This window comes from Carettochelys insculpta, chromosome 21 (genome assembly GCF_033958435.1).
Source record: "Carettochelys insculpta isolate YL-2023 chromosome 21, ASM3395843v1, whole genome shotgun sequence".
Lineage (NCBI taxonomy): Eukaryota > Metazoa > Chordata > Testudines > Carettochelyidae > Carettochelys > Carettochelys insculpta.
This window is the reverse complement of record NC_134157.1, coordinates 20088336-20358834: the sequence shown is the minus strand read 5'-3', so window position 1 is coordinate 20358834 and position 270499 is coordinate 20088336. Positions and strand designations below refer to the sequence as shown.

At 45.5% G+C, this 270499-nt stretch overlaps 2 protein-coding genes across 8 annotated transcripts; one reads left to right on the top strand and one right to left on the bottom strand.

Annotated features, from left to right (window-relative positions):
- The first annotated feature begins 38184 nt into the window (after nt 1-38184).
- Nucleotides 38185-239013, top strand: KCNT1 (potassium sodium-activated channel subfamily T member 1). Of its 5 annotated transcripts, none has more exons than XM_075015825.1 (33): nt 38185-38323; nt 39200-39282; nt 58764-58934; nt 151652-151731; nt 161081-161180; nt 168413-168472; nt 169802-169850; nt 171201-171260; nt 175403-175477; nt 176527-176610; nt 177796-177890; nt 183133-183313; nt 184229-184393; nt 185423-185559; nt 193223-193286; nt 196650-196758; nt 197619-197727; nt 199980-200129; nt 200433-200671; nt 209117-209333; nt 213218-213323; nt 214781-214953; nt 215235-215306; nt 216657-216791; nt 217863-217974; nt 222005-222106; nt 222453-222536; nt 223035-223163; nt 224511-224531; nt 225986-226283; nt 230117-230179; nt 237102-237186; nt 238529-239013. In XM_075015825.1, exons 2-33 carry the CDS (start codon nt 39254-39256, stop codon nt 238647-238649), a joined length of 3675 nt encoding a protein of 1224 aa, XP_074871926.1. In that variant the 5' UTR covers nt 38185-38323; nt 39200-39253; the 3' UTR covers nt 238650-239013. The 5 variants fall into 5 exon arrangements, with proteins under 5 accessions (XP_074871926.1, XP_074871925.1, XP_074871927.1 ...); XM_075015824.1 differs by having other exon boundaries at nt 225980-226283; XM_075015826.1 differs by lacking the exon at nt 230117-230179 and having other exon boundaries at nt 225980-226283.
- Nucleotides 239014-247143: 8130 nt separating this feature from the next.
- Nucleotides 247144-259893, bottom strand: LOC142024054 (uncharacterized). Of its 3 annotated transcripts, none has more exons than XM_075015676.1 (6): nt 257145-259893; nt 254883-255002; nt 253601-254437; nt 252591-253130; nt 250931-251842; nt 247144-249570 (listed from the first exon to the last, which is right to left on the bottom strand). In XM_075015676.1, the coding sequence occupies exons 1-6, from the start codon at nt 257149-257151 to the stop codon at nt 247796-247798; spliced, it is 4191 nt and encodes a 1396-aa protein (XP_074871777.1). In that variant the 5' UTR covers nt 257152-259893; the 3' UTR covers nt 247144-247795. The 3 variants fall into 3 exon arrangements, with proteins under 3 accessions (XP_074871777.1, XP_074871778.1, XP_074871781.1); XM_075015677.1 differs by having other exon boundaries at nt 252774-253130; XM_075015680.1 differs by lacking the exon at nt 252591-253130.
- Nucleotides 259894-270499: the final 10606 nt, after the last annotated feature.

Below are 270499 nucleotides of genomic sequence, written 5' to 3'. Positions count from 1 at the left end.
ATCCTGTCGATAGCCGGCATTGACAAGATAGGAGTGTGAAGTGCATTGTGCGCTGTATGTTAGAGGGTGCTTCCCTTGGAATGGAGAGTGAGGACTGTCAGATCAGCGGTGGTTTGGAAGGTATGTTCACGGCCTGTACTATGGTTCATCAGGCTGGCGGTGTGAGCTGGGAGTTTGTTGGGGCCGGGGAGGAGAGGGAGGAAAAAGAAGTGAAAGGAGAAGGCAGGAAATTCATTCCAGGGCTGGATGGTTTGATTCAGTCTCTGCACTCCCTTAGTTGTTTAATTCTCAGACCACTTTAATCACCATTAGTACCATTTATCCATCTGCTGCCAGGCAGTCTCTTTCCAGTTGGAGGCTGGATCACCAGTGACAATAGCAGGGGTGTGGAATGTTCTAATCCCCTGGACCACAGAGGAAATGCTGGCATCTATCTCTAGACATTGCTGTGGTGTCCAAATGGCTCCTCTGGATGACTTCTCCTACGCAGTCAGTAGCTATGATGCTACAATCTGCCTCAGTAGTGTGGAGAGGTTACCCTGCATCCTGCAGAAGTGTTGTGCTAGGAAACAGGTGACTGGAACAGAAGGACTAAGGAATGTTGGGGTCTGGAGGGCTAACATGTTTAAATCTGTGCAATGGAAAATCTGCCATGTTAGGTACAAAATAATAGCTCCAAAGACTGAATTCTGGCATGTCCCTACAGATTAAGCATTCAAATCATGCTGCACATTAGAAACAAAAGCGGCACTTGCTCTTAGAGAAAACAGGCACTCAATGATATTCCAGGTCAGCTGTTGGTTGGAAGTCAGACATTTTTTGTTCTATGGTAGAAAATAAACACGAGAGTCTTAACTCTTCCTTTTACTCTCTGATATTTATTTTACAGTTCTTCAGCAGTTCTAAAAATCTTTGTAGCAATTAACTTAGATGCTTTGCATGTCAGGCAGTAATTTTAAACAACTTTCATTCTTCCTTGCAAGTTTTTCCATTTTTTGTAAAGAGGCATCATCCCCATTGACTGAGAGGAAAGCAGATGTTAAGGTACAGTTCATGTCCAAGGTCTGAAATGACTTGCTGAAAGCTGAAAGATTATGCATGGGAGCATCATTCTACTGCTTGCATGTTGAACTTTTAGGGTGTGACGGTTCAGTTTATCTAAATCATCGGTCTGAGCTACTTCAAAATCTGAGGAAGTATTCTCAGTAAAATACAGATTAGTGTTGGCGTCTGAGGATTAGTTTGTTTTAAGATCTCCCCTGCAAATCCATGGTTCAGACTAATGAAATATGCAACTCGCATGCTTTTGATAACTATGTTCTCACTTTTCAGCTTGCAAAAGTGAAAAGCCTTGAGTGTTAATGGAAAGACTTTGATCCCATTTAGATAAATGGAAGTGAGCGTGAACTTTTATCCCTGAAACGGACAGTCTGGAGCCTAAACAATCTCTCTTCCCACAGGTTAACTAAGGCCCTGAGACACACAGCAGTGGAATCGGAGTCTCCTAAGCTACGTCTACACGTGAAGCCTACTTCGAAGTAGCTTATTTCGATGTAGCAACATCGAAATAGGCTATTTCAATGAATAACATCTACACGTCCTCCAGGGCTGGCAATGTCGACGTTCAACTTCGACGTTGCGCAGCACCACATCGAAATAGGCGCTGCGAGGGAACGTCTACACGCCAAAGTAGCACACATCGAAATAGGGATGCCAGGCACAGCTGCAGACAGGGTCACAGGGCGGACTAGCGCTTCCGGGGCAACAGCTAGCCGCTCCCTTAAAGGGCCCCTCCCAGACACACTCAGCCTGCACAGCACGCGGTCTGAGGAGCCATAGGCACACAGACCCCGGGCGCCGCAGTCATGGACCCCCAGCAGCAGCAGCAGCAGCAGCAGCAGCAGCAGCAGCAGCAGCAGCAGCAGCCAGATGTCCACCCAGCCCTCCCGGCAGGAGCAGGGCTTGCCCTGATCCATGCCATGCAGGAGGCAGCTGAGCACCTCCTTGCTACACCGGAGGAGGAACGGCCCCCAGCGGAGCAGGGCTCAACCCCCAACCCTGCAGCACCCCGCCCCCCCCGCCTCACATGCTGGTGGCTGTGGAGCTACCCCACCAGCACCGACTGGTGGGAGCAGCTGGTGCTTGAGGAGTGGGACGACGACCGCTGGCTCAGGAACTTCAGGATGAGCCAGCAGACATTTATGGAGCTGTGCCAGTGGCTCACCCCCGCACTCAGGCACCAGGACACCGCCATGCGGCGTGCCCTCACAGTGCAGAAATGGGTCGGCATCGCTGTCTGGAAGCTGGCCACTCCCAACAGCTACCGATCCGTGGGGCAGCAGTTTGGCGTCGGCAAGGCCACCGTCGGGGCTGTCCTTATGGAGGTAAGAGGACCCATGGGGTGGGGAGGGCAGGTGGGCCCTGGCAGGGCAGGGCAGGGGAGGGCAGGGCAGGACCACGCACACCCTGCTCACCCCTCATTGGTGTTCTCCCATGTGCTTTCCCTGCAGGTCGTGCGTGCCATCAATGCCATGCTCCTCCATAGGCTCGTGAGGCTGGGGGACCCAGATGCCACCATCGTGGGCTTTGCCACGCTGGCCTTCCCCAATTGCTTTGGGGCTCTGGATGGGACTCACATACCCATCCGCGCCCCGCAACACAGTGGAGAACGGTACATCAACCGCAAGGGCTACCACTCAGTGGTCCTCCAGGCCTTGGTGGACAGCTGGGGCCGTTTCCAGGACATTTATGTGGGCTGGCCTGGCAGCACCCACGACGCCCGGGTTTTCCGGAACTTGGGCCTGTGCCGCCGGCTGGAGGCAGGGACCTACATCCCCCAGCGGGAGATCCCTGTGGGGGACACCACCATACCCCTCTGCATCATCGCAGATGCGGCATACCCCCTCCGGCCCTGGCTCATGCACCTGTACACGGGCCATCTGTCTGCCGGCCAGCAGCGCTTCAACCAGCGCCTGAACCACGCGTGCCAGGTGGTGGAGTGCTCATTTGGCTGCCTCAAAGGGCGGTGGAGATGTCTCCTGACCCGCCTGGATGCGGGCCCCAACAACATCCCCCAGATTGTGGGTGCCTGCTGCGCCCTGCACAATTTGGTGGAGAGCAAGGGGGAGGCCTTTTTTCAGGGCTGGGCTGTGGAAGCCGGCAGGGGCGACGTGCAGCCACCCGCTGCCCCCAGTCGCCAGGTGGACCCCGAAGGGACCCAGGTCCGGGAGGCCCTACGGGCCCACTTTGAGGAGGCCGCGGGGTGAACTCTTCCAGGCCCCCCACTGCGCCCCCCCCCGCTTCCTCCACAACACTCCCTGCCCCTACGCCCACACCACGGAGCTCCCAAAAGCACACCCCCGCCCCCCCACTTCTCCTGGACAAATAAAAGCACGCACTCATTGGTAAAATGAAACTGGTTTTCTTTTTTTAACTGGTTTTTGAACTAATAACGACAAAACTATGTACAAGACCTACTAACTAAACCATAACATAAGAGTGAATAATAAAAAAGTTTCCATATATTTACATGTAACAAAAAAGAGAAAACCAGGGATTGCAAGGACGGGGAGAACTATTTACATGGGGGGGGACTGGGCAAACGGGGGGCACAAATACATAAGTCCAACTATATACAAGGGGCGGGGCATGTCCTGGGCCCCATGCCCCTATAGTCCAGCACTGGAGGTGGGCGGCCGGGAGCCCCGCCTCGGCCGCAGCCCTGTCTGGGGCTGGCTGGGGGCCGGGCGGACCGGAAGATACGTCCGGTGAGTCTCAGCTGGTCCCAGGTGTCCCTCAGCGCTCCGGCCCTCGGTGGCGGGTGGCGGGGCGACGGCGGCCGGCGCGGCGACGAGCGGAGCAGCAGGTGGTGCGGCGGGTGGATCGGGCAGGGCAGGCACTGCGGCGGCCGGCGCGGCACGGGGGGCCAGGTAGGCCATGAGATGGTTGAATGTCTCCATGTAGGCCCCCCATGCCTCTTGGCGCCAGGCCAGTGCCCGCTCCTGCAGGTGGAGGCTGGCGATGGATGGCCAGCAGCTGGGGGTCCGTCGCCGCCGTGTGGTGTTGCGGGGTCCGCCATCTTGCCCGCCGTGGGGCCAGTCGGTCCTCCGCCGAGGGGCTGGCCTGGAGCGATGGCCCCGGAGGGGATTCCGGGACCACTGAAGCCTCGCCGGCGCTCTCTTCCGGTCCTTCTGATGGTGCAGCTGTGGAACACAGGAGGTGGGGAAGAAGAATGGAGACAGGCGTTAGTGTGGGCCCCGAGCCGTGGCGCTTGTCCCCCCAGCCCTGTGCTGCAGGTTCCCCATCCCCGTCCCCGGGAGATGCTGCTGTGATAGGGTTCAGGGGTCCCTCTGCACTGCACCCTGTCCCCTGGCGGGAGTGACTCTCACTTCACTCAGCAGGGTCTGACAGGAGAGGTTTCTTAGGCTACAGATGCCCAGTTTCTCCCAGGAGTGACAGCACAGCAGTCAGAGACAGTCCTTCCAACCCGTCCTGGGGAGAAGACCCCAAGGGGTGCTCCTCTGGGGTGTAGCTTTCCCCCTTCTCAGGCTGGCTGCCTTCCAGCTCTCCCTTCCCCTAGCCTCTACCTGTGGCCCCCGCCCCGATTCAAAGCCAGCTCAGCTCCTCCCTCCTCTTTGTTCAGGGCAGAGGTGTCACCTGCCAGCTGTAGCCCCAGGATCATCGTTTGCCCCTGGGAGCTATTCAGCTTGTTGCTCATATCTAGCCTGGGTCTCCCTTTTGCACTCCCCCCACTCCATCACATGCTGCTGCTGCTGCTGCTGCTGCTGCTGCTGCGGGGTGTCCCACCCCTTCCTCCCGGGGGCCCCTCGAGGTTCCGCTCCCCCCTGTCCCGGGGATGGGCCATGGCACTGTCGTGCTGGGGGCGGGGGCAGGGGCTGATGCACTCCTGTGAGGGACATGGCCCTGCTGTCCTTGGGGCCGTGGGCATGTGGGGGGCCCTGGGCACATATCTATTACCCCCGCCCCTCAACCCTGGGGGTGTACACCAGAGCGGGGTACATACCTGTCAGTCCACTCCCACTGTCCGGAGATCCCTGGGGGGCGGACGCCCGGCTGCTGCTCCGGGAGGGCAGGAGGAGGATCTGCCGCCCGGACTCTGCAGAGGAGCAGCTCCCCCCTCCTCCTCCTGCCGCGATGGCCTGGGAGTGGGCTCCAGGGGGGGCCCCTGGGGTGCAGGGCTTACCTCCGGGGCAGACTCCGGCTGCAGGGCCTGCTGGGGCTCGTCGGCCGAGGTATCAATGGTGGCCGGAGGAGAGGAGGTGTGCTGGGGGCCCAGGATGTCCCTGAGCTCCCTGTAAAAGGGGCAAGTGACGGGGGCGGCCCCAGATCGGGTGGCCGCATCCTGGGCCCGGGAGTAACCCTGCCGCAGCTCCTTCACCTTACTCCTGACGTGATCAGGAGTGCGGGCAGGGTGACCCCGGGCAGCCAGGCCGTCGGCCAGCCGAGCGAACGCATCCGCGTTCCTCCTCTTGCTCCCCATTACCTGGAGCACCTCCTCCTCGCTCCAGAGCCCCAGCAGGTCCCACAGCTTGGCTTCCGTCCAGGAGGGGCCCCGCTGCCGCTTGCCAGCCTGGCTGCCCGCCTGGCTGCTCTGGCTCCCCTTGGGGGGGGGTCCCCTGGGGGCGCTGGGGGGCTGCCGGGCAGCCATGGCAGGTGCTGGCCCTGTTCTGGGTGGCTGAGGGACGTGCAGGCTGGCCGCATGCCTGGGCTGCCGCCTGCACGTTCCCTCAGCTTCCTGCACAGGAAGGGAGGGGGAGGGGACCTTTAAGGGGCCGCTGCACGTGGCCACCATTGAGCTGTGGGGCTGGAGAGAGTGTCTCTCAACCCCTCAGCTGATGGCCGCCATGGAGGACCCCGCAATTTCGATGTTGCGGGACGTGCAACGACTACACAGTCCCTACTTCAACGTTCAACGTCGAAGTAGGGTGCTATTCCCATCCCCTCATGGGGTTAGCGGCTTCGACGTCTCGCTGCCTAATGTCGATGTTAACTTCAAAATAGCGCCCGACACGTGTAGCCGTGATGGGCACTATTTCGAAGTTAGTGCCGCTACTTCGAAGTAGCGTGCACGTGTAGACACGGCTCTAGAAAGTTTTGATGTCATGTTTGAAAGCTGTTTTGGCTTGGGCAGGATGATGTTAATTGTTCTGTTTAATTGCTTTGGAACCTGAAAGCCTTTACTTTGTTTCACTTTATTTCTGTGACTCAGTAAGTATCAACTAACAGGTAAACTCATTAATATGTGGCAGTGTTGGAGCAATCTCTTTGTATCTCAGGTTTCTCTATGCTGCACCTTTATTTCCATTGGCATTACTGTAGCCCTTAAAGTGCTCAGATGTGATTGGGTGACCATGCTCACAAAGTACATGCAGAGTAATAGACAGTACAGAAGAACTGAGAATCAAAATCGACAAGACAGAGAAAATAAAGGGTTATTACCATTTCTAGATGGGAATCTGAGCCACCCAGAGACTGCGCAACTGCCCAGTCATACATGGACTATAGATAATTAAAAAGCAATAAATTTTTATACTCACACTCCAAACGTTGCAACATATTGCTAGTGGATAAGAACTAGTAGGTAGAATGGGGTAGAAATTGACACATCTGAAGCTATTTTCTACTTTTAAAACTGGGGTGGTAAGTCAACTAGATAGCAAAATATAGACAGTGAAAAAGATTTTACTTGCAGTCAGCAAACATGTAAATTCCACACCTAAAACTGACAAATGGCCCCTCTAAACAATTCTGAACATACAGTTCTCCAGCTGGATGGGGAGTTAGTGGAAGAAGTTGGCTTAAAAAACAGAATTTGTTGCTATCTTTAGAATTATTTCTAATGCAAAATGAAGTCCTTTTTAAAAAAGGTATCAAAGAAAACTGCTGCCATACGAAAGATAAATGTGTATATTTAAAATAGACAAAGGAAATATTTCTTCTGTTTAGTGAGTGGCCAGGGCTGAGCTGAAAACATGCTTTTCTAATCATATTTATAGCATTTAACTGCACTTTGCTTAGAGGTTTCTTGGGAAAAGAGACTCTCTCCTGCATCTTTAGGCGATGGTTGTTACTACTTGAGTTTAATGACAGTGTCGACAATCAGTTTCTGGTTGATAAAGACTACTTTAAGCACTCTTTTCATTCCATAGGTGTTACAATCCACAACTGAAGCACGTTGCTAAATACGAGTTGCAATGTAAGCCTGATAGCAAGTGCGATATATGTTAAGTTGTCTTTCCAAGGCTGCCAGCTCTTTAAGGTGAGTTATTTCCTGATGGACTGTCTCCTTTTTGAGAAATCAGTTTGCCAGAAAAGCAGCCCACGTAGCAAGTTTTTTACTTCTTATGAGAATTTCCACAATCTACCAAGCATCCCACTTTGCACCCTAATTTCTTGCTCGTTGCCTTAAATTAGATCCATACCATATGCTATTAAATCCATCTTCCATGCAGGTGTCTTATTTCAAATACAGGCTAGTTTCTTAAATGAAGCATTTTTTTCATGAATAAAACTGTTTTGTTGCTAAAATAATATAACTTTACTCTGATAAAAGGTTTTTTTAATCATAAGATCTCAGAGAACTTTACAAAGGAAACTGACATATAAAAAGGTTAAGTTAAGCCTAGTTTTCACAGTTCCATCCCCAGTTGTCCCTGTCAGCAGTGTGCTTGGGCGGCTGCCGAGGAGAGATTCAGGTGGTGCCCAGCTGATTAGCGGCCACAGTCACTCACAGTGGGCAGCATCTGTTTCTGTTGGTGGTGCACATCTGCACTTGCCTTAGTGTGCATAAAATTTATTCTGCCCTGGATGAAAGAAAAATGAGCAGACACGCTGCTCTCTTCCCCCTGCACCCGCCTTTTTGTTTTGGTTCACAGTGTGAAAATATTTTAGAGAGCTTAAGCCCCAAGAGGCCAGATTAATTTTAAGGGGAGAGACTGTCTAGGAATGACTATAGCAGAAAGGGATCTAGAGGTTATAGTGGACCACAAGCTAAATATGAGTCAACAGTGTGACGCTGTTGCAAAAAAAGCAAACATGATTCTGGGATGCATTAACAGGTGTGTTGTGAACAGGGCATGAGAAGTCATTCTTCCGCTCTACTCTGTGCTGGTTAGGCCTCAGCTGGAGTATTGTGTCCAGTTCTGGGCACCGCAGTTCAAAAAAGATGTGGAGAAACTAGAGAGGGTCCAGAAAAGAGCGACAAGAATGATTAAAGGTCTAGAGAATGGGACCTATGAAGAAAGGCTGAAAGAATTGGGCTTGTTTAGTTTGGAAAAGAGAAGATTGAGGGGAGACATGATAGTGGTCTTCAGGTATCTGAAAGGGAGTCATAAGGAGGAAGGAGAGAACTTGTTCTTCTTGGCCTCTGAGGATAGAACAAGAGGCAATGGGCTTAAACTACAGCAAGGGTGGTTTAAGTTGGACATTAGGAAAAAGTTCCTAACTGTCAGGGTGGTTAAGTACTGGAATAAGTTGCCAAGGGAGGTTGTGGAATCTCCATCGCTGGAGATATTTAAGAACAGGTTAGATAGATGTCTGTCAGGGATGGTTTAGACAGTACTTGGTCCTGCCATTGGGGCAGGGGGCTGGATTCGATGGCCTCTCAAGGTCCCTTCCAGTCCTAGTGTTCTATGAGTCTATGAAGTCCTTCCTGGCTTGTTCTTTCATCTTCATTTCTGAAACCTGAGAATTTGTGTTTAGCTGAAAGCTGCTACAGCTAATACCCATTAGCCATCAGCAGGGTTAATGGTATCGTACTTACAACTTCCATCAAAGCGTTTGACCTGGATCTCAACAAGTTTAGGTAAATCGATGCCACATTGATTATTTAAATCAGCCTCTTGCTGCTCAATTAACTGCTCTTGCACACAATCAATTACATTTACAACTTGGCTTTGTTAATCTGAATCATTCTGGAAACCCCTTGGGTTAATGACCCTCCATCCCACAGATTAATAAACTAACTACAGCCTGGGGATGGCCTAACATTAAACAACGGAACTATCTATTTGGAGCTGACTGGATCCACATTTTCTTTTAAAATAGAAACAGAACTGAAAGGGACCTGGAGAGGTCATCAAGTCCTGCCCTCGCAGCAGGACAAAGCACCATCTAGACCATGGGTGGCCAACCTTTTGGCTTGCCTGGGCTGCACTGAGTGAAGAGGAATTGTCTTGGGCCTCACATAATGTATATAATATAGTTAATGTATATAAATCACATAATAATGTTACAAGTTTACGATCTTGTGGGGCCGCATTACTAGCTGTCCAGGGCCGTGTGCAGCCCGCGGGTTGGACACGCCTGATCTGGACCATCCCCAACGGGTATTTGCAGAACCTGCTCTTAAAAATCTTCAGTGGTGGAAATTCCACAACTTTCTTTGGAAATTTATTCCAGTGTTTAACCACCCTGACAGTTAGGAATTTTTTTCCTATGTCCAACCTAAACCCTCCTTGCTGTAACTGAAGCCCATTGCTTCTTGTCCTGTCCTCAGAGATTAAGGAGAATGTTTGTTTTCTTTCCTTTCCTCCCTCCTCTTTGTAACAGTCTTTTAGATACTTGAAAATTATCATCGTTGTCTCCACTGAATCTTCTCTTTTCTAGACTAAACAAATCCAATTCTTTTAATCTTCCCTCAATTATTGTTGCTCATCTTTGGACTTCTTTCAATTTGTCCACATCTTTCCTGAATGCGGTGCCCAGAACTGGACACAATACTTCAGCTGAGGTGTTCCATGGGTGCAAATGATGGATTCTTCCTAAGTGGAGTACTTTGCATTTGTCCTTATTGAATTTCGTCCTACTTACCTCAGACCATTTCTCCAGTTTGCCCATATCATTTTGAATTCTCAGCCTGTCCTCCAAACCACTTGCAACCTTTCCCAGCTTGGTATCATCCTCAGACTTAATAAGCGTACTTTCTATGCCATCATCTACATATTTGATGAAGGTATTGAGCAGAACTGGCCCCAAAACTGATCCCTGTGGAACCCCACTTGTTATGCCCTTCTAGCATGACTGTGAACCATTAATAACTACTGTCAGGGAATGGTTATCCACATAGTTATACACTCATCTTATAATAGCTCCATCTAGTTTGTATTTCCCTAGTTTACATATCAGGAGGCCATGAGACACTGCATCAAAAGCCTTGCTAAAGTTTTGATGTACCGCATATACTGCTTTTCCCTGTCCATAAGGCTTGTTACCCTGTCAAAGACAAGCTGTCCAGCTGGTTTGACCTCATTCGCTTTTGACACATCTGTGCTGTTACTCATTGTCTTATTTTCTAGATATTTGCAAAGGGATAGAGATGGTAGAGCATCTTGCTGTCTGAAGGTGAGCCTGCATTTAAAGAGTTCATGCTTTGATCATTATGCCAGAATGAGCTTTTATGAGTTTCCATTGCAACATATCCCCTCATACTGAGGCCAGGTGTACACTAGATCTTAAGGTCGATCATAGAGATGCAGTCCCATCTATGACAACTGCATACCTGGAATCGATTTATCTACAATCGACTTACCTAGCCATCCGCACAAAAGGAGAAACTCTCCTGTCGACCACCCTTACTTCTTGTGGTATTGAGGCATACAGGGGTCAACTGTTGACTCCAGATAGTTCAATTTCACCCACTAAGCATATGAAATCAACCCCAGAAGAATGACCCTGACCAGATCTATCCGCTGGGTAGTGAAGACATCAGGGTATGAGTGTAGCTGTTCAGTGAGAAGAAAAGCCACATGGTTAAAGCTCTGGATTTAGTCCTTAAGCCGTGGGCTGGGTTCTCAGCTCTGCTCCAAACTTCTTGCATGATCCTGGTCAAGTCACTTAATTTCTCTTCAGCATCTGGTATGTTGGAACCCCTGATCTTGGCATGGCCTCTTGGTGCTCCTGTGATAGAACAAATAAATAATACCTACTGGAGCTCTCCACGAACCTTTGCCCCCATTCTCTTCTTCTGTTTAACTTTAACAAAGAAAAATGCCCTCTTGTTCGTTCGTTTTTTTTGTTTTGCAAACAGCTGTTTAACACGCTTGCCTTTATTTTAGAGTAATGCTATTCTGATTCTCTGGAGGGCCAGACTTTATTTATTTATTTGTTTTATTTATTTTAAACAGAGATGTTTCAGTAACAAAAAAAAAAAAAAAGAAAAACAAACACACAAAGCAAAACCCACCAAACAACCCATGTATCACTGTGTGCTAATATCTATTCATTTCTATATGTGTGCCGCTGCCAGTTGGGGTCCGGTGGGTAAGGTGTACTGAGGTCAGCTAACCTTGCAGTATTGGCACAGAGTGGAACTGGTGCTGCAACAGTGGAAGAGATGCTGCTTCCTACAAGAAAATCTATACCTGCTTCACAGTGACGTTCACAGACCTGGTTAACCTGAGGGAGTGGCCCAGGCTGCTGGCCAGGCTTGGTGTATGACTTTGAGGAAACATGTCTTCCTCTCTCTCAAGAGAAATATGAGTTTTCCATTACCTCCAGCCCCCTATTCTCCATAGGACCCTGCAGGTAAATGGTGGTTTGGCAATTCATGTTGTAAAGCCTCTGCCTAGGGAGACGGAAGAGAACTCTTTGGGTTGCTGCTGCGATTGTTAGCTACTAGAGATCTGTGCCCAGCTGAGGAACTGTTCCACTGGCTTTTCCTTCTAGCAAAGCTTCAGCATTCCAGGCTCAGAGTCCATGCAGAGCTTTGTACTTCTACAAAAGCCGAGTGCTCATGTGCCTTCCCCTTCTTTGCAAGATGATGGTACTTCCCTCTCCTGTCAAACATGATGGCCAAGCATCAGCTTTCCTTCTTCAGGTGGCTCCTTCCTTGTGGGAAGATGGTCTGATGGCTGGGTAAGCTTTACTGTAAGCCCACATAGGAATTAATTACACTGTAATTAGTGAGGTTAACGAAACCATCCCTGTGTGAATAGTTGCTCAGTTCCAAAGAACTGAGGCAGGCTGAGAATCTGCATTTGCCAACAGTACTAATTAACTCCCCAGAAAATTACTTCCCCTCCTTTCTTGATGCCTCTGAGTCATCATCATCATTGCCTCCCACAAGTTTATTTTTCTCTTCCCATACACAGAAATAATAATAATAAAAAACCTGTCCCCACAATGCTGTCTGAGGCATAACCTAATGGGCCAGCCAGGGTGCGAGGGAACCGATCCAGCCTGAAGGAGGCAATTTCTTTATTGTCACAACAGTGTTCCTCACCTTTAAAGTTTTTCACAAAACCAGCTAACTTTTGACCTTTCTCAGCAAGTTGACTGTGCAATGATTTTAACTGGTTAACACACTACCTGGGCAGTTTGCTGTCTCTCGATAGTCATTTCCACAACAAATGATGTGCGTCAACTCGATTAGACTTGTTAACATTGGTCCTATGCTTGACAAGTACTTCTTTTGTTGTTATATGTATATCCCTGCCTCTGTAATTTCCATCCCAGTTCATCTAATGCCCAGTAAAGCTTATGTTCTAATAAATCGGTTATTCTCAAAGGTGCCACAGGACTCTTTGTTTGTGCAGAGTGAGATTAACGTGGCTACTCCTCTGTGGCTTTTGAGAGTTCAGCTAACAGTAGCCTCAGGATTTCTGTGCTCTGCACTGGGCCAGTGGAGATCTGTGTTTTTTTTCATCCCACTCTGGTTCATTATTGGTGCAAAGAATGTTGCACCACCATTCTTCAGTGCATGGCTCAACATGGGTGCAGGGAAAAGAAAGGGAGTCCAGCATTTTGAGCTTAGACTAGGATCTGAAATGCAAAGACATTTTACACTGCTGTAATGAATTGTAAGTGAAATCTAAGGGCCAGATCCACAATCCCTTTCCAGAAGGGGGGGAGCGGGGCCATGTTGGATGATTCTGTGGACTGGGGTCTACTCATGGCTTTTAATCCTATCATGGTGTGACAGGGTGAGGCCAGGGGAGCCACTTCCAAGGGGAAAATCAGCTCAAAACAGGCAGAGTGGGAACAGCTGGGGAAGAGGCTGCTGTAAATCAATTAGGGACAGCCACTCCCACTTGAGGCTGCCTTTTAAAATCTCACCCCCCCCCCCCCGAGTAGGGTGCGGGGAAAGAGTTGGAGGAGGAGGCTGGTGAGCAGTGTGGAGATTCAAACAAGCAAGGAGGGAGTTAGAGAGAGGTGCAAACAACTAATAGTAACGCCAGAGCCAGTGAGCAGCTCCTGCAGGTAACCTCAGGGCTCAGCCAAAGGCTGAGGAGACTGGGGGCTCAGTCTGACCAAACCGGGGGGTTTAAACCCACGGCCCTACGAGTCCAGGGACCAAAGCCTGAACCCTGGCAAGGGCAATCAAGCCCCACACTGTTGGACCATGGACTGAGCAGAGGAATGGGGTCCAGGGGGTACATGGGCCCAGTCACTATGGGTACTAAGTTCATTGGGAAGGGGAGGGAAGAAGGCAGGGCTTGTGTAGTAGGAGAGTTTTAGGGCAGCTTCTCTCCTCCTGATAGTGCATCAGTTCAATGACTCGTACAGCTATGGTGATGTTGGAATAAATTCTTCAAACAAGAGTGCACAAGTCCCATCCTCGTACCTTGGCCCAAAACATGGGTGTGATTCTGGAACCAGTTAGACTTCTTCAGCTCCCACTCACCTCACTGGCTGCTGAGGGGTGTTTGCACCTCAATGCTGCTGCTTAGCATCTCTCAGGATGTGGCCCACTGTTTGCTGAGCTAGGCTTGGGAAATACTTTACATGAGAAATGTCATTCCCTTCACTCAATTGCTGATTCACTCTGCTGTTTCCGGAGAGATGGTGTCAAATCCCAGTGCAGGTCACAAATCAGTATGATTGAGCAAAGTGGTTGGGTGCTAATCCATGGCACAAATCCACTGTTCAGTTTGGCAGAATTGTCTGTCTTTATGCAGTAGAAACCTAGGACTAAAAATGATAGGCACTCTTCAGAGCAGCGCAGGTAATATTCTATCTATCTTTGGCTCTAGCTACTCTTTGCTTACTAACTTTCTACAATAATTATGCTTTCTGAATAATTTTAGCAAAAGGTTCCAAATACACTTTAATTATGAGAGTAACAAGCTCAAAAGGCAGTGACTTTTAAAATATTTAACATTACAAACAAGTGAGTTTATTGCAAGCTTGTCAATGTAGGTAAAGTTAAATTGCCAGCCCTTTGTTTAAATAAACCCAGTGCAAAATGAAAACGTTGTTAATGTCACTGTCCACCGCAAAATAGCCTATCACTTCCTGTTAAACAAGCACCAGTTCTACCGAAAGACATCTTGTAGGGGGAACAAAATGTGGTGGTTAGAGCAGGGAATATGCTATTTTGCTATCGGCTTGCTGAGTTTGGATGAGTTACTTGTCTTGAATTTCTTAATCCATATCACAGTTCTCTGAGATTGATCAAAAGGCCTTATACATATGGAGAGTATTGCTCAAACTGCATTAAGCTATAATGTCGGGGAAGGAAGCAGAACATTAGTTTAAGTAGTTCTCTGTAGGAAGAGAGCAGGAAAACTGAGCTAGTATACTGAGGAAGAAAAGTACCTTGACAAGTAAACTGACCTAGGTGTAGAAACAGCTGGTATCAAGAACCTGTATCCAAAGCTTGCTCTTGATAACAGCCATACATCTAGCTGGTTCATTCTTTTTTAGCAGTAACATGATCCTTACCTGAAGCTAAAAATAAAACTCTAGAGCCAGTTACCTATTCCATTAATAATGAGGAGCTGAAGGAGAGAGAAATGAGGTTATCTCAGCAAATACATTTGAAATCATTTTAAGAAACACTGATACCAAAAACCTCATATGCAGCTTGTTTTGCTGGAGCAAAACACAGCTTAGACATCTGTCTCAAATTCATTTAGCTAAAAGCTCCTAAGAAGAAAAACTACATGTCTCATTTGATGTGTTTCATGATGATTTAGTTGGGATTGCTCCTGCTTGCTTTGAGCAGGGGAGTTGGTCTTGCTGACCTCCTGAGGCCTTTTCCAACCCTATGATCCTGTATTTATGCATCAGTTGTACTGCTCCGGGCTAACCAGCTACAGCAACCAAAAATAAATAGGGATGGGGTTGTTAACCTCAATAATTACAGCTCTGCAGCCTAGAGTTGAACAGCACTCTGCAGGGAAGAGCTTGTGAACTAGCTGCAGGTAGGAAGGATGTGGATACACTGGAGAGGGTCCAGCTGAGGGCGACCAAAATAATTAGGGGGCTGGAGCATATGACTTATGAAGAAAGGTTGAGGGAATTGGGTCTGTTTAGTCTGCAGAAGAAGACTGAGGGGGGACTTGATAACAGCCTTCAACTTACTGAAGGGAGGCTGCAAAGAGGCTGGAGAGAGGCTGTTCACGGCGGTCATGGATGGCAGAACACGGAACAATGGTCTCAAGTTGCAGTTGGAAAGGTCCAGGTTGAACATTAGGAAAAACTTTTTCACTAGGAGGGTGGTGAAGCACTGGAATGGTCTACCCAGGGCAGTGGGGGAGTCTCCATCCCTGGAGGTATTTAAGTCTCGCCTCGACAAAGCTCTGGCGGGGCTGATCTCATGGGTTTGGTCCTGCTTAGAGCAGGGGGCTGGACTTGATGGCTTTTTTAGGTCTCTTCCAGCTCTATTGTTCTATGATTCCCTGATCATCTCCCATGTGGAGCCACGTCACCCTTTCACCCCTCAAACGTGGGAAGATGTTTACAGTGGTGTGTGCATCAGATGGCTGTTCAGTTCCTTATGCAGACTAAGCACAGGATGCACCTATAATAATCTTCCCTGCCATGGTCCATGTTTCTCTTGCCAGGGGATTCAGGCCAGAAAAGTGCTCCTTGGGGATTTACAGCCTGTTTCTCAGTTGTTCAGCCATAACATGTTTTTCCATAATATACAACATGTCATAACCTTAGCTGTGTTGCTTCTAATTGCCATTTAAGTCCAGCTAGGCAGGCTGTTTTTATAGCCTAATGTAACAACCCGCCCTTCCTTACGGTGTTTTTCAAAGTCAGCGAAGTAACAGGACAACCACCATGAGCAGGACAATGGCTCCCTGCTCTATGGGCCTCCAGCAGGGCCATTGCGCTGTTAATCACTTCGGGGCTTTTTTTAATTGAGAGCTTTCATAGATTTGTTAGAAGTTTGTTGTTTTTAAGGGAAACATTTAGCTGGAGAGAATCTTTCTTGGTTGTTGCTGTTCTAGTACTGGACAAGCAGAGAGACTGGCTTTTGAGTAAGCCCCTCAGAGATTCCCTCTCTCCTGGGCTCCCACAGTTTGCAGGCATGAGTGGCAGGGTGTAGGAAAATCTCCCCTCCTGTGTCTGTCCTTGGCTTCATTCTGCTTGTGGCTGTGGAGTTGGCCAACACCCAGGGATGCTTCCTTCTGAAACTGGATTAGCACACGATCTCCCCTTGGGACAGCCTCACTTTCAGGCCGCAAGCTGGACGATCAACAGAAAGGAGCAGAGAAAACAAGAGACCAGGAGCCGAGCAGCATATGTGGACATAAAGGGGCAACATGCAAGGAAGAAGATGATGTGTAGATTTTTGACATCTGAAATCCAGTGCTGGCTTTAGGGTGGGGATGGTTGCCATTGTTTTTTGCTGCTGGTTCTCCATGCAACCTCCTGGCTGCCAGTCTCCAGGGATACAAAATTTGAAACACCCATTCATCCCAGTACAGTGACTGGTACCATACCTTTGATTGCAGCCAGGAGGGTAGGCAAATTAGAGAACACTTCTCAATTACATTCTGACATTATACCACCAATACCCCATACAAACTACTGCAATAACCAAATCACTACCCCGTTACATGGGGTTTGGGCTATTACCACTGATGAAGCAGGCAGTGATGTCTATAGTTACTGACCTAACCCTTTCTTTCTCCTGCACTTTTTAATTGCTCATAATTTTGCCAAACTGTAGCTGCTTGCACAGCAGTTTTCTATAGGAAGGGGATGCCTTGGAGTGACTTTCTTGGTTTCAGCAAACATAGTCCAGCCATTTAAAAAAACATGACTGGGGAAAATATAAGGTTTTGCTGGTGTTAAAAAAATGCTTATGATTCATTTGTTGAGAAGCTCTAGCTCCACACATGGGAGCAAGGCCATGAAATTTGGCAGTGTGCGTGGGGAGTGTCATGCTGGGACCAGGGATGTGCCTTTTACTGGCCCTATGAAAATTCATCCACGTTAGGCAAGCTAGAATCTTTTGAAAAATATCAGTTCAGACATGCTCTGGAGAGCAAGATTCTGTCTTTACAGGGTGTGCTCCAGCCAGGCAGGCTTTTTTTTTCCTGCCATTTGATCCTCCTGGCTACCAAGGTGACCCTGGGCATCGTAACTGAGAGAGGAGAGAGCAGCTCTTATCTGTGCTCTCCCTGGCCCTCTGCTGGTTTCAAAGACAAGAAGGCAGACTGGAATGCAAAAAGGTGACGTCGGGCATGGATAGGCTGGAGAGCATGGGCGGGGACAAGCTACAATGGGTCTGGGAGAAGGGGCTAAGGCAAGTTGGGTGGGGAAGAATGAAGAGAGCGCAGAGTAAGACTGGAAAGGTCGGGGTGGGGGAAGAGACAGGCTGAAAGGGTGGATTATAAGAGTAGGGGAAGAAAAGGGATCCAGGGTAGGAGGTCTACACAGCCAAGTTATTTTGAAAGAACAACTGCCGTTTAGAAATAACTGTGCGAGCGTCTAAACCGCACTACTGCTATTTCGAAGTAATTTTGAAATTGTGGTTGGCGTATTTCAAAACTGGTAAACCTCATTCTGTGAGGAATAGTGCCTGTTTCTAGAGGGGGCTGTGAAGACAGGGAATAGTGCCTATTTCCAAGTGGCTGTGTCTACACTTGCATTCCTTTTTTGAAAGAGGCTTGCAAATGAGGGGAATTGAAAATGCAGATGGGGTCCAGATTTACATATCTGGTGTTACATTTGCATATTCTTTCGAAAGAGTTTCTGTTAAAGAAAGGGAAAAAGGGTTCTTTAAAAAATGAGGTTTACTTTTGAAAAAGCCATATCTGCACTGCTTTTCTTCTTTCAAAAGAATATGCAAATGAGGCACCAGATATGTAATTCTGCAACTCATTTGCATTTTTCGTTTCCCTTATTTGCATCCCTCTTTTGAAATATATCATAGTGGCTGTGGCCACATTACCGTTCCCTTTCGGAAGGGGCATATTATTGAGGCAGTTCAGAAGATGCTAATGAGGTGCTGACATGAACATGCAGTGACTTGTTAGCGTAATGGTGGCCACGTGTGATTCAAAGTGCTGATTTCGGAAAGCAAGCCACCTGTGTTGCTGGGGGCCTTTCGAAAGGACCCCCTGATTTTGAAAACCCCTTTTTCCTATTTGGTTTTAGGAAGAAGGGGCTTTTGAAATCAGGGTTATTTCGAAATAAGCAATTCTAGAAGAGATTTTTGAAATAAGTTATTTCAAAATAAGCATTATTCCTCCTCCGATGAGGTTTACCTATTTCAAAATAAGCTGTCCGCTATTTTTAAATTAGACATGTAGACGCTCACAAAGTTATTTTGAAATAACTTTGCTGTGCAGACGTGACTATGGATTGCAGACGTTTGTGTCGTGAACGATGTGGGGAACTGTTGCAAAAAAACTGAATTCTAGTTCCTCCTCAGCCTGCTGGGCAAGTCATTTAACCCAGAGCTTTTCCAGGTGCTTGTGTTCCTCATTTTTGGAGACCCAGTTAGAGGTGCCTGGAGCCAGATTTTCACAAGTGCTGAGCAGTTGCAGCACTGCAAAAGAACTTACTGGGAGCTGTGCTTTGACCATATAGAACCAGGGTGAGCAAACTTTCTGTGGGGAAGTACTGACGTTTGACCTTTATGTATGGTCTGAGTGCCGGTGACACTTTTTAAAGTCACTAATAGTCCTATTTACAACAGCTTCGCTCATAATGAAGATGCAGAGCTTCACCATTTGAGTGGCAGTTGGTAGCATTAGCTGATCTTTTGTTAATCCACAGGTGACATGGCTTTGAGCAAGCTCCTGACTGCAAGGGGGAGGTGGGGCATGACTGAGCTCCCGTCTCGCCTGCTGGTGAAAATTGGCCTGCATGCCAGTCTTGCTGGGGGTTTGCTGATTTGTTGGGGGTTGCTGATCCCTGGTGTAGAGTGCTAGATGTATAGAGTAGAATGCAAAGCATTGTGAAAACTCAAGCCCCAGGTCTTCATTACTTGTGCCTCAGTTCACATCTATAAAATGGGGATAATTTCCCCACCCTAGAGTCCAGAGAGGACATGAAACAAGTTTTGTAATGTGTGTGAAGAAAAGGGAAAGGAAGAGGTGGGGAAGGGGCCAATGTGGGGAACAAAGGGTAGGAGGAGTAAACAACCAGGGGAAAAGAGGGTCGAGTAAATAATTAAGCAGCGCAGGATAGAGGAAGTCACAGAACACTGTGCAGTTTTGACTGGCGTGTCCAAAGATCCCAGGTTTGGTTGTTTCTCTTCCTAGCAGCTGGAGCTGTTTAATTCTAAACCAGATTTTGCATGTCTAGTACATACCATGGAACAGTCTGTCTACTGCTGCGCTGTGCTGTCTTGAAACACATCCAGGCAAGGGAGAAGTGTCCTGGGAGTGAGTTTGTGTTTTTATGACATGCTGGTTTGCTCCAGCGTAGAGCTGTTGTTTTCCTTTCCCTCTGCGTATTTGCTAAAATGCTTTTGATCTTTTCAAAATCCCAGATTGGTTGTGAGTTGGGACAAATGATTAATTACTACCCCAAAGCTGAGGAGGCAGAAGGGGATCGAGAGTCTGTAGATTGCCTTTCCTTCAACTGCATCTTTGAAGGTGTGAGGGAGCCAATCTTTTCTGATGGAAAAGAAACACACAGCTGTGGATATGGCAGCAAATTGAAAAGAAGAGGCTCAGCATGGAGTGGGCAAAGTAAATATTACAAGTGGCCTTTTTTATTCTATTAATGAGATGCCTATTGTTCAGAAACAAGACACTGTACCATCATTAATGTTTCAAAGACCTTTTCTAATGAGGCAGTTGAGTGCATCCAGCATTATGCCTCAGCTTGAATTGTTTCTGTAAAGACTTTGAACTGTGATTTTGCCACATGCATTTTGCTTGTTCTCTGAGGCTCTCTGAGTTTCTTAATTTTAATAAAAAGACTTTGAGAGTAATGCTTGGAATCTATAGGTGTAGGAATCATTACAGCCCAAAGTGAAATACGCCCAGAAGCCCAGAGAACTTTAAATAATTTAAATGGGGGAATGATAGTGTGTACATATAATAGTGCCTTCCATCTAGAAATTTCGGGGTGCTTTGCAAACATTAATTAACCTATGTACTTGTAAGTAGGTAAATATTTATGTAATGGGTAATGTGAAGATGAAATGCTTCCCAGTCCGTTAGTAATTTAGGAAGGTGTTAAACAACATCTAGTAGAGATGAATACATTTTTTAAAAACTGGCAGGCCTTGATAACTAGAATCCAAGCGTCCTCAAAGAGCTGACTTGGGAGATCTCTACTGATGTTAATTTTGAACAGATCTTGAAAACCGGGTACATTCCTGGAGGCTGAAGAGTGATAGCATTGACTATATTTAGAAAGAGCAGTGGGATGCACCTGGGGGTGCTGGGGCCCTGTACTAAATGGGAGGTCAGACTAATAATCTGTTGGTTTCTGTGGCTTTAGACTATATGAAAGCTAAGTGGCCAATTCTGCAAACAGTTAATTAGAGGACACATCACAGCAGTAAACACTTCACCAGTAACAAGTGTTTGTAGGATTAAGGCCTAATTTCACTGGAATTTCACAGAGCAGCCTGCTTAGCCATTTAAGAACAGAATTTGATCCTGTTTTTCCAGCCTATCACAAAAATATTTGATTATTGTATGCATGGCAGTCTCATCCCCACTGTAGGTCATGTGGTTCTGACTGAAATTGAATACTAACCATCTAAAGTTCACTTACTTGGTGGCAAAACTTTCAAAATCATGTTAAAGTGTGCAGAGTGACTGCTTCTAATTGTTTGTTCTACCAGCTGACATTATTTATGCAGATTACCATTAACATGTTAATACAAAATTAGGATATAAGCCTTTTTAGATGGTTCTTTAGAAAACCATTTCCAAGACGAGGAGACTTTCCTTTGTAGGTTGTATATTTTTGCAGTCTGTTCTACAACGTGAATAATTTTCTGTTCTCTGCTTGGTCAATTGGTTTTGTTTATTATGTTGGTCAGGCCTCAAGGTGCCAGTCATAAGTAGAGTTGCCACTGCTCTAGGATTGTCCTGGAGTCTCCAGAAATTAAAGGCTCATCTGTAATGAAAGACAGTGTCATGAGATGAAACCTCTAGAAATCCATCCAGTCAAAACTTGCAAACCTTATAAGAAGCACAGCCTGATTACACTGTACAAAGTCTTACAGGCCATGCCCTGATCTAAGGAACTTTGTGATCTATGTCTTGTCTTCAAGCATTCTGCAAGTGACTGTAACAAATAGGAAGTAACCAGAAGAGTGGATGAGATCATGTGGTAGCCCAATAATGCAAAGACATACGGCATATGAATCTCTGTGTACTGTAAGAAGTCCCAGGTCCTCTTACCCTTTGTCTCCAATGGAGCTGTTCACAGAAAGGGTAAAATTTGAGCATGTGCATGATTTTTGGTAGATCAGGGCCATTGGCCAATGAAGCACACAATTTGGTTTTGAGTCATGTAAGTCTTCACTATCAAAGTATAAACAATGTAGCTCCATTCACATCTTCCTGTAAAGAAATGAAGCTGGAGCTGAAGTTATGGCAGAGTTAAAAGTTTTCACTGTATTTGGGCATTCAGAGGCTGAGCTCTGTCCCAGGTCACTGTCTATCTGTGCCTTTGAGATGGGAGTTAATTTACTACACTTTTCTCAACACCACACCAAGGAGCACCGAGGGGGCAATTTTTTTTAGATATTACATTTAACATCTCTTCGTATAGGACAACTGCTTTGTTCAGTGACAAAGGGGCCCGTCCTGCCAGGGGATAGTGCAGGGCTGCAGGGCAGTTTGAAAATAAATATTGGTTTTGTCTGTAAAACAACCAAACGACGAGCAGCAACCTGTAGCCCTCGCTCCAGGAGACTTTTCACATCTGACATTCTAATTCTGCTCTGGAAAGCCCTACAAGTTCCAACACCTTAATCCTGGCTCAGGCAGCTCCTCCCTTACTCGTTAGCTAGGGCAGCCCTACTGACCCTAAACCCGGCCTAGGAAACCAAATGGCCTTCAATCTTACTCTGTACCAGGGAGGGTTCCCTCCTCTGATCCTAACCTTAATCCCCTGGGATGCGGCCTTTCCCTTCCTGGTGTCATTATCTCCTATTCCTGTGGTATTTTGTCATTCATCATTTCCTTCCCCTTTGTTCCTTGGTTTGTTTGGGGTGGAGGGTTTGGATTGCTCAGTGAGTCCCCTGGAAGATTTTATTCATACAGGTTAAACCTTTCTAATCTGGAACTCTCCTGTCTGGCTGCCTCCCGTAATCTGGCACAATTTTAGTTAGCTGGATGGCCACTTATCACGGGTGTGGCCAAGTTTCCCATGATCCCATAAAGTGTATTTACAGCCACCAGCCCTGGCTGTCAGTGTTCTGTGCTGTTATTTAGCTGTAATTTACCCCAAATGTTTTCTGAGAGCCCAGTGAGCAGTGGAAATGTTAGTAGCATTCTGGACAATATTGACCTTCTGCTGGCCGGCAAATTTTCCCTGCACCATTCAGGTCCTGAGGGTGCTGGATTAGAGAGGTTCAGCCTACAGTAATAATTCAGTCCTGCCTCCCCCAACATTCTCCCACCCCACCCACCTGGACAGAGGATCAGCCTCTCTCCCTCTAAGAGAGGCCTAACTGAGCAAGTCTCAGGTTCCCTTCCTATTTGGAACAGGTGATCTCCCTCATTGTTAGGTTCTTTACTCCTTCACTGCACTGGCAGAAATAAAGCAGTTCCTGGACTGGAGCTGTGCCTCTGACAGAGCAAAGATGGTGACCATTTTCATTGCAATTTCCCAGCAGAACACTTTAAATGCCACCCCACACCCACTGCCTCTGTTCCTTGAACCACCTTGGGAGCCAGGCTGACTCCATCTCCTGCTCCATCCGTTGTACCACATCCATGCACTGCCCTTCACACAGATTGGACTGTACACCAGGGCACCTGTACTCTTCAACAACATGGTGCATGGGCCAATGAATTCTATGGCTGCTCAGTACAATGTGTGAGTGACAGTCGCGGGTAGGGGCATGCTCACGTACTGACCATGCTCTGCTGCCCAGAGTCAGAGCATTGCTAGTGTGGACTGCATACACTACAATCTTATTAGCACGTCCCGTTGTGTAATCATCTCTTATAGGTCACTGGGTGATTTCCCTTTGGAATCCTAACTAAATTATGTCTTTTGAGGTCTGGGCAGCAGGCCAACGCTTGCTGAGAGGTTAAAGATATTAATGGAATGGGCTGTGCCTAGCAACAGTGCATTACATGGGGATTCTGAAAGCTGGGATCACAGTGAAGCCTAAGGGTGACCTGGCGGAAGGCAACAAGAACGTGCCAGAAAATGAAAAGCTGGAAGGACGTTTGCTCTTTCACTGCAGAACGACACAGCCTACTCTGCAGGAGCATCTTTCACACAAGCCCTGACACACTTCAGAGCGAAAGAATAACAATGGGGGAGAATAATGAAATGACAGCAAGAAAATCTCAGACGGAGAGAGAATAAAGCTAGATTTTTTTAATAGTGTTTCTTGTCCTTACGTCTCAAAACATTTAATTGATGACGGGAGCATATTCATTGCTGTATTCCAGATGGGGAAACTGGGGTACAGAGCAGGAATGGGTCTTGTCCAGCAATGTGCTGCCTTGTTTTTTTCCATCCATACGGAGAATACATTTTATGTGCATCGAGGCAGGTGTGGATGTACACCATCATGAGAAACACATGCTGCCAGCTGTAAGGGCTCTGCCAGTCAGCTGGGTGGCCTTTGAATGTCTCCGGGGCAGGCACACAAGCACTCGGGGAACATGGTTGCCCAGGGACTCTCAACAACCCTGTCGCAGATCTGGAAACAGAACCCAGATGTCCTAAGCCAGTGCTCTGCTCACTGGACCAAGAGGCCTCTTTGTACAAGATGAGATTTTTCACAGTCAAAAATTATTGTGGGGGTAATTTGTAGCAGGGAGGACCAGACCACATCAGCTGGGTCACCTAGTCTGACTTCTGCAGCATAGACCTCTGACCTCCTACACAAACGGCTTGATTAAACTCCCAGTGAAACCAACTAGAGCCTTTTCATTGACTTCAACAGGAGCTGCATCAAGTTTTAAATGTTATATTAAAACTTTACTGAAATCCAGTTAGAGCTGCTGGCTCCGGTATCCGTGTAAGGTTTCTCAGTAAGACCTAAGCCATCTGCCATGGGACGTCATTCCATTATGTAATTGACCTGATGACTTGAGAGTCCACATTTGAGTAACAAGCTTTTTTCATCTTTTGCTTCTTTTTTAGCTTGTTTCCAGCCATTCTTGTTCACCTAACTATCCCCTCTGTCACCAATTGAAATAATACCGCCTCTGCTTCTGTGTTATCACTGTGCATGGTAATAAGCTGTTGTGTTACTCACCTCCTCTTCTTCCAGAGCAGCACATTAACATTTGGCGCTTCATAATGGGAGGCAATTAGTGAATGAAGCATATTGTCGCTATTAGCAAAGCATCAGGCAAGATGTATAAAAGCACCACAGGGCAGGAGGTCTCACGTGGCTGGACTGGCCACAGAATTTTAATCTCTTTCTCTTCTCTCTCTCATTATTCCTAGTGTCAGAGAGCCCATAAAAAGGGGAAGGCTCAAAGGAAGACAATGTAAGATTCAACCCAAAAGCATTTGGGTGAATGTTTTCCCTGGATCCCGTGGCTGATACACGTTGGGAGTATGGGATGGCTGCCTTACCAGGAATAAGGATGAAGAATTCTCACTCATGATGGGTAGCTGCTGCTCTGAACCTGGACAAGATGGAGGTGAGTGAATGATCCCAGGTGACCTTTATGAAGGCAATGCAGGGAGGTTTAGGCAGGGCTGCTGTTGCTTCTCTGACACGCTGTTGCAGGGGTTGGCAACCTGTGGCTTGGGAGCCACATGTGACTCTTTAAGGATGTCTTTGTGGCTCCCAATATTATAACTGCAAAGTTAAAAAAGTAACCAAAACTTCCTGATTATTTTTTTTTAAAAAGGGTGAATGTCTGAAAGCCCAATAACGAACAATTCCTATGGAAATAGCAAATGATACAGGAACTCGAAACGCTGAGTAATTCCCCCTTTAATATGTGCAGTGCATTGTGGATATGATACAGGATCTCAAGTTTGTTCGTGTAGCTAATAAAGTCTTGGTTTTAAAAAAGAAGCTTATGGCATTCCAGCTGAGAGGGGCAACACACTTTTTAAGAAGGAAAACTGAAATTAAACATGATGTAAATTTAGCATAATTAAAGTAAGTTCAGGAGTGAAAGTCAGGTGGATAGTGGTACAAACACACACGTAAAGTGTAAGGAAATAGAATATGTAAAAGTCTGAATGTCCTGCAGTAAACATGTATTGCATTACAAATCATTGTGTGTGCGCTGTTCTTAAAACGGGTTACAAGAAGTATTGTTTGACTGTATTTATTAAGGACCATCTCCTATTCACATGCACTGTGGCTCTTGAATTATTGATGGTTTTTACTAAATTCAGAAAAAATGGCTGTTCTTGCTGTTTAGGTTGCCGATCCCTGCACTGTTGCAATAACATTAGTTGGCTGTCTCCTGACGTGAGACATCTTTGGCACCAGGCATTAACTGACAATGAAAAGCCCTCCACGCTTCAGGATCTTCCTTTACCCTTGGGACACTGCCACAGATATAATGGGCTGTGATGTGCCAGCTGGCAGAGCATCTGCTTATGTAGGAGATACAAGGTTTGCTGGGCATCTGCAGTGGCAGACTCACAACCTTTGAACTTGCTCCCTTGGCCCGACAGTCCTGACAGAGTGTGCTAGGGGGCCTAACTCCATCTCAGTCTTTTTCTTTGGGTGTAACCATATTGAGATGGTGGGAGCAAGACCTGTTATTGCAGCTGCTTGGGTCATTTGGTGGTTGTGGAGCCACAATAACACTGTGAGGGCTTCTGTCTTATTCTAAACAAGCTGTGGTTCAGACTGGACATTGCTCGTCCTCTCTTGTGCTCCCAAGGATCTCATAGCTCTGAACTCACCCACACTCCTGGGAGAGCAAGAGAACCAGCCTTAGTCCCCTTTTTTGTGGGTAGGGAAGATGACACCAGGAGGTGAAGGTGCTTATTTATTCCTGAGATTGAACCAGAACCTAATCATCCCATTTCCCTGTCCCCTGCTCTGGTGACCAGACAAAGGGACGGGCTTTCTCAGCCACTGTCCTGTTTGCTTTTCTCACCTCTTGTGATGTTGTGAACAGGATTCAAAAAGGAACTAGGTATGTTCATGGCGGTTCGGTCCATGGATGGCTATGAGCCAGCATGGGGAGGAATGGTGTCCCTAGCTTCTGTTGGCAGAGGCTGGAAATGTATGAGAGGAGAGGGGTCACTCAGTGACTATCTGTTCTGTTCACTCCCCCTGGGGCATCTGGCACTGGCCACTGTCGGAAGACAGGACACTGCCTGTTCTTATGTTCTCTTCAAACACCCCAGCGCTCCTTTTCCTTCCCCACCGGCTTGTGTCTCTCCAGCTCTCTCACTCGCTTGGCTTTGGAACTCCTGCTCCTCGACAGCAAGGATTCCCTGCTGCCATCTTCCTCCATGCACAGCCACGCTCTCCCCTGTTGTCGCCATGCATCGTGCCAGATGGCTCCCTGCGCTTCACGCCAGCACACCGGTAGCAAGCAGCCGGCAGCTTTTAGAACGTTCTTTGGCTTGCAGCTGTTCATGTCCAGTTGGGAGATTTTCCATGCTCCTCCCTGAAGGGATTAATCTCCAGTTGTAGGTCCTTTGGGGCAAGGCCCATCTTAGTGATTTGTGTTTCCCTGGCGCCTACCACAGCAGAGCTTTGTTCTGCGATTGGAGCCATTAGGTGCTACCTTAATACCAATAATATTTGTCCCACAGCATGCAGAGTAGCAGGGTCCCTTTTCACAAGGATAGAATCTGAGTGGTACCATGTAAGCAGCCACAATCCCCATGCTAATATCAATGTTCTTCATACTAGTGGACCAATTTCTGCCCTCACTTGCAACTATGCAATGCCACTGGCTTCAGCTACCTGCTGATTTCAGTAGATTCTCACAGGCATAATGACTGCATTGAAACCCACTTTGATTTTAAGAAAACAAAGCAAAGCGCCTTAAAGACTAATACTTTTATTTATTAGATAAGGCAAATTTAATTCGACTGAGCCACTTCTCGAAGGTGGCTTGGCCCCCTGAGTGTCAGTACATTGGATAGAGCTGTGCGATAAAGTTCATGTTCATCAGAATGTTGACTGGAGGGAAGGTGTCCTTAAATTAATCCTTTTCCTCAGAGAAAGTAGCTTAGTTACCAGGGTTTCTCTTGCCTTTTAAGCTGTGGAGCCTGAGAGTTCACAGAAGGCACATGATTCAAAAAGGAGCCCTCTCTCCATCCCACAGCAAGGCAGAGATGTTCCGCAGGAATTCAGCAGCTTTTTATGGGGGGAAAAGGGGGAGAGGTATGTTAACCAGAGTGTTAGGCTAGGATAGAAGTCATTACACCTTTCTCAGGACAGTACAGTTGCATGGAGACGTCATTACACTCTGCTGGCTGTAATTAGTTGGAAAAGCTCACCCAGCACCCCAGGGAGAACCATTCTCCAGATTTCAGCTGTCCCCGTGAATGCCATTCCACACTCTCCCGAAAGCAGGACAAAATGGTGCTGGTTTCCACACTCCTCTGTCCCATCACCAACCTCCATCCCAGAGGCAGGCCACTCTCCATCCCTGCAGAGACAGCAGCAAATAAAGCCTACCATGGTGAGGGGCAGATTTATCAGAACCAGCTGTTAATATATTAGAAAGGCCCCTGCTCCTGTGCTGAGAGAGACCACGGGTCCTCTCATGGCAGACATGGCAAAGGGATGCTGGCTTTGTTGCCTACCTGATTCTCACAGTGGTCTGCAGATGGCGCCAGTGCACAAGACAGAGCTGCCTCTGAAAAAGCTGTGAAAACAGGAGGGGAGAAAAATCAATTTTGTTTAAAAAAAAAACAAAAACCCACAAATGTTTCAGGGAAAAAGGAGCAAACTGGCATCTCCCGCCTCCTTTCCTGCCTTGACTGGTGCGAGCAGCTGCTTGCAATGGACTTTCTCCCATGCCAGAGCCTGCAGCTCCCCACAAGACCTCAGGGGAAAGGGGAGACAAGCTTTAGAGCAAAGACTGGGACCATCGTCTCTGGCATGTAAGGAAATGAAGTCAGTCTTCTCCCGGCACTGGGGTTTTCTGGTGTCCATTTTTAAAATGTAAATGAGACTCAACTTTGTGCTGCGTGTTTCTTTCTGAGGAGTTACCCAGGCAAGGAGGACACTGGGGCTGTAACAGCTGTGGCCAGGGGCACTGCTTACACCATGAAACCTACCAGCCAAGGGGGTACGGCGTGTCAGTGACCAGTGGCAATGGCTTTCCTGCAAGTGGACTCTTCTTGTAAACAGTAGCCCTGGGCAGCCTCCAGCCACACAGCGCTCCCATGCTTGGCTCCACTTCGCCTGGCTGGGCACCCTTGCCGCTCCGCAGATGCCTTTCTCGAATGAAGAGAGGAGCCTTCAGGGGGTCTACAAGCCAACCGCTCAGCAGCAGGATGGGAGAGCCCTGGCAGCTGGGGGGGTGCCTGTGTGCTCCAAGTGCTACACTAACCAGACCTTCGTCTTCGATGATGGCAGCTCCCACAGGTAGTACTGCGGACGGGGGGCAGGCGAGATGTCCCTTGCAGCCCCTTCCAGCCCTAGCGTTCTATATGCGGGTCCCCTCACACCCAATTTCCCTTCTGCTTTTGGACATTCAGGGGATGGGGGAGCAGTGACCCTGGGAAGCTGCATCAGAACTCCTGCTGTCCCTAGAACCATGCCTGGTTCTCTAGTTAAGTGGTTCTCAACCTCTTTGGTACCAAGGACTGGCTTGCTACCTTGCTAAGCTTTCTCAGGGAAATTTGAGGGTCTAGTGCCTGTCCAGGGACCAGCTGTGGAGAAACACTGCCCCTCACTCACCAGCAGCACAGGTGATCTCCTTGGAGCGAGTCGTAAGGCATGTGCAAGCCCCTGCTAGAGGCACATTGAGTTTGTTTGGCTTGTCTTTTAAGCCAAATGTTTTCTGAGCTAGAATCCAGCATGTGGCTTGCAAGAGGAGGCAGAAAAGCTCTGTCCTCCACACACCCTAACAGTAAGCACTTTTGCTGCAACAACCTGCCCGAAAACATGCATGTTCTGAGGGACATGCATGAGGCACCTAGGATTGCAATTAAGGCTCTAACAGCTTCTTGGCTGCTAACCGTTATCCTGGGCTGCAAAAGTTGCCTTCGTTGTAGAAAATGTTCCCATCCCTTTCTGCCTTTAGTGTTAATATTGTGGAGGCATTGCCTGCTGTCCTGTAGCTAGGGCTGAGCTGTTTTCTGTTTAAAGAAGAGAGTTGCCATCTTATGTTTGTATATTAGACACAGAAACTTTTTTTGATTTTTAAATATATATAGAGCTGCCATGTTCTGCAGCAGAGATGGCTGCAGTTCAATGGCTGGAGAAGTGATCCCTCATGTAGAACTGTCAAGAAAGCACTACAGGGTGAAAGGAGGTAGTGGAATGGAAAGTTGCTGTTTACTTAACACTGAGAATCTGGGTGAAAGATTGAGATGTCACCATTATTTTTTTCCTCTAAGCCTCAGATTTGCAACTGATTGTTAGCTATATTCTGGCAGGGCTTAAAATAAACTGAACACTGCCCCCCCTCCTAAACAAAACCTCTCCCCACTCCTGAAAATGTAAGATCTAAGGGAGTTTAGAAGCAGAGCATCAAATCCTGCACTCCATTATGTCTGTGAAGGCCTGCTGAAACTGGGGGCAGGGAAAGGCAGTTAAGAGCAGCCAGAGGCATTGTATGGGTTCAATTGAGGATAGGAATTGGTCCTGTTGTATGATGAGCACAGGTAATATTAGCATAGGAACTGCAGCTGATTACTTGCTAATCTCCCACAGGTTCTAAATCCTTATGAAAAGGACCCCACTAACTGTAGATGTTGTGGGACAAAAATTATTTGTATGAGGGTACAATGGAGCCTAGGAGCTCCAGTCACAGGTCAGCCATAGAGGCTCTGGTACAAATTCTACCCTTCGGTTTTCCAGATCTAAAGAACTTGGTCTGTCCCACGAAAGCTCATCACCTAACAAATTAGTTAATTAGTCTTTAAAATGCTACAGGACTGCTGGTTTATTTTGCAAAGATGCCGACGCACACAGTCCCCCCCACCCCCGGTGACTCTTTATTACACCTGTGTAAACTTCTTGCTGGCAGTTACATCACCTTCAGGAGGTCATGTAGGTGTAAGAGAGGGCAGATTGGGGGTCAGTGCTACCTGGTAGCAACAGAGGTTCCATCTTAGCTGTTAGCTCATTGGCTTTTGTTGGCTTAGGGCAGAATGAGGACAGTTTTTTTGCCTTTAAATTTAATTAAAAAAAAAGGAAGGAAGGAGTTGGACTTTTCTGGAACAAACAGCGGTCTGTTTCTGTAAACTCATTTACAGAAAGATGGGTTATTTTTAAGGGGAGATCAGCGCTCACTGAAGTTTGCAAGGTGATGCTTTTTAAAATCCAAGGATTTTAGCCATCCTGCTAGTGCCAGTGTAGACAATTTGTGTAACAAAGTGTATGAAATACTTTCAGCTCCTTCTTGTAAAATGTGCAGTGTGATTTATTTTAGTGGAGGTTCTTAGCTTAGGTTATAAACATCCTCAGACATCCACTTCAGTGTTGATACAAGCTATTCTGGAATACTGTTACATATAGATGGAGAGGGAGATCTCTTGAGATCCTTCATATTAACTCTGACCTTGGAGTCATTAGGAGACAGTTGCTATTACCCATGTGCCACAGTCAACAGAGAATGGTGAATTAAAAGCTTTGGTCCATGTTATGACATAATGACCTGTAGTGCTTTAAATAAAAGAGCTATTTGATCTACAATATCTGAACAACATAGAACCCACCCAAAAGCCCAAGTAACTATCTTTCTGGGGACATTCCCACAACTTTAGAGAAGAGCAGCTGTTAAAATCCATGAATAGGGGCAAGTGCAGCATTTTTTTTTTTTTTGGCCAAAGATTTCACATGCCGGGCTTTTGCTCGGAGCAATTTTTTTGCCAAGGTATAAGGTGTTGTAAAACAGAGGGGCTATGGTGTGTATGTTGGAAACTGCTCAGCTGTGAAACCCTCAGACGAGGCCACTCTGTATGGGTATGTGGTCTCCTATGTATTTGAGAGAATTTGTCTGTGTGTCTGTTGGAGAACCCCTGCAAAATGGTAAGCACTAGAACCACCAAACTGGGTATACCGTTTCCCCTCCTATCTTGACTGAAAGCAAAGTCAGGGCTTGGTTAAGCCAGAGAAATGAGATGTGCCTGGAATGGGATTGCTTCTCATACAACCATGCAGAAAAGAGACAGAATCACCAGGCAGGTGAAAGGTTGTGGGTGTGGGATACACACTCCACCTAGGACTGCCCTGGCTCCAAGATGCCCACCCCCAGGCACCCTTTAGGGGGACATGCACCTCTCTCCTGGCTGTGCCTGCTGGAGCTGCAGTGGCTATGGAGAGGCACTTCTCACCTGGCCCCAAGCTGCTGAGGTGAGAGACGGCTGGGGCAGTCCTCTCTTCCAGGGACAGCCCACCCCAGAGCAGTGATTTAAATGAAGCCTGTATGTTTTCATTTTATTGTCCCAAAAACAAAAATTAAGTTAAGGCCCTGAGCAACACTGGGTAAATCTTCTAGCAGCAAACATGTTCACTGGAATGGGAGCTTGTTCTTGGTGCATTCTACCTTTTCCTCCTCCATCCATTCTGATCTCCTTGGTACGAACGTTTACTAGCACTGCTATGCAAATTGCCATATGCTCATTGGATGACTGGATGATTAGGCAGAGTAAGTTTGCATATATGTTCATTCTAACTGGACAAGGCAGTCTGGATGTGTTGTACCTACAGTGGCAGACTGCTACCTGGAAGCTGCAGGAGCCTTCTGGAAGGAAGGTATATCAGGTGGTGGGCTAATGCCTTTTTGTTTCCCAATTAAGCCCAATTAGGGCAGGCGGCTGTGGCCTTGTTAGGAATCAGCCACAGCTGAGTCTAATCAGCACTCATGGTCAGCTGAGGCCCCGTGCTCCCTATAAAAGGCTCCCCTCCTGGTAGCAGGGGGGAAGGTTTTGGAAGGAGCAAGAACAGAAGTAGAGGCAGAGGGTACCACGGGGAAGCGGTGGGTGAAGTGGCCCAGGGTGAGGTTGCTACATTGAGGCAGGGTGAAGGCCCTGCCAGCTGCCTCTTGTCCTCTTAGGGACCCTGGGCCACAGTCCGGGGTAGAGGTCTGGTCTGGACTCCCCCCACCCTTCCCCAGTGGATTACTCCACTGGAGCAGGTGCGGACCTGCAAAGGGACTGGCTTTGTCCTCCCCATTCTGGGCTTGCCTACGATGAGGATGTCTCGCTAAGCAGAGACACCTGCCTCTGGAAAGGCGTGGACAGATAGGGAGTCTCCGTGAGTCTCTGAGGCAAAACAGAGATCTGCCATGAAGCACAGGGACCCACAGGGGAAATTGTCACACTACATGCATATCTCAAAGAGCTGGAAGGGACCCTGAGAGGTCATTGAGTCCAGTCGCCTGCCCTCTCAGCAGCATCAAGCACCACTCCTGACAGAATTTTTTTTTTTTTAAATCTAAGTTTCCCCAGACCCTTAAATGGTCATCTTAAAGGCTGAACTTACAACCTTTGGTTATTAAGGCCAGTGCTCAAACCACTGAGCTATTCCTTCCTCCTCTCTGGTTGCCATCCAGTTAGTTCTTCATATCCACATCTGCTCATAAACAGTAGGGCAGTTTACTTTCAAAATATTAAACTGAGGAAGAAAAAGTAATATTGAATTGGAAGTAATTAATTTTCAAGCCATTGCAACTGAGTGTGTAATCTGTAAATGGGCCTGAACTCTGGATGATGTGAACAACTCACTAATTCTTTCCTGCTATTATTTTTTCCTCTTGCACAACCACAAAGGTAATATCTGATGAGAGTAGGATGTCCACTATGTACAGGTTGTACCTCCCTCATCCAGCACACTCGGGACTTGAGTGGCCCAAACGAGGGGATTTGCTGCATGTGGGCTGTCCTGGGCAGGGGATGCAGAAGTCTGTTGGCTGGGCTCCCCTCCTGGCCAACACCAGCTCTCTGCTCCCAGGCTGCTGGGGGTGGCTTCCCTCCTGTCAGGCTCCCCATCACCGGGCTGCTGACCAGGGCTCCCCATGGAACTCCCAGCCATGGGGCTCTGTGTACCAGCAGGGCTTCCTGGAGGGCTCTGTGTCCCAGCCAGGCTCTCAGACCCAGCTCCCGCTGCGGGGCTCCATGCCCTGGCTCCCCACCACAGGGCTGTAGGGCTTCCCCACCTCAGCTGGGCTGCCAGCAGGATCCATGCCCCAACCATACTCCCTGGCAGGCCCAATAGGCTCCCCTGCCCCATGTGGACTCCCTATTGCTGTGGGGCTTCCTGCAGGGTCCATTCCCCAGCCAGGTTCCCCAGCCATCTCCCCACCACAGGGCTGCACGTCTCCCTCATCCCAGCCCTGTTCCCTGCTGCCATGTCGAGTTTCCTCTTTGCCTGGTGCTAAAATGAGCTTGCCTTCCTGTAATTGCCAGAGTAGCCTCTGCGGCCTTTCTTTTTGAAGAAAAGATATTTCATTAGCCATCCTCCAGTCCTCTGGTTCAGAAGTTGATTTAACTAAAAGTTTACATACCAAAGTTATTAGTTCTGCAGTTTCATATTTTTAGTTCCTCCAGAACTCTTGGGTGAATAGCGTTTGATCCCAGAGGCTTATTCTATTTAATTTAGTGCTCCTGTGCCCCTGGAAATACTCAGAGATCTTCCAAAAGGCACATCAACTCATCTAGATAACTGTCTAGTTTTTTAACAGGCTATAAATAAAGCACTAGTGAAGTCAGTACAGACTAAAATTTCAGACAATTATTTGTTTATACTGCTCTATATGCTATACACTGAAGTGTAAATGCAACATTTATAGTCCAGTTGATTTATTTTGGAATTATATGGCAAAAAGGACAGAGTCACAGGGTTTTTCTTCAGTAATATTGTGCTGTGACACTTTGATTTTGTACGTTTTGAAGTGAGGTGAAATGGGGGAGACACGAGACAAATCAGACTCTTTAACGGGTACAGTAGTCAGGGAAGGTTGAGAGCCGCTGGTTTAATTTATCACTTTGCTCCAAAACCTCCTCTACCAACACCTCAGTCTGGGACTGTTCCACAGATCTATCACCTGAAAAGAATGGTTGAAGTGTGAGGATTTCCCTCCAGTCCTGATGCAAATAATTCATTTTGATTCTCTGCAAAGGCCTTGCCTTCCTTGAGTGCTCCTTTAGCACCTCTGTTGTCCACTGGTTCCACTGACTGGCGGGTTTCCTGATTCTGATGTACTTACAACAACGAATAGCAGGATTTGGTTTCGTTTGTCTTTTGCTAGTTGCTCTTTAAATCTCCTTTTACTTCAGCCTTCACTTGCCAGAATTTATGCTCCTTTCTGCTTTCCTCACTGGGATTTGATTTGCAATTTTTAAAGAAGGCTGTTTTGCCTCTAATTGCGGCTTTTATTTTGCTGTTTAGTCGTGGTGGTGTAGGTTTTTTGGGATTTTTTGGGGGAGTTCTTGTTTTTTCCCCTTTGAGGTATGTATTGAGTTGGAGCCTGTATTATGGCATTTTAAGTAGTTTCCATGCAGCATCCAGCATCTGAGAGCTCCCGTCATGGTCCAGGACCACCTGGTGCAAGGTGCTGCACAAACACAACCAAAAGGCAGTCCTGCCTCACTTTGTCTTGCATTTTTTCACATTAGGAGCAAAGGGCCTTTGATTTCATTATCCCTGTCAGATGCTGGAGTGTATTTGTCTGCTGTGTTGGCTATAGAATATATAGGGTGTGGTGGACCCCTCCCAGCCCCTGGGACTTATGGAAAGTGGGTGATGAATATAAACATGCATGACTCAGAAATGCTTTGGACAAAATGTGCCTTGTGACCTATCATTTTTAATGTTGTAACCCAGTGGGTCTGTAGAGCCTCTTTTTGTGCAGGTATCACTTACGTAGTTGAAATTATAAGTATTGTCTACATATTTGTGTTCCAAATGTTTGGGAAGACCTCGACAGGGGGTGTGGCTAACTTATTGTGATGGAGTGGCTTGTGAGGGGCCTTTAATGGGGGTCATTCCACATCTGAAGAACTTTGCATGCGAGTGCCCATAGCAGTGGCGCTAATCTGGAGGTATAAATTGTCCCCAGACTGGAAACAATTGTGGGTGAGAACAAAGTTATAGAGGTCAGCCACCAGATTTGCTGTGGTAACATCAGGGATGGTATTTCTGATAGCTTTTAGTCCATCTCCGTGTTGAATATTGGTGTAGAGAGCCTCTACACCCAGGATGACAAGGATGGAATTGTCAGGAAGGTTTCCGATGTTTTGTAGTTTCTTTGGGAAGTCAGTGATATCTTGGAGATAGCTGGGAGTGTTGGTGGCATAGGGTTTGAGGAGGGAGTCGACAGAGCTGGACAGACCGGTACTAAGGGTGCCAGTACCTGAAATGATAGGGCGTCCTGGGTTTCCAGGTTTGTGGATTTTAGGCAGTAAATAGAATATTCCAGGTTGGGGCTCAGATGGTGTGTCTGAGAGTAGAGGTCTCAAGTAGAGGCAGGTGTGGTTTCTTTTGGAATTCCAAAGTGGGATCAGAGGAGAGAGGTCTGTAAAATGTAGTGTTGGTCAGTAGCCTAGCTGCCTTCTGTTCATAGTCTGACTTCTTCATGATGACGATAGCACCCCCTTTGTCAGCTGGCCTGATTATAATGTCTGAGTTATTTTTGAGACTCTGGACAGTATAGTGTTCAGCATAGCTGAGATTGTGTTTCATGTGGTGTTGTTTGCATAGAATTTCAGTATGTGCACGGTTGTGGAAACATTGTATATAGAAATCTAGATTGTCACTATGTCCATCGGGGGAGTCCACATGGGGGGATCTAGTGGGTCAGACTGATGCTCATTGGTATGTTGGAGGTATTCTTTTAGACAGAGATGACAAAAGAAGACCTCAAGATCACCACAAGATTGTATTAGTTTCGTGGAAGTGGTGGGACAAAAAGAAAGACTCCGGGATAAGAGAGACTCTTCAGCTGGGTTGAATTTGTAGCTTGAAAGGTTAACAATATTATCTGGTGTCTTATAGGTGTCATAATGGTAGTATCCTGAGGTACGAAGTAATTTAGATAGTTTATTGTCCTTTCTTTTTTGTAGGGAGTGGAAGTATTTTTATAGATTTCTTATCCAGTGTAGGAAAAGTCCCGCTCTGTGGGGTCTTGCATGGAAGCTTAATTATTGATGAGAATTTCAAGTTCAGAGGAGTCATTCTTGATCCCTTCCTGCTTGCTGTACAGGATACTGATCAAGTGGTTTCTCAGTTTCTTAGACAGTGTGTGGCATAGCTTCTCACTATAATCAGTGTAGTATGTTGATTGTAATGGCTTTTTCACTGTCAGTCCCTTGGGTACGATGTCCATCTTTTTGCATTTGGAGAGAAAGGTGATGCCTATCTGGATCTGAGCGAGTTTTTTTTGGATCTCCATTGCAAACAGCTAAATGTAGTGCTTTGCATGTTGAATAGTAACAGAAAGGTACCCATGTTAGTCTGTACTCCAACAAAACAAAACGGCAGAAATGTAGCACTTTCCGTTGATAAAGGGGGATTATCTAATGAGCCCTCCCTGTGCGAGAGACAGATTTATTTGAGATTTTGAGCCTTTCTGGAATTGGATTTCTTGGTTGCTATGCCCTAGAACTGCATCCACCCCGAGGTATGGTTTAATAGTATCTGCATTGCTCTGCAGGGGGGCAGTACCCCCAACCCTGGTCATTGGCTGGGGGGAGACCAGAGGATCTAGCTCAGCAGGACAGGGTGGTGGGGAGCCCCAGAGAGCAAAAAAGTGGGTCTCAGTGTCATGATCAACATATCAGGAACCATCCCAAAGGGTTTTCTGTGACCCTGCCCCATCACACAGGGGAATGAAAGACCCAAGATGTTTTAGGAGAAGAGGGCACCCTCCTGACCCGACATGCCTGTCCTTTGCCAGCCTGGGTTTTAGGTAAGTACTCCTGGGTAACTGTGTACGGAGATCAAACGTTGGCAGGGTCCTTCCTTGCTCCATCCTCTTATTTGTGGAACAGCAAGGAAATGATCCTGCAGCTCCCCTGCAAATCACTGTTCCCTTTGTTGACATGGCAGGGTTAGACCAGGAATGCTTTGTGTTCTTGAGCCCTTATCTAAACTATGTCCCCCAGCATCAACATACTCTGGCTGTGCCATCCCCATGAAGGTTAAGGGCAGGCACCTGCCCAGATTCTTTCCCACTGCCTTGAAACATCAGGAAAAAGAGGAGCAAGGCAGGATTACTCAGTCACTGTATTCTCTCCCAAGGTCTGTCTCAAATGCTGTCTTTCATGTGCCTCTGTGTGTCCCTATCCATTTTTGGCTCCTCTTTGTGCACCAGTAATGGGATTAAAAGCCCATTGCAGTGATATATCTCCAGGGTGTTTGCTCTGCGAGATTCTTTCAATGAGAAGCCAAGGAGTTAATAGTAAGTGTGCTTGTAAACTATGTAATGCCCACGAACATCCTGCTCAGCACTCCCTGGCACCCAGAAGCAAGAAGTAACCTACATTTTGCCTTCCTGTCTCATGGGAGATGTAAATGTTTGTACAGTGAGGCAGTCAGCGCACTCCACTGGCTGGCTGTCTCCTCTGGGCTGGAAACTCTCTTCCCTTTCTTGCCCATATAAGGGAACCTGGGTAAGTTGTGCAGAGGACTGAGCAGCCGCAAGGAAGGGCTCACTCAAAAATAACCCGCACAAGTATAAATCAGAGTGAGAGGATGACTCACGCAGTTGGAGAGCTGACTTTCCTATATGTTACCTCCCAGTGCATATGGCTTATTCCAGACGAGAAAGGTGGAACAAGACGACGCTTGTGGCAGGTGGTGAAGGCGAGACTTTTTTGGCTGCAGAAGCTGTTTAGGAAGGTTGTATCTTTGCATTAGATGTACTTAGCTTTTTTCATGTCTACTCACGTATTTTTAGTCTCTTACAGAAGGTATATGACAGTTTGTACCGAAGGATTTTGCTGATACATCTCTGGGAATATTGGATGCTACTATTTATATGCGGAGTAGACCTGCGCTCAGTTAGGAAGGATAGGATAGGGCTGGTATAGACACTAACGTTAGCTGGAGGAACAGGATGTGCTGTGGAGGAGTTCAGCTGTAGAGACAGAGTCAAACTGTTCCGAAGTCACAGTGTGAGAATGAGTTCCCAGAGCAGCAATGAGAGAGGCTTGTAAGAATGACTGGAACTGCACCTTTGAGAATGGTGCTATTGATTGCAATGGGATTTGTTTCCCCAGAGGGACAGATGAAGGTGAGATTCAAACATGTGCTAGGTTTTCACCTTCTTGGGTTTGGCTTGGTTTCATGAAGTGAGTTTAGGTGATCTAAAGCTGCCTTGAGTTGACCCTCTATCAATAGCAAAGTGCCCTTTCACTGTGCTTAACCCTCATTCAGAGGCCGGATTCTAGGAGGCAGAAGGCAGTTTTCTTTTATGATCTTCTCTTTTTCGGTCTCTGATGTATGTGTTTACGAATTCAGGCTGTGGTTGGCTTTTTCCTCTTGGCCGCCATGAGCTCTACGGCGACCCACTACATTAATTTCGCATCGACCATAAAACACACTCTTGGTCATTAGTGGGCAGGGTGGATTCAAAGCAGGGTCCTTCAGGTAAAATGCTCCATACCTCATTAGGCAGGTTTCCTGCTCAGCCAAGCAAGGCTAATTATGGACCTGAGGAAGAAGTTTGCCTGCTCTCTTAGTGGTTGTTTTCTGTGACCCCACCCCATCACACAGGGGAATGAAAGACCCAAGACGTTTTAGGAGAAGAGGGCGCCCTCCTGACCCGACATGCCTGTCTTTGCCAGCCTGGGTTTTAGGTAAGTACTCTTGGGTAACTGTGTACAGAGATCAAACATTGGCAGGGTCCTTCCTTGCTCCATCCTCTTATTTGTGGAACAGCAAGGAAATGATCCTGCAGCTCCCCTGCAAATCACTGTTCCCTTTGTTGACATGGCAGGGTTAGACCAGGAATGCTTTGTGTTCTTGAGCCCTTATCTAAACTATGTCCCCCAGTCTTTAAGTCTCAAGTCTTTAAGTCAAGAATGACCATCTTTCTGAAAGATCTGCTATAGTTCAAACAGAAACTATGGACTTGATGCAGAAATTACTGGGAGATGGTCTTTAAATAGATTCTGGTGCCCTGTTCTCTAGACCACTTAGCCTCCAGTACTTGGTACTTTAGTCAGATTATTTATCTAAATTGGAATTGGTTCTGTGTCAAGAGCCCGAGTGTTAGGCAGGACAAAGCAGCTTTTTTTGTAGGTTCATGCATGTAAGTGAAGGATAGTTTGGAAAGTATCCCTTTTCCCTCTGCTGTGGTGTCTGGGATTTTCAACGAGATACAGGTGTTTCCTGGGAAGCCAGCCTTCTTTCACTAAGGTGTATTATACATTCTGGGGCATAATGCAGCTGGTCTTGCATAGATTATGAAAAGCATATATAGTTCAGATGAAGGCACGCTCCCTGGTGTGTGTTTGGCATTTTCAGAGTGGGACAAAGTCAATTTGGCAGAACTTGCACTGAATTAAACACTGTTATTTCCAGTGCTTTTTTTTTTGTGCCAGTACTTGCTGGTACTGAGTACTGGCTACTCAGCAGCCCCAGCTGCAGGACTGGCCAGGGAGTGGTGGAGGTGGTGATGGTGGTAAGCCATCTGAATACTGGCTTCTCTCTCTCTCTTTTACAAAAAAGGACTGGTTATTTCTTAGTAACTAGCTGTTTATTCCAGGCTGAACTACCTACTTGCACCTTAAAAATACATGTCAGCTTCTCTTTCTTTTGGCCTGGGATTCTGCATTTCAGTTTTTGGAATGGAATCTTGGCTTCTTCTTGCTTCAGAAATAATTGCAACCTAGGGGATTATCTGTCAAGGATGCCACAAAATTATAAGGTCACTCATTGCAGAAGTGTGCTTGTAAATCCGAGATAAAGAGGATTTATGGTCCTTTCTGCTTGAGCTGGTTTTCTCAGTCATGCCTAAGACCCCTTGAACCATCTGATATTGATGTGGCAGCGAGCTTGCCAGTAGATGGGGATATTAAGGCTGGAAAGGGAGTACCTCCTAAGAAGCATGTATATCTCTGGGATAGAGTTTCTGAGGCTTCCCTCTGATTGATTTATGTGACTGGTATGTGCTCCACTGCGTTACACGTATTGGCTAGAAGACTGGGTTCCAGAATGGTCTTGCAGCAGCTTCAGTAAAGGAATGGCAAGGTAGGATGCTGCCGCTTCTCCAAGTGGTTATATTTAGGGCCCTACCAAATTCATTCGTGGCCCTGAAAAATGTGTCATGGACCATGAAATCTGGTCTTTTGTGGGCTTTCACCTGTACTACAGAGATTTCATGGGGGAGGCCAGTGTTTCTCAAACTGGGGATTCTGACCCAAAAGGCAGTTGTTTTTGTGTTGCTCTCGGAGGTGGGTGGCTGGAGAGTGGCAGCTATTGGTGGGATTGCTGGTCGTGGAGGGGGAAAGGGGCAATTGCAGTGGCTGTGGCTGGAGCTCCAGTTCCCTTTGAACTGCTGCGAAAGTGTTGCTTTGGCAGTGTGCAGCTGTCGGGGCGTGCAGGGAGGGCATGGAGCAAGCACCATGGTCTGAGTGGTGGTGAGAGCTGACTGCTCTTGGCCCTGCCCCTTCCAGGGCATGAAGCTGGACCCTCCTCCCACCTTGCCCCGTGGCCTGTGTCAGCTGTTGGCACCACTGGTTATTGGCCAGGCACTCAGCTCTGCAAGCAATGCTCAGCAGCAGCTGCTGTCTGAGAGCCCAGCTCTTCGGGCAGCAGCACAAAAGTAAAGGTGGCAATAGCATAATATGCCTTCCTTCTGCACTGCTGCTACATCTTCCTTTAGAGCTGGGCTCACAGCCAGCAGCCACCATTCACCCGTGGCTGGTGACATGACCCAGCTCTGAAGGAAGCACCACTGACCGCAGTAGCTCAGAAATAAGGGCAGCAGTACTGCAACCTCCCTACGATAACCTTGCTGCTGATCTACCAAGCCCCCAACTCCTTTTTGGGTCAGGTGCCCAACAACCCTCTGAAATTTCAGATTTAATTCACTGAAATAATGAAATTTACAATTTTAAAAATGCCATGACTGTGAAATTGACCAAAGTAGACTGTGAATTTGTCAGGGCTCTCATTATTGGCCATATTTATATTTTACACACTCTCCATTCTTCATGACAGTGACCTCTTCCACTCCTGGTCTTCAAGGGCTGCCTGGGATTCCTTTTGGAGTCCAATAGTGCTGCTTTAAAATCAGTCTGAGAGGTTGCTGGAGTGCTGACTGACCCATTCATTCTTCTCCTGCAGCTTCCAGGCTTTACATATAGGTTGGAGAGCCAGACTCCCACCTCTTCCTAGCTTTGTTCCTTGCTGTAAATCTGAACACACATGCCTGGGCAGGGAAAGCACTTCCCCATTCCATTTCCCTCTATTATTCACTGACGTTCAGTGCCCTTTGCTTATTAGAACAGGTCGCACATGAGATCTGCAACTTAGAGACATTGACATGATGCTCCTTGCCCCCATCTGTACATGCTGACAGAGAGAGACAAGCCTGTTGAGTGGGACAGAAACACTGCGCCAGGGCCAGAGACAGCAGGTTTGCAGAAATTTTGATGTTACCCAGGATGCTTGGAGCCCAAGCCCTTCCCCCATCCAAACTCTGCCCCCCACGTCCACTACCTGCTGAAAGCTCTGAGAGGGAGTTAGTTTAGCAGGCTTCCTGCTTCTGATCTACTCAGTTTTTTGCTATTGGTTTTTGAATTTTGGGCTAACTGTTCTTCATATTGATTTTTGGCCTCTTCCTATATTATTACAGTTCTTTGCCAGAGCTACTACCTGCATTCTCTTGTTACTCCTAGAGCTGATCCTGTCTTGATCATTCCTTTTTAACTAGGCAGTTTTGGTCTTAGCTTAAAGCATGTTAAGTGTATTTGGTTCTCTGCCACTCTAGATTCTGCCTCCAAGCTCCCTTGTTAAACTCCAGTTAGTGGTCCTTTTGTTTCTTATCTTCTGACTGGAGTGTACCGGATAATGCTGCACCTCCTCCTTTGTCTGCAGTCCAGAGGTGTCACCTGGTCACCAGGTTACCCTCAGCAGGAGCCCCACACCCTCTGTGAGCCCCTCCCCCCACACACGCATCCCCCACTACATCACACCTGGTCTTTATGTTTTGAAAAGAGCTAATACAAACCTATTGGCTTCAGTACAAACCAGATGCCGTGCTGAGAACAAAGGCCCTTTGCAGGAGGGCACCATGCACTGCACTGGTCTCTAGCTGCTCAAGAGGGCCTGGTCCCAGAGCCCCAGTGCTGTGCACTGGGCAGCCTGCATTTCAATGGGTGGGCTTTCAGTTCACCAAAAAGCAGATTTATTTTAACACAGAAGTGGTGCTTGTGGGTCAGGCCTTTCCTGGATGTGTTACTAGCCTGTAGCTTTGCTTTGAGTTGTGAATGCCTCCAGTTAGCAGCTAAGTGCCAGAAAACACCCAGTCTGTAGAGAACAACCAGAAGTCTTGTGGCACCTTATAGACTAACAGATATTTTGGAGCATGAACTTTCGTGGGCAAAGACCTGCTTCATCAGATGCATGACTGGGATGGGGGGTGGGGTTTCACAGGAGTATTTAAAGAGTGGGGTCCCAGTAAGAGGGAGGGCCAGAGCTGACAAGGTCTATTCAAAAAGGTGGAAGTGGCCCAGTATCAGCAGTACTTATCAAAAGAGCTTATCACCAGCCACTACAAATCACAAACCAGTGACTCTAGGCCTGGAACCAGCTCCTGCAGCGGTCCTCACTGCCAGCTCTGCTCACATATCTACACCAGTGACATCATCACAGGACCTAACACCCACTATATCATCAGGGGCTCCTTTACCTGCACATCTACTAATATAAAATATACCGTCATGTGCCAGCAATGCCCCACTGCAATCTACATTGGACAAACTGGACAGTCTCTCCATAAAAGAATAAATGGACATAAATCAGACATCAGGAACGGTAATGTACATAAGCCTGCAGGAGAACACTTCAATCTCTCTGAACACTCAGTGGCAGATATAAGGGTGACAGTCCTGAAACAAAAAAATTTCAAAAATCAAGTGGAGAGAGAAATCTGTGAGCTGCAACTTATTTGCAAATTTGCAGTTTACAAAGGCAGCTTCTCTGCCCTGGGTGTTAGGATCTCCCCATTAGACTCTGACAAAGGCTCATATCCACGTCTGATCTGACTTGTTTTTTCCTCTTTTGATAAGTATTGTTGATACTGGGCCATTTCCACCTTTTTGAATAGACCTTGTCAGCTCTGGCCCTCCCTCTTACTGGGACCCCACTCTTTAAATACCCTTCTGAGACCACCCCCCCACTCATGCATCTGACGAAGCAGGTCTTTGCCCATGAAAGCTTATGCTCCAAAATACCTGTTAGTCTATAAGGTGCCACAGGACTTCTTGTTGTTCTCGAAGCTACAGACTAACATGGCCACCTCTCTGATACCAGTCTATAGAGGTCATTGTTGATTAAGGCCCTGATCCTTCAATGAGGTCTGCATGTGCTGACTTAGCATTAACTTCAGAGGGGTTGCATATGGGCAGAGGGATCCTTGCAGGACTGGAGATCCAGTGGGGCCCTTTGGTGACTCAAACATGTATCACTTTTGATGCTGTTTGTATTTTGGTTATAGATGATCTACAGAATATCCACCGTGACAGTCTTATCCAGGGATATGACCAAGGAGAACTGATGTGCGGGGAGGTGTCGGAGCAATTTATACCAGAGTGACCCTCTCTATGCAGATCTGTAACACAATGAGCTGAGTGAATTGTGCCAGGAACATTTTAGTCCCAGGGCAGGTCACTAATTGGTTCAATTTTAATTGGCTCTAATTAGCTTGCTTGCAAGCTGTCTCTACTCCGGCTGAGTTCCACTCAGCTGCAAAAATGAAAACATCGGAGAAGTCCCTTCCAATCTGACCAAGGAGGGTGAAACACACAGGCATATGAAGAAAAGTGGCCATAGGAAAATATGGCTGCATGAACCGATCAGTTAAATTGCATTGAACTACATTTGCATATTTATACAATAGACTATAATGATTGTGAATGAACCATTATGTGCTATTGTACACCTGTCATTCTGATCAACTGTATTAGGCACTTGCTTCACGCTGTCATTAACTTTCCTGGGAGGTTGAGGTTTGGATGATTGGCTGGTAATTTAACAGTACACAGAGGAGATCGTGTCCTTCAATGGCTAGTGCATTGGGCCAGAAGTCAGGAGACCTGGGGTCTCTTCACAGCTGTTGCACTGTGTGCGTCCTTGGGCAACTGTTCATGCACTAGTTTCACTTTTAGGCTCCAGGGTCCCTGGGAGAGAGCCATGTTTTGTGCAGCACCCAGCATGATGAGAGCCCAGTCCTGGTAGATATCTTTGGGCAATATGGTCACAGGTTATCTATATAAAATATACAGAGTGGAAAAGTTCTGATTCAAATGCCTCCAAAGCTCAGTCATTTGGCTCCATCTCTCTAATGCAAGAAATTAACTGACTCCTTCTTCCCTTCCCAGACTGTCTTCAGATAACATGATGGGCCTGGACCACAAATGCCATGAGGCTGAGAATTAAAACAGCAACTCCAGAACTTCAGCAGGGCAGGAAATTGAATCCAGGAACCCCCATATCACTGGGGTTAACCTTTAGACCTTTCTCTCCTACTAAGAAATGCTTCTGAGCATAGGCTGAAACCGAGTTGTTTACTGTTCAGGAGGCTTTTCATAATTGCTCTTATCCTGTTTGCTAATTACCAAAGCCCCTTGGGTATGCATCTTGAAGTAGTCGCAGGACAACACCCGCAACTTCCATTAAGGACCAGGTGCTCCCTAGTTTATATTTCCACCCCTCCCGCAATATCTGCTCCAGTGCTGCCTAATGCTTCTTATCCATCCACAGAACAACTGTCTTTTCCCCCAAAGGGGCATTAATCTGCTCTCTGTAAGTGTTCCTTCGGTGTGGGATCGGAGCTGCACCGAGCCTTTGAAGGGAGATGGGGGTGGTGCAAGCATCCAGCCTGTAAATATACCTGAACTCTGCTGTGAGCAGCTACCACTATCTCTGCAGCAATTATACAGGTACTGCTGAGGCTGGAGACTCTTGCAGATCTCCCATGTTGGGATCTCCTTAAGGAGGTGGCTAATGCTATGAGCCCCTCTCCCTTGGCACGTCTAGTGAGGTTAGCTGTGATAATGAGGGGAATTCGCCCTAATGCTGCTGGGCACAAGCGGGGGCAGGAAGGCATCTTGCACGCGGTCACAGCGCTGCATAATGGTTTTGCACCTAAGCAGTTCCACCTGGGTGCCTGCGTGCAGGTGCCTCTTCCCAGGCACTTCTTAGGCTGCCCTGAGGGGTTAGTATTGGAGGGGTGGGAGCCAGTCAGCAGAAAGGACAGAGCAGCTAGAGTTCAGCCTGCTGACTTCAGTGGTGTCGGAGTTTGAGTCTTTTGGGGAACGGCAGAGCCACACCCTTTTTCTCTCCTCTTTTCTGCGTGCCTCACAGCTTCTGCCGCTGCTGCCCCCCAGCATCTGCCTGTGCGGTCTGGAGAGAACTCTCTTCCCTGATTTCTCCCAAGCGCCTGGGTCATTCACCTCTTTTAAACGACTTTGGGTTGGTCTACACTAGGCAGGTAAGTTGATTACAGATACACAAGTCTAGCTCAGGCAATTGCGTAGCTAGAAGCGACTTATCTGTAATCGACTTACCTGGCTGTCCTCACTGAGGAAGGTTGGAGGGAGCATTTCTCCCCTACTCCTCACAATAGCAAGACCTACAGGGGTCGACTGATAGGTCTATTTCATGTGTCAGAAGACAGGATACTGGGCTAGATGGACTTTGATCTCACCCAGTATGGCCATTCTTATATCCATAGTGGCAGCAGAAGGGACTTTTTAAGGCTAAATAGGCAAATAAAAAGTATCAGAAAGGCAGCCATGTTAGTCTGTATCTGCAAAATCAGCAAGGAGTCCTGTGGCACCTTCAAGCTAAGATTTATTTGGGCAGCCGCTTTCATGGGCACAAATCCATTTCAAGAGATGCGAAGAAGGTGCATCTGACAAAATGGGTCTTTGCCCACGAAAGCTTCTGCCCAAATACATGTGTTAGTCTTTAAGGTGCCACAGGCACATAAAATGTATGTCAAAGGCAGGAATGAAAAGAGGGCTTATCTATTACACAGCCTTGAATGAGCATTTGGAATGAATGGAGGTTGATCGAGGATAATAGAGTGGCCTAAGCCAAACAGACAGGAAAATTATACATGGTGTTTCCAACACAGAAAGGCCATATCTATGTTCCTCGGAAGATCGACCTGCTCAGGGTTGATCTTCTGGGGTTCAATTTCATGCATTTGGTCGGAATGAGCTGATGGGAATAAGGGGACTTCGAAGAAGGTGGGGTGCTTTCGAAAAGGAGCCCCTTCGGGACAAGCCGCGTGGCAGCGAGGCGCGTCAGTTTTGAAGTGCCGCGGCTGCCTGCATGCTAATGAAGCGCTGAATATGCATTTCAGCGCTTCATTAGTAAACTTCGAAATGGCCATTTGCATGGCCATTTCAAAGTTTGGGGCTAGTGTAGACACGGCCGATGTGTGGAAACCCCTCCCCTTTTTTTTGTTGTTGTTTTAAACTTGCTGCTTATTTTATTTGACCCCCCTACCTCTTATGTTATGAGAAATGACATATAATGCTTCCTTTTTCACCTTCTCCACCCCAAGCATGATTTTATAGACCTTTATCATATCCCACTTTGGTCATCTCTTTTCCAAAGTAAAACATCCCAGGGTTGGGGTTAAGGGACTGGTTGCAGTGGTGAGCCACAGCCAGGGCCAGCACAGGGTGGCCATAGACAGGGCATTCATCTTCCCTGGTCCAGCAAAACTCCTTATTTGGACCAGGGAGGGGCGACCTGTATTGACATCATAGGAGCTGACTCCATGGGTGCTCTGGGGCTGGAGCAGGGGAAAATTAGAGGGTGCTGAGCACACAGAGATGTCCAGGAAGCCCTCTCACATCTTGTCCCCCATGGCCCGGCTGAACTACCCCTCTCACACCATCCCAGTGCTTCCCGAGCATTGAACTGCTGATTTGTGGAAGTTTTGAAACTTTTGAGAAGGGGGAGGTGGGGGAGCAGGAGCAGGGATGGGGAGAGCTTGTGGGATGAGGCGAGGCAGGGGCTTGGAGAAGGGGGCGGAATGATGGAGGTGGGGCAGAACAGGGGTGAGAAGAGGCTGCACAGAGGTGGTAGTTTGCGGGGGGTAGGGGTGGAGTGAGGACAGGGCCTGGCATGGAGGTGGGGTGTCGAACACCAGAGGGGAAGTCAGTGCCTATGACTTCCTTTCACTCGGTTATTTAGTTGGGGTTGATCCTGCTTTGGGCAGGGGGCTGGACTCGATGACCTCCTGAGGTCCCTTCCAGCCCTAGGATTCTATGATTCTATGATTACTGGCTGTGTGAACAACAAGAAGTCTTGTGCCACCTTATAAACTAACAGATATTTTGGAGCATAAGCTTTCATGGGCAAAGACCTGCTTCGTCAGATGCATGAGTGGTGGGGTGGTCTCAGAAGGGTATTTAAAGAGTGGGGTCCCAGTAAGAGGGAGGGCCAGAGCTGACAAGGTCTATTCAAAAAGGTGGAAATGGACCAGTATCAACAGTACTTATCAAAAGAGGAAAAAGCAAAGTCAGATCAGACAGGGGGATGTGAGCCTTTGTCAGAGTCTAATGGGGAGCTAATAGCTATTGATACTGGGCCATTTCCTCCTTGCTGAATAGACCTTGTCAGCTCTGGCCCTCCCTCTTACTGGGACCCCACTCTTTAAATACCCCCCTGAAGTCCCCCCCCACTCATGCATCTATGTCTATGTCCACAAAAGCTTATGCTCCAAAATATCTGTTAGTCTATAAGGTGTCACAAGACTTCTTGTTGTTCTTGAAGCTACAGACTAACACGGCCACCTCTCTGATGCTTGGTTCTGTGAAGGATTTTGAGATGAGGGTGTTGTAATGCTGTGGTGCTGGATGTGTCAATCACTAAATGACAGGTTCTAGGGAGGTGCATTTTGTCATCAGGAGTGATTGCATGGTGAGCTGGGGAGGAAGGATGCCTGTGGGGGATAAAGCACTGGGCTGGGATCCAGGTGGTTCTCGTTTCACCAGAGGTTTCTCTGGACAATTCTGGTGCCTCATGTTTCTCCCTGCAAAATGGCCCTGCTGAGCTGGGGTGGCGACAGCTGTTCCGGAGAGAAGTGGGAGGTGACCAGCTCCACAGCCTGGATGGAGCAGGTCCTAAGGAGTTCAGCCCTCAGCATTATTGCCTAGACCGGGGCACTGGCTGACCCCCCTCACAGCAGTGTGGAGCAGCACTGCCATGGCAATTCAGAGGCCCAGACCTCCAGTCTTTGTTGCTGCTACTTGAGACCTGGGGCCCTTCGAAAGGCTGGGCCTGAGGGTTGCTTCCTCCCTACCCTGGGCAGGCCTGGTGGTGAGATGTTCTTCCCTCATAGGGCCTTTGGGAGAGAAAATCCCCAAGTGCTGTGGAGATGCTCGGGTACAATGACATCAGGGCTGATGAAGTTCCTCGGCAGATCCTAATTGCCGCAACAGTGCAGTAAATTACCTTATCACTTGGACAGTAGGTGTCCCTGAAGAATGAGTGCATTACTTCTCCTGAAGTGTGCAAGGGGCTAAGCTTAGTAGCTTTTAATATTCAGCCCTAATTATGGCTCTTTAAATATTTCAAGATTTCTGCTAATAGAGCGCAGGCGGCAGCAGTCGCATGGAGGCACGGGTGGACTTCTCTGCAGCTCCATGGTCATCAGCAAATCCCTCTTTCAATCTGCACCTTTCTATTGTTTCACCCTCCTTAACAGATGCAGAATGTACGAATTGGGCAGGAGGCAGGAGAGCCACCGTTGTTTTAATTGCCCGGTGGAGTTGCCTTAGAGGGTGCTGGATTTCCTCCGATACCCCCACCCCCTTCTTGTTTGTAATCTATCCGTGTGGCTTGAAAATCCTGGCACTTTTCAGGTCTAGCTAGTTTCTTAATACTATAAACTGGCTCCAGGTTCATGACAGCCCAGTGGAGAAGACATTTTTCCTTCCCTTTTAAGTATTATTTTGGAAGCCATGGGTATTGGCTGCTGATGCTCTTCCATGGCTTGCATATAAGTTCTGACAAGCTGGAGCTGGCCACACTGCCTTCATCAGAACAGCCCTTCCCAATATGCTCCGGCATACAGGCATCGGGGGCGGGGAGGCTGCTGACCACTGTGTGATGCTTGGATCTGGGCTGTGTGGATTCAGAGCTTTGTACCCTGCGAATGAATTCCATATGGCTGCTGGCAGCCCAGAGCGTTCCGCACGGCATTCTGCGTTCTGGCTCCTGCGCCTGCAAGTACCACCGCTGGGCTTGACTTCTGTGCACGCTCTGCACCAGAGAGCTGTCTGAGCCCCAGCTGCCTTGCCACTGACGCACCTGATGCCGACACCTCTGCTCAGACAGCCTTTGTGCTCCCATGTCGGCCATGCCGTGCAGTGTCCAGAACTTGCTGGGTGATGGGAGAAGAGGCAAATTCTGGATCTTGGCAGAGAAACTGGTAGGAGAGAAGTAAATTTCTCCTCTCCACAAACAGCTGCAACTGTCAACACACAGAGCCCTGCCTGGCACTGGAGGCTGCTAGGGCCATCAGGCAGTGAGGAGAAGACTGTGGAATGCATTCCTGTGCTTCAGTGCTCTGCCGTGCTGTGGGACAGCAATAGAAGCCCACAAAGCGGGATAGCTACAGCACAGCTCAGGGCTCCAGCTACCGGAGGAGCTCCAGGCACATGGAGACTGCAGTTTTCATTCTGCACAACGAAAAGGGAGGTGGAAGAACATGTCCCACCAAGACCGTGACAGAGAAGACCTCCGTGTGCCCAAAATGACTGAAAGGAATTTTTCCCTGTGCAGTGAGCCCTGTGGAAATATCAATCCCAGAAAGCTGCCGAGGTCAGTGTCTTTCTAAGTGACATGCTGGGGATAAGCTGTAGCTGCCTCAGGTTTTACATTGGACTTTTCCATTCATGAGTTTTCTCTGTGTGTGCACGCACTACTTTTCTTGAGCTTCTCTGTCATGTTTAGGCTGGTGCACCCCCACTGCCTTCTGGCATGCCTGCCCTGGCTCCATTCATTGTGCAGAAGCCAGCACTGATGGCTTTAGCTAACGAATGTCACTTACACAGGAGGAGGGTGATGTCTCGGTGCCAGCTGAACAATGGGGAAGGAACGTGTTTCCCCTACGCATTTGACCACTGAGAAACCCCCCCACAGAGCTCTTGCGCAAAAGGAAGGGGGAAAAGCAACTGTAACCAGGTAACCATGAGAGCTGTGGGAGACGAAGCCAGGAACGATGCTGATTTGTATGTATCGTTTTCAACATACAGAAAATTAAAGGGGTGGGAGGGAGAATTTCCTGAGTAACTCGTTGTGCGTCAGAGAGGTCAGGGCTGATTATGACTTCTGGAGAGAGCCAGTCTGGAGAACGTACTCTTACCCAGGAGTGTGAGATAGGAGTAGGTGGAAAATGAGTGAGGCCACTGCTGTGATGATGGAGAAGAGAAACGAAGAAAGCAGCTAGTCCAGGAAGTCCCAGATTCACCGGGCTTAGTGTACCAAAGTGCTGAACATCTGCAGCTCCTCCAGGCTCTTTGAGGTGGGCTGGTGTAGCTCAGCATCTTTGGAAATCAGGCTAGGCATGTGAAGGGAGGACAGGGTTGGCGTGTTGGTGTGAATCTCATTCTATGTGCAGTTGATGTGTATCTCACTGTGGGTGCTTGCAGGATGCTGGCCTCTTTGCTTTTATACTGGAGCACCCCACAAACACCTCTCACGGGATAGGGCAGTGCCATCCTCATTTCGTCGATGGTGGGAACTGAGATCCAGGGGGAAGAAATGGTTTCCACCAAGCTTGCACATACGGACTGGCAGAGCTGAAGATGGAATGTGAGTCACTTGAGCCCAGTCCTGTGCATTTACTACAAGACCCATACTTCTTGAATGGCAGAAGTTAGAAACAAAGATAGAGAGGGGAAAGGTGACGGCATATTCCTGCTGCTGTTCAGTATCGGAACAGCCTGAGCGATCTGTGGTCCCACTGGTGTGGCTGCTGTGAGGGGAAAAACCAGAAGGGCAGTTTGTCTAGGGAACGTGTTGGCTGAAATTGACATCAAGAGCAAAAGACGGGTCACCATTTGGCACCGTAGTGCAGGGAGATACCCCACAGTGAGTGGGTGCTCTGAGAAGCCGTCTTGAAAGGCCATGGCTGCGAGGGGTGATGCAGAAGAGACTTAGAGCCTTGGAAGGAGACCCTACCTGAGGGGTCAGTCTAGTATTTCCTTCTGAGAAGACAAAGGTGGAAGACAGCCGCCTGCCTTGCAGACAAACCGGTCCGTGGTCCTTTGATTAAAAGTGGTTTTTGTGTGCATGTGCGCATGCTGGCTGCTTCTCAGAGAGGTCAGTGCAGCCGCTGTGTTCTAAAGCCGGGTCTGGCCATTCTGAGGGATACCCCAGAGATTGTCCCACGGCTCACCCAGCTATTGTGAAAGATATGCTCTCTGCACAGGGAAAGGAGAAGGCCAAGCACTGATGAAGAGTTACATGAGCTGATCTGTGATGTCAGTGGGGCTGGGGACTGCAGAGGCCCCTTGTGGCTGATGATGGGCAGTCCCAGGAGAATATTCTCCTGCCTTTTGAGGGCATTTGGACATGTCCTGAAGAGTCAGCAGCTGCTGGGAGACAGGGCCTGGAATGCCACAAGGAGGGCAGTTTGTGAATGTGGAAGTGAGCTCCTTACATCCCACCCCACCAGGCACACATTGGAAGAATGCACCTACTATGCCTAGCAGGTAGCTCCTAGCACAGCCACCCTGCCAGCCAAGCCAGCAAATCCAACCTCAACAGAGCACGGTGCTGCAGACACAAAGCCTTGTTTGTCATTGGCGGGGTCAGAGCACAGGTGGTCTGGCTCCAAACTCGGACACTTCTGCTGCTCCATCATCAGTCATGGGTGGCTAGCCTGGTCTCTCTGTGGGCTGTAGGGTGACAACAGATACCCCGCCTCCTGCCACACACGCTGTATAGAATGTGCAGAGGAAAGAAGCTGAAGCCAAAGCCAGCAGTTCTGCTTTGGCCAAGGAGATCTGGGCTGGATCAGTATTGGGAGCTTGCTTTGTGCTGGAGGTTCCCAGACTTCTTGGACGGCAGCAGATGGAAAGGGGAGGGAGCGGGGCTAGAGGATAGTACATGCTGTCCCAGTAAGATAAGGCTGGTTAAGCCTTGGTGCATTTCCGAGGGCTGTTTAGGCAGCTGCCTTAGATACAAGCCCAGAGTGGTGTTTGAAAGAAGAAACATCCCATGTTCCTTCTGTTCTCTAGTTCTCCTGGAGGGGGCCAGTACTGTAAGGTGCTCAGGGCTTTCTGCTCCCACTTTAGACTGTGTCCTGTGGAGCCAGCAGTGCCTTTATTTAATAGCAGTAAGGAGAAGGCCCTTGACACTCTCTGGGATACAGGCCCTAAATCACCGTTGCGGACTTAGGAGTATGTCCTAGCAATGCCCATGATCCTGGCAGGTGCTGAGCAACCTGCAAAGTCAAACAAATCACCGGAGTCCTCCAGGAGATGGAGTCTTTCCTCCTTTGTGTGTATTTTCTGTCCCTATTGGTAGTGCTGCCAGCAGCATAGCTGTGCATTCCCCATACAGTAAGAGAAGAGCAGAGCAGAATTTCTGCCAGCCTACGCATGAGAAATTTTATTGAAGAAAACCAAGACTGATACAGCTGTCAGCTTTCTCGTAAGTCAGACTCCAAAATATCCTCCTTGTTTACAACAGGAGGAGAATGACTGACTGACTGACTGACTGTGTCTAGCTCCAGATCTCCAGTAAAACAGATTAATTTCTCACTGATCACATTAGCTCCAGGCCAGTCATCTCCTCATTCCCAACACTTCACTGCACTGAACTGTACCCCCAGTCCCTCTGTCAGCTCATCACTGCTGGGAAGTAAGCAGACTGCGTACATTCAGAGCAAAATGGCAGTATCTCACTAATAGATGTCATAACTCATTATATTGCATGCAGCAAAAATTCGAACTTGCGCATGGTTCTGGAAGCAAGGATTGAAATTAAATAATAATAACTCCTGTTATTTTCCACTGCTGTTTGTCTATTAGGCTATAAAATATTCTTGTCTGGGGCACGTTGATTTTACAGTTCTAATAACTTGGAGTTATTTGAGCATTGGCCTGCTAGACCCAGGATTGTGAGCTCAATCCTTGAGGAGGCCATTTAGGGATTGGGGCAAATAGATGTCAGGGATGGAGCCTGGTCCTGCTAAGAGGGCAGGGGACTGGACCAGATGACCTCCCGAGGTCCCTTCCAGTTCTAGGAGATGTGTATCTCCAATTATATGCTGCAGAAATTAACTTTAAAAGCTATTTGTCTTTTGTGAATCCCAACATCTTGAAATTCCTAACTTTGTGGAAAGACAGACATAAATTCCTTATACTGATGAATGTTATGCAATGGTCCTTGTCAGGGTTATCCTTTGGTTTAGAAAGCTCTTATATTGTGTTAGTTCTCTTGTCTCCAAGAGTGAAATGCACAGACCTTGAAAGTCACTGTTTAACAAGATCTTTTCAATGGGTGGTGTGTGTGTGCATGTGAAAGGGAGAGAGAGTGAGTGGTTTTCTGGTGACCCTTCATGTAAACCAGAACAAATAGGTATGCTGTGCTCATGGGAAATATTAATCTTCCTTGTGTTTTTACAAGTACAAATTGAAACATGGACATTCAAAATGTAGCTGCTTATGTAGATTTGAACAAACACTGATACACAAATGCAAAACATAATTCTGTGTTTCCAGAGGTAATGCTATACCTGCATTGTCATTATAATCTCTTAAAGATGTATGGAGGTCAACTGTAAATATTTGCTTTGTTTTACAATGTTGGCATAGGAAGTCTCAGGCAAAGAGTGATTATTTAGAGGGGACAAAGAAGTTTTACAAAAACTAACTGAATTTTTTAAAAATTAAATTTAAGCTTTTATATTTCAAGAGAAATTTCTGTGTCCACAGCTGAAGTTTTTGTACTTTTGTACTTTCAAAACAGTTTCGGCAAGCTTAGTGTACCATGAACCCCTGATTATCTTATCTCCAGCTAGCTGTGGTCAACTACCGATTTTGTTTGACAGAAGATAGGGTCCTGCAAAGCTCTTACTTTCCATTTGGGCCTTTGATCTCCAAAGATTTTAGGGTTATCTGGTGTTGGTGCACCAGATGCTTTTTAGTCTAGGCACCGGTTCAGAGTGGCAAACACCCATATAAGTAACTTTATACCCGTGAGTAACCCCTCCATTTCTCTATCCCAGTTGAACTCAAGGGGAGTACTCACATGCAGGACTTGGGGTTTTGTTAGCTCTTTGGAATTTAAGTAGTGGGATGCTCCATTTCTGCATAGCCCAGTGTGTGGGCTTGGAGCCTAAACAGTCTGTATGCTCTCTAGGGAACATATGGCATCTTCTTTTAAACAGGAACTTGTTCAATGGAATTCGCCCTTTACTCTGCAGTTGGTGTTGTAATCTTCCATGACTTAAAAGAGAGCTTTGACTCCTGTTTTTGTGTGCACCATCATAGGTAGAGATGAAAAATTCAGTACCCCTGGATATTTCCCTTAGCATCTGTTCTACTGGCAAAAGCCTGGCCCCATTGTCATCAATGAGGTTTTCTATTGGGTTCATGGAGAGGGGGAGGGTGGCGCAGGATTTCACCCTATAATTATTAAACAGAGAGAGGATGTGGCCCAAGAAATATTCCCCAAACAGGATAGTATCAGCTTGGGGCTTTGCCATTAAATTGTAATTAGATCACTCCTTACATTGTGAGATAAAAGATGTTGGAACAATGTCTACTCTGATGCCAGTGTAAATCCAGAGGGACTCCTTGATTTCAGTGGAATTTGGCTTGGCTTCTTACTTCAATCAATTTCAATACACTAGGCCAAATTCTGAATCAGTTTATACCCCCTACATAACCCTACTGAGGCCCAAGGTGCAGAGTGCAAGTTGGTATAGATTTTGGCTTTCATTGTGTGCAACAGGTAAAAAGAGTTCAACTGCCCTTGTTTACAGAGGCATATAATTAAAGGATAGCACTTGCTGTCATAAATGCAGTCAGTAAGACATTGAGCTATAGTGCTGAGAAATGAGTTCAATTAACTTTTTGGGCTGCATTCTGCAGAAATATAAGGGATTTGCTCCTCTACAACCTTAAGAACTGTGGCATATAGTAGTCCTATAATTGAGTAAACAGGCAAGTTGTCTTAGAGGATTCTGAGCTACTGCTGGCATAAAACAAGGTTGTGAGAGAGTGTGAAGGTGTAGTGCATTTCTGCACCTTGTCAGCCATCCCAGCCAAAAATCAGCTGTCTTGTTATATATGCTTATTTGGAGCCACGTGCTTGGGGTTCTGTTGTATTCCTATATGTTACATATCCTGTGACCCCAGAACCTGAACCAAAGACTACGGGAGTTTCTCTTTTAACTTCTGCGCACTTTGGATCAGTTGGTAAATGCAAAATAATGCATATTGGAAAACCCCATAATTCCTAGTATCAGAGAGGTAGCTGTGTTAGTCTGTATCTTTGAGAACAACAAGAAGTCCTGTGGCACCTTATAGACTAACAGATGTTTAAATATCTGTTAGTCTGTAAGGTGCCACAGGACTTCTGGTTGTTCCCATAATTCCAAATATATGTATAAAATGGTGGGGATGAAATTAACTATTACCACTTGAGAGATAGAGAGATCTCAGAGTCATTATGGATTGTTCTTTGAAAGCATCCACTCAATGCACAGCAGCAGTCAATAAAGCAGACAATGTTAGGAATCGTTACAAAAGGGCCAGAGAATAAAACAGATTATTTTGTTGCTGCTATATAAACCCATGGTACAACTCCCTCTTGAGTAGTGCATGCAGATGTGGTCGTCTCATCTCATAAAAGATAGCTAGCAAAAGTTCAGAAAAGAGACAAAAGTGATTGGGGGTTTGGAACAGCTGCCATCTGAGGAGAGATTAAAAAGTGTGGGACCTTTCAGCTGAGGAAACAGGAGTGAGTGGGGATATGATAGAGGTCTATCAAATCATGACTAGTGGTGAAGAGTAAATACTGTAAGAAGGAAAAAACTATTTACTTTTTCCCATAACACAAGAGCTAGGGGCCACCAATTGAAATTAATAGGTGGAGGGTTTCAAACCAACACAAAAAATTTTGCTCCACACACCACACCCTCAACCTGGAGAACTTCTGGCTGGAGGGTGTTGTGTAGACCAGGACTTTAAGAGGGCTCAAAAAGAACTAGAGAAATACCTGTAGGACACGTCCATCAATGTCTGTTGCCCCGGATGGGCAAGAATGGCATCACTCTCCTCTGTCAGAAGCTGGGAATGGGCAATGGGGCCGGATCATTTGATAAGTCCCTGCTCTGTTCACTCCCTCTGGGGCACCCAGCACTGGCCACCGTCCGAGGACAGGACAGAGGGCTGGGTGGACCTTTGGTCTGACCCACTCTGACATTCTTATACTTTGTAGGGTCAGCAACCCCACTGCTTTAGTGGCTGTGTCATGCAATGAGCAGTTCCCAGCTGGAGATCACCTTCATTCCCCCATTTTATCCCCAAGCCATGTTCCCAAAAGTCTATTTTTCCTTTCCTGTGGGGGGTGTGTGTGTGTAACTCTAGCTCTCCAACGCACGTGACTCCCTCTCTCTCTCTCTCTCTCTCTCTCTCTCTCACACACCCCCATCTCCTGGTGGTGCACGGACACACACACATACACTCCCCCCGCCACACACACACACACCTACCTCCTGGTGGCGTGCGGACAGACACCCCCCCTTTCTCTCTCACACACACACACCTCCTGGTGGCACGCGGACACACACACTCTCTCTCTCTCTCTCTCTCTCTCTCACACACACACACACCTCCTGGTGGTGCCCGGACACACACACCCCCCCTCTCTCTCTCTCACACACACACACCTCCTGGTGGCATGCGGACACACACACACTCTCTCTCTCTCTCTCTCTCTCTCACACACACACACCTCCTGGTGGTGCCCGGACACACACACACACCCTCTCTCTCTCTCTCTCACACACACACACCTCCTGGTGGTGCCCGGACGGACACACACACCCTCTCTCTCTCTCTCTCACACACACACCTCCTGGTGGCGGGCGGACACACACACTCTCTCTCTCTCTCTCTCTCTCTCTCTCTCTCTCTCACACACACACACCTCCTGGTGGTGCCCGGACACACACACCCCCCCCCTCTCTCTCTCTCACACACACACACCTCCTGGTGGCATGCGGACACACACACACTCTCTCTCTCTCTCTCTCTCACACACACACACACACCTCCTGGTGGTGCCCGGACACACACACACACCCTCTCTCTCTCTCTCTCACACACACACACCTCCTGGTGGCACGCGGACACACACACTCTCTCTCTCTCTCTCTCTCTCTCTCTCACACACACACCTCCTGGTGGTGCCTGGACACACACACACCCCCTCTCTCTCTCTCACACACACACACCTCCTGGTGGCATGCGGACACACACACACACTCTCTCTCTCTCTCTCTCTCTCACACACACACACACACACACACACACACACACACACACACACCTCCTGGTGGTGCCCGGACACCCCCCCCCCCCCTCTCTCTCTCTCTCTCACACACACACCTCCTGGTGGCGGGCGGACACACACACTCACTCACTCTCTCTCTCTCTCTCTCTCTCTCTCTCTCCTGGGGCAAGGCTCGGCTGCAGCACACCCCTCCCCAGTGCCCCAGAACCAGGGCTTCTGCTGAATGACCAATGGCCGGGCAGAGCCCTCCCGCTGCCCTGCAGTGCCGGCGCCCCTCTCCCCAGCCAGCGCGGCCGTGCTAACGCGGGCCAGAGCCAGGGCCAGGTGCACCGGAGTGTGCCCGGCCGGGGCTGGAGGGCGCCGCCCTGGCTTTGCTGCGCTCGTTGCTGGCCGGGCCCGGCTCTCCCGCGCAGTCCGGCCGGGGAAAGGCCGCGCCCCCCGGCCAGTCCGGCCCCGCCGGCCGGGCGGCGCGGTCGCTGCGGGGCCGGGAGCGGGTGCGGGCCGGGCAGGGGCTGCAGCCCGGCTCCATCAGTCCGCTTCTCTCCGGCAGGCTCGCGTCGCCGGGCGGCTGCGGGGGCTGCGGCGGCGGCCGGAGCGGGGTCATCCTGGACATCGCCTCGCTAAAGATGAACGAGCTGGAGTCCGAGGTGCTGCCCCTGCCGCCCCGTTACCGCTTCCGGGACCTGCTGCTGGGGGACCAGGCCTTCCAGAACGACGACAGGTAGGGGGGCCTGGGCTGGGGACGCGGGGGGCGGGGGCGTTAGCCCCAGGGATTGGGGGGCGGGAGGGGGGTTAGTCCCGGGGCTGGGGGGAGGGAGGGGGTTAGCCCCAGGGATTGGGGGGCGGGAGGGGGGTTAGTCCCGGGGCTGGGGGGAGGGAGGGGGTTAGCCCCAGGGATTGGAGGGCGGGAGGGGGGTTAGTCCCGGGGCTGGGGGGCGGGAGGGGGTTAGCCCCAGGGATTGGGGGGCGGGAGGGGGGTTAGTCCCGGGGCTGGGGGGAGGGAGGGGGGTTAGTCCCGGGGCTGGGGGGCGGGAGGGGGTTAATCCCGGGTCCGGTGTGCGCGGGGGGTGTAGCCCCACGGCCGGGAGCTCAGCGGGAGGTAGCCCCAGGGCCGGGTGATCGGCGGGGGGATTGGTCCCCGGGGCACGGAGCTGGCACAGAGGCCATGGGGCAGGACACGTGGTCCCGAGCACAGTGGAGCTGGGCGGGCTGGTTCCCTGGGGGGGTCGGGCTGGGGAGTTGCTGGCCCGTAGGCTGGGGAGGGCGGGCCCGGCTCTGGGGGGCTGCGGGAGAGGGCGCTGGCCCCAGGGCATGTCCCCGGCGCGGGGCGGGGGCGCTGGCTGCAGTTCGGTGCTGCGAACCGGCGGCGCCCCGGGAGCTCTCCAGGGTGCTGACGGCACGGTCCGGTCATAGGGAGTCGGAAGTGGCAGCGCCGCCGAGCGGCTGGCCCGGGGCGGGTTGGGGGTAGTTAGCTGAGCAGCGGAGCGCAGGGTGCGGGCGGACGGGTGGGGGGAGTTTGCCCTTTTCGGTGACCCCCTGAGAGCTGAGATCTGGAGGGATCTACCAGGAGCAGCGCTCGCTCTCTCGCTCCCCGGGTGCTCCTGTGGGGGTCTGGCTCTCGGAGGCTACGGGGTTAAGCAGGGGCTTGCCTAGGGCTGGAGTGGTCCTATTTATTGAAGATTACAGAGCTGGCTGTTCTCAGCTCCCAGGGCCTATCTGCCCACCCACCGCGAGGATGCTGATTTGAACTGAGCAGTGGCCAGCAACTCCCAGAGACGTTGCAAACTTGTTTGTTTCTTGGCTGGGTCGGGGATGGGGCCTTTTGGACTGCGTTTGAAAGCGGCCGTGACTTATGAACAGGGCTGCAAAGCTAAATCAAAATGAAGAAAAGACATAAGATGTAAGGGGTCTCCTTAGGGATATCGGGTAACACAAACCAATAGGGAATTGCCCTCCAGTGAAACTCATTCATGGAATAAGACTCTAGAAGCTGAAATGCTAGGAGGTAAACTGCAATATTGTACCTTGTTTCCCACAAGTTAGTTGAATATCGAAACAGCTAGCATTGTCATGTTGAAGCAAATTTTACATTGCAGGGTTTTTAATTCTTGAATAGTTATGTGTAACTGGGTGTCCCCCGGAATTAAAATCTCTTTCTAAGCATTCTTTCAAACCTGTGGAAATTATATGGATCAAGCTAGAGATATATAGAGAGAGCAAACTATATTTTGATGATTGAAAAGGTGTGTGGTTGTGTATAATAAACATAATTTCACAAATTATGTTTTAAATAACCAATTGAAACAATTTCCCTTGGATAATAGCTGCATAAGAAAACTTGGTAGTTCTTAAGAATTAATACTCCTTAATTTGCAGTGTTTTGAAACTCAAATCCCTTAAAAGACACTACTTAAAACTGATATAGACGTATCATGTCTGTTGACATGGCTGTATTCAGGGAAAATGGTGCTATGATTGGAATTAGTCTGTCACACAATAAAATAGATATATTTAAAAAAATGACTGATTTTGTTAGAAGGATGAGTACTATGGTTCTACTTTTTCAGCTTTAAATAACTGTAATGGATTTGAAATACTTTAATTTAAGAGTCACTGCAAATTTTGTGTTTATTTTCTCTTCTTGCTTGGCATTGGCCATTAGTTTCTGTTTTAGTCTGGATTCAAATGTCTCAGATTTAGACGTTTTCAAGAATGGTGCTTCTGTTTTTCAAGACATTTCTAGTCTCTTGCTTTTGGTGTTATCCTACCCAGTTGTTTGGCTTTCCACCTCAACCTGGAAATACAATGTGGAGTTTTCAGTATCTGGAAAAGTTTAACTTCTTTGATAGTGCCCAGTCTTGCCACTCTTGCTCAGATCAAGAATCCATGCTCTCCTACCAAGGGTCACGTCAATGCTCTTATTGTCTTCTGTGGCAGCAGAATTAGGCCACTGTGGAATGGTTATGAAAATTCTATTCTCTGCTACCAAGTTCAGTTCAAGGGAGTTATGATCATGGTATCTTGGAGATGAATCAAGCTCTCTAGAGTAGTTTTGGCTGGTAAATTAGCCTATTTCAAACAAGGTTAATGTTTAGCTGAGTTAGACTAGCAGATCCAAGTGGGGAAACATTTTTGGCATTTCTATAGTTAGTCATAAATACTGAGCAGTTCAAATATACGCCTTGAAGTGCTTTGATATAATTTTGACAGGAGTGTTGTGTTTTATATCTGATGAAAAGTCCCTATGAGACTAGCACTTGGCACTGTGAACAATTTAAATAATGTTGTATGCAGGCCATATCTTGGGTCTTAGATTTGGCATGTGAATAGCAAACACTCAGTGGAATGAAATACCTGTTTTATTTAAAAGAGCAAAGTTAAAGGATTAGTATCATAAGTATCTGCCTTTTTGCAATCTGTCTCAGAATATAAAATTTTTTTTAAAAAAAAGGATGGTGCCTGTGAAGCAGCATCAACAGGAAAGGGTTATGGATTCCCTGCTTTAGAAAGGAAGGCAGGACTTAGCTCTTTGTGTTGTTAGAAACATTTCTTTTGGTTGGAGAATTAGTAATCCAACTTCACCACAGCAGACACTGGGGAGACATCTTCACTGGATTTAGGTAAGAAAGAAGAGATAAAGGCACCAGAAGAGAAGAGGTTGGAGCAAATAATTAAGTAGCTCAATTAAAGAGCAGTAGGATCAGAAATTGCATCTAAAAGTCTGCAGAAATTTTGGGATGCAATGACTGAGTTGGTAACAAAAATATGCAAACTCTTATTGAAATCAGCTACCAGATAGGAAGGTAGCAAATGTTATACTGACTTTTAAAAAGAGATGTGGGGGTGAGGTTACAACAAGCCTCCAAACAAGCATACTGGTTGAAACAGTAATAGAACAGAATTTTAATATGCCTTGATTGAAGACAGTGGTAAATGAAGCAAGAGACAAGAAGAAGAGACGTGAAAGTATTGAAAATCATGAACAATACGGAGTTGGGTGCTCAAAGGTAACCTTTTCTTACCCTGCACAAGCCGAGGTGATACTTAATGAAAAGCAGCACATTTGAAATGGAAAAAAAAAATCTTGTTCACATGACTCATAGGTACTCTGCGGAACCCATTGTATCATATTATTTTGACAGGCATGCATAAAAATATGGATGGCAACAATTACCTAAAATTGGATTCAGTTTCATTTGGAAGGGACACAATTACCATGCTGCTGGGTATAAACCAACTGCTAACAGCCATAGAGAAGAAATTTCCTCTTTGTGTTAGTTGCTGTATGAAGGCCCTTCTGTTGACGTAGATTTTGAATCAGATCCTAACTGCACACTTGCACCTTATTCTGAAGGATTTGACATTGGCTACTCTCAGGGAGCGGTTGCTATAGTAAACAGGCCCCTACTCTGATCTGGTGTGGCAAGCACTCTGTTTTATGACTCTTTGATACTTTGTTACCATGCAGGCATTCAAAGCAATCAGAATATAGTAAAGCTGTGCAATAAAACAAATGTTAGTGAGTTTATTTTTATCTGAACCAGTGCCAAAGGACAAAACCTGAAAGACGTTGAAGTGAAATCAGGAGGGGGCTGCACACTCTTATGTTTAGCTACCTTTTAACTAATTTGGCAGCATGATTCTAATTTACCTTTTCTTGTAATCCTCTTCTACATGCTGTTTCAAGCAACTGTATGCAGAAGCATGGCCAGTTGAGATGTTGGAGGGGAGGAGCAGGGACTGAGTGTAACAATTTATTGTCGATGTAAGACAGGAATGTATCATTGATGTTTACTGGTTAAAAGCCACTGAGAAATCACATCTGTAGAAAGGACAAATGTGGGCATATACCACAAGAGCATCCCTCTATATCTACCTGCTTTTGCATTTATCCTTGTTTGGCCTGTGACACCCATATCTGTTGTTTGACATTGGGCAGAACTGATAGGTGTTGGAGGGGAAAAACAAAAACAAACCAAAAAAAAAATCAGAACTGTGTCTGAAAGCATGTCTATAAGAATCACATCATTTGCCCAAGCTTAATAGTCTGCAGATATTTTCAGAAAATCAATGCCAGGAGCCGCAAGGCCCATTTTATCGTAACAAGAAGTAATGAATGTCATGTTGATTAAGTGTTTTTTCCTGAATTTAATTAGTAGCCAAGAATCCTTTTGGTATGCAAAGGTTTTTATAACAGTTCATGTGTGGAAGGTCTGCAGTGTCATCTATATAAATACTTCAGCATCTTCTTTTCTGAATCTGAGATTCTTCTAACACTGCATAAGCAAGAAATAGAGATGCTCAGAGACATTTAACAATGGGCAAACTCTTCTCATTGTTCTTCCAGATTACTAGGTCTGTGATGCATTTTCTTCCTCTTTTCTTGGGATTATCTACATTTCAGATTTTAAATTAGTCATTAAGTGCTAAATCGTGGGTGAGATTATAGATTCATAGAACACTAAAAGTGGGAGGGACCTCAAGAGGACATTGAATCCAGTCCCCTGCCCTCATGTCAGGACCAAGCACCATCTAGACCATCCCTGAAAGGTGTCTGTCTAACCTGCTCTTAAATATCTCCAGGAATGGAGATTCCACAGCCTCCCTAGGCAATTCATTCCAGGGTTTAACCACCCTGACAGTTAGGAAGTTTTTCTTAATGTCCAATCTAAATTTCTCCTGCTGCAGGTTAAAGCCCATTGCTTCATGTCCTATCCTCAGAGGCCAAGGAGAACAATTTTTCTCCCTTTTCATTTTAACACTCTTGTAGGTACTTGTAAACTTCCAGCTTGCCTGCTCTCAGTCTTCCCTTTTCTAAACTAAACAAGCCCAGTTCTTTCCATCTTCCCTCATAGCTCATGTTCTCTAGAGCTTTAATCATTCTTGCTGCTCTTCTCTGGAAGAATCTGTGTTTATAGATTCCTTTATTTAACCACAGGGACACCCTGTCACTAAAATATCTGCCTCTTACACTCTAATTTTTCCGGTTAGTCCTGACAAACACAATGCTTTTCTCTTTGAATGTCTCATTCAGTGTGATGCCACGCTGTACAGTTCCTCACCCTTCCATCAGTTGCTCTGAATTCTTACTCATTTCCTCATTCTTATTCATTTTCTTTTGAGCTAAAGCTGCCCTGTATGTGTGAGATTGTTGCTAGGCAAGCTGGCAAATTTATTTATTTAGAAAATATGAACACTTCTTTCAAAAGACTGAAATCTACCTGATAGATAATGACATGGTACTGAACCGGGTTACAAATTTAAATTTAACATTACTTCAGACTCTGTAACCCCTTTCTCATTGGTTAATGTCCTTTTTGCTTTAAAAGAGGCAGGCTGCTCTGAGTGTGAAAGCCTTGGGCTGTGACTCAGGAGATTTAGGTATAATTCCCAACTCTGCCATCTCCTGCATGACAGTTTGAGCAATTCACTTCACCTTAGTCCCCACCCGTAAAGTAGGGCTCACACTCCTCTTTAAGGATAGCCTGTGTCTTATAAAATGTTGGTATGGTGCCTTGCAGTGTGGGCCCTCAATCTCATTAAAGACCATAAATCCTGGTGACATACCAATTCAAAATAATACACGTTACAGAATTATCTGTAAGATCATATTCTCTTGAACTTCCACTATCATTTGGGTCACACTGTGCTGCCTACCTCTTATGGAAAAATACTGTCATGGAGTGGAGGGGTTGCACAGTGTGAGATTAAAATTATATTGCTCCCAATAAACTGAAAATTACCTGCTATCTAGTAACTAGTAACTGGTCACATATGTTCAACAGCAGTCACATGAGGAAATATAAGTTCAGAACATTGTGTTTAGCTATCACTGCACTTAAGACTGAAGCTTGATTTCCAGCTGTTTCAGACTGTTGCAGTTTGTCAAAGATAACAGGCACTGGGTTTTAGAAGCTGGGCCTTTAGGAGGTCATCTGGCAGACGAGCCTCCCCGATGAGAAGAAATCAGAGAAAAGGAGGAAGAGCAACTGTGCCTTGAGACACCATTGCTTTTAATAATGTCAAGGTTTGTATTTCACAGGAAAATCCAGTAGCTTGGCTAACAGCTAATAGAAGCAATAAAAAGACCTGGAAAGGAAACTTTAGAACATTTTTCTTAATAATTGAGATTACATTTTCCTCAATCTCTACATTGTTGAGAAAGTTCTTAGGCTGACAGTAATCTAGCAAGGGACTATCACTGAAACAAATTAACCAAGTCTGATAAGTAGTAATAAACTGCCTGATATTTCCAGTTTCAGTGAAGTGGTGTATTGCTTATATTTCATAAGCTATGGTTACACTAGAGAGTTTTGCTGACAAAACTGGTGGAACATCCACACATAAAATGCATTTTGTTGACAGTTTGTTGACAAAACTCAGCGTTTTCACTGGCAGTGTTCTGCCTTTCAGCCAAGAGGCATAATGCTGCTGTCAACAGATTCTGTGTGGATGCTCTGGGGGACCCTCCTCTTGACAGACATGGCGTTCAGAACAATGGCAGCCCTGTCTGCTGTGCTTCCAGGTGCCTGTTTTGTCGAGTCCAGCCACTCTTTCGACAGAACAGAGAGCTCTAATGATTGGCTTGTTTGTGGCTGCACTGTGTTGACAGGTTTTGTCAGGAAATCTCTTCCAACAGTGACTTCTGTGAACAGATCATTGTAGTGTAACTGTAGCCTTAATGTTTAAAAAGTCTTGGGGAGAAGCTTCTGATACACCTGGTAGCAAAATGTAAGCCACAGAGCAGTTAGAGGTAGTCAAACTGTAACTTCAGTTTTAACATCCTTTCAAAGACGCAAAAGGAATTCCTGATAGTATGGTGTGAAGCCTTTTCTGGATGAGGTTTGGATTGTCTGAATTATGTTTTATTTGCGTGACTAGATCTAGCAGGGGTTCTCAAATGTTACCGTGCCACAACCCAGTTCTGACAACCAAAAAACACAACTCCAGGAGTGAGGACTGAGGCCTGAGCCAGCCCATGCCCTGCTATATTAGGTGAGGCCATCAAAGGCAAATCCTGATTCCCACCGACTCAGGACGGGGGGCCAAACCCTTGTGGCTTCGGTCCCTGGTAGAGGGACTGTAATGTGACCCTCATCACCCCTCTCTGAAGCCTTTGGGTTTAGCTTTGGTTCAGGCTTTGGTTTCAGGCTCCAACAAATCTAATGCCAACCGCAGAAAGCCCATTAAAATGGGATCATGACCCACTTTGGGGTCCTGACCACAGTTTGAGAACTGCTGGGACATAGACTTATTTGTTCCCACAACACGGGCAAAATTAAACTGTGCTCTGAGTGCATCTGTGTTGTAACTGGATTCCTCGGCATAGCCAGAACTGTAATGCAGCCAAACAGTCAGGGACCGTCCATAATTTATTCCTTACCTACCTTGCTGTAAGTAACCTCAAGAACGCACATTAGTTTGCTGCCCTCATCAAGGAAAACAAAGAACAGTGCTAACATTGGCACCAGGAGAAGGTGGTGCCAGCAGCTGTATCGATGGCCATGGGTGTCTCAGAGATAAAAGTTGGAGACACGTTTTTAGAAAAAATCAAGCTCTGAGGCTCACTGTGGCATCATCAGGGCAGGAAGGTGGATCAGATAGAACAAAGGCCGGAGATTTGGAAGTCTTGGACTCCCAGCTCTGACATTAACCTGCAGCGTGGGCAGCGTGGGCAGATTGGGCAGCGTGGGCAGGTTGCTTGCCCTGTCTGTGCCCTTGCCGATTTACATAGGAGCTGGGACTTCTGCTGCCTGTGTCTGGCACAGTGGAGTCTCCTCCCATTTAAGGCCTGCAGGTGTGAGTGAAATACTAATTAATAACTGAGAGCCTGGGATCAGGCCAGCAATATTGCCTCACAGTAGATGTGCCACCGTATTTCTATGCCTCACAGCGCTAGATTTTTAAGATAAACTTTGTACTATCGAGCCTTCATTTTTCCTCCTGTGTGTCCATATTAGAGATGCACATTAAATGTAATCAAGCATTAATTTTCATCAGCAAAAGGATCTGTGCTTCTCTGATGGGGTGGACTAAGCTCTGGTGCCCCCTGCAGGAGGGCAGAGGCCTTGACACACCCCGTCTCAGCAAGAGGAGCAGAAAAGGGGTCCTTCTGTCAGGATTGAGTGGCTGTCTCTGTGGCAGTCAATCAGGACCCAGTAAGCGGATATAAAAGAAGCTGCTGGGCTAGGGCCTAACAGTTGCTCACGGGAGCTTGACTCAGGCAGGTCTCTATGCTGACTGGAAGACCAGCAGCACTACGGACAGCCCCGAGTGCAATCTGAACTTCAACCTGGGTGAGGCCCAGGTCCAGTGGGCTGAAGATTGCCCACAAGCCTCATACAAGAACAGGTAGCACTGTGGATAGGGCTAGTCAATTCCGAGCCTCAGAACCTTAAAGATTACCAGACAAGGCACTGTCCATGGGAAGTGACCCAGGGAGCAAGTGAATTACCAGACAACCAGGCAAGGACTTTACGTGACACCCCTTTTCCACAGCAGGGTGCTCACAAGCAGGTGGCTGCAGTTATGATTCCCATTCAGATCTACTTTTCCTTGGTGGAGCTCAATCTCCCAGGATTACCCATCCTTTCTTTCACACCTTGCTCCCACTTAACAATGTCTTTTATTGTTCCTCATGCTGTGCCTTGCCACAGAGTTATTGCTTGATTTTGAGATCTGAACTTCCCATAGCAAGGCTGGTATTATTATCCGTGCTTTAATAGGAGGGCTCCTATCTTTTGCCAGCTCTTTTGCTAACTCTAGCAACATGGCTCTCAACTGCACTTCATTTAACATGCTGATCTTGCATGTCACCATTAATCTTCCCCTGAGAGAAGTGCTTGGTGTTGACAAGGGATAATTGTGCTGTTATCCTGAGTAAATACAAAGCTATTAGTACATTTAATATGGGCTCTGGGTTATTCTTTCTAATGGAGTCATGAGTCATTTCCAGATCTCATACTGGGCACAGAATATATGAGTGCTACTGCAGTCTGTGTGTTATGTACACCCACATCCTAAATGAAGCCAAAATTGCTCACTAAGTCATGTTCTCCAAAGCAGGTGTGTAACAATTTGGGATAAGCTTCAAAAAGTGTATTTTGTTTTGTTTGCAGATCTTTAATGAATAAATGGCATTCTTAATTGCTATTTACTTTATAAATTGTTGTGAAAGGTTCAGGTGGTAATTACTAACTTGGCATGTTAATTGAAAATGCCATTTTGAAAACATTTTAATTGATATTTTCTATGTACATACTGACTCTGCCAGTTTTCTCTTAGATTAGGAATCTAGTTGCTATTTGTAGGGATATTAGTAAAATTTATTAAGCTAATGGATGAAGAATAGAAGTGCAATTTACTCCTAATTTTATATAACATTTGGCAAACATGAGTCCACTATTCACTTCATGAATACTGTTAACACTTCTGTTACTAGCAAGGGCCAGTTACTGAGAATAAGTGCAACATAGATTCCAATGGAGTGAGTGGAAGTTGTCCTTGGAGTGATATTGCATATAAGCACATACCATGAGGAAAAAAATATTGATTTTCACTTGGTTAGCATGACATAATATGACTGGCTCAAATTTCCATCTTTCCATGGGGTATTTTCTCTGTACATCTGACATTATTTTAGTTTTAATAATTTACAATACATTTGTTTTACCGCCCCAATGAAACTCTGAGAGATGGTCGAGATGTGGAAGACTGAAAGAATGCTAGATAGACCCTGGATAAATTGGAACAGCACTGTTGAACTTATATCTGATGTTGTCCATAAGTCTGATAGGTTGAAGGGTCAAAGGAAAAGAACACAGTCATAGAAGGAAAGTGCTAAAGATCAGATCTGGACAAAGGGCACTTATGAAGCTAGAAATACTAAGGAATTCAGACTAAGATCAAATGGCAGCCTTGTGAAGTAACTTATTATTTGTAATTTGTATTATTTGTATTTGTATTTGTATTTGTGTTATTATTCGTATTTGTGTTATTTGTAATTGCTTAATTGTTGTATATCTGATTTCCTTAAAAACTGACCTATGTTGCATGAACAAAATTAGGATTTTTATTGTCCTTGGTTTTTACGTGATATAACATACAAAAATATTTTGATTGCAAAGTGTTCTCTTGCTACCACTGTGCATATAGAAACACTTGGAATGAAAGCTGATGGCAAGGAGATCTAGTAGACAGATGCTCCACTCCCCAAGGTCAAAAGTAGCCTCATAGTTAAATAATTCCAGACTTCCTCAATTGATTTAGGCATGTGATTGCTCTCCATTGAGAGTGTAATCCATGCTTCCAGCTGTGCACACTCTTGTTAACGAGGAGACTCTTCCAGGGGCTTATCAGAGCTGTGGCAGTCCCACTGATGACCGTTTAACTTGCTTACAAAGAAAAGGGAGCAGTGGCGCATTTCATTCTCCAGGCATGAAGTTCAGCCCATAAAATTAAGCTGGAATGGCTGCAGATATAACTGCCTCTGGAATCTCTACTACATTGCATCTGACGAAGCGGGTCTTTGCCCTCGAAAGCTTATGCTCCAAAATAGCTGTTAGTCTATGAGGTGTTTTTGTGGCTTCACATGAGGTCACTGCACAGTTCTGTGATGCCTGGGTGTGGAAAGCTTCTCTTGTGCCATAAAAAAGTCCCAGGCAAAAGAAAAAGGCCATATCCACAAAAAGCATCAAGGACACACCTTGTTTTTTGCCCTTTCAATAAAGTGTGAAATCCTAGCTCTATTGATGTCAATGGGAGTTTAGCACTGACTTCAGCAAGGGTAGAATTTCATCCCAGCGCTCCAGTGCTCTTACAGAGCTGTGTCTGGTGGTGGTACACAGGGTGATCTGGAGGCAAGTAGCTCTAACTTAGACTTTCCTCTTACTGGGACTATTCTAAGGTGTAACCTCATTTCCCACACCTGCTCCCCTGTCACATTTCAGTCTAATTCGTAATTCTATCCTGCTCCTTCCTAGTTCTCAGGAAAAATAATTTGTTGCAGCATGGAAAGGGTGGCAATTATTCCCCCCACTGAGCTGTTCAGATCTGCTGGCTGTTGTGTTGGGTGTGAAACCGAGGACTCTGTCCTTGCCTACACTTAGCTGCACCAGTGATATACTTCACCTCTGCAAATAGTATAGCTGAAGTCAACATACTGACTTCAGCATCATGCATGCAGCAGAGGTCAGTGGGGGCTGCTCTCCCATTGCCGTTGGATACTCGTCTTGGTGGAGTACAGGCATGGACGGGAGCGAGCTTGGATATTGATTTATTGCATCTACAATAGATGCAATAAATTGACAGCTGGTGGATTGTTCACTGCCGTGTTGATCCATTGTGTGGTGGAGACAAGGCCTCTGTTTCCTCCCTACATGCTGTTCAGTGCAGGTGAGTAGCCCCTATGCAGCACCTGAAGTTCCACCATTCTCCCACCAAGACTGAAGATTTGGGGAGCCCTGAAGCAGAGTGTGTGTGGATGGATCATATTCTTCCTTACTCCTCTGTGAGGCCAGGTTGGGATGACACACAATCTGGCCCTAACGGAAATAACCAAATCCCCTCTCTCTACAGAGAAGCATGCGGCCATAGTACCTGGTTCTGCCACAAGTAGAGGGGTAAGAGGACAAATAATTTGAATCAAAGGCGCAATGTTTCTAGGAAACCAAGCTAATAATAATAAGAGAATTCATATTCCACTGGCTTAGATCCACTCGTCAGGAGAAAAGAGAACTTGTGGCTTCTACAGATTTCCATTTCCATTCTGCATTTGCCTCTGGTGCTGGGAATATCAAGTTGGATCCATATCAAAGACACAGCTACTACTCTGCATGGCAAATATGGTGGTATAATAAGGTTCTCTTCTGCTGCACAATATATAAGAAGTTCCTATTAATTTAAATGTGATTAGTAGCAGGCTATAGTAAATTATCTGACAGCCTCAGAACGCTGGACTGGAATGTAACTTTCTGATTTGGTTGGCAGGGATCTAACACGATTACCAAACACTTTCACTGTCAATTAAGGCAGCATATTTTGCATTTAATAAAGTCCATAGACACATGAGAACATCCCATGTGGCTTGTGCTCTCTGGGACCGAAATGCACACTTTATGTAAGAGGATGTACGGCACAGAGAATGGCCATCTCACCTAATCAATCCCCTGCCACCATGTGGACTGAGGGCATTGTTGCCCCTCAGTCTCATCTGTTCTGTGGTGGTGGCACAAAACCCCGTCCCTGGAGACAGGGCCAGATTATGAAAGGGACTGTAGGACCTGCAGCCCAGGGTGCCACACGGGCATCAAAGCCCCTGTGTGCTGCATTCTGGGCCATCTCCCCAGATTCTGCACCCCCAGCCATCTCCCATGCTGGCTGTTGTCACTTGCAGTCACTTAACTCTGCTTTTTCTCATTAATAAATACATTTTTATTATTGAGTCCAGTGTAAATAACTGTTACCTGGGGGGAGAAACCAATCTGCATAGCTCTTTCATTGCCAAAGGGGGCTGAGCTTCTGAGCATTCTCTGTGTAAAGCTTCTCCCCAGGGTAAAACAGATTTATTTGGGGGCTTGGTCCCTTTTTGGGTTGGTTTCCTGGGTGCTGAGCCCTTGTGGAGCTGAACTGGTTCAGCATCCCTGTTGCTCTGCATGAGGACAGTAACCCCAACTCTGGGCCTCGGCTGGGGGAGACCAAAACTTCTGGCTCAGCAGGACAGGGTGATGAGGAGCCCCAGACGGCAGGAAAACAGGAAAGTAGTGGCTTGATGAGCATCCTGAGGATCAACCCCAAGGAGATTCCTATGACCCAACCTGTCGTGATTGGTCCATCTGTTTTTGTGGCACCTCTAAGTGTGCCAAGCCTGGGGGACCACAGTCCTGTTTGATGCTTATGGCCTGCGGGGAAGGGTGGGGAATAGGTGGGCCTAAGTTCTGATCCCTCAGTTGTTGATTAGTTCACCAGAAAAAGCAGATGGGACTAATTAGGCACGCCAGCCAGCTGGCTGGGATAAGGCCCCAATGTGCCCACGGCTGATAAAGAGGCAGGAAGGAAGTGCCAAGGGAAAAGAGAGCGGACCTGAGTTACCAGAGCCTGGTTATGTGTGGGCCTCAGGAGGGAGACCTCTGTGCCCTGCCAGCCCTGGGGATAGGACCCAGAAAGCTGTTGGTGCTGTCGATGGATTGCTGTGGGAATGGTGGAGGGAACAAATACAAGAATTCAGTGGAGCAGGACCACAAATGTGGGGAGCTAAGGGGGCAGTTGCTCTGGGTCCTGGTGATTTAAAAGGGTCGGGCGGTTCTGGGTCTCCACAGCTGCTACTGAAGTAACGGCAGTGACCCGCACCCCAGGGCCTTTACGTTGCTGCCAGATCCCCGCACAGCAGTATGGGCTGGCTGCCCCTAGCCCTGCCCCTTCTGCCTGAGTCCTTGACCCTTCTGGGGGTCCTGAAGCTGAGTCTGCCCCGCCTCTCCATTGCCCACAGCCCAGTGAAGTCTGTGTGTTCTTCCAGCTGCCCTACAAACACTGCAACTTCCCTAATGATTCTCGAGCTCCAAACCATTTTTGAAACCCAGCAGAGTCCATGCGGTCTTGTGGGCACCTGGGTTCTATTTCTGTCCTCCAGTCTGTGTGACTGTGGGCAAATCACAGCCTTTTCCTTTCACTCTGCTTTCTCTTATTTACTTGGTTTTGGGCCAGGCCAGGCACCTTGTGTGAGCGCGCGCGCGTGTGTGTGTGTGCGCGCGTGCGCAGTGGCTAGCATAATGCGCACTGATCTCAGCTGTGGCCTTTCTGTTCTACTATCATATCAGTGATAAACGTCTGCTATTCCAAACTTTGCTGCTGACTCTTTTACAGATTTTAAGAATAAGCCCTTCTGAAATCCTGGACTTCCCTGCGGTGTTACTCCAGGGTGACACCATTAATGAACTTCTACAAGGGCGAAACTGGAGACCCTTTGATGTCAGTGAAGCTGCACCAATATAAAACTGGGATCTAGTAGTGGTGCACCAGCTCCCCTCTCTTTCTATTGAGCTGTTACAGGCAACTCTTGGTGACCTTGTTGCCAGCATCAAATATGTTCATAATTTGTTGATGGGGCATGTGCACAGCATTCCACCCTGTCAGTTTGGGTTGACTGTGTTTTGCTAAATGTGCCTCAGTTTCCTTCTATTTAAATGCTGCTTCTGCCCCTTGCCACCTGCAACTAACTCCCATATATGCTCAGTTCTTACACTCGGAATAACTAAATAAAAAAGTGCCATTGTTTGCTGTGGCCGGAAGCAAATGCTTTCCTGTTCAGCGATGCCACTTCTATTAGCTGACTCAGAGTGTGAGCAACTTACAACCCCCTTCCGTGGTCACATCTGGTTTATGCATTCTTCCTCCCTGTATAAACACTTACTCCCTGGCACTCACACCTAGCACAGTTTGATTATTTTTTTAATCTTTCAATTTTATCCTCTGCTGTCACTGTTTTAGTAGCTAAGTTGTGGCTGGACATTTTACATCTCTCGATATTATGTCTGGCTTCACCTACAAGGCATCGCCGTCCTGATCTTACGCACCCTTCCCATATATAATTGCTTGGCCTTAATAAGGTCACTTTACTCAACTGTATTTTATGGTTGCTGCTGGAGTTGTAATCTGTGTTGCCAAGTGTTTCACTCTGTTCTTTCTTATGGTGGTAGAGCCCTCTTGAGGTTGATGCAAACATGACATGTCTGTACAATTAAACTCTGGGCGTTTGTAGTCAAACTGAGATTTTTAGCATCGTGTCCCTGACTCACTGCCATCTTGAAACATATTTCTGCTTTTGGCTGCAGTGTTACACAACTCGGATGGATGTGCATTTACATGTTAGGCATTGGATAACCCCTGTAATATTAGTGCCTCTTGGGTGTACATCAGCTTCTCTTCTGTTAGAGCAGACAGTTTCCTCCACCATACTCCCTCGGGAATAGCCATAGAATCATAAGGCTGGAAGGGACCTCAGGAGGTCATCTAGTCCAGCCCCCTGCTTCAAGCAGTAGCAACTCCCACAAAGTCATCCCAGCCAGGACCTTGTCAAGCTGGGACTTAAAAACCTCTAGGGATGGAGAATCCACCACCTTTCTAGGCAACGCTTTCCAGTGCTTCACCACTCTTCTAGTGAAGTGGTTTTTCCTAATATTCAACCTACTCCTCTCCTTCTGTAACTTCAGGCCATTACTCCTTGTTCTGCCATATGTCACCACTGAGAACAATTTCTCTCCATCCTCTTTAGAGCTCCCCTTCAGGAAGTTGAAGGCTGCTATTAAATCACCCCTCAGTCTTCTCTTCTGTAAACTAAATAAGCCCAAATCCCTCAGCCTCTACTCATAGGTCTTGTGCTCCAGCCTCTTGATCATTTTTGTTGCCCTCCACTGAACCTGCTCCAGCACATCCGCACTCTTTTTACACTGGGCAGCCTAGAATGGAACACAATATCCAGATGTGGCCTTACCAGTGCCGAACAGAGGGGAATAACTTCTTCACTAGATTTGCTCAAAATGCTCCTCCTAATGCAACCTAACATGCTGTTAGCCTTCTTGGCTACAAGGGCACACTGTTTACTCATACCCAACCTTTCATCCTCCCATAATCCCTAGGTCCCTTTCTGCTGTACTGCTGCTTAGCCAGTCTGTCCTTAGCCTATAACAATGCTTGGGATTTTCCGTCCCGAGTGCAGGGCTCTACACTTCTCCTTGCTGAACCACATTGGATTTCTTTTGGCCCAGTCGTCCAATTAATCCAGGTCACTCTGGACCCTGCCTCTGTCCTCCAATGTATCTGCCTCTTCCCCTAGCTTAGTTTTGTCTGCAGACTTGCTGAGGGTGCAATCCAGTCCCTCATCCAGGTCATTAATTGAGATGCTGAACAACCCTGGCCCCAGAATTGAGCCTTGGGGCACTCCGCTTGAAACCAGCTGCCATCCAGATATTAATAATACTTAACACTTGGTCTGTGCCCTGATTCTGATGCCCTATTCAACCTGACTAGTCCCTTACTCAGCAAGTAGTCCCATTTATTTCACTGTGAATAATCACAAGGCTTGGGCTACAGTAGGCAGGTAAGTCAATTACAGATAGGCAATTCTAGCTATGGCAATTGCATAGCTAAAATCAACTTATTTGCAATCGACTTACCGGGCCATCCTCACTGAGGAAGGTCGGTGGGAGAGTTTCTGGTAGGTCAATTTCATGTGTCTCCACCAGGCTTGCCAAATCAAGCCCTGGAAGAGGAATGCTTTTCATTCACATAGCTCAAATCTCCTCTGGGATTTACATTATTGGTTGCAGGTTGTTATCTTGGTTTTCTCTCATACTTTAATGGCAGAAGCAGCTTTTCAGATTGGCTGTGACTGAGGTTGGCTTTGTTTTGATAACCCTTTTGAGACAGTAGACTTGGTCCAGTACAGATTAGCTTCTTTTGCACATCGGCCACGTCTTGTCCTCTCCAGTGAGCAACATGAATATGTCAACAAGAGTCAAAGTGGTCCATAAGTTTTCCCCATCAAGTAAAATCAAGAGCAGGGGGAATTCCTGCACACTTTGGAAAAAAGAAAAAACTTGGAAGTACCACTGATGGATGGGTCTGCAGAAATAGAACCAGTCAGGGTCTCCATGTGGAAGCTGGCTGGTGCATGGTAACCTACCATGCTCTTAGGCTACTTACTGGGTTCTGAGATGTTTTCTCTGTGGTGTGTCTATTCTAAAATAAGTGTGCCATGCTCTGTGGAAGCTGTCTGGTCACTGGTGACCCTGTTTGTCCCTGAGAGAGAGAGAGAGAGAGAGAGAGCTGCAAGTGTTGAACTACACTGGCAAAAAAAAGTCCTTGTGCTGTTATAGCTTATTTTATTCAGTGAACTGGGGAAAGCCATTCTGGGCAAAGTGCTTGGACACTGATCTTAGGCATGTGATGCTAGTAGGGTTTGCTGACCTATGCCAGTGCAGCAATACTGATGGTCCATTTCAAGGGTAGACCAGGTCTGGGAGTGGCACCTAGCTCCTGGTCTCGTGCTGTCTCCACCTGCTGGTTTTGTTCACGTGCTGTGTGCTTTTATGAAGCTAGATGGTGCAGTCATGAGGCAGTCTCCCTCTCATGCTTGTTGGTACATCACAAGCACAGTGGGGTCCATATCCTTGGTAGGGCCCCTTAAGGTGATTGCAGTGCAGGTTATTCATAATACAGGCTGAACCTTTCTCATCTGGAAGTCTCTTGGCTGGCAGTATCCGTAATCTGGTGTGATTTTAGTTAGTTGGACAACTACTTATCAAGGGGGTGGCCAAGTTTCCTGTGGTCCCATAAAGATTGTTTCCAGCCACTTTTCCTGGCTCTCAGTGTTCTGTGCTGTTATTTAGCTGTAATTTACCCCTATATGTCTCCTAAGAGCCCAGTAAGCAGTGGAAGTGTTGGTGATGCTGCTAGACAAGTGAACTCCTGTGGTCCAGTAAACTCTCTCATTTGGCATCAGTCAAGTCCCAAGGATGCCAGATGAGAGAGTTTCAACCTTCTAGATAGGATGACTTTGAGTCTCGTGGGGCCAGGAGGTGACCTAAGCCTTTCAGCAGTTAATTTGCATTGTTCAGTAACCAGAATCGATTGAGGGTTATGCTGAGAAATGACATGTAACAGAGTCCTATGCAACAATATTGCATCCCATAATATGGGATGCAACGCCAGTCCCCAGCTCCATGTGGGGGATTTTAAATAGCAATTTAAAAGGGGGAGGGAGGTCCAGGCCCTCTTCCAAACATTTGCAGGAAGCTGGGTTTAGAGCTCTGCTGAGTTTTGATAAGAGATCCCATGTGGGTGATTAGCCCAGTCCATGTGTGAATCTGGAACACATCCAAACCACTGAGCTTTTCCAAGCTCTGGTGGTTACACCCCTGACTGGAAGAGAATGCAAAGTACATTTGATTCTTCCTTGTGCATATGGTAGCTGGGAACAGGTGGTGTGTGGTGGCAAGGGGGTGGGCGTTTTGGCAAGCACCTGTAACCTTTGCATCTCAACCATGCCCACAGAGATAGGTAAATGTAAATCCTTTGTTTTGGGGAAACTGACGCATAGAATGATTAATTGATTTACTCAAAGCTTCCTGAAAAGATGACAGAACAGGTAATAGAACACGGGTCTCGGGGCTCCTTGTGCAGTGGTCTTGGACTGTTCTACTCCATGCTGTCTCCCCGTCAAATGCTTCATAAAGAGACATGCTTGCTGCTAGAACTCTGGGCATCCTCCAAGATGGGGCTATAGGAGAATTAGAATACCTGCAGAATGACTTGCACTAGAGTCTCTTCTGTTGAGCAATGATCTAGGTAGTATAAGAACAAAAAGCAGTCAAGTAGCACTTTAAAGACTAGCAAAATAGTTTATTCGGTGAGCTTTCGTGGGACAGACCCACTTCTTCAGACCATAGCGAGACCACTGAGAGAAGTTTCTGAATACTTCATTATGTGCTACAAAGCTCCCATTTCACCCATCCCTCTACTAAAGGTCACCATTATGTACTTAAATTATTTTATCTCTGTTATGGCATATCCATTGTGGGAAAACAATTTCCAGTCTTTGCCCAAGCCAGGTTTAACTTCTTGTGTTGCCATCTCAAAGAGTCTGCATGCAAATATTAAAATAACTGAGAAGTTCTCTGTGATGAGAGAGATTATAACTACCCTCATTGTTGACAGTGTTGTATGATTACGATATGATGAAATGAGGAGCTTTTAGTCCTGATAACCCTCTTTCAGTGCTGATCTTGAACATTTCTGCCTTTGCATGTTCCCCAAAATGCATTTAAACTCAGTATCATTGTTTTGTTTGGGTTGTTTTCACTCAACATGTGCAGCTTAGAATTGCTGAGAGGTTAACTGTCTTGGCTTATTGATCCAAGACTGACAGACAAACAAGTTTTGGCCTCAAATAGAAGATATTTCTATTTTCTTGTAAATGTGTTTTGCTGCGGGGGACAATGCCTTCGGACTGAGAGCACTGGATTCACATGTCCAAAGGCTTCCATTTACATATGTATCCAGACCAAGGTCTACTGGTCCTGAAGCCCTTTGTGTGGTGTGTCCCCATAACACAAGTCAAACAAAATCAGGAAAGAGAACAAAACTCAATATAATTTTTAAAAAGCAAAAGCTTGGCCACGAACACAGAGGAAGCACTTGTGAAGGGGGTCCAGATGGCAGGGCTGTGATACAAGGAAGGCTACTCACCAACTGGTTTAAATTTGGCTTGTGGAATCAGAGTGAAAAACAGAGCTGTGAGCCAAATGGTGTTCCCAAAAGTTATGCATGAAGCAGAATCTCAGTAAGATGCATTCTGTACATCTGTACATTGATGTATGTTTTCAAATGGATGCAAGGAAAGAAGGCATCTGGGTGGAGAGGTCTCAGGCCAGTTGTCATTTACCCATCTATTTCTTGCCATTCTCTGGTGCAAAACAGGTTTGTGCTGGCAGTCAGAAATGCCTGTGACCTTTCCCCTGCTGGGGATGGCATCTCATGTCAATGACAGCAGGTGTGAAGGAGTGTGTGGAGGTAGCACATGGGAAGGACGTCCTGCAGAAGATGCAATTGTGATGCGTGTCCTACAAGCTGCCCCAAGTCAGAGCTGCTTTTTATGCCAATGGCAATTAGCTTTGGCGAAAGGCAAAGAGCTAGGTGAACAGATGGGCAAGGCTTCCCATGACCAAACGTGGGCAGCAGATTTTTTTTCTTTTTTATTGCTGACAGCAGCAATCTGCCCTGGGGACATTCCAATGGCCTCAGGTGGTTTAATTGAGAATGGAGAATTTGATGGACCTCCCAAGTCTGTGAATCAGGGGGAGAGCCCTGCTGAGAGTCAAGGCCTGGGAATCAGGGATTTGGTGTATATCTTTTATGACCATTTTTGTTCCAAAATTCTTCTCATTGTTTAATATCATCACAGGAAAGGGCGAGAGGCATTGAGAGATTAGCTTTGTTTACCGTTGATGTTTAACGTGAGCTGCAAATTTTTTCTTTTTGTTTTGTTTTGAAAGTTGAGCCCATTGTTTGCTTTGTGGGTCTGAAAACAGACTGTAAAGGTGAAAAAATCTTCGAAAGTTGATAAAAGATACATGTCTAACAGTTGCTGGATGGATTTAACAAGCTACTTTGAAACTCACATTTTATAGAGAGAGTACATAAAGTTTTAAAGAGGCCTAATGTTTATAAATGTCCTTTGTAATTACATACGTATTGTAAGTAAGCTCCATTATAGGTCTATATATGTTGATGATGATTTATGTAGCTACAGTAATAGTACAACCTCCCCCCATCCCCAAACACCTGACTGAAGGCTTGGCGTCAGAGGAATTAAAGAGCAAAAGCACTAGAATCGTTGCAGGATTGATGCCTAGCTTGAGGTACCTGGCAAGTTACGGACATTAAACAGCTTCTTGTTTTTACACCCAGAAGCGGAAAACTGAGCCATATTGTGCTATTGATTTTAATGCTGTGTTCCTTCATTGATGTTAAAATGTGAGTTCTGCTTAAAAATCAACCACAGCTCATCATGTGGGGCTGCATTTTAAACAATACCAAAAGGTCAGCCTCAAAACATGCTAATAAAACTATTGCAAATGGCCATGTTCATGAATCACTTCTGTGGCATGTTGGGGGTTTTTTGTTGTAAGGGTTTGCTGTATCCTCTATCTTACAGGCTGTAATTACTAAAGAAATGGTGAAAGGAGAGTGGTAGATAACTAGCATCCACAAGCACTCTAGACTATGTGATCCCAGGGGAAGGGAGGTGGAAGGAACCTGGAGATACTATGCCCAAGTGGACATGTCTAACTCTCATTGCTAGAGCTGATTTAAAATTTGTAATAAAAAAGTGGTTTTCTTCAAAGAATGGTCTTGTTTCAAAATTCAAAAAAGCTTCTTTTAAGAAAAGGTTTCAAGGTGAGATTTCTGTTTCTTGTGATTATTTTCCTTCTGAAAGTTTTACAAGCAGTTTAATCAAAATCATAATTGAAAACCTGGTTCTTAGCTTATTTTAAAAATTCTCAAATATCTATTTTTTATAAAGAGCAATTTTAGTAAGAATCACCATAGAAGATTTAATTAAACAATGGAAAATGTGTGCGCTGCAAACTCTGAAAAAAGGAACTCACTTTGATATTTTGAAATTTCTCATGAAAATTTTTTTCCCATCAGCTCTGCTCTTTAACTTTAATGGGCTATTTAGGAGATTCAGACTGCCTGTGTTAGTTGAATACTTGTTACACCTGATAACAAATTTTCACCCATAAAGGCCTGATTAATCTTCATTCATATCCTGCTAAGCAGTCACTTAGTTGGCATGCTGGAAAATGTAAAGTGTCAGAAGGGTTAACGAGAAAGGCTGTGTGAGAAGGCTTAATGCTGCAGTCCATTATGATAGATATTTGCCGCTCTTGCTGTTAATTACATGAGCTGAGACAAGCTGGGATGCATCCCTGGGGGATGGGAGAGAACAGAGAGCCCCTCCTCAAGTCCATGCTAGCTCTGTAATGCATGAGTACCACCTGCTGGCTGCTCTAGGAGAGAGTAGCAAAAGTGGTTGAGAGACAAAGTAATAATATCTTTTATCGATCCAGCTTTTGTTGGTGGTGAAGATAAACATTTGAGCTTCACAGAGCTCTCCTTCCAGACCTCACTCACCTCATTTCTGTCCATAACCTGGGTCCAACAAGGCCGCAACAGCTCTGCAAAATGCTTAACTGATAGAGGAGCCAGCACATTACAGAAGGATGAGGTAGACCACTTTTGTAACCTACATCCCATGAGATCCATCTGATCAACTAAGAAGGTTAGTATGTCTATGAAGTCACCAGTCTCAAAGGGTTTCTGTCAGCCAAAGTGGTTATCATTGGTCATATGTGGGGTGATGGGCATAATACTCCTTTCTCCCCAGCCATCGCTCTGGGTACGTTTACATTACCCAGAAGATTGACCTGCTCGGGGTTGCTCTTCTAGAGTTTGATTTCAAATGTCTGGTAGAGACGTGCAAAATCGAACTATCTGGAGTTGACAGATGACCCCTGTACTCCTCATTATTGTGAAGAATAAGGGAAGTCGATGGGTGAGTTTCTCCCATCGACCTCCCTCCGTGAGGACAGCCAGGAAAGTCAATAGTAGGTGAGTTGATTCCAGCTACACAGTTGCCATAGTTAGAAATGCACATCTACAATCAACTTTCTGCCTTGTGTAGACCAAGGACAAGGGAAGCACAGATGGTATGTGAGGGGAATCTAAATCCTCACGCTCTCTGTTTCGTATCCATGGTGCTATATGTTATTTCTGCAGAACTGTAGGAGTCATACACTGAAACCTCCCGTAGGGTCATATGCGAGGCTGGAGGATTTTTCTCTTACATTACAGGAATTCCCGAGGCTCTGTAATAACAACAATGAGTTTTGTGGCACCTAAAAGACTAATATTTTCTTCCAGTTGGAAGCTGCAGAATTATTCCTCCTCTAATTCCTTTATGGGTATGTCTTCACTACCCAGAAGATCGACTCAGTCAGGGTCGATCTTCTGGGGTTTGACTTCAAGTGCCTAGGGGGACGTGAGAAATTGAACTATCTGGGGTTGACAGTTGACCCCTCTTCAATATTGTGAGGAGTAAGGAAATTAGATAGGAGAGTTTCTTCCATGGACCTCCCTCTGTGAGGGATTATATGTCGATTGTAGATAAGTCGATTCCAGTTGTGCCCCTAGCTGGAATTGCCTATCTGCAATCAACTGTAAGGTCTAGTCTAGACCTGGCCTATGTTTTTAAACCATTCCACAAGAGGGATATACTAAATGGATCATTCCAGTAAAATATAAACACGACATTTAAAACCTGGAAGTAGATCCTCAGCTTCTGTAAACTGAGCAAAGCTGCACTGGCTTCAATGGAGCTCCATCAATTTTATGCCACAGGTCTGGAACAGACATGTGCCATATTTCCCAGCCAATCCAATCGGGTTTTTGTGGGATGCTTCTGTAAACTCATCCAGGGCCAAGCTGTTCTTGGGTGTGTGGGCCAACCAGCTACAACCACTTTGCTCTACAGTAAAGTGCTTTTCTTGCACTGCATGGCAGGGTGGGATCTTTCTGGAGACAATGTTCTTGGTCCAAGATCTCGCTGCACAGCTCCTAGATGAGCAGTTTCAGAGGGATTGACTAGTTAGTCTATTTCTGCAAAAAAACAAAGAGTTCTGTATGGTACTTTACAGCCTAAAAATTTATTTGGGAGTAAGCTTTGTCAGATCTTGGCTTCCACCCCTCTCCCATCAGCTGGGGTGACTTTTTGCATATTCTGCTATGACAAGACCCTGGGCATAGTCCTTCATTTTGTTCCTGGCGCTGTCACAGATGGGAGAGCAAGTTGTTGAGGGATATTCATCTGGAGGCAATCATCATAGCTCCTTGGACTTCAACTCCACAGCTAAACATGGACTTTCCTGGAGGGATGGCAATTTGTGCTACTTGAGGATCTGCCCATCCACCTCTGTAACTCAGATTTCTCTTGCTCTTGATGACAGAGGATGCTGGCAGGAGTCAAAAGGGTGCAGCAGAAGACTGTTTGCTATTTCTTATTCATGTTTACAAAGTGCTTTGAAAATTTCAAATCAATCATTGGGATAAATCTGATGGCAATTGTCCTGCACCCTTAGGCACTGAGACCTGAAAAAAGTTTTTTTGTATTTATTTCGCTGGCTGAGGGCTGTCCACCTGGTGGCTTACATGTTCATGGCCAGGTCCTAAGCTGGTGTAAATTGGAGGAGCTCCATGGAGTTCAAGGGTCCTTCAGATCTTCCTGGGCTGTTTATATCTTTACAGTTCTTTCCTATGAAACACAGTTAGTCCTTATGAGTAATTCCTGCTTTATTTTTTTATCCTGCCCCTCACCCCTAAGAGCGACTTCCTCTCACCCCTTTGTTCACCACTGTCCTACTCTTCAGGGTCATAGCATCATTTAGACCAGAGTTAACAAAAAAGCATTTGCATAGCTGCATGCAAAGATTCACTTGTCTACCTTGATGGAATCTGCATCTCTACCTAATTAAATCTTTTTCATTTGTTAATGAGACTTCTACTTATGCTCTCCGTAATTGTGCTGAACTGGCAACGTTTGACAGCTTTGCATTATTTGTGTGATCATAGAATCCTAGGGTTGGAAGAGACCTCACAGGTCATTGAGTCTAGCCCCCTACCCAAAGCAGGGCCAGCTATAACTAACTGATGGCATAGAGAATATTATTTTGGTACTCCCCTTGCAGATGTGTATTTAGGCTTTACCCAGCGGCTCTTTGTTTTTCCCTTTGCAGTGAGATGTCTATTCTGACAGTTGCCTGGATATCATCCCTTTTATTTATTTATTTTTCCCTCCAGAAACTTTAATCTGTCAGCAGTTAAGAGAAAAGTTGGCAGATCTTTGCTGACTCATGGCAGAGCACTGAGATCCTAGTGGCTTTCCATGGAATTATTTCACACGCACTAAAAAGGTGGAAACTACTGCTTGAGTCACCATGGCTTTTAGTGGCTAATTGTCTAGTGCATAAGCTGGGTCTTCTCTGATTTTTTTCCCCCAAATGATTTTTTTAAACAAGTGCAAATCCTGTATGCTTATTTCACAGCTTGTATGTGCATGGCTGTTGCATGGCTTCAAAGGGCCCAGATGTGTTTGTAATGGATGTGATGACTGTTCTGTGTTCATAATTCATTCAATGCCCAGGGAACACATGTCTCTGTTGTATAATGACTTCTCTTTAACCTTCCTGCTAGATGGGATGCTGCTTGAGAATGTGGTACATGCTCTGAATTCAGTCGTTAGCTTCTGCAGCACCAGAGGTCCAATCCTGCTCGGAGTTACCTGTGGGAAGAGTGGCAAGACTTGATGTCACAGAGTGTGTGTTTGTGTGTGTGTGGGTGGGGGGGGTGTCACCAGGCCTGCACCCCATCCACAGTCAGCCCTGAAATTCATTCAGCAGGTAGAACAGAAGGTTTAGTTATGTTTTCCATAATTACAGTATAGTGAAAATAAATACAGCAAATACAGGATAAATTTACAGAGTACAATACTACTTCTTCTTGGTAAATAAAGTACTCTGCATACATTTTTGTTGGTTTCTTAATATCTAATCTTGTTTTTCTTTAATATTATGCATTAGCTGTACCTCCCTATTCTCCAGGATATTTGAATGTCTGGCAACCTCCCAGTCCCAGGGCTGCTTGATATGAAAGTGTTTACTGTAGTGTGTCCACACACAATAGAGCCTATTTGGGATTACAGCCCCCGCACTTCTTCTAGGGGCTCTAATTGGAAATAGTATGTCTACACAGCAGCAACATTTTGAAATAAGCCTTTAATTAATTCTCCCAGCATCCCTATGAAGTAGATAAGTGTGGTGCCTGGACTGAGGGGAAATAAGGTCTGGAAAGGCAAAGTGGCTTGGCAAAGGCCACCCATTGAGTCGGTAGGAGAGCTGCAAACAGAGCTTGGAGGTTTCTGAATTCTGACCTCGAGCCCAATTTGCTAGACTCTGCCTGGAGGGAGGTTCAGTAAGGCTAGCAAGGTCAGTCTTGTGCAGGCCTGATCCAGCCTTTTGTCTCTGTCTGTATAATTCCCCCAGCCACACCTCCACTGTTTTGTACTTTGATTCATTCCCCCTGATGCTCGGCACCTTCTGGGAAAGCTCTGGCCAGGTATGACTTTGGATGACTTACTGGGGGTGACACTCACAGCTTGGCTGACTGACCTCAGAAATGTAGGAGGAAGAACAGGCTGCTGCTGCTATGAGGTTTTTTTTTTTTTTTTCTGAGGGACTACTCATTAATTCTTTTGCCATTTCTTGTAATAACTTTTCAGTTATGGTCAGCCATTAGGGGTTGAGCTCATCTTCTCAAATAACTGTTCTGTGATATTCCTGAAGGTAATTTAAACCTTCCTCTGCTGTTGCGTCATTTAAAACTGTAAGAGAAAATCCACTGATGGGGGGTACATTAAGCCAAATGCAATGGACGACCATAGTGCTTGAGAGCAGGTTTCAGCATGAAGTGCCCCATTACAATCAGCAATAGCCAGGGACTTTCTGTTTCAAGTTGTTCTCTGTGGGTTTTGCAATTGTACTGTCAGAATAAGCTGTGGAAAAGTACACAGGGGAAGTGAACAAAGTTCCTGCTTGTATATGGCTCTGTCCTGAATGCCTTAACCCTTGCGTGGTGCTGTTCATCTCATAGTGCTGCAGAGTGGTGGGAGACCATTATTGTCATCCAGTTACAGATTCTGTTCTATTTGGCATCTCCCACCACTCATCACCACAGTAGCTGATTGCATTTCAGAAGCACATTAAGTGACATGACTAGCTTGTTCTTGTAGAAGGGGAATCACCATGGAAGGCTATAGAGCACAAATGGCTAGAGGTGATTGTTCTTCCAAGGGCACCTACATTTAGTCCATAGCATTTAAATGTGCAGTAAACAGAGCCATTGTAGGCTGCTAAATGGAAACCCAGGTCTCCAATGTGATTCATATTTTTAGCAACAGCCATTCAGGTTAATCCCTGCCACTCCTTTTTTTTGTTTTAATAGCAGCTGAATAATATGACTTCACATTCATACAAAAATTTCCACCCATAGATCTTAAAATGCTTCACAGAGGTGGATAAGAACAATTATCCCCCATGTCCACTGCTGAGGAAACAGTGGGATATTATTGGAGAGCATGATTATAATAGGTAAAAATCAATCAACACGTTGTGTGGGTGGGACTGATGTTTAGGTAGCGTATGGGAGGGAAAAGACCATGAACAATGGGCAAATCGTAATTGGCAGAGATCCCCCTGATTTGTTTACAGGGAGCTTTAGTGACCTATTGTGTGAAGGAAATTTCCTCAGCCTCTGCAGCTTGTTGAGCGAATGGAACTGCTGTAGGGATAAATACAAGAGAGGGCATAATGTTCACCCTCGGGAGCCTGGCATGCTGATCTGCAGAGTTTGGTGGGGTGTGGCAGGGAGAGGCACAGATGTGTTTTCAGCCATTAGAGAAAGAGCGTGTGTGTTCTTTAATTTAAAGCAAGATGATAGACGTGCAGCTCTTTGGGAATTCTTTGCTGGCTTGCAATGTGACTCAAATGCCTGAGCGCATTGTCTGTGCCTCCCTTTCTGCCTTTGCACACTGTACAATGTATTAAGAACCAGAACTCACCCCTGATGTAATTGATTTGCTCTATTTCCTTGATCCACAGGCTGACAACCACCTGCTGCCAATCACCCGGATACCTGTAGTTTACTGCCCCCACCTGGTATAATCACCTTAATCTCTTCTTGCTTTCGCTTTTGTGGTCTATTTGGGCTGTTTGCACTACTGGCCCAGTACTTCAGGAGTGCCTGGCTCTTTATCTTTGTACAAAACCCAGCATGGAAGGGCCTCAGTCCTCCCTGGAATTCTTGGTGCTAGTCTTGTACAGATTTTGCATTCAGGTAAGCTCCCAAGATAGTGGGTTCAGCTCAAGATTACCCGTCAGGGTACAGAAAGGCCACTGAAGTCAATGAGAGTTTTCCTGTAGGCTTCAGTCGTGTTTAGACTGGGCCCTCGTAGAACAAGGGCACCTATCACCGTGAAAGGCCATGGCAGTGCCCTAGTTGAATACAAGCTATAAAGCACAGCCAACATTTACATGCAGTTCACATGCTGTGCTTTGAACAGCAAACTTCAGCAATGGCCCAGCCCTGCCTGGAGCTGGCAGGTGACTGGATCAAAGCCGTAGCCAATGATGGTAGTTTATTTTTCATTTAGCATCAAGTAATAAGCTATGTCATATATGACCATTGTGTGCTAAATAGAGCTTAATGGTAGGATTGCAGAAGTGGAAGAATGATCATGTCTTTGGAGGGCTGACTATGTATTGGGATCTAAATAAGGATTTGTGAAATGCAAGGCCTATAGCAGGGATCAGCAACCCATGGCACAGGTGCCAAGATTGGCATATGTGCCAATTTTCATTGGCATGCAAAATGAGAGCTCAGCCCCGCCCTTCTTCCCATTTGCAGCTGGGAGCTCGCTCAAAGCCAGGCTGCCTATGGATTAACTAAAGACCAAGTAATGCTACCAACCACCACCCAAATGGTAAAGCTCTGCATCTTCATTCATTCATTAATGAAGCAGTTATAAGTAGGACTATTAGTGACTTTAAAAGTATCACCAGCATTTGGACCTAGAGGTCAAAAGGTCAAATTTCGGCCTTCCATCTCAGAAAGGCTGCTGATCCCAGCCTACAGGCTGAGGCCTGTAATGTTTGAATTTGACCATACTAGCCCATCGGCTTGAGACATGGTTGACCCAAGTAAGTGACCAAGGAGCATCCCAGTGCCGCAAGATTAGAGTTTCTGTAAAATAGGTGATGTATGAGTGGTCACTGTCCTTGGCCTTTATGTGTTCCTAAGGACTCTCAAATCTGAAGCAAGCAGAGGAGCCAGCTTTCATTCTCTGCTCAAATCATAGCTAGCAGAGCCGAAGCCATGCGGTGTCAGACTGCATTACTAGATTGCCTTTAAATAAAATACAAAGGTACAAAACTTTGCCATTTGCCTTCCTTTCCCTGGGGTTTTTTTTCTGACACTCTCCGTGAAATCCACAGCAATAGCAGGATTCTGTTAGCTATTCTTTCTGGGCATTTTAGGTCTTCCTCTCATGCCTTCTGCTCATTTGCAGAACTTGTTGTGGTATATCAGAATCCAACACCCAATGTTTGTTGGCTAGCAGTGTGGGGGGATTTGCATGATGCCCATAAGCTGGAAGGTGCATGTGAAAATTCCCTGTCCTGGGGGTGTCAGGCTGAGGGACTTGCTGTCATGGGCACATTTTTTAACCTGGGGATGTGGTGATTGGTGCCTGTGGGGGAAGAGGATGTGGGGAGGGCTACCCAAAGGGGCAGGGAGGGGTCGTGTGGAAGCACCCCATTTGGCAATTACAATTTGGTCAGGGCAGAGAGGCGGTGCGCCTCTAGAGTGCTACCGTGAGCCACCTATGACACGGAGCAGCTGCTGAGCTAGTCTGCTCTGGTAACACCTGCGAGTGACACGCCAGAACTGGGATGATGGCAGAGCTATGTGACTCTCTGGTTTTGCCTTCTCTACTTCTGCATGGCTTGTTCCCAGCTGGCTCAATGTGGTCATTGCTGCAAAACGTGGGGCATGACATCGCTCCAAGGTTCACGTGCTATGTTTTAGCGCTTGACGCAGTGGTGCTGAAGGGGAAACCAAGTATTTGGGTGGAGGTTGTTGCTGTTTCAAGCCAAGTGGTGCAGCAGCATCCTGAGTGGCAGCAGGATTCCAGGCTTTACAGCTTATATGAAGACGATTCCCCCTAGACTGCGCCTTGTTCTGCAAATCACCCTGCTGGAGCAAGAGGAGAGAAGCAATTGTTAAGCTATCCACGTGCACACCTGCTAAGGGATTCCTGCTGAGCAGCTGGCAGTTGGAGTCTCTCCACTGCAAGAGGGATGGAATCCTCACAGAGATGCTGATACCGAATGTGGTAAATATTTTTACTCCTGCATATTCATTTCCCTTAGAATTTGATTTGCATCTTGGATACTAATTAAATTATTAGCTGCAGCCGTTGGCTCTCATGACCAAATTTCTTCAGGCTTAAATACCAGCTACAGTTTTTCCCACAGCACGGCTCTGGAGAAATTGGCCCAGTTAGCTTAGACAAGGTGCTCCATCCCATTGGGGTTTCTGCTTGTTGGGTCTTGCAGAAATAAATGGTGATGGGGAGACTGTGATCTGGTTTGTGGAGTAATTGTTGTTGGGCAGGGCAATGAATTTATAGAGCTGTGATCCTGGTGTCAGGCACATGTCGTGTGTGAGTAATGAATGAGGAGAGGGGGAAGAAATACAGGATTTATAAGAAAAAGTAACTGAAGAGGGTATGTTTTGTTCTCTGGGGGAGCTTTTTCTTTAATAAAGGCTTCCAAACTTTTGTCCCAACAATAGCTCTGCATGCATCCAATGTATGCAGGGAGGTTTACAACCTGCAACTTTGAGATGTTGCTTTATTTTAAATTCCTTTTGCACTGATTTATAGCAATCATTTCTCACAGTGCCAGTTTGTTGCAGGCTAATATGTTCTGCAGAATCTTGTGAAGTTAAATTCCTCTGCCAAGAAATATTACAGAATCACAGAATCACAGGGCTGGAAGGGACCTCAGGAGGTCATCTAGTCCAGCCCCCTGCTTCAAGCAGGATCAACCCCCACTAAGTCATCCCAGCCAGGACCTTGTCCAGCTGGGACTTAAAAACTTAATTACCTGCTTCTAAGCTATAAAGTCTCTCTTAACTCATGTTCCCCAGCTGGTGTCAGCTGAGTAGTGACACAACATCCGGTAACATCAGAGGTAAGGGGAATTCTCTGTTTCTCTGTCTCACTGTGCACAGATCCTGAATTGTGGTGCAAATTATGTTCATTTGTAGTTCCCTGATGCTGATGCTGTGTAACATTGATCGTGCTGAGAATTATGATACAGTTTGAGTTGACTAGTTAAAAATGTTCCTGGCACTGTAACAGGAGGTAATATGCTGCAGTAATACAGAGTATTATTGTTGTTTGTTATTATTTTGTGGTACGTTGTTGTAGCCAGGTTGAACTAGCACTGGCTATTATGGGTCTACAGACAGATGTCAGAGAGAGAGGTGGAGATTTTAATCTGGCCAAAAGATGACAGTTCTGGAGAAGAGAGACAGCTCTGTGATTATTATGAACCTCACACTGTCTTTTGCAATTGGTGGAACACTGTATGGAGCTGCCTGTAGAAGGAGAACATATTTCTATTTTAAGTATCAGAGAATTTCCCACTGATCTTTCCTGCTAGTAGAAGAGAGAACACCCCAAGTTCTGTACTTTGAAACACAGAACTCCCCCAACTCCCACACGTCAGCACACCTGAATGAAGGATCTCAAAATGAGAACACTGACTCACTTCTGTCTGTGGCTGAGCTTCATGTTAATAGATACTGACAGTAACTTCAGTTCTGCTTTAGATTGTCTCTCCAAAGACAAATCACAATGTCCTTAAAGACCCAGCTTGCCATAATTTTGTGTCTTGTGTACTTTAAAGTGGATGTTCCCAGTAGCTCGGTCAAATCCACCCAAGTGGCCCACAGTTGGGGCCCAGAGTGAAGAAAGAGAACAATCTTCTAGTGCAGTGATGTCCAATAGGAATTGAAGGATCACCACTGTTGCCCCCCCTCACCAAAATTAATACCCTCCCTCTCCCCCAAAGCCAGGTACCCCCCGACACCCCTGCACAACCTGCTGGCGACTCTCCAGAGCCACCACCCCTGGAGCCACTGAGCTAGAGCCAGGGCCTGGGCCAGGGCCAGGGCCTGAGCTGGGGCCGTGGCTGCAGGAGCTGCGCTGGGGCAAGAGCCACAGGATGAGCCGCGACCGCTGCTGCCATGCCAAGGCCAGTCTGCCTTGCTCCCTCCACCCTCCCAGAGCTGCATGCGGAGCAGCAGCACAGAGCTCTGTGGCATTTCAAAGGGGCCCGAAGCTCCGGCTGCCACTGCTGCTACTTAGCAGTAGCAGTGGTGACTGGAGCTCCAGGCCCTTTTTAAATGCAGGGCCTGGGGGAAACTGTCCCCTTTGCCCCCTCCATCCCCGTTTCTGTGCCTTCCCCGAGACCAGTGTCCCCTGTTCTCTTCCCTCTATGCCAGGGGCTATGTGCAGACCCTCATCTCCCTCTTCTTCTTTCTCTGGGAGGTAAGTAATTAATTGACCCACCTGCTAACCTCATTTGGGAGGATAAAGAGGGATGTTGTTATCCTGGAAGGCGTTAGCGGTGCCATTTGTCGGTTGGGTTTGATATGCAAATGCAAAGGTGCGTGAAGCAGTGGCTGCGCTAGTCAGAAGGCAGTGGCTCCATGCACTTCCTGAAATTCTGCAAGTGGTCTTATTTCTGGGCAGACTCTGTGGGTCCTCATCCCATCTGAAGGTATCGCTTATTGAAACTACATTCTCCAGAGTGCGGAAAATATAAGGGCTCCAGTTTATATATTGCAGTAATAGAGTTCTGCAGTAGTTATGCATTTCCATAAATCACGCTTTATCAGGTCAACCTTTTACAATGTACTGCTGCTGAAATGCATATTTCTGAGTGCGTTATGCATCATTTTTTTCCTGTCAGTCACTTGGCACTTTATTTGTTGTAACGAGGAGGGAGAATGTCATTAAACTGAAGAATAATGCTTCTCTATCTATTTTATCATACAGATGATAACCAGCTAGAGTTCAGGGGCTTAAAGTGATGCTAGAGCACGTGTGGTACATTAAGTAATCACTTGCCTGAGTGCTGAAAGCCAGAGAATGATTGCATTGCTACTGTCATAAGCTTTGATTTATGCCAGTGGGATCTCGGAAAGAACAAGTACTTACTGAAGATTTCCATTGCCTGAATGTCATTTTTCCAAGTAGCTCGGCCTAAAATTTGGTTTCTTCATGTTCTGATGTTTCTTACGGCTAGAGAAACTTCTTCCCACTCTGTTAGAAACTTCCATTTTGGGGAGTGGTCTGACTGAATTCCAGAGGTGTGTAGACATAATGACAGCACTAGAGTTTTGTAAACTCATGAGCTTACCCCACCCCACCCTTCCTGTCCCACCTTCCACTCTGATTTTTGAGGACAGATCTTTGGCTGGTATACATCATGGCATAACTGCATTCCACAGAATGCTATTGGTTTCTGCTGGCTCTCAGTCCAGTCACTTGGTTTGGAATACATCCAAAACCTTCAGTTGAAACCTGGGGGAAGCAGCAGGTTTTATGTGGCTCATAGGTAAGCTCGTGTGAAAGCAAGTTTCACTTGGCTTGGATGCTACCCTGTGCGCCAGCTAAATATTTGCATGACCCGGGACCTGGCATGCACTTAAGATTTATTGGCATCCAAACCACAAGCCCAGATCCAGGTGCCCAAACTCTGGAGTATAGATCTGCCTCTACTTTTGCTAATCCTGATCTGAGTCCAGACTTTGCAAAGCTCACCTGAGTTTATTACATAGCTTCATCTTTCATGCTGAAAATGATGAGAATCCTACTGGGATTTTGAAAATGGGATTTAAGTGGCTAATATCACATTTCTCCCCTTCTCCAATGGCAGGGCTCCATGTGCTACTCATTCCCACCTTCCCCCTTGCCCAGAACAAGAGCCCTGATCTCCCCGCGACAGTTCTGTGTGCCCACTGTGCCCCTCTGCACAATCCCAGAGTTCCCCATTCTCCCCTGTGCTAAGGGTTCTGTGCACACCCCATTCCTACACCTCCCTGCAGACCAGCGTCCCTTGTTCTCTCCCCACCCCTGTGCCCAGGAGAACATAAGAGCACGTGTTCTTATGTTCTAAGGTGATTAGACGTGCCATTCAAATGTTGTTGTGATGCAAACACAGAAATGCTGTGTGAAGGTTTCTGCAAGTCTAGCCTGCAAGACTGCCCTTTCAGTAAGAGGGCCTGGAACCATGTATCACAGGTCAGGTGTGAGTAAGGTGACCCAGGACACTCCTTTATTTAAGCTGTCTCACAGGTGTCCTAACTTTTTTAGGAAAATGGGCTCATTGTCCCATATTTTGTGGGGCTCCTGTTCCCTCGTATCCAGTATCTTGTGGCAGCGCCCCGCTGTCAGGGAGCTCCTCTGCTGGGCAGCTGCCCTGTTCCCTGGCACCCCAACATGGCAGCCCCTGCTGCTGGCAAGCTCTGCCATGGGGCAGCTGCCTAGTTCCCTGGCATGGCAGCCCCTGCTGCCAGGGACCCCGACTCAGGGAGCTGCCACATTCCCTTCCCTCACCCCACCAGGAGTCTGAGGAGCCCCTGTTCTCTGCATACACACACACCCCATGCCAGGATGTTGCAGAGATACACATATATGTCTCATAGAGCTGGAAGGGACCTCAGGAGGTCATCAAGTCCCGTCCCCTGCCCTCTTGGCAGGAACAAGCACCAATCCCCATCCCCCCCCTTTTTTTTTTGTTCCAAATCCCTAAATGGTCCCCTCAAGGATTGAATGCACAACCCTGGATTTTGCAGGCCATTGTGCAAACCACTGAGCTATTCCTCCCCACTTTTTTTTTTTTTTGAGAAAAAGAAGTCTATTTGTCCCAGACACCTAAATTGCCTCCTCAAGTATTGAGCTCACAACCCTGGGTTTAACAGGGCAATGCTCAAACCACTGAGCTAGTCAAACCTGCATCCACAGCCTTCATCCTCCATTCCCCCTCATCAGAGGTTATAGAGCCCCCATCCCTGGTGCCTCACCCCATCACCAAGGACCCCTGACATGGGACAGCAGTCCACCAACCCTGAAGGCCAGTGTCCTTAAATTGCCATAGGGCAATGTGGTCACCTTGGATGTGAGGCCTGAGGCCTGGGCTAAAATAATGATCAAAACTCACTAGTACAAAGCAAAGTCAGGTAGTGAGCAAGAGGCAGGCCCTGCTCACAGAATGTAGCATGAAGCGGGCTGACATTGCACAAACACACATACTTAAGTATTAGGCACAACCCATGTGCACAGACACATTCCAGAAGAGTGCAGCCAGAATACCTTGTTGGGAAACATCTGGCTAGCAACCCCCCCTCTTCCCTCCCAAAGATAACAAGAAAGTACAGACCCACCCTAACGATAAGGTCAGGGTGACAGCATGATGGACGGAGATGTTTTGCTCGAACCCACATGTACAAGGTACATCAGAGTGTAGCACCATGATATGTCAGGAGCGATGTGTAACTTGTTGTATCTGTGTATAAAGATGGATCCCAGAGCAACTGTCTTGGTCTGGCGCTGGGGGCGTAGAATGTTCTGCCACTGACCTGGGCTGGTCCACTGTCAGGAGCACAGACGCATAATGGTCCGGAAGAGTTTGCTGGCAACTGTTGTTGTGCTTCGTTTGGCAATAAATCTGGCTGTTCACTGGGGTGCTCTTGAAGTTTGCCCTGCTGTCTGTCTGTGCAGAGTGGCAGCAACAAGCAGAGGGAGCACATGGCAGAGCTGAACAGTTATCGACATTTGACCAAGCAAGGTACCAATCAGGACAACATATCAGTGACATCAGAGGACACTTTCCCGGACAAGCCATTTGCTTTTCTATAAGTCCTCGTTTGCAAACAAAGAACCCAGCCAGAAAGTAGCTGGGGTGCAAATGATAAGAAGCTCTAGTTATTTTTGCAGGGCTGCATGCTGACTTTCACAAACAGCTTGAAAAACTCATTGCCAAACATATCCTAAAAGCTCAGGACACTATACTGGGGTAATAAATGGCTAGTACAACAGAATGCATGCTAGCTGCAGAATTCTTGAGCAAATGGGTAGCACAGAAGGATGAGGCCAGCTTTTGAAATCTGTTTAGTAGTTTTAAATCTGATTGTTTGCACGTCACCGTTAAATTGGATGCACTTTGCAAACATAGGTAAGTAGCATTTCCTGCACTGAAGAGCCTGCAGTTGGGGAAATTGGGAGCAATCTTGCAGCTGTGCAGCACAACAAGGCAAAGCCTTCTCTGACAATATGATGCCAATGCAAAGAGGATTGGCTGGGATGGTGTGCATGTAGCATCCTCAGAAGTGGCAGTGTGAAGATGAGTCAATGGTGCCGGATTATTTTCTAGAGCCTATGCTCTGAAATCAGATGGCTGTTCTGTGCTGACTCTTTGTAAATGAAGATTGCTCTGTGTAGGTGAAGACATCATAATACTGTTGTAATGTGGGAACAGGAAAGGAACGAGTCTATTCCAATGACAATGTTTGTCTGCCTCATTTCATATGAATGATCAGACACCGGGTTTAACCTGAAATCAATTGTAATCAATGGGATCTTTTCAGTGACTTGGTGGAAGGCCTGAGCTAGGCAGCAAGTTTCACTGATGGAACTGTTGTAGGTAAAATCCACAGTGGATTTTTCTGCACTGTGGCAGAGGATTCTTGCTGCAAACACCACTGCTTTCCAGGTCAGACTATACTGGGTTTCTGTGCTCCTCTTGAGTGGTACCAGTCCCTTCTCAGTGACAAAAGCTGGAGTCCTATGCCACAGATTTAACAGTTTAGTTTTTCTAACATGTTTTGTCAGAGGTGAGCCTGAATCTTAAGATGGGTACTAAAAATAATCATTCAAACTTAGTTATTTTAAACAGCATGTAAATGATTTAATTTTACTTTACGTCTCTGCTTCTAGGACTACGCTTCTGATCCGTACTGAGCTGTGATTCCGTCCTGGGCACGTTCACTAACCTGAGGCCAGAGCTGTCAACTTTCTAATCACTTGTAACTAAATACCCTTGTCCCACCCCTTTTGCCAGGCTGTGATTCACTTGCTCCATTCCCCTTCCATCTGCCGCAAGCTCTGCCCCAGCCCCTCACTCATTTTCACTGATCTGCTGCAGATGGTTAGGGTACAGGAGGGTGTGAGGCCCCAGCTGGGGGTATGGGCTCCAGAACAGAGTCAGGGATGAGCGGTATGGGGTGTGGGGGTGGAGTCAAGGTGTTCAGAGTCTGGGAGGTGGCTCTAGGCTGAGGCGGGGGTTAGAGTGTGGGAGCAGCCTGGGCTTTGGCTTGGGGGTGTGGGTTCTAAGATGGAGCCAGAAATGAGGGGTTCAGAATGTGGGAGGAGGCTCTGAGCGAGGGCAGGGCACATATGGTGCTGATTGGTGCGGGAGTTTGGTTCTGAGGTGTGGTCCAGGCTGGAGTAGGGTGTAGGAAGGGGTGCAGGGAGCATGGTGTCTGGGAAGTGCTTACTTCAGAAGTGGTGACACGTCCTTTGGTTCTTAAGCAGTGCCAGAGCCAGGTTACTCAGCATGTTGCATGCTGGTTCCATGGGCCAGCACTGCCCCACAGCTCTAACTGGCTGTGGTTTCCAGATAATGGGAGTGCAGCGTTGGGGCGGAAGGCAGTGGCTGCCTTCTACATCTAGGAGGTAAAAAAATTTTTTTTGCTGCTTCTGGGAGCTCTGTGGAGCCAGGTGGGGAACCTGCCAGCCCCACCAACCTGATTTTTAACAGCCCAGTCAGTAGTACCGATGGAAGCCACCAGGGCCTGTTTTTGACTAGCCACTTCAGTAAAACCCAGACACCTGGCAACCCTACCTCAAGCTGCAAAAGAATCTGGCTCTTCTGGTTCCATTTCCTAGCTGAGCCTCCAAACCAGAAGTGACACCCATCCTGGCCATTGGACAGCACACAGTTTGAGTCAGCCAGGCACGTGCCTCTGAGCAGAGCCAAAGGAAGATTTTAGTCTAACAGTGGCCATTGAGTAGGGGAAATAAATTCTCACATTGTTCAGAAGCATTTACACCCAGATTGGGGTTTGAGGTCAATTTTAAGTTCCTGATGAGTTATTTTAATGGGTCATAATTACAGTATCTCTCTAAGGCTGTGTCTAGATTGCTGAGAACTGTTGGCAAAAGATACGCAAACTTCGCTCCACATTTACTTAGCTCCTGCTGACAGGTCTGTCAGGAGAGGCTTTCATGACATTTGGCTTGTCCACACAGGGCCAAATATTGGGAAAACCACTTCTGCCGAGACTTTTCTTCTTCCTTGTGAAATGAGGAAGACAGGGATGTCGGCAGACTGCTCCTGACATGGCAGACTTCTACCGAGAAATCTCCAGTCTCCTGACAGAAGCCTGCAGTCTAGACTTAGCCTATGTGTTTGTAGTACAACTTGAACCTCTCTTGTCTGGCACTCTCTTATCTAGCATCATCCGTAATCTGGCATGATTTTAGTTAGGTGGACAACCACTTCTCATGGGTGTGGCCAAATTTCCTGTGGTCCCATAAAATTTGTTTCCAGCCACCAGTTATGTCTGTCAGTGTTCCATGCTGTTATTTAGCTGTAATTTACCCCAAATGTCTTCTAGGAGCCCGGTCAGCAGTGGAAGGGTTGGCAATGCTGCTAGACAATACTGACCTCCTGATGTCTGGCAAATTCTCTTGTCCAACACTGGTCAAATCCGCAAGGTGCTGGATTAGAGAGCTTCAGCCTGTATCTATTTATTTCAAAGAACCCAACCAGACTTCACAGAGAAGTACGCATAAAAGCAAAATAAATGTCCACAAGTCAAATACTAATGAATCAATTGCATAAAAGTTTTCCGGCAAAAGACACAACGAGAGTACAGTAGCACCTTGATATATGTAAGGGTTTTGTTCCCACGCACCCCCGTGTACCTCAAATGTTATGTAAGTTGAGGCTGGCTTTTTTCTCTGGCAGAATGCTGGTTCTGCAGCAGGGGAAGTAGCAGGAGCTCCTTGAGCTCCTTCTGAAAGGTAAGTCCTGGGGTTGGAGGGGCAGTTGGGGAGGGTTGAGCCTGGTGGTGGGTTGGGGCCGTGGGAGGGGGGCAGGGAGGTTAAGCCTGAGGTGGGTTAGGGCTGCAAGGCAGGGTAGGGGATGGTGAGCCAGAGCCAAGCACAGGGGGAGTGGTTGAACTGGGGGTCTGGGAGGGGGTTGAGCTACAGCCATGCGCGGGGGTGGTGAGCTGGGCAGTGGGGGGCGGGGCTAAACTGGGGCTGTGCACAGAGGGGTTGAACTGGGGCTGTGGGCATAGGGTGTTGGGCCAGAGCCACACATGACAGGTGGTGAGCTGGAGCTGGGCAGCAGGCTGAGGGGTGAGCGGGAGCAGGGCGCAGCTGGTGAGTGGGGCCAGAGGGGGGTTTGAACCTGGGCTGGAGGGGGATTGAGCCAGGGCTGCGCGGGAGTGAGATTTTGAGGGTTTACTGTATAAAGATCTTTGTTATTGGGGTTTACGGTTTTGTTAGAGGTATACAGCTTACTTTAGAGAGCCATATTTTTAAAGGATTTATTCTGAAGTTGATGTATTTACTGATATTTACAGAACTCCATTCTCTCAGCTTTTGCTAATAGCTCAACCTAAATATATTAATCAATGTAATTTTTAAAGCTGTCTTGTTTCACTAAATAGCTCTAACATGCAGGATCACATTTATTACTGAGATGTTGAATGGCTGCACAAAAGAAGTTTTGACAGCCAATATTGGAAACTACTTCAAGAAAATGTTAATATGAAATGATACATTTCCCATGGATTCCGTTGAATCTAATGAGAAATCTGTTCTTTTCCGTCAACTTTTCAGCAACTGTTCAAATTACCATGACGTTGACTGAACAATTCCATCTCCTTTCTTCTACTTGCTACTCAGCAGTGGTTTCAGCCTAATGGGAATGTTGAAATGAGAAATCAGCAGTTTCTAGCAAGCTTGGAAAGTATAATTAAGCATTAAATCCCCAGTTTGCAGTAAATGTTTTGGGTTTCATTTAACAGTTCAAGCATTTCTGGTGCGAAGCAATTTTTACTCAGGCAGTGGACTCAGTATGTGGTTTGACTTCACCGTTTGTCTTTCATTGGTGAATACTTCATGTGGGTGTGGCTCTTTAATATGGCATCTCCTCATTTCATGCCATTGATGGCAATGGAATCCACATTTAATAGTGGTTCAGGCCCACTATGTGGTATTTGTGATTTTAGTTATTCTTGAGAAACTCTTTTCAGATACTAAGACTGGGCTGAGTTTTACATTCTTTTCTCATGCTGGGGAGCAGCATTTCCTCATGGTCATGGTCCCCTCTTAAAGTCAAAAGGTATCAGTATTTTTGAACATATTAGTGGTGTAATGGGGTAATTTGCTTGTGAGCACTCCTCTGTGGCCAAGTGGGGCCCTGTAAGCTCTTGCCTTGTCACCTAGGATCTGACTGGCTCTGTCACCGTGCTGTCAACTCTTTGGTTAGGCTTGTGGCCAGTGTTCAGCCACTGGGCCAGGGCCTGGGCCAGGTCTAAGTTCAGCTTGCACACAGAGTTGTTCAAAATGCGGCTGGTCTCTCAGTGTATGGCGTTCTGCCTGGGACACGCTCCTGAAAGGAGCTGCCGGGGCTTAGCCCAGCAGCTTCTTTTATATTAGCCTGCTGGGCCCTGAGACAGCAGCAGAGACAGATACTCTGTTCTGCCTGGAGGACCTCTTGTCTGCTCCTCTTGCTGGGATTGGGTGCGGCAAGGACTCTGCCCTGCAGTAGGGGGCACCAGGCTTTACCCCACTCCATCGCAACTGGTTATATGCAGATTGATGTATATTGTCTCTTTTTGACTGAGTTCTGACTGTGGCTACAAAAAACCAGCCAACAAGCAAAACCCCACAACAACAACACACCATCACAGGCAGCTGGGACATATAAATCACCTGTACTTGGGGAAATGACAGGTGAACCCTTGACCTTTAGCTTCATAAAAACAGGCCTCGATAGCTTGGACTGTATGGGAGAGCTTCTGTTGTGATCTTTCCCTCTCCATGGATAACTTCATATTGTCACCAATGTGCCACAGTATTCTATTTTTTTGCCAGATAAGGCTTTGGTCTTTTCCTTATGTCTGACATTGTAGCTCGTCCTTTCTGTGGGTCCTTCTTGCTCAATTTCCCACTGCCTGGCAGACAGGCAGTGGGAAATTGTCAGTTTCCCTGTAACTGGTGTTCCTTGCGTTGTAGTCCTCCACCAGTTACAACTGCTACTGTAGCACAGATAAGGCAAGCACCTTGTAACTTTGGGCCAGACTTTTTTGCTGGGACAACGTGGATAGAGTGATTTCCACAGAGAGTTTGGCTTTCTGCCTCTTGTAGGCAGTCTAGAACTTGCCCATGTTGTTTTTGAGAGGTGTTTCCCCAACAAGAGCACAGCACAGCACTCAGACAAAACTGATGATTTGTCCTACTGCCAGTCTTCAGAATTATGAAAAAATGGGTTGCCACAAAACTTGTTAATTCTGTTCTTAGTCTTTAAAGTGCTCCATGGCTGCTTTTTTGTTTTGATAGAATATAGACTAACACGGCTACCTCTCTGTCTCTGTTATTAGTGTGTCTGACCTGCCCTATCTCTTCATGGAAGATGACTAGGGAATGAAAAGAAGAAACAATGATATGGCCATGCTCTTGGAAAGAATTTGATGGGAAAACAGAATTCTGTAATAGTTTCTGAAGTATGAAAAATGCTATTTACACTGACAGCCAATATGGGTAATATCTGTGTGCCAGAAACCTGAGTGTTCTAAAAGCACTCTTGTTCAGGTTGATTAAACAGAAACTGGACTGGGTACAATCCTATGCCGAGCACCTAATACCAAAGATTATCCCAGTTAGCATATAATATATCGTTCCTGTGAGTAAAAAAGGTAGGGAACAGAATTTGACTCAAACCTGGCTACAAGAATAACTGTTACTGTTTGTAATGGTATTTATTTAGATGATGGATCATACTGAGAAAGAAGGAGAAATCAAATACTGGATGAGAGCTGGCATGTCAGTAACTAGGATTAGTTTTGTGTTGATTTTATGTTGGGGGGAAGAATTTTTATAGACTATTCTTAATAAAGGTGGAATCTTTCTGGTCCTGCACTTTCTTGTCAAGCAACATCTGTAATCTGGCATGATTTTAGTTAGCCGGGTGACTATTTTTCATGGATGTGACCAAGTTTCCTGCAGTCCCATTGAGTTTGTTTACAGCCACCTGTCCTGGCTCTCAGTCCTCTGTGCTGTTATTTAGCTGTAATTTACTCTAAAATGTCTTCTAAGAGCCCAGTAAGTAGTGGAAGTGTTGGCAATGTGCTAGACAATATTGGCCTCCCATCATCTGACAAATTCTTTCATTTGGAACCAGTCAGGTGCTGAGGGTGCCAGACTAGAGAAGTTCAACTTGTAGTGAGGTCCCATTGGTTACAGCAGGGAACAGGGATTCGAGCTCTAGTACCAGCTATGCCACAAACATCCTTTTGTAGCTGACGTTAAGAGCCTCACTGCACTTCAAAGTAACAGAAATAACAATCATCAGGGCTTAAGTTTAATGTTTCACTGATCTAAGTGGAAGAGGGCTAGAGCATACATTTTTCTCATGGTTTTATTTGGATCTGTTGTAGGTTGGTGAAAATCCTGTCGGGTACTCTAGTCAATCTTTCAAAGGTAACGTATAGATCAACACTCATTATTCTCAGGTCAAATAACTGGAGCTAGTTGGAAAATTTTCCCCAAACACATTTTTGACCTTTTATTGAAAAACAGCAGAGAAAACATTCAGTCAAAACACCGAAGTTCAGTTATTTTGGGTTGTAGATTTTTGATTAAACACCAAGCTTTTCAACGGAAAGCAGACAGCTTTTGTGAAAACGCTTGGATTAGCTGAGAACCTAACAACTTTCTTTTGAAATGTTTTGACCAGCACTTCAAAGCACATGCAGCAACAAAAGAAATAGAATCCCTGCCCGAGCTACCCACTGCAGCTCCCCGGTCCCACAACTGAATGGCAAAAGATGGACCTCAGCCGTGTTGTCTCCTCTCAAGATTTCACACCATCTTTTCAGATATGGCTGGACCTCTTAACACTCCTGTGAAGGAAGGATAGTTTTGACTGCCAGTGCAACTAATCCAACTTTGGGGGAGGGGGGAAACAGCAGAGAGCACATTGGTTTGGGCACAGGGACTTCAGAATAACTTTGTATAAAATTGAGATGCAAAAGGAATTTTAGCTGACCACAGTGGAACCACCAGAATGGGAGTTTGGCCAGGACAGTGGATTAATGAAAAATGCAATGGAATCTGTGATGACCACAAGTTGGTTTTATTCCTTCCCCACAAAAGCTCCTACTGTAGCACAGCGTACCCTAGCATGATAATGTTGCAATGGCACAGTACTGACTCAGCAAGTAGATGATCATTTGCCCTCACAAGGATATTTCATGTAGCACCAATGTCTTTCTATGAGGTCTTCCATCCAAGTACTTAATTTGTACTAACCTTGCTTAGCTTGTGGGATCTTGTTAACATCTCAGCAACACACAGGATATATATGGTACATCCTCAGTCTTGTTCTCACTTATTAGCCTAAATACTTGTTCAAACTAAAGAGTAGGTTCAATACTCATGCTCAGCACTGTCCTTGGTTCTGAAACTCCCACTACACTGCATATATAAATTCTGCAGTAACAGGGCCAGAGCTCTTTAATAGAATCCTGGAGACAACTAAGCCCTTCTGCCTCAGTTGTTTGATGGATTGCAAACTGATGAGAAGTGAGGAATATCAGTGGTAAGGTCTTGGATGAAAAGTAAAACGTGAGCGACATTTTGAGGATGATTAAAATGTATTTAATTTTTGGTTCTCCTGGGAGAACTTGTCTAACAAAGTTGTATTTTAGCCAAGGAAACACAGGTTAAGTTGGTAATGAGATGATGAGCCATTTACTTGAAAAGTCAGTGATTTGAATACAGCCTAAATAGGTAGGGTTGGAAAACTGTTAGCAACTGATGGTGACTCAAGTGATTTGGAGCAGTGGGATTGAGGAGTGAAAAGCCCAGTTTTGGGGTTAGTGACTATTTCACCAAAACCACATCTGTAGTGCATGATAATGAATGGTAGCTATCGCTGTGGTACAGGAGAGGGATCACTTGGTGATTATCTGTTCTATTCTCCCCCTTTGAGACACTTGGCATTGGCCACTGCCAGAAAACAGGACGCTGGACTAGATAGACCTTTGCTCTGACCTTGCATGGCTGTTCTTATGTTCTATAGTGGGCCCAAGGCCTTAGTGACCCATGATGAGTGGACCTACACTTTGACACACAGAAGTGCTCCTTACGAGTCAGGATTGCAAACAGGGCAATGTGGGGAAGCCTGTACTGGTGCTCTCTGTGCTATGTGAGGACTCAACACCTGAGGTTGTCATTTGCCAGCATTAAATTCATATTCAGACATTTTACAGAAAGAAACAGGGGAAGGAGTCAGCATCTCTTGCATGCAGCAACAGTGAAGAATTTCTGTGGTCCCTTGCCCCACAAGTCATGGCTGTCTTGGGTGCAGTAATAAAACCAATCCAGTCGTTTTAATAACCAGCCTGCCAAGGCAAAAGATATATGATATGACACAAATCTGTTTTTCATTTATGGAATGAAATCATTAGATAGGCTTCTGCATTATGAATCTCCTGTCATCTCTGCTGTTTTACTGAACGACACTTGATTCATAACAACAGCACAACCATGGACTTTTCCTTAATTTCTCTCACTGCTAAGATAAATCGACAGGGCAGGATTGTTCCACTGAGCAGCTGTAAGTGGGGAGAGTGACTAGAGGAGGGAGGTGGTACATGCCAATAGCTCTGAACTGCAGGCAGCACGCGGATTGCTATGTACGAGAGAGTTCAGGGGGAAAAGAGGAGGAAGTAGGTGGCAGACAAAGCTCTTAGAATGGCAAGAGCCAAGCTGAAGAATTCCCCATCCGAGATCAATTCACACGTAAAAACTGTCCCACCAGCAACGACAGAGGATGTCCATGGGGTCAGCCCCTTGTTACCAGCTCGGAGGATGGGATCCTTGGGGAGTGATGTCGGACAAAGGTATTACAGGACTGCAGTGGTGCATGAGGTTTTGAGGGTTGGGGGAGGTGGCACATTTCTTTGTGCTTATAAGGAACAAATCAGTGCAATCAGCGGCTCTTAGGGGTGGCAGAATATGTTGCTTTTGGCGGGCATGTTAAAAGCCCACCCAAACCCTAATGTTCCATTGTAAATTAGGCAGCAGGATCAGATGAAAGGCAGATGCTTTTGAAAATTTTGTAAACACTCCAGTTGCTTTGAATAGCAAAAGCAAATCTGAAAGGCTGAACTAAGATCTCTAGTGCTCCTGCCCAATACTATTAACTTGCACTGCATGGTGCTTGTGGAGTGTGAAAAGGAAGCTGATTTTACAATGATAACACAATACTGTGCATTGTGCCTAAGCACCATGTTCTGTACCAGTGTCAGAGATGCATGATCCCGCATCTGAGGAATAATTTATGTATGATCACACATGAAAATAATCAAAACGCTTATAAAAATGCTGCAGCCTCTTTTTGTAAGCCCACAGCTACTGTGTGCATGGGGCTATGAGCCATTTCTTAGATGGGTCAGAATATTGTTCTGTTTGCACTGGCACTGATCAGTTTCTGGAAAAAAAGAAAAGCCAGGGTGTCTCCTAATTATTGTAAAGATGCAGATGTCGTCCCTCACTTCCTCTTCTGTTTGTTCTGTTTTGCATCCCTTTTATTTTCAGTTTTTCATCAACACCTTCTTGGCACAAATGCATTATATCATGTTTCATCATGTATTGTATTTCCCAGTGTGAACTGGGCACTCTTTCTAGTTCAGCCTTCCAAAGCAAATGAATCACTGTAGGATAATTTCTGCCCATGTCAGTTTTACTGGTGCGGTATTTGCTTGGGAGGAATTATCTATTGCAGAAGTTGCATCTCCCCACGTGTCATTGGGCAGGGGAAAAATAGCAGTAAGTGTGGAATAGCAGGTGTGGTCCCTGTTGGAAAAGAAAGGGAGAATGGGATATAGCTTACAAGCAAGGCACTGGGATTTGTGTGTGCATCTGACTGGGTCAGGAGTGGGTGGTGGACACCATAGAGAACTGTGCATTGGACATGCTGTGCTCCCAGGGTCTAGAAAGGAGCATTCAACATCTGGCTTTCTGGCTCAGGAGCAAGTCTTGGCTTACTATATACATTTGCTCTCAGAGGAACATGCACCTTTCCCCGGTGAGCTAGTGGGTCTTTGCCAGTCGACTTAGTGGGGCATGGTCTCATGTGTGTGGGAATTCGAAGACAAGAAGCGTGCAGGTAGATTAGAATGTGAACAGACACACCTCCATGGTGTCAGCTCGTGGTAGCACTCTGAGCCTCATTTCATCTAGCACTGTTCTTCCACGTCCTCCATGGTGCAATGGGGTAGTTTCTTTTCCCTCTGTGAGTGGGCTTCCATTGTGCCTCCTTCATAAAAGGTGCTTACAGGGTCTGAAGGTTACACAGTCCAGTGGGAAGCACACCTAAATGCCTTGAAGGGTAGGTCTGAGCTTCTGTTGGCCATGCAGCCAATGGAGCTGGCTTCAACCTCTGTTGCCATTCTTGCATTGCCAGATTATTCTTCTCAGACTCTTGGATTACACTTGTACTGTGGCCTTAAGTGGCCTCACAGTTATGGCTGGGGCTTCCTTAGGAGCCCACCTGCTGCTTAACCGCCAGAAAGGTACCAATTAAGAAGTACAGGTTGCAGCTCTCTAATCCAGAACTCTCTCGTCCGGCAAACTCCATAATCCATCATGAGCTTAGTGAGCTGGGTGACCATTTATCATGGGATTGACCAAGTTTCCTGTGGTCCCATAAAGTTTGTTTCCAGCCACCAGCCGTGGGTCTTGGTGTTCTGTGCTGCTATTTAGCTTTAATTTACTCCTAAATGTCTTCTAAGAGCCCAGGAAGCAGTGGAAGTGTTGGTAATGTGCTAGACAATATTGACCTCCTGTGCTCTGGCAAATTCTCTTATCTGACACCGGTCAGGTCCTGAGACTGCCAGATGAGAGAGGTTCAAACTGTACAAGGGGCTTCCTCCCTCTGCCAAGCTCTGTGACTCAGTGGTCTGCCTGCTCAGGACTCCTGGCCCTGGACCAGCTGTCCAACCTTTTGTTCCTTGTGTGATACTTATACCAGGCCCTCTGTGGGGCAAACCTATCACCAGGAAGGAATCTCAGCGGGTCGGGTGGGGGCAAGTCCAATGCCCCTCTTAGACCTTGTCAGGGGGCTTTTAGCTGGTGCGCTGCCACCTTGGGCGCTGCACCATGGTCATCCGCAGTGGGTAAAATCCCAGCATAACCAAAGGCTTTGCTGCAATTCCACTGAAGTGAATTAAGAGGCAAATTTGACTTTCTGTATGTTCGCTGTGGAGAGTAAAGTGTTAACTGGAAACATCTCATGGTCTGGGGGAAAGAATGGTATCAGGCTCTTGAATGCTGGTCTAGCCCACAGTGCCAGGACTGACAGAGGCTTCCTGAGTTCTGTCACTGGTCTGATTCCTTCCTGTGTGTGCCACTTCCCCATAAGTCCGTTGGCAGTTTGAACTGAGAGTTTTGCACATCATGGCTGCCGTGTCGATGTAACAAAAGAGGGAAGATGTCTTTGAAGTGGTGTATGATTTATTTAGGATGTTCCAGCTCCTCCAATGCCAGGCACTGCACAGTTCCTGGCAAACCCACGAAGTTGAGCTCTGGGAATTGTTCCTGGGAGTTTGGGTTGAAAGGCGTATCAGGAGTGGAAAAGAGATGCCTTGCAAACTGTGTCCTGGCATGCAGATGAGTTTGCTTTCAGACTGAAGCCAGTAGCTTAGACTTGCAGGCTTCATTTTTCCTCTTTAAATTTCACCTTTCAGTGGTTTCTGCCATAAAAACATGGTGACTTGAGGGTTCAATGCAGAAAAATGGAGGAGGGCTTGTTTTAAAAAACACGCATTCTACAGGTGTTTGACGGCTGAGCCTCCAAAAATGAAGAGACGGGAGGCCTGTATTTCTCTCAGTGCACAGAATTCAAAGCACTGTTCTTTGGGACATAAAAGCATCAGTAGGATTGGCTCAGTTCATGCCCTAGGTACAAAGGAGCAGCTCCCACTGGGACCATTGGTGTTATTTCTCTGCCTCGAAGGGCTGGTCTGGATTGACAGTAGTCCATCATTCCTGAGCCACAGTGCAGCATCTGGCTCTGTCTAGGACACGTTTGTTTAACTAGTCTTAGAAACAGGGCTTTTCTGTGGCTTTGGGAAGCTTGGTGGTAGAACCTGGTTCAATGCCCACTCCCCAGTATGAGGAATTCAGCTTTAGCTGTTCATTCTGGTATTGAGGGGAGTTACTGGGACAGGAAGGACTTCACAGAAGAGAGTTTATAGTGGGAAACAAAAAACCACAAAGAGCCACAGTTCAAATTCTACCTCGTTTATGATTTAAATATATTCCTGTGTTGGTGCAGGCTTAAGGCAGCTCTAAGGCAGTGTTTGGTGGATCGCTGCAGGCAGGCTTTAGGACATGCAACTAACCGCACTTGGATGTACTACCCTCCCATGGCTTGTGCTGCTGATTTCTCTGACATCCCAGATACCTGGAACTTTTAAATATGAAGATCACTTTTGCAACATGCTCAGACCCCGTGGATGCAGTGCTATGGAGAAAGAGGGAGATTCTAGGGCAGTTGCCCTTGCGGCAATTTAGGAGATCAAAATCTGCATGTAGAGTATCTAGTTTTTAAGTCCTGTTCTGAGACTCCCTCTTTTCCCCTCCCCCCATTACATACAGCTAAGTTTATTGTCTTGAACAAGACAAAGGGCTGAGCAGCAGCATCTGTATATTGAACCTAAGGAACCAGGAAATCTAATTATTCCAGACCCATTGTTTAGCTGCTTTTTTAAAAAAAGCTAAATTCTAACAAAAGAGAAAATGTGCTCATTTTTTTTTCTTTTCAAGCGAAAACAACAAGGAAATGGAGCTTTTGCTTTGCCATTTGCAGCAAAGAGCAAAACTGGTAGATCCCTGACTGGCAGTGATTCTCATCACTCCGGTGAGGGAAATAGCAACAGTTTGGTGGGCAGCATTAAATCTGAGTTCCCTGAAAGATCAGGCACTGCAGCGGGAAGGGGATCCACCCAAAGGGTTTGGCAAGTGTAATTTCTAAACAGCCAGGGATGTCTCCTCCCCCAGGGGGGCAGCCAGGCATTAACAAATGGCTTGTGCTTCTCCGCAGGCTCCCAAATGCAATTGGAACAGCAGAGGTGGCCGATGTAATTGGAGAGTCCATTAAAGCCCTTTTATCTTAACAACCAAGCTGCTGAGTGGAGTGCCTGTATGCGTCTGCTGGTTTCCCACCTGCTGTAAAACACATTTCTGAGTCACTGTGTTAAAATCCCCTCTTTGGGGGGTCATAACCCTCAGAGCTTGTTTGTATCATTTCTTGAGCGGAAGGCTTTCTCCAGCAAATGTACGACTGAACGTTCACTGCACTATGTTAGATGCCCCATTTGGCTTTTTTAATATCAGCCTGTGGCGTTTGGTGCAGAAAAGAGAAACCAAAATAGCAGCAGCAGCAGGTAGGTGGTAGGCTGCCTCCTCCTGTCTCCCTTACAGAATCCCACAAAGGGTAACAGGTGTGTCATGCAGCTGTGTCAGAAGCTGGGCTCCCTAGAAACAAGCATTGAGAGCAACAAGTATCTTGTTACACGTAGGCTTCATGTCCAATTCTCCCAAGACGCTTTGAGGACAACAACTCGGGGACAGAGATCCATACAATAGCTCTTCTTTGGACCATCAGAGCAAGACCATGGACTCTGTGGGAAGGCCTGGATCATCTATGCTTGAATAATATTTGGAGTGTCGAGTCAGGCGATATTGTGTACCCCTGCTCTGACACCGTGTTTGGTAAGACTTCGCCATATGCATCTGCTTTGGCCTTCCTGAGTCACATTCACTGAGTTGGGCCTGGCTGAGATCATAAATTTTCTATCTTTGGCATTTCATTTCCTTCCTTCTCCCCATTCCAGAGAATCCTTTCGTGCAGTTAGGCAGCAAGAGAAAGGTCCCACTGAGCTTGGGAAAGAGAGAAGTTAGCCAGGTCAGGGATTTTCAAGCAAGGTCCAGCACTGTGATGGATCAAGGTTGTGTCCAAGGGTGGCTTTTTAATGTTGCTTTTTTTAAAATATTCATGTTAGACTAGAACCCTGCAGCCCTTCCTCTGATTCAGGGATGGTCACACAGGTTTGCTCCTCACCATGATTAGATTTCTGCAATGCACCATTTCTTGGGCCAACACCTCAAGGCTGCTCAGAACTGTAAGCTCGTACAAAATGCTGTAGGTTGATATAGTGTCTAACCTACAAAGGGGATTTGGCCATGGTTATCTGAGAAATAGCCTTTCTCCCCTGGGCCAGCTGGCACTACTTGGAGACCAGCAGTGATGTTTAAGCAGCAGTCCTATTGATATACATGGGGAAGCTGCTGGTGAAGTTTTGCTGGGGAGACTTCTGTTTTGGAACTTGCTTCTCCCCTTGGTTCTCTGAGATGTGCTAATCTTCAGGCCCTCTACACAGCCCATCTCTTTCTCCGTGCTGCCGGAGAGGGCAGTGATTGAGGATCAGGACAGTTGAAATGTATGACTGATGAGTATTTCTGTGTACAGATTAGGTGAGCCATCCTTAGTTTTATTGCACAGTGTGATTGCTGTGCTGAACACAGCAGCCTTACATAACGGTTGGCCAGAACAAAGTATGGCATCTATGGCGCTTTTTGGACCTATAAGCAACAATGAGTTGATCGCAAAGCCCAGATCCAAACAGCTCTGAAGTTGGGGTGGGAGGAGAGCAAGAGGGTTGTCTGTGGGCTCATGTTTATTTTCCAACTCCTGATCCAGAACTGAATTTAGCGGCCCAAATCTATCTTATTAAACCAGAGGAGGCAAAATCGAACTCTGGAAGATCGAACATGCCACATCGATCTTCGCATAAGTATAGATAAACCCTATGCGGGGGTGTTTGTCTAGTAAACAGAATTGGCAAAGAAATGAAGTATTTTACTCATTGAAATAACACTGGTAAGAACTCCACATTTCTGCAAAATAATTCAAAACCATTTCAAAAGCATTGGATACCATGTTTCCAGCAGGATTGCCTACTTATCGTGCCCAATTCTGTTTGTAGCCTGAATGAACATGAAAGATTTTGAGCAGCAATTTATATTTCCAATTGCAAGGAAAAGGGCAAATTTCTGACCACTTCTTAAATATATAAATATCCCTGTGTTGTGGCAGTAAAACTGCTGTGTCTTGATGCTCCCAGAACTTGTTGTGTTTTAGCACTGGTGCAAAGACTATTGTTTGACATTTTTCAAACTGGTCAGACTAGTTTTATTTTGTTCACTTAATTGTCAGCATCCTTGACTGATGTATTGTAAATGTAGCTTGTTATGCTTCCTGATGGTGTACAGTTCTGACAGAGTGGAGGGGCATGTGACTTCCAAAATGATACCTGTGCATCTGAGGCTATACATTTCTGCTTAGAGAATGGTGCTCCAAAGTGAGGTCTCTTGCACAGGGATGAATGAGTGTAAATTAGAATGCTCTTTGGAGAATACAAGCCCCTGCTGCTTAAAATGCCTAGAAGGACTGGGAGTTATGATGACCTCCTGACTTGCATGATTCTGAAGCTAGTGCAGGTGTTGCCAGGTAGTTGCTTTTATCTTTGAAAGTACCAGAGGTAGCAGGGTGTAAATTGCTTCTCTGAAATGAAAACAGTAAAATGGATAATAGACTTTCTAGTAGGAAAGAGTTTTTTTAAGGCAATGAATTTACCAAAGCATCTCTTGGAGTTTCTCGAGGACAGCGGAGACCCTTCAGGGTAGGAAGCAAATGGCCTGAGGGAGGGAACAGCCCTCTTGAATGAGAGCAAACATCTGTTCAGGAAAAGACACTACAGGTGTTCCAATTTCCTCCTCCCTCCCCTCTTCTTAAATGTAAAGACAAACTCTCCAAAGTTAGATGTTTGGGAGATGTTTCTGTAACTTCTGTCTTTTCACAGACAGGGTTGTTAACCCTAAGCCAACCCCTTTTACCTCAGAGAGAGGTGACCCAAATTTGTCTGGTCTCAACCCTTTGACCTTGTCCAGGTTGGATGAAGCTTCCAGAAGCTGCTGGCTCCCACTGACATAGTGCTCTGGGTCACTGAGACACACAAGCCACCTCATCATAACAAGGAATGGACCAGACAGGTGATTCCAAAGTTAGCCCCCTAAGAAAGTACCCAGGGGACAAAAACCTTGGGGATCCAGACTCATCTTAGCCGAAGTGCTTCTCTGCAGCTTCTTTCCTGGGATGGCGTACTGGACTCTGAGGAGGGGGTCTTTCAGAGCACTGTCTTCTGAGCTTCTCCTCAGATACTGTTCATGAATATGTTTAAGCCAGGGAGCTGGAATGGTTTTTATAGTGAGGGAGCTGTGAGCCATTGACCCAAACTGTAAAGCACCCCCCACGCTCCTTTTTCCAACACTTATGGCAGGGGTGGGGAAACTCTTTTGGGTCAGGAGCCACTGATCCACAGAAAAATAATTGGAATGTGGGGCACATGCGAGTGAGAGAAAAAACAGTCACTGACCTGCCACAACTCAGGTGAGGAGAAAAAAAAACAAACCTTAAAACCTCATGGATGTGGCCCACAAATGAGAAGTAGAAAAAAGACATTCACCTCTCTCCCTTCCAGCTCTACCCCAGAGCCTCAAGGGACCAGGGCTAGTAAATTGTGCAGGCCCCCTAGGCTCTGGGGTTGGGTCAAAAAGGGGGATTCAATGCACAGGCAGAAGCAGTCAAGGAGTGGGCTGGAGTGGGGATGTGGGGTCTGGGCAGGAAGTAGGGTGCAGGAGTGCGCTGGGCTTAGTGTCTGGAAGAGGGGTGCAGAGCAGGTGGGGGTGAGAGGTTTGGAAACACCCCTGTGAGGCAACTCAAGTGCAGAGATTCATATGACTTGCCTGAGGTGAGGGATGTAAAATCTTGTTTCATTGGCTAACTGATGAACTGATGAAATGGGTTGTGGGGGCGGAGGGGAGGGCAGCTGGGGAGGCTGCCGACAGGGGTTGCTCTGGCCCTCCTGGCACATCCACAGTTCTGCTGCAGGTGGGGAGTGCTCCACCCCGGCCAGAGCAGCCCCGTCCATGGCCTCCCCAGCTGCCACCCCTGCCCCTCCAAGGCCACCATGGCCGGAGCTACTCGGGCATGCCTCGAGTGCCCAGGCCCACATGGGCCCTGTGGGGCTACAGCAACCCCCAGCCCACATCCCTACATGAGATCACATGCTCTGATCACATGCCCTGTTCAGAGCAGGTGTGGAAGTTAGGATGCCATGGCTAGCTCGCCTGTGCTCAAGCTCCAATCTTGACTGTCACTCCCATGGTGGTTGTGAGATCCTATAAACTAGAGAAGGAGAAGGCCTCTTGGACAATCTTGCTGAATGGCTTGACGAGGTTTCTTTTACCCTCTATTTGCTCACATATGGAAATAAGAAAAATTTACAATGGTACACTTCCCTTTGCAGAGCTGCCACAGGGCTCAATTGTACTTTGTTTCTGGGACAGCTGCAAAGGAGGAAAAAAGCCTTCTCATTAGCCCCAAACTAGAAAATGTCAGCTGCAAAATGGGGAAAAACTGAAGGAATCAGACACTTTTACATCCATATTTTTATTTAGCTGAAAACTTCATTTTCAAATTGCAGGGAGAGTTTTGATGGACTTTTTTCAATCACCTTAATATTTTCCAGTATTTTTTCTGGTGTGGTGTTACAAGTTGACCTATATTTTTAGGTGAAGGAGAGGATCATGCATCTGTATTCTCAGACCTTCTCGTGGTCTCAGAATTTGCTCTAAGAAGTGGCTAAAGCTATCCCAGAGTGAGAGGGTTTTTTCTTTCCCTAACATTCAAGTTCTTGTTCTGAGGTACCATTTTGTAAACAAGACGTTCCTTGGCTTCATGGTCCTGCTCCAGTTGGCATTCTGCGAGGCTTACAGAAATGGGCACCAGGCCAAGGCCTTCACATACACAAAGATGGAAGTAAAATTAACAAACTGTAATGGGTAATTTCTAACTCTGCCTCTTCCCTCTTCTCCTTCCTTCCCCCTCCCTTTACACACACCTCAATGGCACATGAGAAAACTTCACAATTAGGCATTCATTGTCTCAGGTTATTTAAGTGTCAATTCTTCCTTGTGGTGTGTGGAGTGATTTCATTCCTGCTCGACTTTTTCTCCTTGTTTAATTTTCATTCATTTCCAGTAGTCTGGAATTTGGACAGTGCTGGTCAGTGGCTTGAGTTAGGCTTTGGTAATGCTGAGAGTAGGCAAGTAGTTCAAACAAGATTAGTATTGGAAATAAACAGCATAGCAGCTACATGAATGGATGTATGTATCAAATCTAGTAGCGAAATCTGAAAGTAGGTTGGCTCTGCCTCAGGGTCAGGTATATGGGTTCTTAATTTTTTTTTTATGTTTGGTTTATTATGAGTATTTTTTCCTTCCTTGGGAAGCTGGGGCCGTTTTAATCATCTTCTTTTTGTAGTCTTCTTGCATACTAATCATCCAGGAATATATTTGGAGAAAACCAGATCATCTGCTGTTTTGTCCCCAAATGTGTCCCTGTAGCATTTAAAAAAAAATCAGTGGAAAAATAAACATAAACGAGGGAGGGAGCTGCAACAGATCTCACTGCTAATGTCTATAATCTAATTTACAATGAGGGTAGCTGAGCTTTGTTGGACCATTTCATACACATTTATTTGAATCTGCTTACAGCTGGGGAAATTCTATGTTGCTTCTCATTAACAAATTATGGGTCTCCTTTGAGTGTTCAAGTAGTTTATTGGAACCGTGCACTTAAGTTTATTATCTCTGTAGCTGAAAAGGCCAATTTTTGATACAGAGTAAAGTACTTTTTCTTAGAGCAGCACAACAACCAGGCTTGTGTTTCAGCTGTGTGGAACAGGATCATGGTCATATCAATGGGAATGTGTTTGCCAGAGAGTGTTTGCCAGACACTGAATTCACAGGCCAGAAGACTGATATATGAGACAAAACAGCCCAGGTTTTCTTTCTTCACTGATGTTCCTCAACCCTGTTGGATGGAAGCTAACTTCAGAAACAATGGGGGAATGCAGGTTGCTTCCCCATCCTTTTGATTTGAGCATGAGGAGATTAGATGCTCTATCTTTTTTTTTTCCACATTAAAATCCATCAGAGGAAAACTAGTAAAATCTCATTAATGGATCAGTCCTGCTCTCGGTGGTGAAAAACGTTTCACCTCTTCATAGCTCAGTTATCTACTGAGACTGATCATGTGGTGGGTCCACAGTCATTGTAAAGCATCCACAATGACAGACTTCACATCTGGAGCTCTCCATCAGTGCTCTCAATGGTGGAGACAGAGTTTAAGCATTTACACAATGGTAACAATGACCAGGTTTGACTGACCGCAGTTACATCTGCACATAACAAAGGCTATGTCTACACTGGTACAAAACTTTGAAATGGCCATGCAATGGCTAAATCAAAGATTGCTAATGAGGCGCTGAAATTCATATTCAGCACCTCATTAGCATGCTGCTGCCTGCAGCTCACTGAAGTTGCCGCTTTTCACTCCCGCGCGGCTCGTCCAGAAGGGGGTCCTTTTCGAAAGGACACTGCCCACTTAGAAATCCCCTTATTCTTATGAGCTGATAGGAATAAGGGAATTTCGAAGTTGGCGAGGTCCTTTTGAAAAGAACCCCCTTCTGGACAAGCCGCGCCGGAGTGAAACGAGCAATTTTGAAGAGCTGCAACCGGCGGCATGCTAATGAAGTGCTGAATATGCATTTCAGTGCCTCATTAGCAATCTTCTATTTGGCCATTTGCATGGCCATTTCAAAGTTTTGTGCCAGCGTAGACATGGCCAAAATGTATTCTGCCCCTGGATGGAAAAAATTAGAGGGAACGTTGCCTCGGACTCACATTCTTAATGTAACTTTCTATTTTGTTTTCTTATTTAACCTGAGCTCTGCTGGAAGGACTGGCTCTGAAAGCACAGCACAGTGACGTTAAACCTCCCCCAAATGGCATTGTCATGTCTTCTCTTGTTACAGTCCTTGATGGGCCTGTCATGTGTCTGGTGAGGTTTCTTCTGCAGGGGAAGCAGAAGAAAGAGAGTTTTCCAGTGTTGATTGTCACACTGAGAATGACGAAAGGGGAACCTGACCACGCTGAGCCATTGCTTTTGGACAGACAAAAAATGTCTAAAAATATCAACTCACCCTCCCGCCCCCTGCCTGGATCTTATGGATGTTTTTAATGCCTTTGGGAAAAGCTGCTCTATTTTAATCCCTCTCAAAACTGACAAAGAATGTAATTCTTCAAAGAGAATTATTTATTTCCCTGTAGTCACTGAGTTAAGGCACCCAGGCTGCGGTGTTGGGCTTGCAGGTGGTTAGAAAACCAAAAGAGGTATAAAGCCTCTCTGAGCAATGGAGGACCAAATGGGGGAGCCTTGTGCTGTCAGTGTCTCATGATGTGAACTCAGTGCAAAGTGTATGGGTTGGGATTCCCACTGATTTCAGCAGGCTTTGGATCAGTCTCACAGTAACTCTTCTGAAGGCACACACTGGATATTTTTTGAAAGCACCATGTTTGTGCATAAATGGACCTTTTGTTAGGGTCTGTGTGTTTCAGGGACACTTCAGTAGCAAGAGTTCTTGGACCCTTCCCTTCATCTAGCATGCTCCTGGGTGCTGCAATTACAACTTGCCTTGAAGGAGTGCCATTTAACAGTGCATTGTGAGGGTCAGAAAGTAGAATGGTGCAAATTGACAGGACATAAAATACAAGACAGTTTAATTTTTCTTCTCCTATCTGCTAAGGGAGGGGGAATGAAAAAATCAGTGAGAACATAACTGGCCATCTGCTGTTTTCCAGACAGCTAAAAGTATCCAGAACCAGGGATCTGCATAACAATCTCTTGAGTTCTTTATTCCTTTTCCCCTACTAACTGATGTAACCTCACAACATATGACACAGCTAGGAAACAGGAAACAGACTCAGAATTAGAGATGGGTAAACTTCATCTCTCTTTGGGGAGAGGGATGTTATTTTAATACTGTAGCTATAGAAAAGTTATAATGCTATTTTTAAAAAGATCTTCAGACAAATCTTGGTTTGCATAGAGATTTTATTGCCTCTAGATTGATAACATCCCAACGTAGTTTAATGTACTCTTAATAAGACAGTTACCATGTTAAATAGGCCATCTAAGAAGTCTGAAAGTGGCCATCAGGGTTGCTGGTACAGGCTGAACCTCTCAAGGCTGGCACTCTCTGATGCAGCAACATCTGTGATCTGGCATGATCCTCCTGGTCCCTTAAAATTTGTTTGCAGCTACCAGTCCTGGGTCTCAGTGTTCTGTGCAGTTATTTAGGTCTAACTTACCCCTCACTGTCTCCTAAGAGCCCACTAAGCAGTGGAAATGTTGGTAGTGCTGCTAGACAATATTGACCTCTTGTGGTCCAGGAAATTGTCCAGTGGGACTAGAGGGGTTCAACCTATTTTACTGAGCTGTACCCTGCATGTAAGCAGAAAGTATAGGTCTGGTTGTGAATTAATCATCTCTGGATTAAAGAGTGTATTCTAACTCTCTCTCATTGATGTGTGTTACCTTAGAAATATCCAGTGATTTGTGTGTTCTGTGTTGGAACGAAATATCAGTACACATAAATAAGATGACCTGACATGTCTCACTGATTCCTTTTCATGCTGTGCTTGTCTGGGATACAGGAATTATTTTGTATCCTCATTTAGGGTTACTAATGGGTGTTGACACCAGCTCTCTCTTGTAAGTGACTCTAACCCCTAATAACTGTGTGCAGCAGTTTAGCTCAGCTGTTAGCATTCTCAGTGTTGGGTTTGAAAATCTTTGGTTTGAGAGTTCTGCAAAGACTTGACATCACTGCCCCTGCAGCCTGTTGGGCTGCTGTGCTGTTGGTGTCAGCCTTTTCCTCTTTGATTACCATACTCAGGGTTTCTGCTGAGCCATTCTCCCTGAATCACAAAAGCTCTTCTAATAGGAATGGGGAGCCACAGAGTGGAGTTGCAGGTTTTGTTCCTAGTTCCAAGAGTCTGTGAGGCCCCTGAACAAATGGGCAAATTCTGCAGCTTGCTGGTCTGCATTCAAAGTGATCATCCTTGGGCCTTCCTGGTTGCTGCAGTTCCCAGTGTCTAATGTAGCTCCGTACAGAGCAGTGTGTGAGGTGGTGCATGAATACTAGGCTTTTTCTGACACTGTGGAAGGCTATTGCAAGTGATGCTAGAGCCATTCCATAGGCAGACACTCAGTGAGCAGTCACTAAGATTTCATAGATCCCGATTAAAAAAAAAAACAAACAACCCAAAGAACCCCACTGCCCTAGACGTTGTTTAGTCCTCACTTGTGAGCTCCTACGACTCTAGTGGGAGGCAGTCGCCTTGGGCTCAGTGGAACATTAGTGGTTTGTGCATATTAGATGGTGGTAAACAGTGACCATATGTTGCAGGAGGGAAGCGATATAGAAGGTTTCTGGAAGTGGAGCACAGCCCATGAATGTTTTATAGTCTTGTCAGATGGAATTGTAACTAATGTCCTGTATTCCTGGAAAGGGTGGCATTGGCAAAGATCAGTGAATGGAATATGCAAGTGTCTTTTACTAGGCACAATCCTTGCATGCTCTTTGCGTTTGTGACTTTCTCTTTTGCCTTGGCCTGCTCACTGAGCTCAATGGGCTGTCTAGTTGTTGGCTGGCAAATAATGTACGCAAGGCTATCTGTACAATAGTCCTTGTGAGAGACTTCGTTTGAATCTTTTTAACAGAGAAGTGGCGACTGGGACACCGGCAGGAGAAATGCTAGTCCCTACCAGCTAAGTTAAAAATAGGTCACCTAGATGGTGTTTTGTATGTACTCATGTTACAGAGAGGCTGGATGCCAATACGCAAACAGCTAATTCAGCCTTCCATGAGAGGCAGGGCAGGCGAGGTAATATCTTTTATTGGGCCAACTTCTGTTGGTGAGAGAGACCAGCTTTCCAATTACACAAAGCTCCACTCAAATCTGGGACAAGGTTGGAGGCTGTTTCTCCACCATTTTGTCTATGTGGTCATATCAGAGATGATGACCAGATAAAATTGTGAGTTGTGCTCTGCAGTTTTGCATGCTTAAGCCTAGGAAACAAAACCTGGAACCAGACATTGCCAGAAAAATGAGGAGGCGGTGGTTCCGGGAGGCAGTTTCCATCCAAACCGCTGTGGGCTAGCACTGTGTATCTGAATGATTGAACCAGTAAAAGGGTCATTTGCCCAGCAATGGTGTCTACTGCCCAACAGAGGACTTGCCTGTGCTTACAGCATTGGCTTAGTGAGGGTGCTACTAGCGCGGATGGGAGAGCTTCTTCTGCTGGCGTACTTAATCCGCCTCCCCACGGTGCTATAGCTATGTCAGTGAGAGAAAAGGCTCCTGTAAACGTAGTGCTGTCTCCATCAGGGGTTAGGTCAGGTTAACTACAGTGCTCCCAGGGATGGCTTTCCAACACTCCCGAGTGACATAATTAGACTGGCGTGTTGGTAGGGTAACTGAAGTCAGAGGCTCAGTGGCCTCTGGTAATATGCTAACACTGAGGGTACATCTACACTACCCAGTAGATTGACCCAGTTGGGGTTGATCTTCCAGGGTTTGATTTCATGCACCTAGTGGGGACGCTTGAGACTGAATTATCAGTCAACCCCTGTACTCCTCAATCTTGCAAGGAGTAAGGCAGGTCAATGGGAGAGTTTCTCTCATTTACCTCCCTCTGCGAGGACAGCCAGATAAGTCAATTGTAGATAACTCAATTCCAGCCACGCAATTGCTGTAGCTAGCATTACGTCTCTACAATCAACTCTAAGGTCTAGAGGGTCTGATTGCTTTATCCACAGAGTCCTCAGGTAGTTTGAGTATTGATCCACATTGTGTTTGCACATTTGGCATGAAGACCTGCAGGCCACTGAAGGGTTTGGGCGCATTTCAAACACAGGTTAGAGCTGTGTTGGTGCTCAAAGTCCTGTGTTTTATTTAACCAAATGCTACTGGATAGGCTACAAAACAGCACTGCAGTGCAGCGTCTGGTCCCTACTGGGAGCTGCTGGATGTTTCTGGGCCCTGGCATAGAACCATAGAATCCTATGATCCCAGACACCTCAGGAGGTCATCCAGTCCAGCCCCCTGCCCAAAGCAGGACCAAACCCAACTATATCATGAGACAGGAAGAGCAGGTTGAAATTGTTTTGAAATTTTATCTTGTGAAACTTGTCATGAAAATTTGTGGGGTCTTTTCATGAATATTTGCGGAGTCTTTACCAGCTTATAGGGTGGCTGATATATTTTGAAACTTCAGCAGAAATGTTGAGTTTTTCTGGGTACATTCTAGCCAGTTCCAGTGCCTGGACTGGTCATGCTGATCCACTCAGGGGTCTGTATCCCCTGACACTAATCCCAGGGGTTTCACCTTTGCTTTACTTACTCAAGGCTTTCTTCATTGTCTATCTGTGGAACATGGTTCCTGTGGCATCTGAGCACCTCACAATCTTTAATGGACTCATGTGGTCAATACATCAGTAAAGGATTGCTAGCCCCACGTTACAGATGGGGATCTGAAGCGCAGAGAGAGGAAGTACTTATCTCTACAAACAGCATGAGGCACGCTGGGGCAGGGGTTTAAATCTATCTCACACGAACTTGGCCAGCATTATCTGTCTGGGGGGACCTTGCTACCCCTTACACACAGGTCCCTAGTGCACTGTGAAATGGGGAAATTCCAAGTGCACTAGGGAGCTGAGGGTGCATGTGGCAGGCTGGTGTGAGGTAAGTTTACACCCCAGCTAGCCCCACGCTGTTCGTAGAGACAAGCTGAGAGTGACTTATCCAGGGTGACACAAAGTCTGAGCAGAGCAGAGAATAGAACCAGAGTCTCCCCACTTCCAAGCTAACACTGTGATCTGAGACCATCTTTTCTCCCTCACTCAGACCAAGCTACCAGCGACTTCAGTAAGAACTGCAGATCCAGGCTTTGGCTATGGCCATGTGAGATGCATTTCTCTTGGGGGAAATGAAGGCACCCTGATCCCAGAATCCTTACTGGAATTAAAGATCGTTAAGCCAAAGGGAACTCCATTTCCTCCCACACATGCACCTTATGGTATGTCTTCACTATGGTGAAGATCGACCCCAATGCAGTCAATCTTCTGCAGTTTGATTTAGTGCACCCAATAAGAATGTGATAAATTGAACTTACAGGGCTCCTGTGTTGGTGCCTCTGGGAGTAAATGCTCACTGGCATAAAATTGTTTGTCAGTTTTAATTTTCCTCAGTGTTTCCTGTGAGGCATTAATTAAACACAGCCAGTCCTGTGTTTAAGTCCAGGAATCAACTGATTGGTTACAGTATTTTACTTTAAAAATGCTTTTGGAGACTGGTTCAGTTTCAGCTGTCCTGCCCAGGTGAGGGAAGTAGAGGCACTGGGGAGGGGTGCGGCAGTACTCCCAGATTTTATACTCACTATCCCAGCTGCTGGTCCCATGTCCCCGTCACCAGGTGTCCTGGCTGCCAGCCCTGCACTCCTGCCGCTGACCCAGCTGCTGTCTAGATGCTTCACCACTTGGGCCCACGTCCGACTTGGTTGCTTCGCCGCTGACCTCAGGGTCCCACCCAGCCTTCAGCCTCCCTTGTGGGTTCTCACTTAACCACCAGCCCTGCCTATTGTGAGGCTTTAAGGGGCAGTGGGGGATGCAAGTAAAGGTAAGAAGGAGTGCAGCTCAGCACTCCCACTCCAAAATCCATCCCAGCCTCACTTCCTGCATATACCAGGCAGCACCTTAATTAAACTCAAATCCAAGGGAGGACAGCCCAGAAAATGTGGAGAAAGCACAATGGTCTAAATACCTTCCTGACTTGTATTCAGTGAGGCGTTGGTGGTTTTGCAGGCCCTGGGCTGATCTGGACATGAGGAGCCCAGTGCAGGCTGTACGGTTGTAGCTTTGATGATCAGAGAACTTGGTTGCTGGGTTCCCAAGCTGAAGAGTTGGTTGTGTGGGCCTGCTTCCAGCTTAAAGTTATTGGGGACTTGTATGAATGTAGCAGAGTCTGGTTTGTCACTTTCTATGCTCTGACATGCTGAGGGTCAGGAGTTTTGGATGGAGCCGGATTCTGAACTGGGTGATTAGAAAAAGGGAGCTGGATACCTGACATAGGTGATGTTTAGCTGGCATGGTACATGAACATTCAAATCTCATGAGGGCTGTTTGGAACTCTCTGTTTCTTTTGACTCCTACTCTCTGTTTCATGCTCGTTGTGTTCTTACCCTGTCACCTTTCTGTGATTAGTGCCGTTAATACCACCCTCATTGTTCTTCTTTGTTCTGTTACTTTTCTGTCTCCCTTTTGTCTAACGCAGTGAATGTAACATAAAAAGAGAAGCATTTTGGATCAATCCATGAGGGATGCCAAAAAGGACAAAGTTATTTCCAGCAGAAATAGTGCAACAATATAATTTGCACACCCCCCCCCCAAAAAAACCTAACAAACGAACAAACAAACAAAGAAACCACCTTTATTTTTTTCATCTGCTGAGATATATTATACCTGGACCTTTTGAAAAAATTAACCTCCTCTCTGCAACAAAAAATCTTGTTGCATAATATTGTGTGATGCCTAATATCCAATACAAACAAAATAGTTTGTTGATCAAGTATCAACAGACCAATGGCCAAGTTCTAACCCAAATAATTGCATGTAACCCCACTGATCTTGATAGCGTATCTTTTGAATTTGGCTCACTGTAATGATTGGTTTTCTTTGTTTTATGTTAGTTTTTTTTGACAAGCCTGTAACTCTCAGCTCTGTCCATTCCTGCTGGTAATTCTTATGATCTGGTTGATGTTTGTCTTATTTGTTATGATACTTTTACTCTGTGTCTGTAGGCCACATGCAGAAGATTTCAGTATGGATTCCTCACTTTCACAGTAAGTTTGCAGCTGCATGAACTGCCTGAATTTCTTGGCCAGGAAGGAGTTGTGTTTAAGAAACCCAGGGTCTTTGTCTTCTTTTCGTGTGTTCTCTTCACAATTTTACTGGGAATTTAATGTGAATGTTGACAGAGGACTAAGCCATCCAAAATAAAACATTTGCCAGTGCTTTGCATTCCCATACAATTGAATCTGTGCCATTTCAGATGATGAAAATACACAAATAGAAAAGAAATGGGTGATATGATTTTTCTGGTGACTCATGTCTGTACATTCAAGTGTTTGTGGTAATAGCTGCTGCAAGATGCAATGGTCAATTTTAATTGTAATGGCTTTTAATTAATTATTCTGCTTTTACTTCGGTTGAAAGACTTAATTTATTTATTCCTGATAATTAGTTGGCAACAGAGAAGTTGAAGGTAAGGTAGTTCCCACAATGGGTGATGGTGAGTCTTTATGGTCCAAGGATATGTTAAGTTTCTTCTTCAGGGCAAAAAAGTAATATCCTAGGAACAAATTGGCGATTATCTATAAGGGAATAGAGCTGCACTCAGACTTTAATTACCCAATCTGAATTCATCAGCGCTAGCAATTATAAGAGAAAGCTCCCAAGTGCCAATCTGTAATGTTTCAGAACAAATAATCAGAAAACCCACAACGTATTACCCAGACATTTTTCTTTCAGTTTTCTTACTGAGAATAAATTAGCTCCCAAGTGGTAAGAAAAATAAAATCAATATTGTGAACTGAGATGTTGGAATTAATAATAATTGTAGGACTGTAAGGGACTTTAAGATGTCATCTAAGCCTGTGCTCATGGGAGGACTTTTATGAATCTAGACCAATCCTGGCAGGTGTTTGTCTAACACCTTCTTAAAAATTTCCAGTGTTGGAGATCCCACAAATTCCCTTTCCAATATATTTCAGTGGCTAGCTATGCTGACAGGGTAAGTTAATGTTGTTGTTATGAAAAACGGTGCAAGATACCGCCATGATACCAGTTTAACAATAAATTCCTTTTTGTAAATAGAAAGGCTGAAGAGCATATATATTGTGGCTCCAACCCTGCTTTAAGCACCTAACGAATTATCATACCCATATAGTACCATGCAGTTATAGGTATTTTCAACAGAACGAGGCCCAAGGAGCTCATGCTCATATTGGAGTCCTCAACTGAATGGACAGTGACTAGCAATAAGAGGCTTTAAGTGTCTGCCTTTCCTACCTTATTTATTGGTGCCTACATGACTGTGGTCTCCATTTGAATCCATGTCTTTGTTAAAACCAAAAGTATCCTTGATCAATGTGGCCTTGCCCTCAAGGACTGTCCTTTTATTTTATGAGCCATCTTTCAAGGCCTTTCTACAACTGAGTATTTGCACTTTGTACAAGCTGCAAAGCCTAGCTACTTCGTAACCAAGCTAATTTAACCCTTTATGTGTATTCATCTAATCCTACTTGGGGATTTGATGGGTCTTTTGGCAAAAGCTGAAACTCGTACTTCAAGACTGATCCTGTGAAGTAACCACACCTGTCCTGCTCTTGGGTTTTATTGCTATTCTGTAGTATCAAAACCATTATTTTTCTCCATCTATAGGCTGGATGATTGTGCGGGACCACAAAGTAGGTACTCTCAGCCAGTGGTTCCCAACCTTTTCAGTCACAATGCCACACTCCAATGAGACAATTCCATGGCACACCCACTTTCTTCAACTGAATTGATTGCTCATAAATATCACATTTACTTACATTTACCATGGTTCTGGCCTTAGAGAGGTTTGCAACATGAAAATGCATGCAACAAGCTAAACAAGGATCATGTGGGATGTGGAGTAACTGAATAGCCAGTGAAATGTTTGATTACTTGTGGGTGGAGAGGCAGGTCCGGAGAGCAGCTTCCCCTTAAACTGCATCCCAGCTTCAACAGGCTTGCACCATCCCTTCTTCCCCTCTTGCCACAGTAGGGAGCAGGAGTGGGTTCCCTGCTGCCTATTTGGGCTGGGAAGCAGCATTCCAGTTACCTCCCAGCATGAATGGGCTTCTGCAGGGAAACAGCAGAGAGCCACTGTGATGGGAGATTGACCAACCCTGCTCCGGCTGAGTCTCAGGCAGTCTGCAAAGAGCCATGGTGAGGGGAAATTGATGAAATTTCATGGCACACTTGGAAAGCTCTCACGGCACAGCAGTGTGCCATGGCACACTGGTTGAAAAACACCCCTCTAAGAGATTATCTGTGAGTAGCAGACATGATACCTCTGGCTGTGATGTCAGTTCACACACCCTGAACAGCAGATGAATATTTTCAAGGTAGATCAGCAAGAGAGGAAATTTCCAGGTCATCACAGAGTTATAGCAATGACTCACTAGGGTAGTACTCCTCCTGTTCCGGAACTACTGGCCAAGCATGGAGTTAGGATGCAAGGTGGTCCTGGGAGCGTCCTTTGAAGGGTTATCTTTAAGTTCTCGTGGTATTTTAAAAGGGAGGGGGGAGCTCCTGGTGTTCTAATCAAACTCCTGTTGCATTTTGCTCCCCTATGTGCCCCCTGCTGGAGCAACTACTTACTTTGCTTCCTGTATGGAACTGTTCTCCTGTCTTGTGAAGGAGCTGGTGCATCCCTGCCTGGTGCAAGGAAGTGCCTCAGGACAGATCGCACGATATTGGTGACTAATATTATCATATCACAAATATTTTGGTGCAAAAGGGGCTTTATAATAAATAGAGAGACTTTTTAAAATGGAAGTTGCCTGTGAAATGCTGCCAATGATGCAGAAATTTGATTGCTTTCTGTACAGCTGACTTTCAAAAAGGAATATAGCTGACAGTGAAACGTGGCTGGGTGGCAGTTGATATGGCTGTTTACATGTATTAAATATTTAAATAAGTGTCAATATTTTTTAAGACCAGTGTGGTCTGCTTGGGAACAGAGGGCCTCACAGTAATGGAATGTAATTTACCTTCCTTAAAAGATATTTACTTTGTGAGCTGCTGTGTTCTCTCAAGTGAATCTGTTCAGTATTTCAAAGGGGAAAACACTAAGTGTAATACTGAGGTCAAATCCTGCTTAGTGCTGAAGATCAAGTGATCTTTGCAGGTGGAAATAACACATCCCTTCATAAGGGTTTGTTTTTTTAAAAGAAGAATAACCCCAAATTTTGGCCAACATTATCTTCTCGTAGTAAAAAGTATGCCAAAGCTGTGTGTGATGCAGTCAGGAATATATTCATTGTTCTCAGCTGGTGAACTGCCTAGAACTGACTTCTTACTTTGTAAATGCTTTGGGATGCTGAGCACATGTGAGTAAAAATCTTCTGCTTAGTACCACTGGTTTACATTTATTTGATCATCTAATAGCCTTTGATCTTTTGGTTCACAGAGATTTGCTCTTTCCTCTGAAGTACTGCAGAACCCCAGCATGCTTTCCAGAACCTAATTATACATCATGCTAGATGGCAGGAGCCATCATCTGATTTAGAGGGAAAAGTCTAAAGGGAGTTAGCTGGGAAAATGAAAAACACTTGATTTCAAAATCTTCAAGCAGAGCTGCCCAAAGCTGTCAATTATGAGGATCATGCAGTGTGGAGTTTAAAAGAGCAATTCCTGCCCACTGAGTGTTCCCCTCCAAAAGTCTCTCCTCTCCCAAAAAAAACATAAAATAATCACATAATAAAAGGCATTTTTTAGCTTTCTTCGTAATACCATTCTGTCCACAAGCAGCAGAAGAATGGCAGCTAGTTAATCAGACCATTGTTATTTCTGTAACTTAAATGGATTTGATGTAGCTGACCTTTTTGCTTGCACAGAAATGGAGCAAATACCAATTGTGACCAATTCATAGAGGGTGGCATTTCTGCAGGCTACCAAACATAGTTTTGCCAAGTAATAACCTGTGGCTGAAATCCTGGTCTTATTGAGGATCAGAGGCATTTGGATAGCATTTCACCCATATACTATCTTAGGCTTCTTTATTATGCTATTCATTTGTTTTGTAGCAGTACCTAGGAGCCCTGTCATAGATCATGACCCCACTGTGCTAGGGGCTGTACAAAAACAAAATAAAAAGACTGTCCCAGCTCCCAAAGAGTTATAATCCAAGTAACAAAAAATATGCACTAGCAAGGGAACTGGATGCAGATTGCAGACCTACAGCCCAGGTAGGAAATTTGGCTTAGGCCAGGAATGGAACTGCAAAGTTTGCTTCTATATCTGAACTTCTTGAAAGGGTGAGCACTTTGAATCCAGTGTTTTAATTGACTGAGCCTGAGTCTAGTGTAAATATTATAAGCACTCGCCATGCTGTTTTCTCTTTTGCTATGTGATGCCTGGGAGTTAGCCATAGGACTTGTATGCCAATATTGGAGTGTCTGAGCTCCTCACAACCTTTTACTGTACTCCTCACAATGCCCTGTGGAGCAGGAAAGTGCTGTTAATCCTAGTGTACAGAGAGGAAGTCAGGGCCCGGAGGGATTATTGGTAATGTTTTCAAAAGCACCTGAATGATTAATGAGCTTCGGCCCTCTTTTCAAAAGCATTGTAAGGATTCAAGAGCCAAATTCCCATTGACTCCCAGGCCCACGTAGGCTCCTAAATTGCCTGTGGCAGTTTTTTAAAATGAGCTTTAGGCTCATCAATGTTTCTGAAGACCCTGTATGCTAAGTTAGCTATAACTAAGCAGGAAAGAGCTCTTGGAGTCATCGTGGGTCGTTCTCTGAAAACATCCATGCAGTGTGCAGCAGCAGTCAAATAAGCAAACAGGAGGTTAGGAATCATTAAAAAAGGGATAGAGAATAAGACGGAGAATATCTTATTGTCTTTATATAAAACTTTGGTACGCCCACATCTTGAATACTGCATACAGATATTGTCTCCTCATTTCAAAAAAGATATATTGGCATTAGAAAAGGTTCAGAAAAGAGCAACTAAAATAATCAGGGGTTTTGAACGGGTCCCATATGAAGAGAAATCAAAGAGTCTCAGACTTTTCAGTTTAGAAAAGAGGATGCTAAGGAGGGATATGATAGAGATATATAAAATTATGAGTGGGGTGGAGAAAGGAACAAGGAAAATTTATTTATTTGTTCCCATAAGAACTAGGGATCATCAAATGAAATTAATGGGCAGCAGGTTTAAAACAAATAAAAGGATGTTCTTCACACAGCACACAGTCAACCTGTGGAACTCCTCGCCAGAGGAGGCTGTGAAGGCTAGGACTATAACAGGGTTTAAAAAAGAACTAGATAAATTCACAGAAGCTAGGTCCATTAATGGGCCTTAGCCAGGATGGGTAAGGAATGGTGTCCTTAGCTTTTGTTTGTTAGAGGCTGGAGATAGATGCCAGGAGAGAGATTGTTACCTGTTCAGTTCACTCCCTTTGGGGCACCTGGCATTGACCACTCTTGGCAGACAGGATAATGGGTTGGATGGACTTTTGGTCTGACCCAGTATGGCCATTCTTATGTTCTTATATGCTCAGTGACTTCCAGGTCACAGATGAGGCAGGGAGCAGAACTCAAGTCACCCCTGGACTGTTACGCTTCTTAACACTGCAGACTTTCCCTCTCATCATCCAGTTTTTCTGGCCTCTTGTGCGTGTCACATCCCTTTTTTCTTTGTATTCATCATCATCATCATCATCATCATCAATAACCATGGGCTCAGCGCCCATTGGTGTCTGATACCTCTCTCACTATTTCCTGCCATCTTTCCCTGTCCAGCGTGGAGTGGTTTAGTTTCTGTAGACTAGCTCCACACCAATGTACTACATCATCTATCCATTCTCTGTGGGGGTCTGCCTCTCCTATTCGAACCATCCATTATGCCGACTCCCAGGGTATTGATTTTTCATTTGTCTTTCATTCTGCAAATATGCCCAAATAGTTGTAGCTTCCGTTTTATAACCTTCTGCAGCAGGTTCTCTTTTGGCTGTATCTGCCTATATAATTCCTCATTGGTGACCTTCTGCATCCATCCTATTCTCAGAATCTTTCCATAAAAGCTCCTTTCGAACGCCAATATTCTTCTTTTAGAATCTTTCATGTCTCACATCCATACAACATGCTGCTGAATACACACATTTTCAAGATGCTCAGCTTCGTTCTTAAGCTATTTGCTTTGCTTTTCCAGATCTTATCCATTGCCTTCAAACTCGCTCTTGCTTTCGCTATTCTAGTTGTTGTTTCCTTCTTACAGTCTAGATCATATGTTGCTCCCCAGATACATGAACTTCTCTATGTTTTCTAGTTCAATGCCATCAACACTGATCTTCCTTCCTATTTCTGTATCTCCAAATACCATTGTTTTTGTTTTATCTATGTTCATAATCAGTCTGTACTGCTTCCCTTCTTTAACACCTGCACCGTTTTCGCTAGCTTCTCCTCATCTTCCTCAATGATAACTATATCATCCGCGAACCTCAAGTTGTTAATTCTTTTCCCATGCACAGATATCCCTTCTACCTCTTCCTTGATCTTGTCCATTGCTCTCTCCAGATGTGCAATGAAAATACTTGGCGATATTGGATCTCCTTGTCTCATACCTCTACTTGTTTTAAACCAACTTCCCAATTCCCCGCATGTTCTCACCACTGCCTCCGCATTGTCATTGATATCCTTTGACAACTGTATCAGTCTGCTATCCACTCTGTATGACTCCAACATTGCCCCAGTCACTTTCTGATCTATACAGTCAAATGCCTTTTGGGAATCGATGAAGCAAGTGTATATGGTCTTGTTCTTTCATCGAGCTTTTTCCGCTATTAGTCTTAGTGCCAATATCTGCTGTAAGGTACGTCTATCTTTTCTGAACCCCGCTTGTTCGTCTGCTATATGTTCTTCTATCTGCAATCATAGTCTCTCCGTCAGTATCATCATCAGCACCTTGCCTAGATGACTCATTAGGGCAATTGTTCTGTAGTTCTTGCACTCCAATGTACTTCCTTTCTTGGGTATTGTCACTAGCACAGATCTTGTCCATTCCTTAGGCGCCTTCCCTTCTTTCTGTGCTATATTAAATAGTCAATGTATTTCCTGAATCATGCTTTCTCCACCATAGTTGATCATCTCTCCTGTGATCTTATCATTTCCAGGGCTCTTGTTGTTCTTTAGTCATTTCATTGCTTTTTCTACTTCCTCCTTCAAAATATCGGTCTCAATCTTGGTGGTCGGTGAAGATATCTCTTTCAGTTCTTCAATCAGTCTGTCTGAGACACTCGGGTCCAATTGTGCTTTGTATAGGTTGGTGCAATATCTCATCCATTGCTGCACAATCTTCTCACTGTTCATGAGCACTTCTGCGTTCTCATCTTTGATCGCCATCTGCTTTGATTGCCATTTCCTATTAACATAGCTAATTGTCTTATACACCTCCCTGGTCTTACATGCACCGTAATACCTCTCTGTCTTTCCATTGCTCCTCTAACCATTTCTCCTTATCCTTTCTGGCTGCTTTCCTTACCTCATTCCATTTCACCCTATATTGCTGTTCTGCCATCTCAGAGACATCTCTTCTGATCTTCAATGCTCTCTTCTCTTGAACCAACTTCAGTGTCTCCTGGGTAATCCACTTCTTACTGATCTTCTGGAACAATCTGCTCAATTGCCTTTTCTATGGCAATGGCTATCCCTGCGACTCTCTTATCTTGGTCTTTCTCTGTGGCCATATTCTTAATCTTCTCTTCAAGCGCTGCTCTGTATGCATTCCCTGTTTCTTCCTCACATAGCCTTGCCACGTCTCTTCTTTTCTTAAACTGTGTCTTACATTTTCTTTTGAGTTTTATCTTGATGTTTGCAATCACTAGACTGTGGTCTGAGCCTATATCCGCTCCTTGGAAAGTTCGGCACTGCTGCACTGATGTTATGCTGCTGCTGCTTCTTATCAAAATCATATCTATCATGTTCTTGGACTTCCTGTCATTCGATCACCACGTCCACTTCCTATAGTCCTTTTTTTTGGAATCTCATGTTGCAGATCACCATCTCGCGCTCTGTAGCAAACTCTAGTAGTTTCTCAGCTCATTCATTTCTTTCTCCATACCCAAACCTTCCCATGACTCTCTCCCAACCTTCATTATCTTTTCCAACCTTCCCATTCCAATCTCCTCCGATGATCAACACATCTTTCTTCGGTATCTTCTCCACTGTCTTTGTCAATTCTTTATAGAATAGCCCAATTTCTTCCTCTGAACTGTCTGAAGTGGGTGCATACACCTGAATGACTGAGATGCTGAATGGTTTTGCTTCGAATCTCACTACCATCATTTTTGCACTCACCAGTTTGTATCCTGATAATGCTCTTCTAACTGTTTTGCTAAGAAGGAATCCAACTCCTGCTTCATGCTTTGTTTCGTTTCATTTCCTGACCAAATGACTTCGCAACCACATATCTCTCCTGATCCCGTCCAATGCATCTCTGCCTGTCCAAGCATATCGCATTGGTATCTCTCCATCTCCTTCTGAAGCAGCTCCAATTTTCCAGTTGCCAACAGTGTTTGGACGTTCCATGTTCCAATGGATAGCATGTGTGTTAGCATCAGATTTTATTTGTATTGTTGTTTGATGGTCAGTGTATCAACACACATCTGACCAACCTTCCTCCTTCATCCAGGATTGGGACTGGCATGGAGCTTATACAGGGTTTATGGTGGAATTATTTTTTTGTATTGCTAGGGGCATTTTCAGGCTGACTTAAGGGATCCCCAGCTCCAGCTGGCTGTTTTCCACCTGGAGGTCTGTCATCCTTTGTTGCTTCTGAAAGAGCTATATAGCAGCTAAAGAGAAGGACATGGGATGCAGACTTCATTACAGCAACAGCCACTGCTTGCTGATAAACTATAACAAAACAAGATCCATCCCATCTTTTATACAAATAACAAGAGACCTAAGTGCAGATTTTGAAAAACCAAACTGAATATAAAAGTAAAGAGTCACTTATTCCTACCTTCACAGGCTCTTCCAAATGATTTTGCCCAGTGCCTTCTGTATTAGAATCATAGAATCATAGGACTGGAAAAGGCACTGAGAGGTCATCTACTCCAGTACCAGACACGCATGTCAGGACTAAGCATTAAACTGCAGCAAGGGAGGTTCAGGCTGGACATTAGGAAAAACTTTGCAACAGTCTGGGTGGTTGAGCATGGGAATAAATTGCCTAGGGAGGTTGTGGTCTCTCCATCACTGGGCATATTTAAGAGCAGGTCAGACAGACATCTATCCAGGATGCTCTAGATCATGGGTGAGCAAACTTTTCATGTCAGGCCCCACCTTTTGTCCCTGCAAATAGCAAGGGCCCCCCAACCTGAGGGACGATCACAGGAGGGGATGCAGAGGGAGGTGCTCAGGAAGAGGATGCTGGGGGATTCCAGGGATGCCCTGAACGGGGAGGGACACTTTGGGAGAAGACACCAGAAGGGCATGTGGGAGTGCCCCAAAGGGGGAGGGGCACATGAGGAGTAATGTGAAGGTGGGGGGCAAGCAGGGGGACTCCAAAGGCTCACCTGCATCCCCACCTTCCACTTGTAGGTGTTGCCCTTGCTGCTGTACTGTCCTTGGAACTTCGTGCTGCAGTCGGGCAGGAGGTGGTGACCCCAGGCTGTGCCATGTGTGGATGGGATATAGCAGCAGCACCATCCCACCACCCCTCCCCTGCACAGCAGCACTCGCCCCCCACTGACATCTCAGGAGGCAAGAGGCAGGGGCTGTCCTGGGCACTAGTGGGCTGTAGGGACCAGGCCCGTCCCCTTACCAAGCCAGGAGCTTCATCATGGACATAAGCCAATGGATTTCATTACAGTGACCTGAGTGATGGGATTGAGTGAGGGCTACTCATGGGAATTAGCTAACAGCTTCAGACCCTTGTGTTTCTCCCTGCTGGTTCCTGTGGCCTTCCAAGGGTGGGGAGTGGGGGCGGGGGGAGGCAGGGGAGTGTGAAGACAGGTAAGGCATCATCCTGCTGCCTCCAGATACCAAGGCTGAATGCATTCCTGCCTGGGCTGCTGCATGATGGGGTGTAGGACAGGTGCAGGAGAGATAGGCTGTAGGTCCCTCTTTGCCAGTGAACTGCTCCTGTGCAACAGTAAGCAAATCACTTCCCCTTCCTGGGAGTGTTTCCTCCCCCAACCCTTGGGTATTTAGATTTTAAACTCTTTGGGTACAGGGACTGAGTCTGATTACAGAATTGTACAGCTCCAAGCACAGCGGGATCCTCATCTGGATTGGGTCCTCTTGATGCTACCATAATGCGCCTAATAAAAGCATACCCTATATCCCTCTGCGCCTGTCAGTTTGCTCCTTTTTTTTCAGTGACACTTTCTTTAAAAGTACCATAACGAGTTGATGTAACTTCATTCAAGCACATAGCCTCCTTTATTGGGATAATTGTTCAATTACTGCTTATTTAAAGTGTGGGCAGCCTGCAACAGTGTTTCAAGTTTTGGCAAGCTCCCAAGTTTGAAGGCTTTTATTTTCTTTTTAAGTTTTAAGATGGGGATGTTTAACAAAAGACTCTGAAGGTGGGATTGTGTGGGCTTGTACGTCTGTCTGTCTGTCTTCCCCATTTCACTTTGTTCCCTCTGTGTTAATGCCTCTTGTTCTCCTTTTCCCAGCTCGTCTTCCTCCCATTGTAAGTCTTGGCAGGAGACTTGGGTTAGCTGGCTGTGTCCCTGGCAATCCCCCTGCGGGTGCCGATCACTTCAGCTTGCATCTTGTGCCCGTCTCCTGCTTTTATCTACTCCTTTCTGTCTCTCTGCATCTTCTTTCGACCTTCAGGCTCTGTTCACCAGGCTGATATGGTATGGTATGAAGAAACTGCCTGTAATGGTGCGTAGCTGATTTGTGACGTAGAAGTAAGTATCTCCACAGCTGGCGATGGAACACAAGATGGGGAAGGTTCCAAATTTCCATAGGGAATTCTTTCCCATTTGTCTGACTGCTGGGTCTTGTCCACATGCTCGGGGGTCAACTCAGCCTCGTATGTGGCATCAGGAAGGAATTTTCTCCCTGGGTCAGACTGGCAGACTCCCTGGGAGCTTTCACCTTCCTCTACAGCATATAGCCTGGGTCACTTGCAGGTTGAAACCAGTGTAAATCATGGTTTAAGGGCATCAGTAACTCAGCCAGAAGTTAAGGGTCTGTTACACGAGTGGGTGGGTGAGGTTTTGCAGCCTGCAATGTGCAGGAAGTCAGCTAGATCGAGGTGGGTAATTAATTTTTAATAGTGAGGGTAACTCCAAGAATTTGAAAAGTGGTCAAGGGCTGCATTTTTCCATGATATTGATGGAGGATGTGTGGGGTCTGGGATGAAGGTTGGGTACAGAAGGGAGCTTGGGGTTAGGGATAGGGGTGCGGGAGGAGGTGTGGGGTCTGGAAGAGAGTGTGGGTGAGGGAGGGAGTTGTGACCTGGGGCAGGGTCTGGGAGGAGGTATAGGGGTGCAGGAGTAGGGGCAGAGCTGTTGGGTTATGTGCGGTTGGAGGCAGAGGGCTGGGGAGAGGGAGGGACTGGGATCCCAGAGGCAGGCTCTGGCCAGGAGGCAACCTGAGTGACTCCTGGCCAGCAGCTCAGCTGATTTTGCAGGCAGGCTCTCTGGGAGATGGGGAGTTTCATATAGGAAGCTCCCATTGGCCAGAAACCAGCCAATGGGATTGTGCCAGGGACAGGTGTGGTGCTTGAAGCCTCTCCCGCTCCCCCTGGGCTTGCAGCTATTGAAGGAAACGGGCTGGCCACCACTTTTCTGTACAGAGTGTGTGTCGGGGGCGGGGACACAAGCAGGGAGGCTGCCTGAGGTTCCCCACTGTGGCCACAGGCCAGACTTGTCAGCTTGGTGGGCCAAATCCAGCCCACAGGCCGTATTGTGCCCAGGCCTAGACTAGGATGACCACAGTGGTCACTTCTGGCTTTGGGATTCATGAACCAATGACATCACAAATTCAAAGCAATGGAGATCCTGGATGGCTCAGGGGGAGGGTCACCAACCCTCCAGGTTCTCCAGGAACTAAAGATTAAGCTTGAATTAAAGAGTATGTCATGGGAGGAAACCTTCAGGAATACATCCAACCAAAATTGGCAACCCTACTGAGGGGGAAAGTATTTGTCTAGATGGCTACGTCTACACATGAAGCCTACATCGAAGTAGCTTATTTCGATGTAGCGACATCGAAATAGGCTATTTCGATGAATAACGTCTACACGTCCTCCAGGGCTGGCAACGTCAACGTTCAACATCGACGTTGCGCAGCACCACATCAAAATAGGCGCTGCGAGGGAACGTCTACACGCCAAAGTAGCACACATCGAAATAAGGGTGCCAGGCACAGCTGCAGACAGGGTCACAGGGCGGACTCAACAGCAAGCCGCTCCCTTAAAGGGCCCCTCCCAGACACAGTTGCACTAAACAACACAAGATCCACAGAGCCGACAACTGGTTGCAGACCCTGTGCATGCAGCATGGATCCCCAGCTGCAGCAGCAGCAGCCAGGAGCCCTGGGCTAAGGGCTGCTGCACACGGTGACCACAGAGCCCCGCAGGGGCTGGAGAGAGAGCGTCTCTCAACCCCTCAGCTGATGGCCACCATGGCGGACCCCGCTATTTTGATGTTGCGGGACGTGGATCATCTACACGTGCCCTACTTCGGCGTTCAACTTCGAAGTAGGGCGCTATTCCCATCCCCTCATGGGGTTAGCGGCTTCGACGTCTCGCCGCCTAACGGCGATGTTAACATCGAAATAGCGCCCAACACGTGTAGCCATGACGGGCGCTATTTCGAAGTTAGTGCCGCTACTTCGAAGTAGCGTGCACTTGTAGACACGGCTGATATGTTCTATGGGTTCTACCACCAAAATAACTGTTTCAAGCTCCCTGGTTTAGTGATTTACCTAAAATGAATTCTGGCTTCAATTCAGGATTGAGGCTTAAGGCCTGGATCCCAAAAAACACTGCCACATTGATGCTCACTGGTATTCTCTGTGGCTGCCTCCACAGAAGCCAAATAATAAACAGGCCATGAAAACAAGGCCTTTTCACGTCAGAGGAGGTCAAAGCAAGCTTCTCTACCAAGTGCTTGTGGCATGGCAGGCCTGGTTTCAGGGAGGAACAGAGAGGACTTCTGGTGACAGGCTGTCAGGCTGAGACCTTTCACAAGCATAAATACCACGTGGGATTTCTCAGTCATGTTTTGTGTTCTCCCCTGTGAATTAGGATGCCTATACTGAGGGAACAAACCTGCTGAGTCTGGAAAATGCCAATCCCAGTTTGAGTGTGAGACACCTGAGATTTCTGTTGTTCATTGGCCCACTGTGGTTAAACCTTTTAGAAGACACAAATCCCTGGGAATCACTTGCCTGGAAGAAGAATTTTCGTCAGCATTGGCAATCAATTATAAACCCTCACTTGGGAAAGGAAGCCTTAGCTGCAGCCCATCATGTATCAGACAACAACAGATCAAGCTGCACTTACCAGGTTTTGCAATATTTCTAATTTTGAACTAGGTGATTGATGCTTGCCTTTGGCTAACAGTGATCCAAGGAACAGGGTTGTAAGCTGTTGCTTTGCAGCAGGGTGTGGGTAACATTAAGAGATGGCCATGAAACTTGATGTTTGGTGGCACCATCTCATTTCAAACAGGCCCTCTGTTTTGGTACCTAGGTTGTAAATTTAAAGCTAGGGTTACATTACCTGGGCACGGTATGGAACAAATGCATTGCTAAATTTCAGAGATAGCGAGCCACTCACCTTCTGAATGCAGACAGCTCAATTATTACAACTTAAACAAACACACAGAACTATTATGTATCCAGGGAACAAATTTCAATTGCGTGAAGAAACAATAATAAAACATTTTAATAAAGGTAAAGCTGCAGCGAACTGGGGAGACCGTACCATAGGAGACTGAAAGAGCCTGGGTTGTTTCACCTAGCAAAACAAATGATGAGAACAGAGATGATTGTTTGCTGGTTTCTGTAAATACATGGGGGAAGAGAAGTTTTTTGGAGCAAGGTGATAATGCTAGGTTTGCCAGGATAGCAGAGGCCTGGATTCGGTGCCCCAGGAGCTGAAGGGATCACTTATGTCCCATGTCCCCACACGCTCTTGAAGGCCCATGTGTATCTGTTCCCCCTTTTGGACTGGGCAGCAGTGGTTAATTAACCAACACTATTGTTGGAAAGGTGCTTCTAACATCAAAGGATGACAGTGGTGCAGTAACGGGAGGATTTGTTGCAGAAAGATCTTGTGAGAGCTGCTAGTTTGTGTTGTGATTAAACAGGCACGTGTATTGGATATGAAGAAGTGTTTGAACCAGAGGGAGGAAAATTCCAGTGTTTGCCAAATTATGATGCGTTCAAGAGTCTTTTAAGATACAGTAACCCTGCTTCCTTATTTCCTTCTCACCTTCCAACCAAGAACCGCAGGGAGCTTTTCAAATACATTAAAAAAAGGGTATTGTGGGAATAAAGGAGTTGAGGGGTGGGCTGCAGGTTAATCAAATATCCCAGTTAACTAAGAGCTAAACTTCCCAGTGAAAGACCAATTTTCAAAAAATTAGAATACAATGAAATGAATATTGAAATAGAATTCGGGTGCTAATCCAATCCAATCTAATAACAGCACTGCACTGCATAGGGAGTGGTTTCCTGAAGCAGTTAGGTAAAGGTAAAGTTTTCTATGCAGAGGGTTATCTTATGGCACTACATATTAATATGGGGCCAGATCACTGGCATGCACCCAGATCACTAACAATCCACTTGATGCTCAAACTATACCAAACATAATTTAATTTTTCTTTGTCTCAGAAGGCGCGTCAGGATCTTGCAGTGCCTCTGGGTCATTTGTAGCAACATCAGTTAGCACTGTAGATGTAGGAGGTGTAGGAGAATAGACTGAATCTGTAATGACCCTGTGACACACCCTGGAAGCTGCTTTATTGACTCAGTCCCTGATTTCAGCTTGCTTACTTGCCTCTCTTGCATGAAAGTAGAGTGCAGAATGCGCAATTGCATAACCTCCTGGGCTGTGTGCTAGTTTTGGTCAGAAGATTGGGAGATATCAGAAATGCTGGTCAATAGAGATTTCCAACTGGTAGAGTGCCAGATAACAGAGCTTTTACTTTACTGATTAAGCCTCACGAGGCCCCAGTGACACAGTCCCTGTAAAACGGGGATAAAATGACTTGCCCAATGTTACACTAGAAGTTGGCTCAGAGCCAGATCTCCTGAGTTCCAGTCCCATTTTTCACACATTCTTTTGTCCTTTGAGCTTATTTTAAAAATTGCATTAAGAAACACCACAAACTAGGGATTAAATGAACCCCATTAGAGCACCACTGGGCTTCTGGGGATGAATTTCCCTGTCTTTTTAAAACATCTGGATGTCAGTCGTATCCAGTGCAAGCTGACGTTCTATTAACCCCACTCTTTTGGCTCGCCAGTCATTTTTGGAGCCCTCTAGATTTTCAAAGCATCCCCAGCTGTCATTACAGTAAGGGAATCTGGGGAGGGTTGTGTTGTGTGGCTCTGCCAGTCAGTCGTGGAGCAGGGCCGGAGAAGGGACAAGTTCAAGGAGATTTTCCAGTTGAAATATCCATGTAAGTTTCATGGAAATAAAGAATTCTTTATCTCATGTTTTTACTGGAACAGTGTGTCCTCTTTTAACCCTCTTTTTCCCAGGTAGTCAATTTCTCACAGAGGGGAGTACTGCTGTGTAGCTTTAGGTGCTGTGTCTGCTATTGTTTGTGTTGCATATTGATTTGTGTTAACTTTTCAGCCTCCTACAGCCCCGCACTTCTTTTAGGAAAGAGAACTAGATATTTTTGTTTCATCTTCTCCTCATGAAATAGTTCTAATGCAGAGATATGAGCCTGCTTATTTTCCCTATCTATCCAAACAACTCCTTTTTAATTCCTGAATTGGAGCTGTGCTCCTTTGTCTCCTATGTTCTGTACTTGTTAAGATAAGTAAATATCTTTGTTGGAAGCTCATCTTCTTGAAACAAATTGTCTGTAATCCTAGGTTACTGAAGAACAAAAACCGTCAACAACAACAAACCCAAGCCCACAACAACCCACTACTATGAAAATGAAATTGCTCAGGCATTATGAAGTGCATAATGGCAGTAATTACAGTATTTCCAAGCAATCAGCTTTTAACTAAGCTTGTTTTGATGATTATTGTAGGGGCTCAAAACAAGTCCAGCTTGGATGGATCCAGGCTGGAAAGACTGGGGGGGAAGTGCTGCAAGATTTCTCCCCATGGGTTCAGTTTCAAACAGTTTTGTTCAACAATTGCGATAGAGTGCCCAGCTCCTTAGAGGCATCTGCATCAGCAAGCCTGGAATGTGCTGTGAGTTTGCCATGACAGGGAGCCTGGATGTCTAGCTTGAGATTCATTGGTTGGTCTGCATTGGGGCGGGGGGGCTGTCTACATGATGTCCATCTCAGGTGGATGATGATGTCAGACCCTGATTTAATTAATTAAATGGCATTAAAAATCTGTTCACAAGCCTCTGATACATAGCTACAAAGATAGGAGAATCCAAGGCCAAATCCCATCCTGGTGTAAGCAAGCACAATGCCACTGTACCAATGGAATCATGCCACTGAGCCCAAGACTGAATCACTGCTCTAAGGGGCTGGTGCTGACCTACCAAAGCTCTGATATCCTCTTTGCTTACCAGTGATTTTATTGGGAGAACCTTTAAGAGCACTAGCTGTGAGTTTTTAAAATGACTAGGGTGATTTTTAGATGTCTAAGTTTTTGAGGTCGGGGGAGAGGGTTCAGTGCAAAGTCCCATGGGTAGCTCAGTGCAAGGAGGCTTTTTTAATTTCAAGAATGCTGCTGCCCTGTTATGTTTACATCACTGAGTGATGGTTCAGGGAGCTTGATCAGACTGGCTTGGTGAAGGGAGTTTTACTGAAGACTTTGTCTCCTCTCTTTTCTTATTGTTGTACACGAGATGCTCTAAGCAGAGATTGCTGGATGTTGGCTAGGATTTGGCCCATGTTGAAGCAGGCCTGCTAAGACATGCTTTAGGCCACATCTATGGGTATATCTATACTTACCCGGTGTTTGGCATGCCATGATCAGTCTTCCAAGGGATTGATTTTGCTGCATGTGTGAAGAAGTGGCAAAATTGATCTCTCTGAGCTAGGCTGTCGACACTGGTACTCCATGCTGACGTGTAGAGTAAGGGACATCGATGGCGAGCCTGAAGAGGTCTGATCTACACCAGGGAAGAAAGTAGATCCTGATTGAAATGGTGTGTCTAGAATTGCATATCTGAGATCAACTTTGATCCCTAGTGTAGATGAGTCTATGCCTCTAGGTCTTCACTCCCGCTGCCCTGTAAATCTTTCCCAAATAATATGCTGGGTGCAAACGATTCCTTGAACAAGGATGCTTCCTGGGAGACAGGAGCCTTGACGAGGCTCTAAGGCTAACAGCTGATCTGCTTGAGAATGCGTGTTGAATGTGCAATACCTGGTGGTGTGTGTGTCTCATTATGTGACTCCCACAAGTGTGTTATTCCAAATTGGTGCCTACTTGAGTCTGGTTCAAATCAAGCTTTATGCCTTTGCTGTGGCTGCTGCTTGCTTGTGTGTGGAGTACCCATGGGAGGATTCATCCACTGGTTCCTGGAGGAGGGGGATCATTTTCCTCAGGGGCCTTTTGCCTTTGCAAGGGATTTAAATAAGGTCATGTGAAGTCAAGCAGAGGTGACACCTCTGATTTATTTACCCACTTGTATTCTTACTAAATAAATTTGTGCCGATTGTCACAAGAAGCCCAGGTTGGTGGCTTGTGTACCTATGACCCTCTGGGAGTCTGTTTTCTGTGTTTTCTCCTCTGTTTGCTGTCTCCCTCCTAGCAGGTTCACACCTTCTCAGAGCTGAGTTCCTGCTGCCTATGGGCATTTATGTGGGAGCACCTGCTAACCCACCCGTCCCTGGGTGCAGAGTGTAAGGAGGCACAGACAGTTAATTTCATCCCTGCCAAAGCTGTTGTGGGGTCCTATAATACTCGATACCTTGGTGGAGCACCCTGTAATCCCCATGTTCCTCATTCATAGATCATAGTGATATTCCACATAAAGTATGATGTGTGATATCATTGGGAAAGGTTCTGATTGGCTGAAAGTCGTTCTATCTAAATATGTATATCTTTAGTGTGTATGAAGTTAGGAGATTGTGTTGCATAGTTGTCTCTACAATATGTTGCAAGCTGGGGAATCCGCAAGATGTTAACTCCTTGGAGACAACAGCAAGGAAGAGAAACAATACCCGGCTGGATGTCAAACACCTTTAACAGCATTGTCCAGCAAGGGATGAGAATTCAGTCACTAACCCGCATAAGGCCACACCCAGAGAATTGCTCAGTCTTGTCAGAGGACTTAGCAATGCCCGGTGAATGTGCCTGGGCTGGTGGTCTCCAAACATAAGGACTGAAAAATAGAACATATGCAAAGCATGGCCACTCCTGCCCCCGCCTGTTCCGCATGCAACAAGGACACTAAGGCTACGTCTACACGTGCAGCCAACATCGAAATAGTCTATTTCGATGAATAACGTCTACACGTCCTCCAGGGCCGGCAACGTCGATGTTCAACTTCGACATTGCTCAGCCCAACATCGAAATAGGCGCAGCGAGGGAACATCTACACGTCAAAGTAGCACACATCGAAATAGGGATGCCAGGCACAGCTGCAGACAGGGTCACAGGGCGGACTCAACAGCCAGCCGCTCCCTTAAAGGGCCCCTCCCAGACACAGTTGCACTAAACAACACAAGATACACAGAGCTGACAGCTGGTTGCAGACCCTGTGCCTGCAGCATAGATCCCCAGCTGCCGCAGAAGCAGCCAGAAGCCCTGGGCTAAGGGCTGCTGCCCACGGTGACCATAGAGCCCCGCAGGGGCTGGAGAGAGAGCATCTCTCAACCCCCCAGCTGATGGCCGCCATGGAGGACCCGGCAATTTCGACGTTGCGGGACGCAGATCGTCTACACGGTCCCTACTTCGACGTTGAACGTCGAAGTAGGGCGCTATTCCTATCTCCTCATGAGGTTAGCGACTTCGACGTCTCGCTGCCTAACGTCGAAGTTAACTTCGAAATAGCGCCCAACGCGTGTAGACGCGACGGGCGCTATTTCGAAGTTGGTGCCGCTACTTCGAAGTAGCGTGCACGTGTAGACGCAGCTTAAGATGATTGCAACTGAGGATAGTGTTCCAGGTTTAAGGAACAAATGTGCATACAGTACAAGTTCCATTATTCAGCCTCCCTGAGGAATGTGGATTGCCAGATAGTCAAATTTTCCAGTTCAGAGCCCCAGTAAGGCATCTGACCATGGCCAGGATGCCAGCCCTGCTGCTGCCAGCAGGACAGCCAGCCCCAGCTGGAACGTTGGCCCTGCTGCTGCAGGTGGTGAACTGGCCCCACTGTCTCTGGCCTTGGCCAGGATGCTGGCCCCACTGTTGTGACCACTGGCTAATACCAGATAACAGAGCCTGCTGGTTATCCAAGTACTAGATATCACAGCTTTTACTGTGTTAAGGACTGCGGTATCCAGTGGGGTGAGAAAAACTGCCACATCTAGATGTTGCCCCAGAGTAATAGGGTTGAGAGTTTAGCCTGCATGCTTATATTTTATTGTAGTAACTACTCTGACTTTTTGCCTATCACTTATAATGACATATTTTCATAGAATCATAGAATGCCAGGACTGGAAGGGACCTTGAGAGGTCATCGAGTCCAGCCCCCTGCCCTCATGGCAGGGCCAAGTACTGTCTAGACCAGCCCTGATAGACATTTTTCTAACCTGTTCTTAAATATCTCCAGAGATGGAGATTCCACAGCTTCCCTAGGCAATTTGTTCCAGTGTTTGACCACCCTGACAGTTAGGAACCTTTTCCTAATGTCCAACCTAAACCTCCCTTGCTGCAGTTTAAGCCCATTGCTTCTTGTTCTATCCTCAGAGGCCAAGGAGAACAAGTTTTCTCCCTCCTCCTTATGACGCCCTTTCAGATACCTGCAAACTGCTTTCATGTCCCCCATTAATCTTCTTTTTTCCAAACTAAACAGCCCTGTTCTTTCAGCCTTTCTTCATAGGTCATGTTCTGTAGAGCTTTGATCATTCTTGTTGCTCTTTTCTGGACCCATTCCAATTTCTCCGCATCTTTCTTGAAATGGACACAATACTCCAAAGGAGGACTAACCAGCACAGAGTAGAACAGAAGAATGACGTCTTGTGTCCTGTTCACAACACACCTGTTAATGCATCCCGGAATCATGTTTACTTTTTTTTGCAACAGCATCACCCTGTTGACTCATATTTAACTTGTGGTCCATGATAATCCCTAGATCCCTTTCTGCCATAATCCTTCCTAGACAGTCGCTTCCCATTCTGTATGTGTGAAACTGATTGTTCCTTCCTAAGTGGAGCACTTTGCATTTGTCTTTATTAAACGTCATCCTGTTTACCTCAGACCACTTCTCCACTTTGTCCAGATCATTTTGAATTTTGACCCTATCCTCCAAAGCAGTTGCAACCCCTCCTAGCTTGGTATCATCTGCAAACTTCATAAGCATACTTCCTGTGCCAATATCTAAATCGTTGAAGAAGATATTGAACAGAACCAGTCCCAGTACAGACCCCTGCAGAACCCCACTTGTTATACCTTTCCAGCAGGATTGAGAACCATTAACAACTACTCTCTGAGTATGGTTATCCAGCCAGTTTTGCACCCACCTTATAATAGCCCCATCTAAGTTGTATTTACCTAGTTTATTGATAAGAATATCATGGAAGACCGAATCAAATGCCTTACTGAATTCTAGGTATACCACATTTACTGCTTCTCCCTTATCCTCAAGGCTCATTATCCTATCAAAGAAAGCTATCAGATTGGTTTGACATGATTTGTTCTTTGCAAATCCATGTTGGCTGTTCCCTAGCAGCTTACCACCTTCCAAGTGTTTGCAGATGATTTCCTTAATTACTTGTTCCATTATCTTTTCTGGCACAGAAGTTAAATTGACTCCATTATCTTTCCTGACACATTTTATCTTTGTATTTAATAAGCTTGTTTTACTATTTGTCTTCAGCAATGAGTTTGCCTGAAGCATCGAGTAAATTGTCCAGGTTCACAAAGGCTGATGTACATCCACTTTCCATTGATGAAATGGTAAACCGGTTAGTAAATGTCCCCTGCTTGTCATGAGCAGTGCAAGACAGTATATTCCTGAGTCACAGTGTTGGGAGCTGGGGAAGGTGGGATTTGACTGGTGTCTTACTGTGTGGGATTCATGAATGGCTGAGGGAGCATTCATGCAGTCTAGGTGGGTATGGAGCATGACATGTGATTGTCCTGAGTAATATCTGCACCTGGAGGGGTTTGCTGCTTGTCACTAGGAAAGCACTGTGAGAGAGAGCTGAGGCTGGAGAGTTAAGGCGGCACAGGGGTCCCACAGTCTCAGGCTGCCCCCCAAGTACCCTGTCACAGTTCCCTTCACCTCATCCCCTTCATTTCCCTTCATATATTTTAACAGGCTCAGTACTGCCTGATCCCAGAGCCCAGGTTTTGTGGGTTGCTTGGAGAGTCTTCTCTTCTTGTCCAGCAGGTTTGGGTGCTGAGGTTCAGCTGCCACTGCTTCTCCTCACTTGTAACTTACTGATGATTAGCTCACTTCTAAATTCACTACTTCTGGTGCAGACATGGAAGGGGAAGGGAAAGGTTGTGTGAGCTATCTAAATAAGTCAGCTGTTGCATGATGCAATTTGGGCTTTTGATTCAGGATCTTAGGAGCATTACACACCTAGCTGTAAATCTGGTTCCAAAGAATGAGAGTACAGAGACCCTGAGATTTTCATCTAGACTCGCCTCTTTATTTTGTTATAAAGAGACCAAAGTAAGGACTGTTCCTGCTGCAGAGATCTTGCAGTTTTTGCTTTCCTTACAAGCATTTCTTTGTATGGTTGCAGTTATTACTGATGAATATATGCACTAGTTTATCACATAGACAAATAGCTTCTATAATCATTCACTTCTTTCATTTTTCAGCATTTATAGTCATAATTTTAAGTGACTAATGCTGCCATAGATCAGCTAGCCATCTGTCTCAAACCCAAGACTGATACTGCTGTTTGTTTTGTCATTATTAACACGAGTGTATCTGTAAGACAGGCCCCATTTTTGAAGAGTGTACAGACGTGTTCAGTTCTCTGCAACCCTGATGAATTAGCATAGATTGATCACTACCCTAGCTGGGGGCCATTCTCTTGCTGTGCTCTGCAACAAGTTTAACAGAGAGCAGTGAGCTCATGCATGAGGTGCAGTGAGTCGTTCCAGCCATCTGATTTATTTGTAAAAAAATGTGCCCTGACACAGATAAATTACGTTGTGAGTTTAGCTATGGAAATACTTCATCTTACCATGCCTGAGCTTTCTTAGGAAGCTTTTTCTCATTTATTTCTGCTTGGAACTGAAACATCATTTTGACTGTGCTGATTTACTTTAAAAAATGCTGCTGCTATTTTTTCCTGGCTGTTTTTCTGCGTGCATGTTGTTAACCACCATATGGTTCTCAGAGTTCTGCTGTATTCGTCATTTCAAAAAAGCCATTACATTGGCAGCGATGTCACATTTTTTGGAATTGTGTTACACCATCTGAGAGTTACAGGCTGTCTGTCTCCATTTGTAACATGTGAGCAAGTGACAAGCAGCCAAACTGGTTTTAGGACAAAGTTGCTCACAGGTAGCTTCTGATTATTCCAGCTGTGTTCCGTTCAGATCCTTCTTTCCATCACAGAGCTGCAAACTGCCTGGATTTTCTCAGAATTCTTTTGCTTTAAAAATGCCAACCTCTCAGCTTTGAATGTGGTGTATGAGCTGTACCTGGTGCTTATATTGTCAGCTAGCCTTGTACATTTGTCCTCCTGTTTCCTCTCAGGGCAGTAATATTTTGGAACTCATTTACTCCCTAGAGAAGCCCTAAGGGCTTTTTGTGTGTCGTATATATTTTCTTGCTTATTGCTGTAAAATTTCCAGCCCTTACTCCCAAGGATGTATAAAAGTCTGCTCAATTCTCTTTCAACCAGTCAGTTCAGCCAAACCTCAGATCTGCAAACTGTCTCTGTGAGCATTTTCCCTCTGCTGTCTGAGCAGTGTGAGTGCCGGATCTACTAACTACTGTCTGTTATTTATGATCACCTATGTTATGGAATCCATCTTTTGGTAATACACTTCCAATGCAATAGCATCTTGTGCAGTCCCTCTGTCTGCTTCACTAGAGTCCCCAAGTGCATTCAAAGGCAAGGTAGTGGTTGATTTTGCCTGTACTTTGCTCAGCTGGGAAAACAATATCTGCTCTCTGGGAAGGTCCCTGCTCCCTTCGCCTCCACCTCCCACCCTCCAGTTTCTATCTGCTTTGGTGGAGGGACACAGAGAGGTGGAAAGTATCAGAGGGGTAGCCGTGTTAGTCTGATCTGTAACAGCAATGAAGGGTCCTGTGGCACCTTATAGACTAACAGAAAAGTTTTGAGCATGAGCTTTCGTGAGCACAGACTCACTTTATCAGCACCTGATGAAGCATCTGATGAAGTGAGTCTGTGCTCAGGAAAGCTCATACTCAAAACTTTTCTGTTAGTCTGTAAGGTGCCACAGGACCCTTCGTTGCTGTTAGAGAGGTGGAAGTGATTTGCCCAAAATCACATGGTGACTTGGTGACTCGGACTGAATGAGGCTTAGTGGCCCAGAAGCCTCTGGCTTTGCTTTACGTGCGATCTCTTTTTCAGCAGTAGCCCTGTGTTCTTTGGTCTGACTCAAGGGCTGATACCTTTAACTCCCGTTGGGACTGACTCACCACTGTGCAGGCCTGCCAACAGGGACTGGGGTGGGGCAAAGGGGGCACTCGCCCTGGGACTCAGTATTTCAAAGGGGCCCGGGGCTCCTGCTGCTGCCACTGCTACTTTGAAGTCCTGCAGCAGTGCTGCTCCGGCTCTGCGCAGCTCTGAAGGAGTGAGGGAGGCCAGTGCCAGGGTCGGGGCAGCACTGAGAGCCGACTGCCCTTGGCCCCATCCCTTCCAGGGCATGGATCTAGGCCCCCCTCCCACCTTACCCTGAGGCCTGCAGTGGCTGTTGACCCCACTGCCAACATATTATTTACTTCCACATGGCTTAACCCAACTAGGCTGATGGAACTGCCATTCTAGACCAGACCAGTGGTCCATCTGGTGCTCCTGTCTGGGCCAGTAGCCAGTCACCTGTAATTCAAGGGAAGGTGTGAAGTGACGATGTGTAATGTTCTTGAGAGGGAAGGGAGTTTCTTCCTGGCCCTGGAAAGTGGTTGGCCTACGGTCTGACACGTGTACTGTTTTCTATCCCTGTCACATTTTCATCCTGGCTCATGTAACTGCAGCTGATGTTCTTACCATGCCTCGAGTTATATTTATACATGAAGGGAACAGTCTTGTAAGTGAACCAACAATCCTACTGACTTAGTACGGGAGTACCAGAAAACAGCTCAGAGGCGCTGGTCTCTCATTGTGACCTTTGTTTCCTGTGCATCTGGTGACTTCCCAGCAGAAGAGTTGGGGACTGAGCAGCAACCAAATAGCATTGCTCGCTGCTACAACCCTCTGGCTGGGCAGCGATTCTAAAACAATGACAGGTTTTCTAAAAACTCCGTCACTTTCCACTGCCTCAGCAGCTCAGCATGCTTGCCTAGTAAGTATTTAGTTAGCTGTCGCAGCTTGTAGAGCTGATATCCTGGTTTTCTTTCCTGTCATGCATTCATCAAGTCTTAAATTTTTGGCAAGAGAGAACCCCATTGGTATAAGCAGTTACATAGGTGCAAATGAATGGGGCAGCCAAAGGTTGTGTGACAACTGCAGCTCTCATCTTACATGCATGGGTCACTTCATTCCTCATCCCTAGTCATATTTTGACCATCTCCGGTAATTGGGGATTTTTCAGAGATGTATTGGAGGTTCTAAAGACAGGTGCAGTGAAGCACAGAGATTGCTAATTTGCCACACTTGGCTGCTTTGCTAGGTTTAATAGTAACTAATGGGTTCTTTCTTGCTTAGACTATGAAACATAGAGCCATTGGTAACTTTCAGAACACTCTTTTCTGCTCTGATTACCGAGTCTAATTGTAATTTACACCCTTGGAAGCTGCAGTAATGCCAAAGACAGGTGCTTTGAGTATGTTCATAAAGGACTGTACATACTTGTAGTACAGTTGCACTCTGCTTTACACACACCCTTGGGCATGTTAGAGCAAGTCCAGGACTTATTAAGGGTGCAAAAGCAAACTATTCCAGAAAAGACTGAAAATAAGGCAAGAGACCACCCTGGCTTACCAAGGGGATCTTGAATGATCTAAAGGTCAAAAAGGAGTCCTGCAAAAAATAGAAACTATGTCAAATTGCAAAGGATCCTTATGAACAAATAATATAAGTATGTATGGGCACAATTAAGTTGTGTCTACACAGCAAAGTTATTTTGAAATAACTTTGCAAACATCTACATGATGCAACTGCCATTTTGAAATGTTTTTGAAATAGCTGACCACTTCTTTCAAAATTGGTAAACCTCATTGTATGAGCAATAGTGCCTATTTGAAAATAGATATTTCGAAATAGGGGCTGTGTAGACCGGGAGTAGAGGATATTTTGAAATAAGCCATAGTGCCTACGTCTACACTAGCCCCAAACTTCGAGATGGCCATGCAAATGGAGCAGATGGGAATAAGGGGACTTCGAAGTAGGCGGGGTCCTTTTGAAAAGGAGCCCCGTCAGGACGAGCCGCGCGGTGTTGAGGCGTGTCAATTTCGAAGTGCCGCGGCCACCCGCATGCTAATGAAGCGCTGAATGTACATTTCAGCGCCTCATTAGTAAACTTCGAAATGGCCATTTGCATGGCCATTTCGAAGTTTGGGGCTAGTGTAGACACGGCCAATGGCTTTATTTCAAAACAGGCTGTATTGTGTCGGGACGCTCTATTTTGAAATAGCACTCAGCTATTCTCAAATGCATTTTGTGTGTAGCATTATTTCAAAATAAGCTATTCCAGAAAATCTCTTTGGAAACAGGTCTGTTGCATATCTTCATTAATGAATTAAGTAATGGCATAGATACTAGGCTTACGAAGTTTGTGGACAATACCAACCTGGAAGGGGTTGTAGGGTAGAATGAAAATTCAGAATGATCTGGACAAGCAGGAGAAATGGTGTGAGGTAAATAGATGACATTCAGTATGGCAAATGCAAAGTGCACCACTTAGGGGCTACGTCTACACTTAGTAAAAACTTTGAAATGGCCATGCTAATGGCCAAATCGAAGTATACTAATGAGGTGCTGAAATGCATATTCAGTGCCTCATTAGCATGCTGGTAGCCATGATGCTTCAAAAGTGCTGTGGTTTGCTCCTACGCGGCTCATCTACACTGGGGTCCTTTTTGAAAGGATCCCACCAACACCACCTGTCCCAAGTGAGCTGGAGTCCACCAGTACTGTCCATGTGAAAAAGAAGCAAGTCTATGGTGGGGTGGGGGATCAAAATATAGGATATGGAGGAAAGTAGAGAAGAAGGTGGCCTGGGTGGAGGAGACGGATCTGGGTCTAATTTAATGTTAATTGCTTCTCCTTTCACTTGGCGCCTTTAAGCACCATTTGTAGCTTGATGAAAGCTCCCCAGGAAATCCCTGCCTGTCAAGCAGTATTCTCTTAATACAATAAACTGTCAACATACCTGAATGCCAAGTAAATTCAGAGGCAATTGGAAGTTTGGCTGGAATGGTCAAATAAGGTATCTTAGCAACAGAGGTAATTTTTCTTTTTGTAGATGGATTTTTGTTTTTTAAGAGCTTTGGTCCCACTGAATGTAGCTGCTGCAAGGGCCCTTCCTTTCAACCTATGAGAATGTTCGTCAGAGTCTCTGGCGCCTCTCAGCAGCTCTTGCAACAGTTATAAGGCTGAAGAGACCTCGATCACGTCAGCTTTCAGTGTACAGGAGCAAACTCCCAATGCATGGCAAGGCTGAATGGCTCAGTTAGATGACGAATGGGTTGAGGAGGTTGTAAGGGAAGTGAAGCTGTTTGGAGAAGATTTGAATATTGCAAGGTTTAGAGTAAGTGAAAAGGAAACAAACCAAGCCCCATTTGCTTTTACACATCATGAGAACCCTCAACTCAAAATAGAAAGGCATTCAACCTCCATATGTAACACTTTGGAAGTCAGTGACATGTGAAGCATCCGTGCTCCAAACTCTTGGCTTGAGATCTGATATTTCTTGCAGGCGGTTGAGCTCCTGGAAGCTTGCGAAATCTTGGCTATTCTCACGGCATTCACTCAAAAGCCTTTCCCAGCTTGTATTGGGGAAAATTCTCAAAGGAAGCAATGTTTCTTTGGTTGCTTCAGAGTTCTGGTAATGAATTTGGAAGAATTACCCCTGAAATATCACACAGAAAACGAGTCATGGTTTACCTTTAACAAGATTAGATGTACTGTCAACATGTGGGATAAAAATACAGCATACAGCAAACTGAAGTAATAACCTCCTAATGGACTGAATAGCAGAAAAATAACCAATAACATGAGCAAGGAACAATATAACAACACTGAATCCATCCAATTTTATTGGAGATTTGCATACTATTCTTGGGCAGAGCCATCTCCTCAGGCTAAAAATTAATTGCATTCCATAATGAAGTTAACATAGATAATAAACCTGAAAATGACCTGCAAAGGAGGCAGCTGTTCTACCCTGTTTGGGTAACCATGCAATTTTATGGTAAAATTGTGAAATATTTTCATTTGGGAATCCCTAAAGGAACATGGGCAAGTACCTTTGTAAACAGTTTAACTCTCTGGTGAAAGTCCTCTTAGGAACTTGAAAATGGCATGTGTGTTTTCTTTTTTAGAAAACAAAGCCCTGGGGTGTATTGTTACCTGAATCTGCAGTCCTCACACAGGCAAATCTTCCAGTGGAATCTGCATGATCAGATCTGTGGATCCTCCCTCACATTTGTCTCACAAATGGATGCTGTAGCAGCTCCCTTTGTGGTTGCAGTGCCTACATGGGGACATATAGGCTACCGCTACACTACAGCCCTATTTGGAAATAAGATATTTCGAAACTCTTATTTTGAAATAACACAACTACTCACAAAATGTATTTCAAAATAGCATTTCTGGTTAAATAGCACAATTTTGAAATAGTGCCAGTGGAGCACATTAAGGCTTATTTCAAAACAACACTATTCCATGTCTTAGTTGTGCCTATTTTGAAGTAGTGATTTTCAAATAAGCATTATTCTTTTTGAATTCAGGGTTACTGATTCTGAAATAATGCACCTGCTATTTGGATTTTATTTCAAATTCGTACATGCGTAGGCTAGATGCTAGGAAAGTGGTTTTGAAATAACCCTGTAGTGTAGCCGTAATGATACTGTGATGTGTTACTGAAGGCTTCACCTGTATTGTGGGAAGGGCTTGTTAAGAGGAAGGCTCTTGTCTCCAGAGAAGAGAGAGGCAGTGGTAGGGTGTGCCAGGAATTGGGACTGCCTCTTCTAAGTGGGATTATCTACCCTTGGCCAAGGAGTTAACTGTTTGGATTCCCAGGAGATTTTGTTCCTGGATTCCCAGGTGGCTGGGGTTAACAGATGCATCCATTTTCATTTCCTTTGCCTGTTGTCAGCCAGCCACAGCCATTTCTCTGTGCTGTGTCCCTTGCCATGCGTGGCATGGTGCTGGGTCACTATCGGGCTAACAAGGATTGAGGGATTACCAGTCACTCTCTTTGCCCAAGTGCTATGGGCTGTGACAGCAAATGGCTGCAGGAGGGCAGAGAATGCTTTTGGGAGCTTTGGGCTCCAGCCACAGCAAGGCAGTCTTTCTTTACTCTCCAGTTATGTTAAAGCTTTATCATTATAAACACTCAGGGCCAGATCTTCAGCTGCTGCATATCATCCAGACTAATCTAATCTGTGTCCGTGGAACAGATCTCACCAATTAGGGCTCCTTCCACTGTATGCCCTGGAGCATGTTTCCACCGTGGCTAACCACACCTTTGTAAAAGCCAGGACAGTCCACTGCAGAATTGCCTACAGGAGGCTCCCCTTGATCCCATGGAAGCTACGACACAGTGCAGAACGTGTCTGCCCACTTGCTTTGAAGTGATGGCCATAAGGAGCTGAATGCCGTAGCTTCCTAGGTACCCCTTCTTGTGCTATCATGGATCTCCCCGGTTTAATCCTGATTTGCTGAAAAACTTCCTTTAGTCCCATGTGCAGTTATCGTAGGTCAGCTGGGGCTCTCTTGCTCTGCCACTCGAAGATGGGAGGGACTGAGGTAAGGGCATGCTGGCTGCAGAACTTTGTCCTAGAGGAGCTAAACTCTGCTGTCTTATTCTGGCAGAGTGGCATAGCCCCACATGGCATGATTGGGATAACTACTCTGCTTGTTTAAGAGGCCAAAGAGGGCGTCATGATACGGGTCAATGCCTTTCTATAGTATTCTAAAGTATGGGCACTCATGGCTGCATTTTGTCACTCCAAGGTCTCGTTTCCAGTAGTTGATGAGAGCAGGACAGCCATCCTTGGCTTCCCAATCCTGGGGCTCACCCTCGTTTAGAGCAGCCAGACCTAGCAGCGCACTGGCTCATCTTCTGTTTCTAGTTGTAAATGTTGGTTTACACGTCCTAACTGCTTTCCAGCCCTTTTGTGCTTTAGGAGCAGTACAAATTGACCAGAAGCTGGTTTGGGATTGGGCCCCAGTGTAACATCTGGTTACTGCTCAGTGCAGCATTCAAATAGACTCTTATTGAAAGCTTTTTTCACAGGTTGCATTGTGGGAAAACCTGGGTGAGAAATATAGAACCGGCATCTGGTGGGCTGGGACATACTTAAAAAAGGGAAGATTTAGAGATGAAACCTTTCCTAACTACAGCCCTAATTAATTCAATTCTCTTTACTTTCTGCTCCCAGGGTGCAGGTTGAGTTCTATGTAAATGAAAACACCTTTAAAGAAAGACTCAAGCTGTTCTTCATCAAAAACCAAAGATCAAGTAAGTATTTCTATGGAGACACTCATGACACTTTTATTTTCCAGATAATTACAATAATAACCAGGCTGTCTATCATGAAAAGAATCAGGAGTAGGAGAAAAATCTAGCTTGCTACAAAATATAGAGAATCTCTCTCAGCAAATCTACTGGCCACAGCAAATTTTTCAGTAATTTTTTGTAGTGGTGTTGGGTAAAAATGTGTACAATAATTCAATTTTTATGCACACCTATTCACTTGAGCAATCAATTGCTGCTAACCCTGGCCATTCTCTAACCTTCCCAGAATGGAAAGCAATTGCCATCTAGTGGTTGCAACCTTTCAGCATTGCAGCACCATGCCCGTGGCATTGCTGCTTCCAGGTTTTGGTCTCTGTGTCGATTTTCGAAGTGCTGTTTCCCTATCTTTTTGCAAGTTAGCCTTAGCTGGACCAGATACTGGGCTAATCTGTTTCATCTGTAAAAGCAGATAGGTGTGGAAGCAGATTTCCTTATTTTAGAAGAGCATGATTCCACTGGGAGGATGGGCAAGCTGCATCATACATATCTTTTGTCAGGACCACAGGATTTTACAGAATGTTGGCTACTAGGGCAATTTATAAAGGGGCCAAATCATGTGTAACACCCTGCTAGTGCCAGTGATGCTCAGTGCGTTTAGATTTACAATAATATTCAGTAATGTAGCCATGTTGGTCCCAGAATATTAGAGAGCAAGAGGGTGCAGTAATGTCTTTTCCTGAACCATCTTCTGGTGTGGCAGGAGCAAAGCTTTTAAGTGACAAAGCTTTCAAGCTGTTGGAACAAAGTCTGGACACCGAGTATGAAGCAAACAGGAGGGTTTATTGCACACAGCGCTGGTGGAGTGTCACTTTGCCCATCAGGACACAGTGGAGCACTGCCAGACAATAGGTTACAATTGATTATATAGATTATTAGTGGGCAGGGGGAAACTACAGCATGGGTGTTATCCAAGCCTGGATAGGTCCTAGCAGCAAGACGAAATGAGCACAATAAGCCAATAATCTAAAATGGTTACATAGCACCCCCCCCCATTGCTTATAGAACATTTTATCTCTAGTACAAGTGGTTTTCCTTAACAAGATACTTAAACAAAGCAGACATGCAATAACATCTATGTGTCTAACTGGATGGATGATATGTCTACAAGGGTAATGATGGCGCCTTTACACGGGCATATTCAGGGGTGCTTATCTAGAAGATTAAAGCCAAAGAGAGAGTAAGAGCATAGAGCAATAACATATGTTTTGAGCACCAGCGTGGGATAGCAAATGGGATGGTGCTATACCCTGGTTTTCACTTGCATGGTCTCTTCTTGGAATGTGATTGCCGGGGCAACTATCCCTCCCTCCAAACTCCAAGGCCCTGTCAGAGTTGGGATGACGTTCACTGGGTCTTGTGAATGAGATGAGGAGGGGCCAAGTGGGGATAACCTTCCACTCATGCTAACTGGGTTTCTGAACTATAGGATTATAGGCCTGCACCAGACTTTAGGATTTGGATAGGGGATCTTTAGCAAAATACCATAACCTTCCTCAGAAATTTCCATCCTACACAAGCTCTTCCTATCATCTGATCAGACCCACCCCCAGCTTCTCCAAGCTCACCAGTAATAAGCTCCCCGCAGACCAGGACAAACCAGTTTGAAGTGTCATTGGATCCTATCAGAACCACAGATGCAAAACCTTCAGCTGTATCTACAGTGCTACAATGAGCAACATCCTACCCCCCACCCCACAACACAGCTTCCCAGATCCTTGGGTGCAACATCTGCCTATCACAGCATATGGCATACCTCATACGGTGCACTAAATGCCCCACTGAGAACTATTTGAGTGAAATCAAACGCTGGGTGCTCTCGCAAATGAACTCTCACAGGAACATGGAAAAAGACATAAACACTCTGGCTACGTCTACACGTGCACCCAACTTCGAAATAGCTTATTTCGATGTTGCGACATCGAAATAGGCTATTTCGATGAATAACGTCTACACGTCCTCCAGGGCTGGCAACGTCGATGTTCAACTTCGACGTTGCTCAGCCCAACATCGAAATAGGCACAGCGAGGGAACGTCTACACGCCAAAGTAGCACACATCGAAATAAGGGAGCCAGGCACAGCTGCAGACAGGGTCACGGGGCGGACTCAACAGCAAGTCGCTCCCTTAAAGGGCCCCTCCCAGACACACTTTCATTAAACAGTGCAAGATACACAGAGCCAACAACTAGTTGCAGACCCTGTATATGCAGCACGGACCCCCAGCTGCAGCAGCAGCAGCAGCAGCCAGAAGCCCTGGGCTAAGGGCTGCTGCCCACGGTGACCACAGAGCCCTGCAAGGGCTGGAGAGAGAGTATCTCTCAACCCCCCAGCTGATGGCCGCCATGGAGGACCCCGCTATTTCGATGTTGCGGGACGCGGATCGTCTACACGTCCCTACTTCGATGTTGAACGTCGAAGTAGGGCGCTATTCCCATCCCCTCATGGGGTTAGCGACTTCGACGTCTCGCCGCCTAACGTCGATTTCAACTTCGAAATAGCGCCCAACACGTGTAGACGTGACGGGCGCTATTTCGAAGTTACTGCCGCTACTTCGAAGTAGCGTGCACGTGTAGACGCAGCCTCTATTTCCCATAGGTCCAAATTTCTCACAAAGGGATCACTCTCCATCTCAGGGACGAGCAAATGTTGTATTGTTGCGCCCCACTTCTCATCCCTACACTTAGCAGGGCTCCCCCAGCCTGCCTCACGTCATCCAAACTGACAGAAATTTCAGTTACATTCATTCAGAAAAAAAAAAAACTTTCGGCACATGTAAGAAAATAAATATGTAGAATGTAAAACCATTATTAGCCAGCACGTCAATGTGAATACACAGGCATACAAACAGTCACATAGGTCAACATGTTTAATGAGAAGGATGAGTCTGAGACCCGGCAGCTGATTGTGCTCTGTCCCCCTTACAAAATTTCATGCACCCTTGAGGGGGCCCGCACCCCCACTTTGCATACTCCTGCTCTGTCTGGCCTAATCCACAAAAGAAACCTGCACAATGCTTTCAGCAAACCAGCCTGAGAGCTTAAATTCTTACCTCTGCTAGACACTAAAAATCATGGTTTTAAAGACACTGAATTTTTGGTTTATTACAACAATCCTTACCCCACTAACTGCCCCTACTTCACACACTTTCCTTATGACTACGGGGTGTTCATGACCACATCTCCTTGAACGGTCCCTTAGTTCAGCATAAGTGGAAGGAAGATCGGCTGTTTATTCTTAGGCTATGTCTACACTGGCCGTGGAAGATCAACCACTCAGGTTCAATCTTTTGGGACACTCACTTATGTGTGAAAGGGTGTGTTCTGGGGTCAACATTGACCCAGGAACTCCTTGTGAGCCACGAGGATTGAGGAAGGTTGACGGGAGGAGCACTCCTGTCGACCGACTGCCAAGAAGACAGCTGCTGAAGTTGATGGCTGCAAAGTTGATTTTTGGTACGCAATTGTCATACCAAAAATTGCGTAGCAGCCATTGACCTTCCAGCTAAGTGTAGATGTAGCCTTAGAGAGTCACGGCTAAATGCCAGCACATTTCCCAGACCTGAAGAAGAGTTACAGGTAACTTGAAAGCTTCTCTATCGCGAAGTAGTGAGATGCTATTCTATGAGGCCCATAGCTTACATGGAGAGCCAAGACTAAGGAATTGATTACTGAGCAATCCAATCTAGCAAATAGCAGAAAGGCTGGACAGTGCAGGGTGTCAGAATGGTGCAGGATGAGATGTAAAGCTGGTTTCTCTCTGCATTGCCTCTCACCGACTGTATACCTGATCAGCATGCAGTGCAGTGCAGAATCTGATAGCTGTGCAATCAAGGTGGCATAGTGATGTGTACCGGGGCAACCTTCTGATTGGGGTGAAACACAGGTGCACATAGAGGGGCATGCACAAACCATGAAGCTGGGCCATCTCCAAGTCAGATGCATTCAATTTTGGATGTGCACCTTAAAAATTGGGCTTAACTGACAGCCAAAAATATACGTGGAAGCTGGTACCTAAGTTTTATGGTGCAATGTCATAGACATCTCTACCCCTCCCAGTGTCAGCCATGTGTCAGTCATCTCTGCCGACTATTAGTAATTAACTGGTTACTCTGGTTGTTTAGGATAACCACGTCTGTCCCATTCCCTTTAAAGCAAAGGCCCTCATGTGAGCAGTAGAATGGGAAACTAATTGATAACTAGTTACTGTGGCTAATAACCACATGTGTATATAATGTAACAGAGATGAGGAGGGTGATGTGGGCAGCCAGGTGTCCAAGAACCTCATAATTACATCATTTAAATAACCACTTGCGATGATAACCATGTGTTAATATTCTGTAGGTATGATACATCCAAGTTTAGTACTCTGAAATGCTTTTTTGTTGAGTAGGTCTTTGACAAACTCACTATAACTTTGTAATAAATTTGTACCCTTGAAAGCTATTATGGGGCTGTCATTTCTCCTTACTTTGTATACCCCAACTTTGTCAAGCAGCTTAAAATACAAGGAAAGCTGCAGCTTCTGTGTCTCTCAGTGCCTTCTCCCATGTTCATAGGCAGCGATTTTCCACAGTGTATTTTTTCCTCTTTTGAGCTATGAATTCTTGTATATGTGAGAAGAGAGCTGTGTGTGTTAGGACTTCCGTGATTCCTGGTTTAACATTGTGGGTGTGTTATCTTAAATGCCATGTTACAAAGAGAAGCTCTGCAAATGTTAGGTTGTCTTGTTGAGGTTCTGTGTGGGCGAAATTCACCTCTGTGCAGAGAGACTAGCACAAGGTACAGACACTAGTTAAACAGTAATCTGAGGATTTAAATAGGATTTAAGGATTTAAGATGATGCTGACCTGCTTGAACTAGTGTTAGTTAATGTGGCTAGGTCAGGGACTGGGACACTGAAGCTGTAACAGCATGAGATGCAGCATGGGCTGACCTTGCAAGTAATTATTTAGCATTGGGGTGGGTTTGTGGAGGCTGTGCTGCTGTCACTTTGCTGCTCAGGTAAACCCTGAGCTGGCTTTAATCCAGCGATGTCTGCTTGAGCTGTTGTGACACCCAGTGACTGCTGTCTAGACATAGCCTCTCCAGTGTCTTGTGCCCTCTTTCACCCTTTAGTAAACTTGGCATAAACATTAACGAAAGTACCCTGGCTACATCCACCAAAACAGAAGAGCAATTAAGTCTGCTGCTTACCAAGGACCAGGGAGCCTCTGAAGGTCTGCCAGATGGGACTGTGAGAGGCAAAGATACCATAATTGATTGCTTCTGGGAAGTTCTGGCAATGGACAACTTCTTGTGGGAGGAGAAGGAACGGACCTGTTATAAATTAATAAAGCACACAGCATGAAGCTGGATTAATTTTTCTTAAAAGCCAGTGGCATTTTTATAGAGCTGGAGCACCCTGATTGAATTTCCAATAGCGTGGAAAGGAACTCTGCATGACCTCCAACTCCTGAATTTTCTTGTCTAGGGGCAGGAACCTCCAGGCTGCTGCTCCCTCTCAACTAAACACATCAGATCATGGGTCCCTCTAGTCTGGCTCAAACGAATTCTACTGGAAGAATCATGCGCTTTAATTTTTTGTCCGAGGCAAGGCATTAGCTGCCCCCAGGGAATCTAGGAAGTAATTTATAATTTCACATTTTCTTTTGTTCTCAGTGGGTCATATACCTGTTAAATAGCTGGTGTGTGGCGTGAAAGCAGGTGCCCAGGGGAGGAGGGTTTTAATTGAAGTAAGCTGAATTTCTTGCTCGTCATTTGAGTAATAGCCAGCTAAACTGGCTGAGAAGAGGAGCAAGTGGATAAAGTGGCAATTTGCTTGTTCTGTTCCTCCTCCTACAAACCACTCAGCATGTGCTGAGCAAAGACTGGACCCCAGCTTAGCTGGATTAAGTCACATCTACATTACCTGGAAGATCAGCCTGCTCAGGGTTGGTTTTACAGGGTTTGATCTCATGCACCTGGTAGGGATGCACAAAATCAACCTATCAGGGTCAGCAGTTGACTTCTGAACGCCTCGCTGTCATGAGGAGGTAAGCAAGATCAACAGGAGAAACTCTCCCATTGACCTTCCAAAGTAAGAACACCCAGATAAGATGATTTCAGATAAGTTGATTCTAGCTACCCAGTTGCCATAGCTAGAATTGCCTATCTGAAATTGACTTATTTTCCTCATGTAGACCAAGCCTTAGCCTTGTTCAGGGGATGCTGTCTGATTCTGGGGATAAACACCTCAATGGCCCACATCCCTCTTTTCTGTACTGAGGTGAGGGTGGGTGTTTTAAAAGAGCAAAGTATTTTTGTTCTTTTATTTATTTGGACTTTCTAATAATTTAAAGCTGTGCAGGATGTGGATTGTACCATACGAGCTTTGAGAAAGTCCATACAGCATTCCCAATTTCCTGCAAGCTGCACTAGTAGCTGGAAAAGCAAGCATTACCCATCCTCCCATGCTATAATACATGCTATAATAAGCAGCATAAATTACTGTGTTCGTTCATTCTCATGCTTAAAGGATAATAGGTGTTTAAATACTATTGAAACAGATGTTCCAAGAATGAAGTGTGCACAGGACAAAATGTAGGAGTCTGTTCAGACAGCGAAGGCCAGAATATAGAGCTATACCACTGATGCAGGCAGAAGAGTCAATGTGTTTCAGGAAGGATGGTCTGGTGCTGAGAAGCCAGCTTGGGATGCAGTTGGTGCAGGTTCCAGTCCCTGTTCTGTGATAGAGTTCCTTGGGACACTCAGGCTTTGTTTCTTAAACTATGTTCCATGGAACAGTGGTGTCCTTGAACAACTCATAGGTGTGCCGCGAGTGTTTGGGAAAATATTCCCAAAGTTATATAATAAACAACCATTTTACGATGGTAACACACATGGTAAATACTGAGACATAATTTTATTTCGACAGCTCGTGAGAGCTGTAGTAGTCTGGCAACACAGCAAGGCTGATTACTGTTGTGGCAGCTTCCCCTCTCCTCTGATCTTCATCTCCTATCTCTATATATGCGGTGTAGCAACTAGCAACAATATGCAGCACAAGCGCTACGCTGGCGTCACAGCTATGCTGTCACTCAGCAGCTTGATGTCAGCCAACGCACGTGTGTGGCATATGATGATTTAGTGCATTTATTATTTTCACCGATAGGAGTAAACAGAGTAAGGTGTGCTTCTCTTTAAAAAAGTCAAAAGTGAGTGAAAATACTACTGCTGCAGAACCAGTACCATTTGCAAATGTATATGTTGCTGGTTATTTTTATTTTTTAATTGTTTAGTCTGACAGCAATTTTTCTGAAGAAAATTTGCAGAGATGTTCCACAAAAAATATTATTTTTGGTGTTCAGTCATCTCAAAAAGTTTAATAAACACTTGTCAATACTACTACAGGCCATTGACCTAAGTTACGCAATGTCTCTTATGTGAATAACATAGCTGAAGTAAAAACAAGAAGTCCCGTGGCACCTTATAGACTAACAGATATTTTGGAGAATAAGCTTGCATGGGCAAAGACCCACTTCGTCAGATGCAGCTGGGTAGGTGTGCTTAGGTCTGCTTGCTGCAGCATCTTCACGGTGGTAAATCAACAGCTGATATTTTCCTGTTGACTCTGTTTACTCTTCTCATTTTGGTTGAGTATCAGAGTCCATAGGACAGAGCTTAGCAGTCAGTTTATTGCATCTATACTAGACAAGATAAATCAATCCCCTCACCATATCAATCACTGCCATTGATTCAGCCCATAGTGAAGACTGAAGTCCTCAAATATATAAGGTGCTTTGCTCCCATTGAAATAATTTGGTGTCAAATGTCGACATATCTTTGCAAATCTTGCCCCTGGTCTCTCTGTGCATGTTTCTTACTTATACTAAGGGGAGAATAGCAATTCCCTACTTCAAAGGGGTGTGGTGGGGATAAATACAGAAACCACTTCAGATTCTGAGGTGGTAAGAAACTGTAATAAATTCTGTAGATCAGGGTGAGATAACTGGCGTGGGGCAGACCCCCTTGGGGGGACATGAAATATCATAAATGTCACAATTGGCTGTAAGTGTCAGGCTTATCCATCTCATTAAAAATGTGAACATATGTTATTGCTCTTTTCCATATGTATTCACGTTTATATACCAATTAATAAAGCTTTTACCTTCTTCATACTTACTTTCTTACACATGCCAAAAGGGTTTTTTTCATATGAACATAACTGAAATTGCCGTCAGTTTGGATTACATTAGACAGGTTGCAGGGCCCCTGCTAATTGCAGGGACAAAAAGTGGGGACCGGTGTAAAAAGTTTGCTCGCCCCTGCTGTGGATAGAGATGCTCCTGTCACTTGCATTCACAGTTGATTGTGGTCGTGAAATTCGATGCTCACTGAAGTTCAGCTCTTTGGAGAATATATCCCATGATAATGATTTCCCATGGCATCTACCGTGCACTGCTGGGGAGCCCTGGTGACAATGCCACAGTCTCACATGTGGATCTCCTGACTGGGGGCAGGGGGGGGGTAGGTGCGGGGAGGAAATTGTTGCACTTCAGGAGAGATTTTATAGTCACCCAAGAGTAGGGATGTTCATTTTCAAAAATGAATGCTAGAATGGGAAGGAGATCAGCCCAAGGCAAACTCCTTTTTCACTTGTCGTCTGTTCTGCCTTGTGGCAGTGTGTTCCAGAGGCTGATTGTGTGACAAGCTCAGCATGATTCACAGCCAGAGAACACGCTATTCTAGGTAATTGGGGGTACACCAACAAAGGCTAAGATATTTTTAGAAGTGAATGTAAAACCCTCTGGCTTCAGGGGGTGGGCCAGCCTCCACTAATAGGAGCCCTAATAGTATTTCCTGAAGCTTCTGTTTGCCAGAATGGGCAAGAGCGGGTGAAGATCTTGATGATTCCCTGTTCTGTTCACTTCCTCTGGGGCATCTGGCATTGGCCACTGTTGGAAGACAGGATCCTGGGCTAGATGGACCTAGTGTGGCCGTCCTTATGTTCCCAAGAGAATTTTCCCTGATGGCAGGTTATCCCATAACTACCTTGTGGGAGGGTTTCTCACATCTTTCTCTGAAGCACTGGGTCCCACGGTGAGTGACAGGGTATTGCATTAGGTGATGTGCCAGTCTGATTCAGCAAATCTTGCTTTCTTATGCCCCCTTCTCTGGCTTTTTGCTCTGGATAAGCGTGTAACATTTTGTGCATATGCCATGCCCCAGAAGCCCTGCAGTGCACTTCTTTGGAACAGACAAAAGAGGAGGTTTGGGGTTTTTTTCACTTCTCTCCCTGTTGTCTTTTCTATTGCAGGCCTAAGGATACGGCTGTTCAACTTCTCCCTGAAGCTTCTCACCTGTCTCCTCTACATTGTACGTGTTCTGCTTGACAATCCAGAAGAGGGAATAGGATGGTGAGTCTCTATTAGAGGCAGTCAGGTGGATTTTATTTGTCTGTCTAATCCATCATTGGGTACTTATGAGGCTGCCATCGTGACTGTCTCTAAACATCTTTCAGTGTTATTGGCCTTCAGACAGCCCTTCTTAATGCTCACACCAGATTATTAGCAGTTAAGCAGCTGTGGGTATGATGATACCCTCAGAAATTCCGCCACAGTCCAGTCACCAGTGACTGATATCCAGTCCCAGATAACGGGGTCTTTTGTTCTTTCTTCCTCACCACAGTGTTGAGTTTGGGTAGTTGCTGCAATGGGGAATAGTACATTGAGAACCAATTTGTCTCCTCAGGGAGGGTTTCTATCCAGAGGTGAGGAGATTTCTGCAGCAATAGCAGTGTATTCACTTTTGCTGCTTTACCCAGGCAGAAACAATGAGAAGTCCTGTGGCACCTTATAGACCAGCAGATTTTGGAGCAAAAGTTTCTGTGGGCCGAGAACCACTTTGTCAGATGCATTTTTTTTTGTGGATACAGACTAACATAACTACCTGTCTGATACTTGTTATCAGGCGGAAAGAGTGCTTCTTCTCCAGCTTGTTGGGTGTCCTCTTCCCTGTTGCTATTCCTCTTCCCCAATAACTTATTTCACACCCTTTCCTGCTTCAGATTTACAGCCCTTCAACACCCCTCCTGCTTGTGGATCAAAGGGTACTGACTGGTTGTATATATAAGCAGGTCAAGTTTTGTGCACTAGAAGGCAATAGTGGACATAAATGGAAACATTTCACATTCCTTCTCCTTGATTAAGTCCTGAAACAGTTCAATCGGCAGTGACTGTATCACATGCTGTCTTTCCCTGCCTGTTGTAAACACTGGCATTTCAAAAAATTGCTACCTCCTCCTGCTCTGTTCTTTAATTTTTAAATCCCTCAGTTGGTTTAACAAATGTGTCTGATAAAATTGAAAATTCCTAAAGCCAAAACTAACGACACTCCACCAATCTATATCTGCCCTTCTCAGCTCCAGATGTGTTCAGTGTTGTTAATGCATCTACTTACAGCAGTGATGCGGCACTGCAAATCTGGCTGAGTTATTCTGCTCTGAATGCATCCATTAGTATTATTATTATTAGCATAAGCTGCAGAAGGAACAAAACAGGGTATTTCGTCTAGGACTCTTGTGGCATTGTGTCTGCTGGAGTTGAGGCCTTTGCTGGAACACTCAGAATTATGGCACTTTTTTTTTTTTACTGTACGTTTGTTATCCTTAAATAGATTACAGTGGTGGGTCCCAACAAATGTCCTGAAGAAAGCAGACAGGCTCCAATGAACTGATAAATGGTGTGTCAGAGGGTTGGGCTGGGCATTGGGACCCTGGTCCGTAAGGTGATCTGTTTCCAGGTGTTTGTCTAACTGAACTAACACAGAATGATTAGGTTAAATGTATTTTGCAACAGAGCTGCTATTGCACATCCCGGGGCCCTTTTTAGCAAGCTAACATTTCAAACACAGTCTGAATAGCATGACTGATTTCCCAGAGCCTCTAGAACTTCTGTCTGAAATCCATTCAGACACTTCTGATGTAGTTGGGGGAAAAAAAGTCATCTCTTCATCATCTTATTTGAACTGCCGAAGAGTCAGTCAGACACTGTGATGAAAAATAAACCCGTGAGCTTTACAACTGGAGATAAAGAACTGCTTTAAACAGAGCTCTGTGCCATGGGAAATAGCTGTTGTGTGTATCTCTGGATACCTGTGTACTATGTCACTTGATCAATCAGATGACAAGTTACCCTTCTTGCAAATGGTTAAGAGAAGATGTAGTAGTGGAAATGTAAGTTCTGCTGCAAAGATGCAGCGTGCAAGCTTCAAGAGGTCTTTTCTTGCCTCATTGTTTGAAACTGTGGTCTACTCTGCATATTCACTAGCCCTGTACAACTCACTGGAAATTAAAGCTGTAGAGAAATTGAAAAATGTTTTCACAAAAAAGTTTTCAAAAGGCTCTGGGGAAAATATGTGCTGGTTAAACCTCTCTAATCTGGCACTCTCTGTTCTAGCAATATCCATGGTCTGGCATGTTTTTAGGTAGCCACTTATAGGTGTGGCCAAGTTTCCCGTGGTCCCATCAAGTTTGTTTCCAGCCATCAGTCCTGGCTCTCAGTGTTCTGTGCTGTTATTTAGTTGTACTTTACCCTTAAATGTCTTTCTCAGAGAATAGTAGGCAGTGGAAGTGTTGATAATACTACTAGACAATATTGACCTCCTGTAGTCTGGCAAATTCTCTGTTTCAGCACCCATCAGGTCCCGATGGTGCTGGACTAGAGAGGTTCAACTTGTATCAGCATTTCAAAAATGGAGATTGTCCTACTGGCTCTCTGAAAAAAATGGCTATATCTTTCTTGTAAATTTAATCAAAAACTGAACTATTTCAATTCTGAAATACTACTGCGGTGTCTTTTTTGTTGTGTACATCTCTGATACTGAGTGTCCATGGCTCCATATGCTGCTCTGACAAAGAAATGATACTGCCAAGGAGAGCAGAACACATTAACGATGTCTCCAGACAACAATCATGTATCAGTGAAGAGGCTATTGATCAATTGCCACATATCAATAGCAGCATCTCTCTGGCTGATCCCCCAACACTGGCTGAACTTGCAAATAAGATTGACTTGTTGCCAAATGGTAAACCACCTGGAGTACAAGTAATACCAGCAGGAGTCTACAAAGCCAAAGGCTCGCCCACGGCTCTGAAGCTGACTGAATTTTTTTAGTCACTGTGAATTCAGGAAATATACCCCATGAGAAAAAGGATGCACCCATTGCCTGCTTGTACAAGCAACAAAACTGCCAGGGCATTTCCCTGGTGTCAATAGCTGGAATTCACACCAGAAATCTGCTGAATTGTCACATTGGATAAAAGCTCTGAGTCCTGCCTGTGGGTCAGTGTGGCTTCTGGAAAGGATGAAGGATTGGCATTTAAAAGTTACTCTGCCACCTTGCTGAAGACACACCATTCGGTTTGCTTTCAGACATGGGACAAATGCTCAAGCCTGCAAACATTTTTGACATGTTGACATCTTTAAATGCTCTGACTCTAAATCCTCTTTACCCCTCTTGGGAGGAAATCAGCATTGTCATTTCAAGAGCTGAACTGGCAGATGATTAGATAGGTCTGTTGCTCAGTGTTTGAGTATGTGTCTTATATGTAGGTGTCATTTCTTTGTCTCTTTTATCAGTGTATAATTTCTTCCAGTGCAGAAAGCATATCAGTTGGCATTTTGATTCCTTTGTTTGCCAAGGCTGCAGGTTGCTTACTTAATTGTGAAGGGACGGGAAGTCAAAACCTCTGACCCTTAGCACTATTAAAGAACTTTTCCATCTTCTGTCCTATCCCTCACAACCCCGGTGAACGAGGCGAGTATCAGCTGTGCTGTCTTTTAAGCGAGGCAGAGAGTGAAGTGGCCATGGAGTCAGTGTCAGAGCCAGAACTAGAGCTCGGAAGTTCCTGGATTCATGTCTTATGTTTGGGCTGTGCCTCTTATTTTTGACAGTATTTCCCCATCTGGGCTGCTGGGGGACGTTGATACGAGGCCAGCTCTCTTAGGAAGCTGACAGTTTGACTCTTGGAAGAAGGAGAATGTCTCCGTGTGTCTCTGAATGGATCCCAGCTTCTCTTGTCTGTGAAAACCCAGCCACACAGAGAGCCTGAGCTTTTTACGATGCTCTCGCTCTTCCTGGGTGGCTGCAGGTCCTTCCTTTTGTCCATGCCAGCATGTGATTTTTAAGAGACATTTTATTGTCAAATATATTTGCACTGTCCAAGGGGATCTTCCCACCTTTGGGTTGACATGGAGAGGACACAGCTCGTATGTATTAACTGGGGGAGGCTTAACACAGTGAAGCTCAGTGAAAGAGGCTGAATTCTTGTGTTCAATTTCCCAGAACTGCTTGCATCAACAAAACTCCTTTCCAGCCCCACAGAGAGTCTTGAGCCTTGAGGGGACGGATGTGGTCAGCATGGCTGTATCCTGCCATGTTAACTAGGCATGATGAAATCTTGATTGCAATACTCTTTGTGTGCCTATTTACCTGGCTAGTTGTTCTGGGGAGCAGCTGGTTTGTCCTAGTAAAGAAAGTGCAATAGCTTGGACTCTTGTTGCTATCTCCTCTCTTCACTAACTCAGGGGCAGCTTCTGCTATGCTGCATTTTACAGTGGTAACAGCCATCGGTTGGGAACATCTGTACGGTACTCCTTGCTCTCCACTGCTCTGCCAACCTGTCTAGGTTCGGTGCCAGTGAGGAGTAGGTCTGTGATGTTCTTTTTATTACCCACATTGCTAATTGTTCCCTTAGTCATCATGGATAAAATTCCCAAAGACACTGATGTGACTAGTACCCCAAAGTTCTACTGACTTCCAGTGCAATTTACACCTCCGCATGTCTTCGGCACTTCTGAAAATTTTACCTTCTGATGATGTTCCTAAGCATAATTATACAACAGAGAAGATAACATGTGAATCCAGATGGGAAATCACACCCGCCACTCACCTATCCCATGAGAGGTTTCTAATGAGGCCTTAAAATAGACAAGTATCCTGGAGTGAATTTCAGTGAATATCCAGAAGTCTCTCTCATTTTTGCATAGTCAGTTTGGACCCACCTACTGTATTATTTATAAAATAAACTGCTATAAAAGAGTTCCTGGTCCTGTACAAATCTCGTGACCCCCTAGGATGCTTTGTACTGGATAACAGCTCTGAATTCTTGTTCCTCTACAACAGGAAGATGTTTAAAGAGTCTTGTATGTCAGAGAGACAGCACTTCAGCTCATGTTACTTGTAGTTACATGACGGAACTAGGACAGTTTACATCAACTGAGGATCTACCACAATGTCTCTGCTTCAAAGGCCATGAGAATACCTTGGTTGGACTTGTCAGGACATGGGAGAAATGTCCCAATAAGGTGGTGGTTGGTTTTGGATGAGGCATGACCAACTGGATGTAGAGAGTAGAGGCAGATAGTTGCTGTCTCGATTAGGTGTTTCTCTAGATATAATTTGCTTTGCAGATGGATTGATTGTGCTTTCTGACCTGAGCCCCTAGTATAGTTTGAGATTAAGGGCTTTTATATTCAGAGGTATGAACACATCACAGGAGGGTACAGATACTTGATTAATTTCTATGGTGTTGCTAAACAATAATATTTGGGAAATTTTTTTCTATGACTGGCTGGAGAACAATGTTTCATTTTGCAAAAAAACAAACAAAAAAACAAAAAAAAGAGGTTTAGAAATTTGTTTTCATTTCTCATTGGAACAAAAATGAGACCTTTTGAAATAGCTCATTAGAACAGACTCTACAGTCTGTGGTTAGAGAACTCATCTAGGATACTGAAAGAACCAAGGTTCATCTCCCTAGTCTGAATCATGTAGAGAGGGATTTGAACGTGGGTCTTTCAGATACTATGCGAGTGCCCCAACCTCCAGGCCCTTGTCTCTTCTGGGACCTCTTGCTCGCCTTTGTAATGATAGCTGAGTCAAAATCAATATGTTTCAATTTCAGGAAAACTTTTAAATAAGTCAAATAGAGTTTGTGCTGTGCACTTCAGTTCCAAGAAATGCACCTTATTTGCACTTATATCTGACTCCCGTTTATAAGGTTATTCTATCCAACCTTGTACTTTAATTTTTAGCTGATCTCTGAAGTCCCCATTAGAATAATAAAAGGAACAATATTCTTAGAAATAGTGCACTTAATCAGGCAGGCTCACCAGTGTCTTACACTTTTAGGCGTCTTAAAGTGGTTAACATTCAAGTGTTTATCATTTTACAAATGCAGGCTGATGGTCTGACAGTAATGAACAGCCTAGCTGGTTAATGAGCCAAGCTCCTGCTACATCCAGGGTTCCAATCACAGAAAGTATGTTTGCAATGTACTCTAACACTTGGTGCTTTTTTACTGGAAAACGCCAGGTTGAGATGGGACTTGCTCCAGGAATAAGTTTGTTTTAAGTGCTTTTCAATGGTCGTTCCATGTCATGTACCCTCTCACCAGTAGAATTGAAGCATCCCTCAGTCTTCAGTGTACTTAGCCTCACACTATCCCTTCAAAGTAGGGCAGTGTATTGTAACCCATACGCCTAGGGGCACGATTCACCTCCCCATCAAGCGTCACCTAGACCACTTACAGAGAGAAAGAATGCGTCTTCTCTACAGCTTTAGCTGGGAGCCAGCTGGCTGTTAGCTCAAACTGCTGCTGTTATTATTCGGCCATGCTGCATATGTCAGAAGAAGTCACAGCTACATTGCCAGGCAGGCTGGTTTCTGCAGCGTCTAGACATTTTCTCCTTGTTCAGAATAATGGCTTTGGCATCAACCTGCATCTCTTCCACAAAGTGAGAAGTCTGGTTGTGTCTTGGGCTATCTTTAGGTCTCACTGGCCCCTTGGGCTGGTCTGTTGCTTCGTACTCACTCTTTCTCTCCCTCTCTCTCAGGTTGGTTTGGTTGCCAATTCTGTCCACATAGGTATACTACAGACACTATTGCTGGATTTAACTACATCAGCCATTCCATCAGGGGCTCATACACCTGCACAGCCACTAATGTGATATAGGCCATCATGTGCCAGCAATGCCCCTCTGCCATGGACATTGGACAGACTGGTCAGTCTCTGCACCAAAGGATGAGTGGACGTAAATCAGACATCAGGAACTGGAGTACACGTACACCTGTAGGGGAACACTTTAACCTCCCTGGACATTTAATAAAGGGTCTGAAAGTGGCCATTGTCCTGCAAAAGGATTTTACCACAAGATTACAGAGGGAGACATCTGAACTGGAATTCATTTGCAAGTTTGACACAGTTAACGTGGGACTGAAGAGAAGTCTCAATTATCTTACACGTTACATGGGCAATTTCCCCCACCTTTGATAGTCACAGGAATGGCACCATCCCACTTATCTTACTCCTTCCACAGGTCCAACTAATAACAGGTGATTCCCCCTCGCCTTTTATTTCTTCTTCTCCTCCCGCTTCTTCCCTGCCCCCTTTCCCTCTGCTATATAAACTGTGGATACTTATTATCTGCTCCAAATCTGATGAAGTGGCTCTTACCCATGAAAGCCCATTACCTAACACATTAAATTGTTAGTCTCCAAGGTGCTCCAGGACTGCTTGTTTTTGTGACACTGTAGAGTAACACGGCCACCCCTCTGAGTCTCTTGGTTTGTATTTCTCTTGTCTTAGCTGGGAATGCGAAAAGCAGAATTACTCAACCTTCAATCAGTCATCTACAGAAATAAATTGGTAAGTTGCTGTTAGTGCTTAAACCCTGCTTGTGGGGGAACCCAGTAATATATGCTTCTGACACTCGTGACTGCCCATAGCCACAGGTTGTTCTGAGTGATGCAGCTGTCAAAGGGAGAGAGAGAATATGAGAGATTGAGATGCACAGCTAGAAAAGCACCCATTGTCCCGCGTTTGGAAATGAGTAATTCCCCATGCAGACGGTATTCTCAGTCATCTGTGAAACAAAGCTCTAATGTGATTCCGCACGCTCGCTCCTGCTTGCTAGGGTAGGACTGGATATGCATGGGAAATTAATTTGACCTCAAACAAGGGTTTGCGTTGTCTAGGGTCAGACGTTTTATTGCATGTAGCCTGTGAGAGGTTTCATATGCAGGTTTGTCGTTCAAATTCAGTCCAGCTTCTGCTAAACAAGTCTAACGAACAAAGTTGTCCTGGAGTGGGAACAATTGATGGTTCCAGCAAATGGAAACAGGCCCACTGATGGGGGTAGGATGTGGGCAATGGGGGCAGATGCCCCTGGGCCCAGCATTTCAAAGGAAACCAGACCTCCAGCCACCACCACTAGCCAAGTAGCAGTGGTGGTGACCGGAGATCTGGGTCCCTTTAAAATTCAGTGGAGCACTGTGCTGCTGCTCTGTGTGCAGCTCTGAGGGAGCATGTGGGTGTGGGGGGGACAGAGCAGGGCTGACTATCCTAATCCCCTCCCCTTCCAACCTTGGCCCCACCCCTTCTGGGACTGGGGAGCCTGGCCACCCTCCTACGTTGCCCCTGGGCCCATGGTGGCCTCTCTCTCTCTCTCTCTCTCCCACTGGAGCAAGTAGAGTTTTCAGTGTCTGAGTCTAATTGTAGTTCCCCAGACATTCTCTCCTGCAGCTTTGGGAGTGTCAAGAGCCTTCTCCAAGTTTGATTCCCCTTGCACCCTGAGTCTCTGAGATTTATAAGGATTATTCAATTCATTTAAAACCAGAACTCACTCCCAAACTCCTTAATCCTCAATGGTTTTCACCTGAATCTATTTGTTGGTTCAGATTAACCTCAAACTCAACCCAGATTCAAGTACTGGGCCCCAGTCTGGGATATGTAAGGGTCTCATCAGCTTTATTCCTGAAGTTTTGCAAAGGGGAATGACAGAATTAGCTGGGCCTGCACACATGAAGAGGCATGCCTTTGAGGAGACTCAGATCTGGATGCAGACTTTGCATTTTTGAATAGTAATAATGAGTTTGATAAAGATCAATAAATGTTGGGATTGCACATGGTGGGTAAAACACTGAATGATTTGTTTAATATAGATTCCAACTTGGACCATTTTGAATTTCTTTACAGGGCTCCAATCTTGTGGGTGGATAGAAAAATGCCATTATGGGCAATACAAGTAAGTGACAGAATGACACCCAATCATCTCACAAAAGTCATGCAGCATTTTCCTTGTGTAAGGTTTGCTCTGTGTCGTCAGTGTTTCTCTGTGGTGATAAACAGGACGCAGATTTCCCTGGGGAGTGGAAACAGGCTGTTTTTTAATGCTGGGGCTGGGTAAAGGATCCGAGGAGAAACTTACAAATGCAAATGGAAAAGAGAAAAGTCTGTTTATGCAAATGTTTGTGACAATACAATGGAGTGAGTTTCGCACCGCTCTATTCTCCTGGCCTAATGGGGGCCTACAGTGGAGCCAAATAGGTTTCAGGGGTGCACGGTTCATTCCCGCTCCAGCAGTACTGCCCCAGCCTCTCTTATCTCTGACTTTAAATGTTCTCAAGGTGGAGGCAGGGAGGGAAGGAGTCATTGATTTTCAAGCAGTTGTTGCGTGGATGAAAAAAATGTTTTTTCTCGAAATCTCATCTCTGTTAAACTCAATAGTGAGGTCTGCCACCAGAGGGTGCAGGTGAGGCTGGGGGGCAAAGGAGATTGCCTCTGAACCCAGCATTTCAAAGGGGCGTGGTTCTCCAGCTGTTGCCACTGCTACTTTGGAAGAGGCGGTGGCCTAAATTCTGGGTCACTTTCAAATGCTGAGGCAGTGCTAGTTCGGCTGGGGGCCGCTGTCAGGGAGGGTGTGGGGAGGCCAGCACTGTGGTCTGGGTGGTGCTGAGCACTGAATGCCCTTGGCCCTGCCCCTCCAGGGTGCAGAACCAGCCCCTCCCCCAACTTGCCCTGGGCCCCACGTTGGCTGTCAACAGTAAAACTCTTCTCATCATCAGCGGGACCAGGATTCCAGCCAAAGGATTTGTCTAACACAAAAGTGGCGCTGCTTTATCTCTTCCAGTATGGTTGAAATGGCACAGGCCCCAGCGCGGATGCAGTTATATGGATATAAAGGGAATAAGCTATATCAATATAAGGTACCTTAGTCACCTCCATGCTAGCCAGTGTGTCAGCATAATTCTTATTTTTAAATTAAAATAACTACCCCCTGCCCCCCACTAGCATAGTGCGCCAATACAAGAACTGTCTGGAGCAGGCTGAGACTTTGACAAAGAAGAGTGAAGTGGAAACGGAGGATCTGCCATTGTGAGCCCCAATTTGTGCCACTCCTGTATTGTCTTTGGGGTTCAGCAAAGGGCATCACAACCTTCATGGTTAGCAGCTCTCCTAGTTGTTGCTTGTAAACGAGGTGGGAATGTTTTGTTGGCCAGACCATCTGAGTGTCTGGAGAGCCTCAGAACTCTTCAATGATGCTTCACATCAAACCCAAGGCAATTTATATGCTTTTGCTTTTTTTTTTTTTCAGGTTAGCGTAGCTTTAATCAGCTTCCTGGAGACCATGCTTCTCATCTATCTCAGCTACAAGGTAAGAATTCTCCATGTAATACAGATATGGATTTAAAGTTTAAGGCCCAATCAAACACTCCTTGAAATCAGTAGCAGGTCTTTCCTTTCTCATTCCCTCTCACACTCTAGCAGCTGCTTTTCTCCAAGCACTCTCTATGCAGCTCTACTGGAGGCATTTGAAATTCAAACCTGGACTCAATTTTGCAAATGGCCTCTGTCTTTTTTTTTTTTTTCATAAGCCAAACAAATCACAGATTTAAGAGCCCTCGGAATATGAGAGTGTTAAAAACCTTCATCAGAATTGTGCAGCATGAATCTCTTCTCTAATGCACAGGAAAGTCCCCTGGCTCTCGCTCCTCACTGAGCTCGCTGAACTGAAACAAACACTCTTCACTAGGCACGGGAGGGGGAAGGCCCATTTGTTTTATGCAGCAAATAAAAAGATGCTTTTAGCAGTATTTGCCCAGGGCACCTCCAAGCAGCTTTGCTGTTCAATCCTGCCATAGGGGTCACTCCTCTATGGTGCTGAGTGTTGTGGATTTGATCCAGAAAAGCCTGCAAGCAAGTGACTGACTTTAACCTCACAAGGTGTCTCACTGACTTCAGTCCTGTGCTTGCTTCAGGCCAGAGTGCTCTGCCCCTCATAGGGTTGGGTGGGGTGAGCGCCCAGTGGACTACATGTCTGCAACAGTGGCCCATGCTAGAGCTAGTGGGGGGGTGTACAGAAAGGGTACCTATGGCGTGACCCATCCCTGTCTTCCATGCCAGCTTCTGGGGAGCCTACCTGCAACAGTCCCTAGTCTGGGCATGCCACAGAATCCTAGGACCAGAAGAGACCTCAGGAGGTCATCAGGTCCAGCCCACTGCCCAAAGCAGGACAGGGATGGAGATTCCACCTCCTCTCTAGGTAACACATTGCAGTGCTTCACTACCCTCCCGGTGAAATAAAGTGCAGCTCTGGTGGGACTTGCACCCACAGCCGGAATGACTCCATCTGTCATCAAGCTAGAAAGCCAAAGTGCTATCTATCCATTGCGCCGCAGAGCCTGTTATCGCCAATGAGTGGAAGAGAGGGGAAGAAGTGGATCTCGATGGAAGAACCTGCTCCCATAGCACCCTGTGGTGTACAGTCTTCCTTCCCTCAGGGTGACTTCATCAGGCAGCCGTCCCGCACAGCCCTGGAAAGGGACTCAGCAAAGGAAGTGAAAGGGCCTTCCACCCTCCTGTGTGCTGTCTCAGAAAGTGCTGACCCTTTGGCCTCCACCCCACAGGCTCAGCCCCTAGTCTGCCTGTCCACCTCCTGCCTGGGGAGGGGCCTTTTTCAGGAGTCTCCTTCTCTCCTGTATCCCTCTCCCTTCAGGGCTAGATCCTGGAGGCAGCTTTTGTCCTTCAGCTGTCTCTCCAGCTGAGCTCCCTCAGACCTGTGTGGAAATCACCTGGCTCCTTCCCCAGCCGCATCTAAGGACCAAACAGCCACCTGATCCCAGCCAGTCAGGATCAGCAGAAGATGTATAGCTGAGCCCTCAAAAGCAAAACTGCTTCCAGCTCCCCTTCAAGGGCCAGCTGGCCTGTGACAGGGGCTCAGCTGCGATGTTAATCTTCAACTTCCTTGCCTTCAGAAGACAGGCTGAATGCACCAATGCCTGTAAATTCCCGTTTTTTTTTTTGTTTTTTTTTTTTTAAAGCACAGAGCTGTTAGATTCATAAGAGCTATTTTATCTCCCTTCTGTCAGATGCCTGAAAACCCTTTGGGCCAGTTTTCTGTGCCTGGGTATAGCTCTTCACCACTATTCTCATTATGGCCCTGGCAGATGGATTACGTTTTGTATCATTCACTCGGCTTTCCCACAGAGGAGCCTCTGACAGAGCACAAAAGGGGCATCTTTCAAATAGTGTGGATTTTCATTTCATTTTGTTGACAGAACTTCATTCTTCCTTTCTCTCCCCCCCCCCCCCACCATCACTTTGTGTGCAACCTTCGTGTGTGTGCAGTGGTAGAGTTGTTTGGTTTCATACTGTCTCATAAGGGCCATCTTCTGTGGCCGCCTCAGCTTAGAAGCCGTGGAGGTAGAAATACCTTGTTACTCATTGGGGTTCTCCTATCAGCTCAGGGTTGGGGACAGCCTGGGGACCATTTTTTGCTTAGTTTTGTGTAGGAAAAGAGGACTTCTACCTGGCCTGTCACTCTGGTTCCTTTTATCTTCAGAGAAAGCAGGCCTCAATACATGTCATCTCAGAATCCTTTGGAGCATTTCTCATTTTTTTTCTTTCTAGCCAGTGATGTGTGTCCACAAAGCTTAGTGGTGCTGTGTGTAGCTGAGTGTACCAGCGCTGGTCTTTTCAGCCATGTGTCCTTTTGAAGGAACTCCATCAGGTTTGTCAATAAGATTTGCAAAACATTGGGTGCCCTATCTCATCATCACACTCATTGGCAAATCAGCTGATTCCTAAAGTACCATTGCTTTTATCACGTGGTTCTACAGTCTTGTGGCTGTCTGGTGGGAAGGCTCAGCAAGCTGTCTGCAGAGAGAGGGCCAGGGAAGGCCTGATTCCCCATTGCTGGCCTGTTGTGCAGTCACTTTCAAATATACAAAGCAGGAGCAAGACACTGATTTTTTGGGTCATGTTTTGTGACCACTTTATAGTATGTAAACGAGATAAGAGGGAATAAGGCCTAGAAATTCTCTTCTCATCGTTATTGTGGGAATAAAAAACAAACAGTCCTGTAGCACCTCAAAGACTAACACATTTATTTTTTAGGTAATAATAGGAATAGTCCATCCGTGATGGAGGACTTGTCTTTTCTTCCTTATCTTTCACTGAGGTATTTCAAGTTCAAGTAAATATATTGCAGTAACTGGGCAGAAAAGGAGTTTTCCCTGACTCCCATTGTATTTCCTGTCTTACCTAAGCCCTCCATTGGTTCACCTGAAAGAAGGAACCACACAAAAACCACAGACTGTTTCAGAATAGGGGAAACCAAAGAGATATCAGTATAACGGCCAGCCTGGAAGAACCCTGGAAGTGCTCTTGTTCTATTCCTTCTCAAAGAGAATCTGAAACATCTCTAAAGCAGATCAATTAGGAGTCCCAGGAAAGCTTGGCTGTTCACAACCGGGTCCTCGCAGTTGAGAGTTCAATGCCAGGTATTCAGAAGGATACAGTTGTTCCTCAGAACGGGCCTCTGTTGTAAATAGACGTCTCCACTTCTTTTTCAAGGGTTAGCCCAACCCAGAGGGCATCCGAGGCAAAGATCTAGTTTCCCTGGAACAGTCAGGAAGCTGGGAGAATGGTTCTTGAAAGCAAAACAGCTCCCTGGGCCTCCAGAGGCCTCTGCTGCATCGAAGGTGAAAGGCTAGAGCACAGGGCCTCTGTTCTCCTGATCGTCTTTATCGTCTCAGTTCTGTGATGACGATTGTGTAAGTGCTGACAGGCTTCTGGTGGACTCTGACCCTGTCCTGCTTCCAGAAGGTGCTAGGCTAATGGTCTTTGCTGCCTGTATCATAAACTAAACTTCATTCAGAAACAATCCAACACCTCACCCCCCTCCTGCTGTTCATCCCACTTGGGCCTCATGTCTGGTCTGAAATGTACATCGGAAGTCAGCGGTGGGCAACGGGACTAGAGAGTGAGCTGCATGAGTGGCCCTCCTTCATCCCAGTGATGATTGGCAACACAGGGCGACCTGCTACCCACTGGGGTTCCACCTGTGGCCTGCACAGCCCCTCTCTGCCTGCTTTCCCCATGTATCACACACACTGAGGCGCTGAAGCCCCACACTTCTACTGTTTGGAGGGCCATAAATCTGCTAATACGCTCTCTGTCCATATTCCTATGTCTCCCGGCACGAGCTTGAATGCCACAAAGTGATTCAAGTTCTTGGAGGGAGGAGGAAGAGTGGGGATGGAGCATGAGAGGTGCCTGAAGGACGGGGGCAGGCGGGGGTGCACAGGCCTCATAGGCTACAAGTTGCCCATCACAGTTATAAATTCTTTGGGGGAAGAACCAGGGCCGCGTCTGCCTGTTGTGAAACACCCTGCGTCATTCTGGCTGCTGCAGCATCATAATAGCTGGAAATGGCCTAGATTGGAACCTTCTGAATTGTCATTTTCAGTATTCTCCTGTGGTTATTTAATTCAGTTTTTTTCCCCCGTTCTGCAGGGAAACATCTGGGAGCAGATTTTTCGTATTTCATTCATCCTTGAAATGATCAATACAGTGCCCTTTATCATCACAGTAAGTGTTTTGCCCTTGACAATTTTAAATCAATCACGTTTCAGTAAATGCCATGTTACAAGATTTTCATTATGAAATTATGATGAATGGCCATATGTCCAACAACAGGAAATGTTAAGAGCTGGTTAACATCTTCCTCCTCCCACATACCATTTTTTCCAATAACAGATGACTTTGTGTGGAAAAAATTCATTTTCATTTCCCAGCTTTATGGTTAGTTGAGAGATACCCACCTATCTCATAGAGCTGGAAGGGAACATTGAGAGGTCATCATGCCCAGGTATCCCACATTCACAGCAGGACCTATATCACCACCTCTGCCAGATATTTTTTTCTTTACCTCAGACCTTTAAACAGCTCCCTTGAGGCTTGAACTCACGATCCTAAAATTTACAAGATCAATACACAAACCACTGCTTTTTTATGACAGTCCGTTGGTTTCAAGCTCATGTCAGAACCCAAGGCTGGTTTCATTTCTTGTGGTTCCGTGATAGGTTGTGAACATTTTGCGTAACTCTAGGATTGAATGGGATACAATCTATCTGACTTGATTGTGATCTACTCAGATGTTGGCAGATATAATCTTGACCCCTGTACCGTTATAGAGCTCACTGCAAGTTTAGGGGCAAACTTTGTAACCATTGTTCAGCTCCACCAGTGGCAGCAAATTTGGAGGAGGTAGCATAGATAGGTCTCAGAGGTTTTCATCTAACCTAGATTGCAGTGGTGCTGAATTATAGCCATGTGGTTGGCTCGTATTGTCTAAGCTACATAGAGTTGGGGAGGATGAAGAGAGCTCTTTTCTAAGGACTGGAACTTGAACTGATGTAAATCAATGTAGTTCCCTTGAAAAGTAGTACTTAACTTTGCAGCAGACAGTTTTTGTACTCTTTAGAGGCCAATTATTTTCATGTATTCCTCTGCCAAAACTTTGGATGTCAGATTCTTAGGAATAATACTTGACTACCTATTTATAACTTACTAAATAAAGGTGCCTTGACTGTGTGCATGTTTTTAAAGTGAGCCTGCAAATAATTATTGTCTTCTAGATATTCTGGTCCCCTTTGCGGAATTTGTTTATTCCTGTTTTTCTGAACTGCTGGCTGGCCAAGTACGCCCTGGAAAACATGATAGTGAGTAGCCAAAGCTCACCCACTCCCTTCCCCTATAGCCGGAAGAGGAGCCTAGCATTCTCCTTACCACTGATCTCTGCTTATTTATTTGACACTAATATTGAGAGAGAGAAACTAGAAATGGCAGATGTCCTTAACTATGCTGGGTCTGTGGAGAGTGTCTCAATGCTCTGCAGTTTCCACCTCTACATCAAGAAGCAGCCAGATTTTCAAGTGCCCAAGACTCGCAACTGAGGCCAAATGTTTAAAAGATCCTGGCATGCAGCAGCTTCCATTGTGACCTCTAGTGCCAGATTTAGGGGGTTTTCTGACCACGACTCTCACCTAGGTCCCCAAATGGGCACTGACATTGCAGATCTGACCTTCTGAAAGCTCTGCCCATGAGAACTAAAGATGAATTCTGGGTTCACAGAATGCTTCTGAATCACAGGCTGATCAGTACTTGGAAGCTGGCTCTTAGCCATGGGGCGTAATCTGTGCATCATTATTTATTAGATCTGTGTTCATTTCACTTGTGTTTGTTATGGCTGCGCATAAGGGCCAACCAAGGATGTGGCCTTCTGTGCCAGGCATTGTACAAACACAGACCAGTAGACTAGGGGAGTGCAAAGTGCAGGAACGGCTCCCTTGTGGGGGCATGAAATTTCCTAAGCGGGGTGCAGCACAATCGGCTGTGGGGTCTCAGGCTCATCCAGCTCATTAAACATGTTGAAATATGCAACTCTTTGTATGTCTGTGTATTCACATTTATATACTAACTAATCTACTTTTTACATTCTACAGACTTATTTTCTCACCCCTGCCAAAAGGGGTTTTTAGTCTTATGAGCATAACTGAAATTTCCATCAGTTTGGATTACATTAGTCAGGTTTGGAAGGGGAGGGAGCCTGTTAATTGCATGGAAAAACAGAGGGCCTGACATAAGAAGTTTGCTTACCCTGGTAGTAGACAAACCCTGCCCTGAAGAACTTGCAATGTTACAACAGGAGAGAAATAGGCCAATACTTACTTTTTGCAGACATGCATGCAATAGTTTGTAAGAGGCACAGATTCCTGCCTGACTCGCTTCCTGCGCAACCCTGTGGAACTCAGCCATGTTGCATGGGTATAACACGAGGGAGGGGGGTGTTTGCATCCAATGGTTTCTCCTAGTTGTCCGTCAAGTGAGACTTCTCCTTTTTCCAGAACGACTTGCACCGAGCTATTCAGAGGACGCAATCGGCCATGTTCAATCAGGTGCTGATTCTGATCTGTACCCTGCTGTGTCTTGTTTTCACAGGGTAAGGAATTTTCTTTGGTGTTTCTAGACCCTTCCCTTGGCTGCATGGCACATTGATTCATGAGTTGTGGCTGTGAATAAATAAACTGAGGGAAGATCTAAGGCCCCATTCCCACAAAAGCTGATGTATAAGGCCTTAGCATTATACTCTGCAAGGAGTCACATGCATGTGAATGGTTTTGCAAGGCCAGGGCCTAAAAGAGTATGGCAGAACGCGTTGTTCTGAAATGTGATAGGCAGAGCGTGATGCAAGTTGTACCTCCCTTGTCTGCCATCCTTGGGACCTGAGTGGTCCCAAATGAGGGGATTTTGTGGACGAGGGGAAGTCAGGCCCTCAGGCTGCTGAGTGGGGCACCACACCTGCGAGGCTCCCCCACAGGGCTGCAGGGCTCACCAGCCCTAGCCAGGTTCCCTGCTGCTGCAGGGCTGCCAGCAGGACTCCCCACCACAGCACTTCCCCGGCCAGAGTCCCAATGGATGCGGAGCTGCTGATGGGGCTCCCTGCACCAGCTCGGGTCCCTGTTCCAGGTGGGGTCCCTTCCCTGGGGCTGCCAGGCTTTTCCAGCTGGGGCTGGTGTCCCTGTGGCTGTGGGGCCATTGGCAGGGCTCCGTGCCCAAGCCAGCTCCCCACCATGGGGATGTTGGAGCTCCACCAGGTGGGGCCAGGGTCCCCACAGCTGCAGGGCTGTTGGCAAGGCTCCAGGCTACAGCCAGTTTCCCCACTGGCACCCCTCTCCAGGGCTCCTGGCTGGGCTTCTGGTGGGCTGGGTTCCCCACAGTGGGCTCCCTAACTCCTGCTGCCAGGGGGTGGCTCCCTGTCACCAGCAGGGCTCCACTCCACCCTGCACATATGAAGCTCTCTGGTCAGGGTGCTCTCTGGTCCAGCAATATCCATAGTCCTGCCAGAGGAGGGATGTTGCCGGATGAGAGAGTTTCAACTTGTATTATGTGATGGGTCACCCTGGAGTGTGACTCACTTTTATCCTGCTGTTGCAGCTGGGAAAATCACATGAGCATCTGTTTCAGTGACAGATTACCCAGCTTCCTGAAGCAGAGTACTTTGTATGGAGGCTGCACAACAGGCTGGAAGTTCCCCCTCCCCCATTTGTAGTGAAGCTGCAGCCCAGGCTCAGCCACGGCATAGGCTGGAAGAGCTACCCGGCATAGTGGGGGCACAGAGGTCCGATAATGGTTTTTGACCCTCTGCTCCATTCTGGGGCCGCACAAAACAGCTTTGGGTTGTGGTATACTGCTGTGGTTCTGGGAGACAAAGGGCCCAAATAACAGGAATCAGCTCAAATGAGCAGTGGAGAGAACCATAAGTTAATATGGGCTGTAAAGAGCAATGTTTTTAGGTGGAATTTCATCAGTTTCTTTCATATTCTTTCAAGATTTCCAGCCCAGAAACTCAGAGAAGCCACACTTTTATTGTTCATCTGAACGTAAACGGAGCCCCAGACCTTTTGAAGTTCATAAATAACTTGTGCTCGTAATTTTTTTCTGCACCATTAACATTTTTATCAGAACCCCATCACCATTGCATCGGAGTCACCAAGCAGGAGAGCACGATGCCTAAATGCACTGTTAATTGGTGACGCTGGTCAAGGCCAGATTTCCAGAGTCATGTGGGACAATAGCTGTGTGTAATTACATGCCTAGTTTGCATGTACAGTTAGCAGAATTGTATCTACACATGAAACACTTACTCCCATACTTTGTTCAAGCACAATTTCTTTTCTGTGGCTCCTGTTTTCAGCTTTTATCTCACATTTGACTGTGGCAAGGCAAGAGATGGGACCTTGCTGCAAGCCTCAGTGGGCATATTCCTCTATCTATGTAGACAGAAAATCAGCCCTTCAAAGTGCTTTGCTTTCTTCTTCTCTGGTGCAGTGGTTTCAACCAGTGTGCCGCAGCACGCTGGTGTGCCATGAGAACTGTTCAAGTGTGGCATGAAATTTCATCAGTTTCCCCTTGCTGTGGCTCTTTGCAGAGCCACCATGGAGGGAAATTGATGACCTTTTGCCATCTAGGGCTCAAGCAGCAAGGCTGCCTGAGTCCCAGCTGATGCAAGCTAGTCAATTTCCACCCAGGGTGGCTCTTTGCAGAGCCACTGCGAGGGGAAATGCTGATCCAGCAGGAGCCTGTTCATGCCAGGAGGCAGCTAAAATGCTGCTTCCTGGTCTGAATGTGCTGGTGGAGAGCCTGTCCCCCACACCCTCTTTGCTGTGGGAAGGGAGGAGGAAGGGCTGAGCCTGTTGGAATTGGGATGTGGTTTATAAACCACACCCCAGCTCCACAGGCTAGTGGGGAGGAGCGACGTTTATGAGATGAACAAGGTGGGTGTGCCATGGAATTGTTTGAAGTGTGCCAGGTTGCTGAAAAGGTTGGGAACCACTGCTCTAGAGCATGGGATAAAAGTGACTAAGAAAATAAAAATGCATCAGATGGATGCGTGATGTGCTGGGAGTGGGAGTTTTTTTTTGTTTGTTTTTGCTGTAACACAACCAAGCCAGCCCAGCAGAGATCGAAAAACAACCACTCTTTGACGCAGAGCCTTGTGGATGATTACATGTGGCAAGACACAAGACAGACCAATTGCATTGCTGTTCCCTGTGGATATGATCTGAGGCCAAGTGCTCTTCTAGGGGGTTTGAATCATCATGGAGTCGCACTTTTTGCAGTCAGACAGAAAAGTAAAAGGTTGATCTATTGATTTCTTTTCTTGACTGCTCTCCCTTCTCTTCATCTCCATGCAATAATATTTGTGTCCTCTTTAAACAGTTGGAGGAAATACTGTTCACATCTGGAGGGCAAAGTGGTGGAGGTCTAGATAATCTGCCACATATTTGCTAACTAGATTCACTTACTTCTGTTCTGATGGGTGGGGCAGAAGCTTCTTTATTAAAAGCAGCATTGATTCAATGGCATTTTCACCCCCTCTTGGTTACATCCCCGCCCACATGCTGCTGTTGGGGCCAAAGAGCACAAACAGGGGCTGCCACGGCATCAGCTTTCTTGCTCTTACAGGTCTAATGGAAAGGTCAACAAAACCAACTTTATACATTACCATTTGCACTTTGTTGGTGCTATTTCCTCTTGACCCCAACAATGGAGAATAGAGTGCATGGGGTGGGGGGGGCGGGAAATTCTCATGCCCCTGCATGGGGGCTGGGAGGGATTAACTGCCTGGCTTTCACTGGGGGAATGCACCAAAATCCCATCTGATGATTTGGAAACTTGCAGGAGATTCAAGTCAGGGCTGCAGCAGGAATTTTCCAGTCTGATTCCAGTTGGGTCCTAGAGAAGACTATATACATGTGGATATATTGAACAAAGCTTCCTTGTTTAGGGCTGTTTACCCAAACCATACCGAGCTCCTAAGGCTTTTCATCTTCATCCATCACAAATTGTACAGGGCCAAATCCTAGATGGAGCTCAAGGGGAGCTTTGCCATTGATATCCATGGAGTTGGTATTTAGTTTTAAGGAATTAAAGTGCAGAAATGGTATAAATCAGCATTTGACTTTGATGGAGCTACACCAGTTTACACCACCTGGAAGCGACCCTAAGTGTTGAGAACACTTTCGGTACCATTTTGCGTTTGTCAATTCACCGACACACAGCTTCTTCTTACCTTGCTTTGTCTTCCTGAGCATTTCACTGCTGGCAGATCAGTTCCTATCTTAGGAACCAATCATTGTCCCCAAGTACATGAGTTTAACTGTTAACTGGAGCATACCAGGATCATAGGTGGCTTATGTAGGTGTACGGGGCTCTGAGCACAGCAATAATTGTTGTAAAGTACAGAGAGATACGTGTGATTTTCAAAGGTAGGTGAATCTGGAAGACACTAGCTGTGATGGCTTGTACATTAAGGCCCATTCATGTCACAAATATGCTGCTTGTCTGGAGGAGGTTACCATGGTTGCTAGATTTCCATTTGTCTAATGGGTCATGGAGGCATCTGCTAATTAAGGAAACCTTTTACTCTGTGCATTTAAACAGCATCGACTTCTTTCAATGGTTAGGTATTGAAAGTCAACTTAGACTTTTAAATTTCCACAGAGCTGGACTTGGAATGTAATGTACCAGTTAAGCTGTAAGTGGACACACAGTGAATCTGATGTTCATGGTACCTCTAAACATCCTGACAGCATTTTTAATAAAATCAAGCAACAATACTATTTGCCTTTAGCAGTTCTTGCCCTCTGTGGCTGTCTGTGGGCACATCTAGACTACGTGGAAGATTGAACTTGTCAGGGTCGATCTTCTGGAGTTTGATTTCATGCATCTGGTAGAGATGCACAAAATTGAGCTGTCTGGGGCTGGCAGTTGATTCCTGCACTCCTCAATATCACAAGGAGTAAAGGAGATTGATGGGACAGTTTCTCCCATCGACATCGCCTGTGAAGATGACCACGTAAGTCAATTGCATATAAGACGATTCTAGCTACACAATTGCCATGACTAGAACAGTGTATTTACAATTGACTTACTTGTGTAGTGTAGACCTGCCCTGTGTATGTCCTGTACTGTTTGTTAGCACGAGAAGTAAATTCCAAGACTACTTTTATGTTGTTTCTGCTAACCAAGATGACTTTTAACTGCATGCCTTTCAAAGTATTTTGACTGATTCCTTAGCAAATAAGCTACTCAGTTCTGGAGGGTTTGCATTTCCAAAGAGAGACATGAGCGTGTGGGAGGTGGGAGGGACGAGAAGAGAAATGTATTAGCAGCATCATGATTACTGAAGAACTCTCACTTGAAGTCAGTCGTGAGCCTGAGAGCCCTTAGTGTCATCTGAGGCATGTTAAGGACTGAATGAGCTTTCTGTTTTCCTTTCTGCAACACTCAGATTGTCAGAAACATAGGCTCTTGGACTCCATACTGTCTACATAAGTGGTGGTGTCCTACTGGAGTACGGGACCTGATGTCTAGACTTTGGGGTAATGTTCTGGTGAGCATGTTAATTTGGAGGGGCGATGATTATCTGAACAAGACTGAACCTCCAAATTGTAAGTGCTGTCAAGCTGGCTAGCTCTATCCGACTGACAACACTAGCGACACACAAGGGATGAATCTGGTAGGTTCAAGGCCATTTTGCAAGTACCAGGGGGCCCTCAACCCCACTGACCTCAATAGCAGTGGAGGAAGTTCAATGGTGCAGGATCAGGAACATGATATTCATGGAGTGCTGTGTGAAAGCCTAACTGAGACATGCTCCCTTTGTCCCCTTCCTCTAGAACCTGTGGCATCCAGCACTTAGAAAGAGCTGGTGACAATCTCTCCCTTTTCAAGTCCTTCTACTTCTGTATTGTCACCTTCTCCACTGTGGGCTATGGAGATGTGACTCCGAAGATCTGGCCCTCCCAGCTCCTCGTGGTTATAATGATCTGCGTTGCCCTTGTTGTGCTGCCCCTCCAGGTAAGGGCAACACAGGTGTGAAGAAAAAGATGTGCTGAGGCTACAGTAGAAATGTCAGCATTGCTGGAGTGTCACAGCTCATGAGAAGCGCCAGCAGGCGGATGATTTCTGCCTGACTAGTCAGTTGAGGAGGAACATGATTTAAGATTTCCAGAGGAGGCAGAGGAATTTTAAACCCCTGGAGGGAACTTAGTGTCTGCTCTGAGGCACTGTCAAAACACTACTGAGCCATGTGATGTTGGATGCATCACATCTGGGAGCAAACAAGCAAATGATGTGGCAGTGACAGCCTTGCCTGAAGTTTTCCCCGTCTGTCACTGCTTAGTGTCAGGAGAAGAGAAGGGGGAAATGTTCTTAGAAAAGAGATTCTTCTGAGATTGACTAGCCAAAGTGTATTTCCTTCCCGTTTGTCCTAAAGCGGAACAAGCAGAATATGTGTGTGTGTGTGTGCGCACACTAGGAGGGTAGCAAGGAACACATTGTGACAGTTTACAGTTGCATCCCAGAAATGACTACAGTGGCAGGCAAGGGACTTGTGGTGAGGAATTTCATCACAAAGGGCTGTAAGCAAAAATGAACCCCCACTCTCCTTCATCCAGAGCTACCTTGGCCCAGTCCAGCTGTATGTGGCTACCATGGGGTGTTATGAATATCACAGAATCACAGAATCATAGGGCTGGAAGGGACCTCAGGAGGTCATCTAGTCCAGCCCCCTGCTTCAAGCAGGATCAACCCCTGCTAAGTCATCCCAGACAGGACCTTGTCCAGCTGGGACTTGAAAACCTCAAGGGATGGAGAATCCACCACCTCTCTAGGCAGTTTGTGGATGTGCAGTTTGTCGTGGTGAAAGCATTCTGAATCTGTGAACGTGTTCGGCCAACCCCACCATCAGAAATGAGCCATCTTTCTTTGCAGTTTGAGGAGCTTGTGTACCTCTGGATGGAACGCCAGAAATCAGGAGGGAATTACAGCCGCCACCGAGCACAGACAGAGAAACATGTTGTGCTTTGTGTCAGCTCCCTCAAGATTGACCTCCTGATGGACTTTCTCAATGAGTTCTACGCCCATCCCCGGCTTCAGGTAAAGCCATTGGCGTCTTATTTCAGGACAAGTGTTGTTAGCAATTGAACAAATGTCCTTGTGGAGCTCTCAGTACTGCTAGACACTGCTGTGGGTAGTGAGTGCACCACTCAGCACTGAGCACATGGAAGAGGGAAGCCAAAGGATATGTGATAGGAATATGTAAAAGGTAAAAAAAAAAATACGAGATTTGTCTTCAGTGTAAGCTGGCAATTGGTTTCAATTCACTGTATAGAATACTTGAATAAATATATGGTATCAGCACAAAATAAATATATAGTGTGGTAGTCCTGATAGATTCAATAGCCTGTAGTATATACCTACCTTTATCACACAACAATGACCACACTGTTTCTATCAGGGCTAGTTTGCTTGGGGCTTTTTCTATGTTTGTTGGTGTGGCATCCAAGCACATTGAAAATACCGATACAGCCATCCTATTTTTTATGGTAGGAGTTCTTCAAATTGAATGCCTCATGCTGTACAAATAGATGTTTGCTTGTTGAACTCCGGAGAGATTTACCCAGCTCCAAATGGAATAATCAAGTCTAATCAACTGTGTTCATCAGTGAATGTGTGTAACTTTCACCCCATTTCTAACAGGAGCGGCTCACACGCAGCCTGTATTGGCATGCTGTTCAAGAACCAATCAAGATTTCACTGCCGTCATTGTCAACCTTGGCTGATTATCGACTTCATTTTTTAAGGCTTGTTCATTGCTCAATGCAGAATTTCATTTTCATGAGCCAAGCATTCAGCCCTTTAGTAATTCACTTGTCAGATGTGCCTACACTAGATCTATTGTGCAAATGTGATTGAGGGGAAAACTCTGTGTGTGTTTCCAAAGGCTTGTGATGTCACAACACTAGTGCAAAGTGATATCACACCATTAATAGCATAATTCTGAAACCTGCACAGAATTACACACTCGGTGAGTGAAATGATCTCAGCTGGAGGGTATATGACGGGACTAAATACCCACGCTTGCATTGTCAGGCTTACAAGCTAACACTGGCTTTTCTCTTTCAGGATTACTATGTAGTGATACTTTGTCCGACGGAGATGGATATACAAGTTCGGCGGGTTCTTCAGATTCCTCTCTGGTCTCAGCGAGTGATATATCTGCAGGGGTCTGCACTGAAAGATCAGGATCTCATGAGAGCAAAGTGAGTATAGTGTCAATCCAAGAAAGACCTATAGATGGGGAGGGAAATAGCCCTGTAGGACTCCCGTTATAGCTACCAGACTATTTGTTCTCTGTTTGTAGAGCCAGAAAGGTGCATGCCCATACGGTAGCACTACTCTACAGCTTCCTAAAATATGTCTTCACTACAGATTGAGCCTCTCTAATCTGGCACCCAGTGACCTGACCGGTTCCAGATGAGAGAATTTGCTGGACAATGGGAGGTCAATATTATCTATCACATTACCAACATGTCTGCTGCTTGCTGGGCTTTTAGAAGATATTTAAGGATAAACTACAGCTAAATAGCAGCAGAGAACACTGAGAGCCAGGACTGGAGGCTGGAAACAAACTTTTTGGGACTGTGGGAATCTTGGCCACACCCATGATATGTGGTGGTCCAGCTCACTAAAATCATGCTGGATTACGGATGTTGCTGGACGAGAGAGCTCTTGGTTAGAGAAGTTCAACCTGTACAGGGAAGATCAACTCTGGATCTTCTGGAGTTTGATCTAGCACACCTAGTGGGGACTAAATCACTCTAAATCAAACTTACAGAACACCTCCATCAGTACCAGTGCTCCTGCCCCTCATTAGGAGTAAGGGAAGTTGATGGGAATGAACACTCCCATCAACCTCCCTTCATGGAGATGGTGTGGAAGCCTGACTTAAGGCACATCAACTCCAGGTATGTAATTAACATAGTTGGATCTGTGTACCTTAATTTGACCTTCCGCTGTAATGTAGCCCTGCCCTAAGGTAAGCATGGGAGAGTCAACGCACTCCAGAAGGAAACTTCTCTTGCTGGTGGGTGGCCAATCTAAGCTATGTAGTAGGGGAACACTGGACATCACAATGCAAAGCTCCATTTAGCAGCCAGAATCCATTGGTGGTTAAAAGAAATGCTTTTGGTATGCTGTCGCCTAGAAATGTGGACAATGCCCCTCAGTTGGATCCAAAGGGGAAAACTTGCCATGAAGAAATCCCATTTGCTAAGGCCTGGTCTACGCTAGGAAATTGAGTTGGCCTAACTTCATTGCTCTGATGTGTAGATAAAAGGGCCTAATCCCCCATGGATGCAGTGTTGGGATGCTGGAAGAAGTCTCCCTAGCTGTCATCTCTTAGGGATTCTTCCTAGCTGTCCCTCCTTTGGCACAGGCTGTGTCTGCACACAAGGGACACAGTGCCATAACTGTGCCCCTGTAGCATTTCACGTGTAGCCAAGGCCTGTTTTTCAGGACATCCATTTCATGGCTGACAGCTCAAGATACATTCATAACTGGTGCCAACAGCATAGGCCACATATAAAACTCATTGTCACTGGTGAGTGTATTGGTCTGGTGGCAGTTTAAACAGTCACAAAAGACTCATGCACCACATAGGTCCATTTTTCTCTGCCGTCACTGCAAAATTCTTAAAAATAGACTTCAGGTAATTGAACTCTAACCAGGTGCCTTTTATTGTGTGGATAACAAGACTTAAGGAGTGGACTGGAAATGTAATAACGGGGCTTTAGAATTCCTAAAGGCTGCCAATTATTAGAGCCTTTTGAATCCAGTCCTGCCCCAGGGAACTCTCTGAAGAAGCTCTGCACACAGCTGGTGGTTAAGGTGCCTAGAATGATGGATTAAATTTTTCTTTTCTTACTTCTGGATTCAGCCTGTAATAGAAATTAACATTACAACCCTCCAGAATTATTGTCTCCTTAGGAAAGCAAGAGCCTGGATGCTCAACACCTCCTTCTCCCCAAGGTATGGAGAGGAAATAAGGCAATAACCCCTCCCTCCCAGAGAACCTGATTTTTTTACTCACTCAAGTACAGTAAGTGGTAGGAATAGTGGCCCTTTTAGCTGTGTTTCCTCTGCGGATCTCCAAGCACTTTGCAAACATGAACTGTGTGGGACTTGAGGCATGAACCATGACTCCTGAGAGGCAGAGTAGTTCCATGCTTAGTTTTTGGGTGAGCTGCCCCAAGTCACGCTTGAGTTAGCAGTAAGGGCAGAAGTAGAGTTGAGGTGGTACAAGTCCAAACTCCCTGGTCGGACAACTTGGAAAGGAGATGTGGCCCCTGCATAAGTCAGGGCTGCACCAGGCAGGGAGATCTGATGACAGTGGAGTAAAATGGAAGAGCTTTGCTCCAGCAGCTCTGTTCCCACATGTCCCTCCTAATACCCAACCCCTAGAGCATCCCAGTGGGTCCTCTCTTTCCCTTACTCAGGAGCAGTGACACAGTGAGCCACCTCTGCCAGAGTTCCTCAGCAGAATTCCCGTGCACAGGGAGATTTCTCCATTGGCCGTCTCCAGCTACAGGCCCAAGTGGCCTTAGCAAACCAGAGAGTCCAACCCATGGTTTATATTAGCACTACACAATTTGCAGCTCAGTCCAGTTTCAAACTGGCACAGCTACACCAAGGTCTAAAATGCCAATGTAAACAAGGCCTTGTCTTCCCTTTCCCCCCTGCTAACACTGCACATTCCACTATCACTCTTGCCAAACTCCTTTGCGGCTCTTTCCCACCCCATGCCCTATTTCCTATTTGCTTTTCTCTTCCTTTTCCTTCCTGTCTCTTTTAATTCTTAGAATGTATTTACAGCTCTGAGGACAGTTCATGCATCCCTTGAAGCACTGAAACTGGTATTTAATTATCCTGCCTGTTTGTGCATCTCTCTCCTTTGTCTTATAAATACCTATTGAGTAAACTTGCTTTGTAGGTACATTTGTTTGCTGTGTGCACTGAGGCCTTTGGCGGGAAATGACATATTAGTTGAAAGCAGGGAGAGACAAATCACATTTAAATCAAGGTTACTGGAGAAAACAAGGGGGACACACACAGTCACACAATTCCTTCGTACAAAGACTTCGCTCTGCAAAGCCAGTGGAAGCGGGGCAGATATCATAGCAGGAGAGGGGACAGTACAAGACAGTCAGAAGACAAAGGGTTCCTCCCTATTGAATATTTTGCATTTCACATGCATTGCACTTTGCCAGAAGCAAGAGCACTTACAAGAAACAATCACAGCCCAACCTGGGATCCAGTAAAATTCTCTGTAGCTTCTTAATGCTGCTCCCTATATTGTGGTTAGAGCTGTGAGCCAAAGTTCAGAGCCCTGTGGGTGGTTTCTGTTGAAAAGAGAAATTGACAGGGGGGCATAAAGTCGCTTTGATGCAGTCCTGTGTGTTTGCAAAGCCAAGACCACGTCCTGTTTCCCAAACACAGGAGGAATCAAAAAACAAAAGACTGTTTAATCGCTCTCAGGTCTAAACTACTCCAGCCAGTTCTTGACTGAGAGATGGGGAAAGCCACACAGCAGCACTGGGCAAAGGGACAGGCCTGCCAAATACAGTCTCTCTCTTTTTTTTCTCTCTCTCTCTCTCTCGACTTTTCCAGGTTGTGTCTGGAGCTTCCTTGCTTCTCTGGCATATCTCTCTTTTTATTTCCCACACAGATGCCACCCCCTTGGCATCAAGCAATACCCAGAGAAAATCCCCCACCCACGCAACGCTAGTTCTGAGAAGACTCACATGTTCCTACCTGTGGGTGGTGACATGTGCCTGTGTTTTGTTTTGATGCCTCTAATGTTGCATTTATCCTGAATAAAGGGCATCCATTAACCTTACCCATGTCAGCTGGGTTTATCACAGCTTATAACAATACTTACAGCTGCTTCTTCACTGGGCTTCTTTGTCAAACAATCTCCGATCGTTGCTACCATGGGAAGCACAAGTGCCAGCCAGATGCTGGTGTCTGAAGAACACCATCATGTGATCGTGCTCTGAGCTGGACTAGACAATGTGATGATTACAATGCCCCATCTGCCATTGTCTGGTTCTGCTGCCTCTCCTGCTGTCACTGGTGGAGCTGAACCAGCAGCAGTTGTGGGGATGTTTTGTCCACATAGCTGGAGGAACCATGGCCTGTGTGTGCGTTTTCACACTGCTGAGTGCTAATGCAAGTTCCTCAGCTTGTAATGCTCCTGCTGCCTGGCCTCTGCCCTCCACGGGGAGCTTCGAATGAGGATACAGGCAACGGGGCAGCAGCCTTCTGTGAAAAGGCTTTCTTCTGCTCGAAGCTTCAATTTAACAGTCATGCCTCAGGAGCCAGGCAGGCACTGTGCAGCGGTAGAATCTTGAACCCATTTCTCTTTCTGATCATCGAAGGCAGTGGGGGGGAGAGACGCATGCAGAGAAGCCCCTCTTTTGTCTCTTATGGGAAGTGGGAGTAATCAGGGAATACTAGTGCAGCCCTTTCAGGCTGGGGTTTCCTGGGGAGTTGGCTGCTTAACTCTCCCTGAACTACCTGGCCCCTTTTCAGAGTTAGGCCCCTTTAAAAATTTCACAGAATCATAGAACTGAGCTGGAAGAGACCTAAAAAAGCCATCAAAAAGTCCAGCCCCCTGCCCTAGGCAGGACCAAACCCATCAGATCAGCCCAGCCAGGCCTTTGTCGAGGCGAGACTTAAACACCTCCAGGGATGGAGACTCCACTACTTCCCTGGGTAGACCATTCCAGTGCTTCACCACCCTCCTAGTGAAAAAGTTTTTCCTAATGTTCAACCTGGACCTTCCCAACTGCAACTTGAGACCATTGTTCCATGTTCTGCCATCAATGACCGCTGTGAACAGCCTCTCTCCAGCCCCTTTGCAACCTCCCTTCAGTAAGTCGAAGGCTGTTTCAAGTCCCCCCTCAGTGTTCTCTTCCACAGACTAAACAGTCCCAATTCCCTCAACCTTTCTTCATAGGTCATATGCTCCAGTTCCCTAATTATTTCGGTTGCCCTCTGCTGGACCCTCTCCAGTGTATCCACATCCTTCCTACAACTGGGGGCCCAGAACTGGACACAGTACTCCAGATGTGGCCTCACCAAAGCTGAATAAAGAGGAATAATCACTTCTCTGGATCTACTGGCAACGCTCCTCTTGATCCAACCTAATATGCCATTAGCCTTCTTGGCTACAATGGCACACTGTTGACTCATGTCCAGTTTCTCGTCCACTACAACTCCCAGGTGTTTTTCTGCAGAGCTATTGCTGAGGCAGTCAGACCCCAGCCTGTAACAATGCTTGGGATTCTTCCGGCCCAAGTGCAGGACTCCGCACTTGTCCTTATTGAACCTCATCAGATTTCTTGCAGCCAATTGGTTTAAGTCACTCTGGACCCTATCCCTACCCTCCAGCATATCTACCTCTCCCCCTAGCTTTGAACCTCAATCTGCAAAGCTATTCCCTGATAGCTAAGAATTGCTTCCATCTTTTATCCGCCTCATTGGCTTGAGTGACATCAGATCAGTTTCTGGGGACTGGCTTTGACTCATGAGGATCATATGTGTGCACAGTAGCTCCTGTGTCTTTTTAGAGTGTATTCAACCCCCACCACTATCCCTGCAGTGCCACAAAGGGAGGCTGGAGGTTTGGCCTCATGAGGGGTTTTGCCCCAAAGGAGCTGTACTGGGACAAGCCGCTAGTGTAGACGCACCTGAAATCGGCAGAAGGTGTGCAAGTCACTTTTTACTCCCATGCAACATGTTAATTGGTGGTTTGCTCTGATGAAGCCCTACTCATAAAGTTACTTGGGTGCAGAAATCCTCAGTTCTGACAAGCCTAGGGTGGGGCATTTCCAGAAGCTCTTAGTGCAGGTCAAGCAAAGAAGTTTGAGCATGTATAATCGTGGTGCTTTGTATGTGTATTCAGCAGACCTGTCCCTTTTGCCCAGTGCTGCTCCGTGGCTCTCTCCATACAATGGGCTGTCTCATCTCTGGGGACTCAAGGACCCACTTGTTGCAGACAAGCCTGGGCAAGTTACTGGTGCAGAGTTGCTTTCCAAACAGAACGTTAAGAAGCAATGACCCATCCCTGCTGCTCTGCCTGGGGCATGTTTATTATTAATTGTTTTTATTACAACACTGCTTCGGGGCTATGTGTACTAAGCACTGTACAAACCTAGGGCTGCATTCACTGCTGTCTGTTGCTTGGGTGTATTCCCTTATTTTGACTGTCCACATGCAAAATGCTGCTGCTTTGCATTCAGCCTAGCTGCCCTCATTGGAATACTGGCTAATGGCAAGGTAGCCTCCCTCTTTGCAATGCAAATGCAAGCTCAACCATGTGGGCACTGGTAGTCCTCCAATGCCTTCTCACGTCCCCCAGCCTATGTGCTTATATAACACACACACCTAGAGGGTGTGGTTCACTGTCCCAGGTAGTGGCTCCTAGTCCACCTACAGAGAGAGAGAGAATGAGTTTCACCTACAGCAAGGGTGAGCAAACTTTTTATGGTGGGTCCCACTTTTCATCCCTGCAGTTAGCCTACGCCTGTCTAGTGTAATCCAAACCAAAGGAAATTTCGGTTATATTCATATGAAAAAAACCCTTTGGGCACATGCAAGAAAATAAGTCTGCAGAATGTATAATCTTTATTATTTAGTATATCAGTGTGAATGCAGAGATACAAAAACTGTCACATAGTTCAACATTTTTAATGAGATGGATGAGCCTGAGATCCAGCAGCTGATTGTGTTACTTTCCACCTTACAAAATTTCACACCCCCACCCAACAGGGGTCCACCACTCCGTGTACTCCTTCTTTGTACTCAGCTTCAGAGGTCCCAGGTTCATGTCCACCTGTGGGCAGTTACACTCAGAATGACGGACAAGCTCTCCCACAATTCACTGGGAGAGAATCATAGAGCTGAGCGCTCTGGCCTATGACTGAGTGCCTCACATGAGGGAGTGTGGGGCCAGCATGTATGCAGTCAGCACGCTCGAATCTGGCTCTGCCTTGTGGCTATTCACATGTGGGCTAACCCCATGGGACAGCTCTGATTCATGGGCCGATCACCAAGTTAACTCTGTCATGAAGAGTTTGCAGTCTAACTAGACAAGACAGATGCAGAGATACGACCTGTGGCAATTAGAGTTGATTTCCATGGTTCACAAAGTGTTTTGTGTCTGTCGCCTGCCAGAGCCAGATGATCCCTTGTTTAATTACCTGAGTCTTGCCAGGTCCTCCCACCACTGAAATAAACTTGGAGAGAAATGCTGGATGGCTTTCTGTGGCATTCACGCCTGCCTGTGCAGAGAGCTAGCCATCTGCTCGTGGTCCTGTGGGCTTCCTAGCAGGGTGGTAATGTGTGGCTTCCCAGAGATACTCAGTGCTGTGATGCACGTCCAAGCTGCGTGCCCTGCCCACGAAAAAGCCTCGGTTGTGCTCAAGGCAGCTCAGCTCCCCAACCCAACAGCTCCTGGCTACACAAGCCCCGGTCTGTGTTGTCGCTGTGCAGACTAGTGACAGACACATGCCAATGGTGATGCCTCCTTGAGAGATTCCCCTGCACTCACCAGCCCTTAACTACAGGACACTGTCAGAAATTATCACATTACTGTCTCCTGCAGTTCCCATTCTGCTGAATTTAATTAGCTACATATTTGCTACCAGCAGCATGAAGTCGTCTTCATGCAGATTACCTCTGCTGCTCCTCGTACTGTGACGGGGTGGAAAGGAGGCCCGGCTACCTGATTCCTGTCAAACGTCAGCCACACCCACGTGTGCTGTATTTCGTTACCACTCAGGAGCCAGGCCAGGTGCCTCTCTGGTCGAGTGTGCATGAGAGGAACAAGCGTGTGGTTCACAGACGGCTTTGTGTTTTCAGGATGGATAACGGAGAGGCCTGCTTCATCCTCAGCAGCCGAAATGAGGCGGACCGCACAGCTGCGGTAAGATGGGGATGGGTTTATTGGCGATTCATAGCAGCTGAAGGCAGAAGGGATTGTTATAATGGAGTCTGATCTCCTGCAAAACCCAGACCAAAGACTCTCCCCCGAAAGGAGGTGGCAGTAGCAGAGTCTGATTCCAACTTATGGACCTCTGGCTGGGGGGGGCTACTGAATTTATAATGCTAATTTAGGTTGCCTGTGGCACATTATCCAGTCCCTTCATAATGCAACGATTCTTGCACTTTCCTCTGAAGCATCTGCTGTTAAAGACAGAGCTACTGGACATGAGGGAGCCCAAGTTTAAGCCAGTGTGATAATTCCAGTGTTTCTCTCCTGAGTGTCAAAATCATGAGCATTCTGCAACAGGCTGTCTGCTGCTCCCCAGCCAGGCACGCCATGGTGACTCTTTGCTGCCTCATGGTGCTTTTGTTATTTGTGCTCATGGTCTGTAAGCCGTGATTGGCAGAGCTGGGGCTCTGCGGGTCACCTTGAACTTCGTGAGCTAAAAATGCCCCACCCTGCATGCAGCGGGGCAGGGGGGAAATACCCAGGAGAGAGACCTAATGAAATTGGAATTAAGAAATGAGGTATCTGAAGTGCAGGGTCTCTTAACGTGCGCAGAGAAAGCCGTGGGAAGGAGGCCAGGTGGAAACTTAGAGCAGAGCTGGTGGGATCGTGATCCCACAACAGGGGACACTGAGGTTGGGAAGAAGAGTATGGCCTTGTTTCCACTATGCGGTGGATTGATGGGCAGCGATCAATAGACTGGCTGTCGATTTATCATGCCTACTCTACACTGGATAAATCAATCTCAGGGCTCGGTCCTGTTGATGCCAGTACTCCACCAAGATGGGAAGAGTAGGTGATGCTGAAGGGAGAGCAGCTACCACTGACCTTACTGCATGCGAGATGCCACAATAGGCATGTCAAGTTCAGCTTTGCTGTTTGTGTAGCTGAGGTGGATGGATGGCGCTGTTAAGTGTAGGCAAGGCCTTTGAGAGATAGGGAGGAATTTGGTGGTGTGAACAGAAAGGCTGATCATAGGGACATACCCAGATACCTATCACCTGAATGTGCCCGACCCAACCTCCACACTTGGATGCATTAAAACGGACGTTCTCACCCCAGGGATCACGACCTGCAGGGATGGTGTGTGAATAGATATCAGGGGCTCACAAGTCCCTCAGCTCACCCCCCCCCCAGTGCTAAATAAGAGAGAAGTCCTGGCTTGATGGAAGGGATAGTCCTTGGAGGAGGGAGGGTCCCTGGTATACAAAATGGTCCTAGTACTGAAAAGGATGAGACTTACTGCTTTAAAATATGGTGGCATTCTGCAACCTGGGTATTTTTCCCTGTTCATGCATGAACCAAGGGACTTCGCCCACATTGCAGAAAAGATTCCCATGTTTCTATTTGCTGGTACTGTACCTTTCATGATGGTGTGTGTGCGCCAGGGTCTCTCATCAGCTGGTGCTTATTTACTGAGATGCACAAAATGGGAACAAAGCCTCAGGGCTGCCAGCTTCTCCAGACGGGCTGTGGAGACAGCGTGTAGCTAGCTACAGCTGCACCAGCCTTTCAATTACTGAGCACTCTGTGTGGTTCCAGGTCATGTTTCTCCTCTGTCTCATTTTATGGCGGTCTGCTCCCGCTGTCAGCCTGAATGGCCAGGAGTTCCCTGGTGGGAAGAGCAGAACGACCCCATTGAGCCGTGAACTCTTCTGGCTTTATGTTCCTGTGGAGCGAGAGATGCTTTAACTGGGATTTACAGTGAATGACTGGTTTGCACTCACGGTTGCCATAAAAGTATACGTATTATCATCAGTTCAGAACTTGCCAGGGCCTCAGAGAAGCAGAGAAGAGTCATGAGAGAGAACAAGTGTGCTTGGAAACCCTGCCCACAAGCCAGGTCCCCAAGGCATTTTCCCGCCAGGCTAACTTCTGAGTAAGGGCACCAAGGCTCGGTCTCCACTAGGCAGGTAAGCCGATTACAGATACGCAATTCTAGCTATGGCAATTGTGTAGCTGCAATCAACTTATTTGCAATCGACTTACCTGGCTGTCTCCACAAAGGGAGGTCAACAGGAGAATTTCTCTTGCCCAGCATGCACCAGCTCCCATTGGCCAGGAACAGCAAACGGCAGCCAATGGGAGCTGCGGGGCTCTGTGCCTGTGGACACTTGCGTAAACAAAGCACCTGCTGGCCTGTCAGCCGCTAAACTGGATGAACCACATGTGATTGGTGTGCTGGAGGTTCCGCACCCCGGCTTTAAAGAGTAAGAAATCCTTCTGAGCTGTTCTGGCCAGGCAGCCCAGGCCAGGTTTATTACCACTAGCTGTCTGGGGTAGCTGAAAGGAGCCCAAACAATGAACTGCTTTGGGTGTATCAGCAGACAGCTGTATATGGGTAATCAGAATCTGACAAAAAGTAAAAACTCTGTGTTGCCATCTGCAGGACTGCGTCTCACAGATGGGACTCACGATCCTCTTTCTGTGGGGAGCTGTCTAATTACCGAACGATCTAAGTACATCCACTCGCTTATTCAGGGCCTCCTTGATTACTGAATTCGTTCAGACCCTTGCAGGAAATTAAGTAACACAGAAGACTGCTGTTAATGGAGTTGGCAAGAGAGGCTTGTGCCTTTGAAATCAAGAGGTGTGGTGTTTGAGCTCTTGAATTTAAATGCATCCTCTCAAAATCTCTGGAGGGAAAAGACAATACTGTCTGACTACACCACTGGAACCAGTGAAATGAGTGGCATGGTCTGGTTGCTGCCATCTGGTTGGAGAATGAATAAGGGGGCCAGGGAAGGACACGCCAAGTTGGTGTGGGAGGACGTGACCCACAGAGTGAAAGTCAGGCTCTCTGCTAGGCCTGTTTTGTTAACCAGGGAGGAATCATTTATTACTTATCAAGATTTCAGGCCGATTTTCTCATCAGATCCCCTGGGGCAGATGGGCAGATGTGTACCCCTCCACACGGGTGTTGGGAGAACCCAGATTCCAACCTTGCACTCTGTGTGTATGGCCTTTATCAAGTCCTTTGCGTATAGCAAATCGGTTGCAATTGCAGAGAGCGCTCCCAGGAGCTAAAGGGAGCTTCTCAAAGAAGCTCAAAGGAAATCTGCAAATCCTAGGCTGAATTCCTTTTGTTTTTCCAGTTTCGCTTCCAGACTCCACAGTTGTTCAGGAGGGGTGGCTTGGAAGGGGGAAGTATTTGCAGTGAACCAGACTGTGCATTCCCCTCTGTGATCGTTACGGCACTATTGCTTGTGAATTAAGCCCAAAGCATGGAGGCACTGGAAGTCACTGAGCTGCCAAAGGGTTGCGTATAGCCTTGCTCTTGACTTTCTCTGTCATCAGGACCATCAGACCATCCTGAGAGCCTGGGCTGTGAAGGATTTTGCTCCCAACTGCCCTCTCTACGTTCAGATTCTAAAGCCTGAAAACAAGTTTCATGTCAAGTTTGCTGGTGAGTTGGGCGTGAGCCAATATGGGTGTCTTACACCAGAAGCCCTGAAGTTCCTTTTCTTACCTTCTGAGCATTTGATTATCCCCATGATACACTCTTACAATCTGGATCATGAAATCTGCCATCTCTCTGCCCTGAAACTACCACATGGGACCAGAGGCAGGATTGGACCTAAATTCAAGTATGTTACCAATTTTTTTGAGGGGAGGGAGTTGTTTTTTGTTGTTGGACAATGATCAGTTTTTTTCTTTAGTGAACTCTTGTGATTGAATATGGTTTACTTGGCTGTCAGTGTGATACCTCAGCCTTCATAGAAGGAATCTGAACCAAGCACTAGGGTTTGAAATTCATCCCTCTCCCTGTACATTGCCTTGTGGGGGTGGGGGGTTCTGAACTGGGACCTGTTTACCTGAAAGGTTTCCATTGCTCCCCATCCAGGGTGGGATTTTGGATTAGTTGAAAACAAAAAATGCTCTTCCCTGCAGCCCCTTTCTGGGCTTAATCAATCTGCGCTAACTTCACAGGTGCTAGAGCATAAAACAACCCATCTCCAGTGCCTGCAAATGGCTGTGCATGGCTGTGTCCCTGGTCATCTGCATAACAATGGACTCGCTAGATGCTCGTTCCAGGGCCATTTCCAGTTGTAGGAGGTCTGTAAAACAGGGAAAGAAGGATCAGAGAGGTAGCTGAGTTAGTCTGCATCTTCAAAAACAGCAAGAAGTGGGTCTTTGCCCATGATAGCTTATGCTCCAAATTACCTGATAGTCTGTAGGGTGCCACAGGACTTCCTGTTGTTTAGAAAAAGGAAAGTGGTGCTCAGGAGGCAGCAATGGCACAGGGTTTTTTTTTTTCCGTTTCAGATCACGTGGTCTGCGAAGAAGAATGCAAATATGCCATGCTGGCTTTGAACTGTGTCTGCCCAGCCACCTCCACGCTCATCACCCTGCTGGTTCACACATCCAGGGGCCAGTGAGTTTTGTCAATTTACTCATGACCTACCTTCTGTTGGCTGCGGCTGGAGTGTATTGGCACATTCTTCACAGTGGGTTGTTGTCTTTAAACTTGTTGTGGCATAAAAATACAGACTGGGGGCTGAGCTACAAAGTTAAATCCAGACTTATATTGATGTAAACCTGCCTTGAGAGATAAGATGAACTTGTGTTAAAGAAACCCGGCAGGGACTCAGGAGCTTGGGGGGTGCGTGTCTCTATTCAGGGCTCTGTCACTGTCCCCTGTGTGACCATGGGCTTGTCACTTAATCTCTTAGTGCCTTAGTTCCCCATCTGTCAAATGGGGAACAATAGTGCATCCTTTCTCCCATATTTTTCTATTCAGACAGCAGGGACTGTTGCTTATTATATGTGTTTGCATCACCTACCTGATCTTGGCTGGGATCTCGAGATGCTACCAGAATGCCAATGCTTAATAATAACTTTAGTATCAGTCATGATATCCAATCTCCTCAATGCAGGGGCCTTGTGTCCAAAGCCGTGGTCCTGTCCCACCTCTAGTTAAAAAGCAGAAATCCAACAAGAAAGAATAGTGCTTTTTAATGGTCCCCTGAACTAGGGCAACATCATTTTCTTTGCAGGTGCAGCCATCACATAGCTGGAGCAGTAGCTTATACACATGTAACACCAACAGAGGGGGGTTGCTGGCCCCACAGACAGAACCTGTGAGCATAGGGTCTAAAGCCCTGTACTCTTACCACATGAGCTAAAGGCCAGCTGGCTCTCAGCCAAGGCTGTAGAGCAGAGACTTCACTGACCCTAGAATGAGGTCTCAGTACCTCTAGCAATGGTATCTCAGTAAGTGACCATCCACAGACTGTCCCCAGGCAAAGGGGATGTGCCCTCCCGGCAGGAACATAACTTAGCGAGTGACCTTTTGTCACATGCCCCCAACACCATTCACAACTTGTCCACTGTACCCACAACTGAAACAACACCAAAGTAAATGAGACCCACAGGAGACCTGACTCATATGTACCAAAGGCAGCATGTAGGAGTATCCCAGGTGCATCGGTGGCCTAGGGAAATGATTAAATGAGGTACCCAGAGAACCCTCATGCTGTAGAGGAAGGTGAAACTCCCTCACAGGTCCTGCCAATCTGACCCAAGGGGAAGTTCCTTCCTGACCCCTCATCAGTTAGACGTGGAGCACGTGCGCATAAACCAGCCAGCCGACACCTGAGACTGAGCAACTGCCTGGTGATACCTCAAAGCCTTGTTCCCCCCTCCCTGGTCCAGCAACCTACTTCCAGGCGTGACTACTGCTTGAGAGAAAAAACCCTCCTAGAATGCACTGGGGAAGAAAGTCACCTCCTGACCCCTGCTGTTGGTTAGCTGAAATGCTGCAGCAGACACTTTAGGAACGTAAAGCATAAACCAGAAGACTTGCTCACACCGTCACTTGCAATCCCCTTGTGCAATTGCACTTGTACATTTTAAAATGAATCAAGTTGTTTGTCCCCTGCTATTGTGTGGCTATTCCAGAGCCTCCCCCTTTGGATAGTTAGAAAGCTTCTGCTAATTCAGGCTCAGTTTGTTCCTGCCACTTTATGTCCATTTATTCGTGTATCAACACTGTCCTTGAGCACTGATAGTACATCCTCTCTAATGTACTTACCCCTAATGTATTTCCATAAAGCAATCAGATACCCTTTCGGCCTTCCACTTTTCCCGTGAAATATGAAGCCACTTAAAATCGGAAATTAAAATGAGTCTGGAAGCACGGCAGCTTATTGAAACACAGTGCTTATCTCAGAGCTCCTATCAATTAACCTAGAAAGAATAACTCAGCAGAGAGCAATGCAGTTCAGGACATTGGCCTTAGCTGCTGTAAGGTGTCCCGTGAGAGGGATTTGGCCTGGAGTATGTAGCTGCAGGGAAGCTGGAGTCCTTCCTGCTAGGGTTGTGGGGGTGGGATGTGATTGCTCACATTGAACAATGGCAATTTGGCACGATGCCAAAAGGAGTCCTGTCTCTTCTGCTCCCCTGAACCCCATTGTTTAGTATTGCCGGCATATTTCTGTACTCAAAGGCCCCTCTGCTCAGGTGCCTGTGAGCCAGGAAGATAGCAGAGCAAACCTGGGGTCTTCTTCAGTCATTCCAGGAGGCTGTTGTCAGGGGCCTCGACTTAACGACCTCTTGAGGTCTCTTCCAACCCTATGATTCCATGATAAGCCCTTAACTGGCTGGGTTCCTTTGCTCTGGTTGCAGAGAAGGCCAGGAGTCTCCAGAGCAATGGCAGAGGATGTATGGGCGCTGCTCAGGCAACGAAGTGTACCACATCCGTATGGGAGACAGCAAGTTCTTCATGGAATATGAAGGGAAAAGCTTCACCTACGCTGCCTTCCACGCGCACAAAAAGTGAGAACCAGCCGGGTTTGCTCCCTGGAAGCCCTAGCATGGGGATTGCTTGGGCCTTTGAGTAACAGTGTCATGTGCTGCAGTCATTAAACTCTCTTGGTAAATAACAGGGCAGTGGGGACGGGATCAATTCAATTACCTCCCAGATTGGCTTGGAAAGTTGCAGAGTCACAGTTTGCATTTACTCCCACTTCCCATGTGCTAGGTCAGCAACGCTGATGTGAAACGTTCACTGCGGCCCATCCAATGCCTTTGCCTTTTCGAGTGAGTGGCCTTGTGTGTCCAACTGCGCTTCTGCCTTAGGTATGGTGTCTGCCTGATCGGCATCCGGAGGGAAGAGAACAAAAGCATACTGCTGAACCCTGGGCCACGGCACATCATGGCGGCGGCGGACACCTGTTTCTACATTAATATCACCAAGGAGGAGAACTCGGCCTTCATATTCAAGCAGGAGGAGAAGCAAAAGAAGAAAGGCTTTGCAGGACGGGGGCTCTATGATGGCCCATCCAGGCTGCCCGTTCACAGCATAATTGCGAGTATGGGTGAGTCCTTCTAGCCCTCCAGGGGAAATGGGTGAAGCAGCACAGCCTGTTTGAATTAGCAGGGTAGTTATGTACCCCCTGTTCCTCACGCTGTTCTTCATGGTGGTGTTTTTAGAAGGCCTCTTGAGTCCACTGTGGGCCATCCCTTTTGTGATAAAATCTCAGGCCCTGTGCTCTAAGGTGTTGTGTGAGTGTCTGCCAATGAGCACAGGGCCGTGTGCTGCTTGGCCTTCACAGCTAAGCACAAATGCTTTGTGGTCCTTTTTCCTGCGGAACACAAATGTCCCTAGCTCCTCTGGATTGGAGGGAACCAGAACCTTCACCCACAATGAGCTGTTGTGGAAAGCTGGAAAGTCAGACTACTTTCAGCACTTTCAGGGAGTTCTGACCCATGGTTAAAACACAGAATGGGAAGTTAGGAGGCCTGGATTGTCCTGCCACTGATGTGCTGGATAACTCCAGACAAGTCACTTAATCTCTCTGACCTAGCTGTGCTGCTTACTGACCAAGACAGTAATTCACCACCGTGCTACCCTTCCACTGGAAGCAGCAGCGCAGGCTGCAAAGCTGGCAAGGCCCCAGTTGTGCTTGTGCATTTGTGTCACCCTGGCAGTGTCTACACTAGCCAAAAACTTCGAAATGGCCATGCAAATGGCCATTTCGAAGTTTACTAATGAAGCACTGAAATGCATATTCAGTGCCTCATTAGCATGCGGGCGGCCGCAGCACTTCGAAATTGATGCGGCTTGCCGCCGCGCGGCTCGTCCCGACGGGGCTCCTTTTCGAAAGGACCCCGCCTACTTTGAAGTCCCCTTATTCCCATCTGCTCATAGGAATAAGGGGACTTCGAAGTAGGTGGGGTCCTTTCGAAAAGGAGCCCCATCTGGACAAGCTGTGCGATGGCGAGGCGCATCAATTTTGAAGTACCATGGCCGCCCACATACTAATGAGGTGCTGAATATGTATTTCAGTGCTTCATTAATAAACTTCGAAATGGCTATGTACATGGCCATTTTGAAGTTTTTGGCTAGTGTAGACGTAGGCCCTGTTGTATAATGTTGGTCAGAGACATATGTACAGTTTCCTCCGCTGCTGCAATCCCAAGTGGGAGCTACTGATGGAAAGTTACCGCTATGGGGTTTGCAAGCACAGACGCAGTTTCACCATCTGTATAATGAGATAACACCACCTACCTCTCAGGGATCTTGGGGCTTAGCTACTATCTTCAAAAAGCTTTAAGGACTCGGAGCTCATGCTATTAAGCCTTTCCTGGCTGTGCTAATTGCTAATAATTTATGACTCATCAAAACAATATGACAGATCCACTATATTGTACTACTTCAAAATCTGGTGGGGACAAGTGCTGCCTTGAGTTGCATGTTCTATTCACATTGATTTCACTTGAAGCTCTGGGCACAGCTGGTCTTAGGAATGAGTGGATCCTATTGCAGATTTAGGCTGCCAAGGAAACAGTAAGGCCTGTCCAGGTCTATGACGTGGGGCAATTAATGAACACTCTCCCTCTCCCTTTTCCAAGCCACCAGTGTCCTGTCCCTTTCCGTGCTCTTCTGTGTGACAACTCTCTTCCCCCCAGGCTATCTATTGTTCAGAGTCACAGGGGAAATATTTTTTGCTCATTTCCCCTCTGGAGGGAATCCAGCATGCTCCCCCCCCACCCCCCCCACAGGCCCTCTTTTGGTGCCTGCAGAAAAGGAGCAAATTTCTCTTTTGGCAAATTTGTTTTAAACTGAGCCAAAGCATAGCCCATACTCTGCTGCAGTAGAGATGAAAAATAAATAAGGCAGTAGAGCTCATTGGCTTATTGCAAGGAAGATGGAGGCAGGGAGGGGGGAAAAACAGTTGAAAATATTGCCAGGGATGGAATCCCACATGGCCCTTCATCCAGCATCTGTGTGTGTGTGTGTTCAGCCCAGCCCCTGTGCTGCCGAGCAGAAGGGAGCTCTTTTCCCTCATCCTTTTTCACTCACTGTTCCTGGTCTTCAGCTTCAGTCTTGAGACAAAGTGAATCCCTGAAATGTCTTCTTGAGCACTGGTGTTCCTACCTTTGGCATATGCAAGCACCATAGTGTATGGGGTAGGAAAACTTTATAACAGCAGCTGTGTCATCTCCCTGTCAGTGCAGGATCTTGCCGGGGAAAGCAGGTGGTGCAAACAAACAGCTGAGAGAAACTGCTAAGAAAAGCTTGCTTTGCCTCCCACTTGTACAGTCGGAGAAAAGCCACTGGGATGCAGCCACAGCATGCAGCTTTCCTGTTGTTTCCCTGCGTGAGCAATGACCATTGGTTTGAAATTGCTTTTAACAGTGAAATGCCATAAACTTGCTATTAAAGTGTTTTATCTTTGTACCGTGCAGCTGGCCCCTGCTCATAGCTGTTCCGTAGTCGTGCTGAGCGCTGGGAAAAGCTGCAAGGCTTGGATAGAGGTTTGGATGCGTGCAGCTATCTTTTGCACTGGAGAGGCAAAATCTGGGAGGCAGGCCTTGTGTTTAACCAGCATAGCTCTGGAGAGCGGGGCACAGGGGTATTTAGGGCCATGTGAGCCCCTCTGCAGCAGCTCCCTGTCCTCTGCAAAGGTCCCCCTGCAAGCGCATGGTAGGAATGAGGAAGGTTAAATCTAGGTAAGCTGGTCTCTGGAAGGCGTTATGGCCAGTGTTTCCTGGGATGCATCCAGTAAGAGCTCATGCCACCCCCAGACTGCCCTGAAAGACTCCTCCAGGGGCAGCCTGTCTCCTGCTGAGCCTCATTGCCTGGGAAGTGGGGGACCATGTACAAGCAACAAGAGGTCGTCATGACAGGTCACAGAAAGTTAGTCTGTATAGTTGCAAAACAAACTAGCTGTCCTGTAGCACTTTAAATACCAACAAAATGATTTATTAGGTGATGAGCTCTCATGGGATAGACCCACTTCTTCAGCTCTGGAGATAGATCTGAAGTGGGTCTGCCCCACACAACCTCATCTCCTAATAAATTATTTTGTTAGTCTTTAAAGTGCTACAGGACTGCTGGTTGGTTTTGTCATGACAGGTAGTAAGTGCCCTTTACTTCTGCATCTATCTCTTTCCCCTGAGTCCCCTGGATCTGCTGAGTTCGAGGGTTATGCCCCCTCCCCTACACACCTCAGGTCTGCAGGAGTTCTAGTTGCCCAGAGCTGTCCCTTTCAGGAGGGCTCAATCAATCCTGGTAACATCTACCTGGCAAAGTGCTGGAACGTGCTGGTGAGAGGTGGGAATGGCTATTGCACAGGGTCTGTTGCAGGATGGTGTTGGTTTCCATCAGATGTAGTTCTGCTTGGGCTGGGTCATTGTTCTGACTGGTAAATCGATTTAGAGAGTGACAACAGGATTACGCCATGACACTGAGGTCTGTGAGGCAGCGGCTTGCCGAAGCAAAGACCTTCTCTCAGTTTGCAATCTTCTCTTCGCAATGTGGGCCTGTAGCTTGGCCTGTGTTTTGGCTACTCCTTGCCTTTGGTCTGGCAGGTGGTCTCTTGCTCTGCAGTACTGCTGAGGGTGACAGACAGTAGCTTTACAACCATTCAGCTATCCTTGCATATTTCCCCTCATTAATTCAGGGCTTATAGTGACGAAGCTGTGGAACACGGGGAGGCTATGGTACTGATGGCTTTTTACCTCCTGACATGAGCAGGCTCAGCTGTATTTCCTATGATTCATCCTCCTCCCTGGTCTCTACAAGCTGCAACCATGCCAGCCAAATTAATCACTGCACCCTAGATTGAATTATTGCCAACAAAAAGGCTGTTTGGTGGCAGAAGAAAGGATTTTGTTCTGAGTTCGTGCAGCCCTGAGCATAGAGGACAGGGACTTTCGGGTAAAGAACATAACTATCAATACAAATAATGCAATGGGTAGGGTGCCTGTGGCTTTATCCACATAGCTCTCTGCACAGAGCTGACCAGAATGTTCTGTCCTTGTAGTTTGTTCCTGACTCAGCTGTTATCTGGCTGGGTCCAGGGCCAGGCCTCATCACCTCATCTGAATCGCTACCCCACAGCCTTCTGGCTAATAAATCAGGGATACGGAATCAGCTGGGCAGACATGAAATGGATTAAACCCTGGCTAACTGACAGCACTCAGACTATAACCAGAGAATCAGGGTGGAGCAGGTGTGATTTCAGTGGAGTACTCCAGGCTGGCCTGCTGATGCAGAGGGCAAAGAGGACAGTTGCCCCAGGTTCCTTTGAAACACTGGGGAGCACCATGTGCTGCTCTGCAGGTGGCTCAGAGGAAGGGTGGGGGCGGAGTCAGGGCTGACTGCTCCAAGCCCCCCCATCTGCCCTGGGTCCTGCCCCTTCCAGGGTGGCAAGCCAGGCCCCTCTCCCACCTTGCCGCCTGGCCCACAGTGCCTATGACTCCCTTGCCCCCAGGAGTGGGTTCTTGACCTGACGCTATCTTATCATTTTTCCCTGCAACAACAGGGAAGAAAACATAAACTCAGCACTGATAAAGTTTTCTGGTGATGCAAAAATTGTTGGAGGGTTGAATAATGAAGAGGGCAGGTCACTGCTACAGAGTGATCAGGTAGCTTAGAAAACTGGACACGAGCAACATGTGCTTTAATACAGCCTCATGTAAAAGCCACATGGAGATGTATATATTTAGGAACAAAGGATGTTGGCCATACTTACCCAAAAGGGAACTCTATCCCAGGATAAGGATTTGGGGGTCATGGTGGCTAGTCAGCTGACCATGAGCTCCCAACAGAGCTAATGCGCTTCTTGAATGCATAGAGGACGATCAAGCAGGAGTAGAGAGGCTTTTTCACCTGCGTTTGGCACTGCTGGATTTCTGGTGCTTATAGGTCAGGAAGCTTTCTGAGCACTTGGAAAGGGTTCAGAGAAGAGAAACAAGCATAGTTGAGGGATTGGAGAGCATGTTAGAGTGACAACCCCAAGGAGCTCGAGCATTTAGTTAACAAAAAGAAGGTTCAGGGTGATTTGATCACCATCTGTAAATACTGACACACAGAACAAATATTTGATGATGGGCTCCTCAGTCGAACAAGCAAAGGTATAATAAGATCCACTGGAAGCTGAAGGCAGACAGGTTCAGGGTGGAAATCGGGCAGTGAGAGTAATTAACCCTTGGAAGAATTTACCAAAGGCTGTGGTGAACTCAAGAAAAATAATTAAAATTGGCTGTTTTTCTAAAAGATCTGCTCTAGGTCAGACAGGAATGATTGTGGGGAAGTTCTCACATCTGTGCTATAGAGGAAGTCAGACTAGCATTGTTACAGGCTGGGGTCCGACTGGCTCAGTAGTAGTTTTGCAGAAAAGGATCTGGGAGTTGCAGTGGATGAGAAGCTGGACATGAGTCAACAGTGTGCCACTGTAGCCAAGAAAGCTAAAGGTATATTAGGTTGCATCAAGAGGAGTGTTGCCAGAAGATCCAGAGAAGTGATTATTCCTCTTTATACGGCTTTGGTGAGGCCACATCTGGAGTACTGTGTCCAGTTCTGGGCCCCCATTTATAGGAAGGAAGTGGATACACTGGAGAGGGTCCAGCAGAGGGCGACCAAAATAATTAGGGGGCTGGAGCATATGACTTATGAAGAAAGGTTGAGGGAATTGGGACTGTTTAGTCTGCAGAAGAGAAGACTGAGGGAGGACTTGATAACAGCCTTCAACTTATTGACGGGAGGCTGCAAAGAGGCTGGAAAGAGGCTGTTCACAGTGGTCACAGATGGCAGAACACGGAACAATGGTCTCAGGTTGTGATTGGAAAGGTCCAGGTTGAACATTAGGAAAAACTTTTTCACTAGGAGGGTGGTGAAGCATTGGAATGGTCTACCCAGGGAAGTAGTGGAGTCTCCATCCCTGGAGGTGTTTAAGTCTCGCCTCGACAAAACCCTGGCAGGGCTGATCTGATGGGTTTGGTCCTGCTTAGAGCAGGGGGCTGGACTCAATGGCTCTTCCAGCTCTGTTGTTCTATGATTCTATCTGTGGTCACAGTGGGCCTCTCACGCCTTGGAACTGAGGACTCTGTGAAACAGGGATAACAATTGTTCTCCCCCTCTAGTTTATTAGGCTATGTCTACACTAGGCAATGTAAGTTGACTGCAGATACACAATTCTATCTGCAGCAATTGAGTAGCTAGAATAGACATATCTGCAATCGACTTACTTGTCCATCTCTACTGAAGAAGGCTGACCTCACTTACTCCGCATATCTCGTGAGTTGTACAAGGGTTGACTGTGACCCCTGAGAGGTCGATTTTGCACATCCCTACCAGGTGCACAAAATTGAACCCCAGAAGATCAACCCTGAGCAGGACGATCTTACAAGCTCCAGATAGAAAATACTCCTTACAAGTGGTAAGTGGTGGTAATATCCAGCACATCCATTATCGTTAAAGTTACAGTCTCCCATAAATACTCCAAGGCTTGGACAGAAGAACAGGCTCTGTTGTCCGCATTTTAAATCATGTTTATTGTACCCTATCTCACCAATGATGGAACTTGCTCTGAAGTGCGTGGTGCATTTGGTCCTAAATAATGTGAATCATTATTTCCAGCTTCTCCGTGGGCAGCCCAAAACGTAGGGTTTGTCGGAAGACACCTGGGCACAATAGGAGAGGGTATTTCTGATGAATCATTTATCCCTTTCCACTCACAAGCAAAAATTTTCAAAGATTTTCCCAGCAGGACAATACAAAACTCCTCATTGAACAGAGCTGTCTGATATTCTGGTTACTTGGCTTGTTCTCAGGAGTTTTTTCAGAAGTCAGATGAGAGAGAGAGAGAGAGAGAGAGAAATTATATTCTGCAAGTAGGTCAGTCAGCATTCAGCTAGTTGGCTAGCAACAAGGGGGAGTGAGCCGGACTCCTGCTCTTTGTTCCCTGTGGCGTTCAACGCTCTTGTAGCTAGTCAAAAATACCTGCCTTTGACAAAGACTGAACAAAAGCCAGTGGTCGCAATTTTCTGAAGTAATGGCTGAGTCTGATTTGAGACACCTTAAAAGCATTCAGATCTGCCGATGGGGGCTGGAGAGGCAAATTGCTTCAGGGCCTGGCATTTCAAAGGGGTCCAGAGCTCCAGCTGCCACCATTGCCGAAGTAGCGGCTGTGACTGCAATGCCGGGCCCCTTGGAAATGCCTTGGCAGCGCTGCTCCTCCACTCTGTATGACTCTGAGGGAAGAAGGGAGACCCTGTGCCACAGTCAGAGCAATGCTAAGGGCTGACTGTCTAGGCCCCGCCCATTCTGACCTAGGCCCCGCCCCTTCTGACCTAGGCCCTGCCCCTTCCAGGGGCGCTGAGAAGGGCTCCACTCCCACCTTGTCCCCAGGGGCTGTAGTGGCTGTTGGCCCTGCTGGAAACATCTGATTTTCAGAAAGTGTATGGGATTCCAAGTTGGGCACCCAAACACCAGAGGGCTCCAGAATCACCGCTGAACATCTTGGACCAAGTACATAGGAGAAGGGGGGTAAAACTTCCACAGGAACTGAGAAAGAAAGCACTAAGTCCCACTGCAAGTCATTGGGTGCTTAACTCGCTCACGTGCATTGAAAAACCCCACCCAGAGCTGCCATTTTGAATATTTAATGGAGGGCAGCAATCAAGAGCAACATTCTGGCCTGACATGTTTTGGCACTAAAAGATGAGCCATATTTATGTGATAAAATGGCTGTAGGTGACAAGTGTTTTAGTGGGTAAGGAACAAGAGGAAGCACTGGACTGGTGGTGTATTGTCTTTGTGAGACAATAGGAGGCTGTTAATCCCAGGAGGGGGACCAATGAGGTTACCAGCCCCCTGCTGCTATGAGTTACAGCTGGGGGACTTTGGAAAGGTAAAGCTCAAAGCGTTAAGAAAAATAATCTTGAATGCACTGGACAAATGCTGCTTTTAAGAGCCTTCAGCCATGTGGTGGTGACCTCGGCTGGAGAGTGAGAGAGGAACCGGGTGATGATGTCAATATAAAGCTCTGAGCGTCTTTAGGCCCTTCCATCAGCAGATTTCCCCGTGTTTTATGAATGTGAACAGCAGTGAATGGACAATCTGACCTCACAGCCCAGGATCTCATTAAGAGGAGAGTGTAGAGAGCAGCACTTTAACCACCACTGACATGCAGCTGCTTGTGGGCTGCAGGACAATATAAACATCTCTCCGGCAGGAGGTTTGCAGGGTACCTAGAGCTGTGCCACTGTGTACCTTGTGGTCTCAGCCTAAATCTCCTTTCCAGCTACTGATGACATCCAATGCACCCAGTGGTTCTAACAGCCACCGTGGGCCCTGGAGCAAGGTGGGCTGACCCTGTTGTGGATAAGTAGAGCCTTTTTACAAAACGTGACCAGAAGTTCGTCCTGCTCTTTCTTCTTTGCAGTGCCATTGGGTAAAACACTGGAAGAATTGTTGTTGAGCCATTTATTTCTTGCTATTTACATTGTCTGTCCTCCCTCTTCCTTTCTAGGTACAGTGGCCATGGACCTGCAGAACACAGAGTGTCGCCCTGTTAACAGCAGCAAACTAACCCTGCCTGCTGAAAATGGATCAGGTAACAGACGGCCCAGCATTGCCCCGGTCTTAGAGCTAGCAGACAGCTCTTCCCTCCTGCCCTGTGACCTGCTCAGCGACCAGTCGGAAGATGAGATGACTCAGTCAGATGATGAAGGACTTACTGTTGTAGAGTAAGTTGTCATTTGAGAACATCATCTCTTAATTTAGTTTCACTGTGTCATCGTAAGAAAATCACTCTGGCTGCATCTACACGTGCACGCTACTTCGAAGTAGCGGCAGTAACTTCGAAATAGCGCCCGTCACGTCTACATGTGTTGGGCGCTATTTCGAAGTTGAAATCGACGTTAGGCGGCGAGACGTCGAAGTCGCTAACCCCATGAGCGGATGGGAATAGCGCCCTACTTCGACGTTCAACATCGAAGTAGGGACGTGTAGACGATCCGCGTCCCGCAACATCGAAATAGCGGGGTCCTCCATGGCGGCCATCAGCTGGGGGGTTGAGAGATACTCTCTCTCCAGCCCTTGCGGGGCTCTGTGGTCACCGTGGGCAGCAGCCCTTAGCCCAGGGCTTCTGGCTGCTGCTGCTGCAGCTGGGGGTCCGTGCTGCATATACAGGGTCTGCAACTAGTTGTTGGCTCTGTGTATCTTGCACTGTTTAATGAAAGTGTGTCTGGGAGGGGCCCTTTAAGGGAGCGACTTGCTGTTGAGTCCGCCCCGTGACCCTGTCTGCAGCTGTGCCTGGCTCCCTTATTTCGATGTGTGCTACTTTGCCGTGTAGACGTTCCCTCGCTGTGCCTATTTCGATGTTGGGCTGAGCAACGTCGAAGTTGAACATCGACGTTGCCAGCCCTGGAGGACGTGTAGACGTTATTCATCGAAATAGCCTATTTTGATGTCGCAACATCGAAATAAGCTATTTCGAAGTTGGGTGCACGTGTAGACGTAGCCTCTATGTGCCAGGCTAGAGAGGTTCAACCTGTAGTGGGTGACTAAAAAGTACCGATCATGAACCAGGATGCTAATGGTTGTAGAAATGCACATTAAAAATGGCCCCTGCCTCCAATTACTTACTGTCTAAGTACCTTAGGCTGATTTGAAACTCTAGTTGTGATGTTTAAAGTTGGCGAGATTGCTTTTATTATTATTTACTATTTATATTGTAATTCTTCATCTTCTACTTCATTGTTATCATCATTATCATTCCTATCTAAGTGAACTGCATTTCTGCGCTTTGCTGGGAGTTGGTACAATGAGATATCTCCCATCAATGTACAATAAATACAAATTCTTTATGGGTTTGTTAATTTTCAATAGTCAGGTGTTAAATGATCAATCTGAATTTAACATAAGCCCATCCCGAAATCTAATGACACCCGTTACCATTTATCTTGTCTATTTTTAGTTCAGTGCTCTGAGTCAATGATGGACCGAGGCCCATATGTGGATCTGTGGCCCATAAAACATTTTATTTACCATTGTCCATGCACAAAGTTGCCAGATTTCACTGATTTGTGCCTGCCTAGGTTTTTCCTACTGGTACTACAAAGTAATATTTAAAGCAAGGGGATGTGAAGTGAGGCACAAGCTTACTGCACGCAGCATTGACTATGAGAGCCGGGTGCTCCCTCTGCAGCCAATCAAAGCGCTGTTATGGTTTTGTCAGCACAGTCCACAAATTCTAGGGGCGCAGACACAGTTAGCAAAATTACCCTAGGAAACTGGCTTGGTTACAACCATCCTGCACCCCACTGAAATGAAGGAGGACAGTCCTGGTCCCACTCACTAGTCTCAGCTGCCCCTCGCGGCTTTGAGCACACCTGCACTCATCTAAATCTCAGTTAATTGAATTCAAGCTTCTCTCTATAACGAAGTTGGAGAGATGCAGAAATTGCTGAAAATTGAACATTGTCGTAAGCCCGTGTTAAGGTTTTAGTCAGTACTGCTGGTTGTTCAGAAAAAAAGAAGAGCTGAAAAGGAGAATGATTTAGAAGGATAGGTCTTGCAGATTGGCTCCTATCTGTGTCTTATTTCTGACAGTGGCCAGCGCCGGTTACTTCAGAGGAAGATACAAAAACCCCAGCCAGAAGGAAGTTATTAAAATAATTAGAATAATTTAAATCTTTCTGGTGCATAAATGATACTGAAGCTATAAAAGCACCATGCTGCAAGTTCTGAGCATGTTTCTTTATAAACAGAGAGCCCGCTATGTGACTTTAGCTACACTACAGAGGTATTTTGAAACAAGATATTTTGTAACAGCTATTTTGAAATAACACTGCTTCACAGAAAGGCTGTGGCTACCCTACCCCTCCCTTTCGGAAGGGGCATGTAAATTACGGCTGTTCAAAAATGCAAATGAGGCATTGAGATGAGTATTCAGCACCTCATTTGCATAATGGCAGCCACCTGGCCCATTGAAAGTGCTGACTTCGAACTAAAAATAGCCATGTAGCCAGAGTTCCTTAGAAAGGGTGCCCCAGTTTCGAAAGCACTTTCATCCCTCCTATTAGTCCATTAAAATGAGGGTTTACTGTACACCTTTATGAAACTTACAAAGGAAGCATTGGTCTGGATAAAGGAAGAGTAGCGTTTTCCCTCAGCTTTGGATCAGGGACTTTTTCAGATGACGTAAACCCACCGTCAAGGAAAACAAGGCTAGGATTGAAGCTTAATGCAGGCATCACCAGTGAAAATATCCTCAGATCTGTGCTGTCTATTAAGATCTGTGCTGTCTATTAAACTAGCCAGCAGCACTAGCCTTGGTGTTTTGCATTTTCCAATGGAGTGGAAGGAGAAACACATAAAATTATTTTACTTTTCATTAAAATCCCATTTGCCTAAAGTAACCTCCGTTAATAGATTTTTTAACCTACTTCTGCTATGTGGTTGCAGAAATGTTATCAGCAGTGACTTGCTGAGCGGAGCAGAAATTGTGTCGACAATTAATATGTTTATAAAATGGTGCAAGAGCAACACCATGTGGCTGATTCAGGATGTTCACAGCATTCATTTGTCAGAAGCTGAAAGTGAAGCAATTTTTGCCTTTTCCCCAGTTCCTCGCTTATCATTTTGAAGAAGAGTCCATTGGCCTTTCAATAAATCCCTCTCAGCTAGATGCACTTTGAGGACTTACCAAAATTGTCCCACCAATTTTCTTTCGTTTGCTATCTCAGGGGCAAGAAAGGGATTGTATTCTGCACTTCCCATTATTAGGGAAATAAAATGTTGATTCCAAATGTAAATATAGTCATTCAAAGTAGCAATCAGCATTGCATTCATGTGTGATGTTGCTTTAATCGATTTTGTTTGTGTGTGTGTCTTGGTTTTTACAAGATAAAACAATCTGTGCAGATGCATGTGTCCACATTCTCACCAATTTATTTGGTTTATAATTTAACATATACGTTTAATTACTTCCTTCAGTTATATCAGAAACACAAATTACAGCATGTCCAGTGTGTTTGTAAAACAAAACAAAACAAAACCTCCTGTAAATGGGCTTTGAGTTTATGTATCTGAATGGGGCTCAGAATCTCCAGGTCCTTCTGTGACACTTAGAGATATTAAGATACGGTTCGGGCCCATTGTTATAAAAATCTGCAGATGGGGTGCTTTGTTCTCTGGCTGCACATGAGAGCCAAGTCTTAAAAAGTATTGGAAGGGTAGCCATGTTAGTCTGGATCTGTAACACCAACAAAGGGTCCTGTGGTACCCTTTCCAAGACCAGCATCTGATGAAATGAGTCTGTGCTCACGAAAGCTCATGCTTCAAACTTTTCTGTTAGTCTATAAGGTGCCACAGGACCCTTCGTTGCTGTTACAGGTCTTTAAAAGATATTCCCTGAGCTTTGGCATGGCAAAAAGTATTTTCAAATAAACTTATCTTGCAAAATTCCCACGTTATTTTCAAAGATGTTCCTACTTTGGATCTTCATAAATCTGTGAGGTTCCAGTCATTCCAAACAGCCTATGTTTGCAAGGGAAAATAAGGGCTCCCTGTTTGTATGAAAAATGTCCATGTGCCTTGATGCTGATGGGTGATATCTCCTCTGCAGGTATGTGAAAGGCTACCCCCCTAATTCGCCATATATTGGGAGCTCTCCCACTTTGTGCCACCTTCTACCTGTGAAAGCCCCATTCTGCTGCCTGAGGTTGGACAAGGTAAGAAGCTGCTGTGACAGTAGTTCAAGATTCCAGCAATGTTTTTTGCATTTGTGTCCCTGGCCAGGGCTTGCAGTCTTGGGCTGGATTGTTACCTTCAGCAGTGGGAACCCAAGACTGGGGTTCAATTCCCAGCTCTAGCATAGATTTGGTATGTGTTATTTTTAGAGGCAGCTGACATTTTGTGAAGCAGAAGGAGGCAGCATGTTATGAAGCGGACACTGTACTCTCTCCAAACGAAGCTTTACTTTTGTTGTTCCTTTTGCTTGTTTCTCCTTCCTGTAAGCTAACCGTGTGGTGCAGTGCAGCTATTTTCCATAACCCTGCCTATGAAATAACTGGATTGATTGGGACTGTCAGGGTGACTCCTGGATGACTCCAGGATGATGTGTCAGAGACTTGTCTATTTCGAGGCCCACAAGGGAAACATCTGCATTTCAGGGCATATGTAGCTGGGTTCTCCACAACCAGCCTTGATTTCTCTGCTGGGAACGGGTCATGTAAAAAGGCACCTTCATGTTTGTAGTCTAGGTCACTTGTCCAAACACACCCAGGTCATCAGTCACTGAAAGTTGTTACTCTCTGACAACCAGGAGTCTTTGAAACAAGTGGCTGGTCTGCTGCAGGGTCTTGTCCCTCCTGGACAGTTGTCCTTAGCACCAAACCCAGAAGTCTCATTGGCAAGACCCAGAACTGAATAAACCCAGAGACCTGACTCCCTTTGGGAGGGTCCATCCCAGTCAGCTCCAAGGCCCTGGTGGGGTAGTTCAGGAGATGTGGTGTTGCGCTTTGCCTGGTTAGTAGAGCGCTAACTTCTACAGGACTGGTTAGTCTGATTTCTTCACTTTCAAAACTCTGAGACAAAATAGTGTTAGAGAGCTGGGAAGCGGGGCCGTCAGAGCCCTCGGGCCCACATGCCGCAGGTTGCAGTTGGCGTCCATTCCAAATCCCCCCTGTTTACTGCAGTGGTGCCTCAACTTCTCCTATCACATCCCCTGCCTGAGTAGTGGAACCTGTCTGCACCCCCTCCCCGGTGCTGCACGTGTGGCTCAGCAGAGGAATGGGGGCTGTAGAAGGGGGTGGGACCAGTGGTGGCGCTTGCGTGGTGACGGGAGGGAATGAGGCCACAGCAGAGGTTAGGGGCGGAGCAGAGAGAGTGGAGCTGAGGGCGGGGTGAGAACTGGTCTGGGGCAAAGTGGGTCTAGGCAGTGCTCCTTCCCTCCCCCAGCATAGGCTGGCCCAGGCCCTGCTGTGCACCCTCCCCCCAAATGAGCATGTCCCACAGTTTGGGGACCACTGGCACTGTGGTTTTTGCCAGGTTTGAGTGTTAGAAGATTCCACTTTCCCAGGGAAAACACAGCAATTTTAGCTTTAATTTCTGAACACTTAGTGTCAGGCGAGACGGGCAGCTCTGCAGAGTGAGCACTGAGCCACGGTGCTTTTCTGTCTCTGCCCAGGGCTGCAAGCACAACAGTTACGAAGATGCCAAGGCCTATGGGTTCAAGAACAAACTGATTATCGTTTCAGCAGAGACCGCTGGCAACGGCCTGTATAATTTCATTGTCCCTCTCCGTGCATATTATCGATCCCGGAAAGAGTTAAATCCAATTGTTTTGCTACTGGACAACAAGCAAGTACTCTTCCAAGGCTGACTTCCATTGGATCAGACCTTCCCTTGCTTTCTGATGGGCATTTCATACTGTGTACATGGGAGGGTGGAGAGAAATTAAATGGGGGGGTTTTAACTTAACTAACATAATACCTAAAATCTAGTCAGTTTCATGGCCTGATCCTCCTGTCGCATGTGTCACACTGTTGACTTCTGTACATTTCACTCCTGATATATAGCAACAAGTAAGAGAAAAAGAAAATGCCCCTGTGAACCCTTTTTGTTGTTTGCCTCTCTTCCAGGCCTGAGAACCACTTCTTGGAAGCCATCTGTTGTTTCCCCATGGTTTACTACATGGAAGGCACAATCGATAAGTAGGTGTCTTATTTACAGCTCTCCCTGTTTACAATGTGTTGCAAATCAAGGGAGAAAATAGCCCTGATCCTTCAGAGGAAAACTAAATAAGCAATGGATGCTGTAGTATGCACCGGCAATAAAGGCCAGTATGCACCATAAGAACAGTCTGATGCGTGAATAATCTGCTTCACATGCAGCATCATGCAGCCTAGTCAATGGTGTTTAGCTGCTTCTATCCTGCTTAGTGGATCCCCATCTTACACACAAGGACAGCAGCAGTGACATTTGGATTCAGAGCTGAACCTCAGCAGCCAGACTGGGTCAGACCAAAGGTCTGTCTAGCCCTGTATCCCATCTTCTGACAGCGGCCAATACCACATGCTCGAGAGGGAGTGAACAGAGCAGGGTAATCATCAAATAGTCCATCCCCTGTCATCCATTTCCAGCTTCTGACAGAGGCTAGGAACACCATTCCTACTTAGCCTGGCCAAGAAGTATTGATGGACCTAATCTCTGTGAATGTTTCTAGTTCTTTTTTTGAATGCTGTTAAACTCCTGGTATTCACAACATCCTCTGGCAGGGAGTTCCACAGGTTGGCTGTGCGCTGTGTGGAAAAAATGCTTCCTTATTCACCTTTGCCATAGCTGTCATGATTTTGTAGACCTCCACCATACTCCACTTAGTCTCCTCTTTTCTAAGATGAAAAGGTCCCAGTCTTTAATCTCTCATCATGTGGGACCCATTCCAAACCCCTCATCATTTGCGTTGCCCTTTTCTGAACTTTTCCAGTGCCAAGATGCCTTTTTGGGGATGAAATGAGTACATCTGTACACAGTATTCAAGATGTGGGCGTACAGAGATTTCTACAGAGGCAGTAAAATATTCTGTCTTATTCTCTATCCCTTTTTCATGATATGGTTTTCTCCTTTGGGCCCACCTCTACCTCCATGAGTAGCGCTATTTTTCCATCATTCTGTCTGGATAGCTATATGGACCCTTATCACTTGAGTGTTGGAGCACAGCCACCTAGCATTAGGTTAGAATATTTCTCACCTGACCCATATGTTGTAGATGTAATTTCTTGGGTTCTCTGGCATAGATGAAGTTGGGCAATGGCTGTATTTTAAGAGCCTGCCACTGTAGAACACTTTGGGCTTCATTTCAAAGTTTCCCCTCCTAGGATTGTTTGGTCTGTGCTGGATATGGTTATTGTTATTTCAGAAGAATTGTGCATGGCCATTTATTCTGTGCAAATGCAGGGGGATATTTGCAAACTCTAATTCATCATTTCATTTTCCAATGGATTAACACGCCACGCTCCCTCCATGCCCCCACATATATCTTTTGTCTTTGGGAATTCTTCCAGCCTAGACAGTTTGCTGCAGTGTGGGATCATATACGCTGACAACTTGGTGGTTGTGGATAAGGAAAGCACAATGAGTGCGGAGGAGGATTACATGGCGGATGCAAAAACAATCGTCAATGTCCAGACCATGTTCCGGTAAGAAGCAGCTCTGGGCTCAGCTCTGTTATTTGTGCCGACCTCGTGTCTTATATTATTTCATTTGACTTACTAGAAACAAGACTCAAAAGGGCCCCAGATCTTTGGGAGCACTTATGGTGCCCTTCATAAGACAGGAGGCACCTATTGTAGGTGGCCCTGCCTGGAATGAGCTGAACTGTCCTTGGGGTGAGTAGGAACTCTGCACATGGAGGATTAGCAGGGTCAGCCATCTATAGCTGATGTTAGGTCTGGGTTCCCAGGATGGACTCCTGTACATGTATGACAACAAGGCCTGCATCTGGCCCTCACACACAGGCGTGCGGGTTCATAAGGAAGGCTCTTGCGCTCTGTTCCCAACCTTGCATGTTGTCGGCCACAATATCAGTGTGCTCCTGGCATCACTCCAGGGAATAGAATTGGGAGCAGGGTCAGTGTGGTGCTGCCAGTGATGGCGTTGGGTGTGCAGCATGTGGTGCTGTAACCCCAGCCTGTTTTGGAACTTGGCTGGGGCACAAGGCCGTGTCCACTCTTCATTTGGGAGGGTCTAGAGAAGAGCGACAAGAATGATGAAAGATCTGGAGAACATGAGCTGTGAGGGATGACTGATAGAAGTGGGCTTGTTTGGTTTAGAAAAGAGAAGAATGAGCAGCGACAAGATAGCAGTTTTCAAGTACCTAAAAGAGGGCTGCAAAGCAGGAGGGAGAAAAATTGTTCTCCTTGGCCTGCAAGGATAGGACAAGGAGCAATGGGCTTAAACTGCAGCAAGGGAGATTTAGATTAGACATTAGAAAAACCTTCCTAACTGTCAAGAACGAATTGCCAAGGGAGGTTGTGGAATATCCATCCCTGGAGATATTTAAGAGCAGGTTAGATAGACACCTATCAGGGATGGTCTAAATCGTGCTTGGTCCTGCAATAAGGGCAGGGGGCTGGACTCAATGACCTCTTGAAATCCCTTCCCGTTCTAGTGTTCTGTGATTCTATATTTCAAAACTGAAACTTTCCTCCTCTCCACCACCCTCTAAACATGCAAACAGCAGACATTGATAAGTCTGCCTTCCATTACAGGCTGTTTCCAAGCCTCAGCATCATCACTGAGCTGACCCACCCCTCCAATATGAGGTTCATGCAGTTCAGAGCAAAGGACAGTTATTCCTTGGCCCTCTCCAAACTTGAAAAGGTAAGGAAGACCCTCCATCATGAAGCAGGTCTAGGCTTTATCCTCCCAGACATGTTTGCTAACAAGAAGCCTGGTGAGTTCCCTGCATGCCTGTATTTGAACAAGGGGTACTGCAATGAGTAAATTAATTTACAGCTTTTCATCCCCCTGTGCTCTCCTGCTGTGCACTGCAGGCACCATAGTTAATGAACATCCACCCAGGATAATCTGAGACATGCAAATAAGCAAGCAATTGACCTTTGGGGTCTCCGTGTTTTTTTCAGTGCAGCTAGCTGGCAGCCTGATTTTGAGTTACTCAGTGCAATGCTCCCACTGTGGTGGTGCTGGTTAAGCAGTTCTAGGAGGATAGTCTTTGGCGTCAACTTGCATTCAGTGTTTATGTACGTACCATTGAGGCATTTTTGTGGGGTAGAAATAACAGCTGCTGGGGAAGGGAAACATTCAAGGAATAACTGAGCCATGTGAGAGTGAGAGATACTTCACTGACCCTGGCAGAGAGCCGGAACAAATGAAAGACATAGTAGTTTGTCATGGGCTTCTCTGCTGAGCGCATGCCAGTGGAAACCAGGGCAGCTGACATCTTGATAGTCCTGCATGATCTGAGAACCCCAGCGGCACCGACAACCACCTGGGGCAAGGTGGGAGAGAGTCCCAGCTCTGTGCCCTGGGAGGGGTGGGGCCAAGGACAGAAGGGACAGGGCTTACGGCAGTCAGCCCTGCCGACCCCGCACTCCCTTAGAGCTGTGTGCAGAGTGGGTAGCACAGCACTCCACAGTGTTTCAAAGGGGCCAGAGCTCCATCCACTGCTGCCAAAGTAGCAATGGCAGTAGCCAGAGCTCCGGGCCCCTTTGAAACACCAAGGGGATGACTGCCCCCTCTTCCTCCCCCTCTCAGTGGGCCTGGAGTGGCCTCTCCTTGGTCGCACATACCCCTGCATAATACTGCATTCATGCTCTCAGAGGGGTAGCCATGTTAGTCTGTGGCTAAACAAAGAACAAGCAGTCCTGTGGCACCTTAAAGACTAACAAATTTATTAGGTCATGAGCTTCCATGGGTAAAACCTACTTCTTCAGATTGTGCATTGTGCATTCCGTGGGTAAAACCCACTTCTTAGGATGGTGTTGTATGTTAAGGGTCATTAAACCAATTAGCAGAGAATCAAAACCAACATGAACCCCGTGCTGGTCTGCATTCCCCCACTTCACATTCTCCTTTTTCTCCTAACTTCCCACTGTCTGAGGCCAGTCCCTGAACTGAAAAGGCTCTCGAGGCTGCTCATAAAGATGTCATAGATAAGCTGCTCTGCTGCACCTGGCTCTCACTGTGGCCGATAAAACATCCATCCAGTTTCTGCTGGGCAGATTCTCAATAGCGAAGAGACCTAACTCCCTGCGGCTGAAGACTTGTTATAAAAAAGGCCTGGCAATCAGAGAGGACCGAACAAGTGGGCTGGGGCTCCATGTTCATCTGAAACTTCCAGAGGAAGAGTAACACCCAGAGTTCAGCAATGGACCAAGACGCTGAAGGAAGCCAATGGATTTTCTCCATCGCAAGAGAACAATTGGACATAGTTGGGGAGCAGCTGTGTCAATCATGTTTCAGTGGTGAACTAAGTGCTGTGTTGGCTTCACTGCGAGGGAGCAGGGTGAGAGACCATTGAGTTGCTAGGCTGCAGCTACATCAGCTTTCACTGAGCTGAGTGTGCTGACCCTACTATGAAAGGGGCCATATTGAGACAGAAGCTTTTTCTGTGCCCATGAGATGGGATACCACCGTTCATTTCCCACCTCCGCCCCTGCTTTCCTGTGTGACATTAAAGAAGTCACTTAGCTTCTCTATGCTTCAGTCCCCCATGGGGACAGTACCTGTGGCTTCTCTATTAGACTGTAAGCTCTGTGGGGCAGACACTCCCCCTTAGCCTGTGTCTGTGCGGCCTCAGACAACTAAGGATCTAGCAACATTACAGCAATACAAATAATAAGCATCAGGAGTGATGTTGACTCTTCTTGTAAAATAGCAAATGGATATAATGGCAAGTCTGTTAATTTCATGGCAGGTAGACAGTCCCTGGACATGAGGTACACTACAGTCTCTCCGGAAAGTCTCTCTTAAGTCTCTCTTCAATGCACTAGAGTTTTGATTCCCATATTTCCCTGTGAAGAAATGAGAAGCTAGATTCTCTCCCACCCGCCACCTCTCCAGTCTGCATTACATTTTGCCTACAAGGCTCCCTCGTTGATCACATGAGGACAGCTAAGATTCAAAAGTGGGTTTAATTAATTCTGAGCTGTGCTCAGAGTCTGTTGCCAGGGGATCCAGGAGTCGTTGTAAGATCTGAGGTTTGGTGTTAATAATTATCTGAATGGCCCCAGCACTGAGAGAGAGAAATTTGTCACCCAGTACTAGAATTTGCCACCCAGGGGCTAAAAGGTAATTATTAATTTAGTGTAGTTTCAGGATAGCCAGGCGTGCAAATGACAGTTAGGCCTGGAAATGTGAATCTTATATTGCCAGGCACTTTACTGGACAAAACAAAATCATTGGTGGGAAAGGATTTGCACCAGCCTCATTATCACAGATGGCGTTTCCCTCTCACTTCAAACCAAACATGCTGGTTAGATGAAGCAGTGAAAAAAGTTTATTAGCTACAGATAAAAAAGGAAGATTTTAAGTGACTGCAGGTAACAAGGCATAAAAGTCAGGAGTGGTTACGAAGGAAATAAAAAGATAAAATGCAAACTTCAAAGCAAAAGGTTTTTCTCACCGTAAGCTTACAGCAGTCTGTACCTATGTTCCCAGTAAGCCAGGCAGCCATATAGTAGCCTAGTAAGTAGCACACAGGCACTCAGGGAGCCCAGGCCTGCCATGGGTTGAGGAGAGGCACTCATCCCCTGGCTCCAACCTAGACCACCCACCCACCAACCAGCCACAGACAGGAGAGAGGAGCTCCACCCCCAGCTCAAACCTAGCCTAGCCTGCAACCTGCCACATCTGGGGCGGGGGGGAGGGACAGGTGCCCTCTCCCTGCCCAAACCCTGCTCTGGACCGGCTATGGCCAGAGGAATGATGCCTGTCTTGCAGCTCCAGCCCTGAAGCTGCTGCAGGAGGGAGATGCACTTCTGCTCCCCAGATCAGGTGCTGCTATAGGATGATAGAGGGCTGGAGGGAGTCCTCGCTCCCTGCTGGAGCCCTGGGGTAGCCTGTACCCCAAACCCTTCGGATCCTGCCTGCCTGGTCGGAACCCTCACCTCCCCCATCTCCGCTCTGCCCCAGCCTGAGCCCCTCCCACACTGCAACCCCCTGAGCCCCACAGTATTTATTTTGTTATGTGCACCAGTAAGGAGTGGAAGTGTCACCACATTGGTGCACATTACAAAATTCATTCCACATATGCATGGGAAAAAACATTCTTCAGTGGCCATGAGATTTTACTGTCCTTATGATGAAATACACGTTTCTTGCTACCACCCTCCCATCCCCTGTGCCAGCAGACACTGGTCTATTATACTAGCTAAGAAGCCTCTGCATGACACCACAAATTGACTTCTTGTCATGACCTGAGATGGACGAGGAGACCAAGGTCAAGTATTTTTCTGCCCTCTCTTTAATTCACTTTGTTGTACTAAAAACATCCTGGGTCTGAGTCACGGTGACAAACAGTCTCATGTGGCTCTGAGACTTCACTAGCCTTGTCATGAAACGGAAATTTCTTGTTCACACCTTCCCTCTGCCAGAGAATGGTCATTGGAGCAGAAATAGGCCAGTAACGTGTGGTTGGGAATTCTAGTGTGTCTTTGTTTCTGAAACCTGGTTTGGGCCTGCTTTTCTAAATGTGACGATGCTACAGCAATGCGATACAGTAAACTCTGTACATGGGAGCTTGATCATGCCTTTGAGCAGAACAATAATGTTTGAGTGAGTTTTAAATGATCTCTCACCAGACATACCTTGTACAAAAAGTATAATCTTCTTGTAAATGTGGTGAACATAATGGTAACAATTGTCACGTGGTGTTCTTCTCTGTCTGTAGAAAGAGCGAGAGAATGGCTCCAATCTAGCGTTCATGTTCCGGCTCCCGTTTGCCGCTGGCAGAGTGTTTAGCATCAGTATGTTGGATACATTGCTCTATCAGGTAAGACCAAACTAATGGGTGATTTGATATTGCTGGGAATGCTTCTGCTGCTGATGTATTAGGATGAGGGGGACTGAAGAGGCATTCCAGCAGCGTATCCCTGTCTATCCAAGATGGGCCCCCCTCCTCCAGAGAGAGGTTTTAGCCTAGTGCAGAGGTAAAAGGGCTAAGGGTCCCTTCCTTTCAGTCTTCTGTGTTGGAGGATTCAGGAAAAACCTCTCAGTGATTAGATTAGATTAGATTATTAGCTTTTTCCAATTTGTCAGTCCATTTGTACATTAAAGTGAACAGTTGAAAAAGTGACTTTTTTTTTTTGCCTGATCTCTCTCTGAATTTTTCCTCTCAGTCATTCGTGAAGGACTACATGATCACCATTACGCGATTGCTGCTGGGCCTTGACACCACACCAGGCTCTGGCTACCTCTGTGCTGTAAGCACTAATATTTCTGTCTATTTCAAGATGTAATGTAGTGGGGACACTCACTCATGTGGTTCCGCACGTGGACGTTCACCCAACAGTCGAGCACGGGGACTGAATGTGGGACTTTCCGCCCCCAAGTACAGTGATTTTCTGTCACGGAGTAGCAGATTTTTGTGATCACTGGGGATAGCTGCTAGAAAGAGACAAAATTACAACAACTAGGCCAAGTGTGTTGGTACCTTCATGTTATGTGCAATAAGAATTAGTGGAGAGCTAAACCTTACAAGAGCCCCCATCCCATGAGAGTTAGGTGGGAACCCCACAGATCATCCCTGCCCTTCTTGTGGGATCAGACCGAAACCTTGGGTCTCAACACCCCTGAGCCTTGGAGAAGTTCAGAACAGGATCCAAGCTCTGCTGCTATGGACCTTAACAGTACAGGATTACCCCGTTGTCTAGGGGCCCCTTCAGTGACAGCACAGAGACATTTTTCCCCCTGTTGGATAGATGAAGATCACTGAGGATGACCTGTGGATCCGGACATATGGCCGTCTCTTTCAGAAGCTTTGCTCCTCCAGTGCAGAAATTCCCATTGGGATCTACAGAACTGAATCACACATGTTCTCAACCTCTGAGGTAAGAAACACAGACATCAGAGAGGGCAGAAAACATTACAGGTGGCAGGCCTGGTGTGAAAGGTCCCAGCATGGCTAAGTCACTGACTGAAATTTAGAAGCATTTCCAAAATGTGTGCAGTGGTGTCCATCAATCTGGTCCCTTGCACTGTCAGTTTTGACCTTATAGCTCTTAGTGAACTGCATTATTGTAACAGACATGTCTATCCTGGCAAGGAGAAATCCCATCTGAACAGCTGATGGAGTACCATTTCTGTTAGCACAGGACCTGCTCGGCCAGGCTGCCAGCAGCTAACTGGGGCCCTTGATTGACTGGAGTTAGTGCCCAAGCAGTGGGGTGGAATAGGAAGGGTGCAATAAAAGTGCATTCACTAACCCAGTGTGACACAGCTGGACATGCATATTTATCGGAAAGGCTCACACATCACATGATCTTCTCTTCTGACGTCTATGCAGCACCATGGTTTGCAGGAATGTTCCTTTTGTTAAAAGACAAATATGCACCAATGGCAGAGGGGATTCTTGTGCCAAGGGAGGCATTGCCACAAGGCCCATTTGGCAAGTTTTCTTCTTATCAGCATTGCTTAGTATTGATGCAGAAATCGGGCAGGTGGGGCTCAGCCACCACAGCAGACAGACACCTAGGAGAGGGGAAACTCCAAGGCCAGATCTACGCTAGACTTGAAAGTCAATCCTAGATATGCAATTCTAGCTATGACAGTAACGTAGCTGGAATCGATGTATCTAGAATCAACTTATCTGGCCATTCTCACCTGTCGACCTCCCTTACTCCTCGCGATAATGAGGAGTACAGGAGTCCACTGTCAAGCCCTTATAGTCCAATTTCACATGTCCTCCCTAGGCACACGAAATCAAACCCCAGAATATCGACCACCGAGTCGATCCCCCGGTAAGTGCAGATATTCCCCAAGTTTAAACCGAGAACATGAGGCCTGGCCAGCTAGTTCGCACAAGTTGTGCCAGTCACACATGATCTGTGGCCTGCACTGCTGAGCCTCTCTAACTGGGCAAGGCTCAGGGGAAGCAAGCACTGGTGTAGAAAGTAATGAATGCTATTTGGAATGAGGGAACTGTGGGATCCTAGCCTTGCCACGAGCTTATTGTGTGACCATGGACAGGCGGATGACCTTCTGTGCAGTGCTTTGAACTGAGGCTGTGCTAGAGAAACCATTAATTATTATTGTTTGTTAATTCTGGACAAGTTTACAGATCTTATACAGTGGCTCTGAGCTGGGGGGAGTAGAAAGAGCGAGTTAGCATGTGATGGACACACAGTGATACATAGTTATGACTGACACATCTTTACTTTGTTTTATTTTACATGCAGCCTCATGACATCAGAGCTCAGGTGAGTAAGCGCCATACTTAACCTGGGACAAGGTGGTTAGGTCTTTGCTTTTCTTTAGAATTCAGTGCCCTTCTCAGTGTTGAGCAAGAGGAGGATCATCAGACATTGCTGTGAACAATTTAGCAATACCCAGTATGGGCGGAGGAGTATTGCTGGTTACTGGCTCAATTTTAACTTTGAAACAAGGTTAATCTTAAATGTGACTTGAAAGCAAGGAGCTGAAGGCTGGCAATTAGCTAAATCCAGCCTACGCCTTTGTCAGAGGTGCTGCAAGCCAGGGCACTTTGCATGAATACGAACTAAGCTAATAAGGTTTCTATTTTATCATGGATATAGGTGTTTGTATCTGTCATGAGGTTTTCAAGGAAAACCATGAGTTCAGCTGTTAGGCCATAGTGAGATAACATTGTTCCATTAAAAACATCTGTGCCCTTGCCATTGCATGTATTATGGGTATTAGTACACCTTTGCTTGGGCACTCTGGGGATTAGCTTATGCCAGGTTTCACAGTGCTCAACATTTTCTTCCTGGTTCTCAGCCAGACAAGATGCTCAGTGTGCATGGCTTAGCTCTCCAGCCACGTCACACATCCTCCCCTACCAAGATATCAACATGTCTTCTTATGAACAGGCTCAGACAGTCTTCATATTCACAGGCAAGCTGGTGTCACTTCTTCAGTGGCTGGCAGGGGAACTCAGGCCCATTCCTCCACTCCAGATTTCAAGCCAGGAGCCATCTAATTTGCAATCAATATCAGGTCCATTCCACACCTTCCCACCTTTTCCACAAACCTTTCCTAACCCTTTGGCTCGCCCAGCTTCTCTGGGTTCACCAGCCTTAACACTCCCTCCTCTGATGAAGTAACTGTAGGCTACTCTGGCTCACTAGCTCACAAACACGCTTCCCATCTCCCAGAGAGTAAACAGAGACTACTTCTTTGCCGTATCCCCACTAAGACACTTCCTCTGTTTATAACCCACTCCAACTCATTCCTCCTCAGCTGGGCTCACTCTTTATTCAGTAAAGGGATTGTTATTGGAACATCATACAATAGGAAACTGAAATCTCACCATGGAGTTGTCAGGAGCCACCCAACATGAAGAGGGATCCAGGAAGCAGCAGTCTCAACATGCAGATTTCATAATGCTGGGAATGATGATTGGTTGGCCATTGGGGTAAGAGTGTCATCCAAAGTGGGGGCCCATTATAAGGCTGGGTATCTGATCACAATGGTACAGTAGCTGATGGATTTCACTCAAAATGGCTAAATGCCATCAACTACCTGAAAAAAAAACTCGCTCAGATACAGGCAGACAATGGTGCATTGTTCAAATTAGAGCCTGGTCCTACAAGGAGCTGGCCACAGCCAACTCCAGGGGAATCAGGCTCTTGAACCATAAATGAAAAAGTGTCTGGTGCATCCCCTTATGTACTGCTGGGACTTCCAGTCGCAGATCTCAATCAATGTCGAGGACTGCGAGGATACAAAAGACGTCAAGGAGCACTGGAACATCAAGACAAGCCATCACAGGAACTCATGCTCAAGTGACCAGTCTGAGCACCCCCTGCTCCGGCGCAAAAGCATGCAGTGGGCACGCAGGCTGAGCAGGAAAGGAAACAAGCACACAAGCAAAACAGCGGAGTGGATCAGCCAGCAGAGACTGAGTCTGTACAGGAGGTCAGAAAGGCAAGAGCTTTCTGAGCTTGTCAAAAATCGAATGAAACATCTGGGTTTACCTACAACCGGCTATGGTAAGTGGGTTTCGTTCTTTCTTACACTTAATGGGTTTTCCAGCAATGTGCCCCATTCACAAGCTGAGCCAAACCAGATGCATTCAGGGTATAAATGAAATGCAGCCTCTGACTTGTCCTCAGCTCTGCACACTGCATTCAGACTCAGCCCTCACATCAATCAGCTGCTGTCTTGCGTTGTAAATCCCAGAGCACTGAGGCATAGAGGGGCCTTCTTTCAGACACCGGTAGTGAATAATGGTGGCCACATACATAATTATTTGCAGGTGCAAAAGATGTCTAAGTACCTGGTACCACAAGGGAAATAAATATCTAAATGACCTACATTACAGGTGCAAAATTTCACTCTGTAATTATTTGTGTCTGTAAAATTGTTGACTAACTAAGAACAGGTTGAAAATATTGGCCCCAGCTCTCTTATGTAGCTGACTCAAGTATCCATTTGTAATAGTTGCTAATGCTATTGTCTGAGAATTCTATTCCCCTGGCAAAGCGTTGAAGAAAAGAACTCATCGGCTGATACAATATCCTATTATATTTTTAATCCTTCGGCAAATTCTCTGCCTAGGATTTTTTTTCCAGTAGCTATAGAGCAAAGTGGTTCATTTTAATTTGGTAGAACTTAATAAGTCCTTTATTATCTCATAAGTCTCTCAGTAAAGCAAGTGCTGTACGATATAGTGCATTGGCATCACACTTGACTCTCTCAGTGCAATGATTCTTTCTTCTAAAGTATTTTAATTGGCTCTTAACCCAAGAGTGTGCCTCATGGTTTTTTGGACAATGATATATCTCTTGGTTATGATGAAATCTTTAGCTCATGGTGCTCTTGTTTGTTTGTTTTTCTTTTAAGCCATCCTGTGCTGCTGCCTGTTTGCGTCCATGCTAGAAAAGCTTCTACCTTTCACATTCAGGAGCTAGGTTTCCACACACACTCCAAAGGGCATTCAGCCTAATAGAAAATAAGGCAAACCAAGAGTTGTGCAACTGGAGTCCTCAGGGCGGGTGGGATTTCTGGAGCTGGCATGACCCTTGCAGTACATTCCTGGAGGGATTTTAGTTTCCTGGTCTCCAAGTTATTTGCATTGCTGCAACTTTTCAGACATAGGGGAGAGAGGGAAAAGAACTTAGATATACATTTGGGAGGGCCAGGAAGGGTTTGGAAGGAAACAAAGATTTGCCCAATGCACCAGTCTGTTCCACAAACTTAGTTAAGGAAGACGTGATTGGTTTGAGGGACCTTCATGAGCTGGGATAAGGAATTGTAGCACCTTTCTCCCTTCTGTCCATCTGCTCCAAGTGTTTGGACAGTGTTCCAGTGGCACAATGAGTTCAGTCGACTTCCATGGTAACTGAGGGAGGATGGCTGTTTAGGCTCCAGTCCTGTCACTGATCACCCATGGGCATGTTCTGAGCCTGTGCAGAACCTCGCTGAAGTGATTGGTAGAGTCAGAGCTTTACCTGGTAGCGTCATAATTGCTGTCCGCTGAATCAGAGTGTGACTAGCAACACTGAGACACACAGCTAAGTCTGCTTGGCTATGGAACGACGTTATGTTGAACAAATTAAGTGGCTACAGGGGTAGTAGCATTGTACTCTTCATTCCCTTCATTCAACACAGCACCATCATTGCATCTGGAGTCTGCTAGAATAGGCACCACCATGCCAGTTGGTTTGCCTGCTTACAAGATCTCACAGCAGGCCATTATGTCTATGGGAAACAGCCATGTGTGTAGGGCGACAGTTTGCTGTACGAGAGGTGAATGATGTCCAGGTTAGTCTCTAACTGGCAACATGTCAGTAAAAGGTCTCATCACTGAGCCTCTACTGTCCAGAATTAGGAGTAGGAGCAAAGTCCATTCTCCAGGATGTTTGGAAGGATCCAGTCTAATATCTAATGAAGTTAATGCAACGATTCCCATTTTTGCATGCTAGAGTAAGCTTGAAGAATTGCCTCACTGATAATGTCCCACAAGTTTCTGCTGCTTGTTCTTTTGAACTGGCAGCTTTTCTTCAAAGTTTGCTGCACAGAGGTTGCATTTCCTTCCCTTCACATGCGTTTGGTAGGTAATCCAGCTGTTCTACTAGAGCACTGGAGCCTTCAAGGCAGATGCAAAATACCTGACATGGATGTAGGGTAATAATGCCCTGGGATGTTATCAGTGGGACAGAAAGAGCATTTATCAAGTACAGGTTGAACCTCTCTAACCCGGAACTCTCACATCCAGCAACATCCATAATCCAGCATGATTTCAGTTAGCTGGAAGACCACTTATCATGGGTGTGACCCAGTTTCCCACGGTCCCCTAAAGTTTGTTTCCAGCCACAAGTCCTGGCTCTCAGTGTTCTGTGCTGTCATTTATCTGTAATTTACCCCTAAATGCGCTCTATGAGGCCAGTAAGCAGTAAAAGTGTTGGTAACATGCTAGACAATATTGACCTCCTGTGGTCCAGCAAATTCTCTCATCCAGCACCACTCAGGTCCTGAGGGTGCCGGATGAGAAAGGTTCAACCAGTAGCGGAATAAGGAAACCACAAGAACACATTTTTTCTTAATAGTAGGAGAGTTGGAAACTGATGTGTCCTCATGGAAAGAATGTTCCAATAAAGCGACTGAAGGTCAGGATGGCTGTTGAGGTTATCCAAGAGCTGGTTACACAGGTTAGCATGCCTGAAGGACGCTGTCCCTTGCACATTTGCCTTTTCCTGGCAAACGTTCAGGGGTTTGCACTGGTGAGGCTCTGCGGCTTGCACAACCTGCTCCCATTTGCTGAACATTACTTCTGAGATGCAGCCAAATGTCTGGGGACAAGGGGGAAATACCTGTAAACTGAAATGGAAAAATAAACCCTCTCATGCAATGGGAGCCATTAAACTCATGCTAGACCATGGCGGGCTTCTGCATCCCAAAATGTGAATGAAATCCAAATCATGGTATGAGATATTTTGATTGGGGGAGACAAGAGCTAACCCCTGAAGTCTGATACCCAACTTATTTATATCTTGTGCTATATAGCAGTGGTTCTCAACCAGAGGGCCATGTGCCCCCAGGGATACACAGAGCTCTTCCAGAGGGTACATTAACTCAGTGTTTCCCAACATTTTTATGAATAAAAAATTTGGACTTAGTTTATGTTCATCTAATTTTTTTTGTTATCCTTTTTGCACAATAATATGTGCGATGGTAAGTTTATTGCCTATAGGCAATTTCTTCCAACCAACCAGTTACGATTTAGTTGTTCAAACGTATTGCAGTAGTAGAAAAAAATGTTGTGTGTCTGAAAACTGTAGGTACTAAGGGGTACTTATTTTTTAAAAAGGGTACTTTATTAAGAAAAAGGTTGAGCAACACTACTGTATAGCTACTGCAGTATAGCTGGTGTGCAGGATGGGTTTAGAGCTCCCTTCAACACGTCAGCCCAGGTGGACTCTTGTTCAGCTGAAGTGCTGCATTTCTAGGCTTGAAGTGTGTGGGGAGCTCTTAACTTAGCTAGCTAGAAAACATGGCGAGGGATAAAAGATGAGGAGGTGGAAATGTGCCATGATGTGCTGTGACGTCTAAGGCTCTTTTGAACCCAGGGATGTGTCAGTGACCCAGTCGTGTTTGGTTCAGTGCTCTGAACACAGCATATCACCTGTTGGTGTCTGACTACCCATGCACTCTTGGACAAAATGCATTACTCTGCCTTCTTTTCCATTTCCTTCCCCCCACTCCCATTTTATCATGAAAGCTCCGGGGGATCGTCCCTAATACTTGCAGAGTCACTACTTGCTGATTTCTCTTTCTCTTTCTCTTTGTTTATGTCTGTACCTTTTCTCTGTGTGTTCTGTAGAGGATGTAGCAAATTTAACAGCCAGTGATGTGATGAATCGGGTAAACCTTGGATATTTGCAAGGTAATTCTTTTTTCCTGGGAGTCAAGCTTGACTCGCTGCAACCCCCATAATGAGACGATGCCAATTAAGTCTAAACCCTGCCTTCTTGCCAGTTTTCACCTTAGACAGATGTGAGCCTTTTACACCCTTGCTTGTGGGAGAGGGTTGGGAAAACCCATCATGTGTCTGCAACTCAAATGGAAGATCCACTAAAACTGCAAAGACAAAATTCCACTGATGGTTTGCTAGCTGAAAGTGTTTGAGGAAATCACAGCTACTAATGGCCTCTGCAAAAATCTCTCCTTCCAAAGTGAGCCATTGGAACTTGATCTATGTCTGAAACCACGTGGAATTTGAGACCCAGATTTCTTTTTTTTGTTGGCAAAATAAAATAGGCTGGGGATAAACTGGGACTTCTCTAGCAGCTATGGAATGTGAACTGCCGTGCTGGATTTAATTTGTATGCTTCTTGAAATACCAGAAGGATGAGAGTCTGAGGCTGTTTAAAAAGCATTTTGGGGGCCTTCCAATGAATGGCATGGTAAAAATGCAAATATTTCATTATCTTCTTTTAAATGTATATGCATCACAATCAAAGTTTAGCAGCCTCATATCTTTTCTTTAAAGTGCTGTTTTCTACGAGGTTTGGTTGGTGTTTTATGCAAAAACTCCTCTGGGAGAACCCAAAATGTAATGAAACCATTTATGGGTTCTTAAAGGTTAGCCCCACATCATCTTGGGACACCTAACTTGATGCAAAGGAGCAAACACCAGATTATACATTTTACCTAGTCATTTGAGCACCTTGTTTAGTCTCCAAGAGGACAGGCTCATTGAAGCTCAATGGGAGTTATTTGCAGTTGTCCCTGACTCAAAGCTTAAGGGAGATGAATTTCATATGGGGTTAAACATGATCTTAGTCCTGACTGAAATGTGCCCATGCTGTGTAGCTTTGCAGAAAACAGGTGAAAGAAGTTTAAGCATTTCAGGAGAGGTAACTGTGGGAAGGGATTTTAATGACAGATTACTTTCATCAGAGTTCATGTGATTTTTTTGATAGCTACCACAAAACAGGATCTAAAGCAAGTCTTTCTGTAACCCTTTCGAATCAAAGCCAAAGCTGAACAAAAAAAAAAAAAAAACCTATTTGAATTTCAGGCTGTTAAACAAAGGGATTCTTTTCCCACGAATTGAGCCACACCAATAATACGAAGCAGTTTATTAACAATGCTTTGGGGGAAACTTAACAAGCCATGTCTCCAAAGAGTGGTGAGCATACTGTTCCTTATATACTGGTTCCATATGTCATGCATATTATTATTATACCAGTTCCAACTAGTTTAGCTGTTCTTTGTTTCAGGAAGGAACAGTCCTTGTGCAGAGAGATGGAGCCAGGGAGAGGTGGGGTGGGGAAGGAAGGCCAGGGGGGAGATAAGAAGAGCACAGAGCAGGGAGGGAGGGAGTTTTTAGCACAAACAACTTCTTGTGAAACAGTTTAACAAAGACAATGAGAAATCCTGTGGCACTTGTAGACTAATAGATTTAATGGCGCATAAGCTTTTGTGTGCAAAGACTCACTGCAGCCGATATATGTAGACTACAACGACTACACTCATTTGACAAAGTGGGTCTGTGCCCACAAAAGCTGATGCGCCAATGAATCTTTAGTCTGAAAGGTGCCACAGGCTTCTCCTTGTCTTTGTGGATACAGACTAACTTGGCCACCCCCTGTGACACTTGTCATCAGTTAATTTAACAGCTCAGCATGAGCCTCAGAGAGTTGGCCATGTTGGTCTGTACCTTCACACAACAAAAAAGCAGTCCTGTAGCACCTTCAAGACTAACAATATTATTTATTAGGGGACGAGCTTTCGTGGGACAGTTATCAGTTACTCTTCAGATCTGAAGAAGTGGGTCTGTCCCACAAAAGTGCATCACCTCAGAAATAATATTGTTAGTCTTTAAGGTGCTGCAGGACTGTTTATTTTGTTTCCTTCAGCAAGAGTTTCAACAGTTGCCAAGGTCTTTGGCACAGCTGGGTCCGTCTCTTCAGGCAGGCAATTCATCTCTGAGGCCCAATGCGGGTAATGCAGAGGCTCTGGCCTAACAAGGCCTTCATTAGACAACACTTAAGGTGAAAAGTTGGCATTTCCCTGTAAATTGTGTGCTTCATCAGAGAGCTGGCCCCAACGTGGTTTCATGGAAGTCCTGCTCAGTTACAGTATATTGCCAGCTAGTCAGCCCACATTTGTTAAGCCATGTCTCAGTGACATTTTTCTGCTTGAAGCTCCTTTGACATATCACCATGTAAAGGCATAGATTCCACAATGGTCGATGCATTATGAATTCCTGCTTACCACCTGAAAAACCAGGAGAAATTTAAAAAACATGAAAATCTGTTAATGTTAATATTATTTTTGGATTCTTCAACCAATTCAAATCCCTTATTTATCTACACACTCATAGGTTTTTAGTCTGAAAACCAAGTTTCAATCTGGACACTCTAAATTGGCCTAGCGAGCAGAGATTGGCAAGATAAGCCCAACAGAGTCTCTGATCCATGGAAGACAATATGGCAATATACTGGGTGCGTTAGCAGCGCTTTGGTCTAATGCATGGTTTTGCTAGGAAAAACAGCTTCCATGGAACAAGAAATCCTGCCTCTGCCAAAGGTCACCCAACTCCTTCCCCAGTCATATGGCACTCAGTGCATTTGGAATGACCAAGCTGTGAGAAGTTTGAAATGTCTCTAGCCCTGCTGTCTCCTTTCTCACTGTAAGGCTAAGCATTGGGATGTGATCAGCTACCACCACACTCTCTGCCAGATGTAAATATCGATCAGTCACTCAGCACTAGGCATAAGTTAGAATGGTCCAACCAGCATCTTCCCAAAATGATGCGCATAATTCACAATCCTCCATAGCAACTGACCCTGCTTCCTTCATCACCACAGAGGTGGTCAACAGATCCCAAGGCCGGCCCATGGGACGTGGGAAGCCTGAAGAGGAAATGATGGCTTGTGCCATGCTCTGATGGTTGGGTTTGGGCTCAACTGTAGGATAGAATCCCAGAGGTGGGGGACCTTTGTTTTTTTACTGACTCTGCCTTCAAGACAGATAACTCAGGAGCTCATTTTACGCATAGATATGCTGAGGCAGAGGGGAGCAGAAAGCTGGACACCTGCCTAGTGCAGGTTACTTTGGTTATTTCAGGATGTCATCCATGCCAAAGAGACGTGGCAACCAATGTAGACAGTGAAACTGAGGTGTCGCATCAGTCTGTCCTCTTGCACCAATCGTGAGCTAAAAGTCATAGGCAGCTGAGATGCACCTAAAGAGGAATGAATGCTGGCTCTTGGACAGCTGACAGCAAAAGAAGTTGCCCTTGGCTCTGTGCCTGGGGCAGCCCTGATGAGGCCCTTCCTTAGATGGCCATTTTAAGCAATACCCGTTGTCCAGGTCTCAACTATCGTTGGCTCCTGGAAGCGTCCTCTGTTCACAAGCTGTGGAAATAAAAGCACAACTGTTTTCTGCTCCTGGTGGAAAGTGAAGGCATTTCCCAGGCTGGTGGTTTCTCTCAGATTTCCTGGAGCATGCAATATTAAAAAGACACCATCCCAGATGCAGCAGAAACATGGAGCTCCAAAGTGCTGCTTGATCTTCACTGCATGGAGACATTGACAGTCCTGAGCAAGACGGGCTGGCAGGCTGGTTGCGTGTGCCCATGTTTCTGAATGGGAATTAAAAACTAGAAGGATCAGGAGGAGGGATTTGAGTCTATGACTGGAGTTTGGAATGCCATTAAACCCCTCAGCTTTTGAGGTTTCACTGTCTCCACTGCTAATGTAGAGGGAGTGAAAGGTCCATTCGTTGCCTGTAGTACAACAAAGAATTTACCTGGCTTAGGATCTTTTTGAAAGCTGTCAGTGATGGGAGAGAAATAGCTAACTTGTGTAGGCCTGAAAACCAGTTACAGCTGAATCTCTGTTCTAGCTATTAGCTTTCACCAAGCTCTGCACAGTAGTATAACACCTGAATGATGTAACTTAGTGGGTTTTCCATGAGCCTCCAGAGGGATGCTCTGTATACACATACCTGTTTGGAGGCCAATGATGAAAAGATTATTGGTGACTAGGAAGTCTGTGATCACATCCAGGCGCAGGGCATAAGTGGTGCCAAATGTAGTCTCTGCAACATCACTTTGCTCAGCAGCCCAGGATGGGACCAGTGCACACTATTTGCACACGCAGTGCTGAGTAGTGCTTCTGTGCTGATCAGGTGTGCACAAGCCACTGCGAGCATGTTTATGGGTGAGTAAATTAGCACATCTGCCCTTGAAAGCAGACATTGGCTGTCAGTTGTGGTCATGCATTTTTGCACATGCATTTGGCTATTTGCACAGCAAATCTATTCCATGTTTTGCTTGACTCACTTTTGTAGCAATCGTGGCTTGTCTCCTGAAAAACTGGCTTATAAAGTATCTTCAGGAGTCCCACTGGAGAGCACAATTTAAAGAGACAATCGACTGTATCATAACAATCAAAACCAATGGAGATGTAAGAGGACTTGGAAAGTCGTGGTGGGGGAGGTGGAGAGGAGATTCAGGCATAGTAGCAGCAACGGTCAAGTGAAGAAAACAAATGCAGGAGATGACATCTGTCTAGGGCAGGTCTGCTTTTGCCAGCCATCAAGATTGTGGCCCCATTGAACATTCTGTGATAAGACCTCGACTTTGATTTCAAAATTTGTGCAAAAAATAAGTACGGTTGATGCTCTTCTGTGATGATGGATTATTTCAATTAACATCAGAGATGAAGTCCCAGTGAAAAGCCTTATAGTGATGTCATGTAACTGGCTGTCATTAGTCTTCCCTGTCTATTAACCTGTCATCCCATGTTTTCCATCCTGTACATAACGCATCTTGTCAGTGAATGTTTGAAATCTGTTGTTCGACAGCTCCTAATCTCATTTACACTTACTGAGCCATATGTTTATTAACATAATTTTCTTGGCGGTTGAACAGCTGTAGTTGCAATCATTTCGCTCATGGGCTTGGCGCTCAGTTATTGTAAGAAGAACGGGCAACGCTACTCTTTAGAACAATGATGTTTACTCTGTGCAACATGAACACGATGTAAATAGACCAGGCGAATAAATACATCCTTGCAGTTATCTTGCTGTCAGCACCAATGAGGCTAGTTCTGTGGAACATTATGCATTACAAGATAATTTACCGTACACGTGTGTTGACGGCCATGAATCTTGCCTGCTGAGTTTGCTGGTAACTCTGAGCCTTGCTACTGACTTCTGTCATCATTAACTTTGCTACAGTCCTGTAAGCTGTGAAACACCATTGGATTTTCTTTGGATCAAATAATGAACAAGGGGAAAATGAGAATGGGGCAAAACTCACGCAGCCAATGGGTGTTCTAGTCGCACTGAACAGTGTTTTGGCATGTGTATGGTGCACATGTAGCAGTTAGAGTAATGCCAGAGTTCTCTTTGCAGTAAAACAGTCAGACCAGGTCTTCCCTGTCCTTTAAAGATGCCCAATGGTCTGTGCAAGACACTGAAGATTGTCTAGGTCTAACATACCTGAACCGTGTGGCTGCTGCCAAATGCTTTCGGTTACTCACAAGTGTGGAAGCAGCTTGGTGCTTTGGGGAAGAGGTGGCTGACAGGTCAGGCATCAGCCCCACTGTTCAGGCAGACAAAGGGGGCAAGCGTAGGGCTTTCCTCCAGGCTACTTGTCTCCATTTGGAAGAGTTTCATTCAATTCTGGGGGGGCAGACAAGAAGTTTTGATGTAATGCTCACTGACAGTCGGGGTTGTGTGGAGTGCATGAGGGAAGGCAGCTCTGGAGTGTGACCACAGGAGCCTGGGAAAAGACCCCAGACAGGTTGTGTCATCAGGAAGCGCTAGGAGAGAGACAATATCTTTTACTGGACCAACTTCTGTTGGTGGAAGAACCAAGAGTTTGAGCAACACAGAGCTCTGTGTCTTCAGATCTGCATGGCTGGGACCTTGGCCCAGCTGGCTGAGTATGTACCAAAGGGTTCAGTTAGGTAAATACTTGGACAGGTAGTAGCTTAACTGGCCCCTTGTGCTACCCACTATTTTTAAGCACATGAAGTCAAGCAGAGCTAACCTGGGTGCATCTAAGCAAGAGGGGAATGACGCCTCCTAGCTCCAGTGTAGCCATTGCAGTAGTAGGCTCAGAAGGGGGGAGCTTTCAGTTATCAGTTTAGGGTACTCACAATTTATGAGCTAAATCCTGGGCTCCTCTTCTTCTGGCCCATCTGCGTGGGCCACCTTACAACCCTCCGTCTCCCCCCCCCCCCCCAACCTAACCACCTGTCTAAGCCTCTTACCTCATCCTAGCACAAGCTGCTGTTCAAATGCTCTTTTGCACTAATGCATTAGGGACGCCGAAGCCGTGGTGCACCTCACAATCCCCTTTGTGCTCACCTGCTTTCATGTGTCGTGTGAGCGAGTCATTGGCTTGTCTGGTGGGAGACACCCAGGTACAAAAGCAAACTCGGCTGAGCCCATCTTGCCCATGTTGTTTTAAGTGCTGTTTTCATTTGGATAGTTGGCGCCAGGCTTGGCTGAACCAAGGTGGCTTGGGCGCCTGTAAAGTAAACCAAGCCCAAGAGCCACCAGTGGGAGTTGTCATAGGGCTGAGTGTACTGATTGGGCAGGTGCACCAGGAGTGTGAGTTTTTCACTACCATATCACACGTAGCCATTAGCCCTGCTGTTGCCTATTTGTGCTGCACGGGGTGGGGGGGGGGGTGACCTGGGACATGGCTGGTAGCCCCTGCAGTTCCCCATTTTCACATGGATGGGTGATTAATTTGCAAAAGTGTTTGCTGCCTAATCCCACCGAGAGCACCAGGTGATCACTCCAGCCACCAGCATAACAACTCCATTTCCCCCTGGCAGATGAGATGAATGACCATCAGAACACATTATCCTATGTCCTGATTAACCCGCCACCGGACACCCGGCTGGAACTCAATGACATCGTGTAAGTATGAACGCACCACAGAGCATTTGCCATGCAGTGCAATGCCAGGGTGGAGGGGGAGAGGAAGGGATGACACAATTGCTCAGTGTTGTCTCATGAGTTGTATGGTTATTGTTGAGTGTTTTTACCTGCCTGGTGCTCTGGAGCCCTGCCTGGCATTGTAGACTAATCAAGCTGGGCTGGGTTACGCTTATTTGACAGAGCTGCAGCCGGCCCTAGAATACATGGGCTTTCTACTAGCCTGCCATGAGCTCTCTCTTGCTGCATAAGCACCCTGCAAAGAAAGACTGGGTTGGTGTCACCTTCTTTGCTATTTGGGGGTCAAGGAAATAACAATTGTTGAAAAGGTGGTTAAACTTTTATGAACAAAAGGAGAGTGCAGAAGCAGGTGGCCAATGACTTTAATGGTGGATATGTCTCTCCACTGGCTGAGGCTACATGCGAGCCTTGTCTAGCTCTTGCTGCAGGGCTAATGACGGTTAAACGTCCCTCATGCTCATGGGCAGCAGGTGATGTTTCCCCGCTCTGCCTTTGAGCCCACTCCCCCACTGTCCCCTCTTCTTCCACTGCTCTGCACAGTGGCCCTCTTCACTCCCTAGCCAGACACGCCCCCCCCCCCCCCGCCCACCACAAGATGCCCCCCACACCGCTGACTCACCATGGCTCTCCCCCCACTGCCTGAAGCTGCCCCACATACCATTGCATCCTCTCCCACCCCCGCTCCCCACTCATCTGCTGCTTGCTTTAGCAATGGCCTGCCGGCACCCATCCCCCACCCCACTGGCTCATCCCTGCACCAGCCTGCTCACTTCATCCCCCAGCCACATCCCGCCTCCCCCTTGGCCTTGCAGAGCGGGGCTGTGGCAAGCAGCAGGGACCTGTGGGCGGGGGACAGACTGAAGGAAGCTTTACCAGGCAGTAGGTGGGCGGGGGGGGGGCTCAGGGAAGGGGCACAGCAGGGCTGGGAAGAAGTGGGGTTACCACCCGAGGGGACTCAGTGCTGGCTAAGCCTGCTCTGTCCTATCAGCCTTCCCTGTCCTACCCGTCCAACTGCCCATGAGTACTGCTATGTACAGAGCTAGTTGTACACATCCTCTGCCCTGGAGAGGCTGCTGCGGGCGGGGCCAAGGGGGATTACAGCTGTTCGGTTACCCTGGTACAGCTCTGGAGTAACACCACTGATGGCAGCGGAGTTAACTAGGGCCTTACAATGGGGGAAGCGGGAGATCCTCATTCAGCTTTCCCCAAAGTAGCCTGTGTGCTTTAAACTGATGGCAACTGGCAATCTAGGTGCCGCACATTTACCTGAAGCACTAATGGGCCTGTTTGTTGTTTCTCCTAGGTATTTAATACGCTCCGACCCGCTAGCTCACGTAGCCAATGATGCCCACAGTCGAAACAGCAGCTGCATCAACAAGCTGGACCCATGCGGTCCTGAAACGAGAGATGAAACACAGCTCTAAAGCCCCTTTCTGCTGGCGGTGTCTTCTTCTTGTCTTGCTTGTGCATGGATTTGTAAGAGAAATTGCCATAAACTTTACCCACGGGGGTGATCCCTTTGGGGACAAACATGGATTCCAAATGGAATATTTAAAAGAAAAAAAAGAAACACAGTGACAAGAGTTGTCCATGGGTTCTGATGCCCTGGCAAATTTTTCCATGTTGCAAAATAGGTAGTTCCCAACCTGGATTCAAGCTGCTTAGAAATGCCTTGAAAGGAAGTTTTTCAAACCTTCAAGTTACAGGACAGCTGGCCAAATAAGTGGCTGGAGGAGTCATACATTTATTTGTTTTTGGTTTTTTTTTTAATATACCGCAACTAGTGAACCAGTCTTCATTGGTACTGGCCGATGGGTCTGAAGTAAACAGACCCTGCAAGGGAAATGAGATTGACTTGAAGGATTGTGCCAAAAAACACACACACCCTGGTCACGTTGTACATAGTGAAATGGGAAAGTGTCAGGGCAAGAGAGAGCCTTATCATGTAGCCTTTTTATTTATGTCATCAATGCCATCCCTCGCCTGTGGGCTGTGGAACCCGCCAACCTTGCACAGATGTTCCTCAGCATAGATTTACTTCTTTTCTTCTGCTGCCACAAGCGGTAGGGTGGAGGAGGGAGAGGGTTAAGCTATCTATGAGCTGCCTCCAGGTCTGGTTCAAGAGCAACTTATGCCATTGGCAGCTGGAGCAAGAAGAATCTTTTATGGAGCGGGCCAGGGGGTCGGGGGAATGTGTGTGCACGCACGCGCATGCAAGTTGGCCAAAAGCACCATGGCTCCGTGCCCTAACTAGCCTCTTCTTACCGCTTGCTGAGTTTAGCTATGGACCAATGTGGCAAAAGCCTGTGTCAAATCCAGCTTTCCTTTTCACAGCTCATAAACAGCCCCCCCACCGCCCCCCCCCCCCCCCCCCGGCACAGAGCAAAAGCCATGGCGGGAGGTCAGCCATAGTCGGAGCTGCCTGGTTCAGCTGGCTAGTGCTCGTGTGCCACCCCCCATTACCCACCCTGTGCCTTGGCCACATCCTTCACACATTTGGTACCAGAGCTGGGTGGCAGGTGGTACTATATAAATTACAGCAGTCCTAGTTTAGCCATAAAGGGTGCTGGAGTCGCGTTCTCGCCGGGGCAGGTAACTGCAGAGTTGTCTCCCATTCAGTGTCTGAGCCCCTTCATAGTGGTTGCTTAGCTGGCACAACCGCCCACAGGTAGATGCAGACCTGGGCCTGCTGGAGTTTAGTGCAGGAGCAGTTCATTGCTTGCCTATTGGCAGGTATGTGTGGGGACTCAGTCGCCATTGCCACTTGGTCACTGATGCTCAGGACAGCTTCCGCAGCTAGTGGAAGCACGTAGCCCATATGCCTCGGTGTGGGTCACTGCCCCATGGAGTGGTGCCTGGCCCACTTAAACAGTGAGTGAATGAGGCTCCTCTACAGCCTCAGCTGAGACCCAGCTGGCTTTTAGAACCATTGGCAAGAAGCTCCAGAGGTTGTGGCCATCTATGGGCAGGTACACCTCAACCCACTTGGTGCCTAAATGGTCATTGTAAAAGGCCCTCCTTGCCTGGGTAGAGGCACTGTTGCCTTACATGTTTGTTTGTTTTGTTTTTTTTGGGGGGCGGGGGGGGGGGACATAAACTGGGGACACTAGTAGCCCCATACTTTGCTAATTGGTAAGGCCCAAACCAGCTGGTTCTGAGCGGATTTATCCCCTCCCAAGGCTAATGTGAAAGATGATGCTGAAACTCAAGAGTTTCCTTCCACTGGTCTTTTGTCATCTTGGTACCCCATTCTCATGGCTAGCTGATGTGACAGCTGCCCCGCCCCGCCCCGCCCCCCCCCCCCCCCCAACTTTCCTCTGCCACTGCGGTATTGGTCAGGGCCAAAGCTGGGTTGTGGCTGAGCAGTCTCATGTCGCCAACCATCAGCCTGGTTTTTGTTAAACATCACCCGGCCCTGGCCAGAGCTCCTAGTACCTGCAGGTGTTGAAAGCACCTCTCACTGCAGAGCTAGGCCAGGTGGTGCCTAAAACTACCCAACGCTTCCTGTAATTTGTCTGCTCCTGTGCCTGGCACCAGGGAACCTGGAACAGGAAACAACTCAGGTGCAAAGACCCGAGTACATTGCTGCTAGCGTGCACAAAGCCTGGTCGGGCCCCATGAGCACAGACTACAGCTGACACAGGAAAACATTCTGTGAGTGCCCAGTGGTCATTTTGGAAAGGAAAATTAAAAAATAATCAGGTTGTACAGACTAGTTCCTGAGGTTGAAGGGCCCAGGGTCAGCCTTCTACAGCCATAGTCATTCACCTGTGTAAGTAAACATGGCCTGATTTGTAATGGCCCCTGGCACTTGCCAATGCCATTAAAATTGCTACTGCTATGTTAAGAACAGGCCAACCAATCACCTCCTTCTTTCTTGCCCCCCCCCCCCCCACGCAACAGCTCTACATGACCGAGAAGCTCAAAAGCAGGGAAGATGGAAAGCATATTAAAGCCCTCCCTGTCCCTGCATCCACATACCTCTTGCCTACCTCATTTGGGTTCTCTGTCAGTTACACTAAATGGGCCTTAGCCCAGCTCCAGAGCATTTAATGAATTACTCAGAAGCTTCATTTAGTGAAAGCCAAAATGCAACAGTTGCTATGAATTTAGTCTGCTTTGGCTATACCCTCAGCTTAGTATCTGTTTTACTGCCATGCTCATGGTGTGCTTTGCGCTTGTGAAGGGATAATTCATTCAGGCTGTGTCTACACCTGCATGCCTCTTCTGAAAAAGGCATGCAAAGGAGGAAAATCATTTTTATGGGAAGATGGGTTCACGTTCTAAAGAGCTGCATCTACACCGCTTTTCTTCTTTGAAATAATATGCAACTAAGGCACTAGATATGTAACTCTGCACCGCCTTTGCAGTTTTTGATTTCCCCTTATTTGCATGCCTCTTTGAAAAGAGGAGTGCAAGCGTAGAAACAGCCTCACTGAAATAAAGCTCTCTTAAACAGCAAGTTCTTAACAGCAGAATAACCACATTTGAAAAGGGGACTTTTTAGTCATTCCCCTTGAATCATGTACTGATTAACTTTATAGACACTGTTCCAGCTACCTGAAGGTTGAAGGTACCAAAAGTTTTAATCTCTGTTATGAGCCTGAGGGACAAAATTATTTTCTATAGTTTTATAATTGGATTACAACTATATGTACAAGTAACTTTTGCAACAGGTACCATGTGAAGGTGCGGAATAACCTTACAGTTCTAGTCAGTATATTAAAAGCTGGCCAACCCCACTTGCCAATTACATTGACTAAATGGCAGAGAATTTTCTATAGCAGAACAATGAGGTATGTTTCACCTGTTTTTGCACACTTTCAACCTTTGATGTGTAAATGGTTTATTTGACTCCCAAGTGACCAACAAGGTTGTTGACTTTATATACTTTTAAAATTGTCTATTAAAACAGAAGTGATTTTTTTTCTTTTTTTTGTGAAAAATCCTGTAAAGCACAATGCCAGTGTCATGAAGCTGCATTAGACAGCACTGATTGCTTGGTGGGACCATTGAAAGATAAATGACTGCAACCGGTGTGTGTCTTTTCACAAATGTCTGCCGGTCATTCTCAGTGACTTGCACCCCCATGAAAGTTTTTTGCAAACGTGTTTAAAACTGCAGTTTTTAAACAGCCACTAACACAAGTTAGTGCTTAGATAACTGTTGAAAACCAGCAGTGTGTCCAAAGTCCAAAATCGTCAGGAAGCTGGTAACCTATGATTTGCTTCCTGACAAATCCTAATAGCAGATATTTGCAATCATGGGACAACCACTATAGAAACATACTACTTCCTTATAGCTAAGCCAGTTCCTCCCACTCTGCCTTCTATGCCTGACTCTGCTAATTTTGTATCATGGTCAGCAAACCATTTTAGAGGTATTCCAATGGCCTGCAGGCATCCATTGTTGAGCTATAGCTTGTGATGTTATTCTCAAGCAGCTAGTATACATATATATTGTGAAAAGAAAAGGCTTGGCTGGAGCTTCCAGCTTAAAAGCTTCTGAACCCTGAAATTCAGTATCATGGGGACAAACATGGCAGTGCAAACTCTTCTTCTGTGCCATCGGTGTGTCCTAGAAACTCTGCCACACAGCTCTGTTTTGCAGACTACTGCCTGCCAAGGCAGAGCATTCCAAAGCCTGGAGACTTGAGTAGATATCAGAAAGCGTATGGGAATTCCAGTTTGCATACTGTACCCCTCTCTGTAGCATGCAAGTGGGAAGCAATAGGTCCCAAACTGGAAGCCTTTAAAACCCGGACTGCCTGCTGTGTAGTTGATGCTACCAAGGTAATGTCAGTTCATAATTCAATTCAATTGGCATATCAGTATTGCATGGAAAACACAGAGCAATACTGAACGTGTTGCAAGCCTTGTGTTTTCCAGACATAGTGAGTGAAGGAGCACTGGTTGAAGTTCCCTCTGTATAATGCTGTGTGTCTTTGGAGAAAGCCAAACCTACAAACACCCCATGAGGTAGCCCAGGCTGAGCAATTAATGAGGTTTTCATTCATTGACTATCTAGGCAAGTGGCCATAAGTGTACATGGGTTGTTTTTCAATTGATTCTGCCATAGATTAGTGAAGAGTTTAAGGGTTAGCAAGAAGAATCTGTAGGATCTACAACAGGTAAAGGAAACAGTATTTCGTTTCCCCCTGGACCTTCAGCCAGTTGTAGACCCAGACTCAAACAGAACTATTTTTGGAATTTTAAAATGTTTATTGCCCATTGGTACTAGAAGCATCAAAGTATCATAAGACAAGATGCTGTTGCAGTCTATTTGAGAGGAAGTAAGAGAAGTTCCATAAGCACAGCTGTTCTCTGGAGGCTTACAATACAAACTTCTGAAAGGCTCCCCATCCCTGTTTTTCACTCAGGTTACAGTGAAACAAAGCCATAATTAGTTATTTCTGTGACTATTTGTAAAAGAATTGTTTAGGTCAAATCTCTATACTCTTGCCTCTGTATGCCTTTTTAGGGTTTACAGAATTTTTTTTATAGCTTTCATGGAAAACAGAAGTGTTTGATTTTTAAGAACTGTTTAATTTATTTATTTAAATGTTCAGTTGCAGAAAACGAGGGCACAGACGACAATTTAACAGCAGCAGACATTGATTCAAAATGTTAAAATTTTTTGCCAGCAAACCAAAGTTATTGGTATCATCACATCCCTTTATATAGAGAAAATATATTTAAATTATACTCAAATCTGTAAATTTCTGTTGCCAGCGATGCGAAAATTTTTTGTCTGTGAAGTTGATGTTTACTGACCTTTACTGATAAATATAAAATCCTTTCAAGCCGCGGGATATTACCTGTATACGTTCTGCTTATTGTACACACAAGATGAATGCTCCTTTCCAGTTGACTGGCTCCCTGGCTAATATGATGTGCAAATAGGAAGTGATTCCATAAGTAGAAAGACTATATAGTTTATGTGGGGACATTGCAACACAAGGCATTCCTGCAGCCATGCACGTTTTTAATGCTAAAATCTCAGTGGAAGTGCCAAATAGGAATCACAAATCAGGAACTTAGTGCTAGGAGTTATTTACTGCTTTATGCAAGTTTCTGAGTATGCCATCCTATGGTAAGGATTCATTATACTGTGTGTTTTTGGAACGATAAATGAATTGCACAGGCACTCATGATGCACACTGAAAAAATGTACTGTACTTGTTTGTGTGATCACATCTGAATCAAAGATCACATGTAAAGGGTGCTAAAAGAGAGTGTTAAGGCTAACCCAGCTGAGTAGCAGAATAGTAAATGAGACTGGCCAAAATGATACATTAATAAATAGCAATGATGAACATAAGCAAAAACCCAAACCAACACCTAGAATATGCATGATTTATTCCAATATTGAATGTTTTAACAGTCTTCAGTGGTACTTTGACAGTGATTCATTTTGCTTAATTTATAAATGTACTTTAAAAAGAATGATGCTTTTATAAGCTAAAACCTTACAAATTTCTATGGTGTAAATTTATGGTAAAAGCTGTAATCAGATGTAAAAAAAATCTCTTGTATATAGCAACAGCTGATGAAATTCTGAGATCAAATATTTAATTTTCTATTTCTTTAGAACTGGTTATAAAACTAATGTAAAAACAAAATATTTTATTTTTGTAATGCTCCTGAAAATGTCAAGGTAAAGGGGAAATTGTGCATCTGCTTGTAAAAGAGCTGTTTTAGAAGGCGATGCAGTTTTAATGCTCCAAGATGCTTTTCAGTCATTCAGAAAGCAAGAAAGTGACAGTTTATAGGATCCAGTAAATATAAACTGACATACCTATTGATAGTGACCTTGGCCACAAACCTGTGTTTGAGGCATGAAACAACACAGCTGCAAAGAATTGTTTTAGGTGTTTATTTTCAGTTTTGTTCTCATTTAACTAACTATTCAGGAAAGAAAAAAATAGCTTATCCAACAGCAAGTACAGTGATGACTTCTCTTGTTGGTAGCCACAGGCACAATTTTATATAAAGGCCATCCCTTTAAAAATACTATATTACAGGGCAAGACACCTCCAGGATTAAATGGGGAATTAAGTAATGTATTTAGAAAGTAGTTATACCTTCATGACGAAGGCTGTAATAGTGTCAGTTTTTAGGAAAGTACAAATGTCTTCAGAAGGATGTCAATTTTCTTTTATTCAAAAGCTCAGGTCTAAGAAATGAGTCAGGAACAATTGCATAAGCAGAGCAAGTCTAGTTAACTGATATTTCAGAGGACATGTCACTGAAAGAGAGAGTCAGAGAGAGGCATTTCTGGGGACAGCATCACTGCAACAGTTACCACTCGTAGCTAAAATATTTGCAGACACTCTGCAGGATATGAGTGCTGTGTACTTTTGGTTTCCCACCAGTTTTCCGAAAGTTTCTGAACGGGACGAAGAGAGTCTCTGAACTAGCTTGGCTAACGTCTAGCCATTAACGGCCACACATACTTTCTGAAGAGTATTACTTGTGTTTAATGAACATAACCAGAGAGTCTGAAGGAAATGCAGAAATGATGGCAATGATACTTACAGAGTTACTTCTTGGTAGTAATTTCTTAATTCCTCGCATGTTTTATGTCAATTTATTGTTTTATACTGCAAATAAATTTGTAGATCAAAATTTAAAGGGGAATTTGAATAGCTGAACATTTTAACAGTGCACGTGTACTTCCTATTAAAAACCCCTTTCGATCATGTGTGTGTAAAATATATATGGAAAACCTGTCACATCTTCACACTCCTCCAGGTCAGCAAGTACATGGCCTTTTATTAGCAATTACATATTACAGTTTCAGGTTTTTCCACGCATGGGACCCTCTTTTGTGCAATGTTCTGAAATACACTGTAAACAGCCAGCCAGAGGTGGGGATTTTTTGTATACATATATGTGAAGATGCTTCACACTGATATGTAAAAAGTGAAGTTAAAATAAAACAGCTGCATGCAGCAACAATATACACTTTTGTAAATGTTTTTGAAGTGGTTGGATAGGGGAAGGGAGCTGAAATTTGACATTAATTGGAAACCTCCTGCCAAAATCCCAAAGCTCGGATAGGCTACCAGGCCCATTTTGCAGTGCTCTAAAAGCATGACATTTAAAAAAAAAAAAAAAAGGCAAAAAAAATGTATAATATCTTCTCAAAACTCTTTGAGTTAAAGATGTTTTGCATGAATATTGTGTTTCAAGTGTTTGCCAATTTTAGCTCAAGTCAATCTAATATCAACAATATTAAAATCCTTAAATTTACCATTTAAAGGGTGATATCTTATCCATAAATTGGAAAAAAAAAAAAAAAAAAGAATTTACCACAGTCATTTGATGGAGATGCTTACATGCATCATCAGTGTGAAATGGGCTGACCCAATTTGGCCTATTTTTCCCCCACGTACCCTGGGCAGTCTCCTTTTGCCAACCAAAGAAACCCCTCCTTTTTTTTAAAAACCAAGAGCAAAGTCCATCTCCCAGAACATTCAGTGCATTGTCTATGCACAATGGGAGAGAAAGAAGGGTAAGTATGACATCTATCAGAGGGGTAGCCGTGTTAGTCTGGATCTGTAACAGCAACGAAGGGTCCTGTGGCACCTTATAGACTAACAGAAAAGTTTTGAGCATGAGCTTTCGTGAGCACAGACTCACTTCATCAGATGCATCTGATGAAGTGAGTCTGTGCTCACGAAAGCTCATGCTCAAAACTTTTCTGTTAGTCTATAAGGTGCCACAGAACCCTTTGTTGCTATGACATCTACAATCACAGGTTTCCAAAAAGGGTGCGTTTTCCGTAATTTTTAAACATCATATTTAACCATTGTCCTTTTGTTCTTTAAAATATGCAACCTTTGTTAATTCCAAAACATCCATGAACAGGCAACTCCTGGCTGAAGTACGTGATAAATTTGCATGTCACTAAAGGTTTTTCATGTGATGTTTAATACTTATTAGCTCAAGATCAAAAATTATATACACAAGTATCTTCAAACTCCACTTCTAAATGAAAGACAACAGACTAAACACAGTGATATATGTACAAGGTCACTAAGAAAAACAGTATGCACAGTACAGTACAGGTTGAACCCCTCTAGACCAGCATCCTTGGGAGCTGACCAGTGTCAAACAAAATTCCCCAAAACAAAGGAAGTCAATATGTCCAGCAACATTACCAACACATCCACTGCTTACTGGTCTTTTAGAAGACATTTAGGGATAAATAAGAGCTAAATAACAACACAGAACACTCAGCCAAGACTGGTGGCTTTAAACAAATTTTATACAACTATGGGAAATTTGACCACACCCATAAGTGGCCATGTGGTAACTAAAATTTATGCCAGATCATGGAAGGTGCCAAACCAGAGAGAGCGCCAGACTAGAGAGGTTCAAACTGTAATCGTATTTGTTAAGTCATGTTTGGCTATCCTCATTTACATATACAAACCCATTCATTTTACAAGTTCATTATATTTAAGCTATGTGACAGTCTGCCAACGTCTACCATACAGCAGGTAGCATTACTTACATTGGTCGCAGGGACACTTTTTAGCAGGCGGCTTATATGTGGTGATCACTCATTCATTGGGTGGGTCATTCTTTTTATTTTTTTTTTTTGGCAACTTGGTCCTTCCTGCCTCCTCCTCCGCACCAAGCGGTACTTTTGCAGACACTTTACAATAGCGTAGATTGGAAAGTATGCTGAGTTCATTGGCTTGTTTCCTTGGCATCTTTGGATTATAAAGGCAATTTAAATATGTGGTTTTCTCCATCAGTTGAGTGCCTTGCGCCAGCAAACATGGGGTAGCAAGGGAGGTTGTCTTATTCAGCTCAGAAAGATCAATGGCACAGTCTAAGCTCTGGCAAAGTTTCCCAAATGATGGGCCTTCAGTAGGCAGTCTGAACACAGAACAATACTTTCTCTTGGATTGACTTGCTGATGGACTTTCATTCCAGTTTTGCTCTAGTTCCTCCTTCTGTGCAGAAGCTTGTTGTGGAAAAGACCTGTGGGACATCGGAAACTTGTCCTTTTTATTACAAGTGAATTGCTGAATTCCTGCACTGGAGGCCTGGCTTTGTGGAGAAACTCTACCATCATAACCTGTAACACTGATTTCTTCTGCTTGAATTTCATGGACAGCAAGAACAGGATTTGCAGAGGGTGTGCTCCCTTTTGATGCAGCCGTTTGGCAGAGATGCTCATGGCCAGTTTCCTTTTTGCATCCAGCATCGTCACATGCATTGCAATTGGCTGATATAGAATGGCAGGCATTTTCCACATAGCTTCTAAAAGTATTGCCATCTGTATTACACCAGGTATTATTCTCAGTCCTCATATTGTCATTAGGGGCTGACAGATCCGCGACACTCTTTTGCTCGCCTGTGTCATTTGAACTAATAACTTCCACTAACTCATATGAGTGGCGCTCATTACAGTCAGATCGAAGCATCTTTGCTTCCGTCTCATCAATATTGAGCTGAGTTTCTTCATCTGCATGAAGCAAAAATTCAGCATCAGCACTTTCATCTCTAAGCCTGCCTACACTTCCCTCTTTACTTGGAGAAGTGTGTGTTTTCTGAACTGATATAACTTCATTTGACAAATAACGGTTGGACTCCACATCAGCTACTCCTTTACGTTCAACTTCACGAATGTCCAACACAGAAACTTTATTAGTATTTGGAGTGGAAGTTCTAGAATCAGGAGCCTGGGTGTTTTCACCTGCACTGAGAGGGAGGCAAGAATAGACAGATGCCAGAGTGCTGAGCTGTCCAGATTTAACATGGCAGAGTTCTCCGTTGAAAGAACCTGGAGGGTCGGTAACCCAACCTTCTTCACCTTCAGTGGAGTGCTCACTGATGGCATTATACGCTTGTGTCAGTATAACTGATTCAGTTGCAACATCCAAAGACTTCCAGTCCTGGGCAACATGTTCATTACTTGCATTTTCACATCTTCTGGACAGGGGATGATTAGCACCAGAAGAGTCATTTGCTAGCTGCTCTTGCTCCAAACTATCCACCACCCTGCTCTGATCTTTTACAACGCATTTCTGAGTGCTCTTTTGACATTCATTGATGGGTTCAGCAATTGTTCTTCTTAGTGGCCAACATTCAGCACCAACTTCTTGGTGAGATGTATCAGACTGTTGGCCCAGATGCAGAGTTATTGTCAGAGGAAGTCCACAAGAAAAGTTGTCATTGCCAGGCAACTCTTGAGGGCAAATCCCATCAGGAGTAATGGATGCGTGTACATCCGGCAAAGTGCTGTCAGTTCCCTTTTCCCATTTGTTTGCTAGTGGCTCCTCATTGTTTACATGCTGACCAAGGACAATTGTGGTTGACTCTTGTTCTGTAAGATTTAGTATAAGTACAAAACACCATGACATCACAAATTTTGCTAAAAATTCCTTTACAGCTTTTCTACAAGTTTGCACCAAGTGTGTCCCCAATTCATAGCAATAAACCAGTGGCTTGCACAGAAATATTCTGGTGGTGGATAAAGGGAGATGCTTCGAAAGGAGATGTGAAACCCTTTCAAGTTGTGCACTGCAGTACTCACTTTCTGCCTGAGTCTAGCAGATGGTTATTGACTGAAGTATAGTGATGAATGGCCCCTCTCAACAATTGTCTCACAATAGATCACAACTTATACTGCATAGCTGAGTTTTACAAAGCTGTTTGCTGGACATTATCATTTGACAATTACTTCCAAAAATTAATTATATACTGAATAATTGAAAGTATATTGCCTTCTGTTAAAACACTTACGGATAAAATACTGCTAAATTCCCTATGTGATTGGGTTTTGCATTGTCAAATGCTGAACCAAATAGTTCATTTTTGTAGCTGACAGATCTAAAGAAAATGGAAAGGAGAAAATCTCTACTAAGTGGCATGGAAATCTTGTATTTTGAAATTGATTTCTGCTGCTCTTGATATTATATATGGCAAGAAGAATCTAGGCCAGTGGTCAGCAGCCTTTCCAAGGTGAAGTGCCATAATTTAACCTTTTGACCTCTAGGTATGGTCTGAATGCTGGTGACACTTTCTAAAGTCACTAACAGTCCTACTTACAAACAGCTTCATTAAGAAATAAAGATGCAGATCTTTACCAGTTAGGTGGTGGTTGGTAGCATTAGCTCGTCTTTTGTTAATTCACAGGTGGTGTGGCTGTGAGCAAGCTCCCGGCTGCATAGGGGAGGAGGGACGGGGCTGAGCTCCTGCCCTGTGTTCCAATGAAAATCTGCCGCTCTTGGCATGCACTCCAGGGGTTGCTGATCCCTGATCTAAGCACTTGCTAGGCTGCAGCACATCTGCTGCCAGAGGTGAGTTAAAGCATAATGCTAAGCACAGGAAGCTTGCATGGCCTTGTTTTCAGTCACCTGGGACTTTATTATGCAATATGCTTCATTTGTCAGCAGCCACAAGCATCGGCATAGAGTATTCTTAGCATTAGCTTAAACATATCCACCTTGCCCCATGTGCACTCCCACAGACTGATGCTCTTTAGCTGTGGCAGGCAAAAGCTGTTAATAAAAATGTGTAAATTTAATCAAGTTAGCAGTGCATAGAATATATAGTGGAACAGCATTGCTATATTTTGTGGCAGTTGCTAACCTCCAGTCATTTCCAGGGCTGCTTTCTTGGCCTCTGCTTTCCCCTTCTCTGGGAAAGTTTAACTAAAAGGTTAATGGTGAGTCTATCATTACCTTTCAAAAGATCCACATCAGAGGGGGGAGCCTGCATGGATGGATCTAATTGCTCTCTTGAATTCAGAAGGGCAGCCTTCAGCTCCTTTAGTACTTTCTGAGCAATTGGGCAGGGCTGATATTCATTGCAACAGTTTGTATGGTAGTTCCAAAACCTCTTTTGGGTTAATTTATTAGTCTTTAAGGAAGATTCTTTGCTGGGTGTTTCATTCCTGGATATTCTACAGCTGGGCCTTTCTTCTCCCAATCTATCATCATTACAGAAAGACTGTGGGTGGATATCATCATTTCTGAGAAAGGGGCTGACTAATTTGCCCTCCACTTCAGGCCTGGCGCCATTATCATCTGGATTGCTGGCACCAGCATATTCTCGAGGGCTGGCTAAATCTGAAAGTGGGGAGTTGGCTGGTGCTTCAGGTTCTGAAGTGAGGTTGCTATCCTCTGTATTCACTGTGTTTCTCTGATAGCTTCTTACGCTTTGTGCAATGCAGCAGTTCTTAAAATAGACGTTTTTCTGCAAGTCTGAGTCTTTCATTCCTTGATCTTTGAATTTATCCTCAGTAGTGTCTGTGGACTCACTTGTTGTAAACTGTTCTTGACCTAAATGCTCACAGTCTGTCTCTGTTGAATGTACCACCTTGGCCTCAAGTCCATTCTCACCTTTTTTTTTAAATGCACTCTCTCCATGAGCCTCTGTTAAATGACTGGAGAGGCTGAAGTGAAAAAGACTCCAAGATTTGCTTCTCTTGTTGGAGGTGGTGGGAATTCTGTCTATGCCTGTTTGTGTCTGCATAGCACTTTCTGCTGGAGAAACGACATTTAACGAAGTTCTGAAATATTGAGAACATCCAAAACAGGCAATGGGATTCAGAGCTTGCTCTTCACAGTGGGTTTCAAAATATTTCACCAGGGCTGTAGAACAGAGGGAACAAAGTTGACAGACTGCAATTATCTCATATGTATATATATAGTTTAATCATATGCGCAAATCTCACTTTTCTCTACAGAGCATAACAAAGAAATACGTAAAGCCCTTGGCATACAGGTGAAAAGGTATTACTTCCTATGTCTACATGCTGACCACATGCACGCTCTACTTGAACTAGTAATGGGGCCCAGAAACTAAATGCAGAAAGCACATGTGATTTGTTACGGGGATTAAGCATATGTCCATTATGCCACATTTTAATTACTCATTTATAAAAGGTCATGTTCTTTTAAATAAGGCCATAGTTCAAAAAGTGAAAAATGTTCTTCTTGTAATGCCTCACAGGTGGTATTGAAAGTAATTTACCCTAATACTATCTAGGGAAGTATACAGAACCCAATGAAGATGTTCAGAGAATCAGTAATGCCCATTGTACAGTAGCCATCACTGAGAATTCTTCCTGGCTCAGCAGCTGTAGCACATTTCTTGTAGCAGTCAACATTATGATGTGCCACCTCATGCAGCAGCAGGCCCCTTGAAACTGGGCAGAGCACAGGGGGCCTCTCAGTGATGGCTACTACTGCAAAATACAAAAATGAAAGGGAAAATTACTATTTTCTGTTTAGTTATTTGCCCTAGTGCCATTCTAAGGCAACACACACCCTACAACCCTCTCCACCCCGCCATCCTACAAAGCCACTGCCATTTCTGAGTGGTCATTTTTGCCCTTACCAGGTTCCCCAGTTCCCATCTGTTTTTCCACATTGGGAAGGAAGCCTGGTGCACTGGCACATCTGGGGATTTCCATGGCGCTCTCCACATTTTTGTCGCACACTTGCTGGAGAGCCGGGGTTGTGGCTTTGTCTGGACTTTTAATTTCCAGTCCTTCTCTAGAGAGCATCATGATCTTTTCACCTGCGTGACTGGGAGCCAGCAGCGGGGCCACTCCAGGCATCTTCACTGGGGAGCTTGTTTCTGCTGAATATTCCCTGCCGGGTGTGGGTGTGTTGTTCAAGTTATTATGCAGCACTTTTTCTATTGTGTCTGCTTTGCTGTCCGTCAGAAAGCCCCCCGTCTTATTTACTTTTATCGTGGAGCTACGGGGAAGTGGGGATACTGAACTGGTTTTACGGAAGAGTTCCCAAGGAGCATGACCAGAGTCCCTCTGTAACACATGTCCAGCCACTGCCCGATTAGTAACTCTGCTATATTTCCAGTGTTTGATGAAGAAGCAGAAAATCAGACACAGGATAAAACTGAAGAAGAGTCCTCCTGCAGGAGACAGGATGAGAGTGAGGCTATGTTCACGACTATATTTTTTTAAGGTTACATGTGAACTTGGCATTTGATCATAATAATATTTACATGTACCATGACTGGCACAGTCAGATTTCATGCAAGTTTTTCACTACACTGCTCAGTCCTGCTCTGCAGTACCACCTGATAGTCCATCCACACCCCTTGAACTTTCAACTAAGGATCTGCATCATTCCCGTGCAGGGCATTTGGGTTCCCTTCCCCTACCATTCTACCATAAATCCAATTGCTGGCAGGGAGATCTCTTGCCCAAGGACTTACAAATGTGTACCTATGAAAAAGGGCCAACAAAGCAGCAAGGCAAAAGCAAACAAACAAGCAAGCTCTGAAGACTGTTTATAATACACAGCTTTAGACTAATGTGAAATATGCACAAAGCTAGCCATTAACATAACAGCTCCCAAACACCTGCAGCTAGAGTTTACCTGCAAAGCCATATAGCAAGTTAAATTTTGAAGTGCTTTGCTGGGGTAGATTTCCAGGGGGAGTTGGAAAGGTGCAGACTTCCAGCCCGATGCTCAACACATAGTGTCCCTTCAGGCTTGCTGGACTATCGCAAACCAGATCAGTGGGCGTCTGCACTTTCTCCCTCAGTAACTGCATGGAGCTCACCAGATGACAGTTGCAGGTCCAAGGATTTTCATAAAGAGACAGAAAGATAAGAGAGTCTGGAATCCTAGACAGTGCAGTCAGCTTATTCTTAAACAACCACAGATGTGTCAGCGCCTGCAAAGGCTGGAAAACTGCATCATTAATAAACAGGATTTCATTGCTTGATAAGTCCAGTTTGGTCAAGGATGCCAGCCCATAAAAAGTGTCCATGGAAAGATACCGAATGAAATTGGAAGACACGATGAGTTCGTTCAGCTTTGGCAAACTCTCGAATGTTCTTGGTGGAAGATATGTAATTTTGTTGTTGGAAAGGAGGAGTTTCGTGAGCAGGGACATTTCCAAGAACCAAGAACTTTTCAGGGTGTCCAGTGCATTGTTTGTAAGAATCAACTCCTCAAGGATTCCGAGGCCAGAGAAAGCCAAAGGCTCAATCCCACAGCTCACCAGGGAGTTACTGCTGAGATCCAAACTCTTCAGGCTGCTGATGCCTTTTGCAACAAAGGTCAGATTTGGAAGTGAAGAGAACAGAAACCCAGTTATGGAGAGCAAATGAAGCTGGGGGAAGTTCTGAAAAGACAGGGTCGGTATCTCCCTGAGGTTTCCATGTCGCAATAATATTTTCTCTGTTGAGTTTGGCAAACCTGATAAGACTGAGGGAGGGGGAAAAAAAAGGTGGGGGTGTTAGGAACTAAACTACAGGAAGACAAGCTGCTACAATTTAAATTGGGTACCAGCCCTGGGATGGAACTACATTAGGTAAGTACAAAGCTGAGAATCAGACAGAATGACGAGCTGATTTACTCCCAGACAGACACTTGTGCTGCTCTCCTAAATATCCTCCCTTTCGTAGGCCATATGCCAATGCATTCATAAGTGCCATCACAATCCAGACTGGATAATGGGACTTTTATATAGTAATTGCTTTTTCCTTGTTGTAGTTTTTCAAGTGAATATATCTTTACTTCTAGACCTGTTTCTTACAAATATAAAGACATCCTTGCTCAAAAGCAGCATGTAATTTAAGAATTCCTCTAACTACTATTCTCCTCTATGAATTGGCAGCTACAGGACTTCAGGAGGGGAATGAAGGCTTACCTTCCCGAAGCGATGAGACATGCTCACATTCTGCTAGCCCTGTGGAGCAGTATTTACAAATTGGGGGACAAGGCTGGGCTACATCAAGGAGAATCAGCAGAAGAAAAGTAGCAAGAATACCTGTTTACACATATAAAATCCAGTTACACACACATACACACACACATTCTAGAAAAAGTTCTTTGAGTTCTTTTAAAACTTGCATTCTTCTGACTTAGGGCAGATCTACACTAGGGGACAAAAATCGATGTAAGATGCACAACTCAAACTGCATGAATAGCTGGATTCGAAATATCTTGCATCTATTTCCTACACTGTCCTTACAGTGGGAGGTCAATGAGAGCAAATCTCCCATCCATTTTCCTTACTCCTGACAACTGTGAGGAGTACTAGGATGGACTATGATGCTCTCAGTGTTTGATCTAGCACAGTCCCTACTAGGTGTGCTAAATCAAAAACTGGACGATACATCCAGACGTACGTATAGACAAGCCCTCACTATGGTTCTGTGTGTCTATTGGGATAACAGATGAATAGGTTATGCATCAAGAGGAGTATTTGTCATCTTTTCATTTCACTGTAACAATATTTTAGCCTCTCTCAGAATCATTTACAGCTTACAAAGGCAATTTAATTAAAAAGATACATTGGCTACTGGAAACTGAAAACTGAAGGTTATTAATTCAGTCAATATCACCATGCTTCACAGGCAGGTTACTAACTGATGCACGCACAGAGCAGGGGTTTTCAAATTATTTTATAGAGTGCACCATATCTTAAAAGAACAATTGCCTTACGGACCATGAGGCCTCCCCATCTATGCTCCCACCCACCATCTCATAACATCCCCACGGAAACTACAGTAATTGCTTACCTGGAAAAATCAATATTAAGGAAATATTTCATGTATTTTAGCTGTCTTGAAGCAATGTAACAACTAGTAAAAAGGAAAAGAACACTATGTAACTGGCCATCTCTGTGTGGACAGTTGCCGCTAAGCATCGTAAATGGGATTGAATACACTGCAATATTACTTCTTTTCTCTCAGGAACAAACTATTTTCTCATTTGATATAGAAAACAGACACCATATCACAAAACATGAAAATATTTAGATGATATCTCTAAATATGTTATTCTGTTAAACTTATTCACTGAATTGTTTTCTGTTAATCGCCAGCCATACCCTCTTCCAGAACGTATCTTGGACTATATATGTTCTGTCCATTAATATACCTCACGTAGCGTACAACTGGCATTTTCTTGGTGTCTGTGAATACAAGCATTTACATTTGTAGTGTAAAGCCTGACTACCGACTGGATTAAGTATGAGCCTGGGATACATGTGCACTGGTTATAAACTCATCTTTTAACGTGTTCAAAGGTTTTACAAGTAAAAATACTGTATTATTACTAGCAAAACAAAAAACACTCTAGGCAGATTTAACACTTGGATTTTTTTTCAAACAGATACACACTTTCAAAAATATTTCTCACCTTCAGTGTATTTTTTTAAGGAAGATCGATTCTGAAATTTACTTTTGGTAATTGTGGTTGACTACAAAAGGAAGAGGCTAAGCTGTCTAGTGGAATGTAGATTTCAATTTCAGGCAGCTTGAAATGCACGTATTCTTTCATTTTAAAAATGAATTATATTTTCTCAGCTTAACTTTTTAAAAGTTTGGCAGGCAATTGAGAGCCAACTTTAACAGACAGTTACTATGCTTCCACATATATAAGGATACATTATGTTTTATATACACATCTACCCAGATTACAAGCCTTAGCATAATAATTGTACACTGAATACATCTGAATATTTTCATGTTTCATGATATGGTACCTGTTTTCTATGACTAATAGGAATTCCTTTCCTAAATGGGGGACGGGGTGGGAGGGGAGAGGTTTCTCCTACCTAGAAAACTTGGGAAAGTCAAGAACAGATTTATTACAATTCCAGTGTTAATAAGTGAGATGGAAACTTTTTGATTACTTCTGGCTTCCCATTTTACATAAATATTTGAATGTTATTTCTTCCCAATAATTTTAGTTCATTTGGCAGACATCCATTCACACACAAGAGGAATCCTTTCTTATTTCATATTTTATCACTTTAGAGAAAGTATGTGTGAAAAAAATTTTTACCACTGCTGGAAAATATTTATGCAATATTTTATTTCTGATAAGTATAATTTCCCACTGAATACCTAGAGCAATTTCAATCCAAGTGCTAGATGCTAGAATAAAAGTTGGAAGAACTTACAATTCATCCTTAGAAGTGCATGGACTTTTCTGTTAAAAACTTCAGCTGCCCTTGAATACAATAAGCTGTCACTTGTCAGAGTATTTATGCTTCAGGAAAACATGGTTCACTAATTGGACTAGTCATCCATGTTAAGATTCATTACAGATTAACAACAAATGAGGCAGGTTCAAACAGGAAATCTCCAGAATTAATGACTGTTACAAAACTAACATTAAAAAGTTGTGTGGTAACATTTTAAAAGAATTCTAAACACCAACACAAAAATGCAGAAGACAGTCCACACCTCATCCATAACAAACATCACAGGGAAAATACCTACCCTGGGAAAGAGATGTTGACAGCTGGGGAGCGCTTCATACTTAATGAAAAAACGTTAACTTCCACCAGCCCTTATTAAGAACAAAACTGTTTTTACAAGGATGCATTTTACATTTGAGTCATGTATGCAGCATGCGCATGGTGGCTCCTATGATTCTGTGTTAAATCACAGTTTAGGAGATTACAAAAAAACTAAACCTGCATTAATTAAAATGCACAGTACAACAGCAATAAATAATGAAAGGAGATATATGCATTTAAGGGAATGAATGGCATTTGTGAGCCTCAGAGCAAAACATCCTCACTTTAAGTATACCTTCAGCAACATCCTTATTAACAAAAAAGGGTGTGAGGTGGATGACAGGCAGGTGCCAGCTATACAGCAAGAAGGAATTACAATATTTTTAAACAAATCCCCATGTACAGAATAAATTCTTTTTGATTTGCTATCAGTTCTAAATCTGTACAAATACAAACAAAAAGGAGCAGGTGTCTGTTGGATGTTAGTCTGTTTGCAGTTAAAATTACCAGCTCTCACTTGCATGAAAATCCACAAGGGATAATGGAAGAAAGATCTAATGTTACAGCAGATCAGCCATAGATAATGGCTCACTGGAAATAAACATTTCTAGTTACATGGCATATTACTATAACAAGCCATATTACTTGGAATTACAGTGTGTAAAACCCACTAAGTCTACCAAAAAAAGACTTATGCATATACAACACCACTAGAACTTCTCTAGGTATCTCTGCATTTATTACTAATGTTTTGCAGAGAGAGAATGCATAATTTGCAACCCCTGAAAGAAAATCCATTATCACTGCATGATACACATTAACATTTCATTTTTGTGTAAGTAAATTGAAAATATTTCATTAATTTTTTGTGCTCATGGATATGCCAGATTGACAGTCATGGATATGAACAGTCTCTGCCAATGAGTAGAGCAAATCCATAAGCAGAGCTGAAAGGCTCTGGCCACTGATATGATAGTAATTATAGGGGGTTATTTCAGGAGACAAGTAATGGGATTTGGAGTCTTCTACACACCTGGTGCAAAACCAGCTTAGATAGAATTTTCAAAAATGCTAAGCAGACTAGGTACATAAGTCATGTAGGCATTTTTGGATGACTACTTATCACTCATCTGAAGCCTATCTTGTTGCCTAAAGAAATGAGTGGGCTAGATCTCAATCAAGTTCCCTGTAAATAAACAATTCCATCACAAAAGCACCCATGACTTTTGTCACCCTTTTTTCACACAAAGAATTCAACTGGGTCATGGAGAAAACTCCCCTCTCATCCTTGGAAGTGGCTTTTCCAAATTACAGTTAAGGTAGTCTGGAAAGGCACTACAAAGCCATCTACGTTGCTCCTGATGCATCTGTAAGAGAGAATCTCTCTTCCAGTCCTGTCAAGTCTAGCATATTTCTTTCACCACTACTCAAAAGTATGTACAAAAACAATGTTGGTTAAACAAGCAGCCTATAGTACATGGAACTCTTTTTTGATGAAGAGCAGCAAGTTTACTTCGATGTCACTGCAGGGTGGCTAGCAAGTCGCACTTGATGGGTCTGCCTCCACCTCTCCCTGGTCCACCTTCCACGATTTTCCACGACTTCATGCAAAAGATCAATGAAGGTGTATTCATTATTTTCAAGTAATGTGTTATCATATGGGGAGGAGGCATGACTAGAGTTGTCTGAGGATGCTGGTGAGTGAATATTGTCATTGCAGAATTCAGCTAGCAAAGATGTATTTTTCTTTTTTACATTCTCAGAACCTCTGAATCCTTTTCCAGGCACTGAGATGCATGCATTTTCCATTGTGGTTATTTGCTTAGCTCCTTTAAGTGGAGATGCTAATTTCTTTGCTGGTTCTGCATCTTTCTTTAAACCAGGTTCACCAGTGCAGTGATCACAAATTGACTTTTGTTCCTTTACAGTGCACAGATGCAGATCAAACTGTTTTTGTTCATCTTTGAATTCCATTTTCCTGACTGCTGCTAGGACACCAGGATCAGGAGTGATCATACAGAAATGTGCCTTGAAAAAATCCTCAGAATTTGAAGTGTTTTGACTTTGGTGCTTATAACATTTTTCAAATGGCCAAGTAAGCACTCTTTTCAAAGAACACACTTTCAAATTTATGTTGCTGTTCAAAACACCTTTTTGTTCAGTGTCAGGGACATTGGGTGATTCTTTAATTGTACTTGCAACACTTAAATACAACAGAGGTTCGACATTGTCTGTATTATTTCCTTTAACTTCATTATTCCAACACACTTCTGAAATTCCATGGTCCTGCAATGACTGCTTTAACAGGTATGAACGATACTTTTGGGTGGCTTCTATGCTTAGTTCAGTTGGTGTAGTGCTTGGTTTGCGACCATGCACAGCCTTCTTACTGCAATCTTCTACATCATTAAAATACCCCAGTTCCACAACACTGTTGCAGTCCTCATTTTTCATTGTACAAGAGGTTTTGGGTTCCTCCTGGGTCCCATCTGTTTGTCTGTGGTATTGAGAACTACTATGCTGAAATTCAATTCTCAACAAAATTGGTGAAGCAGATTTTGCACGACTTTTCTGCATTCTATTTTGGTGGGTTTTGCCAATTTCCACTGTTGTCTGTGGCTTTTCATCTGACAGTCCTGTGCATCTTAGTCTCTCTGTCATCTTGCTAATGTGACCTGTTGGTTTTTCATGGCTATTTTCAACAGTATCTTCTTTGCCTGGTTGCACTTGCTTTTTATCTTGTTTCAGCTTCCAAAGCAGGAGAAGCAGCAAAACAAATGAAAACAACACTGCAAAAATAGTTCAAACAAATACATTTCAAAATTCACCAAAACTAAGGGGCAGTCACAATTTAAAAAAAAAAAAAAAATCAAATCAATGTTAGTTGGGACTTAAAATTCTCAGAGCTGAATTATATATTCAACTCATTTCAGATTGAGAAAAGGATAGTATTGGTGTGGATTATAAGTGCACACACTAATTTAGTGGCAAAACGGAAAGTAATCTTACACAGAACATTTTTATATTTTATTGTCCATCCATTCATATTAATAAAAATGGAAGAGTTTCTCCAAAGCTAATACTTTACAAAAGAAATATTTTTCTCTGCTTTAACTTTCCAACACCAAAATTTGTATTTTTTAAAAACTATTTCAAATACAAAATTCTACTTTTATGCATATCCTCTACTGAACCAATCTTCTGGGTGGTTTTTCACCTGTTTTTAAATTTACACACTAAATTAAATATTAAGTTGCACCTGCAGCAGATCTCATATTTTAAAAGCTTCCCCCCAGCCTGCTTCTATCTGGAATAAAAAATAAGCTTTATTCGTGATCTCTTTGGGTAATATGGTTAATGGCTTAGTATTACCCAAATTACCAGTTTCTGGAATAAATGATGAGTACTCATCAAGTACTTACTTGATGAGTACTCATCATCTACCATATTATGGATACTAATAAATGTATATCTTACAACATTAAGTACTGAAATACATTCAAAATACAATTTTAAAATAATTCTTTTTTCAGAACTGACAAGGAATTTTTATTTTTTTTTTAAAAAGGATGTGGGTATAACCTCTTGCTGTAAGGGCATGGGACATGTATTTGAAATTCATTTCACAGTATGAAATAAGATGCTGAAAATTGCACTGCAGCATACCTAAGCATAGAAGCACCACTGGCAGTCCAACTTTATAGAAGTCATTCTCAAGTGATGGTGCCATGAGTATAGGTGGGCAGTTAAAGTCAGAGATGTTCCAAACTGGAATTCCCTTCAGGACTGGTGGGCTCTGACACACCACAGCTGTAGCATCCTCCAATACAGAAGCATTCATCAGTTCTGTAACAACAAGTAGTGCGTGACTATACTCTTGCCTATTTAAGATCCTGGGTGCTCATTGCTGTTTGTTAAAGTACTCACAGTTGTTCATCACCTTTGAAAACTAGGCCACTTAAATAAGTGGCTTAATATATTTAGGTACCTAACTTTATGCACTCGAGTTCTAACATTCTGGCTCTGATTTTGATCTCAAGCGTATCATAAGGAAGCAATCCTTCACTGACAAATGGAGGTGATCTAAATCAACTAGAAAGTCCTTCCCATCTTAAATTTCTTTGACACAATGCATCATTCTGTTTTTGCCCACTACGCTACTTCCACCTGCATTGGACGTAATTCAGCTGCTCATTTAAAACAATGAAGTATCCTGCTCATGAACTTCAACTAAATATTTAAATATTGTGCCTCTAAGCGTCTGGTCAAGAAGAACCTCAATACTCAGGTCTGGAACAGTGTATTAAATGACAAATATTTTAACCATGTACAATATTTTTGCAATTCATTGAACTTCCACTGAAAATGCCATCTTCCATTACATACACTGACCCAATATTACACTACCAGAGTTTCTCACAATTCCCTTTTTACATACTTCTGTCACTGTGAAACAAATTATCATCACTACGCAATTCACATCTTTTGCTCAACTGTGTGATGTTTTCTTAGTATGATCTTGGGTCATGGAATGATTCCTCCTACTCTTTGAAAACAAAATTGTTACCAAAACAAAAAGCAGTCAAGTAGCACTTTAAAGACTAGCAAAATAGTTTATTAGGTGAGCTTTCGTGGGACAGACCCACTTCTTCAGTCCACGAACCCTGTCCCACGAAAGCTCACCTAATAAACTATTTTGCTAGTCTTTAAAGTGCTACTTGACTGCTTTTTGTTTTGATAGTGTATAGACTAGCACGGCTTCCTCTCTGTTACTATTAAATTGTTACCATAGGTGACAAGCTTGCAGAAGGAAAGATTTACAGTACAGTGCCCAATGGAATGTATCCCCAACTTTTAGTATTGTAAACAATACAGTAAGGCAATAATTTACAGTAACATACTTTAAGGTTAAAAAAACTAGGAGTCCTGCAGCACAACAGATTTATTTGGGCAAAAGCTTTCATGGGCTGGAGCCCACTTTGTCATCTACTCATTGTTTTCACTGAAACAGACTAACAGTTACCCCTCTGATATTTTAAGGTGTATCAAAATTATTATAAATATAGTGAAATCCTGAACACACAAATCTCTACTAACCAGACCATACATTCTAAAGCATTTCCAACAAGCTTCACATTTCTATCAGCTATCTGGCTCTAGACATCCAGTTATTTGAATTTATTTTGAGTGGCTCAAGTGCTCAGGATGATTAAAATTTACACCTTACATTACCTTGCAAAAATGAACCAAAATCTTGCAGTTCACAGGAACAGTTCCACGGATTGCCACCCAGTTTCATAATTGGGGATACAAGCCCACTGAACACATTTCTTGTTAAAGTAGATAAGTTATTACCAGACAGATCAATAAAAGTTAGCTTAGATAAATTCTTCAAACTTCCACCCTCAATCATATGGATTCTATTGCTTGCTAAATTAAGGGTTGTCAGATTAGAGAAACTGGACAACACATGGGATCCAATTTCTTGAATGATGTTGTGAGACACTGTAAGATTCTCTAAGAGCCCCGGTCTGGAAAGCCAAGAAGCCATAACTGTAGTCAGATTATTTTGATATAAACTGAGTTTAGTGAGACTATGGAAAGCATAAAAGGCTCCAGGTTCAATTCTTGTGATGCCACTGTTTGCTAAAGACAGACTGGTGACAGATTTCAAGTTTGGGCTGTTGAAGACACTTGAGTTGATAATCCCAATCTTCATGACAACGAATATAACAGAGGTCAGACCTTCTGGAAAATCTAGAGAATAAAACAGAAAAATGTACTTGAATACCTAGTGACTAATAGCAGTTTGGTTCCTATTCCAGGTTTTTCCCCCTCTTCAAGATCTGAAATGGAAAACCTAACCTGATCTCAAGGTGTGCTCCTAAAACTGGTAGATACTTGAAATACTAAATCTTTTTGTCTGACATTATTTTATTCTTAATGTCATTTACATTAGGACTATCTATAAATAAAGGGAAGACTGGCACAAGACAAAAACTTCAAGAGTTGGAAGAAGGCTAGATGTTGCTCTTAGTCAACAATTATAAAAAAAATAGCAAAGATGCTCATGTGTAAAATTGCAAAGCTATGTAACGAAGTATATTTTCCTCTGACCAATTTATCTGCCCACTTAGCATTGATGTTGCCCAGTGTTTCCCAAATGGTGTTCCATGGAACCCCGGGGTTCTGCGAAGTGAAAATAAGGGCTCTGAAAGAAAATTCTATTAGAATAGTTGACTCCACTGTGGCTTCCTGTGCTGCCACCGCTGAAACAGTAGAACTAAATTTAATTGGTTTAATGGCTGGCAGGGTGGCAGGAGGCATTCATCCGTTAAACCAACTGAATTTATTTCCATTATTTCAGTGACGGCAGGGCAGGGAGCTGAAGACAAACCCTTGCTCACACTGCTACCCAAGTGGCCATATCCATCCTGTGGGCATAGCTTGGCTCACCCCTGCCAGCAGAACACCACGCCAGCCTTCCTTCTGCTGGGCGCATATGGCCACCTGGAATAGGCAGCCAGCTGGAATAGGCTCCCCAGTCGGCACTATGGATGGTTTAGTCCCAAGGGCAGGTTAGGGGCTGAGGTAGGTTAATCTTGGGGACATGGGGTGTGGATTTGGGTCTCAGAGGGGTTAAGCCTGGGGACAGAAGACAGGTTTGAGGGCCGAGGTGGGCAGAGACTGGGGATGGGGTTCTGCAAAATTATTTTGTGTTTAAAAGAGTTCCATGGCCAAATTAAATGAGGAAACACTGACATAGCCAATAGTAACAGTCTAACATTCCAAACCTTTTAAACAGCTTTAATAACCTTTTTGTTTCCACACTGTTAGCTAAACAAAACTGAGCTAGTTTGAGATTTAGGACTGAACCAAACAGCCAATATAAAAAGCCAGATATTAGAAGACTCCAGGGATGCTGACTGAGGGTTAGACAGCTAGAAAGAGGAGTTTCCCAGATTTTTCTAACAGGACACAGTACTTGCTATTACTCCTGCACCTTGAGATTGGGCTCGAAAAGTCATGTCATTTTTATGTACAGAAAAATCACTCTTGGTTATTTTTATTAGTATTTTAATTTAGATTTTTCCCTGAGTAGTCTGCAGTTAGATTCTTGGTAATTAAGGCAACTGGATTCATAAAAGGGGAGAGGTAAAAGAGACAGTGCCAATGAAATTAATGGGAAGATTCCACTTCACTTCCATGGTCTTTGTATCGGTTCCCAGAAGGTATGTGAAATAGTTTTCCATAAAACATGGCATGTAAATAGTACCACAGTCTGCATAGTACAAAATTTGTCGGCACCAATTTCATATAGTCTGTTCTATGTATACATCATACACAAGCAAAGAAGCTATATGCATACATATTGTACTAACTTTGTAATCACCAATTCCTTAAATGTGTACACCTATCTTTCCTCAAGTAGTAGTAAGAAGTTCTAAAGCAAATTAAATAGAACATATGGTGATCAGGGGGTTTCTTTTGAAATATTTTAAAGATAGAGTAGCATGAATTAATACACCAGTAACAAAGAACTTAAATGCAGGCTAAACCTGCAGTAGACTATTAATTTTTAAAAATATTATTGTTCATATTTATTCTCCAAAAAAGGTTCTTGAACAATGTATTTTATCCAAAACTATGAACAACCTTTTTGTAACCAGAAACTTATTAGGACTAAGACACATTCCATCTCACCACTATCAATAAACTCAAGCAGATGAATGAAACACCTTCCTATCCAAGAAATGCTAAGCAGTAAACACTGCAGAAGAAGTGTAATTTTTTAGAGTGACTTTCACCTTTTCAATAAACATACAAACCTCTTAACTCACCGTTTGGAATTGAAGAGCAGAAATACTCCTTTTCTAGCACACACTGGAATCTTGAAGTCTTTATCAAACACCAAATCCACATAAGCTTAAATATCACTGCAAAGACACATGCTTAAACAAAAATCATGAAAAAAAATTTTTTTAATTGAGACACACTTAAATAACTGATAACTTACATACATAATCCCCAGGGTAAACTCACACTGAGTTTTTGCTTTGTTTCAAAGTTTTTGCAGATTTAATAGATTAAAAAATTCAGCAGAAACTAGTTCAAAATATTTTAAATACCTAGACCATAAGAGAAGGATGAAGACAAATATTTTTTGCTTATAATTAAGCCAAAGTTCCAAAGGCTCCATTGCTGCAGAATTTACTTACATTTCATGATGAACAAATTCTTCATTTAAAGAGTTATGGTCAACTTTTGCTTGTTGGAACTCTAATAACTATTGCCTGAGAACTTGCATGTGATAGAAGACCATTCGAAGGCATGTGGCATTTTTCTGCCAAAAGACAAGCCAAGACCTGTTAGATTATCTTAATTTCTTACTTTCCCTTGGATATCACAGTGGTGGGCTAAAAGTGCAGTCATATGGATGACCGGCAGTGTGTACTGCATGGTATCTCCATGGATCTGTCACACTGGCTATAATATTTAACTATTTCATGGTACAGTAACTGTGTCTAGTCTAACTCATTGAAGTTTAAACAGACCATTAGAAAGCTGTGGCATGAAAAGACCCCATTTGGCATCAGTGGTTTGCTAACCATTATTAATTTTAAAGAAAAATTCTGTGTGTAGCTAACCAAAATTTACATAGCTTGTGAATTACAAGTAAACATTCTGAAGCATATTTACACCAAAAGCATATCTTAAGGAAGATCTTACCTCCTTTTGTACTTTATACCTTATAGAAGAACTCAACTATATAAATTAAATGACCTCAAAAACAGTTCATAAAAAGTGCATAAAAATAGCCACTCATCAGAAGCCAAAAAGCAACTATAAAGTCTTTCTGTATATTATAAAGAAGCAAAAAAATGTCATATGTCAATCTTTTAAAAAATCCTTGTAGGTCACTTTCATATTAGTTTTATGCATCTGATGACAAGGTCTTGATATTCATAGACAAAACATTTCAGCTTTAGTGTGTCCCTCCTTTTAAGTCTTGAAACTTACCTATTTGTTACCTTCTTAATCATACAATTCCAAAATTAGTTGTAAGTACAGTACTTTCATACTGTAACTTCGCCCAATCTTACCATGAATATATTTATGTTTCACAAGTCTGCTTATGAGTCTATTAAAATTAAATTATCTCAAGTTTCTGAAGGAGGTTGAACTGGATGATTGGCTAGCAGCTCAGCATTCAGTCATAGGGTTATGGTATAGGAAGAATCTGATATGAGACTTGCAGAGATGTGTGTTTGGTCCTATCGCAAGAAAGTATCATGGATACTATATTCTCAAAGTAATAGGGTAAAGGAAAGTTCAGTTTTTTGTACCAGTCATCTTTTGAGCACTGCACATAGGTTATTACAGTTTCAAAATGGCTATTTAGATGGTGAGGGAAAGCTGAGATTATGAAGATGAAAACCACTGCAAGAAAGAATGGATAATCTAAATTCCATTAAGTTGTTCAGGGCCTTTTTGGATTACTGCTTTTCCAGAATAATCATCCATCAAGGTAAAACATCACAACAAATCTGAGGAATAGACACTCTGGGTTACATGTCCAGGTTAAAAAAATTCTTCTGAACTTCCAGATAGTACAGGTCATCACTCTGCTGTCTAGTGAGTAATTAGATGACATTGTGTGTTAGACTTGTCAAAATTATATGCCAATATGTTCATAGTCTGCAGTGAACTGATTGCATTGGATATGCATTATGGAAATGGGATAACCATCAGACATGGACTACATAATGTGACAGTACATGTAAATGTAAAATGCACCAGTGTTAAAGTTTGAAAAAAAATCATGGCAACAATAGGGTAACTTTAAAGATGTACATTCTTATTGTTTACAAAATTGCAAGACTGAATATGTATTTTCAAAGAATTGCATCAACCTGCCCTGCATAACATTAGCTAAAAATACAAGTGGGCTTTACCATTAAACTATTTTATAGTACCTCCTCTTTTCTTCACCTAGCCCAGTACCGATAAACTTTTTTCGGGCATAAACAACATAAACAACTAACAAAGGCATGCAGGACCCTGGATTTGGTGGTAATGGGGGACTTCAACTATCCAAATATATGTTGGGAAACTAATACAGCAGGGCACAGACTATCCAGTAAGTTCTTGGATTGCATTGGAGACAATTTTTTACTCCAAAAGTTTGAAAAAGCTATCAGGGGAAGCTGTTCTAGATTTGATTTTAACAAATAGGGAGGAATTGGTAGAGAACTTGAAAGTGGAAGGCAGCTTGGGTGAAAGTGATCATGAAGTCATAGAGTTCACAATTCTAAGGAAGGGTAGAAGGGAAAACAGCAAAATAGAGATAATGGATTTCAGGAGGGCAGGTTTTGGGAAACTCAGAGCTGGTGGGTAAGGTCCCATGGGAAGCAAAACTGAGGGGAAAAACAGCTGAGGAGAGTTGGCAGTTTTTCAAAGGGACATTATTAAGGGCCCAAAAGCAAGTTATCCCGCTGCGTAGGAAAGAAAGAAAATATGACGAAAAACCGCCTTGGCTTAACCAGGAGATCTTGCATGATCTCAAAATAAAAAAGGAATCATATAGAAAATGGGAACAAGGACAAATTACAAAGAATGAACATAGGCAAACACCACAAGAATGCAGGAGCAAGATTAGAAAGGCTAAGGCACAAAATGAGCTCAAACTAGCTACAGGCATAAAGGGAAACAAGGAGGCTTTTTATAAATACATTAGAAATAAGAGGAAGAACAGGGACAGGGTAGGGCCATTGCTCAGTAAGGACGGAGAAACAGTAACGGGAAACTTGGAAATGGCAGAGATGCTTACCGACTTCTTTGTTTCGGTCTTCACTGAAGTCTGATGAAGGAATGCCTAACATAGTGAATGCTAGTGGGAAAGTGATAGGGTTAGAAGTTGAAATAAAAAAAAGAACAAGTTAAAAAATCACTTAGAAAAATTAGATGTCTGCAAGTCACCAGGGCCTGATGAAATGCATCCTAGAATACTCAAGGAGCTGATAGAGGAGGTATCTGAGCCTTTAGCTATCATCTTTGGAAAATCATGGGAGACAGGAGAGATTCCAGAAGACTGGAAAAGGGCAAATATAGTGCCCATCTATAAGAAGGGGAATAAGAATAACCCAGGAAACTACAGGCCAGTCAGCTTAACTTCTGTGCCAGGAAAGATAATGGAGCAGGTAATTAAATAAATCATCTGCAAGCACTTGGAAGGTGATAGGAAACAGCCAGTATGGATTTGTAAACAATAAATCACGTCAAACCAATCTGATAGCTTTCTTTGATAGGATAACGAGCCTCGTGGATAGGGGAGAAGCGGTAGATGTGGTATACCTAGAATTTAGTAAAGCATTTGATATGGTCTCTCACGATATTCTTATAAAAAACTAGGCAAATACAATTTAGATGAGGCTACTATAAGGTGGGTGCATAACTGGCTGGATAACTGTACTCAGAATAGTTCTTAAGGGTTCTTAATCCTGCTGGAAAAGTATAACAAGTGGGGTTCCGCAGAGGTCTGTTTTAGGACCGGTTCTGTTCAATATCTTCATCAACTATTTAGATATTGGCCTAGAAAGTATGCTTATTATGTTTGCAGATGATACCAAACTTGGAGGGGTTGCAACTGCTTTGGAGGATAGGGTCATAATTCAAAATGATCTGGATAAATTGGAGAAATGGTCTGAGGTAAACAGGATGAAGTTTAATAAGGACAAATGCAAAGTGCTCCACTTGGGAAGGAACAATCAGTTTCACACATACAGAATGGGGAGAGACTGTCTAGGAATGACTACAGCAGAAAGGGATCTAGGGGTTATAGTGGACCACAAGCTAAATATGAGTCAACAGTGTGATCTGTTGCAAAAAAACAAACAAACATGATTCCGGGATGCATTAACAGGTGTGTTGTGAACAAGACACAAGAAATCATTCTTCTGCTCTACTCTGTGCTGGTGAGGCCTCAGCCAGAGTATTGTATCCAGTTCTGGGCACCGCAGTTCAAGAAAGATGTGGAGAAACTAGAAAGGGTCCAAAAAAGAGCAACAAGAGTGATTAAAGGGCTAGAGAATGTGACCTATGAAGAAAGTCTAAAAGAACTGGACTTGTTTAGTTTGGAAAAGAGAAGATTGAGGGGAGACATGACAGCTGTTTTCAGGTATCTAAAAGGGTGTCATAAGGAGCAGGGAGAAACTTGTTCTTTTTGGCCTCCGGGGATAGAACAAGAGGCAATGGACTTAAACTGCAGCAAGGGAGGTTTAGGTTGGACATTAGGAAACAATTCCCAACTGTCAGGATGGCCAAACAGTGGAAAAGGTTGCCAAGGGAGGTTGTGGAATCTCCATCACTGGAGATATTTAAGAACAGGTTAGACAGATGTCTATCAGGGATGGTTTAGACAGTACTTGGTCCTGCCATTAGGGCAGGGGGCTGGACTTGATGACCTCTCAAGGTCCCTTCCAGTCCTAGTATTCTATGATCCTATGGTAAGGGGCTGGCAACAGAGGGGATTTTTGCCAGCAAAGGCACATCTACATGGCCTGTTTACTGCGGTAGCACCCTCTGCTGGCAGCAAGATCTTGAGCAACTATGCTAATGAGCATGGGAATATGCTAATGAGCAGCCAATTGCTATTGCGAGACTGCTTATTAGCATGAACCTGCCATCAGGATGTCTCTGTGTAGATCCAGCCACAGAGAGCTTAGTGCAAATATGAGAAAGTAGGAAACATGCAACCTAAATATAAAAAACACTCAACAAAACAGACATTGAACATGGTTCTAGTTCAAGTGTTAGTGTCTTTGAAAAATTGGAGAAAAAAAGTCAGTTTTTTGAGACAGCTATTGCAAACTTTACCGACTATTGAAGGAAAAATACTAAACAAAGCATCACAGCTAGGTCTAGGCATGTTACAAGGCCATTGTAATTAAATGCAAAATATTAGAAACCCAGCTGACAGAAATAAGGGATTTCAACGTTGGCAGCCCCAGGTA

What these genes read in the sequence shown, in the direction of transcription:
- KCNT1 (XM_075015824.1), top strand. Translation starts at nt 39,254, where the DNA reads ATGCCTGTCTTTGCCAGCCTGGGTTTTAG. An exon ending in CATCAAAAACCAAAGATCAA is followed by an intron (nt 151,732 to 161,080) that starts GTAAGTATTTCT and finishes TTTCTATTGCAG; the next exon opens with GCCTAAGGATACGGCTGTTC. An exon ending in CAGTGCCCTTTATCATCACA is followed by an intron (nt 175,478 to 176,526) that starts GTAAGTGTTTTG and finishes ATTGTCTTCTAG; the next exon opens with ATATTCTGGTCCCCTTTGCG.
- LOC142024054 (XM_075015676.1), bottom strand. An exon ending in TGTCTCATCGCTTCGGGAAG is followed by an intron (nt 254,438 to 254,882) that starts GTAAGCCTTCAT and finishes CCCCTCCCTCAG; the next exon opens with TCTTATCAGGTTTGCCAAAC. An exon ending in GATGGGAACTGGGGAACCTG is followed by an intron (nt 251,843 to 252,590) that starts GTAAGGGCAAAA and finishes TCTGTTCTACAG; the next exon opens with CCCTGGTGAAATATTTTGAA.